We start from the raw sequence: 260841 nt of genomic DNA on the forward strand, positions 1-260841 counted from the left end.
GGATTTTTTTTTTTACAACCACAAAGTCAAGCATACAAACAGCCAAAGCTGCACGTCTGCATACAAATCCGAGTCATGTTCCTCTGACGCTGCTGCTTCCTCTGCTGTCATCTTAAAGTTACACTGTGTCACGGCACCGCACGACTCGGCTCTCCCTCACGTCTGACCCGCTGGAGAACACAGGACAGCATATTGTGATGGGACGGGCTTGGCACAAAGCAGCATGACGCGCTGTTGTGTCCGGATACTATAAAGAAGCGCACAATGCGTGCGTGCGTGCCCCGGTGCTACACTGTCAGTGCGTCCGACCAGCAGCAGTCGGTGCTCGATTGGTTTCGTCTGGAGAAACCATGGCAGACTCAGAGGATTATGTTGCAATTCCTGACTTCAGCTGCCTTCTCCAAATGGATCCCAATCTCAAACCGTACGAGAAGGACTTCAACAGGAGGTAAAACGCGGTTTAACGGCGCTTGTGTGTACATATTTACGCCCAAATCAGTCCCCGGCGAAGCGGGCAGACGCCAGGTTTACGTCGGCATCCGTGTCTTGAAATAAACATGCACAACTAACAGATTAAAAGCGATGTTTGCAACACACCAGACAGTCGTCCTCTGCGTTGACATCAAGTGCGATTGGAGGTCGCCTTGAGCTGCGTATCCCTCTCACGCACAGCAGCTTGCCGTCCTCCCGCTTTATCCCCCCGCCCGCCGAATGACACGCGCAGAGAGGATGTTCAGTTTATGTACAATTAATGAACCGCTACCATTTTTATTTAACAAGTTGCCGAAGAAGGCGAGCCGTGTCTCCACTTCCTACGTTTGACAGTTGGAGGCTAGCGCATGTGTTTCGCAGTCAGGTGACGTCCACGTTGCGTCGCGAGGTGGTGCTTCGGGCTGAAACGCTGTCTGATCCTCTCGCCTGTTGTGTTCGCGGCTGCGTGGAGCCGACCGTGTGCATCGCTGTGGTCCAGCTTCACGACGGCCTTTGCTTTCCGCAGGCCTTGGCCCTCATCATGATGCGTTTTCCTTGTCACTGTGTCCGGTTGTTGTCGGGGCATCAGTTGTCCTGAAACGTGTATTTAAAAATGTGTATTTGTTGCAGAGTGAAAGGCTCTGCGACACAAATAACCTCAGTCATTGACTTTGTGCTGCACTCATATGCTGCAAATTCCAATAACGTTGTTTGTGCAGTTGCCAAAGTATGATGGTTGATGGTATCAAACTACGACTCCCAAGATGCTATGACCAGACTAGAAATGTTTCCATGATGCATCTTCCTAATAGAGTCGTATGTTTGTGCCAGCAATGCACCAACCAAAGGGGGAAGTTCTGATAATGTAAGGTCCAGAGCTGTGCATGAGCTACAGTCCTCCAGATGATAACTTTTGTGATTGAAACATGTATTGCACTGTTAAGTTATTTCAGAATTTTCTTTTTTGCCATTTTTAGGTTAATTGTCCTAGTTCCTAGTGTTAAAGTTAAAATGAATTAATAAACTTCCATTTTGCTAATTAGTCAATCAGCGACCATTGGGGCCTGTTTATTCTGGGTCACTTTTAGCACCAAAATAATACGGTGAATATTTACAGGAAATTAAAGGCTGAATATTTGCTTAATGTGAACACTGACCCACATTTCCAATGCATTTATAATACCTCACCTCACAGTGACCTGAATATACTAAACTTGTGTCCCTCAGTGGACTTTGTGCCTGCTCTAATCTCCAAAAGTAAATGGACTCTCTCTGTTACGCAATAGACTGCGCAGTCTCACAAATTATGTTCATTTTTTTTGGTTATTTTTTTTTAATTGCTGTAAGTTCTGGTTTTAACCTGATAAACAGACCGGACTGAAGTAAGGGTTGAACTTTTAAATACTATAATTGCGTAATGAATGAATGGCAACACAATGTTCCAGTTAATAGTAACACAACATTGTTTTCATAATTGTGTTTTTCTTGGAGAGGATCCTGGAGGCCAGTTTCTGGGTAGAGGGCCATATGGCTCAATGGTAGTATAGTTATTTAGCTCAATTCCACACCTTCTGTCATATTAGCCTTACCTGCTGGATGTCTTGATTAAAAAAAACGAGTAATGTTTTTTTACGTACAACAAGCAGACAGCGATAATGACCTGCAGCGCTCATTGCTTACGGTATCTGCTCACTGTTGGGTCATCCCCCAAGCTAGACCTGAAAACTTTGCTTAGGGGCCACATTAGTTTCATCCATTTTCATTACCATGTCTGATCTTGTCCCTAATGTGGCAGGTAAGGGACCACCTGCTTTGTATTTGAAGCATGTGAGTGGGTCTCTAGTCTTGCAGAGAGACGAGCGTGTCAGTTCCATCTCAGACACAGCTTGGGATCGCTCGACTTCACAGAACCCCAGACGTGTCTCAAACACCTGTCACGCTGATGAAACTGGCACATAAATTATTTTACATATAGGAGCACTGCTGTGTGAAGGTTAATTCTTGATAAGCCCCCGGTGTCCTGAGGCCCACGGCCCAAACACCACACCATGAGCACAGGCCTGGCAATCGAGCGCTTTCTCAGGCTGCGGTGTCCCGCTGGGTCCCCTCGCCGAGCTGCACAGTGCGAAGAATTCAGCTGGCTTATCAGGAAGAGACCTATGACCACGCAGGCTGATTCTTTCAATTGCACCGCCATGTCATGGCTCAAGGCTGCCCACATCTCGAGTTTGTTGAACTTTGTCTCACACCAGATACAGCCCGGCATGGACAGGCCGTTAGAATGAGTCCAGCAGATTTTGCAGGCCTCTCATAATGAGTTGTTCTTTGGGTTTGTGGGCAGTGCTCATTCTATTTCATCAGGATGCTTCTTTCAGAACGAATAGGGAAAACAACCATTGATGCTGCACTCGGGTTACAGCCCCAGTGAGCAGTGCTCTGTTGACATGCTTCATTATTTACCCTTCCTGTTGCGCAAGTCTGCAGGAAGTTCTGCAAGGATTTTTGCAGCTTGTGGCACCACGCATCTCCTAAATTGGACCAAATGAAAGTCGGGAGCGTTGGGAATGCTGCTTATTACGGCAACGAGTTTTTGCAAAGACTTGCGTGTGTCATCACAACTCATTTCAAAGTGAAAATACAGCAATAAGTCTGAGTCTTATGCTTGTGATGGTGATGCAATATATTTAACGCAGACCTGATAATTGAGTTTGAAGTGATGAATATGACTGAAAAGCAAAGAGCTACAATACGGGGATTAAAAATAAGCGGGAAAAAGGGCATCTTCCAGTTCCTCGATAGTTAATACGAGTTATTAAAATGACTGGATCACATTTCTGAAACACCCTTCGTAAAGGGCAGCATTCATTTCCCTGTCACCTTGCTTGAGGGTCAACAAAGGTATGAGGTTAGCAGGGACGTTTCACTGTCATCAATCAACCTCAACGTTCAGGTCTCTCTTTAGCCTCATTAATGGACTTAGTCAAAGAAGGACATTAATGGCGTGCTTTGAAAGTCACCTTGCCGCTGGGCCGCATGGAGGCCCTGTAGGCGAGCGGAGATCTGGAGGAGAGTTCAAGCTCTCAATACTCAATACTTGTGCTTTTACAGGCTGTTGTGGACGGTCTTGACACCAATGTGCTTCAGCTGTCACCATCAGTCATACACACAACGCAACAGACCTGAACACACTCTAAATTTAGATGCCCGATTGTCTAACAGTAAGGGAACGAACAGGTTACGAAGTTCAGCTGCTCCGTGGGGAGAATTTTAAAAAGCGGATTATAATCATGACTACAGACTGTGACTGTAATTTAGGAGACATGACTCAACCCATCTAATACATTTTTTCAAACTTTATATTAACCAGTTACAAATTCTAAGTTCATAAAGTTTCACAGTTAGTTTCAACTATTGGTGGTACTAGTATTGTCTTAACAGAAAAAAGGAACATATTACGTATGCGACTTGTTTTTAATATGCAGTAATGCGGCACAGCCTTTATTTGTTTGCACCTGTCTTCATCATTGTCTCCATGCAGCCGGTTAACTGTAGAGAAACTTACAGTAACACTTTCTATGATGCCTATGTCTGAAATGCATGATAAACATGCTTCTAATGCATAACAATCACTGTATGATTGTTGTCATAAATATTAATGCTTCATAATATAGTTATAACATATTATAAAGCATTGCATCATGACTTATAAGGTCACGCATCATAATACGTTTTTTAGCAGGGAGCATTTGTATCAGAATTCTCATAGTTGTACTGCATTGATATTTGTATATTGCATTGTGATGGGAACAATTTATTGCTGTAAGTAAAGTAAAGAAATATCATTAAAGAACACACCAAATGTAAAATGAATCTACTTAAAACAAACAATGACCACTCAGTTACTTATTGCAAAACAAGTCATAACGGTGATAAAATGCATTATAGAAATAAAATAATTATGTAGTCTGATACTTAACCTTATGAGTCGATATAAAATACTGTTGGGTTGTAGTTGAAGCCTTATAGATATTTATTAGTTTACGTATAACTATAATCACACAGTGCTATAAGCATACTATAAAACTTTACCGTACCAGTATGTTTATAATGCATTATAGACATGGGCATCATTGAAAGTTTTCCCAAACTTACAATTTCTACAGCAATGAAACAATGCAGGAATTCTTCAATATAAAATAATAATAATGTATTGAACTGTGGAATGACTAATCAAGTCAAGATTTTGTCAAGCCACGTTTTCTAAGAATCCAAGAAGAAACTCCCCATGATAAACAATATGTATGATGTAAATGAGACGATTCCTCAGGAGGACAACGCTACTGAAATAGTGCTACTGATCTTCCACTGGGGCCAGGCATGGAAAAAGCTTGGCTATCCAACGTTCCTTCTTGGATTTTTTGTCTGTGGATCATCCAGCTTGGACGTCATGCTGCGCTGCGCCTTTTCCCAGTTCAGTCTCCTGCAGGGTTTGTTTGACCTCCTCTGTGGCCCTGAGGAGGGAGATCTTCTCCCTTTGTTCCTGCAGATGATAGATATTCTGCTGCTCCTCGCCGTGCTTCAGAACCAAAGTCTCGCCAGCTGTTTTTGAGCCTCATTTCTCTTATTCAGCAGAGTGCGCCCCAGCTGGTGTGCTATGTTGAGCACTCTCTGAGCCTCACCGAGATCTTCACAAACCCACCTCCGGAACGTCTCCCGCTAACCGATTAGCTTTGTCTTGTGCATGCTGAGCCTAGCTTTTCCCCATGTAGGACAGCTTTCTCCACGCCGCTTCATAGTCTTAGTCTCAGTTTGTGAATCTGCGACGATTTGAAAGTTTCCTCTTGTTTGTGAATATCAACATGATCCAATTTGAAGTAGTTTCTCTCTGCAACATCTGACGATTTGACAAGTTCTAAGGAATATTGGGTTGACATGAGAAGAAGCAGAAATGTATCAGATGCCGTACTGAAGTGATTTGACAGGATGCTGATGTCTGTCACTCTCAATGTTGCTGTGTGCAGTGATATGTAAGTTTAATACCTCAGTTGTGCCACATGATATTTTCTCCAGCATATTCATAGATATAGATCCGCTGTCCAAACCGAGAGGTAAGCGAGCCAGGACTGTAATCTGTGACTCCCATCTATAATCTCCGGTTGCTCTATTACCACTGAATAAGATGCACAACAGGACTCTTGTAATTTGTGGCTACAGGGACTAGCAGAGTGATCGTCGTGGACAATGAGCAGCGGTGTTTTTACTGAATTCGAAATATTGCTTTGTTCCATTGAGAAGTGGTCGTCTTCTCTTCTTTCATGAAATACAGGCACGCATAACTCATCTTTTATGGTTGTGTATTTCATAAATCTGCTATACTTCACATTAACAATGGGTCACATGAATCTCACAGTGTAGTTCCTCTCGGAACTGGAGTGATTCAGCGATTTTAAGCTCATTGTTTTGGTTTCACGGCCGTACTGTAACCTCACTGTTCTGGTTCAGTCTGACTGAACTCATCAGTGTCCTTTATAGCCACAGCAGGCAGCTATTTTCAGTAAAAAAAAAGCTCTGATGAACTCGCTGTAGGCTCCCTGCCCAGCTCCGAGTGGCAGACAGACACAGTTCGTGACAATCTGGTGGAGCGTTTAGCAGCTATGGAGCCAAATATTTCCTTCAGGAGTTGGCGGAGAGAAAAACTCTGAATGTTGGACTTGTATGAGTCAGTTGGACAGAAACACGACTCCAGTGATAATGTTTCTCCATGTCTGCCAGGTGTGTAAGAAGCAGTTGACTGCGGACAAGTTCACCATATAAACTTGTGGTTGCAGCCTCCACCGCATTAACGCAGCCATTTATTACTAATATTATTGGAGAATAATGAGTAGTGATTGTACTTTAATGCAGTTCATCACTTTTTACTTTGATTGATGTTTAATTCAACATTCATCCAACACTCTCCATGAACTATCGCATTGAAATTTGTCTCATTTATTTAATTTGCAATAAAGAAATGTATTTGAAAGGCAACTGAAGCCGGGTATCATGTCAATAACTATTGATTCTCGCATTAAGATTCAAGGTGCTCCTCATTTTTCTGACTAACTTAAAACTGGGACTGACAGCAGTGCATACCCTATAAATACTTATGCCAGCTGAATAAGTCTGAAGATGGCATATTAAATCCTGAACATTTTGGCTTCAAGCCATAGCCAGAATAGAAGCTCCTCGACATATGATGGAGGCAGACGACTATCGCACTGAGATCTATTATTTCTTTTCTGTATTATTAGTTTGTCCGCCTAAAGATTGTGTTTTGAAGCGTGACATGTAGCGTAAACACATCGATTGGCTGTAGTTTTAGCTTTACTAGGTTTGAATGAGCTGGCAACGTTGCATTTATGGCTTTCGAACCTCATGACCTACCAAGAAATGTGATGGCTTCAACCGAATACAGGAAATTGAACGGTTAGAAGTTCATCCAGAGTTCTGCTATTCTAGCATTGACTTGCCTTTTATTAGGAATTCAGCACCAGGGGAATAAAGGCTTACCGTACGTGATGCAACGGTCACACTCTGAGACTCGGCTCTCTGCAGCTGGATGGGAGAGGGGTTTTACGGCCAATCGTTTCCTATGGACACCGTGTGCAGTCCCGTACTGGATATTGTTGTAAACTGTAGAAAAACCGGGGGGCGAGGTAAGCAGAGTGCCAGCATGGAGCAGAGGCAGAGTGACGACGTCATCAAAATGGCATTTGTAGACAAGGGCACACAGGACAGCGAGGGAGCTCGCACAGCTTCTCTGTTATTATCAATAACGGGGAAATAGATCAAAGTTTTGATTTTAATGACTTCCTGAAATGAATTGTTCCTTTTTACAGGCGCACAATTCATTTGTGATGTGTGGTCTCATCTCGCCTCCTCGCTGCAATCTCAAGTGGAAATAGACACAGGAGATGTGCGGTGAATACTGCATCCATAGGATTTTTTGCCTCTCTATTCCCGCCGGTCCAGCCTTCTGGAGCTCACTTGTTCTAATCATAAGCGTGACTTTCATGCCTATTAATATTGTGGCAGAGGAGCTTTTCCCCTTTGTGACATCTTCCCTTTGTCCTTCCTTTCAGCGTAATCTGGAAATGGAGGCATGTGGCATCATTGGTTGGACTTTAAAGGTTCACATTTGGCAACTGTCTGTATCCACTAAGCTCAACACAGACGGCAGCTGCTGAGAAATGGCGCTGTTACTTCAGCCCATCATCACCAGCCCCAGGGCATTCACAGGCCAGTCTGAGCTTGGCTTCAGGACTATAGGGGCGAGAGTGCACTTAACTCAGCTGGCTGAAAGAGGCTTTCTGTACCAGGGGGGTGGGTGGGGGGGGATCTGATATAGACACCAGCTGGCTGCAGGAACTTAAGTGAGATAAATTGCAAAGTAGTGAGTCTATCCTTCCCAGTTGAAGGTAACGGACAGAGGTTTATCTCTCCCGATATGCCTACAGTAACTCATTGTTGAGGGAGTGAAGCAGGTTTGCATCTCGAGGTTCAGACCTGAAAGATGCAGCGTTGGCATGGAAACATCTAGATGGAGCGCCGTCCACTGCTGCACTGCATGTGCTGCAATATTTTCGAAAAGTTGTAAATATGTGCAACTGTGAAACATTTGTAAATGCATGCGTTCGGTATATGCAAATATTCAAACAGTTGAAATTGTCTAAGAAATCTATCCTGTGTTTGTTGTTCTCTAATTTCATCCCCACAGACGCACAATCCCATTTAATAGTGAGCAGAATGACATGTTCAGAACTTCATTTATTGGAAATCTATGTTGGTTTTGTAGCTTGAATTGTCTGTTTAGAATTCCTGTTTCCATACATCGCTACTCAAAGAGACTGTTGGTTGACCCTTACTAGTTCCTATGTTTAAAGGAAACATCTGGACAACTAGTTCAATTTAAGATTGTTAATTACGCAGAATTAGTGAAAATAATGAATTACTCGGAGAAATAGATTTTGGATTAATTTGGAATGAATGTAAACACGGCCAATCATTTTGAAAATGACTTTCACCACTAACTGTGTGGTCAGAATAGTTGTTAATGGGTGATAAATGATATCGCTGACGGTATTACAGAGGCTGCTTGTTCTACTGATGAATATCTTCCTCCCCAGTCGTGTGTGTGTGTGTGTGCGCGCGCGGGGGGGGGGGGGGGGGGGGGGGCCGACATCAACTCACGCTGTGAGTAATACCAGAAGAAAAAGAAACGTATCATTTATTTTTTGAATTTCCACTTCCTGTGGAGTACAGAAGCCGTTGTTTGGAAATGAAGACGGGGTGTATGACGTTTTAATATGTAAACTATTACACTACATGAATATTTCACATTAATAATTCATCTTAAAAAGAACAGTCGAGGGGAGACACCCCATGAAAAGGGTTAAAAAAACAACAACTAATAGTTATCACCATGAAACTTCCCCAGTTGATTACTTCCTTCAAGTCAATAATTGTTTGTATGAAAATGTATTTTTTATATATGCAAATTAGTTTTTCTCCCATTTAAAAATCCAAACATTGGATTAAGCCAGGTTTAAAATTATTGTTTCTTATTGTTGAAATATTAGAATCAAAGGTTTTCACTGAGGGAGCTTTGGATTTCTCTTTTTATCATTCCATACGTCAGAAAATACTCTCAACAGTTATGAAAAAAAAATCTATTTTGCCACGTTTTATTAAGGAAGCTATGAAAGAAAGATGAACAAAGCTCTCTGCAAAAACCTTAAGAACGACGGGAATGAAACGGGTAAGTCTGGTGCATAAGTGCTACTGAAGTGGAGATTTCTGCCTCAGAGGATGAGAAGAACCTCATTTTGAAAAAAGGGCTTTTAAAGAAACGTGTACCATTTCGGCGGGATCTGTTGGCAGAAGACATGTAATGGAAGCAAAATGGCACAAAATCTCAAAAATGTATCGGTGAATGAAAAACAGTGTTTTTGCCTTTTTTGAGTTTCTATTACCTGAATCAAATCCGTTGACTCACTTTAGTTACTGTGACATTCAGCGGTCACACGGAGAGAAAGCTGTATCAACTCTTGCACGGTTGTCTCAGTATCTGCTGTTATTTCACTCTCCACCCACACGGAACAGCCAGACCTGAATGCAGTTGATGTTCTTCTGGGGGGGTTGTCAAAAAGCAAATGAGTGAATTCTATTCAACATCACCGACAATGGATGACATTGTATGTGTCCAACAGATTGTGTTTTCACAGGCGGGCTTTCCATTGGACTTATACACTTTTGTGTGTGTGTGTGTGTGTGTGTGTGTGTGTGTGTGTGTTCCCTGTGGTTTGAAGGTATGAGCAGCTACAGAAGCAGCTTCTCCAGCTGGAGGAGGCAGAAGGAGGCTTTGACCAGTTCACACGCAGCTACAACACCTTCGGTGTGCAGCGACAGCCTGACAACAGCCTGTTTTTTATGGAGTGGGCTCCTGCTGCAGAGGCCCTCTTCCTCACCGGTGACTTCAGTAAGTAGCCTGAGGTGAACTCCCATATCAGCGCTGTGATGTCCAGGTAGTTTCCCTAAAGCTTGCACTTGAACTTTAGTTTATTATCCACTCATCCATGGCAAGGTGTCGCAATTCTGACAAAATTGACCCAGTCTGGATGCGAACACCCTGGGGAATTAAAGCTGAAACTTGGCGCGTTAACCTGCATAGTTGTTGTTTTTTGCCATCTGTTCATTTGTACAAACTAACGAGTCTTTTGCGTTCAGCAGTGTTTTTTCGTTGTGTTTTAAAGAAGCATGCAGCAGGCTGATATAGATGAAAGTCTATACATTTTTGGATAAATGAAAATAAACGACACTTTAATATAAAGTTGCATTCACTGTTTGGGCCAGAAAAGGACCGCGAGATATCCGGGCTGGAACAGTGCAGGAAGGTTGCATATATTCGCGGTGCATTAAATAAGAAATGTGACATTCCTGCACTCTTCAACACAAAGGGGCCAGAAATTAAGAAAGAACTGCAGCACAAGGATAAGCAGCCCTTTTGATCAACTAACCTGGGAGGAGGAAATGTGGAAAATATTGATGACTCAGGATAAACCTGTCTACTGAAGAGGGTTCTTTTGAATGTGCCAGTGTTTGTTAATATTGCAGTAGCTGGTTATTTCATCATTGCCTGCAAAGTTGTTGAGAGAGTGCAACCTCTGTGTGTGCGCTGAAATCTCTTATCCCCTCCGGTGGCAACTTTGAAAGTAATTTCAGGTTAATAGTCTTTGAGTGTTTTTTTTCTGTTAATGTGGGCTGAGAAAATGCAGCAAGATTATTTATTTTTGTCGTCATTAACAAGATTAAATGAGACTTGCTCTCATCTTTCAAGCTGATATACAAGGTTATAGAAGCCTTCACTGTCATTTTCTTTCCTTTATCAAATCTATTAATGCATCTTTTTCAAATGCCAGCAGAAATATATTACAGACAAACAAAAAATGTAATGATAGAAAAAACCAAAACAAGAAGGATGGTGAAAGAATTCAGACCCGTGCACATAACTCCATGCCAGGCCACAGCACAAGCGCTTGCCTCTGTGCCACAGCTATTCTGAACTGACACCCTGCAGGTAATGATGAAGGAAAGCAAATGCTAATAGTAATACCCTCAGATGGATGCTGTGTGCAAAACTGGGGATTTGTCAATTTGTTTATTGTCCCCACACAGTTTCTGTGCTCGTAGGTTCTGTTGCTGACGTTCCCTCTTTCCATATTTCCTCCTTTTCCTTTTTTAAATTATCTTCCCAGGACCTTGGGCAGCGGCTCAATTCCAACATTCAATTCTGTGAGAGATTACATTTTGACACGGCTCAGTCATATTATTTGATTTCAGTTTCATAGTAAATGTGGAAACAGCCCAGCAGCCCCAGTCATGAATATGGTGCAGGTTGGATGCATAATGCACTCTTTTTTTACAACAGATTAAGCAAAGGGAGATAAATAAATTGTGAAAAAATATGACTTGGCCTGCCCTGCCAGTGAAAAGTGCTGGTGTTGTGCCCGGTCACTTCTGGAGCGTCTGCTGTGATTCATTTCCCATCTTGCAGTTGTTTCTGCTCATGAATAGCAAGCAGATGTGGATTACTGAATAAAAACGACATCCTAAATTGACATGCCACGGTGGCTGCTTTGTGTCCTGATATATTCCTGTCAGTCAATGACAATTGGTAATGTGGCATCAGCAGGTTATGAATGTAACACCTCTTTGTCGTTTTCTCAGAGGTATAATTCAATGAGCAGGGAAGTGGTATTCTATCAGTTTTTTTCCTTTTTCGACGACTGAGCCTGCTGCTTTTTCTCACAGCAGTGCAGAGTATGAAAACATCGAGACAGAATTATGCATAATGAGAGAGCGATATTGTGATCGCTTCATACCGAGAGAGATTCGCGCACTGACTTGGGCATCTGTGATCATATGGCTCTTCTTTGATCATTACACAGCTAATCAGAATGACGTCTGGCTCTGTGTTGTAAACCAATTAAACTGACGTGATTGAATCCTTGCCGTGTTCCCCTATAGATGGCTGGGAAAAATTCTCCCACGGCTACACCAAGAAAGATTTTGGCAAGTGGGAACTGACTCTACCGCCCAAGCATGACGGGACACCAGCTGTGGAGCATAACACCAAACTCAAGGTAGAGAACAGAACATCTTCATGCCTGTTTTCGCGCCCTCAGTAGGTATCATCTTGCCCCGGTACACTGACATGTCACTGTAATGTGCGAGGGAGATTCCCTGTTGTGGGTGGTGTCTTAGTGACGGAGTGAAAACCTGGTGTGTCGCCGTCAACAACATGTCATACTCTCAGCACGCCGGAGGGAGATTACTGTATGTACACAACCTGCACAGTGGAGGGTAGATACACCTGAGGAGCCCAGCTGATAGCTTTTATTTCAGTCTGTGCCAGGTATCCCGCAGTGTTTTGTCTGTGCAAAAAAAATCTCTACATTTAAAAAAAAAATTTTTTTTTTAGCTCTAGTAAATAATAAATCAGGGTTAAATGCAAAAGACGCAGCGCCCATTCTGCATTGTCTCCCAAGCAAATGGCGTGGATGAGAAATGATCCTGAAATGAGATGCCAGGCGCGGGATGGACGGCACCGTGGTGCCACTCTCCTTGGGACCGGGTCGTCGCTGGCACACTCTCCTGCGCCCTGGACAGGCTGCCCAGCTCCCATTGTCAGCGGAGGTCAGTCTAAGGACGATAAGAAGCAGATGGAAAAGCTGGCACCTGGCCTTTCCTTGTACACCCCCGCTGCCTATGAATGGCTGTCTTGCTGCGAGCTCCACTTCAGAATTAGTTCCACAGCACTCCCTCGTTGAAGCACGAGCCGAGCTCCAATCACTCTCATGGAGAGCAGCTTGCCCTCCTCTCCCCTTTGTTCAGGGCCCAATTTGTCTCCATAAACAAGCCGCGTCCTTTTGTGGGTGCAGTGCTTACAATGAGCTCTTTATGTTGAGAGTATGCAAGACTTTAGAGAAGTGGACGGAGGTGTGATCACTTTTAAAAAACGTTTTGAATCCACACCTAACTTCTCACATATTGCCTGGCTCTTAGTTGTTTTTCCTGCTCATGCACCCCCCTCACCCAGCAGTCAGATTTTTCTTTAATATTCCTAATGCTGCACAATTTGTCTGAAGGACCACCGCTCTCTCAGGCTTTATGCCAGTCCATTTATCCAACTATCTTTTCCTAATCCTATAAACTGTGAAGCATGTCATAGGGAGCCAGGCAGCTAACCCCTAGGTGGCCTGGCCATAATGAAAAATCCCCAGAGGGGGGTCTGGCCAACGGCTCGCTGGCAGGTGGCTTTGGAACAGTCATCACTTCACAACAGTTGCCAGAATTAGTTGGGTTCTAATGCCGGTTTCTGCAGGGGACAAAACAGGGCGAACACATACTGCGGGTAACACTACATGATTGATTTCTTGTTGGGTTTTTCCAACTCTCACGCTGGCTTTCTCCTTTGCTTTTTGACTGATGGAGGCAAAGTACCTTTTTTCAGTTAGATTTCCAATCTATACTTATTTGACCCCCTTCCAGTCCTAAATTGCAAACATAATAGATGCGAGGCGAAGGATAATGATTTAGATTTCCTATTTTTCTAAATTTCTCCCTGGCTTGAATCCCCTCTCAATATGGGCCAGTGAGTGGCTGTGTTAATACTAAGAAAGGGAAAAAAACAACACCGGATAATTACCATTGAATCCAGATTCACCACAATAACCTCTCTGTTCAATACTGTAGCTTATGTATTGTGTCTCTGGGAGCAAAGTATAATGGGTTTAAAGCTGCGATTTATTTTGTATTTCATTGTTTTGGAGAGCAGGGAGCTGCTTCCTGGAAGAGGGGCTGGTTTTCACGTCGACATGTTGAAAGATGTTTGGTTTATTGGTTGAACAATCTGCACCATCCTTTATGTCTAATGGATGGGAAGTAACGGCACAGTTTAATGATGTAAGCATTTCGTGGCTGGAAGATGTAAATAAATGCTGATGTTTAAAGTCGTATATATCCAAAGACAGGAACACACACAGAGTCACAGAAGACCCTGAAGCCTCCATTGATTTGTGGCCAGGCCTCTTAAACTTAAAGAGTTTTTTTCATTTCTGGCTAATTCTTTTCTTTGCAATGATGTCTTCACTTTTGCATCACTTTTTTCCATTCTAGTTTAGTTTGAAGACCGTGCGTGTCCCCTCTCGATGTCATTGTTTAATAGCCCTTGCTATAACCCAACACTCATTTGTCTTTTTGTTTTTTCTAGGTGGTAGTTCACACCAAGGAGGGTGACCGGCTGTACCGCATCTCTCCCTGGGCAAAATATGTGAACAGGGATGAGAAGTCTATTATCTACGACTGGGTTCACTGGGATCCCCCTCAGCAGTATATTGTAAGTTATTATTTCATTGTTTAATTTGAAAAACAAATCTCTGTTTTCCTTTCTGTTTTTGTTCTTATATTTTTATTGATTTATAGAAAGGTGAAAATAGGATTTGGTAAACACCAGTGCAGTGCAATCATTCAGAGACTGGTTTATTTTACCAAATGTTTTGTTGCTGGAAGTGTTTTCTGAGCTGCCAATATTGAAAGAGGACATTGTTTGATGTAAACAGCAATGATCTGTGTCTCTTTCCAACAGCACAATTCAACAAATGGTTGGATTTGGATGACAGGGAAGGTAACATTGGTGTAAAAGAAACTGTTTAAACGGAGCAGATTTTTTTTTTTTTTTTTTTTTTTTTTTTGGTGTGAAAACATTGAGGCATAATTCTAAAAGCCTCATCACAACTTTCATGGTTTGATGGTTAAAATGGATTAAAAAGAAAATGGTTTATCAAGCTAAACAGTGTCCGCTTGCAGCGTGAAAACGTAGTTACATCTGAAATCAGTCTTACATCTCACATCCGCAGCTGTCGTGGCCGTTGTTAACGTCGGTGCTTGATGCTAAGAGGGTCTGAATGCGTCTCAATACTTGATGCGCTCAGCAAAACAATAAGAGGCTATTAAAGACCAACTTTTGTTTTTTTTATCGCTTGTTATTTAGCACCATTTTAATTAGAGGAGCCCTCAGACCGGCAGGATATTCGCTTTATTCACAAGTGGCTCAATCATGCACTTCAAATAGTGTGTTTGTAAGGCCTGGTGGGTAGCCATCAGGAAATGTGTTCAATGTATGAAACAAATCCTGTTCCCATTGTGTAACACGATGTGAATCATAGAGCTTTTCATGTGCAGAACCATTATCTGCCTATGTGGTAAGATATTGATGCAGAGACCCGGAAAACCCACACTGTGTCTTTGACCTCATGGCTCATAATTACTCATGGAATGTACTGTATTTTTAGGAAAAAGTGCTTTCATGATTTCGTGTCGTATTTTTTTTGTTTCCTCTCCAGCAAATCCACCCTCGGCCAAAGAAGCCCACGAGCCTGAGAATATACGAGGCCCACGTGGGCATCGCTTCACCGGAGGGAAAGGTTGCCTCGTACACCAACTTCACGACCAACGTGCTGCCTCGTATAAAAGACCTGGGTAAGAAAACGAGGCCACATCAGATTATTCTCTTCCCTTTTGGCATCCCCTCTTATTTCGCTGGCTACTCAAGTCTGCAAAAAAAGTGCACAGCAATCATCCTGCTGTGATCCTCTTCATCCGAGTGTCAGTGAGAGCTTTTGTTGACTCAACTTGAGAACATTTTATATCTTTTCTCGCCAAGAACAGAGAGGAAGTGAAGCATTGAGGTGCTCCAATCCGAGCCAGCAATGTGGTTGGGAAAACACTAGTTGAGGGGTTTTTTCGAGAGCCATTTCTTATAACTGCCAGTGTCTTGTGCCATCACTGTCAACACTGGTCCGTGACTGTTCCTCCAGTAGCAGTGTGTTCAGTGGCAGACCTGTCACTCTGCGTTTGCTCAAAGCCGCATCAGCAAGTCAACATCCTGTTTACTGGCATGCCCTGGAGGGATCACTGACCGTTGGACAGTGTTTCGTAAAGAGGGCTCCACGACACTAGTCACACACCACACAGCAGATATGGCTCCGAAACTGATAACTTATTCCTGTCTCATTTCTTGACCTAGACTCCCACAGCCAATAAAAAAAATGTATTTGCATGTTGTATCATTCAGTTCAACAAATACCATAAAGACGACCTCTTATCGTATATTATCATAAACCGTCACAACTAGTTTGCTGTCAATAAATTCAACCGTATTCTTTGTACAGCACTATTATCAGCTGTCAGTTCAGTGCTGACTCACTTCTGATTTGTTTGTTCAGATTAATTCAGTAGAACCCTCGGAGGTTTTTGGTCGCCTGGACTCGACCGCGGGCTTATTGATCGTTTGAAACTCCGGTTAAATGTCAGTGGCCGTTGCAGCTATCTCAGTTTAACTAAATAGGACAATTTATTTATTGGATATTGTCATATGAGTCGACGTGGTAAAAGATTCACAACGTGTGTCAGTCAATAAATTTAGTTTAGCTCAGCCTTACTTGTGCTTAATATATGAACAGAACAGTCTGTTTTTTTTCCATAGGCTACTTGAATTTCCTGTGATGGTGAAACAAATATTCATTAGGTGACTGGCTATTAATTCTACTACATTTCCCTTCATTTCTAAGACAATATTTATCACATCTTTGTGTAATTAGTATAGCGGACAGAGGACATGTGGTAAGACTTGAAATTATGAGACATTTTGGCAGGATTTACATTTCTCTCCCAATTAAAAATAATAATAATAATTGAAGAGGTGAATTGCTCTGCTTAACAAAATAGTTTGCAAAACAAAATGTAAAACATTAATTATTTTATTAATAATTCAATTGTAAATGTTCAATACTATTGAGTGTGATTTTTAGCTATGCTAGCAGGGTGGTCTTTATTAAAGGAAATGCTGGAAGCCTGTTGGTCCAGCGCAAATTTTATTTATTTGCTTTACAAATATATATTTTTCCAGTTGGTCCGAAAACATGTGATTTGAAAAAAACCCATTCAGATTTGGCTACCCATCTATGTCACATGCAGGTTCATTCGAACCCATCCGAGTGTCTCAACCCACTGCCTGAGAACAACCTTTCTTTTTCTCACAATCCATTCAGAGCATACTGGGCTTCTTTCAGGAGAAAGGCTTAAAGGCGCTAAAACAGGGTTTCAGGCAGAGAGTCAATACAAGACTGTTCAAACAGACCATGTGAGAAAAGTAATTTGTTCTTTGAACATTAAAGCATGTAAATATGTAATGGTATGAACCCAAAATACAAGTATTCAACTGAAAATGAGTATATGTCCTCTTTAAAATTATACTTTTCAACAAATATTTAATTTTCATCAAATGCAAAAAATACATCTTTCCCTTCATGACTACATTTTGGGACTTGAGGATGATGTCCATATTATTGCGTACTGCTACGATGAAGATTACAGCTATGATGAAGATTAGTTCTACTCCAAAGAAATATCAATAAATGTGCTTCGACTTGTGAGCAACTTGCTCGTTCTCATTCCACATGTGATTTATTAACTGCAATGTGTGATGCATTTAACAGCTTAATTCATGGTAAAGAGCTCGATTAAAAAGTGACTTTAACTTCAAGGAACAGATCCCTGTGTCTGTTTGCAATTCTGCTCATATGAGCTGTGCCATCATTTTGCATTGAAATGCAGCCTTCTGCACGGCCATTAAAAGGCACAGATATGACTGGTACAGAAAACCAGGAGCGATCATGCTGTTTCCTTGGTTGTGTCATCATGTTTAGTGGAAAAGGGAACCGTCGGAGTGAATGCTGTCAAAGAATCTACCTGAGGGAAGCTGCACAATAGGGTTCTTCAGGAGGCTAAACTCCACTGTGTGTGTGTGTGTGTGTGTGTGTGTGTGTGTGTGTGTGTGTGTGTGTGTGTGTGTGTGTGTGTGTGTGTGTGTGTGTGTGTGTGTGTGTGTGTGTGTGTGTGTGTGTGTGTGTGTGTGTGTGTGTGTGTGTGTGTGTGTGTGTGTGTGTCACCCCAGTGCTTTGTCACACCCCTTCAGCAGCCAACATTTTTCTTTCTGCTCTCTCGCCCTCTCTCTCTCTAGCCTGAAAAGCAATATAAATAAATAAATGTGCTCCACACAACAGTGCAAAACTGCAGGGCTTCCCTCTGGAGTGCTCAGTGGCAGTTTAAAAGCCTGTTGTTCTCTTATTCATAGAAGCAGTTCTCGTAGGTCGTTTGGAAATGTTGTACATGACCTCCTGACTCTGATAGCTGGTGGTTCCCTGTAGCCAAAGCTTGTCTTCGGGTACTTGTGTCAAAAAGGAAATGCCTGGAGCTCACATATACAGTATGACTGACGCGGGTCAAATAGTATTGAGTCCGAATGTTTCCAGATGATTGCTGTAAAACAGTAGACTTTTTCAGGTGATGTTTTCAGTATCCAGAAATGTCGTCTTGTTTTATCCTGAGTTTCCAACCAAACCCACACATCATTCAAATATTACATTTTTTTTTTATTGATGTTTGGAATTGTGTACTAAGCAGCTGGTGTTATTTTCCGAGGAATCATAAGAAAAGAGAAGATGGCAAGAGTGAGGCAATCCAAACCGACCGGATGTAATGCTCTCAGTAACACAGAAGCACCAGGATGTCAGGATACGCTGTATCATGCTGCATACCTGAAGTGTTTTACATAAATTAGACAAAAGTCAGTTCAATCATCTGGTAGGAAAGCCAAAATATCTTTTTGAAATATCTCTCCTCGCTCTGTGTGCAGGTTACAACTGTATTCAGCTGATGGCAATCATGGAGCACGCCTACTATGCGAGCTTTGGATATCAGGTTACGAGTTTCTTTGCTGCTTCCAGGTAAATGCTTTGTCAATTTCACAGTATGATACATGTGTTATTACATGTTTATATAGAAGGCTCTATTGTTGGCATTTAAATTTGTGATCTACGGTTTTTCATTATACAAACACTAATTCTTGGTTGTATTATAGTCAACATATTCTCATCTTTAGTCATTCAATTTATTTGCACTCTAGTTATGTCGGCAACATTCAGAGTTCAGTATTGCTTTGCCAGAAGATATTGTTTGTGGTCTTCTTTAGTCTTTTATTGAGAAAAATGTGCCGCGATAAATCTTTTCAGCTCAACCGGGACCAAAATCTTCTGTGTAATCCCTTCTAAGATTAAAACTTGGAGGCATATTAATTTGTGTGTCACATGTCATTTACACTTCTTCATTTGCAGTATCTGTCCTTTTTTTAATGCAAATAGTTTTAGAGAAATTGGTGTTTGCTGGGAGGGTTGAATGAGTAACTTCACAGCATCATGAGAACAAAACAAGCAACTTCCCACTTCATAGAAACAGTCACCTTGAATCAGAGTTAGGAAGTCTGACACCAACAATAATCTCTCTGTAAACACATTTGCTGTTAATCCAGACAGTGGAGGGAGTCTTAGATAAAGGTGGACTAGTCTGAGTGTTTATCATCTCCTGGAGATCGCTCCTCCCTTGCTTAGAGTAGAGCATGAACCCAAAGTGTAATTTATACAGTGTAATTTCACCCATGATTGATCTCTCGGTGTCATTTAAAACCTGAGCGGTCGAATACCAGGAAGCAGGGTAATACTGTTGCGATGTGTCCTGTTTTGAAAAGGAAGCTGATATAATGATAGCAGGAAGGGCAGCTGGGACGTTATTGGACAATATGATGAGTGTACACAAAGATATGCATGTGTTTGTATACGGCGGTGTGTGTACACATACAAACAGTTGTCGTCTTTATGACCCTTTAAATGGTATTAAAGCACTGTCGAAGTGTTCGAATGTGATTCAAAACTATCAAATAACGAAATCCTGCGGTGTGGTTGGGACTGTATGATCTTTAGATAAATGATCCGAGAAGATTATGTTTGTGAAATAGTGTACCGCTCAATAGTCCTGTTGTTATTTAAATCACAGACACATTCTAATGCAAATGGTAATTCAGTGTGTGCCCTTGCACTTTCTCTAAAACCGTAGACCGGTTGTCACTGTGATGATAATTTAAGGTAAAATAAACTCAAAATCAAGGACGTTTTTTGTTCATGGTCATCACCTTGCACAAGTCACACGTTTTTCTTTTTTTCTCGTTTTTTTTTGGAGTGAGATAAGTTATGGTCTAGTTTGGGCGTTAGAAATAGACTGAGAGGTTTGTTGTTGTGAGGACAGTTGGTCCATTATTCCTCTAAGGGATGTTATGACATTTTGACTTGGGGATTTGGGGTTATCATTAGGATTTGGTTGAGTTAGATTTAGGCCATGAAACATAAAAGGGTTCAGGACTAATACTAATATGTGCGTGTGTGTGTTTCTAGTCGGTACGGTACCCCGGAAGAGCTGAAAGAGATGATCGATGTGGCTCATTCAATGGGCATCGTGGTGCTGCTGGATGTCGTTCACAGCCACGCCTCGCAGAACACTGAGGACGGCCTGAACTGCTTTGATGGCTCCGACTCGTGTTTCTTCCACTCTCCACCCAGGGGGGTGCACAGCCTGTGGGGCAGCCGCCTCTTCAACTACTCCAGGTACGAACTGTCTGGTTCCACTTTTCTGTGTTTGCATCAATCCATCACTCTGTGATGTACTGTATGTATGGATATAGCTTACAGTTATTGACAGGGTGTATCTTCAAAGAAAGATGAATCGGATATCTGTTAATCAAGATTGAAGGAGAAATGTCTTCATGCTACCACCTACGGTACCTCAAGGTTCAAGCTTATTTTATTGTCATTGTACAACTCGGTTGTGCAAAGTAATGTAGTTGTCCCTTGATGCTACGTAAGAAAAACTAAAAAAATAACGCTTTTTTTAATTTTTTTTTAATTTTTTTTTAAATTTTTTTGTTTTGTTTTGTTGGTGTCTGGCAGCCTGCGGAAATATGCTGCTCTCTAGTCTGGTGGTATGGCAGCGGATGCTTCTGTATCACTTGCCAGACGGCAGCAGGGTGAGCAGGCTGTGGCTGGGGCGGGTATAAACAAGTTTTAGCATTAAGTTTATTGGCATCAAAATATGTTGTGCAATGATAAACAACATATTTGTGGATGTGCATGATGCATATGGTCAAAACATGTTCAAGTCATTCAGGTTTACCTTTTAAAAACAAGGCTGATGAACGAGCACTAGGGTTTTAGGGGTTCTGAATTTGAAAGAAAAATGTATAAGCAACATATGAAGCGGTTGATAAATGAGGCCAAATGGGAGCTGACATACCGCTATTTGTATTTTCTCAGACCATCTGATACAGCATGATGTGCTGAAGGTCAAAAGCAAGACATGATCTCAAAATGACAGATTGCATCTCCCACCAAAATGGCCATGGAGTCAGGTTCACTGTTCATCTGATATTCCTAAGGCAGGGATTCCCAAAGTGGGGTGCGCGCACCCCTGGGGGTGCGCGAGCTGCCTCTAGGGGGTGCGCGAGAGGAAAAGTGTAATGGCGGTCTGATGGTGTAATAATATTAAATATTAAAAAAAAAATGTAATTTTAATTTTAAAACTGTCAGGTGGGACATCTGAAGCTATCAGTCGTAAAAGAGGAGAGGGACAGAGAGAGAGAGAGGAATCGGAGGCGAGGGGAACGGAGAGGTGCAGTTGGGGAGAGACCGGGAGAAGAAGTCGAACGGGAGTCAGAGGAAGATGAGACGGAGGAAGGAGGAAGGGATAGCACAGACAAATCGGGAGCACATCGGCCCATCGCGGAGTCAAGGTGAAAAAAGAGGAAACGAGAGTGAGCATCAGACTGGGAAAAAAGAGGAAATATGATGAAAAGTATGTGTGTCTGGGCTTCACTTGGATTGGCAACGCAGATTCCCCAAAGCCACAGTGCGTGGTGTGCAGTGAGGTTCTGGCTAACAGTCTGAAGCTCTTATTTACGTCGCCACCTGAACACCAAGCATGCCAGTGCAAGTCAAAAGCCCCTTACATAGTTTATATCCAAATTGGAGGAGTTACAAAACAGCCAAAACAACTGGAGTCTCATTCATGTGTTGGGTCTATAAATGACGCACTACGGGCTTCATATCTGGTTACAGAATAGCGAGAAAGGGGCTACCGCACACAATCGCCGAAGACGTGAGCTTGCCAGCTGCCAGAGAGATGGTGGAATGTATGATTGGGGAGAAAGAAGCAAAAAAGTTGGACATGATCCCGGTGTCCAACAACACTGTGTCGCGCCGCATCGATGCTTTGTCCGAAGACATCCTGGCTGCATTAGTCGCTCATTAATTGTAAATGAAATGTGATCATCTGCCTCTGAGCCTGTGCGTGTGTCCTCGCATCCTGATTGCTCTTTAAAAGTGACGCCTTGTGTCACTGAAAGTTATTGAAACTTTGTTGCAGTGTTTCAGGGCGTTTTCACACCTTCAGTTCGTTTGCTTTGTTCTGATTCAGGGATTAATATGATACAATGTTGCAGTTGCTCCTTTGTTCGGTTTGTGTTCACACTGCAACATTTAACAGCGGACTAAATCTTGTAAACAAATGCCACGCGCGAGCAAACTGTTCTCTCATTGGTCCGATTCTTATGCGGCTATGAAGGCTTAAAAGGCTCTGTTGCTTCTTTTTTTTTTTTTTTTTTTAAGGGGGGGGGGGGGGGGGGTGCGCGAACCCGGTCGGGATGTAGAAGGGGGTGCGCGGCCTAAAACGTTTGGGAACCGCTGTCCTAAGGCATAGAGTGGCCGATTAACGGTGAATGTAAGTTTCCTCAAATGCTCTTGATTTTACCCTTTACACATCCGGCCAGACAGGTGTTGAATTTTAATCGTTGTGAATAATGATTGGATGTTGCAGCGTTGGCAGGTTTTTGGTAATGTTCACATTTTCCGCTAATTACAAAAGTGTGAGGAAAAACATGAAAGGCCTGAAGTCGGCCGCCTCTGCTGGTGCTTAGTTTACACCACAACTATTGATTGGCGTTGTTGTTGTTGTTATAGGCTCTGTTAATTAAGTGTCTCTCTTCTTGCCTCTGTACCCAGAAAATGATCCCAGAGCACAGTAAAGAGACGCTGTTGAGTCTATCAAATGCTTTTTTTTTTTTTCCAACTGGCTTTTAATAACTGTGTTTCGGTGTGCAGCAGTTTCCAATACATTATACCATGTTTAGTGTCAGGCATGGGGGCTATAATAAGGGAACACGGTTCTTCTTTCATTACTTATTGAACTCGCCTCATATCCGCAGCACTCATTAGACACAGTGCAGACATATGCCAGGACTGGGAGGCATATGAGGAGTCATTTGTAAAAGCCCTAAGGAGCGCCGCAATGTCACAGCCGGTTCATTTGTCTTCTCTGCCTCTCACAGGTTGTTTGGACGTGTCGGTTTGTGTCGAGCTTTTCTGCTACTCCCTTAGGAAGGAAATGAACCTCGGAGGCAAGCCGCGATCCTGGTGTGAAACGCAGGCTGTTTTTAATCAAGCAGCCCTGCTATCAGCCATCGCAGTCCGACCGTGATGTTCTTATTAGGTTGACAGACGCTGACTGACACTGGCTATTGGAGCAGAGATGTATTTTCCTTGTTGCTGCCTCTTCTGCTCCGCTTGTACTTCTGCAGCTTTATCAGAGAGCACCCTTTTTCCCTTTTTTTCTAGTTTGTACGGGTTTCTCTTCAACTTTCCCTCATAAAAAATTCAGCTCCGTCTGAAGTGAATAGTGTTTAGATAGATGCCTGCTGTCCAGTTGTTTACTTGAGTTGCCTCTGAGTCATTGGCATTTGAAGACACGTACTGCAGACGCTTGCCCTCGCTGCTGGTGTATGTCGGGAGGTTCTTGGCACCTCAGTATTAAAAGTAGCTTGTACTTCCACTTACTAAGTAGCTTGTTTGCAATCATGTGATTATTATGACGAGCAATTTTCAGATTGAGGGCAGGAAGTGAAGAACCTATATACTGTGCGAAATGGAAATGGAGCAAGTTGAATACATAAAAGGAAATGATTCCTACAAAATGATGACGAGCAACATTTTAATTTTTTATTCCCACAACTTGACCGTTTTGCCTGGTGTGGAGGCGATCAACTTTACAAATGACCTCGTCCTCCAGACCTACTACACAGCTTGCAAGATGAAGGTGTACGAGAATCTGAAGGCTTACAGCTATTTCGTTAGATAGCTAGTTAGCTGCCGGGATAGCTAGCTAAAACTGCAAAACATCACACAAACGCCACAGGGCGATATTATCACGCGTGTCTGGCTATGTTTGTGTTTTTTGTCTGTGTTTTTATCATTATCTTTATGTGGGAGAAAGCTAGTTTGCTTGTTGTTCAATGGTACTTTGGTTTCATTTGGCTGTTCCATGGGCTGTTTTTTTTTTTTTTTTTTTTTTTTTTGGTTCAGTTTCAGCTAGCTATGTAGTTAGATCCCCCGATTTGATCGGTTGGAACAGCCGTAAACGGTGCAAACCATGGCCGTTATTGCTGCAGTATTGAACCTGCCTCCGGTTGCCTGCCCGCCATCTGGAAAGCCCGCCAATGTGTGATGTCTTCTGCAAAGAACCTACAGTTAAATTAGATGAATAGTTTGCGTATAATGGCGGGAAAGGTAATAAATCCTTTGCTTAAAGCTGTTTTCAGCTGAAACGTTCTAAATGCCCTTGAAACTTCAAAATATATTTTGCGTTTATATCAATTGACTGTCTGATGAAGAATTTTTAAACTCCTAAACTTATAGGGAGGTAGAGTTTAAGTGAATGTACAAATGATGCACGGGGCTCTCAACTGCTCTTGATGTGATAAGCAGAAACGAACCAGGGGAAATCTGAAATTATTTTTTTGCCGGCTGTTTCCTTCATAAACCTTTTTTTTTTTTTAAACGTCAGTCACCTTGAGACAGGCTCGTGGGCTCGGTCACTTTCTGCAGATCAGGGCCCTCAGATGTGAGAGTTCTAAGAAGCTTGATGTGGGCTTGTTCTGTAATCCCCTCCACCTCTCTCAGGATCATTTGCATCCATTTTTCATCAATCGTTGTGTGAATTCTTAAGATATGAAAAATAGGCCCAGGGCCAGGCTTTTGAAAACTCTTTTATTAACTCTTCTGCGTGTTCCCATGCTGAGAGACCGACCCTGTGTTTGAGGACCAAGGAGCAATAATTCTCCCTTTGACAAGATTATTCTATGCGTGTCTTTTTTATTGCGTTCAAATAATTGTTAATGATTTGTGCATGGGGCAATATAAATAGTGAATATTACTGTGCCTGTGTGCCGCTGATGATCCTAAATGAATGAGGACCAAAAATAGCTTATAGATATTCACTAAATGAGATTAGCACTGCTTAGATTGGAAGTATATTCTACACTGAGACCTCAAATAAGGCAGTGTCACATAATATAGGTTCTGTGATGTATAATGTAATGCTGAATCCATTGATCCTTTGAAGTATGCTTTTTTTTAAATAAATGTACTGTCACTCCCATTAAAAAACAGTTTATGCCATATAGGTTTCATTACTACAAACTACTGTCATGTATAGTCATTGTCTCATAGAATTCTATGCAACCGGAGGAGTCGCCCCTGCTGGCTGTTAGAAAAAAAATGCAAGTTTAAGGTATTTTCGCATTGGCCTCATTTTCAGAATCTGATGTTGCTGGCTGGGTTCATCAAACAAGGTGCATTGCTCACCTAGAGGCCGTTGTCACGCTCTGTGTGGAAATGGTGCCTGCTGTGGCTCGTCCCTCCTCCTCTACTTTAACAACCCCAGGGACTGTTATTCCCCTCAGCTAAGCCTGTAAGGCTGCATTTTCCCTCAAGACTCACTGCCAGGTTCTGGCCCACCTCTTTTATTTTTATTTTTTTTTTGTAATTAACCAATGCCAAGTGTGCCACGACTAAAACGTGGTCCACTGGCGAAAACTCCAATGGGGCAGAGTTTGTCTGCCACACAAGTACAAGGTGATACTAATTATAGGGTGCTAAACCTACAAACGGTCTCACAGGCAGCAGAGTATCTCTCCCAGGATGCCAAGCGAAAGCAGCTAGCTGCCAGGCAACCTAAGGAATGCCAGACAAACGGTAGATATCTGACACAAAGCACAGCAATACAAGGACAATCTGTCAGGCAGCTAGATGAGTTTAGCCAGCGAGGCAGCCAGCATCACCAGACTGCCTGGAGGGCTGCTCAACAATGCGGCGCGAAATATCAACACGTATTCCTTACACATGTCCAGCAAAAGGCCCACATTTGCATTTTAAGACCAACACTTGGCTGATTGAACCATGTTTTACTGGACAGTGGCTTATTTGATGAAACATGATTAAAATCTCTACCTGTTAGTCACAAATGTAATCGAAAATGCATTATACAACATCAAGTCTTCAGTGCATATGTGTATTTAATGTACCCACAAGCTGGATGAATAATTCCATGATTGAATAAATAAATAAATCAAAGCCTCAACCTAGAAATGTGAATTTATTGCAGGTGTCTCTCCTGTCAATGTCTCTGTCCTGGACGCATTCATGGCTTCGGGGATTGGAGAAAAGTTTGAATTGCGTTAAATGAGACTCCTTATTCGTCCTTTTTGGTCCAACAAATGCACACCATCAATCAGGCTGTCGAGCATTGTTGTTTGAGCATCACACTTCGTGTGGAATGACCTGTCAGCTCCCTAAATTTATTTGGTCTTATCTGCGGCTTACCTGTGATGTTGAGAAAACGGGGACTTAAATCTTTCTCTCTCCCATCGCGACGAGTTTCCTTGACCCCCTTATGCAAAGTTGACTTCGAGAGGCACGGCATGATTCCGTATCGGCTCTGCTGCCAACGGAACCCAAATACCATAATATGGGTCAGAGTCGTGTTCAGCTTGAGGAGGAAATAAGCTCTGATAAGGAGCAACTATGCGCGAAGCTGATGTAGAAAGAAAAAAGTCTATTATTTGAATTGACTTTGTAGCAGTGTGTTCGTGCAGGTAAAACAACAGTACGTCTGATAGATGACCTTATCGTACTCTACAAGCAGCAATATCGGCGCTTTACTCTGTTAGTGCTCCCGAACCAGGTGTCGCTGTCATTGCTGAGCTTTAGCATGAGGACGGTGTAATATGCAATTTGCTTTTGTATTAACACCACAGGCCGAGTGAACTTCATTGAACTGCATAGATAAGCGGTGTATTGCGTCTGGTATAGAGATCTAACTTTCCCACTGTAATTGGACTTGATGATTAATGGCATTGTGGGTCCTAATGTGGCAGTATGGTTTCATCTTGGGGCCTCTGGCTCTCACTGGCTATTATCTCCCTCCCGTGAGGATACATTGTGTCTGAGCCTTTGTTGGCGCTGCGCATTGGAGTGGAGGACCTAATCTATTTATCACAGGGTCTGCGTGACCACCCAGCCAGGCTGCTATATCGGATCATACCAGGCTCCCTCGTGCTCTTCCTCAAGGGAAGGAAGAAGCGCCGATGTAACATGCAGCTTCACACCTGTCAAACAATGCTGAGGTTGATCATCCCTGAGGAATGGAGTACAGAAGGCAATGCATTTAAATGTGTTTTTTGAGTCATGGCCTACCTGGACACAAATATCTGGGATTTTGTCTTTCACCAAAAAGGATGTAATCCTCTGAATTTTATTGTTTGAAGATTCAGGGGATGAAACAGATGTAAAACTTTAAGCAGAGGTATTGTTGAGAGCAATACATGTCTCGTGTTTGGATGGACTTATGTTGTTGAGATATTATCGAAGGGTCGTTGAAGCATGAATCTGGGACTCCTCACTGCTTCAACTGTTTTTTGACATGAGGAAATTGCATCATTGAAGCAAGAAATGTTGGTGTGTGTGTGTGTGTGGTCCCAACTAACAAAAAACCCCAAATGAAATTCAATGCCTAACTCTTTTTAATTCAGGGACTGAATGAGGTTTGTGAACTGCTACTGTAAATACAGAGAGAAAATTCCAAGTTACATTCCAGAAGTAAGAAAACCTCACTCAATATCATATTTACATTTTTAATTATGGAATTTACTAAAACGTCAGCCTTACGATTACCTTTGTTGAACAGGATGTTTTGCGGTCCACTTCATTTGAGATGGTAAATCTTCCAAATGTTTCTGTTCGTGTATTTAATCCACTATCGAGGTGAGACCAATGCGAGTAAGAGTCTCGCAGTAAGAGTGACTATTCTGATCACTGGTTACACTTTCTCCTTAAACTGTATGCTAGTTGACAACGATAGAATTCTGGTCTTAATCATATATAACAACCAAAACATTTTCAGATGGATTTTCCTCAAATGAAATCTTACCAAGTGGGAGTCCTAGTAGATAGACACAGGACATTGACTCTTTAGGGTATGGCTGGGAGGGGGCAGGGCAATGTCTACATAGACGTTCTATCCTATAGATACCAGCTTCTTGCAAAAATAGAAAATATATCGTGTTTCTAAGTATGGGATACATTCAGGTACACTATACACATCAATACAGTCATTGTTGGAGCCGAGTGTACAGAGATCATCTGAGTTGATAGTGTCAGCATAAGCAGAGACGGCAGTTCACATTTAATCAGTGTCATGAATGTGTCATTCGCCTCACATCCACTTCGCCTTTCTGCTGCTTTGGAGCATGGAATCGGTGGGTACAGTGTTTCATTCCGTGCTCATTACGCACACCGCATAGAGAACTAAATCCTGAGTTTAACGCTTCCATGACAACACGCCACTGAGCGGGAAAGAGGTGAGGTGCGTAGTGTACTTTGCCTTAAGTGGCTGCTCAGATCCAGATGACTCTCCCATCGCTCAGTCGGGAGCTATAGGGCCGTTTATGGAATCCACCTTCTCCAGCCTCCGTCAACACAGTCCAGCCAACGGGCACGGAGGACATTTTCATGCTTTGTAGAACACCGTGGGCAACAAAACCGTGCCACAAGTTCCGCTTTCATACTCAGATATTTTGTTGGTTTTGCTTATTTCTTTTTTTGAGTATTTTCTCTCTCGCTTGTAGGACAGAGGAGCTCGTCACATGTTGAATAGGGAAGCCAAAGCAAGTAGAAGCGTATGCTTTATTTCAATTCCCCTGCATGGTGTTTGTTTACCCAAGTGTAGCATGAAATCCTATCTGTTCACATACCGGGGGATGGGCCTGCCTATGCTAAACGCTTGCTCAGTGGTCGTCCAAGTGGTCCGATGGAAATCGGAAAACTTTGATGCGAACTGAATGCCACTGATTTCTCATCCTGACACCCGGTTACATGAAAGGCAGCGTCTCCTCTACAGTGTAGTTAATGAAAACACCATCTCATGTCACTGACACTCCATCTCCAACATAATGGAGCTTTGGGTATCAATATGTGAATGTCCTGTAGCGGTGAAAATGAATCTCTGGTGCCTTAAGTGTATGATGAGATGTGTGAATAATTCACAGCTTCTTGTCTATCTGACCTTGAATGTGTGTGTGTGTGTGTGTGTGCGTGCCTGTGCCCGTTTGTGTGTTTTACTAGCTGGGAGGTGCTGCGGTTCCTACTGTCAAACCTGCGCTGGTGGATGGAGGAGTACTGCTTTGACGGCTTCAGATTTGATGGTATTACCTCGATGCTGTACCATCACCATGGCATCGGTAAGGCTGGTTTGTGTGCATGTCATATTTCATATTGTGTGTGTGTGTGTGTGTAAAGCATGTCATCCTCCACTCCTTTGAAACCCACAGTACAGTATGACGCACGGACTCGTGTGGTCACATTTCTGATCTCGAAAGCTTGTTTCGATAAAAAACTAAATAGAGATCCGGCTTTTTCCTTCCCGATACAGAAACCAATACCTGGGCTTTGGGCCGATAATGATCCCACACCAGTGGTTAACCAATGAGCTGTATGCCTCACTGCGAGGCAATTTATACTGTGTAAAAAAACACAACAAATGAATGCATAGCTATAAATGTATTGAATTGTTATTGTTGTCTAAACATGAAAATGTTAAAAGTATTTGAGTTGAGTGAAACACTAAAAAGTGAAGTACTCACAGACAGAACAGCCACTGTAACTGGAGCCTGATTAAAACATGTTCCTCTACAGTATTTCAAATGAGGTCAACCTTCTGACTGAAGTGTGTCATTTTACATGCTACAGTGTTGTCTGATTGGTATATTTTTAGCAATTATTCAGCAAAGAGTGCCAATTAAATCACGCAACGATTCCACGCTTTGATAAAATGTTAACACCTTGAGATGCATAGTAATGTGCCAGCGAGAGGTGGGATAGAAGAAGACTGCGTGTTTCTGTTTAGCTTTGCGTTTGGTTTGTGAGCGGGGAAATGCACTCGACAACCTTCTGAATGCACACAATGCATTTTGGTGTCTGGAAAAAACGTTCACTACTTACACAAACCTTACGCAGAGAGCACAGGAACGAATCCACATGATCCTTTGCAATTGCTGTCGCACAGTGTGTGATATGTGTAATATGTTATTATGGATCTCTTTGAATATGCTACAGGTAATGGTAGGTGCTACTTTACAGTCTCTAAAGTGGCATCTTACTGTGTAGCTCATGTACTTGCTATCAGATAATGAGTCAAAGTGTCGGCACTAAACTGAATGAGCATTTGCTTTACACTTTTGTCTTCATGTCGAATACTGTTCAGAATGAAAGCCGTGTAGTAAAACGGCACCAGTACGTAAACACACTGAGGAACGGAGGATTTTAAGATTCTTAGTGGGAAACATGAGTGTTGACGCTGTGGGTGTTTACTCCTCAGGCTCTGGCTTCTCAGGGGACTACAGTGAGTACTTTGGCCTACAGGTGGACGAGGACTCTTTGGTCTACCTAATGCTTGCCAATCACATTCTCCATACCCTTTATCCTGACTGCATCACTGTTGCAGAGGTAAAAACACACTGCACAACACACCTTTTAGCTTCCACTTACTTTGCAATGACACTGCCCACAGCTATTATTAATTAAAAGCACTTCATAGCTTACTTGCGTATTCATTGGTATAATTAAGAGGTAATGCAAAAGGAAATGGGGTATCACTCTTTTTTTTTTTTTTTGGCCTGTGGTATAGGATTGTCTTAATATGCGAGTTGTGGAGTGGTACTGATGTGATCGTGGCTGACTACAGGGAAAGAAAGCTGTGCACCCAAAGGGAAAATGTGATCTGAAATAGTCTGACTTGTCTGCAGGATGTGTCGGGAATGCCTGCTGTCTGCAGAGGAGTGGAGGAGGGAGGGCTCGGGTTTGACTACCGACTGGGTATGGCCATCCCTGACAAGTGGATTCAGGTAAGATTATTTATTTCTTTTTGATCTACCGCTTTTTTATTTGTGCTTTCTCTGTTTTTGTTTTTTCTTCCCCCCCCCCAGCAGGTTTCACGGACACTGTGGGCCTCTGCTCACACAGAAATATATGAGCCTATAAATACAGTAAAGAGAAAACTAAAAGCAGCTCGAAGCAGGGATGAAAGACAAAGGGAATGACAGGACAAGATAGGAGGCCTGAATAAATACTCGCGCTATATTACAGCTGGGTCTGTTGCTAAGCATTGGAGTTTTTTAAGAAGCTTTCAAATGTGAAACTTGTCTAGCAATATAGTGACACAAGGCTCTTGCCCCGTGTTTCCCTGAAGGAACCTGTACACCGGTTTGCTCCGGTGTGACTTTAATGGACACGGAGGCTTAATACACCTGGACACTAGATGTAACCTGCAACATTACCAACAGACTTCTGAATTTAGGAGTAAGCTATACATGCTAATATCCTCTGAAAGGTTTGTGTCTATACTTGTACAATGCACATAATTACAATCACACAGAATATTCCTGGGTTAAAGAAGAGCTAACGTACTCATTTTTAGGTTGGCACTTGTATTTTTGGGTTTCTGCTACAACATTTTTTCATGCTTTAATGTTCAGAAAACACTTAATTTTTACTGCCTGAATGTACCAGTATTAATCCTTTGTCTAGAAACTCAATTTCTTTACTGTAGCTCTACAGTAAGGGCTGTAGATAGTAGTGTCTGCGTTACCGTAAGAGGTGTTTTGACAACATTATAAACGTTTCCGGTCGCTTAATGAATAGAATGCAACCTTCATTTAGAGATTCATATTATTCCACATTGATTGACCAATACTGCACTATAAAATCACACTGCTCCTAGAGCCTAGGCTGTTATATAATAGGAAACTTTACTTAAAACACTCGATTATATTAAACACAATTAAGTAGAATAACAAAAAGGTGCTCCAAACAGTATAGTCCAGACTACTGACTGTAAGGACTAAGAAGCATAACAATAAATAAACTTCTACAATCACAATGTCACATTCACGGTGAGACACATGTGCAAATGTAAACGGGTCACCCCCCCCCCTCCTTAATCCTACCCTATCAGAGCTGACTAAAATGACATGTGGTATTCCCCAAGGTTCAATACTGGGCCCTCCTCTGTTCAACATCTACATGCTTCCACTAGCTCAGATTATGGAAAACAACAAAGTGTGTTATCATAATTATGCAGACGACACACAAATCTACATAACTATGTCACCAGGGGACTATAATCCCATACAAGGGCTGGGTAACTGCATTGAACAAATAAACAACTGGATGTGCCAGAATTTTCTTCAATTAAACAAAGATAAAACAGAAGTAATTGTTTTTGGTACCAAGGATGAACAATTGAAAATCACTGCTCAGCTTCAGTCACTGATGTTAAAACCCACAAACCAAGCCAGAAATCTAGGTGTAGTTATGGATTCAGACCTCAACCTGAACAGCCATATCAAGACAATTACAAAATCAGCCGACTATCACCTGAAGAATAAATCAAGGATTAGAGGACTTATGTCTCAACAGGATTTGGAAAAACTTGTCCACGCATTTATCTTCAGCAGACTGGACAACTGTAACGGTGTGTTTACAGGTCTCTGTAAAAAATCCGTCAGAAAGCTGCAGCTGATTCAGAATGCTGCAGCTCGAGTCCTCACTAAGACCAGGTGGGTGGATCACACCACTCCAGTTCTGAGGTCGTTGCACTGGCTTCCTGTCCAACAAAGAATTGACTTTAAAATCCTGCTGTTGGTTTACAAAGCACTGAATGGTTTGGGACCAAAATAAATCTCCGATCTGCTGCTACCTTATGAACCATCCCGACCCCTCAGGTCGTCTGGGACCGGTCTACTATCTGTTCCCAGAGTCAGAACTAAACATGGAGAAGCAGCGTTCAGTTTTTCTGCTCCACATATCTGGAACAAAGTCCCAGAAAGCTGCAGGTCTGCTGAGACCCTCAGCTCATTTAAATCAAGATTGAAGACCTTTCTGTTTGCTGCTGCCTTTAATTGAACCACGTTCAATTAATATATTAATCAATTTCCTGCATTTCTGCATTTTACTACTGCATTTTATTTCTTACACTGTTTTTTTAAATTGTTTTTGAAATCTCCTTTTCTTTTGCCTTGTGTTTTGATGCTTTTAATGGTTTTATGTGAAGCACTTTTAATTACCTTGTTGTTGAAATGTGCTATACAAATAAACTTGCCTTGCCTTGCCCGCTGTGTAAATGGGAAGGTCATTATTTATCCTTTCAAACACAGAGTTATGAATAAATGATGGAGGAGAAATAATTGTGATTGAAAATAAAAGCAAAAGGAAGACTAACTTTCATAATGTTAACTGAAAGGTCATCTAGTCACTGATCCAAGCTGAAATGTCTTGTGTTGTGTTTTTTTCCTGAAGTGGAGCATTTGAATAGGCTGGCAGTCACCTTTTACGTTTCACTTTCATTCATTATTCCGTCTCATATGTCTGTCCTTGGGGTGGCTTGACATGATGTCAAAGCAAAGGTTATTTTTCTGTTAGAATTCAATGCTCTGTTACTTTTACTTTCCTAATAACAAACCTTCATACAAGCGGGTATATCACCATCTCCTCCTTCACAAGGCCACAGGATCATTTCAGCCGTAATGAATATGTTCACACGGTTAAGCTGTGAAGAAATATAAGAACATAAATAATGAATGAATAAATGTAAGGAAATGGCAATATAGCATGATGGTTTATTGTCCTCAAATCCAGACATTGTTTGAACACCGGGTTCCCAAACCAGATCCCTGATGCTTCAAAATATCTTAAGATTTTACAGTGGTATCTGTGTGAGGTAAAAAAATACCTTTACATATGTGTTCATTTGTAGAGATGCTTTTGCTAAACAAAGTGAGAAAGAATTGTGTGTTTATCATCGGTCCATGTTTACCTCGGTGCTTATTGTCTTCAATGCAAACGTTCCATTGAAAGCATGAAAACTCTGGATGGAGTTTTGTCTTGTTGGCTTACAAAGAGACGTCATTGCTCAACTTAAAGTTGAAATGTGACTTTGGAAACTTAACTGAGAAATTGACACGCTTAAAGTAGAAATAGGATATGACGATGAATGGTTTAAGTGAGGGTGTTGTGCTTTTTCTTGCTTTTCTTTTGCGCCTTTTAAATGCTATTTTCATTATCAATTAAGTTTCATTAGTCAGTAAAAATTATTTGGCACATTAACCACGTTTCCTTTCAAATTTACTTTGGGTTGTAGCATGGTATAATGTGGTTGGGAACTGGTTCTCAAGCTTCACCTCGATAAGCTGAGATATGCCGGATCAGAAACACAACTTGGTTATTCTGTCCTGAGGAGAAGCTGGTTTGGAAGAGTGAAGTCTTTTTGGGTAAAGGCCCTTTAGGGTGGACCAGGTTTTTTTTTTTTTTTTTTTGCCTGTTCTACGAGTTCTCAGTTTTCCCATGTTTCCTCAAGGTTACCACCAGTCATGCCAGACAGCATAAGATGCAGCTCTTTGCGCTGCTCTCGTACAGACATGTAACTAATGTGTACTCAAACACCAAAAGTTATAGAAAACTGCCCACGGAAGTAAAAGACATTGAAAAGCATCCGCTCCAACAGATGACTTTACAACACGAGTGTTTAGTTTACTGTTCAGGACGTGTATACTGTGTATTTAGAATATGCTGGTAATGTTAAGTCACATTAACATGTTGCTTGACAAATATATGACCTGCAGCAATGATTGCAAAGGTTATCATCGAGTAAGATAACGGATCTAGGTAAGGTGATTACAAAAACAGTAACTTGAATAACTTAATTCAGCAGTAATCGCTGCTAAAATTCAAAGAGGATGAGTAACCATTGCCAGCAAACGTAATAACATCGAGTGATATGTTGCCACCCGGCACCACTTCATACTGGATGTGAAAATTCTGGACGCCAAATATTCTCCGTCCTTCCACAACAACTGTTGAAGCACCCTTTAGCTCTCCACTTCAGCCCGAACTGCCACTGTGAAAGTACTTAATGGCCCGCAATGGGAAAACATTGTTTATAGCCGTGCAGCCATCAGGTATGAAAGTCCACAACTGTGTGATATGGAAGCCGAGCAGCACAGGGAAAGTGCATGCATACTCAGCCATCAATCCAGAGATAGATAAAGGTTGTTATGTGTTTCTTTCTCTGAGAGTTGCTGTCTGAGCTGATGGCACCATCACACACGGCCGTACAGCTTCTTTCAACCCTGTTTTGGAGCAGTGTTTGCCTCTTCTGGAGAATAGCTTCACTGTACTTGGGATCAGTGCATAACCCATCATTTATTTCCTTGTGTATGTTTAGAGCAAGTAGAGGTCTTCTTTGATATTTAAGGAATAAATACAGCTTGTAGAAGGCCTGAAGAGGTTATCTTTTGGAGGATTCATGTAAAGCCGTGACTTTTTATCCAGTTAGTCCACGCTGAAAGTTATATTTACTCATATTTTGGTGATAAAGCAAAGCAGAGTGTGTGACCTCGGCGCCACATGCATCCTCTCGCACTACGGTTTCTTGTGTTTCTCGATGGGGGAAGTTTATGCATCGTTAATCAAGTCTGTCTCTCACAGCGGTGGGTTTTACTCAGTAGCGACGACGGAGGGAGGAAAAGAGAGGGGAGGGGGAGAGAGTCCCAGACTTGACCTTCCTCAGTGATGCTTGCAATAGCTGTGCGGCAGGCTGTGCTGCGCCGCTAAAAACGCAGCCTCCTCCACGGTAACCAAAGGTTTTACAGGATTATCCTCGGGACGCCCCTGGAGAGGTGTTTTTTTCTTTCTTTCCTTTTTTAACTTTTCAAACTATTGCTTGCAATGCAATATTCGTTTAGATACTTCTTCTGGTTGCATTTTTTTTCAATTACATTTGTTGCCTCCCCGAGGAGACTCGACATCACATGAATCGCAAAGCTGAGGGAGAGCAAGCGAGCAGCAGAATTCATGTATTTCTGTGCAGGGAAGCGTTCACATGAACATGCCTTGGTATAGTCAGTGAAGTGCACTCGGGGCTAGCCTTGCCTCTCCTCACAGAGTGTCAATTAGGGAAGGATTTGAATGGACTGAAGTGGAGCCTCCAGTGAGGGGTGTGTTGTGGAGAAGGAGACATGGAGCGGGGGGGGGGGGTGGCAGGCATTCAGGAAGACAGACGGGCAAGAAGAAACGGAAGGAATGAGAGACAGACAGAGCAACATGGCTTATTTATAGTTTCACGTGTGCACCAGTGATTCTCTCCCGGTTCCTCGAGCGGGGCCTCACGCTGTGCTTCGTCCCCAGCATGACTGAGTGATATGACTCATTTACTGGCTGCAGAAGGCCGTTAGGACCAACAGGCTGTGGACAATTAAGATATCCTAATGAGGACCAGATAAGGCGCACAGCACAAGTTTGGATGATTCGATCTGATTATGACCATAAAATGCTGTCACTCCTAATGGATAATGTTACAAAAGCCCTCTGATTTAACAAGCACCCTTCCCTCCAGCTACAATAGATTGAGATGTAATTGAAAACAATTAGAGGCGGAGGCGGTAGGGGGCTCGCCGGTCACGGCAAGGAGAAGAGAAGGCGATGCAGAGACTTTTCAACGGCTTCTCTCCGCTCCACAACTTGAATGACCTCAGAGTCAATTGTCCCGATTTTAGTTTCTGTTCGTCCATTTATTTTTAATTGAATGCAAATATCAGACTGCACAGCTCTCTCGTCATTAGTTCAAGGGGGAAATCCATTTCTGGTCAACACACTTTGCTATGTCCATCATAAGGCAAGTTAATTTTTTTTGTATAGCATATCATACTAGAAACACTTTCAATTAACATGCCTTAATAAAATCCAGGCTACCGGCGAGCGATGATGGACTCTAGCTTGTTTATGTAAACATGTCAGCGGCTTCATCGCTGACCGGTGATACCCTCCTCTCGTCCACGTTCACATTTCAGCTTCATTCTACTTTTTTAGCTAATTGCACTCTCAGGCCTCCCTTGTATGGCGTTACTGGCGGTGTGAGATTTAGACGTTGACTCCTTTTATCAAACCGAGGCTAGCTAAGGAGTGCCTTTCAGCTAAGCCGGAGACATTTGTGTGGGCAGAATGTTCATTAATTTCAACAAAAACTGTGAAAGTATAAAAATAGGGTGCATTAACTTGATCCATGGGATTGAGTGTTGCACACCTTTGTTTCCCGCTCATCTCTGGGGGCGGCGGCACTGTATGTGAGAAGAGAGGATGTCCCCATAGCAACACTGTGCCAGTAAAGACGGGAGAGGCAGGATGCTCGGGCCAGCCACCAAATGTAAAACAAGAGCTTTACACTAAACACATCTAGCTCCTGGTCCTTCCCAGCATGATGGGATGGTAGTAGAGAGGCTCTAGAATCAGTCACTGCACGCTAGTGGCAGTGAGATGACCTCATCCTGCACCGCTGGATTTTTGTTTTTTCTTATTTTATTTCTGGCTCTGCCTAATTAATCTGGGCACTCTGGTTGGCTCCTGACAGCAGGCTTGTAAAGTAAGATTTGTGCACTGCTCATTATCATTGATGAAGTGGAGTGTCAGTGGTGCCAGGAAGCTCGGCTGGTCGGTGCTGATGTGGGTGAGCTGGTGGTAGGGAAGTCGTCAACCCAGTCACTCTTGTCTCCGCTCCGACAGCCCCACTCCCAGATTAATTGCTCCCAGACCACTTTTGCGGTCGACTTGAATTGTAATGATTCATAAGGAAGTGTCTGAGTGTGGAGGCAGACGGGATGATCTCTGGGGTATATTCTGCAGATTCAGTTGTTTGGCTTTTATATTGGAGCCGGTGGAAAAAAAAGAGTGCAGCATTTAGAGGATTTATTTAATTTTAGCTGGTGTGGCTTAGTTTAGCTGCAGGAGGGAAATTCATTTTTATACTTTTTTTTTAATCACTATTCAATTTATCCATAAATTAACTATTGTATTATAATATTCTCCATGATGCTACTAACCTCATCAACCTTAACAAGACACTGTCATTTAGAAGTGTCTTGAGAACAGACACCTGATAACTGTGACCCATCTGCCTTGATTGTTAGGAAATGTAATTTATTAGATATGCATAGTCATAACATTTTTCACACATGGTGATGTGTATGTACCTAATAATCTCCCCGATGTTTTTTCAATCGATTTTCCAGCCTTCACTCATATCCCGCTAGGTATACAAAGACTTTCTCGCTACCAATATGCAGTAGGCCTACCGCTGAATAAAGAGCTTGTACTATAGAAGCAAATAAATGTCAAACAAATGAATGTTTTTTTTTTTAAGTTTAATTAAAATAACACCAAGGCAAATTACATGCTTCATTTTTTTTGACCATTTATGTACATCTTTTATTCCTTTTTTCTTACTTCCTTACTTATCCATTTATTTTTTCAAATGTCTTTTACCGTAACGTCTTAATGTGCCTGAAAACTTTGCTTCATACCTCTCATTTTCCTCTAACATTAAATGGTCGTATAAATACACTTTAATCTACTTTAACAAAAACCGGACATTGACCGGTGGACATTGGATCAAACCTGGCAGCCACGGCGAGTAAATACAGTCTTTGCCAAAACCTGCTTGTTATTGCTTGTTGCATGTGATTTTAAAATGTAATCGTTGAAATTACAGTGATGTTTGTTTCCGAGGTATGAGGTCCTCTGCATCAGGGGCCGTGTTGAGCTAAACCCAAAGAACAGCCGGCGTGGCTTGGCTCATGGATCTGAGGCAGCGCACTGAGCTCAAAGGGAGTTAAAAGGTCTGAGAATCTGTAGCACATGCAGATGAGAAGTGCCTCACCGACGTTTTCTAGTGGCAGTGGGAATGACTAATACGGCCACACAAGGCTAAGGTTAGGAAGAGTGAATGTCAACAGATGGTGATATATAGAGCGGGAGAGCCTCTATTTAGGTGGACCAGCCAGTTCATCTCAGACATATTGATCGACACAATTACCTTCTTTACTCTGAGGATTATGTCTCTGTAGAGTAATATAAAGGTTTCCTGACATGTCAATCAGCTGCCACAGCAAATTCCACCCAGCAGACTTCAGCCTGTCACTGAGATGGGCTCTCCAACTCCCCCAGCATCAGACAGGCTGCATGTCTATCACCAAGAGTTCTTGGAGGGCATAAACTCTCTCTTTTTGTCCATTTAGGAGTGATATAGATACTGTGGCTTTCTAACATCTCTCTTGTTTATTAAATCATCTCCGTTGCCCACGTGATTATCTTCACTCTGCCCCTGTGCTCTCGTTAGCTCCTCCACCTCCTGAAAATGACCCCTTCAGCGGGAACCGTGCATGTAGGCAGGCCAGTGGCAGGGCATTGATTCCCTGGTTGGATTTATTGTTGAATCCCTCCGTTTGGATGAGGGGCTCTGACCTTTCCCATCTCAGGTGGGGAGGACTGATGCCTTACTACCCATGGGCTGTAGTGAAGTTATTAAAAACTCCATTACCGCCATTCAAAGGTAGACATAACTCACAGTGCGGATATAGAGATGTCAAAACAGAGATTGATCTGAGAAAGAAGGGTAACTCAGAGAAAACTTTAAGAAAGGTAGAAAGACTGCCAGAACTGAAATACTGAGCTTAGCCATCAGTCAGAGCGCGAATGGATCTCTCAGCTACACATCTATCACATCCTTTTTCAATAACTCCTCTCTGTCACCCTGTAGATCTTGAAGGAGTTAAAGGATGAGGACTGGGACATGGGCAATATCATCCACACACTGACCAACAGGCGCTATGGAGAGAAATGCATAGCCTATGCAGAGAGTCATGATCAGGTAAGCTATTCGCTACAAGATCCCACTCAAAAGTGTCTGGATTATCACGCTGTGGGTCATAAAACATAACTCGCCGTTCCAGGCTCTGGTTGGAGATAAGAGCCTGGCCTTCTGGCTGATGGACAAGGAGATGTACACCAACATGAGCTCCCGGATTCCCATGACAGCAGTCATCGACCGCGGCATGCAGCTGCATAAGATGATCCGCCTCCTCACTCATAGTCTGGGTGGAGAAGGCTACCTCAACTTCATAGGTGAGTGATTGTGGTGACGCCAAGAGAATCGTACAAACCTAGAAGTTGCCTGGAAATGATGGTGTATACAAGGATAAATACTATTGAGCAGTCATTAAGAAATGTTGTGTTAGCCTTGTTATGTGCAGCTCAAACGGATCCTGTGTTTTGATGGTGTTCTGGTGGAATATTTCAGTGTTCAAACAATGAATCCATTGACAGAAAATTGACCCAACAACAATTATTCTAACACATTGTAAATTACATAAATGTGGTTTTGGAACCATTGGTCAGATAAAACAAGCAATTTGACATCACCTTTATCTCTAAGACATTTTAATACTCATTGAATTGTTGAAAAGAATAATAGGCAGAAAAGTCTTTAACAGAAATAATCGACTGCTGCAGCCCTGCTATAATTATGTTTTTGCATAGGGGAGTTAATTTACACACATTCCAATTCAAAACTCTGGTTCATGATATACATAATGTATAATATTGTTGATTCAGCTCTCCCATCAAGTATCCTATCGCGTATAACACAGCATAACATTGCTTTTCATATCATCATTCTCTCTCTCTCGATAGATAGATCTATCTATCTATCTATCTATCTATCTCTAGTCGTCCTGCTGGCTTCAGTTTTTGTTGAGAGTTAATTCTAGATCTCTCTCGTGAACCGTGTTCATCCTGAATTTGAAGCTCTCCCCTCAAGCGGACACAACAATCGCTAAGAGTTCAATGAACGGATATGAATGCACATTTATTCTCCTGTCCATCAAAGTCCTCTACGGGCAACAGGCAGAAACAGGCTTTAGTGTACATTTTTAATTGATGAGCTATTCCTTCTGTGTTTATTTGCACTACTGTTTTGGGGTGTTTTGTGCATTCATTTTTGTACATATCCTTTTGCCATAATGTGTTTCTTTAGCTCCAGGGTAAAACCAACATAATTTACCTTTGCAATAATAAAGTTATCCGAATTCACTAAGGCTTGAAGTAGCCCTTGTCACTTACTTTCCATTCGGGATGAGGTGCTCGGTAATTAGATGTCTTATATTTCTTTCATGGATACATCCTCGGAGTAGCTCGCGACCAGTGAGTCAAGGCTGATGATAAGCATCAAAGGAACCTTTTGAAGTGGGTTTGACATTAATACATTCAAGAGCCGATGGGGAAATACAGGACAAAAGCTGTCTGAGATCGGATAGGTTACCGGTTTTCTTTTTTCCACATTGATTCCAATTCACAGTCACTGTTGAGATGCATCTCACACCATCTGAGCTTTATCGAGGCCTGCTGGTAAAGATAATAAAGTGATAATTCATGATGTTGGCAGTTGACCTTGGTTGAAGAGAATGCGTTTCCTCAGATGAGCCTCACTAATGTAAACGCAGCCTGCGTGGGGGGGGGGGCGGGGGGGGGAGCACAATCAAAGCGTCTGACAATCATAACAGCGCAGCTCATAATGAACAGGATGTCATAGAACTGACCCCCTGTGGGCTGTTGAAGGACAGTTGATAGTAATCACATCTCATTCTCTGGCTTAAGTAGAGCTAAAAGTCACACTGTGCTTTGTGTCTCATGTACTTTTACTCTCAATCAGTGCAGCATCGGAATCATCAAGAGATGGTGGAGTGGTTGAAGAACAATACTTGAAGTGGCTATTTGACAATGCTTTCGTGAAGTCGGCCTAATCCCTTATCTTTTGTGAAGATAGACTTAAGCTGCTCATTTGCCATCTTAACCTTTAACCCATACTTATTTCTTTGTGTCTTTTGATCAGATGTACTGTATTATTGCACAGCCGAACGCCATGAACATATACAGTAGCTCGAGGACAATCTTTTATGAGTGTCTTGTGTCAGTTGATTACTGAATTAGCCAGTCACTATTTGATGCATTGCAGATTGAAATGCTTCAATCTGGCTAAATAAGGCAATAATAAATGGGCATGAAAAGGGAATGCAACTCATCAACTCACTGTATTTATTAAGCCGATCCCAGCTGGCTACTCCTCCATGTTGAGTAGTTGCATTTCTCTTACAAAGCTACAACAGAATAGTAAAATGGCTTTTATTCTTTACACTTTCCATTGATTAAAAATGGGGATGATCATCTTGTCCAAGTAGTAATACGTACGATATATGAACCTTTTATACTATCTATACATTTCTCCATTCTTCCCATTGGCCTCCACTTGTAAATCCTTATGTTTTTATGTTCCGCGTCAGTCCTTTCTATGTTTTTATAGAATAAATCTTAATTAGAGCTGCTAAAATGACAGACAGAGATTTGGGTGTCGATAATAAATACCTGTATTTTATATTCACTTAAACTACAGAATGTAAATCAGTAAATTCCTTCAGAGTCCTCCACCTGTCTTGATATAATGTGGAAACATGTCCCTCACCGTTGTCTTGTAAAATCGGCCCTTAATGGCGATCTTGCTTCTGGCTCTAAGCAGTTTTTAACCTCGAGATCAATGATAATTCTTCTTGCTGATGCAGTTTTCTCCCGTCCAGACTTCAAGCCTTTTATTACCCGTTCTACTGAAGGAACAGATGGATACTTTATCACACGTACGACTTTCCTCCACTCCCTCACTTATTCTAATTTCTTCAAAGGGGTTGTTTTGATTTTTTCCATTTCTACTTTTGTTTCAACCTTTCATGCATCAGTAAATCTGTCCGTTGTTGTTTAGAGGTGTTGTATCATAGAAGCACAAACTCCATTGTAGTATTGACGGAGCCATAACAAAAGTAAAATCAAGTCCTCCATTTCAAGATGATTACCTCACAGTTATGCCTAATTGTGCTGCATTTCTTTAAATCACAGTTGGCAGAGTTAATCAGACAAATTATCGGTAGGCAGACTTGCATTTCAAACTTTAAAGTACACATTTTGTCAAGTAATGCTCAGTGGGTTGAAGGTAAGTTATGAAAAGGAGACCCGTATTATCGGCAGAAAAACTAACATCGTTCTCTTTGGAGATCTGCTGATGGCTGACTCAAATAATGGTGCTGTCATCTTGTGACAACAGTTATAAAGGATGAAAGTTCAAAGTTATCCTGAAGAACACAAAATCCGAAAGCTTCACAGTGATGCACCGCTCTAAAGTTCATCCCTGAGAACTTCCGCCTATCGGGCGAGCGTTGGGGGGGGGGGGGAAGAAAATCAAGTAGATCTGAGATGACATGTCGTGTCAGTAGATCAATGTCGACAGTCATTTAGTCAGTGCTCAGCAAGAGCAAATAGTTTGAGCAAGCAAATCAATTGAAAGTGTCTAACCGAGAAAAACCCATTTATTTACTCATGACCAACAGCAAACACCACACAGCAAGAGGGCAGAGGGGGCGTCGGCGTTTGAGAGGCCAGGAGATGGATACTGTAAAAGGATGTGGAGTGTCAATGATATTAAAGCACCGAGTGGCGTGGCAATAATGAAACGCCTCAGTGGTTTTAGCATTACATCAGCAGGGACAGAATGGAGGCACTTTCTGACTTTCAGGGCTCACAGAGACTTAAGATAACCTTGCAGATGTACAGTCCAAATCATTGAGCTAAGAACTTCTCCCAGCACTCCGTATTCATAGATTGCTACAATGCAACAGGCAACTATTATACTGCAGCCTTGGACAGTGAATTTCAAACCAGCGCTCCCTCCTCATACATTTCATGTAGATAATCTCACTGAGAGCTAACTGTGCTTGCAGGCTTGTGGTTTCGGAGGAACACGGCACTGACGCCGCTGCTTGTTGGACCAGTAATGCTTATTTTATGTGCAGAGTGCGAGTGTATGTTAACACAGTAACAGGAAATCAATCTAGCAAGTGCAAATAATCATTTGATCGTGTTTGCAGCCTCTTTTTTTTTTCTCATTGCATCTGAAACCTGTGACTCTCCCATCCCCTCTGATTCCCTCATTGATCTTCCTTTGCCAGAATCCCTCCAATGGAAAACGCATTGATCCTTTGCTTCTTCTTGTGCTGCTAATTACTGAGGGGACTGTGTCACTGTCAGGCCCTTATCTGATGCAGGGCTGTGTAGAGGAGTAATGGGATGTGCCAGCTGAAAAGCTGTCTGACATAACCTTGTGTAAACATGGTTGCCCCCAATTAATCATATATGTATTGGAACCACCGTCAATTTAAGCATCATCAACATGATCCAACAAACGTTTTTCAACTCTTAGCATGGGTTCAAAATCTTAGTGCAACTTCCTAAAATGAATGTAATAACTTTCTCTTATTTCGGTGTCTTACCTATCAATTTCTATTGGCTGTGATAACATTTAACTCAACACCCTAATTGCTGACATATGAGGATGTGGTGACTTTTCCAACAGGGCATGGTGTAATCTGAAGATCAGACGGGTTATTTGTACCCTAGACCATAACCTCGCCGCCTTGTAAAGTTGGTCACGTTTTCCAAAATACAAGTTTTTGATTTAGATTTCTTTACAAAACCGAGTCGACAGCCGTGCTAGCTGCTCTGTGAGGCTATATAGGCACAATGATGTAAATGTTATAACTTATAACAGAGAGGTTGTTATAATTTTATGGCAATCCACCCAGCAGTTGTTTCACTTAAAATCACAAATGTTAACCAGCTGGTGGCAGTAAAGGAAAATTCCGAGGATCACAATTCATCCTCTGGAGACCATGCACGTCGGTACCAGATTTCTTGGCGATCCATCCAATAGTTATTGAGATATTTCAGTTTGGACCAGATTAACCCACCAACACTGCCATGCCCAGAACCATGCAGCTAGCATTAATTGCTCTTTAAATCGGTGGTCTATTACAATTTGGGGATTTTACTTGTAAATGTGTAATTTTGGCTGTCAGCCCCATCGTAACATTGGACTCACCAAGTTCATTTCTGAGATCAAAGATTAAAAATGTTTAATCCAAGTCTGGAGACCCACTTCCTGGGTCCACTGTGTGTGTGTGTGTGTGTGTGTGTGTGTGTGTGTGTGTGTGTGTGTGTGTGTGTGTGTGTGTGTGTGTGTGTGTGTGTGTGTGTGTGTGTGTGTGTGTGTGTGTGTGTGTGTGTGTGTGTGTGTGTGTGTGTGTGTGTGTGTGTGTGTGTGTGTGTGTGTGTGTGTGTGTGTGTGTGTGTGTGTGTGTGTGTGTGTGTGTGTGTGCATACAGTGGTTAAGATGATCTGGATGTTAACAACTTAACCTTCCTGATTTAGTCGTGTTTCTCCACATGTCTGACTTCATTGTCGTCAGACATAGTAAAGAAAACGTCAATTATCCTTTCATGAATGTTCAAAAAACAAACTTTGGATATATTATACTGAAACCCCTCATGGTATTTTATCTCGGGTAACAGTGCCCCAGATATATTATGAGACATAAATGATGATTTTATTCATGTGTGTATTGTGGTATGAATCCATCATATTTTGTCCTTTTTACAGACTGTGCTATCTGGTTTATTTCAGCTGTGAGGAGGCAGAGGAAGGTTATTATCGCGGTGATTAATGCAGGCATATGGGAGGAACATTGCCGTGTTATCGTAGAGGAGAGGGAAATGATTACCTAATGGAGGTGTGTCCAATGTGTTTCTTTAAAGCCGAAATGAAAAGAAGAGTCAAAGACTTCCACTGAATCAACCTGAACAGGAAATCAATCATCTCCACTAGACTTTATAAAATAATAACATGAGGAAACTGAAAGCAAATACAGGCAAAAAGAGGCTGGTGTGCTTACACTGTTAATGAAGTGTAGTTCTTTTGAGAGCTTTTATCAAAGCTGCAGCCTGTATCTGGGGGCTCTATCTTGGACAGAATAGACAGATCAGTTTGTTTGTTTTTTCCCCCTCTTACTCGTGTGTGCGTGTGTGTGTGTGTGTCACACACACACTCTCACAAAGCAAGTGGATGATAAGGAACAGCTCATTAATGTGAAAGTCCACACTACAACATTTTCACACTTGCACACTTTGAATTTCTGCATGCATTTTGTTGTGTGGTGGAGTTTTTATGTGTGCAGGTCAAGTGTGGGCCAATAGATCAAGTCACATCGCGTTGAAATATCTCGAGTGCAGTGTGGAGTAGCACTTCCTTTATATGCTCGTTATTTTCCCCCGACAGTGTTCACGCCTGTTCGGTTCCCGCAGTCTTAAACCAAAGAACAAAAATGATCCATTGTTTGCTTTTGGTTCTAGCCCATTTAGGGTTCACACTGACTTATTACAAACAAAGCAAGAGTTGTAAACATGGACTGACGGGTAACTCATTCACTGGACAGTTTGGGTGACCTGTTCTGCATCATCGGCGCTACATGGGGCCTGTGGGTGGGTTATCAAAACAGAATTTATTTCAGTGACCGGCCACAGGTGACTCTGTGCTCACGGGTGCTTGAAGTCTTCACTTATTTTTCTGCAGTAGTCACAAAAAGCTCAGACAAAGAGAAACTGATGGTCATGAGCAGCGGTTCAGACTGTAACTGAAGGTTGGAGACTGCAGACAGAACTGAGCCGTCATGTGCGGCAGTGTGATTGGAAACAATTGTTGCCATAATCAGCACACAGATGCAAAAAAAAAAAGAAAAGTTTTTGAATTCAGCTGGTCTCAGTGCATTAGTTCGGTCAGCAGTGTTCGCACTCTCCTACATGAACCAGACCAAACGGTCCCGTACGTCAGAGTTTCTTTTCACCACAGTAAACAAGTTAACGCCTGAAAAAATCCCACTTGAGAAGTCGACTGCAGTGCAGGGAGGCCAATGTCTGGCCTACAGGGACGGGTTGTTACGGTGGATTTGGCAGGTGGGGGAACCCCAAGAGCCAGTGTAGCTGGCAAGACAGTGCTTGGGACGCTTTTGAACAGGTTTGGTTATGAGCAAATATCATAGATAATTGTTAATATTAATAGAATTATCAATAGATAATATCCATAATAACAGGGCACCAAAACTATGTAGGTGCAGTAGCTCAGAAAGGAATTGAATTGCTAAGTAATTATTAATTACCAAAAGTAATTATATTGAATAATATGATTTAAACGACATAAAAATCACCTTGGGGCGCCACCTTTCTTAACAAAATGTTAGCCACTTAATGTAGTCTCATAAAATAGTCTTATGAGACATACTAAGCACATCAATTTGGAACTCTTGATTAATACTTAGATTAATAACTGCAACTAAAGTGTGTGTGTCTCTGTGAGAGAGACAAAGAATGGTGTTCTGGCTTCACCCTGGACATAAACAGTTTGAGCCCCTTCCATCTGGTAGGAGGCTGAGGTCCATCAGGACCAAGACCTCACGACACAGGGACAGTTTCTTCCCGTCGGCAGTCGGGCTCATTAACAGAGCCCGGGATCCCCACTGACTCTGTCATCTCAGGACAAACTCCTACCGGTCACTCCCCCGCACATCCCTTCTATCACACTCGACACTTTCACACTACACTTACATCTCACTTGTTTATAGTCCTGTTATCTGTTCGTTTGTGCACTTTATTTTATACTTTATTTTATATTTTCTGGAAATTTAATATGTTTTAGTCCATGTGAAGCATAACTAACACATCAATTTTGGCAAAGTCTGTACTGGATCAGACCCAGTTGCATTACTACGTCCATGGAGGAAAACTTGCGTGATGCTTTTTGTTGCTTGAAAAGTCAGCTGGCGGACGTTGTTGTAGCTGCTGGTGCTAAACTTGTTTACTCTGGGTTAGCGGTGCGGCCTGGTCCGTCTTCCAGGTCCCTGCTGTGAAAGAACGGTTCTGTGTATGCCTGTTCAGTTAGCAGGCCATACCTAAGAGACGTGGAGCTCTTGCTGCTTACAAAGGAGAGAGAGAGGGAGAGAGGGAGAGAGAGAGAAGTTGCACGGAAAACAGCTTGTGTGTTTTATGATATTGGTTGAGCTCTGTTCGAAACATTGAATGATCTTAAATGAATGTTAAGCTGTGCGACCACAAGTTTTGGCTGGAGAAGCCAAAGCCAAATGACATACTATTTGCATACAGCATGCACTGTATACACATTTTATATATTCATTTATTTTTTCCCGTATACAACCAGTCAAAGCGCTTTCATTATTTACTCTGAGCCCATGCACAATGTGGGATGACAGATGCCAGTCAGACTTCAGCTTCGGAAAACTGCTGCTCATTAAACTTCAAGAGAATGCTTGTCCAGTTTTTTTTGTTTTTGAGAGATTTTCTGTGAGCTATTTCTTATCACCATCCACAAGTTTGGGGCTGTGAGTAACTCCACCATTTCCCTTTTGTGCCTTGCTTTTTGGGACTACAGAGGCCATCAACATTCAGTATTCCAATATCAATACACTGCGTCCCTTAAACCAGCTTAGAATGAGCATGTTGCATGGAATTGGGACACAGCTCTTAGTAAACTCGGTGCTCGTACACATGAGACGTAGCTGAATACCTGTGTAGCTCAGGTCGTCATGGATCTGTTGTCTGTGGCATGTAAAGTACAACAACCTCTGAGGTGGATCAGTGTGTGTAATTCACAGTTTGGATTGCAAAAAGCCATCAAAGTTCATTCTTCAGCATAAGATGTTGAATAAAACAGTGGTTGCTCTCGCTCACACCACCTACATGCACCCTGTGCAACACAGTGCAACACAGAGAACATGTCGAAAGTCATTCTGGGAAATGAAGGAACTCAAAAGTACTGCAGATGTTGAGCCAGACAGACAGAGTGAGGACAAAAATAGTAAATTATACATTGAAGATCACATATGGATGCCTGACAGAGAGATTATCTGAATGTTGTTTTTTTCCTCCTTGAGAATGAGCTCCCCGGGGTAATCGTGGGGCTTATTCCTTAGGCGCTACTTAAAGGGAGGAGCCTCGAGCACAGTGTTTTCTTTTATGCCATTGCTCCCTCTTGACAGGTCTTGAAATCACGTCAATGCTACCTGAATCCACAGAATGGTATGCTCGCTGTGACTGCCTTTGTAAAATGAGAAAGAAAGAAATCATCTTTCTTTTCTTGAAGGAAGTTTGTCAAATTGTAGCATGTCCTTGACCTCTTTCATTCAGATGTGGAGAAAACCTAAATGCCCGTTAAGTAAATTAGAAAGAAGAACTACAATTCTGTTAACTGTGTTTCCATTAATCTCCAGTGAATGGGACTGGATTTCTTAGTTTTAGAAATCAGGCTGCTGCAGAGAGACTTCGGTGCTTGAAAAGCATGCTGATATAGCCATATAGCTTCATATGGTGGACTGTGCATCTGCATCTTGTATGCTTAATCTGCACAACAGCCGTTATCAGTTCTTCACACACCCGTTTGTCCCTGTCAGGATGCAGGTTGGCCGATTGGGCCTGGTGCACCATGGCCTGCAACAATTTCCCCCCAGTGCCTGAGGTTGTCCATCACAGTGCTGCCTGCAGCAAAGTCATTTCCACATACCTCAGTGTCGTTCCAATGGCTGGATCGTCCAGGGGTGGCTAATATCTATGCTATTATAACGGTACATTGTATCGCTCAATACAAGGCATTCCGGTCAATGCACATTATTAACCAAACAATTCAACATTTGTTTTGTTCAAAATGTGTTGAACTGTAAAGTGGTGTCATTGTTGAGCGGGAGGATGATGAACGCTGAGGAAGGCTCTTGAAGTGGGCTATTTCATCCTTGAGGCTCTGAGGAAGCCGGGAAGATTGACACATTGGACAGTCCCTCTAGTGGCCGCAGAGCACTATCGAGAACGTCATCGTCTTTTTGCTTGAGGGCAGTGATGCCTACCAGACGTATCGAGTGACGTGGCCGGGGCCGCGACGTGGCCCACATCGGCTGGAACATCCATGGTGAAATTGCTCATTTGTGTCGCTAAGGCAGATACAAAAACAGCTCAGTCAAAACTGGCAGCCTGAAACTTCAAGAGACTCCTGCCATGATTGCTTGACACACACTCGTTTTCTTTAGGCACTGGAAGAGTAACAATGTGCCCTCTGGGGTCACAATGGTTACTCCTGATGGTCCGAGACACGGGCTTCAAAACACTGGGAGAGTCTCAACTACATCCCAGAATGGGCCGGACAAGACGGCATCGTCTTCAGTCCTGCCAGTACATCAGCTGATCTCCTTATTCAACGAAAAGTAACCGAGATGATCACTCCAAATGGATCCGAAAGCCATCCAAAGCATACGTTGTACAATAAGTTTCCACTTCAGGGCACACAATGTCCTGTTGCTTCAATGCGGTTCTCCTTGCTCAAAGGATTTTTCTTATAACTTTCATTCCTTGTTGGTGATGTGTGACCATCATATCTCAAAAATGAATGTCACATTGGAGCAAAATGTAATCGATTTCAAACTCCCACGATGACGAAATCTGAAGATTTAGTTGATCTTTTGACCTCTCTTGCACTATGGTAAGGCCAACCTTTTAATGGTCAACATATCTCTAAAACAAATACAATGTTACTGTTAAGAAGAATCATATTTGTTTTTGCTGACCTTATGACGTATACTGTTGACACCATCATCACTGGAAACTTCTCATCTCATGTCCTGTTCCTAACTCAGCCTCACGGTTTGCTGTTCTTACTGATTTCCCCAGGATTTGAGTCAAATGACCTGTTTGCAACCTCATATCTGTAAATTCAGATATGGAATTTTGCATTTATTAAGAGCTGTTAAATTCATGTTGAAAGGCATGTGGGGCCGCTGTGATGATGAGCTCAGTGTGATGAGAAAATGTAAGAAAGAAAGAAAAGTTTTCCGTTGACATTTAAGTTGATTATCGAACAAATGACCACTAGTGACACGAGGCTACAGTTACGCTGTTTGATTTTCTTTATGAATGCTGTAATGCCTTTTAAAAAGTCAAGATTTAACAGAAAAGGATATTCTTAACTACCATGTGACAGCCACGCTGGTGTTTGTGTGATGGTGTTACAGATGTGTAGTTGACATCAAAATGAAGGTAAAGTTTGAAGATGAGTGCGGCCCTCCTACTTTACCATCACAAAATGTTTCGAGTGTTTTATATGCGCGTGTGTGTGTGTACTTGATGAGATTATTTGCATGTGCGATATCAATACAAGACTTTCAGACGCACCATGAATGTGTAGTTTACACATTCTTCTTGTTGTAGTGCAGGGAAGAAAATCTGTCTTTGACTGCCAGTGTTTCAAGTCTGAAATGTAATTTTCTTCTTTACATTTCAAGTTCAGATGTGTAGGAGGCTCGTTATTCATGCAGATGTCCCAAGAAAAGGCTCTCTCTCTCTCGCTCGCTCGCTCTCTCTCTGTCTTTGCTGCCCTAATTCCTAAGCAAGTGCTGCAGTGGGCTTGTTCTGTTGCCAGTCCGTGCCTTATTGTTTGCTACTTCTTCAACACCTACATAATGTATTTCATTAGAATCTGCTGTCAGCCCGTCTGTTCCACTTCATCCCATCACTCTGATTTATTTATTTTTTCTTCAGGGGGTGGGGGCTCTTGGCACCACAAACAACTAGCCTGTATTCTTCTTCTCCTCCTCCACCTCCTCTTCTTGTCATGCATCTTACTCTGTCTCTTGTCTGTGCGTTTCTTCCTTTGCCAGGAATTCAATTATCCTGGCTGTTGTTTTATGATGTTGTGGTGATGATGATGGATTCATTGTCTCATCTCCGGGCGTGACAGCATTGTAGCAACAAGGCCGCTATTTCCTACTCTTCGGCAGTATGCGTTCAGCTTTGCATCGGGACTGCGTGACTCCTCCATTGATGCTGCTAGTCTGAAGTTGTTGTTGTTGTTTTTTTTATTCGAGCCCTCGCTGGCGTTCCCTCTCAATTATAAGATGTTAAAGAAAAAGGAACAATCTCCCTGAGTAGTTGCATGAAAAGTGCTGCCGTTCTGGTGGTTGTGAGGCTGCAGAAAAATTCAGATATTTAGTTAATGCTGTAATAAATAATGAATTAATCAACGCTGTGATCAAGAGAGATCTCCTGGAGAATTGTCTTCCTTATTTGTGTCGGATGAATGAAAAGCTCTGATCAGTTTCTCCCAGTTTCCAGCATAGGCTTGTAGTTTGCTCTTCGTTGCGGAGAAATAATATATAAATATATCCTGGTGAATTATTTTTGCATAACTTTGTTGAAGAAGTGAGACTCAAATGAAAGCTATGGGATTTGTTTGCGACGTTTTCACTGGTGTTGTCGGTTTTTTTTCAAGTTTTATTCATGAAAGGGCATGGTCCTGGGTGACAGGAAGGCTGGCACACTGTAGATGGTGAAAACATTGCAGGAGCATTGTGGCTCTGTTTTAATATGGAAAGTTCTAACCTCTGCTGGGGTTATACGGAGGTCGCAGACTGTCGCCGGCTCTGGTCGCTTTGATCGGTCTTCTTTTGTCTTGTTAAAAAAAAAAAATGCACAAAACCCCGAAAAAGAATCTCGCCCGATAGAGTATGCTAATTCACAGAGACTGTGCGCCTTTCCCTTCATTATGTACGTTCTTTAATAACTCACTCTGTGTTGCAGGGAATGAGTTCGGCCATCCTGAGTGGCTGGATTTCCCGAGAGAGGGGAACGATCAGAGTTACCACTATGCCCGGCGGCAGTTTAACCTATTGGATAAGGATCAACTCCGCTACTATCAGCTCTACGCCTTTGACCGGGACATGAACCGTACCGAAGACAAGTACGGCTGGCTGGCTGCCCCACCTGTAAGGAACAGCACACGCTCACTGTACAGTAGGCGTTGTGCAGACACTCTCAATGACAAAATCACATGACAATATAATGTCCCAGCACCATTCTTTAGTCTCATACAGAATGTTTGATAATGTCTAGTGTCCCAGCTAATTGTTCATAAAATGTTTTAGCTCTGATAAGATTATTTTTCAAGAATGAATGCATTTCCAAAGCCACCATCTTTACACACCTTTCCAGGTTTCTTCGTTCCACATTGGAGTAGTCAGGCAGGTGGTGATAAATGCGCCATAAGGAGAGTTCATTTTGAAGATGTCTGTTTCTCTGGCTGCTGTCAAGGTGAACAGTAATAGATTTCGCTCTCATCCGGCGGCCTCTCTCTTTGCCTACATTTGAAGCCCACGAGAGAGAAAAAAAGAAATTATGTTTTTTCTCTTCGGGGGCCGGTAGCAAAGTAATGGGATAATGCAAATGAAGAGTGTGGCTAAATTGACAGGGATTAGAAGTGAGTCTGTGTAATTGATTCAAAAATACCCTCCCTCACATCCCCGGGAATCGGTCGTCAGATTAGAGCTAGACCTTGCTGCATTACACTCTGGCCTGGGTATTTCTCCTCCACAGACAGACAACTGCAGCGGAGGAGAACGTGTATCAGAGAGCATAATTAGGGACACGTCTGGTTCACATGTATAATTTCTGTATATTGGCCTATCAATCAGAAGTGTGTTCTGACTCGGGGAACGTTTACACTCTTTACACCCGGATGAAACGGAGCGTTGGAGGGGAGGCAAAGGGAAAATGTCAGAGCCTGATTTCTGAGCTCCTTTGTGGGGGGGGGGGGGGGGGGGAGGGAGGGAATGCTGATCCCAAAGGATGCAGCTGGCAGGGAAGATGCATACATTTGGCACCAGTGCTGACCTGCTACACATTGGGTGCTGTTTTTCTTGTCTTTTTCAGTGCCTTCAATATGTGAAGCCACTTGGATGACAGCTCTACAACGTATATTTAAGACACTATCAAATTTTCTCATGTACAAAATGATTCTCTTATATTATATATTAGCAGGTTGTCACTATGCATAAAGCTCTTGGCTGCTGGGGAACAGGAAGACCATCCATCACCAGGACAATTCCTGAATATTGGGGTTTATAACAGATGGGTTGAGTTTACTCTTTTGCAGTGTACTTGAGAAAAACACTACATTCGGGCAGTAGGTGCATCACATGAAATGCCAGAGCAGATGTGCATGTAATTATTTATCATGTTTTCCTTTGCTATGATCATGAAATTATGTTTTTGGTCACGCAAAGTTCTGTTGTAATATTGAGCTGCCAATTGATTCTTCTGTGATCACTAGAAATGTTTTTACAGGATGTTATCAGGTTTTCAACAAATACTTTTTGCCTCTAAATTAAGAAAAAAAAAAAAATCTCACAAGAATACAAAATAATTCAAAAGCCATCCCAACCACTGCCTTTTTTTTTTTTTTTTTTTTAACAGTTTCAGAAATTTTTAACCAGATTCTCACAATGCAACTGCTGCTGCTACAAAGTAGGTCTAGAGTTGGATCACGTCTGAATCAAGGCACATTATTAAGGCCTATTCCAAAACCATTTAAAATGAGTTCGTCCTGCTTACAATGAGGAGCAGACAATACACAGACGGAACGTGACAGAACGTCTGTGCAACTGGTGTTAAAAGACTAGAAATGACAAGAGGGAAGAGGTGGAGTCAAAGTAGACTCATGAATCAAAATATCCAATATGTAAAGCCTAAACCAGACTGAAGCAATAGATAATGAATCAGTTTCCGTAGCTGACCCTTCGCTCTGGTCTCAGACAGTGCTCGAAAGCAGCGGAGACAAAAATGGCTTATTCAAGGATTGATGCAATATCACAAAAAAGACGTTGTAGAACATCGGTCACAGATAACGCCAATAACTACTCAGAGATTCTGCTATAATAACTAGATGAGAGTGAATCCTCTGTACAGCGTGTCGGTGACAGTGCCAATGTAATCGTGCTTAGAGGGAATATTCTACAGCTGGGTTCAATATGTCTCTGTGGTGGGAGCTTCCAAGGGCGTTTTGTAGTTTAAATGAGAAGCAGAGGATGTACCGGCAACGCTCCCAGTTTGTCCCATGGTGTAAGTGAACTAAGCTGAAATGGAAACATGCAGGGACTCTGCTTAAAAGTGTGATTTGTGCACGCCTCTTTGAAGATGTGCAGCTGTGAGCTTTTAAAAGGCCAAACTCTGGACATAAGCAGAAGCTCCAGTAAGTGCAGAGATAGCATCACTCGAGTTTTCCTCTGTGATGAAATGTAAATAAACCAGCACACGAATGACACCCAGAGTCGTCTGTGTTCTACTTATTCCAGCATTACTTAACTAGGATGCAAACCATTACAGTTATCCATTAGAGTATTTCATCTACTGGTATTATAACTTAAATCTATCTTCATTCGCAGTAGTAAAAGTGGTCTGCGTATATCAACAATCACATTTCCATTAAAAGGCATTAAAACAAGTATTTTCTAAATTGAGGTCTGTGCCTATTTCTCTATATGATTCGGTTACATAGCATACATGAAACATTATCCTCCACCTGATATTCAGCAAAGGGTTACGTCTTTAAATGTATGTTCGATGTCTCTTGTCTCCCCAATACATAAAAGATTTGCTCTGCCGAAATCGACGTTTGAAATACAGTTTTTCCACCAACTGTGCCGTCTGCACCTGCAGCGGACTTAACTTATATTCCAGTGGCGAAAAGCAGCAATTAGGAAGGTCACAGTTTGTGGAAATGTTTCATGTGAACGGTAGTTTCATTGCTGATGTCACAAATGGGGCTACTGTCGGGATTTAACCCCGCACTCATTGTCATTGGCTTAGTTTCTCCCAAAAGTCTTGTTTCAGGTCAGACTGCTGCTGCATGCAGAGACAGAAAAACGGAAACGTAACACGCTCTTAGGCCTAATGTTGAAACTATGCAAGTATCTTAGGGCGGCCTTTTTCTTGTCGCACACTTGAAAATTATAGGTTGGATAGTTTGTATTTTTCCAACAATAGATTCTGAGTATAATCACAATAATTTCATGATCACCGCCACGTCTGTTGATTGCATTTACATTTATTTATTTATAAGTGAGAATAAGTCGACTGTACTTGTTCAACGCGGCGGACGCAGGTTATGTTTCTATTCCGATGCTGAAGCCGTTGCAGGCAGCCAGAGGAAGCTTGACATTGCTCCAAATGTGTGGACTTCTCACGTAGAAATGGGTTCACTAAAAGACCCGTCTCCTCACTCCTTAACCTCCGTCTTCTCCGCCGGTCCAGTTGCAGGGGTGCTTATCTTCTCGTTCAGCCGTGAATATGCTTCCCTGAAAATTGGCTTTGGCGAACAAGACACTAAAAATAGGGGGGTTGGGTGACATTGATAATCTCTGCTAATGACACGTTAACAGTAGCTCGCTCTGCAGGAGAGTGGTGGCTTTATCATGTGCAGCTGTCTAAAGCTGACAGCGTGTGCTTCGCGCTATCCTGGGCCGCTGCGTTCTGCTGATGAGTGCCACCTGGAATGTGATGTGGGAATGCTCAGTCTATTTTTAAATGTGTAGTCCACTGATATAATGTGCCCCATTATAACTCTAAATCCAAGATGAGGAAAGGTAATGACTATTCATGAGGAAATATTTGATTAGCCTTTTCTCTCTCTCGCTCTCTCTCTCTTCTCCCTCCAGGCCTTTGTCAGTGCCAAGCATGAAGAGGACAAGGTCATTGTGTTTGACAGGGGACACGTGGTCTTTATCTTCAACTTCCACCCAAGTAAGAGCTTCCAGGACTACAGGGTGGCCGCAGAAGCTCCTGGAAAGTATCCTTTCAGGTCTCGTCTGTCACGTCACTGCTCCCTCCTTTCAAATCTTCAGACATTGGCTTTCCTCTGTCGCGTGCCACAGTGCACACTCGCACTGCCTCTCAGAGTAATGATGTCTTTGTTAGCTACTTCTTTCATACAACAACATGACTAATCTTTTGGGCTTGCCAAAACCACTGACTGTTGATATTTCAACAGAGGCAGTACACGTCTGTTAAAAGGGACAGACATGATGGGAGTTACATGATCCATGTGCACATTCACACTGTTAGGGAAGGTGTATGTGTGTGCAGCACTTTGGGCCAGAGTGAGGTGAGGCAGGTCATCGACTATTTGGTACATTCATGGTCCTCCGAGGATACATCTTATCTGCTTTGGTTGTCTTGTAACTTTATCTATCGCCACGAATAAGTCCAAATTTCCACTTGTCTGACACTTCATAACAGGATTGTCTAAAACAGGGAACCACATTCTCATCAGATCAGCTGCACTTTCTAAGTTGCTGTATGAATATTTAAAGCAATATTCAGTATTTTCTTTTTCTTATAACAAACCCCATGAAAAGACCAAAACCAAAAGCCCATTAGTCCGTCCTTTAATACGTTCCTACTTCCCCTGCTCATTTGGTTTTACTGAAAATGTTAATCTTGAAAACCTGTCTTGATTATATAGTTGTTTTTTTAAAGGCTAATTCATTTCTCATGAACAATAAAGAAATGTCCACTGTAGTTTTTAGCAAATGTTGCATTTGTTGGAGACTATTTTCAGCTGCGGATTTGTATTGCTGACCCTGTCACAGTGGCCGTGTCATGGAAAGTGCAGCACGGTGTCAGACTTTAGTAAATGTGATTTGTAAAGACCTGTGATTGTGATGGCAGAGACTAATACTTTTGTGATGTAATATGAGCAGTCACTGTTGAGAGGAATATGAGTCTGTTGTTTACGGGGGTGTTGGTGCGCTATTACAGAGAAGTAAAAGCAGAGCCCAGTGATTCAGAAAGCGCTCTCTTTAGAGGTGTTTGCTGTCTGTCTTCCCAGCGAGCAGCACAGAGGAATTTAATGAGTTCCCCAGTTGTGATTACAGCAGGTTTAATGATCAGGGATGCGAACGGGGACTGAAAGCTGACAGATTTGTATTTATTATAACGGGACATCACTCTCTTCTGGGGCCCGCCGGAGCCGTCGCCAACAGTTTGCTGCGCGGATACGAAGCTGCGTTGCTTCTTCAGCTGTGCCTTAAATGATGTGACGGCAAGCCAAAATGCAGACGGGGTTTGTTAGTTTTCTCTGGATGCCCGCGGTTCAAATCGCTGCACATGAGCAATTCGGTCTCGAATTATAATGATTCGATTGGCTGACAACGAGGCTGTTAAACAGCGGTTGTTCCTCTGATTTCTGCATTTGTTTTTTGTTTCATTTCGATGGAGAAGGTGATGCTTCTTTCTAATTATAGGGAAATAATAAAACTCCTACCTAAATAATAAAAAAAGGTTTTAACAATGATGTCATAAACAAGCAGTTTGTTTTATTACGCCTCAACTCATTTAAAGAATTCAGGAAAATAATTTGATTGCATTTTTCCTGGTTATTATATCATCAGGCAATTATGATATATAGTTTAAGTAAAAATGTTATAGACAGCCTGAGTAGCTTGATTATAACTGTTTATGAAAAACAATACAAAATTCTCTATTGCAAATGTTAATCAACAAGTTAAAAGATGAAGACAAAAAACACAAAACGGAACAATAAGCAGGTTTATTTGATTAAAACCCAGAAGTAATCTCTTAATATCGAGCGTTAATTGTAAGCTTGTTTGATGTGCAGTAATTGTCCTTTCTGCCTCGTGTTTTCGTCTCTGCCTTGATGGGGTGAATCTCGAGCGCACCACTAATAGCCCGACTGCACAGTGTCTGTAACACCGTTTTTGAGGGTTTATATTCATTTAGATGGAACCGCATCTTTTCCTCCTGGTGCTTCGTTTGATGTGTAAGGAGCGGCCTCAGACGCTTGGTGGGTTGAGAGGAAATGCAAATAAATGTGAGGGCAAAGCTCTGGCTGTCATTATACAGAGACGCAGTAAACTCATAAAGGCAAATGTGCTGTGTGTGTGTGTGTGTGAGGAAGGTAAATGTGGCGTGTCTATGAGGAGATGCAGATCCTCCGATGGGAATGTGTGCAGAGGATCCAATTAGGAGAGAAGACTGATGAAAGTGCCACTCTGAGCTTGTCTTGTTTACCTCCTCTGCCTCTAAGAGTCCAAAAGTGTTTTTTCATCACACTCTGCTGTCATATGCTTAAACTTTCTTCTACATATGAGGGTCAGCGATGTCACAGTAGAGCCCCACACCACTGCTGTATCTGGAAATAATGGCTGGATGCAGCTGACCATAGTGTGCGCCACCGAAAATGGATCCAATACAGGGTGTTACTTCAACCCGGTCTCACTGCCGACTCGTCAAATACCGATGGTTGGCCAGTGTGCCCTTGATACCACCACACGGGGCTTTCCTCTAACGCCGGCGTAAACTCATCCACGTCATGATTAGATGCTCGGAGCAACTGCGTAGTACAGAGAGGTGGAGGAGTCAAACAGATACTGGACTCGTGTCCAGGATACCGCTGTGTCTCATGCAAAACCAAAAGTGAACGTTGACATTTTGTGACGTCAGTCGTTGGTCACTCGGTAGTGACGCGAGTCCTTTAGTCAGTCAAGTCAACATCAACTGTGCTCCTTTCCTAAATCTAACTAAGTGGTTTTATTGCCTAAACTTCCTGTGAAGATGAAAGTTTATTTTGAAAAGACACGACGCATGAAATGAATAGAAAGTGACACGTCTCCCACTGACACTAGAGCGGTACCTAAAGCATCAGTCTGAAGTTTAAAGCCACTGACTGAGCGTTGGTTTTTCATAAGTTGGGAGCGAGAATGTAATTTACTTCTAAGAATGTTGCAGAACTGTTTGAAAATGTATCTAGTTCTGCATAATACTTCAGTATTAGTTATACAGAGAAAATTGTTGTCAATATGATGAAAATACCTTTCATGCGTCTGATGCGGTTCAGATGAGTTACAGCTAAAATAGCTGCTGGTTTTAGTGTTTGCGGTGTAAAACTGAAAGTATGGCGTCTTAACTTTGAGATAAATAACAACTCTGCTGCAATCTAGTCCTCATCCCTTGGTACCGGGCCTTCGTTGAATTCACAGCGACTCTTTGGCCTCTTCATATTTTTAGACAGGCCTATCTTTTGCTTCTCATTGTACTTTTCTGAATGTTTTTTTTCTCTCTTCTCCACAAGAAACTGGAGAGAAAGTGGAGCTGAAAATGTTGGCCATTAAAATGCACTCAACGTGAGCTTTTCGACAGGCACTCAAACCATCAGTTTTTAAAAACTTTTTTCGTTTTTTTCTCTGAATCGTGGCGGACACATTCTTTAGGCACCGGGCTTTATCTCGCTGGTTAGAGTATTTGAAATCCCAGTTGGATCCCGTCATGAAAGCTGTACCTGTCGGGGCAGATTGGTCTTTGATTTACACTGTGCCAAAAAGCAGTTGAGATTGTGTCAGGTCATCATTCTCCTTTTCTGTCTGAGCCGTTCCTTGAATGCCGTTTGGAATAATTCAACTACAGGTGCTGTGACACGAGCAAACTAGAATAAAATACACACAGTTGTGTGCATGGGTGGCAATAATTTACTCCGATATTATCTAGAATGTACCAGATAAGGTTTCAGAAAATGGAATGTGCATCTATTTTCTTTTTTTTTTTTGCCACAGCAAGCTGTAGGATGCATCGAGATGGATTGCTTCAACAAAGTTACATTACTTTTCTCTGCGGCTAGATATCCACAAACATCCTCATCAATCCGGAGGCGTAATCTGAATTCCAAATGTTCAATCGTGTTCAAAGGCTGTAGACGAATAGAGGCACTGCATTTATTTCAGGCAGTAAAGGGAAGTTACTGTTTATCATAACTCGGGTCTTATTTTTTGATAGGATTTCTTTCAATTGTGATAACACTGTACTCAGAAAAACAATTTGGGAACATGATGATATCGACTCAGAAAAACCTGCTTTATTTGGAGGTAAAATAAACCACAGCTCTGTTAACATCTACAAAACAATAAAAGACACTAAACAGGTAAAGTAAGATGTTACCTGGTGCACAGATAATAATCTACAGCTCAAAACACCCCAAACTCCTGAGTAAATAATTGACTTTAGGGCATAAAGCACATTACAAAAAACCCCATACTCATCAACTACATCAGCAGAGACAGGAAATCATGCTCCCTTTCTGAATTGCAATAATCAAGTGTGTGTTCTCATCACATCTCTAAGAGTCGCACCCCCCTCCCATCAATGAAATCCCTCACCCGAAACTAAATACAAGAAGCACACGGCAATGTCCCGAAATGTTGGTAATCCCCTCAATGCGCAGGAAAACACAAAACTACGACAAGTTTGGTCGGTCAAAGTCCAAGATGTCCGTGTGTAAGCTGTGATGAATGTCAACAACGGACTAATAATTAATCATTTTACACTTCTTTACACTTTGTTTTCTCTTCCACATGAATTTGGCTAACCCGGAGGTTTGTGTGAAACGTGTCTGATCATTTGTTGTTGCGCTTTTTGCTTCGTTCAGTTATTAACTTGCCAAATGCTATGAAAATCTACAAAAGTAAGACTCATTTTGTCATCATCCATTAGTTTCACCACTGATTTATAGTAGAGTATGAAATACTTTATTTATTGTGACATCTGAGCCATCTAGAATAATGTTTTTAGTTTTATTTTCTGGGCGTATGCATTAAGAGGATGCTCATCTCTTTTTATAAAGTGCATGACGATGGTCGCTCTAGATCTCTCCCAACGTGTTTCACAACTAATCAACACAACAGCGATAACCTAACAAAGTTATGCTGAAGGCTGTTAACAGCACTTGTAGGTGTCATGCTCTTCATTCGAAGTGACGGAATCTCTTTAATTCGAAAGGAATAGTCTTCAAGGGTTCTCACTTTACATCACTTAATGTACTTTTCAGCGGAAGGCAGGGAGAAGTCAAGTCTGAGGGGCGAAGACGCGGCGTTTAAAATGCTCGCAAGGTCATGCCGCGTTCTTCAGACGTGCACACGCATCCAGCTCGGCTCTTGTTCACCCACATCAGGTTGCTATTACTTTCATAAAGCCAGAGATAAAACGACAGGCTGACGCAGGCACTAAGTGGTGGCTCGGTCTGCTATCATGGTCGTGGACAGATTGTTTTCAGGTCATCAATGGCTCTAATCATCACGCTTCGGACTGCCGTCTTTTCTTTCTGCTCATTGGGCATTCCCCTTTTATTCACAAAGGCTTTATTGATTACAATACTTGACAGCTGCACTGCAAGCTGTTGTTGCCGCCGTCTGTAGCCACTAACAAAGACGTAATCGCTCAAAAGCCTCCCAACTTACCAATTTGTGCTGGTTCTCGCTTCCTTGCGGAGAAGTTTGCCAAGGAACTCTGAATTACTGTAACTATGCCTCATTTCCAGAGTGCTCTGTGTCACCAACATGCACTCTTACGGTGCACCTGCAAGCCACATGACTGGAAATGCACAACAAGCTGTGTGAAGCAGCACTGCGGTGTTACTTGCCCTCCAAATCGGTGATTGGAAAATATTTACAGTGCAGAAACGTATCCCAGGCACTGTTAGAATCGGTCAATGTCAAGGTTTTTATTGTTTGTATTTGCAGGATTAACCTTTTGAAATCACATACATGCTCAGCTTCCCAGAAGCTTTTTAACCCCTGGGAGGATATTTCCATCGTCGTCTGATAAATATCATACAGCCATCAGAGCAGAATGAGATTGTTCTGTCAATAAAACACCAGAGCAGTGGGAGATGTGGGGGAGGGAGTCTTCCTCCTCAGGAGAAACAATGCACAGAGCAGCACTTCCTTTTTGAATCATCACTATCAAAGCAGGCAGCAAAAGCGGAATTTCCCCGGCTCTGGGGCAGAATGAGGCAGCGTTTGAGGATCACGCTCCACAATATGGCCTACGGGGAAATCAGGTGATCATTCAGCCAGCCAATTAGGGAGCTGTTTACATGTCTGCTCCTCTCCCCTGGTGTTTGTTACAGTACCATCCCTTAGAGCTCCTGTACCTTGGAGACGGGAGTAAATAATGCACTGCGCTGTGTTCATGGGTATTTACATTATACATGGACATCAGGGTGTACATGTAGGCTACGAAGAACTAGATGGAAACTGCCTGGAGGCACGTCTTCTGCTTAGAATACGGTATATGTTCATGTACATACTTGTCAAAGTGCACTTTCTTGCATTTTAAATCGGGCTCTTAAAATATCTTCTCTATGTTTTCTCTGACATTAATAACGACCTTGTAACTATTTAGTTTTTTTTGCCAAGCAGCAAGATGGGAACTGTGCTAATGTCAAGCAGTTTGAAGAAACAAAGAAAACTCCTCCTGCCTTTCTTAACAATTTCGATATTGCATCAGTAGTCTGTATGTTCTTCATTTACCTCTGCTGTCGGGCATAATTCAACATGCGATCGATTTGATCCTGCACTTTTGGTGAAACGGTGAATGTATGCTGAAGCCCTCACTGGAGCACATGGCATGATTTACATATTATATTTCATGCAATGTCTTTCCATCTCGGTTCCTCCTCAAGAAGGCACATGTTTTATGAGACTGCATTAACGTTATTATGGAGGCTGCCATCAGTCAGCACTTCGGTGTCTGAGTATCCTTCAGAAGCACAGCGGATGATGAGGGGCGTTCGCTCGCCCACACACACACACACACACACACACACACACCTTTTATACATGTTCAAAGGCTGCTTACAGGTTTGTTTTCCATCTGTTTAACTATCTCGGTGCAGCCAAGAACCACCACCCTGTCATGTTTTATTGTTTTACAGCTTTGAATCAGTGGATTCAGCAAGCTTTTTTGACAGTGTGCATGATAAATATCAAATATATTCCACATAAAATATACAGTCTTTCTATCGTAAAAAAGGAGATATTTGTTCTGCAGTTTGTTGTATCAGACTTGAATGCAGAAATGCCTTCACCAAATATCCACCTCAACACTGTCATTTACATGTTCAGTTACTTTATTTGGCTCCATTTGTAGTGATTTGCTCTGTTTGACATTAATGAGTTGTTTTCCTTATTCTGTGTCAAAAAAGCTGAATTATACCAACGTGATTCAAATAACAAAACATGAGAAAGTTCTAGATGAGTGGATACTTTTTGGAGACTGTGTTTTTGTTGTTGGATCACTTTTTTTGATTAAATCATTATTTATGCAGTGAAGTGGATAAATTAGACAGGCAGGCAGGATGGCTGAGCCATGGCTGAATCACTTTTATATTTTATGTTCATTTCAGGCAGCGTTCTCTGTGTCTGTTAGGGCTCCGCTCTGTCACTTTGTAGTGCTGCGAAGGGGAGATGAATGCTGATGGATGCGAGGATTTCAATGAATATAAACCAGCTGAGCACTGCTAAACCAAGTCTGAACACCAAAAGCACTGGTGATAAAACCTTCTCCTGTGCTTCTTACGTCTTCGATCTTATAATCTAGTTTCCCACTGCTATTGCGCCTTAACGTCAGTCTTTGTCAGATACAAAATCAAGCTGGATTCAGATGAGGCTCTGTATGGAGGTCACGGACGGCTGGACCACAACACGGAGTTCTGCACAGATCCGCAGCCCTTCAACGGTCGCCCCAACTCCATGCAGGTAATTCTTCTTTTCAAAGGTCGTCTTTTGTTGAACGTCAGCGAGTCCGAACTATGGAGTGTACTCCAAACATGAGTCCTGGGCCATTGTTGTCGAGTTCAGTCTCTAGACCACTTTAATGCTGTATCACCATCCCACTCCGCATACTAATTGTAAACATGGTTGGAGAATGCATTACATTCACGCTGAAAAAAAAAGTGACAATATTAAGTATGCTCAAAAATGTCCGTATGCATACTAAATGATTTTGAAGTGTGCTGTTGATGGACACCATTGTCCCACAATGCAGTGCACATATGTAATGGAGGAGCTGCTCACGGCTACAAAATATCAAAAGCAGCTGTGGGTGGTGATGATGAGACAGCTCCAGAAGTATCTCTGAAAATACAAAGTGTGGGGATTAAAACTTTGGACAAACGTTTTTTTTTTCATTTTTGCTTTGTTGTGTCCAAATGCCTGGAGCATTACCAAGTCAAATGTCATTACGACATGTAGCTGCATTCATGTCTTGAGTACTAACTGCCTGAATACTTGAATACATGCGCTTTAGATGTAGGGCATAGCTTTGATCTTGCATCCTTATTTTCATTTCAGACATTTTGACTTGTCAGGTGTCACTAGAAAAGACGGATTGATGATTGCATTCTGTCAGAACATATTTGGACTTAACGTTGCAGGAAAGGCACATGGTGTGACTAATAGCCTTAGCAATGACTCCATTAAAGTGTCCCAGTAAACAACACCAACGAGTACCTGGATCCTGATACTGGTACATTAAAACATAATGCAGCATTCATTTGCTTGATTAGTTTCACACCTAAATCATTACATAAGTGTATCTGGAGGATTAATATGTATATCCACTCGTCAACGGATGAGTCATCCCTGGTCGACACCAGAATATCTTTCTTGAGGACTTCCACAATGTCAACATTCATAAACGGGATGGTTACTCTATGCTGACCTTCACATCCTGATATATCAAATGAATAATTGTATCTTGCGAACATATTGTTTTAATTTCTGAGGAGGCACGTAAACGACGCTCTGTAGAAACAGGCTTTACATTGTAGCCGTGATGAGGCTGTGACTTTCTCCTTCCTATGCGTAAAAATGTTGGAGTCAGCAGGGCCATGGTAGGAGGAAGGACCAGGGTCCAGATGAAACCATGCTCCATGGAAACCTGTGAGGAGAGGAAGCACAAAGACTCCGGGGAAGAGACAAAATCAGTACTGTGCATTAATGGTATCGGTAATAGGATTAATAATGTTAACAATGAAGATCGTAGTAGGTGTCAGCAGGGCCATGGCTGGTTGAAGAACCAGTGTCCAGATAAAACTGCGGTCATCCTGTGAGGCGAGAAAGCACAAATACTCCGGGGAAGAAGTGAAGTTAGTAATGAGCATTAATGGGACATCGATGCATACAGACGGAGGTGACGAAGAGGAGGAGAGAGGTGCTCAGTGTAGGAAGTCCCCCTGTAGTTTTTGCCTATACCAGTTTGTCCATGGGCCGGTCCAAGGCAAGCCAGAGCCAGCCCTAACTATAAGCACTATCAAAGAGGAAAGTCTTCAGCCTACTCTTAAATGTGGTGAGTGTGTCGGCCCCCCGGACTGAAACGGGAAGCTGGTTCCACAGAAGAGGAGCTTGATAACTGAAGGCTCTGGCTCCCATCCTACTTTTTAAGACTCTAGGAACCACATTAACAGTTTATAACTTGTAATGCTTGCCAGTTCCATTAATCAGTCGGATGTTTATGGTTTCACAGCGGTTTAGTGTTTTCCTTTATGCAGTGAAAGAGGTGTACACTCAACCTGCTTGTAGCAATTACAAAGTATGATGAAATAGCTGTCAGTGTATTGATGTTTCGGCCTTTAATGTTTCGCGTTTCATTTCACGAAATCAATTTAATGAGCTTGAAATGGAGTTTGCAGTGAGAGGATCCTTTCGAGCCAATCTAATGAGGTTTAAGTGTGTTGTCATGAAAGAGGGCTGCCTGTTCTGGCAAAAAGCCACCATCTCCCTGGTCTGGGCCTCTCAGCTTAACCACTGCTCTATAATTTAGTATCCTTCTCATTAATACGATTAGCTTTTAATGCAGAATCCAGAAAATGATCAAATATGCCTGCATAAGGCTCGCTAAGTCTATCAGGGGGGATGGTGTCCATTGTTTGTGAATGTCTTATTTGGCTTATCTGCATTTTACTCATGCCGGCAGTTGTCCTGGAGTCATTGAGCATTGTGTGAATCTGATATACACAGCTCTGTCAGATTCCCCGGCAAACGATGTGCATTATTCATGTTGTTAGAACTTACCTTTTTATGTGCACGCCTCTTAAGCTCACACGGCATCACGGAGGGGAGAATAATATCTGGGAGAATGAACCACTGGGCTTCCATCACGGCGATCACTGTAGGCTAACGGCATGAAATAGGTCGGTCCTTGAAATATCGAAAGAAGCACTCGTATGCATTTTCAGGAGAGTGCTTGAAGATCTTCCTCATGTTTGCCTCCTTTTTTTTTTTTTTCTTGATGTAATTTTTGCTCAATCAAAACACTGAAAGGCAATAGGATGTTTATGAATCAGGTCAGGGATAAATTAGCGAGGATCAGCGCGGATACCTCAGCTCTCCAACTGTAACATGGCTGATTGCGTGCGTTAGATCTTATGTTAATGAATGCAATTAATGCGTGAGGGCCGTGACGTCTGTGAAGTGGTTTGCACAGTCATCATCTCACTCTGGTTTTTCAGTTTGTTTAGTCAAATAATAAATATCTCGAGGCAGTGCGCTTCAGTTGGGACCAGAGATGACATAGCACCTGATAAGGTGCTTGTTTATCTGAACTCGACTTGAACCTCCTCACATCAATACTGAAAGTGTTGCAGTTAATGGACGGAGGATTATTGCTCCACATGTATATTAAGAGTTGGACGGAGCGCTTTAATGCATCAAAATGTCTTTGGAAAGACTCGCGCTGCCATTTAGAGCATCATTTCAGCGTTATTCAACCTTTTTTAAAAGCCTCTTCCTCCCTCATGCAGACAGTTATCCTCCATCGTATTAGCTTAGGTTTCGTCAGATGAGGACTCAACTTCCACATTCTCTTAAATCTCTTATTAATTCAAACACCTCTTGGCAAAAATGTGAAGTTTAGTTCACAAGTCATCTGCTAATGTTGGCACCATCATGGATTAATGGGGAATGAAAGGGAGTGAGAGGACCGGGGCCGACAGGGAGTCGGCAGGGTGGGGGACCCTTCTGCACACACAAACTCCTTTACAGGCTCCCTCGTAGAGATTGCACAGGGAGACTGTAGTCTTGCATAAGGATGCTTCTCCTCCTCCTCCTGCTACTCCCACCTACCTGGTTATGACAGGAATAATCAGAGAAGAGCCTCTGCGGGGGCTGTGAAAGGTGTCCACATCGGCCATGTTTTATTTAACAACTGTTGCTTTCAAAGTCTGCGCCAACTTCTCCTCTCCTGTCTTTTTAATGGGTTCGACGGTTCTCCGGCTTCCTCGTTACTGGGCGATAATAAACACTCGTATCTCCTCAGTCCTCAGACTGAGGATGCACATAATTGGATGAAGCCAGCAGAGTGGAGAGTGGCTCGGTAGGCTGCGGCGAACATCATGTAACGGTAACGCCCTGTGTTTACAAATGTGGCCCTGGACTGTTGTGTAACATCTCTTTAGCTCTTTCAGTCATGTCTTTCTCTCCATTATAAAAAAAATCAATAAAGAGAAAAAAATCACACTCCTCAAAACAAACAAAAATAACAACATGGAAGCTGTTAGAAGTGACACAGATGGTTAACGGGTTCTACAGTGAGTACAGAGGAGTGATGCATGTTGGCGTCTGTTGGTAGGCTGTGTCTGTCGGGCTGTTTTCAGTTGTTTTATATTTTACTGGAAAACAAATTAAACATTTACATGTCAGTATACAGTATATGTTGTGCTAAAACTGTCATTTTATTTCCCAGTTAAAAAAAATCTAAAAGCGGTTCATAAGTCTTAATAAGGGCTTCATTATGAGTTAATAAAACATTAATTGAATAATAATGCTATTACTTAGGACTTACACATTCTTTGATAAAAAAAGAGCCTTATTGGGAAGTGGTACCAAAAGATTCATTTGTGACATGATTCACATTTTACATTTTTTTAATGTTTGCTATTAATTAAGTAAGTGCTGTAAGTAGTTTAAAATACCATCTATACCTTAAATAAAAAATAGGACTGAATCTGAGCCCACCAGCAGAACTAAAATCACACTCTTTGCTAATTAACGGACAGGTTTTGGCTGCTTATGGAAAACTGATATCCAGTAACTGTGATATCTCGCGTCCCATATGTATATGCAGATATCATAATGTATATGCATATATCATAATGTGATGCGACAAAAAGAAAGCGCCTGTCCTTCAGACCTGCGGGTCAGACTCTGGCATGACCAGCATGCTCACGTGTCTCATTAAAATAAACATTTAATGTTTCGTATGTTTGTCCTTGCACACCTTAGATTTGCATTTTAAGAAATGAAATATTCTTACATTTAATCTGAATCTGCAGAGTGCCTGTTGGATCTTATTCTGAGTGATTGAGAATGGGCCTATTTTACGTAAAGCGGCTAATAATTGACAATAATGATACATTAAATGGAAATGGGAGAACAATGTGACAATGGGTCTCTTGTGAAGATGAACCTACTGAGAATTATCACCCAAATCTTTTGCTCCCCTCGGCTTTACGGCACTTTATAAAGAGCTCATTAATTGGTCCATGTCCTTCTATTCACGGTTTTCACTCACTCTTCAACACCATTGGTTGTTTGTAAGTATACGGTGTGTTAGTAGTTTCATTTCATCCACAGCTACATGAATAGAGTGAATGTTTGAACAGCTTGCCATGAAGCTGAATAAAAAAGCTGAAAAATATGCTCTTCTCTTTATGCAAATAAAAAAATGCAGCTCAGCCTTCATCTGAGTGAATTGACAGCTTGATGTACTCGGCAGGGCATTTCATGAGAATCTCACACGTCAAGGACTACCGCTGTTGAACGATTACAATTTATTCATTCAGCAGGTCAAAAACTTAGTGTAGTCAGGGACAACGACTCTTCATGTGAGAAAATGGGTTTTAGGTTTAACCTCTTCTGGTAATTGTCGCATTTACAGTTTTGTTTCAGTGTTATCATGTCAAAGACCTGTAAACTGCAGACTTTTGCACGATCGAACGATTCCGCCGCCGGATTGTGATGCAAAATGGCTTCTGCCGTTCCACTTTTCCGTATTTTGACGTGATAAACGTCACGTTAGGGCATCGACCCCTGTCAAACTATTAGCCATGTAAACCGCTTATTAGGAATATTGTCTTTTTCCAACGGCAAAAAACTGAATATTTGGTGCATGTAAACATGGTGTTAGCTCAAAATGTTGGTGATTATTAGTATGAGAGCATAATAGTAAATGTGTTGATCAGTGAATGTGGTGATCCTTATTAAGTGAGTAATGGATCCAAACGGAGATGTCTGGACACTGTAAGATCACAGAAGGTTGGGCTCTCTCCAGCAGCCCGGGTCAGGATTCAAAGACCTGGAGGATGATGTATTTCTGTGAAGCTCCTCATGAATCCTTCATCAGCGTGTTTGAACATTGATCATATTGAGTATTAGCCCGAAGGCTGGACTCTGCTCTTAAAGTGAGACAAATTCTAACATGAGTGTTATCCGAGATGATAAAAGTACATCCGTAAGAAAGAAAAACAAGTTACAAAAAATAAAATCAAAAAAATGGACTAACAACCTCGTCTAACTTTCTGAACATGTACTCTGCTTTACGTCCTCTTCATCTCATTTTTTATTTTATTTTTTTTGCAGCTCTGATATTGACACTTGGAAGAAATTGCCAGATTTGCGAAGGTTCTGTTGTACAGTAGCTGCTGTTGTATCTGGCTGCTGTAAGTAACTGCTGTTGTTGGATCTGAAATGTGGTTTGTGCGAGTCTGCCGGTGAAGTGATGAACACCTACTCCAAATGACTCATCACAAAGCAGCAGAGGCTTTATGGAAATATTCAGACAAATCCAGTCGGATGCTTGAAGACCAGGGTTGCTTGTTGTGCATCGCCTTCTAAAAACGCTGGCAGCAGAATGTGTGCTACACTGATGAAGATTGTGTGACATTAATATTGGGTGACTGGATGTGTGAGCTGAATAACATAACACTGTCGGTTAACCAGGAATGTGAAGTCATTAGCGCTGAGAGCAACGGTGGGTTTCTAGTATGACAATACAACTGGTATTTGTAACTGAAAGTAGTCAACATTAATGGATGAATTATGAGGGAGTGGGCCTTTGGACACGCAAAGGGTCCCCCACCCATCTTACATATAGGAGGAAAGACACATCTACACCGCTGTGTCATTCTCTTGTTGTTTTGTGTCTCATTCTAGTCGTTTTGCGTCTCTTTCTGGTTGTTTTGCATCACTTTGTGGTGGTTTTTGTGGTGTTTCTACATCTTTTTGTGATCATTTTGTGTATATTTGTGATCATTGTACGTCTATGTGGTGGTTTTGTGTCTCTTTGTGGTTATTCTGTGTCAATTTGTAGTTATTTTGTGGTCGTTTAGCTTCTCTTTGTCGTAATATAGTGTCTTTATGCTCGTTCTTCATCTCTTTGTGGTCGTTTAGCTTCTCTTTGTGGAAGTTTTGTATTTCTTTGGGGTCGCTGCTACAAAAGTTACAAGGTCTTGATTTAAATTGCATTACCACAAAAGGATGATGTGGCATCAACAAACAAATGTTGCAAACTTGATGTTCACAGTGATGGATTCCACAGCTCAAACAAGTTTCCGGGTGCTGCAAAGAGATTTTAATATTGTATGGAAAGAAGCAAATTGAATTCTGGACCGCAGAGAAAAATGCATTAAAATGTCTAAGACACATCAGAATAGTTTGCAAAATGGTTAGCTGAAATATAAAGCCATGTAAAATGTGCAAAGTCATCGTTCAAGCCCTTTTCACCATTCTGCACAAGCAAGCTACATTTAAACCATCTAGTACTGTGTAACCAGATCAGTGTCCTTGGATCCATTCTCATGGGTGGTTTTGTTCTGGCTCAACTCGATACAAGATTTCCTCTGTTTCATGAGAACGTTTACTAAAATTGAACATGATGGGAAATATGTGATCACTTTCTTCACTGTGTCTAGTCTGAGTCATGAATGTTAATGTGTCATTTACAGGAGGTAGTGTGTATCTAATCTATACCACATTCATGTCGTGTTAATTAGGATTTCCTCCGCTAATTGCAGTGCCAACATTTGGAACTATCTGCTGCTCTTTGTTCACAAATTGATTTAGAATTTGTCACGATTGATATCTATTTGGCGGAAATGAAAGCTGCTGACATGTTCCTGGTTAGGCGCAGTGGTGGCTTTTGTCTAAACCGGTGCAATGATTTATTCTGCCTTCCCCTGCTCTCTGCGGTGCTTCTGCATGGAGACTCTCCCACTGTGACTGTTTTAATTAGTCACCAATGTCTGCGTCAGGGTTTCAGTGCCGAGCTGCTCGACTCCCTCGGTGACAAACTGTTGCCAAAGAAACGCATCCGCAGCGAGCTCAGATCCACTGATGCCGAGGGGCGGCTTGAGGAGTTCAGGGGGGTGATTGAATTGTTTACAGTTCTGTGCTCTTTTTCAGTTTTCTGTTGGGAAATATTGCATCATTTATGTCTGCTTGGCTTTTCCTTTGGCATAAATCTGAAATGACTAATGGTACACTGTGGCTCCTTGCCTCCAAACGACACTGTGAATATCAAAAGGATTGATCAAAGACTTTATTAGCTACACCTCCAAATAGCACCCTTACCAAGATTTCTTTGTACTGTGTGTGTGTGTATATACAAGGAATCTGACATTTCCAGGCTCGGTTCCGTCTCTCTTTCTTCACGGTGTGCTTAGTTTTTGCTGACATGTTTTTTTTTTTTCTTTTAGTCCACCAAAACCCGGGAGATGCTCATAGCTCAGCTCATTCCCACTGGCAGATTGTATCTTCACAGGATCTCAAGTTTACAGTTGATGCACAGCCAACATATACAGATGATAAAACACACAGTAATTGCATTGATTGGAGAGTTCAGAAATTATAATTATTTTCTTTTTGGCCCCACACTCGTGGTATGATTGCTCATTTGGGGATTGTTCACTTTAACGCACAAGCTTTGAAACGAGATAAAATGTTAATGAATTTGAGACCGATTTTAAGTCACCGATCAAGAAATTTGCAGCACCAACTACGCCAGGACACGTAGTCTCCATCGCTCAAAGCTGAAAATGAAATTCTGGAGAAGCAACTCAGACACAACTTTAAGCTGCAGATCTGCTGACTCCAGTGCCACCCAGAGGCCTTAATGCAGCTGCAACTCTGTCACACTCTTGATTGTACCTCTCTAACCTTGGCAATCTTCTTCACACACGGCTGTGGTGTTTGTCTACCGTCTGCTCTGAAGGAGTTATTTTTCTGCTCGGATCTGAATAGCCCTCTGAAATACAAGCCCCATCTTCTTCTTCTTCTTCTTCCCCTTCCCGTGGCCGTCATGTCGACCTTGATTGTGAGAAGCAATCGCGCCCGGTTATCGAGGCACCACCAAAGTGCCTCAGTGTCTGACTTCTAAAGAAGGATAAACGTGAAGATTCAATAATTTCCAAAATTGGTGATCTTGTTAGCATCATTAATCGTCAATTGTCAACTCACTTTTCTCCCTACATGCTTCCCTCCCTTTGTCTCTTTCTCTCTCAGGTCTACATCCCCTGCAGAACAGCTATTGTCCTGGCCAACGAGGAGATGGATTACTGTTATTAGGGGATGATTGTCTCCACAGAGACCAGGATCCAGAATGGATTCCAACCTCAAACTGAGTGTTAACAATCACCTTCATCTTAAAGTGTCAACCTTGCACACCACCAAAACCCACTTTTTGTGTTTGAGTCTTTTTTTCTAAATGGGAGGGGGGGGGGAGAAAGCATTTTGAGCTTTTATGCTTTCAAACTCCATCTGCAACCATAGATGCTGTATAACCCCATTTACTTCAGATCGGTCCATTTGGGAAGCTTCCAACCTAACCAGCAGCGAGATGCTAAAAGTCAAAACCCTGCCGAGTCCGTCCACCACTAGCCAGCAGCCATTTATAGGCTCTGTTGAATTTGGCGTGCCATCTGAAGCACATGACCGGCGACTGTGACAGAGGGAAGCAATTCATCAAGCATTCAAACATGAGGACAGAGAACACAAGAATATTTACAATGTTATGTCTGTTGATAAACCGTTCACTTGGTTTAATTATTTTGTCATTTAATACGGATAGAATTATGCTCTCAGACGCAATGAGATTTACAGTATTACCATTTACATTGAAATTCAAAAACGTCCAGGTATTTAATCACCGGTGATCCATCGTTCATAATTTACATTTTGGGACCTTGTACGTATAAAAAAATATTGCAATTTGCACAAAGTAATAAGCTGCTTTGAATTATTATACTTTTAATGGGTATCTAAAAGAGTTGTGTTGGAATGTTTGAATTAATGCAGCTATTGGGAGCATTTACGTGGTTATTTATAGCCGTGTTATTGAGCCAGTAATTTGCAGCTAGCAAAGTGATGAAATCATCTAATTGGGATTGTTCACGGTGTGTTGCATAATGCACAAGTAACGTATTTAGCTGAATTCGTTTTTTCTTCCACTTAACAAAATGTAAAGCATGGTTTTCTCCCACAGTAGATCCCATTAGAGTAGTTTATGTCGTGTATTTCACGAAATTCTTCGTAGTCTACTGAAATAAGTTGGTACTGTAGAGAGGAACGCATCATTTTGTGTGGGTTTTACAAGCGTGACTCACACACACCAGACTACTTTAAGATACCATGATTCATGTGCACCACCTTCATTAAATTCTGCAGCACTCCTTTGGGATCATTGCAGGAAACGCAGGCTGAGCCTAAATCCACGCAAAATGACGTGTGCCTCTCCCAATTAGCTTAGCCTTTTGTGGCTTTTGTCTCAACACACTTTATTGAACAGCTACAATGCAGATCACTGTGCTGTTTATGTGTGGAGATTATTGATGAACTAAAGCTGATGATAGGTGACGGTTTGTGACTGCTGAACTCAACATGTCATTAAAATGGTCTTTCAAACCAGAGGATTCATTTTTTGGAATGATGTGCCGCAAAACGACTGTGATAATTGATCTGTCTCCAGCCTCACGTTTTTTGCCCCCGATTGCCACATGAATGGATGTCTATTGGACAACTTTCAGCATTCGCTGCACGTTTTATCAAAGCACTACCGTTATAAGTGAAACAAGCTGATTTTGAGCGTCCCAGATGAAAGCTAATGCTTTGATTCACTGCCATAGATGCTGTGAGCCACACCTACTGCATTAGCACCGATTCTCAGCCGTTTAAGCCGTGTATTGTAGCATATGGCAGGTTTTGATCTGCCTCCCCTGCAGCGGAAGAAAACAAATTCATATTCGAAACCATCCTTCTGTGTTCAGCCAAAAGTATCATGAACATGTCATTTCTTTTTGTGGTGCACTCAAAAATGCCTTTTTTTCCACCCTTCGAAAAGCACGGAGAGGATCACCGCATAAATCTCAAGCAACGAGGTTGCGATTGATGTGGAGTGTTTAATCATCCCTCGTCTGACCCAATGTCAGTGTCGTTTTACCACCGCCAACATGAATTATCTGTATTTGTTCTCAAAAGTAAAATTGATGACAGTAACTGTTGCTGCATATTTCTTTCATTATTACCAATGATAATAAATCAGTGCCTGTCCAGCCACAAGAAAAATGTGGATGAACTAGATGTGCAATCTGACTACTGATTCTGTCCCATCACACACTTCTGTGCGTATGTGAGTAGGAGAGTACTGGACCAGACTTTAAAATAAGGGAAGCCCTGAAGTGTTTGGTACGACAAAAGTAGGACTCTACCTTGCACTCTGCACTCCAGAACATAAAGTTTCAGTTTCCATTTGGTGGCCAGGGAAGCTGTGAAATGTTGTTACGGGACTATAGAACAACCGCCTCAGTGGTTCCCACAACCTGATGTAAGGGGGATGAAACACGACTCATCAGACCGTAATACTTGCATTTCTATTTCCTAGGCATCCTCACTCTGTTCACTGGCATCCATAAAAAGCAGCTTTTTTAGCAGCTGCACCATGAAAAGCAGTTTGGGAAGAATGATGTGGTCACTTTTGAGGCTGGATTTTTTGTAGTTTGATTTTTTTCTTCTCTTTTCTTACATTTTTCTTGTTTTTTCTGTTCCTGGGCGACTCACTTGCTTTAGGTCCATGTTTTGAAGCTGCATGGCGTGTCTCCTGCCACTTTTCAGTCTCTTCACTGTCAAGTATCTAATAAAGGCGAATGCCTAAAATACATGAATCCCCAACCTTCAAGAAAGCCCTGTGGCCTTTTCCAAAAATGGCTCTCAATAACTTTACGAGTATTCGTGTGCTACCACGGGGGATGTTTTGTACAATATAATGCAGTTCAATCAATTTGCATGCAAATTTGTTCACAATAGACAAAATAACAGAAACACCCTAGTATTTCGCAGCACACACAAAATATGTCCTCAACTTCCCTTGGTTAAATCAACACCTTTCTGAAACGGTTGCCGCTAACCAAACTGAAAGCTTCACAGTCTTTGATCTTGCACTGATATTTACAGTGTTTGAGTGCAACCCCTGTAGACTGCTGCCCTGAGATATCCAGCACATGTCAGATGTACTGCAGCGTATACCTGAAAATATTTGATAAGTAACCCTGAATGCACAGAGCGTATTCTGTGTTGTAACAGGTTGTCTGTATTTCTTATGGGCTCACAAGCATACAGATGCCTGCGGGGGAAGATCCTGCAGAATGCGATATTGTCAAAGTCAGAATTGGGGCTCTGACATGCACAAAGAAGATGTTTTCAGAGTTCGACCCAGGTGACTGCAAAAGGCAGGTCGGGATTTCACAATGCAGGCTGCTGCAGCTTCAATACAAAATGCCTGTGATTATATTATATTCCGTCGCTAGAGCTTTCCAGGTAAAAGCTGCCTTAGGTCTAGAGTCTGGAGACAAAGACTAAAGGAATTAGAAATGTAAAGTTCTTTATGCGACATTCAGAGCGTTAATATAGCAGCAAGCAACTATTTGCTGTGCAAAGGTATAGTGGAGTAATATCCGAGCTTCTCTGTGCTGTGATTACATAGCCAGGCAGTGCCTTATGTGCATGTGAGCGTGCCCCACGGCGGTTACAGCTGATATCACCATCCCAACCAACGGCGTTATCACGGACGCATAGCACCCACCCCACTGTTACCCCTCGGCTAAACACTGTTAACTCTGTCAGCACTGTTGCCATTGTTTGCACCACCAGCGTAACCGTCGCCATTTTGTTAAGAATGGTGGGGAGGCACGAGATAAGTTCTGAATTTCCAATTTAGCACCTTTAATAACATGAATAAGTGAACTGTTTGTTAGGTCATCTAGCAGGTTATCTGTTGGTACAATAGGAAAACAAGCAATAAATCATTTCGGGGAACACAGGGCAGTTTAGTATTGTAGTTCAAAGTCGAGTGTAAAGCAATAGGATTCAAATGGAAAATGTCATTAAATGCCATGATGAAAAAGGCTCTACGCTGCATATGCTGTCTGATGTTTTACTGTTCTTTCAGCGTGATATTAGAGTGCTCAAACCAGTTCTTTAAAAACCTTTTCAACAGCATGTACCCCAAGAGAATTTCTGCAAGGCAAGTTAGGTTTGAGCCTAAATGTTAAAGGAGTTAAAGTGACTTCAACCGTTGCTGTCTCTATTCAATAATACATTATTAATGTTGAGAGCTATGAGAGAGGTACGTTTTTCCTCATTCATTTTTAGCACATTTCAGGCTACTGTAGGAGACTGGAGAAGGCTGTAACAAGGGGTTACAGGCTTATTCTCTCGATCAGAAACATGCTCAAGTGATGACACTCGTACTGCACGTGCTCAGTTAGACCCCCCCCCCCCCATCAAGAAGACAGAGATAAACAAATATGACTAAATAAATAACACCATAATGTACAAATAAAAAATACAATATCATTGTCAAACAACATATTTTTCACAATATGAGTTAGTTAATTGGTGAAACATATTTCTAACATGTTGCAACCATTGATTGTGTTGCAACATTCAACATCTGACTTCTTTCATTCAAATTCATATTGTGAAAGATGTCATGTGTTATCATCAGTCCCCAGTCTTCTTAAAGTTTAGATAAAACATAAGAGAGCTTGTTCTTTTCTCTCGTGAATATGTGGAACAGTCAAGAAAAGAACCTCTCCATCGTTCTGTATGACGAGAGGTAGCCTGTGGTTTTCAGGAACAATCCTGCAGGATTGAATGCCTGGGGCACACAGTATGGTATAGCTTATGCTTTTTTGAAAAGCTTGTTGAATTTTTCTAGGATGGTAAAACACTATCCGCCATAACTTTAGCCTCATGTATAATCAAAGGCTTCCTTTCTTTGGTTGGTCCATGAGATTTAGATGGGACAAATCATTGGAGCCTTGAGAATCAGAACGCGGTAGTTTTATTATACATAGGAACATGAAAAGGGTGTAACAAACGGGTTCATGCGACATTTTTCAAAACATAGATCACATCCCAGAGGACACAAGTTATAAATAAGATTTGGAAGTTTTGAGGAGACACATTTTGTGCCTCACGATTTACAATGGATTCAGAGAGCTAAGCATTCTTTTTTTCAAAAAAGAAATGAAAGCAGGTCATTCAGCACTTACTACAAATCTGAAGGTATTCACATAGTCCTCAAAGACCCTTCTAACATCCAGATTCAATTTTATTTTTAAAGTGTAATTAAAAATGTTCAAAAACGTTTTGACTGAATTTCCAGGTATCGAGAAAGTACATGTCTCCTTGCTCATTTTATATGACACAAGACAAATCGATACACAACGTTAATACAAGGAAGACATGAAACAAAGTTATAAAACAGTTTTTTTTATTTAGAAAAGTTGAAATTCAGTCTATCCCAGGGTAAAGAAGCCTACAATGCCAACATTTTGTCTGGCGACTGGGTTGTTTTCCATCGAGATGGTAAGAAGAGTTATTGAGGATTTATGATTCATTTTTCTGGAAAAAGGAAGCTTATCTCGAATGTAAACGTTATAGCCTGCATCAGAACCACAAGACTAGTTTGACAGATGCCTCCAATGTGCGATAAGCAAAGCTAAATGTGTGACCAAGAGATCTCTTTATTGAAATCATGAAGATCAAATCCCTCATCTCATTGGAGTATTAGTATCAAACACTTTAGAAGGAGACATCCTTGTTCCTCCTGAGTCAAGCTGATTCAATTCTTTGCTTTTATTGCAAAGAAATGATTGTAAAGGTCACTGGTGCCTTACTGGAGCACTCTAGCATCAAGGAGAGGAGTTGGCTCTCTGCAGAAAGAAGAGTGTGCTGATATTCTTATTTTATTTTTGTCGTTGCAGTTCGTTTTTCATCTGTATGCAACACTGGCAGCGACTGATTTCAATGGAGATCTTTGAGACCCAAAGTGCCATTTGTTTTCTATTGTGCAAGGTAATTAAATGCATTATCCTGGTATCTCGTGTCTATTCAGTCCTCATTAAACAACTTGAATAAAAACCATCAGAACTCGAGCTCCTGAGGACCAGAGCTGAGAAACACTAGAAACTGCATTAATACAGAACCCTGAAATAAGTTCATGGGGTGGAAAGGATTCACCAGAAATGTACAGAAACTGTATCTGAAAGGAGCAAAATGCAGCGATATCTGATGAGGGGGAGCGTGTGTTTCTCATGAAGTACTTCCTTCTCCGAGTCCCATACTGCATTACCTCAGAATCACCGTAGAGCACGGACTCCCGTTTATCAAAGCGATCCAACAATTGGTCCACTGGGTGAGTGCCAGTCAGCCATAAATCTAGAAATGTCAGATAAGGGAGCGTCTACAGCACTTCTCCCACCAATTACGTCTTAGTAAGCTTTGCTGGATCGGCAAAACAAAAAGAAGGGAATCATGAAGCCGCCAATATCCAACTGATCTCAACAACCTTTGCAGCTACTTGCAGCAGGGGCCTAATACTTACTGGTGTGGTTGGGAGGAATCTCTCCACCCCAGGATGGATGGAGCTTAGTCATGACTGGTGTGGCCTCTTTCTTGCAGTCGGAAAGGATCCCGTTGCTTTGATAATCCCAAATCCTGGTGTAGATTTTGGGGCTATATATCGAGAGCGGGGTTGAAATAAGAGGATCACGACATGGTACCCGCTCCACAGCAGGAAGCTCAGAGAGTGGCGCGGATCAGCTCTGTTTCCCCCACTGAGACTTTTTTTTGCCACTGTTTGTATGCAAACATGAAAAGGAAGGAGGACCAGCAGGGAGAGATGCCAACATATGCATACTGATCTAGGGCGAGATTTAAAATGAAGAGATGCCTCCAGGATGCCTCAAAGAGGTCCACAGGGAGACCTGCAGGGGCATCCGCTTGTGAAGAGCACTATCTGGTGGATGCTCGTGGTACTTGCAAAGGGAAACAATTGGCATCTGATATTGTCTGATAATCGGGTGGAGCCACGGTCAGCTCGGCGGACCACCCACAGTCGGTGTGTCAGGCCTCCTGCGTGAGTCCTTACCAACAAACCAGCAGACTGATGAGAGCGTTTCACTGCTGTCCGGAGTTGAGTCGCGCAAACTGAAAGAGGCAGAAGCTGTTTTGGCGCCTTCTCAAATAAGGTAAGACGTTTTAAGTTAAATATTTTTTGACTATTACTTTTAAGTACACGTTGTTCTTTTCTGAACAATTGTCCGATTTATTCGGCTGCAGTTGCTTGTAAGAAAAAACAAAACAGCAACAACCTGGTTACTTCTCAGCCATGCGTATCCTGCAGTACTCCATAAGGAAGCAGTGGATATGATCTGAGGAAGAGGAGCAAACCATCCGGCTGATGCAATATAAACTGAGTGCAGCTGGGAGCAGCTTCTGCGCTTTTCTCTTCACACTGTACAAGCGGGAATGTGAAGTAGCAAAGATCTCCACTAGTGATACGTAGTCTATAGAAGTGAAGTCGTTCTGTGTGGAGGTTTTGCAGTTTGAAAGAATGCATCGGTGGCCGTGAGGAGGAACATTGCCTTTTATAGCGAGTGCCACTTCCACCAGCAGTGTGGGTGAACTCGTATGAACCCGCACTGTAAATAAATGGGAATTACTGCCCATTTTCCATCCGTGTTATCAAATAATCCGTCACCTAAATAACAATTCTGACCAATAATGTGGGGAGATAATGAAGGCTTTGATCAAAGATGTGTTTGAAAAATGCTTTCTGTTACTATTTGAAGCGGTGAGTGTTTTATTCACCGACATGGTTAAATGCTTTAAATATCTTTTTGATTACATTCTCATTCAGGCCCACTTTGGACTAGTTTGTTTTGAAACATTTGTCTGTATATGAAATAATTAGCTAAAAAACAAACTAAATCAAAAGAACGCGCAGAATATGTTAATCAAAATAAAAAAAGCATGTTCATCAGTCAACATTGTCCTCATGTGCAACAATATCATAAAATAGCAATGTTGACCTATGGCTGATTCCAGGCTGAGGAGAACTACATGAGTGTGATTGTTTGTGCTTTAGGCAGGTAATTGTTTCCGTTTAGTTTGGGTCCACATTTGTTCCTCACAGTACTCATGTACTAGTGTTGGCCGCTGTAATCATTCCTCTTGCCCATGATGGCTGGAGAGAGGTCCCTTTCTAATGTGATTGGAATGGAAGAGGCCGAGACAAAATGAACTTATTGTGCATAAATGCCTTTCAAAGTTCATCCAAATTCATTTGAGGCTTCAGAAATCTGAGTTAGTCATATCAAATTGGTATCTTTCAAAGTTACTGTGTTTTTATGATGTTCGCTCTTTGTGTTACTGCAGCGCAGCAAGTAAATACTATTTGTGGAAACACAAAGAGGAAATTCTTCTATAAAAACGCGATCACTATTCTGTATTTCTTTTAACTTCCTTTGTCTGGTCACCTGTATTTTTCATGTTAATTCTATAAAATCCCTAAAGACACAGAATTAGCTGAAATAGACGAAGAAACACGATTTAATTGAAGAAAATAGTGCCATCAAAAGCTGACCAGAATAAAATAGAAACCCTGTATTATCCACACAGCTGATATTTTAGTCTGATGTCAAATTTCACAAAGGTCAATAGTGCATCCAGTCAGTCCATCCGTCAGTCTGAGAAGTCTAAACAACTTCTTCATTTGACTTCACTGGTTTGAAGTGGGGTAAGGCCAGCATATTGTGCTGGTATTCACTAGATGTGGAAAGACTTTCATGTTTGTAAAACCTTAAGCAGTTGCCATCCAGCCAAAGAATTTGATTAACTTCAATCTGTTTGTAAATCTATTTTTATATCTGTGAAAGATTAGAGTTTAGTTTAAATGAGGCTGTTTAGTGTCCTGTGCGGTTTCCTTCTTTTTGTCTCACTGTGCAGTGACCATGATAAGACACTTTGTGTGAATGTATCAGACATCTGTAATGAGGAATGTTTTGCTGTAAATATTTTATAGATAAATAAACTATCTATTGGTTAAAACAGAGGCAGTGGGAAAGTTCCAAAATAAATGTAAATACTGTTTCTGTTTATTGTTCCTGTCAACCAATTAGACATTTTGCTTTAAATATAGTAGAATATTCAAATTAAAACGGTCATTGGAACATTTTAAATACACAGTGATCACCTGCCAAACAAATGTGAATTCATCAGTTTTTGGTAATTATTAGGGGCACAGTGCCAGCTAGTGGTCAGAAATATCCAAGACTGAGGACTGTTCCTATATAAATCAAGGACACCTTAACTATTAACTGAAATATATATGTAAAATACTGACATTTCTGCATACCATGAGGAGGGCATGAGACATAATATAATAAATACTGAATATGCTGTGAGAAGCCTACATGCAAGGCTAGGGTGTGTCAACATCTCTCAATCTACATCACGGATGATCCTATTGGCTGTAATGTGTGGTTTACATTCAGGCATTAATCCGGTAAGAAACTCTGATCTTCTGGCCTCAGTGATGATGTATCTGCTGTATAAGCATGTGACTGCTTTCCATTTCAAATTCACCCACTACGTCAGGAGCAGGTGTTGAGCTCGCGATTGGCTGAGAAGAGGGCAGGGTTCTGCCCTGCCCACCCTCCTTTTTGTTTTAGCCCAGCCACTGCATGCCACATCTTGTGAATGCTACAGTACGCCTCTTGCACAGCATACAAGGACATATTCGTTCTTGTCCTACACATTGACGTGAGAAGTACACAGTTGACAGATGCACCTTTCTTTTCTTTGGGTTTCCTTTCTAGCTTCAGCTTCATCTACATTCACCAGGGTTGTGTTGGTCTTATCAAACTGTTCGCCCAATGGAATGTCTGGCTCAAACTGTTCAGGTCATCGTATAGTCAGACAACACTAAAGGGGATAGGCATCACAGCTGGTCTGTCTTTAGCTCAGGGGCCATTGTGAGGGCTCCCTGTTCTATTTGTGAGCTGGAAACCTGAATGGTTTGTATACTAAGAGGCGTCTGTGTCACATGTCAAAGCAGCTCTTGTAAACGTCTCTCACAGCTCTATTCAGCCTCAGCTGACTGGAAGTGAAGTCTACAGCCACTCTCACTGGAGTACGTGGCTGAGTGGATTCATAAGCTGACAGAAGAAAAAACGCTGTATAGCAGTGAAGACAGCAGATCTTGTTTTGTGTTGCGTTGTGAAGGTGAGTGCTTGTGTGCATTGTTAGTCAGATCTATATCTGTCTCTGATGCGCTGTTTTAGAAGAGGCTTTGAAATTGGATCCCAGATTTTCAGGATTATGCCCGGCACACTATTTACAAAATATCACGATGTAATTGTTCGGCAGATAATGTTGATATGAAATGTCTGGCAACATCTTGTTTGAGGTAACCTTATTCTGTTTTATCATATAACATTGCATTATTTTACTGTAACTGAAAAACATATTGTTCATGTGCCTCAATTTGGCATGTTGTTATATTTGATAACAAAAATAAGTTGGCAAGCGTTTTATTTCCCTGCATAGGTTCATCCACAGTGGGAATCGGCTGAGATGAAGTGTTTACTGCTGCCTGCGCTCTAACCTGGAACAATGTGTTGATAACAGATAACTGTAATTGAGAAAGAATATCTTCTTGATGGACCATACTTTTCATCTGGAATGCAGAATATAATGCATACTATAGGGTGTGTCCAATCAGAAGATATGTTAGACTATTCAAATTAGACTAATGTTAGTATGCCAATTCATTCTTCACTTGAGTCATTTTTGAAGCAATGTGAAGAACAACAAAATAAGAGTGAGCAGCACTTGGGACCTGAGTATGTTTTTAGTAGTTTGACAGTTTATTTAACTCAAACGTTGTGTAAATGTACAGCTTGTAGTACTTTAATATATGCTCAGTACAAGCGTTTAGTTTGTACTGTACTAACTCATCCAAGCACTTTAACATGTTAACATGAAACATATTTCACCCTGTTTGTGCATCGTGTTATTAGGATTGACAGGTGAATGTGTTGTATTCATTGAATGTCAAGTTCATTTCACCCCGATGCAGGCTGTTCAAACGGCTTGCTGTGTAATCTGTGACTCATGTTGACATGAATGAAGTGCATGAAGTCACATTCTTGCAACGCTGACTGCAAGCTTGTTTATTACATTGGATTAATGCCCATCACGATGCAAAATAATGGAAACCAAATAGCAATGCTCTCTTTATTTTGTGACTCCTTTCAAATCCTTACTGCATATATCCTCCATCACTGGAGGTTTTGTTCTCAAAAAAGAAAACAAAATTTCCGATTTCATACGTCAGCACTTTGTAAACATTAGTTGAATCAACTAGTTTAAGCTATTATTTCTTCAAACATCAAATCAAAGTTAGAATCACAAGGAGCAGTTGATCCGGGGCTGGATCAGCACATATTTTCTTTTCCCTTGCACAGTAATCTCAGTACTCAAGTCAGTCCTGTCTTGTTTTGCCAACAGCTAAATTATCTCCTGTAGAGCTTTTGGTGCCAGCCAGGATGATTCTGGCAACATTAAAGGGCATTGGGAAGCAGCTCCTGCGGGTGAAGGTTGTCGACTGTAACGCAGAGGACTCCCGCTTGTCTCGATGCCTCAACACGTTTGACCTGGTGGCTTTGGGCGTTGGCAGTACGCTGGGTGCCGGAGTCTACATCCTCGCTGGCGCCGTAGCCCGGGACAGCGCTGGACCTGCCATCGTCCTCTCCTTCCTCATAGCCGCCTTCGCCTCGGTCCTGGCCGGTCTGTGCTACGCCGAGTTCGGAGCCCGCGTCCCCAAAACTGGCTCGGCTTACCTCTACAGCTATGTGACGGTTGGAGAACTGTGGGCCTTCATCACAGGCTGGAACCTCATCCTCTCTTATGTCATTGGTGAGACAATTTGAATGAGGAAGGAAAGGAGTTTGGTTGCTACACGAGATATTGTTCAGTTTACACGAACACTTTCCTCCACGCAGGAACTTCAAGTGTGGCCAGAGCATGGAGCGCCACCTTCGATGAGCTGATCGGAGGGCACATTGAGGAATTCTGCAGACGTTACATGACCATGAATGCCCCGGGCATCCTGGCAGAGTATCCAGACATATTTGCCGTCTTCATAATAATCGCTCTGACAGGTGAGGAGCAGCTCGGATATACAGTATCTCTGTGTGAAAAATGGTTTATCTCATTTTTCCTTCTGACATCATTGTCTTTCACATTGTCTTTTTTTTTTTAACTGCTTGCAGCACTGCTTATATTCGGAGTGAAGGAGTCGGCCTTGGTGACTAAAGTGTTCACCTGTGTCAACGTGCTGGTGCTGCTGTTCATGATAATCTCTGGCTTGGTCAAAGGAAACCTGAAAAACTGGAACTTGAAGCCTGAGGAAATCCTCAATTCCACCAGCAACTCCAGCCTCAAGTGGGTGACATGAAGAGCTTCATTTTCTAAAATGTTATGTGCCTAATAATATACCTGTGTGTTGTGTTTGAAATAAGCAAATGCCTTTTTTGTTTTACTTCCAGTGCGTCTGATTCCCTACCATCAGCAGAAAGTCTTGGTGCAGGCGGCTTCATGCCTTTTGGCATAAATGGAGTCCTCTCTGGCGCCGCCACCTGTTTTTATGCATTTATAGGCTTTGACTGCATTGCCACTACAGGTGAGAGGGAATACATTACATTGATAAGCGACACTCGGGACCCATATCCTCTCACATCTCCAGTTGTGTTCCCTTTCCCAGGAGAAGAAGTGAAGAATCCTCAGAGGGCCATTCCCATCGGGATTGTGGCCTCGCTCCTTATTTGCTTTTTGGCGTACTTTGGCGTGTCGGCGGCCCTCACTTTGATGATGCCGTACTACTTGCTGGATAAGAACAGCCCTCTGCCAGTAGCCTTCATGTATGTGGGCTGGCAGGAAGCCACTTATGCAGTGGCCATTGGATCTTTATGTGCCTTGTCAACCAGGTAAGAGGTTTTCCTCCTGCCTCTCTGCATGATAAGTTGGAGAGGACTTGTAATTGGTTACATGCTTCTTTTTTTTTAGGATTTCATAATTTTCAGTACCTTGAATATAGAATTGAATATATTCTATATTCTTCAATTCAGGGGAATTAGTTGTAGTATTGTTTTATATATTTGGAGCTAAACCTTTAAGAGTGAATTTTGTGATTATTTCTTTAACGGACATTGGTTTGCTCGTCCTTGATGGATCTGGGGTTGTTTTCATGGTTTGGGCTCCTTAGTTCCAGTCATGAGAAATCTTAATGCTACAGCAAACAACATTTTAGAGGCTGGAATCCTTCAAACCTTGTGGCAACAGTGCAATGTTATATTTTCTAACCGTGTGCATTCACTTGCACGGCATTCTCTCTCCCGTGCTAGTTTACTAGGCTCCATGTTCCCAATGCCCAGAGTGATCTGGGCCATGGCAGAAGATGGGCTGCTCTTCAAATGTTTGGCCAAAATCAGCCCGAGAACCAAAACCCCTCTAACAGCTACAATAACATCAGGTGTTGTGGCAGGTGAGCTCATGACCTAAACCTACTAATGAGTTGGGGTTCCTATCACCCTATAACCCTACAAGACGCGCTTGGCACACAAGGCCTCAACACAAGCACTCGGCCAAAAACCAAGATGACGATACAGCACAAATGTCATGCAAATGTAATGTTTCAATTATTGCCATGCGCAAAGCAGGCACAGGAACATCTTCAGTACAGCATCCCGTGCTGTTTATCAGGATGTCAGGCTGAGAATGGTTGAGGTTGAGGCCCTGTGTGAAACCAGACTTCCCAAATGTATACTTTAAGTAAAAGAAAATGTCTGCCTCCTCCTCCTCCTCCTTCTTCCTTCATCCATGGCTTAGTCTCCTCGGCTCCATGTTTCCACTCCCACGCATTATCTTTGCTATGGCTCGCGATGGGCTGCTCTTCTCCTTTTTGGCGCGTGTCAGCGAGAGGAAGACGCCCAACAACTCCACCTTGGTGGCAGGGCTTATATCTGGTAGGTAGCTGACATGAGGCCCAAGGCAACAGTGCCCTCTAGGGGAAGGAGGATGTTGGCCCTTAACACATTAGGTTGTAATTAAATGGAGCTCGACAGCAGTAGTTTGAAAATGTGTATGAATTATGTAAAAAATACAATATCTGCATTATACTGTGGTCAGTGTGCATTTTTTTTACTTTTAGGATTAGTTTGATGAAATCTATAATTTTGACGTGTGTTTTTCTCTTGTGTGTGCTGCAGCTGTGATGGCGTTCCTGTTTGACTTGAAGGACCTGGTTGACCTCATGTCCATTGGAACTTTGCTGGCCTATACTTTGGTGGCTGCCTGTGTGCTGGTCCTCAGGTACACCTCATCTCTCAGTTGACATATATCCAGTTTACGCTTGTCAGGACGCTAGAGGATTACCATGCTGAATCACTTCATATTTGTACGTCCTCTCACTGGTAAAGGAGTCCCCAGTCAGAGGCTTGGTCAGGCCAGATAGGTGTAGAAGTGTTTGAAGGATACGAGATTGGGAGCATTTCTATTGCCTCTAAAATGCTATCAACATGGCGACGGCTGAGCTGGTGGCTGGCAGCTAACGGTGCAAACAGTGCAAACTATGGCAACAGTGCTGACGGAGCTGACGGTGTTTAACTGGGGGTTTTAACCGCCGTATGAACGCAGAGCGGCGGCCGTGAGCTAGCCATTGAGGCACACTCACATACCCTAACATTCCATCCTAGATGACTGTCCTAAGCTGCCTCGTGATGTAAAACATGGTGTCTTCAAATTAAAATTGTAATGATTTCAAAGCTTATAATTTGCATTTGCCTACATTGCTCAACCTACTGACCTCCAGCTGTACTGTATTTTCTGCATTTCATGTATTTAACGCATATTGGATTACAGTCATGAATAATCCTTTGTAGCATATTCACTAGAGAGAAATATCTGCTTAACCCCTTATAATGAAGGTGGTGCTATATGTTATTAAATTCCGTTAGGAGTTTCTAAAATGTCCTCAGCCTTAGTGAACAGCAATTTTGGGAATCCCGCAGTTTTTCTAAGCGTGGTTTTGACTGTCTGTTTTTTCCATCTGAAGGTACCAGCCGGAACAGCCCAGTGTGGCCTATGAGATGGCCAACACTCAGGAAGAACCTGAAATGGCTGATAACGAGGGCAGCATCGACATACTACCACAACCAGACGATCGCTTCACCGTTAAGAATTTACTTTTCCCTTCAAACACAGAGCCGTCCCCTCTGTCCGGGTTTGCCGTCAACATTTGCACCAGCATACTGGGTGAGACACACAAAGCCCAGGGACTATCAGAAGATAGTGGCGGAATAACCCATCTGGTTACTGATACAGCACATCATCTTACAGTGTTATTCTCCCCTCCAGGTGTCTTGGTGTGTGTCTTCAGTGTCGTAGCTGTCCACGGACGTCTTGCAGTCTGGTCAGTGTCTGTCCTCGCTGTTGTCATGGTGGCCTGTTTGATTGTCATCTTCATCGTGTGGAGACAGCCGCAAAGCAAGGTCAAGCTTGCCTTCAAGGTAGACTTTGTTCTTTCACCAAAGAGTTTTCTCACACCATTTCTTGCTTTGTGTTTATTTGCATGTTATGGTTGTTCAGCACTTTGGTCAACTGTCAACTTTTTCAAACAAACATGGAAAGGGAGAGGAGAGGATTTGCTCTTTAGACTTTACAGTTGCCCTCAACCTGCTAAAGGACGACACATCTTTAAGCCAAACAAATGGAAACCGTGTGTTCTTAACAATATTTAAGGTTGTAATGTTAAATGCACACGTTTTCTTCTCACAGGTTCCCCTGCTGCCCTTTGTCCCAGTCATCAGTATGTTCATCAACGTCTATCTGATGATGCAGCTCGACAAAGGAACCTGGATGCGCTTTGCCATCTGGATGGTGTTAGGTATTTTGGAATTTTGACCTGCAATGCCAAATATGATCTGTTGCTGTGTACTTGTGTTTTGAAAATGAATTCACGTCTTTGCCACAATGTTTCCACACCATTTGTAGGTTTCTTTATCTACTTCGGCTATGGTATTCGCAACAGTGCAGAGGCAGCGTTGACCAGGTCCAACACCAACACGCCAGCCTGCGCAATAATGGGAGAGCCCATGGCCAGAGAGAAGAAAGCCTTTCTACACAACACACAAACCTCCACAGGAGACTATGAAGATTCCTAAGGAAACGGGAGGTTCACTAATCCACTTTATTTCTGTTCTGTTAAATAGCTGCAAATCCAGGAGAGAAATATGGAGACTTTCATGCGTCCTTCCATTCAGAGCGTTGACTTATTTCTTATTCCAGCCAAACATTTTGATGAGAGTGAAAAGGCGAATTCGGTAAAACATCTGAAAACCAATATATTTTTGAGCTGAAAAGTGTTTTTTTGTACGTTTTTGCACTTCGATAGGGTTTATTTTGTGAACACAACTAATTATGTGGAACCAAATCAACCAAAGACAAATAACAAGTTGTTTTAACATAGTTTTTTGAGACATCACGTATATCATTGAAAACACATCAAAACTTTATTTTGGTTCTTTAATCCACAGTCGGCTATATTAGAATGATGAGCCCCATTCTTTTAATTTTTCTGTAATAACATATTTGAACTTGACTTTTTGAAAGTTCAGCATTTGTTACTGCTCGTCTAGCTTGAAATCGCTCAACATTTTCACGTGGTGGCTGTTTACAGAAAAGAAATGATGAATTACAAAAGTGTTTCTTTTCTTTAAGGCAGATATACGTGCATTTGGCGGCTTTCCTGGTAAATATGTGTTACTCGTCATGGTGCATTAGGAAGCACAGTGCCGGCTACTGTGCCAAAATCCTACGGGAGGTTATTTTTTAAATCTACATCCCTTTATCAGATGAAGTCATCCAGGTTCACCAGAAAGCTGGCGCTCAGAAACACTACCACTTTCGTCCACAGGGAACGCCAAAATCAACACAAAATGAAAGTTCCTTGTAGGAACTTAAATTGAGAATAAGCAAATATTTCACTTCACTGTATCTTGAGTTCCTTTTTGTCTTGTAAGTTCACCTCAATGGTAAAACTTGTACATTGGCATTTTGACAAAATGTGCTGTACAGAAAGCACAACTCTGTAGACCTACCTGTGTTTTATATAAACTGTATAACTCATAATTATCATAATAATTCATCATGGTGCTCTGGATAATCAGTACATCTGTGTGACAGTGTTTGTCTTCTACAGTTCTATAATGTTTTCCTCAAGGTACACATTAAGATAAAATACAACAGTGTTGTCTCCATCAGGGAACTTGATTTTTTTTAAACTAGCCAAAGAAAAGAAAAGCTGCTAATGTGGAATGATTTATTTGACACGGCAGAGGATGTATTTTCAGTATTTCCCAAGTGAATGTTACACCTTTGAGAGGTCTGATATTGCTCTATCAACAGCTAGAATTGTGAAATATATATATATAGTATGTATATAACTTACACTTTGGAGTGTGAAAAGCGTATTTCTAGTTCACATACATCTGAACGGGCCGAAATATAATCAGTTGGTGATATTCAACACCGTTTGGTTTCCACAGAGATAGTTGTGTATATTCAGAAACAAACCAACAGTTATGTTTACCTCAAGCAGGAATATATCTGAGAGTGCCTTTGTTATTCAGATGCTATTTAATGATTAAGGAAATGAAAGCTGATTGTGAGAGTGTGCAGATTCCCAGGGCAGCTAAAACCCAAACGCAACATTTGTGCGTGTTCACTAAAGACTGGAAATGCAACAAAGTGATGAATCTCTCAGCCGAGCCTTTTAATTGAACACTATGATGAAATGTTTTCTTTTTTTTTTGCTATTTATGTTCCATTGAGAGAAACTATTGCTGTTGCCAGAAGCCGAACTCTGTTAGATTTATTTTGATAATGCGTCAAAAACAATGTTGCAATTCATTGACAGAGTTGCTTTCGATTTCTTAACGATGGCAATGAATTAGCGTGCAAGTTTAAAGTACTTTGTATCCATCAAGGCAAGGCAAGTTTATTTGTATAGCACATTTCAACAACAAGGTAATTCAAAGTGCTTCACATAAAACCATTAAAAGCATCAAAACATAAGGCAAAAGTAAAGGAGATTTAAAACATACATTGAAACAATAATTGATGTCTCCCTGAGACATTACGCTGCACGCAATCAACCATACACTGTCGCAATTCTGCAATTACTCGCACACAAACCACGTCTGGAAAAGATCTCTGCCGATCTGCATTTTATAGTGTACGCCTTGCACGAACTCGGTCCCGGAGGAAATGGCGATATATTGTGCAGTCCTTTTAAAACCATTAAAAGCATCAAAACATAAGGCAAAAGAAAAGGAGATTTAACAGCAATTAAGGTATGTAACTTTGCTGCATTTTGAGATGATAAAGCAGCATTGTCAAACAAGATTGTGCTGTAGAAAGTTGCCGTTTTCTGTCCGCTACTAGCCTTTATCTAAACTGTCTAAACTTTGTCTAAATGTTTGAATCAGTGCGACATTATCTCGTATACATTTTAACATGTAATGTCTGTTTTTGGAAATACGGTTTTGATTTTGCTTTGACTTAGTGCCCATATCACAAGTTTCCCTTATCCGTCGGTCATATCACCCGTCAGCTTTAATCGATTCAGTCTTTTGTTGCAAGCATTAGGTAAAGTAAATAATTGTGTCGGGAACCCTTCAGGCTCATCTCCCTTTTGAGTTTGATGTTTCACGTGAGGCTTCATTTAAAGAAATCACAAACAGTGCATTGTATTGTCCTTGACACTGTTTTTAATTAAGCATGTAAACATTTGCATGCTGCACTATTTCAAAACTTTATGAAGCTTGAAAAAGCGATTTAGATTTTATAGTTCTGCTAAGTTATACAGGTGTTTACAGTGTCAGAGTGGTGAAGGTCAGCTGTTCAGCATGTGTTGTCTTGATATTGGTTGCGGTTTGTATTGTTAATGCTGTAAATAAATTTAGCTGATAGGTAAACACAGACTTTGTCTTTATTTTTCTTCAGCTAATTGTGTTACGGGTATTTTTTTCTGTTACTTTCCACTCTTTTATGCATTCTGAATTGTGTATAAATGACAATCTATTTAGTTTGGATTGACTAAAAATGTAAGATCATTTAGCAGCCGATGTATAAGTAATATTTATTATTATTATTGTGGATTTTGTTATGTTAAGTTTTGCACTTGCATCAACAACAATCCACTTTCTACTAATGATACATAGAAAGCTCTTATCAAGGAATACAACTTGCCTTAACTTTGCTCATGTTTTGTATTTTGTGTTGTCTCTTTCTTGCACACGTGGACTGAGGCTTTTGGAAGTATGCAGCTTTTAAAAAAAAAAGAAATTGATAAAGGGAGAATAAATGGACGATCTCACCTGAAGGGGGCGACGTGAGCCCGTGTTGACATGGGCGTTGAGTCTCCTCTCTCCTCTCGTCCCTGTTTTCCAGCGATGGTGCACACGGTGTCCTCCTCATCGTGCCTAAACCTGGACGGGTCCCTCCTGCTGCTGCTTCTTCGTGTCTTCACTGACGAGCTCAGCGGATTACCTGAATCTGAACGGTAATTCTTATCGTTTCACACCGGGGGCGGCGGGCGGTTTGTGTTCCTCTCCCTCTCAATCGCAGATCAACGGCGGTGATAATTGGATGAATTGGCACTAATGCATCTGCTGGAGAGACTGCGGATGATTCCGTCGGTGCTGATGTTTGTAGGAGCGTTGTTATTTTCAAGTCTTTTTCCAATTGTTTCCAGGAGCGCAAATTCTAATAGCTGTTATACATTCAAGCTGAAAAAAAAACAACAGGTAAACTCACCTCAGTGTGTGCAGTGGGGTCAGAGCCGCATGCGATTATTCTTTCACCTCCATCTCATGTTTGTTTTGTGTCTGTCCTAAAAGCAACAAATCCTCCTCTTGCCTTCCTGTTTGCGGATCATGTGTGAATTTATATTTAGAAGCTGAGACATGAGGAAGAAGGCAGCATGAGCTGAATGAACGTCAGTCATGGAATCGGTGAAGGGACAGATGTCTGCTGGTGTGCTTTGAGTGACCACAGTTATTCAAAAGGCCTGATTTGTGTTGAAGCACTGAGGACCACCGAGGCCTCAACTAGCTCTGTTGGTGGTTATGTTCAACATGAACGGTGTTGATGTTACTGTACATATCTGTCCATTTATTCAGAAAGAACTTACATTAATTTGCATGTCACATCAATGCTTTTCCTCTGCACCCAGTGTGCACACACACACTTTGTACACTGTGTCAATGTGCTTAAGTCACAGCAACAGAAGATCTTCTTTGAGCTTTAGTTGGTGACACAAAGAAGTCAGGGCCACTGAAGCGTTAAAATGGGAGGGGGACTGGTGTCAATATTTTATGATTATTCCAGTTTAAACATCAAGTGCAGCTTGGTGGACAAATGCAGGCCTTGATCTGTGCCCTGCTTCAGATATAGCAGTGCTAAAGCTGAAGGAGCACCTGTGCTACTGGGAAGATCAAGTGGTTTGAGCGCACACTCGCAAGGATGCACTGATTTCATAAGAGGCCCCCGGGTGAAGGTCTCGCCATCATGCTGCATATCAGGAGGAAGGTGGCGGCGGGGTGAGTTGCTGAACAATTGGGGGATGGGGAAACATTCGCAGGGAAGGATGTTGTTGGTGCGAGCATAAATTCCCTCAATCGCTGTCGCAGCTGTGTGAGGAAGACAACCAGGGAACGTAATTGACGTTCAATGAACACAACACATTCACCTGTCAATCCTAATAACACAATGCACAAACGTGTTGATTGAACCTAACACACCGACAGCCTGCATATCTACAGTATAGCAGTATGTGCTATGGGGTGGGAAAGGAAGTGGAGAATATCAATTCAGTCAGTAAGACTAGCAGCATTGCACGCTTTCTGTAACGCTCAGCTCCCCAGAGGATGTTTTGAAGGGAAAGACGTTGAAATGAATTAAAATGTTTAATTATCTCTGTAATGCTTTCATTTCAACCAGCACAGGAGACCATGAAGCAGAAAATTATGAAATCGACAGCATGAAAAATGTTAATGTAACTCGTAGGTAAAAGTATGGCAGGCAAGGTTAAAAAAAAAAGGAAAAAAAAAAGATTCCTGAAAGTGAGCAAGAGTGCCTTTTGGGGTTCTGAGAGATGTTTATGTTACATGTTATATATATATATATATATATATATATATATATATATATATATATATATATATATATATATATATATATATATATATATATACTGTATATACAGTACCAGGCAAGTGAACTATATCCATCATGCCACCCCTGTTCAGATGATATAATATACAGTACTGTTACATCTGCACTGCATTGAATTATAGTTGGACATCAATTAAAGAAACTGTCTGCAGCAGAAACAATCCCGTTCCTGCAACCTTTCTCTTGAAACAAGACTTCATCCATCCAGTTTGTCAATTGTTGTCAGGCAACATACATGTAAGAATCTTAACCACAGCTTCATTGGTTGTCTGGTTACCCAGAGGGAGTTTGTGGCTTCATGTGGTTGAACAGCAGTGAAGTAAGCGTGTGGTACAGACCTGATAGGGAGGCGAGGGGAGAGGCAGGTAGGGAATCTCATTCATCGATTTCTGTCCTGCATTGCAGGTGCTGAGACGGCATTTAGTGTAGTGTGTTGGCCTGTACTTCAAACCACACACTGCTGTCTTTGGGCACTCTTTTTAAGTTTAAAAAAAACAACATACATGTTTTGTTACCATTACTACCCCCCTCCTTGTTCGAAACATGCAGCAAAGTCTATTATAACACAACCGATTTGTTTTCATAAGGAGGGAAATGAGATGCTATTTCCTGCTGTGTAAGTGAATTTGTTTGGACGTACAGGGAACAAAGAGATGAGGTGGAGCAGTGGTCAGTCAGGTGTCATGCTAATCAGCTGATGAGTTTGACGAGGACAAATGGAGAACTCAGTTTAGCTGTTTTTCGCTTCCATTTTTAGTCATGACATCCCTTTTAGAGACAAAATATATTTGATTCTGTTTGTGACTTGAGCAGGAAAACACAAAAACTATCAAGGCCCTATGAACCAGGTATGACTACATAATGGAAAAACATGATAATAAAATGTTTTATTAAAAAAACAATGAACTGATTGTACCTATAGCTGTACTTGACAAACGGAGATAAATAATGGCGAATAAGTGGCGGTGTGCGAACTTAATGTGCAAGTGCTTCTGAGGGTCTGCTAAAGCTCTCCGGACTGTACAAGAAGCCACTCAGGAAGGAGGTCAAACGCATGTGCCTTTGGATAAAGACATGAAACGGCAGGAATGGACCACTGGGTTTTTCCAATTTATAGTACAATCCAAATCAGAGACTCTAAACATCAGAACTATAGTGACCACACCTGCTTGCTGCTAATAATCATTGGGTTGTTATATAGATAGTAGGGGTGTCACGGATCACAAACCTCACGGTTCGGTTCGGATCACGGTTCAGGAGTCACGGTTCAGATCATTTTTCGGATCAACAAAGAAAAGGGGAGGAGACAAATATAACTTTGCTTTCCATTTATTAATTAAAGAACTTCAAGAACACTTAACGCAAAGAACTTTGGGCTATAGTCTTACAATAAATAAATCAATAAAAATAATACATTCAAGAATTCTGTTAAGTTTAAGTGCAACATGAGGTATGTTGATTCCCTCGTCCTTTGATCAATACTGAAAGAAAGAAACAGCCAGTGGGCTAGCTTCCACTGTTTACACTGAACTGAACTGCTCAGCAACAACTTGGGTCTGTTTACTTCCTGTCAGGTCATTCAAATACACAACAATGTTTACCATTACTGTGACCTTATTTTCAAAAAGATGAGAATATCTCCATTGTCTGGGGAGAGGGTCGACCTTCCTGTGTTGACTGGAATATTATTGGGACTATCTAGCTTCACTCTGATACTTCTGTCAGCACCTGAACCAGGTGTGTGTCTGTGTGACTCTCACAGAGGGGCGTGTCTACAGCACCTGCCCCAGGTGTGTGTGTGTGTGTGTGTGTGTGTGAGACTCTCACAGAGGGGGCGTGTCTACAGCACCGGACTAAGAATCACTCCGCCGTGGTGAAAGCAGTCTCTGCAGTCTTGTCCTTCTCATAGAGGTCTGGAACAGCTTCACACTGAAGTGGGTGCGTGAGTGGACTTCGTAGCGTGGCTCAAGCATTTTAACCAGATTTAGAAATCCTTTGTTTTCTACACCGGCGTGTCCCCGTCGCTGACATGCCGATGTTTTGCCGTTGTCGCGTGTCTCTCTCTTTAAATAACGCCTACATACCGTAACGGTTTCGTCCACCACCCTCATCCGTCATTATACGTTACAGGGAAGACAAAATGTTCCCAAACTTGCGACTTAACGTTAAATGACGCCGCGGCTTCTGACGTTCCTCCGCTCGCCATGACGTCACCGTTAAATGCTTCTAAGCTGCTCCGTTCACGTGAACACACTACTGCTTTATATCTGTTCACTGACACTCTGCATTGATATTCGGGGACTTGTTACTTGAAAAGGAACAGCAGCAGTAGAACTTTATTACACACTATGATGATTACACTGTAAAAATAAAATTAAAAAAAATACTCTTGATCCGCGGTTCACGAGTGATCCGAACCGTGAGGGCTGATCCGAACCGTGAGGGCTGATCCGAACGGATCACGGATCGATCCGTGATCTGTGACACCACTAATATATAGTAATTAGTAAATCCAGCCCTTATGATCAGCAGTGACTGTGAGCGGCCACATTGTGGTACCATGTGGTACTACAAGACGTATCTTCTCCACACTAAGAGTTCCACATCAGTATCCTTTTGTGTGTGACAAGTTCCTCATGAACAAATGGAGAACTCCGATAAGCACCAGTTCAGACATGACCTGTCACATATATGCTTCCATGTAAACACTGTAATTGTGTACCCATTCATCGCTAATGTGAGAGAAAACAGACTTAACCGCCACCTGTTTGCCCCACAGCTCCTCTGCAAGAATAACAAAAAGATGCTTCTCGTCATGTCAGTGACAGTGACGTGTTGTTGTTGTTGTTGGCTGTTAACCAAATGTTCTGGGATTGGTAACATTGTATGTGTTTACAGGAGTCTTTCAGAAGATAAGGGAAAAGTAAGCGACTGATGCGGAAGGAAAATGCTTTGGGGATTGTAGAAAATAACAGTTCCCGCATTATATAAATGATCTTAATAAAGTTGCTTGAGACTATTCACAGTTTGTTTGAAGGAGGCAGTCTTAGAAACTACAATGAAAGGCTGATTGTTGAGCAGCAGCATGAAACGTCATGTCTGTTAGTCACAGACACAGGTAGGGACAACAGCAGTGTCCACATATAAATGATGATATCATCCACATGTATTCACTAGCAAGAGCAACATTTATTTTGTTGGCTATAAAAGGAGGACTTTTAACAGACAGATCATTCAATATTTCCCTAGAAGCTGTTCAAAGCAGTTCAGTGTTGCTGCAAAGATAATTAGTCAAATATAATTAGCTTAGTAACTTCCAGTTATAATTAATGCAGTAGTTATAATGGGAATGTCATAATATGGAATTTCTTTTGTACGTGAGAGGTCAACGGGCTCCTGTTGGAAGTCTTGTCTTCTCTCTGCCCCTTTTAAAAAATGATGTTGTTCTTGTTGACATGTTGCCAACCTTTATGGTATTCTCCAGTTGTGATCGATCAGCTGTCGGTCAGTGGAGAAAATCATTTTGGCAAATAAACCACGAGTGAAATATGTCCTAGTTTTAGGTTTAGCAATCAAGCATGAATGGATGGATCCTGGAACCGGATGATCTGAGAACACGTGTTTGTTCACTGTGGAGTCAGATCAGTCTCAATATGAATGAATGCACACAGAAGGATTCATATAGGTAATGGAATGACCATCTCCACAAAAAGAATTTCAAAGCACATAAAAATAGTTATTGTTGTATATAAATGTAGAAACAATTCCACAGACAATATAAAATAATAAGGTTTGCAGATGTCTGATGCACACACAAATACATCCTGTTGTTAAATAAATATATTATAAGGCCACAAATATGTCATCATAAGTATTTGCAATTTTCATCAAAAACATATTTAGATGTTGTTACCTTCATTTACAAACCGTCGAACCTGCATTTACAAACTGCTTATACTTTGTGAACTTCACTGCATGTGTGTGTGGGAAGATTAAATCCAAATGCACATTTTTGTTTTGATTGTTTCTGTTCTTCACAGACTTATCACTCCAAAGTCAAATGTTTGGACCACGTTGCCAAATAGCTGTCTGAAGTTTCTGGGAGATTTATTTCCATGTGATCGCTCATTAGTTGATGTTCTAATTTGTCATCTTTTTTTCAATACAGGATAAGGACCCCAGATTTCAAGAAGATTCATCCTCCAAATTCAACATGATATTAGACATTCTGATAACTGGCATGCCGGAAAGAAATGTGAAAATCAATTCTAGCCTCCTGCTGTGCCACTAAGAGTCTTTGATGGACAAACAGACTTTTTTGTAATTGATGCCATGAATGATTGATTTTCAAAGTGCTCTTGGGGGAGCTGTAAACTTTATTTCCAAAATGAGCGAGCGAGGAGAGACTTTTGGTGACGGGGAAGTAAGGAATAACAACCAGCAGTGTGGCGTGCTGGCTGACGGTGATGCCAACGCCAATGAAATCCAGACAGAGGATGGCGGGATGGCGGGCGATACTGGCACTCTGTCTGGACTGATGACTGAAACGCCACAGCAGGACAAAGTCATCATCTGGGGTACAGACTCCCAGTGTGACGACCCCGATCTGGCTGAGTTTGAGATGCTGGAGTGTCGGGAGCTGGAGGCGTACCTGGTTGAGGATGGAGAGGACAGTGTGGGGCTTGTAAACCGTAAACAGCGGTCATCATGCAGCAAAGCTACAGTAGAACAAGTAACGGATATTAAGAGCAGGGAAGAGAGAAACTCTGTTCAGCATGGCGCCAGTGAGCAGGAATCCAGTGCCTCTCATGTCTCTGAGAGCAGAGAGGCGTCCAGGACTGAGTTAAGCTCAGAAACTGATGTTTTTGTAACCTGCCTGTCCACCATTTCAAGCATGGACACTGCTGGCAGGACGCAGACTACAGACTCCTGGAACATGGCCTCTGGTCCTTACTCAACCATCTCAGAAGACTTGACTCTGGTCTCCCTGAATGGCAACACCATCACTGAGAGCGGCAAGGCCTCTCAAAAAGCTGATCATCCTTCCCTCTCCTCTGGAAAAAGCACAATACACAGGAACGATGTGGACATGAATTTGAATTCAACAGTTCACTCAGAGGATGTGGTATTACAGGCACAAGTGGGCAATGGAGTTGATCTGTGGGAGGGTGTCATTGATGAGCACAGGACGAACAAAAACCAGAGAAATAAAGCAGGGAATACCATTTCAGAGGGAGAATGTTATCGAAGAAGTACAGAGCACAAAGGTTCACACGCTGCTAAAACATCTCGTGAAGAAAGCCCTAAAAATGATAAAAGCACACAAGCTGATGAGGCCCCTGTTGTGACCTGCAGCCTGCCAAAAACAGGTACTAAAGGGACTCAATCATCAATTGAATCCAAAGCCACAAAGAATCAAGGATCATTTGATAACTCGTTGAAAAAACAAAACTCCTTCGACAAGAGTTTCAAAAAGCAGCCATCGTTTGAGAATACTTTAAAGAAGCAGCTTTCCTTTGATAACACCTTACAGAAGCAGGGCTCCTTTGAGAAAACCGTCACCTCCAGCACTTCAAGTCTGGAGAGGAGGAAGCCATGGGGAAGTCCCAGTCGACCCGCCACTCCTACTTCCCCTAAAACAACCTCCTGTTCCCCCAATAGACGACCACCTGGTTCTCCAGCCAAGGTCCAGAGCATCAGGGCACTGAGCTTGGAGCGCGGTGACTCCACTCAGAGAGGTTTAAATCAAACAGTCAGACCACCAAGTAAGACAAGTTTGAACAGTTGCATCCCCAAACCTGTCACGTCTCAGCAGAAAGAGCCTGAACCCAGGAGGACTTCTCCTCCCCAGAAGCCTAAAAATGTCCGACCAAAAATCATCACCTATGTTCGTAAGAATCCTCACGCAAAACCACAAGGGACAGATGCCCCACTCGAAGCCTCTGCACTCCCACTGAGACTATCTTCTTACTCCAGCCAACCGGCTCAAAAAGATCCACAGGTTGGTCCTCAACCTAAATCCACACCGGTGCTATGTTCCTCCAACCTGCTGTTTGACAAATATCGACAGGAGATGCAGAAGGTGGGGTACTATCCTCCGGGCATGGTGAAACCTCCAAGCAGCACCATCCCTCAAAGGCTGAGTGGGAAGTCGTGCAGTTTCCATGAGGAAATGTCTGAGAAATATCTCCAAGAGGTGAACAATGGTCTTTTGAATTAATATCATCTAGTTTGTCATTGCATGCCATACATATATATATGTATATCATCGTATTGCCAGTCGTGAAATATTTGAAGACAATGATTGACTGTTTTTTAATGTTTCTCCCCAGCATGTTTCCCAAGAAGGAGGCAGTGTCTACCGCTCACCCAGAGCTCTGAGGCCTCAGCTGGGGTTGGGGGCAGTCACCAGGCAGCCTGAAGCCAAGACAAGAGTTCAGCAGACAGGTCAAAGGTCAGCCCCAGTCCCAGGCCAGTCTGCTCAGGCAGTCGGAGCGTCCACCCATGGCTACCCGGACCCTGCAGGTGAGACGCTTTTGTTGCTGGCAAAATCGGTTCAAAGTGAAAAAGTACATGTGGTGTCAAGAACGTTAAATAACACAAGAGCATATTTAACATGCTGCATAATTACGTGCTGATGTTGCAAAACAAATTGTGGTTTTAAAACATGAGGACCATTGTAGGGAAATTATCTTTTGAGAGCTTTCTCATCTCCATACTTTGCTAGTCTGTGCACATCCCGTCCTCTCCTTGTCGGGCTGCAAATAAACCAGTTTTAGCCAGTTTTTGCATATGGTGTGGTATTATGTGTGAGTCATTTCATCACTGAATGTAAATATGTATTCACGTGCCTTTATAGCTGCCTGGGACTCTGACATGAATCCTTTTTTTTTTCTCATCAGAGCAGATGTGATTTGTGAAATTGGTGGTGTATTTCCTGAATATTCCCTCCCAATAAATCTTGTGCCAATATTTATATCGAAGTAAATAATCATTTTAGTTTTAGATCCACACACTGGTACTGTCTTATTGCATATTTTCCCATCTACCTCCAGGAGAGCAAAACAGGTCAGGAGAGAGAGGTCCAGAGACCGGCCCCAAGAGTGTCCTGCATAAATCAGGCCGGTCTTGTCTCCGTCCTCCAGGCTTCTCCGGCCTGCCAGCTGCCCGTATGGCCACCTTCGGCTTCGCCCGGACCTCCAGCATCTCCTCTGTGTCCAGCAACCAGTCAAGCGAAAGCTGTCACAGTGATCCCTGCCCACCCTCTCAGCGTGAGTCACCCTCTCTGCATACATTTCCTTTAAATTGGGTGATAGAGATTTTACTACTTTGTCTTAACATGTGAGAGACTCAGACACAAATATTTCAGACATCAGACAGACAGACAGTGCTCTGTTGAATTTGTCTGCCTTATATTCCACTTTTACATTTTATTGCATTCACATCTCCATGTTAGTTCACCGGTAGTCCTGGCCGCCCTTGCTATCCTCAGTTACTATAGTAACAGCCGCTCGCTTCCTTTCATTTTTCATTTATTTATCACGAGTAGGTGCTGAAAGCTACTGCACCGCAGAGGTTTCCACGTCTATAAGTCACTCTGTCCGCCCTCTGCTGGCTCCGCTCAGCCTGCATACTGCAGCATTTAATCTGGATCGGATCCTGGTGCTGCAGTCTTCGTTTAGAGAAATCAATGCTGGTATAATTCACTTGACATGCTGATTATGTGAGTGTAGCAGAGATGTAAGAATGTGTTCTTTTTTGTGTGTATCCTCCTGCGTTTTTACATTCATCCTATGATCCTGTTTGAGTGAGTCACAAAATGACACCTCAAGCAGCTGTACAGAATCTTTACTTTTGGCAGCTATTTATGATCTCTGAAATGAAAAAAGTGGTCGTAGTGTGTCGAAAAGGAGAGAGTCAGGGTGTGAGATGACAGGATAATCTGTGATGCTGTGTTTACTCCGACACCTCCGTCCAACCTCTTTCTTGCCTTTGAATCTCCTCCTCAAACTTTCACCACAGCCAAGTCAGATAATGCTCTTTCTTTAAATTTGTACTGTAAATACTCACAGTAGTAGATGTTCAGCGAATGTGAACCTGATGATCGCAATATCTTCGGAGTTTACTTGGTGTCACACAAGACAGCAAAACTAACTGAGTATGCGGGCCAGGGCCAGAATGTTCATGGAACATTGTTTTGGGGTAAGACAGATGGAGTATTATTTTCCATCAGTTAATCAGTTTGTTGATTTTTGGGAAACTGTATTGTTTCGTAAAAGTTACACAACAACGTTTGCACTACAATGTGTTTCAAGGCTTCCACATGAGATGTTATTTGCGCTAAAAAGAAAGTTGGATAAGAGTAATGTGAGCCCTGGTAGCCTCCATCAAATAACTAATTATTGAGATTGTCTATGACTGGAGAGTTCTGCATTATACTGCACCAGCATGTTGTTTTCAAGGGATTTAATGAAGGTGAACACAGTGAACGCCGTTTAAAGTCCGTCTGACATTTGATCGAGTGGTCAGTTATATGATTATGTATGTAAACTTTCACCTTCCACGTCATAGGTGTGTTCTGGTGCTTAAACAAATAGCATTACATTTGATATGTACATATTGGAGATTTGGACATTTTGTAGACTTGGTAGCTACTTGTGACGATACTTTATAATCCAACTTTGTACTTAGCGTACCAGTTCCAAGTGAGACTTCAAAGCAGTTGAAGCAGCACAAATCTCTGTGGATTAGTCCCTCAACCCTGTCATGTCCTGCAGGAAAAAAAGACCACCAGACACAATTCTCTTCAAGTCAGACAGCATTTTTCGGTTCTATCTTCTCAAGAGGAGATCTGGTTCATGCTACTTTTGATTGGATAGGATAAAAGAATTGTATCAAACTAATCCGACCAAATGAAAAGAAAAGATATGGCAATTGCCCATTCAGCGTTATTGCAAATACAATGCGAAATTGCTTTGTTTTTTTTCTTAACCTGTCTGTTGTCACATGAATTAGTGACCAGCAGAGTCCTTCTTGCCGGTGTAACACTGATCAGTGGATGCTTACAGCAGGGGATGGATTTGTACTGTACACGCAGGTTAGAAACAAGCATACAGCAGTGTGAGTCAGCCTCCAACCGACTGCTTCAACCGATCTGCTTCTTGGCTCAGATTTTCAGTCAGTCGCCTTTGGAAAGAAAAGCATCCGCTGACTCTCCCAGGTGAATCCGTTGCAGTGAGGAGAGCTGCTGTGATCCCACTGGAGGTTGCATACAGGCCCCGGGCATTTTGACATCAAAAGTGAAGTTCATTTATTTTGTATTCAATTATATTTTACTACAACAGCTTGTTGTTTCATCTGTGATTTCAGGCTCCTTGAACCATCTTCTGCTTCATTCTTTCTCAGATCAGAATAATGATATTTTACTTCAAGGGCACACATGTGTCCTCCTTTCCTCTCTGAGAGTGCTGATGCACCTTTAGGTGCCGCATTATTGATTGAGGAGATGAATATTTCACAAGTAATTGGAGCTACCTGGTTTCACTTGCACTGACGAAGTAAACGTAAATGATGAATTGTCTGCAGTGCTGGAATCCAGAGCTCCTGATGACATTTGATGAAAGAAAACAACAATGTCTGACAATGTGTAACAACCGTGAGGATCTCCCTGTTGGTATGGTGGGGCTGTTTGTTCTTGGTGATGTTTTTCTGTTGGACTACTCCTTACAGCCTCAGTTTGTCTATGAATCAAAGCCTTTCATATCCGCAGAAAGCTAGAGGTGTAATAACTGCTGTTATGAATAATTAAGATGTTTGCAGCGTTCTGCTTTTCCACTAGTCTTCGTGAATTTCTGCAGGTTAGAAAAAAAAACTACTCTCCAAGGAAAGATAGTGGTCTGCTGATACTTGATGCAATAGATACAAAAGCAATGGTACATGGTAAGTACTGTATGAGAGATGATCTACAGCATTGCTACTGATGGGGACAAAATATATGCTTTTAATTACAGCAGAATATTGATGCACTGGCACTATTGTGTGTATGTACAAATTATGAAAGACGGTAAATGCTTTGTTCATAAGAAACAAGACTCAATGTGAAAATGCAATATCAAGAGAGCATACTATACCAAGCCAAGTTGCATACTTGTTTTTGCAGCATATTGTCAGGAACAGTTCAGAAGGATCAAATGTCTTTGAAGTTAGTGTTGATTGCAGCCTGGTATTGATAAATACGTCTTGATTCACAGTAATGCACTGAGATGTACAACATTTCGACCATTTTATTTTCACAAACAAAACATGAAGTGCAAACATGGAGGCACTGAACGTGGATGCCAGTGCTGTGTCCATTTATCCAACCCTACCCATCCCTGTTCAGCGTCACAGGGTTCATAGATCCATGTAGATTGCAACCTTTCAAAATCTGGACACATTCACGGACTACATTTCTCTCTTCTCTGACATCCTTCCCTGCCCTGCAGATCCCGGCAATGGCAGCGATGACACACCTCTCCACAACGCCACAGCGCCCCCCAGTGAAGCCTCCCACGCGCAGAGCCGGCCTCCGCCTCCCAACGCCCCCAGCCTCCAGCGCCGCAGTCTGCCGCCGCAGCGCTGCTCCCCGCTTGGTAGGTGGCCCGTGGAAACGAGCATCCACTCCCCCCATTTTTTTTATGTGTACTTGGTGTTGGAGCTATCTCCAGAGACAACATCTGTGGTCACATGACTTTTGGGATTGGATACGTGAGCGAGTGGTAGAGGGAGGTGGCAGCTTAGCATTGGAATGTAGTCTCATTCCAATGTCTTATTCATTCCCCAGTAAGAGTCAGTGGGAACTCCCAGCACTGTAATGAAAACACTGCTTCACCTTCAGAAAGGACTGTTTTCTATGCGTCATTCTTCTCTGTTGAACTGAGTTGCATAAGGGAGACAGGAAGACATTTACCTATGCAAGGTAGTTTATACATGCTGGTGTACTGTGTGTAAGTGGACTTGCGTTCTGTACCTATTAGGCTTTCTAAAAATAACATTGTACTCTGTTCAAAATTAGACTGACCTTGACACTGTTGGCCAGGCGGAAATAGTGGAATTTCTGTATGCAGTTCAATCTAAATACAAGATTGTGTCCCATTAAAAATATTACTTAAGTTCCAACATTTCAACAAGTTATTTGTCAGGGCATTTTCCCTTTCTTTGTTTGTGTCTGAGATGCAAAATGATGTTATCAATGTTACACTCAGTGGGATCGAACACAGGATGAAAATAAATCAACCTAAAATCTGAGTCCTGCTGTAATGTTTCTTAGCTGTTGCTTAGCATTGCATCAGAGCAGTGATGCAGTGCCAGCCATGTACTCCCTCTCTACTGATGTAGGTGTTCTTTGTTGTTCGTCTGTGCATCCTGTGGCTCCTGTTGAATGTGAAGTATCACCGCCATCCAGTGGTCACACGAGTGTACTTCTGAGTGAGCCAGAAGCAGCTTCATCTTCCTGCAACAGAACATTGTGTAAACAAGCGGAGCAGCAACTCCAGCTGGCGGCCACTGGCTGTACCACACTGTCGCTTCAATGCTTCCTCACTTTTTTTAATTGAACGTATATTTCAAAGTTTGATTTTCCCCTCTCAGATTAATTCATGAGAAGCCAGAATACATTTTCAAGAAGGTTTCTCAAGTAAAAATCAAATATTAGAAAAAACGTCTGAAAATAAAAGCGTTTTTTTCTCATTAAATCCCAGTAATCATCTCACAACAGGGTGCATGTGCTTTACACAATACACACAGACAAACATTTACAGTTTACAGCAGTACAGTATGACCTAAAAGTACTCTTGTGTGTAAATTAGGGACTCTGGTGAAAGTATTCAGATCTGTCGCCTCGTTAAAATGACAATGCCACGGTTTCTAAGATAATTACCAAGACAGCATTTCCATCACTGTGTGATGCTGAAACTGTAATCCATGCATTACTATCCTCCAGTCTTGATTATTGTAATGTCATTTTCTTTGGTTTTCCTAGTTGTGATACTAGAAGTCTTCATCTTGTTCAGAATGCTGCAGCTAAAAGATCAAAAACCTAAAAGAAAAAACCTAGCAATTTTCAAGATATAACATCCAATCTGCCCTGGTTACCAGTGCAAGCTAGAGCTGATGTTAGGGTTCTTCTTTTAACTCAAGGCCTTGCGTGGTCTTGCAGCGCTATAACTATCTGAGCTCATGACACCATACACACTGGCAAGCTGTCTTCTCTCTCTATGCTGGTCATCCCTTCAGTTAAAAACAAATCAGATGGCTTCAGAGCCTTTGCCCTCCATTCCCCTGATCTCTGGAAACCATTACCTTCTACATTTACTTCTGTACAGCCTGGCCTAGTACTTAGTCGGGTCTAACGTTGATGTTTTTAAAGTAGTTATTTTTATCTGGTGTATTATTTATTTTGCTTGTTTTGTCCCTTTGTATTTATTACAGCCTAGCCTGAACTGACCCTGTCGAGTCTGTTGCCCTTTTAACATCCCTTTAGTTGTTTTTCCTTTCATTGTTTGTATATTTATATATTTTTTGTGCTTGGTCTGTGCTTTGTTCTAATTGCAAAGTGTATTGTGACCATGCTGCACAGTGATGCTGCACTTTCAACATAAAATTGATTGATATAACTGGTGCATTAATGTTGAAGCAGCATTGTAATGCTGTAGCAGGTCATGGTGAACCTCATTTGATCTTTGCATATCGGCGTCATATTTATTTTCATCATTTTTAAACTCATATGTTGTGTATGTAAGCAAAGTAACTTGTTACCTTAACTGTTATTTCAATTGAAGGGGGAAGAGTAAAGAAGTAAAAATGTTGTCCTGTGAAAAGGCGTTGCAGTGCTTTAGAAGTAAAAGGTAGTCGATAGTAAAGGGAGGTATAAGGACAGCACATGTAACTCTACACCACTATTAAACCATGAGTATTGATTGGAGAAAACTAAACGTGTATTTCTTGTGTTTCAAAGGTATGCATTATTAAACATACAAACATGTCTCTTTACTACACAGCCTCTAGGAGAGAGATACAGAGGGACATAGAGGCTGCGGTGCCACCAATGTCCTCACCTAAAAGATCTGCAGTGGTTTCGCCCAAGCCACAGTCCCCCGGTGAGTGTTATGTGTGTGTGTGTGTGTGTGTGTGTGTGTGTGTGGGGGGGGGGGGGGGGGGGAGGGGGGGGATGTAAATGCATATACAGTATATATAGGATGGTATGTTTGGTTTGTTTGTTCCAAAATTGCACAAAGGGAGAAGTCAATGGTGCCTTCTACTGTACCTTTAAAATGCTTTTGCTCTCTCTCTCTCTCTCGCTCTCTCTCTCTCGCTCTCTCTCTCTCCACACTTTATTACAAGACCCATGGCAGCCTGCTGTTGTCACAGCAACAAGCTGCAGGAGCTGTAATGCTCGGACCGCTCCTTCAGTAGCCGTCCTGCGGGGTCAGATTACCACAGCAAGTCAGCATTTTGTCCTTTTCTCAGACAGCAGACAGACATAACATCAGCAGGGTAGAGTTCCAGTACAGGTGATCAAAGGTCCGACACTGCAGACATGATGCGCTAATATATTTCCCCACTACGAGTGTCTGGAGGTGAGAGAGGAAACTGCAGCTGATTGGTCGGAGCAGTGAGAAGACTTGAGTAACAGAGAGACCATTTGTCCATGTTGGACGATATAAACCACTGTGGTTCCAACCAATCAGCCATTCATTTTAACCTGAGCTCAGAGAGGAAACTAACTTCTCATATTATCTGCACCGTCTAAGTCTATGAGTGAAAACCTTTCAGTTTAGTTTGTTCATCGTTCTGCCCTCTGTTGCTATATAGTTGGTGGGTGGACAGCAGCAGCTGACAGAGCTGTTCAGACTGAGAGGGCCCAGGAGTTGGACCGGATTCTGATCCAGCAGCTGCGGGAACGCTGTGAGCAGCAGGACCTGCAGTTGCAGAGCCTTCAGGCCCAGTTAAAGAAGGCCTCCCTGTGCCTGGACGTTTTCAGCATCACTACCCAGCACTTCTGTCAAAAGGTAAGCTTCAGCGCAGTGCCGGGACCTCAGCACGGTTGACGGGCAAGCGAACTTGGTTTTGCCTCCTCTATAAGAGCCCCATAAAAGGTTTTAAAGCCCAAATTAGACAGTGAGACAGGGCTGCAGCAGGTGTCACATCCCCATTCATTTAAAGGTCTGTTTAAGGAACCTCTGACATCCAAGATTTGTGAGCATTGCATTCACACAGTAATGTCATCAGAAATGAATCCCAGGAGTTTGCAATGGCTGTAATATCTGATAAATTAGCTGATGAATGTCATGCATTTTTAAAATCTTTTATTACATTAAAAAGTTGGATGTTCAGCAGGGATGAAAACAGCCCTTGCTTGCAGCTGCATTATTGTGTAACAATAACATAACTCGATGAAATGAATTTGACATTCATTTTGAAGGATGGATAACTCATCTCAAGCAAGTTTCAAATCTCTGCACGTTGGTTTTCATGCCACAAGGAAAATACAGAAAATACAGTAATGTATATTGCATATTTTACCGCAATAAAAAGCTTGCATCGTGGTTCATCTTGTGATCAATGCATTTGTCAGCCTTGTCGCAGGCTCATACACACAGGCCTGCTGTTAAACATCTACAAAGGAAAAGCCCTTGCGAGCTTCAGAATGGAACTACAAAGTGTGACGCTTCTCACCAGCAGAATGATGACACCTGCAGCATCTGGCATTTGTTGTCAGCATTGCTTTGTTCACAAAGCTTTCATTTGTGATTGTTGTGGCTTTTTGAATTTGTAACTCTGGAGCAATAGGATTTGTCAGTAAAAGTTGTGATGCAGTTTGGGGAAATACTGAAGATTTCCAATGTGTTTTCCAGTAGTTTAAACAACAGGAAATGATTTGTGAAGTGTATAAATTGGCATTTGATGAAACTGTGTTGTACGTCATGTTGGGTCTGTCGCACAGCTGCTGGATGATTGACTCAATGGGATCTAAACGCATTTGGTATTTATTTCAAATAGCTGGGTTGATGGGTCGCATTAATTAATATCCTCCTGTTGTGTCAGATAATCACTGGCAACAGTGTCAGAATGGCCTTCACACAGCTTCTGAAGGGACAGCAAGTCTGCTTGCACACTGTGACTGAGTGTGTTGTGCTTCTCAAACCTGTATTAAGCGCTTTGTTTCTTTTCCCTTTCCGGGTCCTCTGCTAGCAATTCATCCATTTCCCAGCCCCACCCACGGGTTCTGCTGTACAGTGGGAGATGATAAATGAGATTAGAGCTGCCTGCCTGGGCCCAGCTGGGCTTTTAGTGAGAGTGATTGTCTCTCGGGCAGAGTACACCGACTAAGGTCTGACTGCTGGAAGACTCTGAAATATGTGCCTCTGAGACATATCTAAAGAAGGTTTATTGTTTGATTTACAATCAGAAATTATGACAAAATGGCAATAATTTACAGGTGCAAACTACAAGTGAAATTGATAGACAAGTTTAAGTTTTGTTCACCTCTAAGTTCCTGTCTATTTTTGCGATATTGGCCAAGATATTGTTGTGATGGCTGAGGCTAGATTCAGATCTTCCCACCATGAAATATAGCATACGGTACATGCTCTGTCCTGGATTTTAAGATGTCCACAAACAGTGACAACATATGCTGATGATGTTTTCGATGGCTGATTGAAAAATAGACCAATGTTCTTTTGCATCAACATAACAAGATTTAAAGTGCTTTATTGTATATAAATGGGCAGTTTGGACATCATTGTTTCAGTCAGAGCTATCTAGAAGAAATGATTTTCCATGAAGCGTATGTATGAGTTGAAATGCCTCCATCTAGTTATTTTCTCTGAGCTGAGTTACAGAGCAAATGATTGGCCGCTTATTGATCATCTCCCTCCCCCATCTTCTCCTACTCCACTCTTTTGTTTTTTTCTCAAAGATGCAAAAGGCTGCACATCGTGTGTGTGTGTGTGTGTTGCTCGCTGCCATGCGTGTGAATGTGATTCGGGGCGTGATGGTGGGGGCGTAAGGGGAGGGCAGGCGTAGCTGGGCTGGGCTGGGGGGGCTGGCAGTCTTTGTTCCTGCAGGGATAAACGCCGGTCGCAAACCAGGAAACGAGGTGAGTCTTCGGTCTCCCATCTCTCCTCCCCTCTTCTTCCTTTGCCTGTCTCCCCCCCCCCTGCCTCTCTTTCTGTATCTCTCTGGCTCTCGCGTCTGTCACTGCCTCCCCAGTCGGCTCAGGGATGCTGCTGTCTGCTAGCCTAGTATGGACCACTGCTGCTGTAGGCTCCGTTTCCTCCCTCTGTGCTTTCTGGACCAAACGGTAAAGACAGTATCTCCTGAAGGCAGCCAGCCTGTTTCAGCTGTGAAGATTCATTTCTGCTTGTGTGGTTCTGCGCATGTGTGTTTAAATGGTGGGGGCTGAGTGTGTCTATAGGAGCTTTAGATTCACTCCTTTCCTAAAGACAGGGCTGGTAGAGTGTAAAGCTGTGCACGATTATGCTGAGTCAAAGCAGGCTTGTCCGTCGCACTGTCCCTCTATTGCTGCTTTGCTATATTCTTACACGTGTGTCTCTATTTCACTGTGTACATTTTGTCCTGACTGTCTGTATGCTGGTGTAAGTCTGGGTGATTACATGCCATTGATTGTATGTAGAAGAACTTTCGTTTACAATGTGTTCGTCTCTTCCAGAGTCAATATTGCTGAATGTCTACAAGAAATGGCATGGATTTCTTTTCATAACATTCATGCCGTAGTTGCAGCTTCCTGTGTATTGGAGTCTGAATAGCTTCAGGCTAAAATGAACAAACAACAAAGCAGCTGCACATCGGAAGGTTTTTATTGTCCCACTGAAACTGGATTGATGACATGGATGCAGACCTTTGAGAAGTTAATTAACTCATTACAGCATCTCGCTGAGAATGAGCATCCGCACTATAGAGAGACATATTTACTCTTTTCCAGAAGGTAAAATGAACAGTGCTGAAATGATTGAGAGAATTAAAAAAAAGAATAATCTGTTGATTATTTGTGATGTATCAAGACAATAAAATGCCAAACATTAGCTGGTTCCAGACTGAATGTTAGGATTTGATTATTTTCTCTGTTTTATATCATTGTCAGCAGAATATCCTCGGGTTGTTAGTTGGACATATCAATTGTGATGACGAGCATTTTTCACTGTTTTCTTATGTTACAGACCAAACAATTGTTTAAAGAATCACAAAAATAATCAATAATGGGAACAATCGTTGCAGACCTAAAATAGATTAAGTTGCCTCGGTGAGGGCTGAATGTCAGATATGAAAATTTGAATGCATGTCACATAACTCCCTGGAGATCTAAGTAGGGGAGGGGGGCGTTTGGGCAAATAATGGGTAGGAGCAAAGGTGGAGCTGAGGAGCAAGAAAGAAGCTGCTGACCATCCTTCATCCCTCATGAGGTCACGGCAGTCCCTCCCTGATGACTGTACGCTCCAAGTAAAACCTCTTAGAGGGTGACATCATTGTTACCGAGACATGCTGTATACTGTCTCATACATATTTAACCCGCTGCTCTCTGACTCTCTCTCTCTCTCTCTCTCTCTCTCTCTCTCTCTCTCTCTCTTTGTTCCTCGTAAGCACTGCTTTGTGATTTCTGATTCGTCTCCGAGCAACAGTGTGCATACAGCTGATCTTACTGCATGTTTGCAGTTGTGATCAATAGTCTGGTGTCTTGGTTTGGTAAAGATACAAAATGGGTTGTGGTTATGGAGCTAGACTTTTTTTTTAGAGGGCTGATGTATTAGAATGCATTAGTTATAGCTTGATGCACCTAATAACATTATTATAAACAGTGTCAGTGAAGGTGTTTGTACAGTACAGAGGTGGTCACTGCTGTGTGTGTGTTTGCATTTCAGAGCGAGAGTGCCATTGTGAAGGAGAGGGAACTGTCCCTGGAGCTCGCCAGAATCAGGGATGAAGTGGGTAAGTGGGATACAGGGTGATAAACACGGCAGCACAGGGACTCCCTGCTTACTGCATATCATGTATTATACAGTGTACTACCACAAGGAAAGGAGGAATCCACTCCGCTGTGGGAAGTCTTTATTTAGCCGGATCGTACACACAATTTAGAACAAACTCGGACTCCTTTAGGATTTTTTTATCCATTTGTTTCATCAATATTTTTCAAATAAAAGGGCATACATTTAAAAAAAAAAGAAGAATTAACCTATCAAGTGTTAATCATTCAGACGTTACAATGCCATGATAACAATATCAATGACTTAATAAAGTGTTTTACTTTGCCGTATCTTCTTAGTTGCCGCTTTTGTCTTTTGAGCGTGACCTTAATTTGGATTCTGTGAGAGAAACTAAAGCTCCATGTTGTGTTCCAGCTTTCAGTGTTGCACACTGGGAGCAACTGCAGCAGGAGAAGGAGGAACTGGAGCGTCGTTTTGAGGCCGAGCTGCAGGGATTGCGGTCTCAACAGCAGAGGGAGCTGGGAGTGCTGGAGGAGCGGCTGAAGGCGCAGCACGTGGCCAAGGCCAAGAGCCTGCAGGCCCAACAACGAGCCGAGCTGGAGGAGCTTCGGGTCGAACAGCAAGAGCAGGTGTGTGTGTGTGTGTGTGTGTGTGTGTGTTTGGATGAAGACTGGTTATAAACCCGTCTGTTTAGTCCACGTCTGATATGACAAGTGAAGATGTGATGCCTCTGAAAGGGTCTGTTCACTTAAATTACAAGAGAAAAAAAGGAGATAACTTCTCGCTTACCTTCTCCAGATTGAGGAGATGAGTGAGGACCATGAGGCTTCCTTGATGGAGATGGAGACAACTCACGATGACACACTGGCCACTCTGCAGGAGGAGCACGCCCGGACCGTGAAGAGTGAGCACCGCGTTTCAAACCTATTGCTCTCCTGTACTGGCTCACTCTGCTGATGAGATAATGATGTGTTGTGTCTCGTGTCAGATCTGAAGATGGCCCATGAGCAGCAGACCAAGTCTCTGGGAGAAGAGTTTGAAAAGATCAGACTTACACTGCAGGTAAATCGCTCTCCTTGAAAATGTATGTGTTTTTTGTTTTTTTTAACAGATTCATGGGATGATACATTTTGTTATCGGAGACGGTTATTCACAAGTTGATATCTGTCTGGTCCCCAGGATCAGGTGGACACGATGACGTTTCAGAATCGTAGCCTCAGAGATCGAGCCAAGCGCTTTGAAGAAGCTCTGCGCAAGAGCACAGATGAGCAAATTCTGGTAACTGCTGCACGATACAGTACAGGAGCATTGTGTTGAGTGCTTTGGTGACAGCTTGATAGAACTTGTTGGTGTTGTTTTTTGGTGATAACGACTCAAAGTGGTTTTCACTACTGTTATCTGTTCTTGCCAGGATGCTTTGGCACCATACAAACACATTGACGAGGACCTGAAAAGTCTGAAAGAAGTTCTGGAGATGAAGAATCAACAAATTCACCAACAGGACCTGAAGATCTCAGAACTGGAGAAAATAGTAGGCTTCAAATTTCTGCTTTTCCAAAAATACCTAACAATGAGTGTAAGCTAATGACGGCCTCGAATGACAAAAATGGACCTACGCACCCCCAGTATTTTATGGGAGAAGTTTCTCCTTTGTTACATGTCAATTGTCATATTGCCTGTTTTGCTTGTGATATAATGTCATACATCATTTGAAGAATTTAATGTTGTGCACTTTCCTCCTGTGTTTTTGAGCAGGCTGAAAAGAATGTTTACCTGGAGGAGAGAGTACAAGTGTTACAGCAGCAGAACGAGGACCTGAAGGAGAGAATAGACAAGAACGTTGCTGTGTCCAGGTCAGATATGTTTGAATGCATACTAGTACAAATTCAAAACCAAGTTCAAACCAGGGCTGCATAATTAATCTGAATATTAGCAAGATTTCAATATGGACTCGTGCAATTTCCAAATCCCAAGAGGCAGAATATTTTTTGAAAGGCTAAATATGGGTCAAAACACCATTCTGATCCAGTACTGTGGTGCTGCAGAGACGTCCCAGCCTACAAATTATATTCTACCGACTTAAGAAAGAAATCTTTGTCTGGCACAAAAATTCACACCATGATATATTTTTATATATTTGATATACACATCATATATTTTTCAAGAAAAATTTGAATAACTGTACAATATTGTCATTCCCTCCAATACCGTGAATCATATCACAATTGCAATACCAGTCAAAAAAACAACAATCTGATTTTTTTTTCAAATCGTTCTTCCCTAGTTCAAACCAGTCGAAGTGAATGTCCGTTTTCTCGCCACACATCCTCTGAGTCTTTTTTCGACCGCAACCTCTCCTTCCAACACCACATCAATCACATCACCAGGATTGCTTTGTTTCAACTTAAAAGCATAGCTCTCTCCTTCCCTGCTGCCCAAACTTTGATCCATGCCTTCACCACATTCAGAATTGAGTACCGCAACAGTGTTTTTTTACGGCACATTATCCAAAGTCCTAAATAAACTCCAGTACATTCAGAACTCTGCTGCTCGTCTGCCCACTCCTACCCCCCGCGATCACATCACCCCTGTCCTCCAGAACCTCCACTGTCCTTGTCCCACAACGGATCCAGTTCATAGTTCTTCTCCTCACTCACAAAGCCCTCCTTAACCAGGCCCCCCAAGGTATATATCTCAAATACAGAAATTCATTTCATTTCCAAAGGTATATCATTTGCCCCAATCACCATGGTAAACAGTGATGCACACACACACACACACACACACACACACACACGCTGTCAGCTATGTGTTTCTACAAAGCAATAGCTGCTCTCGAGTTCAAGACTGTCGATCACAAATACAAGATTCAAGCCAAGAGTATGAATCTAAAATCCAGAAATGAGAAAAGCGATATCTCAATTGAACCTCAATGATACTACTGGTAATATTGGCGTATATATATTTTAACGTCTTCAGGCAGCAGCCACACTGTCAAAGTTATTATTATTGAGTAAGTGGGTGAAATATAAAATAAGAAATTATAATACATATATGCAGTGTAGTACAGTACAGTGTAGTGTAGTATAGATCGATGATAGGCTTTATATTTTCTATGCACATAGAGAGATTTTAAGCAAGCTCTGCAACACTAGTACATTGCATTTATGTTTTGACTTGTCCCTTTTCCTCTTCGTTCTCAGGCAACTCTCCGCAGATAATGCCAACCTGCAAGTGAACGTGGAGAAGGAGAGCAACGAGAAGAAGCGGCTGAGTCGCAATAACGAGGAACTGCTGTGGCGTCTTCAGACAGGCGAGCTGAGTCCTCGTATGTCCCCCAGCTCCTCCCCCCTCCATCGGCCCCCCTCCGGACCAGGCTCTCCAGCCCGCCCACACTCCTACCATCAATGACACTCTCAATGGAAGTTCTTGTATCAAACGCTTCCTTTTTATCTGGCATCTGAAGCCCTGGTTTTTTTTAACTCTTTGCTGAATGTTAGGATTTTACGCCATGTAGATGAACAGACACATTTCTTGGCAAACGTTGAGTACCACCAATACCGTGCATTTCCAAAGCCAACCTTTGACCTAAAGTATTGTATGATCACGCCTCATATTGTTCAGAAGGGAATTCTCTGCCCTTTGTTTTCTCTATTCCACCGGAACTCCCCACAAAACAGACGTGCTGCACTGCTGCAGTGGGTGGAAGAGCTGCTCATCGTAGACTTCAGAGAGCAGGATCGGAGTCACGGTGCCTCATTTCAATTTTTCCGCCTCACATTCTACACCACTTTCTCATGCGGCGCTCAGGATGAGAGACATAGCAAACATCAGAAGTGCAACAGCGAACACAAGAAGCGCCTTTGCCGCCCATTCTCTCTCACCAGCAACGTCTGTCAAGGCACAGGCAATAGCTTGAGTAAAATCATAAAACTAACGACAGCAAGTTACTCTCAAAGTGTGGATTCTTCTCTGGCGTACGTTCACCTTTTCATGCTGAAGCATTTCCTATATCAGGAGTGTATGAATGACTCGTCATATAACCTCAATCATCCATCCGACGTTCTCCTGAAACAACTAGATGTCAGTGTTGACATGAAGTTACGACAACATAACTCGTAAATCCATCGAACTGCCAACACAGCATAACTATAGTATTGACAATTTTGTAAAAAACTGTACATATATTGCTCTCTTTAAAGCATGTTCTGTCTTCCAGTAATGAATTTAGTTTTAAGATTACCTACAGTGTGACTGTGGAGCAGAAGGGTATAGGCCACACAAGTTACCGCCTATTCCAAACAGAACCGACCAGGATGTATTCAAACGATACCAAGAAAAATGTAATTATTATATAATAGTAATAGTAATACACATGGTGCCCTCTCACCTTCAGTCAGGTTAAGAAAATAAAATAGTTTTGTGCGGGATCTGTAGAACACGGTCATATTTCTGGAGTTAAGCGATGCAGAATCTGCCATGAATGGTGCAGACACTGCAGTCTAAATGTATTGACCTGTACACATGTAAATCCAACATTTGGTCATCATGTTGCATTTGCTCTTTCTTTAAGTGTACCTTATCAACAACGCTCCTGCAGCTGACTCCAATTGTTGCAGTTTTCTCTGTTGCTGGTTGCTTTCTGTGTGTTTTTGAAATTCTACCACAGAAACTCTCGTGAGCAAATGTGATGGAAGAATCTATTATGGCTGCAGAGCCTTCATTCTCCATTTAAACCACATAATGACTTTTGAAAGCGTTGATCCAAAATTTTTTAGAGAATAAAAAATGATTGAAGCAAGAAAATCCTGAAAATTTGAAAGCTGTTACCTCATGTCTCATTGTAGAGAATAATCTCAGGTCTCAAGGAGAATTATGAGTCAACAAAGGGAAAGTAACTGCCATCTTTTTGTTTTTATTGAAGCTTTTGTTCATGTTTACATTACCACTCAGCTCAACTGTCTGTTTTGCAATATATCCTTTGTATAACATGATTTGGATGTACAGAATATGTATAACTATTTTAAAGAGCATAGTGCAGACAGCAAATATATAAAAATACACTGAAGAAATGTTGCCTCATTATAATATGATATAATTATCAGCTCCCCCAGATACATCTGCAAGGATTTTAAGTTGAATATTTTTGACTTGGTGGGCTTTACTGTGGGTAGAAATGATATTTCTCTCCATCAGGTTGCACTGATTGCCTCTGTGTCCTGTGGACATGACCCTGTACTCATCTACTGAATGTTTGTTTGACACTAAAATAAGAGGGATCTGTTTACAGTTTACATCCAATGTCAAAGACGGTTCACGTGGATGTCAGTTCTTCTGTTGACCGTTTACAGGACTTCTGTTCTGTCCGGTAAAGATTGTATTTCAGAGGTTATTCTCTGGATATGGTTTTATCAAAGCATGTCTTTATAAGGTTGTCGTGCACGGTTCTTTGTTTTACTTTTCTTGTGTATTTCATCAATATATTTATTTATTTGTCCTTCTCCAGAACCGAAACTGTAGCTTGGCTGGTAAAACATATTTAATGGTTATAATGTCGAAACTGTATATGTTGCACTTTGTACTTAAGTATTAAATCACAATAAGAAAACAATTGCACACGCGAGGCCTCTTGGACCACATTTAAAAGAGATGCCACTAAAGCTTATAACAGTAACAATAACTTCATAACAATAACATAATTAATCCCTCTTCATAAAATGCTGCAATATATCTATGGGCAGAGGAAAGATGATGGTGGAGTTCTTCTCTGCTGCAATGCTGCTGAGGGTCTGCAGGTATCGCAGCTGGAGACCAGAGGGTGACTCTGCAATTATCAGGGAGGCTTCTTTCAGAGCCCTGGAAGCGTTCATCTCTCCCTCTGCAGAAATGATCTGAAGCACGGACAGAGAATCGTTATTTCTCTGCGTTAAGAGGAAATTCAATTCAATTTCCCAACGTCCTCTTTACCTTCGCTCTGGCCTCCCGAGTAGCTTCTGCCTCTGCTGCCATGGCTCTCTGCAGCTGCTGAGGCAACTTCACATCCTTGATCTCCACACGCTCCACCTTAATACCCCACGGATCTGTGGCATCATCCAGAGATTCCTGCACGGGAATATCAAATAACACATACTCCAGTCACATAGAACCACCATTAGCTCCACTCATCAGTTAGGATTTAATCAAATAACTATAATACATAACTACCCAACTCCTCAGCTGGTGCTTTTTAGCCTTTATAAACACATTTTTGGGGTTTTGTGATAAATTAGTTCGCTGGTTCAATCTCAGCGCGATCATTACCATTTTAGCAGAAGCAGAAAGCAGTTTTATGCAAGGTTCTGAAAAACAACAGACAGAGTTCAAGACGGCAGATGAAAAAAGGACCAATTAAAGACATTTAACAGTCATACTTCTCTTGTGCCCTGCAGATCCTCATTAATTATCACCACACAGCTCACCTGCATGCTGAGTGATATGCCCTCTCTGTCAGAGAGCAGTTCTGCAAGGTTTTTGGTACCAAGTACATTCCTCAGGGTGGTTTGAGCCAGCAGCCGTGTAGATGAGTGTGCGTCGGACACATTGGCCACGGATGAGATGGGGCAGTTTATGCGGAAGTACACCACGCCGTCCACAGACACCGTCACTGAGTCTCTCGTTAGGATCTGTAAGGTAAAAATCAGCTTTTACTCAGGACGATGACAGACAGTTTTCATTGATGACAGAGACGAGCTGTGATAAAGGAGAGACAAAAATGATATTTACACATTTTCCAGAACAAATGCAAAAGAAAATACAACAACAAAAATCGTACCTCTTGTGGAGGGATGTCAAAGGACACAGTTCTCAGATCGACTTTCACAAAGGTATCAGTACAGGGCAGAACAAAGAAAAGTCCTGAAAATAAATAAAGTCCCTGTTTAGTTTCTAGTGATTGTGGTTGAAGCCTTTTAAGTGACAGCTATTTAATGGCAGAAAACCCCTTTATGGACATTTTCTTTCTCACAGTATAATGCACAATGGTATGCCAAAATGTCATCAAATATCATAGTAGATTATGCCATAAAAAAGTCTAATAAAATGTCATAAAATAGTATGTCGAAAAATTCATAAAAAGGTCATAGTATAGTATGGTAAAAACTAAATGTTTGTCAAAAGAAGACCTTAAAAAAGTTTCAATGTGGTATGTGAATCTGTCATAAGAAATCCTAATATAGTACGTCTTAAATGTTTTGTTTTTTTAAAGACTCATGTCATGGTATAGTAAGTTTAAAAAAAGTAAAAATGTGTCGCATTGTATGAAGAAAAAATCCATAAAAAATATCAAAAAGGTCATTAAACCTCATATTTCAAGGAAACTCATACCATACTAATCTGGAAAAACGTCGTAAAAAACTCATGGTATACTATATCAGAAAAAAGGTCATGAAAAGTCATAGAACAGGGGTGCCCACACTTTTTCGGCTTGCGAGCTACTTTTAAAATGGCCAATTCAAAATGATACATTAAAAATAATGAATATCTATTTATTTATGTCTATTTATTTCTATAAAGCCCAGATGGACGAACAGAGAGCGGAGACAAACAGGATCGCAGCAGCTCTGAAAGAAACACAGGACCTGCTGGAGACTGAGCGTCACGTTCAGTCTAAAACTACCACCGAGGAGGAGGTGGAGGTATTTAACTATTATCCACCAAATAATTCAGTTCAGAACAGTTGTAAGGTCTTAAATCCATCAATTGCCTAATTCCCAAACTCAGGTGCAGGTGAGATTTGGGTGTGGCTATAATTACCACAGTAATGCAACATGCAACATATTAGCATTTGAATATGAATTTGCAAACATAGACAGCTTAACAATGTTAAAAGGATAATTTGTGGAGTTACTTGCAACAGCTTAAACTTGTGTTACTTGTTGCATGTGTGATTTAAAATATCTGCGAAGCAATAGACACAATTATTTATTTTAATATACAGTGTTGTATGAGGAAAGTGGGAACAGGTGTGTAGGTGGGAGGGGATGTCATGTGACCAGGACTGAAAGGTCTGGGGGAGTGAGCAGGGGCTGGAGAGAAGGACAGAGAGCCAGGACGGGCAAAACCACCAACCCACTACAAAGTCTCTGCCCTCCCTCGAACTTCTCAGACAGTTTAGAATCTCGAAAAAAAGGTCACAGTATAGTATGTCAAAAAAGTCATAGTATAGTATGTTGGAAAAAGACATAGAAAAGTCGTAGTTTAGTACATTTTAAAATTGTCATATAAAGTCACAGTATAGTATTGTAACTGCACCCCCCACAGGGAAAAAACAGGACTGAAAATCCCTCCTCAGAGAGCAGGACTAGGTGCAGTTGAGCAGTCTTTACTTTCCAAAACAGGTTTGGTACCAAGGAGATCCGTCAGTTAGTCAGGATAATGTAAAAAACCAAAGTCAAGAATAACAGGTAGAGATTAGAAAAAAACAGGAGAACTAACGTTAGGAATTGCTGGAATACTTGACTCAGGGAACAAAGACAAACTGGGGAGGATCAGACACAGGTGAAACCACCGGGGCTTGCAAAACAATCACACAGGCGGGAAACACACAAGGGCAGGCAGGAAGGTATCTAAAATGAGAGGGGAGGTGAGTAACACAAAATAAAACAGGAAATGATGGGATGCTGGGTTAAAAGACACACTTAACCCAAGTAGCTGGACGAGACATGACAAGTATGCCATAAATATGTAAAATAAACAATGTGTTTCATTGTATTGAATTCCGTAAATAAAATAAATCATAGAACAGCATCCCATAAAAAGTGTCATGGTCATATAGTATGTCATGAAGTATGTCATGTGCATTATGTCATAAACTAATAGAATAGTATGCTGTTAAAATGTTACATAAAGTCACTAAAGCAATCAATCAACAAACCTGGCCCTTTAGGTTTCCTGTCTGTGATCCTGCCGAGCCTGAAAATGATGGCTCGCTCGTACTCCTTCACTATCTGGATGTTAGAAACATGGCCGGCCGCACAGAGAACATAGGAAAGACCAAAAAGAAATGAACCTTAGACTTAGATTAAACTCACTTTCATCTATACCTTATACCTTATATAATGTAGGTTTCTCAAAGACCACAGTCACTGTGTTTATTATAACATCTTCACATTTCATTCACTTGATTGGCCGTTGTATAACCCGGAACCGATGCATGCACTGCTCCAACTGTGGAGACTCGTTTTTTTACGAACACAAACTTGCCATCTGGGTAATTTGAATAATTCTGAAATCACAAAAAAGTCTCTTTATATTGGATGCAAAGATATTAACTTGTAAGCACAGAGACCTGGTCACAGAATACATTACGTAGTTTTGCAGGATGGCAGAGAGGAGGCGACTAAATGATCTCGGTTCTGTGTGTCACCTGCCATGTGAAGCCCCCTTTATGAACAAAGGAATTACATTTCTGCATCCCAAATATGCTTTGCTCCAACTCATTGAAAGCTAGACTGATGGAATTAGTTAGTCTTTTCTGACCTGCCAAAAAATCATGAAGGAAATTGGTTAGACTTTGTTGGAATTTAGAAAATGATAATAGAAACAGTCTAATTCCAAAGCAGTAAATACTGACTGAAGCCCGAGCCAGTCCAATACGAAGACGCTGGTATCCGTATACAGACAAGTACTGGCCTGATCCTACAATCAGTAGTGTACATCTATGAGCATATACTTTACCTTAACACACATAAATAATGTGATCGGGAAGGTCGCTGTTATAAAGAGGAGGGATATGAGGACCAACAGCCAGCCGAAACATCCCAGTCTCCCTGAGTGTTTATCTGTAGAGAATGAAAAACACTTTTAAAGGCTTGCATTGGAAAGTACAGAGAGGTGACCTATTTTGCACATTGTCCATGGCATGTCCTCACTTGTGAGCACCTGTGACCAAAGATTGCCGTGGTCATTTTGTTCACTCAATTCAACAGTAAAATGATCCAGTGGGACAGCATCTTTTATCAAAGATGACACAAAACGCAAGCGAGCAGTGAGGTGAAGTGGATCCACACTTCTAATTTGTCGCTAATGGTGTAATTAATCTCTGAGGGAAGTCACGTTACTCCACATCCACCTGAGTCACAGGGTGTTGTGTAAACTGCTACATTATTGATGTACCGTCCTTTGAATGCTTACACTGTGATCTAATGCACTGGCATCTCTTTTTTTATGAAGCCATTTTTGAAGATCTGCACCTTAAATCGTTGGTCTGGACCTCTGGACCTTATCAGACCAGTGCTTGGCTGGCACTTAAAGCCCTCAGATGTACTACAAATAATTTTAAACATTGTAAGCAAAAACCTAAATTCCTTGTAAATAATTAACAAGGACTCCGGCACTCTGAGAGTTTCTGTGTGCGTTAGAAACAGGGGCCCTCAAACAACATCTATTATCCCTGGCATGTTCACCCTGAGTAGTTCAGACTCATCCCTCTCGTTCTGCTTCCCTGTCATCCGCCAACAGTCAAAGTGCCCGATTTTTTAAAAGACCATGAAAAGTATTTACCTTCGATGCGCTCCTCGGTGTTGATCTGAAGTTTACCCTGTGTAACCATCTCGGCCGTGCTGGACGTGGTTGAGATCATTAGTGTTGGTGTGATGGAGCAAGTGAAGCAGTGCTGCACTTGTTTACCCGTCTTTTCTCCCTACGGGGTGTGGCCTGTCCCCTTCCCTAGGCGCCTGACACGCCACACTTCCACTCCCACTTGGTGTGTGACTCTTGGACTCACCTAGTGGGTACCAACAGGCAACATGAACCTCAGAGCCTAACCAGTTGCTATGTGGCTCCTGTATTGGATGCCTTACAATGCAGCTCTTGTGCTTTTCCATTATACTCTCACATTCACCCACAGTAGTCTGACACCTGTTGCGCGAAGGGTTATGAATAAACAATAGGTGGCAAGTCGTGAAACATGAGAGCTGGTGCAGACACAAAGGCGATGTGATCATGTGCACATCAGCTTATGATGGAAATTGACCCACATTGGAAATAAAACCAACGATCCAAAATGTATTCAAATGTTTTCAAACAGGAGAAAGGCTGAATAAAGTGTGAGAGAAGGAGGGAGATGGAGGAATGTGGAAGTAAACACATAAGAGAAAATATGATTCATTGTATTTAATTAATTTCAATAACAGTGTAGTGTTGAGCAACTGAGAGTATGCAAATACATAATTACAGGATGTAAAAGAGCCTGGCTACACAGTAAAAACCAAGTCCTGTCTGTGGTGAGAAGATGCACACAGTGCACAGTATGGCTGTGTCCCAATCCAGCGGCTGCATCCTTCGGAGGACGCAGCCTCCGCGGTCCACGTCGGCCACGTCCTTTGAGGACCGCGAAGGCTGGACCGAGCGGTGTCCGACATGAGACGGTCTGATCTACAGAGGACCTTCTATTACCCCCCCCCCCCTTGCTGCTCCCCTGCCTAGAATCCCTGCTCAGCAGGATTATACATCAACCCATCAATCAATTATCTTAACTACGTAATCCCTTGTAAGGTCATTCAGCATAAATTCAGGAGGACGAGCAAAGGAAAGTCAAAGGAACACAAATGAATAAAAGCAAAGTTGTCAATATCTAAATGCCGTTGAGGCAATGACAAAGACAACACTGCAAACAATGGAGAGATGATCAATACGTGGAATTGGAATCTATTGCTGAAGCAGCGGTTGGGTCAAAGACTTGAAGCTGGATTGAGATATTTGGATCTGACTCCTTTGAAGTTAGACCCACACGAGATACAAAACAATCTGTCCAGTCAGTGTTTTCTCCTCAGAATTAAATATGGCATCTCAGACATCACCAGTTGTTTGCGTGCTGCAAAATGCGACCCGACGCAGTACATCCTGGTATTTGTGGCAAACTGTATTTGATATACTATGTATTTGGACACACTAGATATTTGTCTGGCATATTAATAGAATGGAGATATGGTTATTGGAACACACATAAACCTTCACTAAACCACTGAACTGATCAGTGTTTAGGAAAGAAATGCAACACAAATGAGCTTTTATTTTGGTGGTTTGGGAGTTGACCAACAAATCCACTAAAAGAGGAGACGATGGTTTCCACATCTCTGCACTACTAAACGCATGTGAGATCAAATAAACCCAAGTCAGTGTGCAACAAAGTAAAGCACATGACGACGCTCAAAATGCTGTGTGATTAATTACAGTGAGCATAACATCATTATGATCTTCAATAGTAGCCAGTCACATGTACCCGTTTGAAAACATGATTGTGTGTGAGCCCTAATAACTGACACGTGAGCTGCTGGTTGCCATCATCATTCACTGAGGTCCCTTTAATTCAATGTCACATGATACTTGGTCACATGACAGCCAGCTCACTACGTGAGTGCATGTGAATCCCGGTGCAGTTGTTCACAACACTACACACAACAGGCTATTTTAGCCCTTTTTTAAATTTCATTTTGTTAGTTTCAGGGCTTGTTGTAAATTGTAAAAAAGAAAATGATGCGTGTGTACTTAATCGAAAACAGTTTATTCCACCATGCAAGACTGCTCATAATTCCTAGCAGCTGACATTTTCTCAAAATGAAAGAATTAACTTCCTCTTATTAAGTGGTTCTGTGACTAACTCCATTCCCTTGTCCAAGATTATTTATTACTTGAAATTTAAAGCTTCAAACTAAAAAAACTACTATTATGATATAATTTACAATCAGCTTTCTTTTAACAGAATATGGTTTTCAAGTGATTTTAAATCCTGTGCAACAAAACATTGTCTTTTCTGCTGCAGGTGGACACAGCAGTTGAGTGTGAACAGGACTTGTGGTGAGGCAGGCAGCTAAGAATGTGCTCCAGCAAACACAAAACAAAACAAAACAAAACAAAACGAAACAAAAAAAGAGAGGTTTTCAGTCTAAACATAACCGTTTGCACTGCACATGCTTTTATAATTAGATTTTTGCAGCTTTACTTTAACCGTCCACTTTTCAAGAGTTTTTTTAGAACAGTGAATTTAAAAGTTTCTGCAACTTTACTACATGTTGAAAATGGTGAGCATTCAGATGGGTCAAACGAAATCTTCTTAAATATCATTCTTAGTGCAGCTGAGCAGATGAGCTGAACTGCTTAAAACTGCAGAGAGGGCAGGTTGAGCTGTCCGTTTATATTCCACTCTCTGAGTCCTTGTTGTGATTTGACTGGCAAAACTCACTGAAAAATGAGTGACGAGGTAAAACCGAGGCATCTTTCGACCGTGATGAAGTATATTCACAGGTGAGTGTCACCCCTTGACATACGGATGTTAAGATTCAGACTTTATTTCAAATCGCTGCGGCCAGCAGAGCACCATGTGTCACATCTCATCAAACTGTCTTCACGTGTCAAGACGCTCCACAGTTGCCAGCTGTCTCCATCATAAACTTGCGACTCATCTCATAGGCCAGGAAGAGGGCTCCGTTGGCAGGGAAGGTGCGTATCATGGTAGGAGTCAGGCCCGAGTACAGAGCAGTGATCCCTGTGGGACAAGAGAGAGTCACGCAGGTACACAGGTCATTCCCCACGGGTAGGTCAGGCCCCCAGCTTGGGCCAATTAGCAACACGATTCATCCACACTCTGCTTCTCACCTAGACCAGCAGTGGTGCGTTCAGAGCCTTTCAAAGTCAAAAAATTTCAGCTCCACCGTTAAAACACTCAGGGCCTCTGTTTAAGTTTGCGGTACACAAGTTCACATTGAAATCCTGACATTTGATGGTAGTGTCCTCCCAGGCTCAATCATTGTGATTAGCTTCATTTGTGACATGTCAACAAACATTTACAGTGTCAAGCTTTGGCAATTTTGAAATGATCATCAAATGTTAATGGTTAATAATGTACTTCTAAAGTGAAATTCTACAGCATTAGACCTGTTCCATACACTCTTACGGCCAAGTTGTTCCGTACACCTCCCCATCGTGCCAACAGATGTTGCAGATGGTGGGACATCTGGCTATGACTCAGTGCATTCAGCATGTAGACAGAGATGAGATGTACAGTTGCCCCGAAATAACCATATCTCCTTCAGCGCTTATTTGGCTAATTTGAATAATACAGAATAATTGTGTCTTATTATGCACATTGACTGGCACCATCAGACAGAATAACTACAAACAAATACAGTCTTCCTTCCTGATGCCTGTCCCGCTCATCAAACAACTGCCAAAAGGGGTTTTATTCTGTCACTATAGACAGGAAGGTGAATACTGGATAACAGCCATGGTGGCTGCAATACCACAATGTCTCACTGTATTTAAACACGACATGTTCGTTTTTTTTGCAGATGTATAAGAGAAAGTTAGAAAACATACAATAACAAAACAAATATTCTTGGAGAATTCCTCTCTTCAGAATTAACTTGAGGTGAGAAGTGTGTCTATGAAGATTTTTTACTGATTTGAACGTCTAAACTGGTTTTGAACAACATGAGAGAGTGAAGTCTAGACAGTAAGTGTGTGTTTGAGTCAGCGCCGTTCTCGACTGAACCAGGGTTTTTCACAAAAAGCCAAATTATACAGTTGCTGTTCTTTCGTTTAAACTATGATTATATGGTTGTGTGATGTAAGCCTGTCAGCTGTGCTCTCATGTTGTCACAAATAAGGTCAGGAATGAAACATTGTAGAGGCATTTGAGAAGACAACAACAGGCAATATTTATCCTTTTTTTAGGTAAACTGTGCTGTTGAGAGCCATACACTCTCTGGGTGAATTTTAATTTTAAAATGTATGTTCAAATCTTACCCTCATTACGTACGATACCCTTGAAGGTCTTCATGAAGCCCTCTTGCCTCCCAGCCAAAGAGTACACCTGGATCCTGGACTTCACACAGTCTATGGGAAAGACCATCAACCACAGACAAGCTCCCCCAAATCCACCGCTGAACATGAGCGGAAGAACACCTGCAAAGACCAAAAATATTGTGTGGGAGTGAATCACAGAAACAAGTGCAACATCCTAAACTGCAAAAAAAACAACTCATTCAAAATAATAACCATACCTATACCGTCCTTGTCCGTGCCCATGTACTGCGCAAATTTAGACCGACACAGTTCATAGGCCCCGAAAAAGCAGAAGTATCCTGGTATCTCCCTGGCCATGGTGGATGACAGTCCTTGGTAGAAACCCAGGGGGCCGTTTGTCTTCAACACTGTCTTCACTACGGTCCACACTGTGCTGAAGTCACATCACAAAACACAGTCAGAAATGTGTAGACTGAGTAGATGTTCTGCGCATTCCAGTGTTTTTCTTTTTGGTCACACTGACCTTCTCTGTCCACTTGCGATCTTGCCAGATGCTTCCATTTCGTGCATGGCCTGCATGCGACATTTCACCAGCTCGGTTGGACATATCACCATGGAGGAGAAGATGGAGGCTAAAGACCCCGCCGATGCCTTCTGGATATCACTGATGAGCAAAGAAAAGAAGGACAACAGAAGAAATAAACAATTAAATGTATTTAGTGCGCGTAGAGGAAGACTGCCTACCTCAGTGTTTAGGATTACTCAGGACATTTCTATTCTTAAATGAATAGGAGGTCATCTGCTGAAGTCTGCTGACACACAGATGGCATACTTTATTATATTTTTAAGGAACGTATTTTAGACATACTATACCACGACCTTTTTATGTTTTTTATGACTAGTAAAATATAGTATAATCGTATACCATGTTTTATGGTAAACTACACTCCTAATTTTCTGTAAAATACTTTACTATAACAATATTCTGACTTTCTAGGACATTTCGTGACATACTATACAATTATACATTTTTCTGAGACGTTTCTGACATATTATACGATGACATTTTCATGGTATACTATGCTGACATTTTTTGTGATTTTTTATTACGGTACTAATTAGTTTTTTATGGCATATTATAATTTAAACTTGATTTATTAAGAAATACTATCCTACAAGAGATTGGGACTCTTTCATTCCATTGTTTTTGACAGACTATACTGTGACATTTTTATAACATTTCAAGACTTACGACACCATACATTTTTTTACAACAGTTTACTATGAACATTTTAATTACTTTGTATTATACTATACAATTCATTTTTTGTATTATTTTTACGACATCTTTTATGGCATAATATATCATGACATTCTTTGTGAAAGCCTTTAAAGACATGATATAATATGACATTATTGTATGACACACTATACAATAACATTTTCATTCGTTTTTATGACATACTTTCCTATGACATTTCTTCGGACTTTTTATAACATGCAATACTTTGACTTTTTATGTTTGTTTTTTAATGACATGCTGTACTATGACTTTTTATACTTGGTAATTTTTCATGACTTTGTTATGGTATACTATACTATGACATTTTCATGACATAATACCCTATGACGTTTTTATTTACTTTTTTACATATTATACAATTACATTTTTTATGACATACTTATATGACATGCTTTATCCCTTTTTATGACATACTGTGCTATGGCATTTTTAATGTTATTTTTTTACATTCTATTACACTGATCTGTCAAAATGTTGCTCCTCACCCCATCCAGCTATGGAGCTTATCATAGATACTTGAATAAATACATGGAAATGTCACTGTCAAACCTGAGATCAGCCCCTTTATCCATCCTGGACACAAAGCGGATAGCATCCTGGCAGAGACCATAACTCAAGAAGAGTACAGCGTTCTCAGTGATGTTGGATATGAGAGCTGGGGTCGCTCCTTTGTAGAGACCACTTAGTCCCACCTGCCTGTAGGTCGATGTGAAGCAGTGGATGAAGCTAGGGTACATGGTGGGGAATGTCTGCATCTTAACCTTTGTGGTGTCAAACGGCTGACCGCTCAGCACACAAGCTGCACCACCTGAGGAAGGATTTTAAGAGGCATCTATTTCAGATTCAATAAGAGAGATGCAACTGATGTCAGAGCAAAAGCGTCAAAGCAGAGTCCAGGGAACAGTTTGAACACTTATTATTGTCATGTTTCTGCAACTAAATACACATATAGTACACAGACCCAGAGTGGGTCTGATTTTGACTTCAGAAAAACATCAAGACAAGATAAACATATTTGTCATCATTAATCAATTTAGCAAGAAAGATCCTCAGTACTACTCTAATAATAATTATGTATGAAAATGAATTCAGAGACGGAACACTGCCGTCTTTCTTTGAAAAACTCTTTTAAAAAAAGAATGTATAAAAGGTGTTTAGCTTGTCAGTCAGTCAGACACACTCACAGACAGAATAAAGAGAGAGAGACAGAGATAATAGATCAGTAATCTGAATAGATCCTGTTCACTCACCTATTGCTCCAGCTGAGAAGTCGATGATTGCCTGGATTATGGGATGTGGAGGCATGATGATTCATATATATAAGTTCTGTGAACCTGAAAATTGAAGCTATTTAAGTACCATGTCATCATCTCTTCAAGTTCTCAATGATTCATATAAGTTCTGTGAACCTGAAAATTGAAGCTATTTAAGTACCATGTCATCATCTCTTCAAGTTCTCACACAAACACATTACAAACACTCAACGTACTTGTACACGTTGCACTGATCGACTAAAATATTAAACTACAAAAAAGAACAATACGGTCACAATATAGCCTATCTGACTTCAGACACAAGGGAGGGAAACATATATTTCTGTAAAGCAGATCCGGACGCATTCATGCTCACCTGTATACTCCCCGGTCTCTTAATGTTTGTTTGTCTCCCTCATAAACTCTGAAAACTTATAATACACTACAGGCAAGTGTGCGCGTTGCACCAAAATAATCTAGACCAGGCTCGCGGGGACCCTACCTAAATTCATACTAAAGTTCCGCATTTTTCGCAACGTCTTGTGAAATCCAATGAGGGATTGCAACAAATCGCTCCTGCCGTGCGTAAAGGAACGCACAAGCGCACAATGAGTTGCGTCAAGCTATTCAGCGGAAGCCACAACAATACAGGAAACTATTTATTTAACACCAAAATGTATGTGTAATAATTATGCTTATAAGTGTTAAATCGATTAAAAAAGAAGCTTATTTTATATCTTAACATTTGATTTGAAAAAGCGCTCAGGTGATAAAAAAAAATAAAAAAGATAAATAAATAAAACGTGTCTGTTGGTAAATTGTCAGTCTTTGTCACGCTGACTAAATACAAATAGAAATGCGGAAGAGATTACATGGCTGTGTCTGGTTGTTATACTTCACAATTGCCACACGATGTCGATAAAGTCCACAGTGGGCTGAGGACACACAAGCTTCTGATCCAACAAACCACCGAGGAGCAGTCCACTTACAGATGAAGACGGAAACTGTTTGGTTGCAAAATATTCTTATATATTTTCTAAAAACATGTCTGTGTTTTTATTCGGCTATACAGAGTTGGTATTGGTATAATCAGTATATATTTGTACATGTCTTATTTATGCAGTAGCCCTAATTTTGAGATTTGGTATTTGATTGTAGGTTTTTTAAACATTTTGATCCAAACGCAGTAATATAGGGAAAAGTAGGTCTAACGGATATGATCACTACTCTGTGGATTAAACGTGTACAATCCTTGTCTGGAGTCAAATACCGGTGGGGTGATAGAGAGAGAAACACGGTTGACATAGACGGATTTTTTTTTCTTTTTTGGTGCCCAGATTATATGTTTACTAGACGAAAGAATGAAAACAAGGATTTTTTTCATCCAACACTTTCTATGCCATTCATTGGCGCTCTTCTGGTGTCAATCAAATGTGGGCGGTGTCAGCTGACAAATGATACTTCCAGTAAGTCCTCACATGCTGTACAACACAGAGAGTCAACAGGCTGTGCGGGGCGCACACGGAACATCACTACTACGGGACAACAACAACAAAGCAGCGGGTCAACACATTGTGCACACTCAGACAACTTTTGTTTTTCACAGGAAAAGGATTTTTAGAAACATACTTTTTGTTATTGTTAACTCCGAATTATTATTTTTTTACCGGCTTGGGATGTGACTTTCAGTGTAGACTTGGCGCCCAGGCGGAGCACAGCATTCCCGGACAGATTTAACTTATTCGCACATTTCAAAGGCGAAGTTGCGACTTTTGAGGGGCGACAGGTTCGTCACACTTACATGACATTGTAACACTTGGCTCCGTCACCTCTCGACCATGGCGGAAGCGGCCCAGCAGCCACACCTGGTGGAAATCGACCCGGATTTCGAGCCCCTGTCGCGGCCCCGGTCGTGCACTTGGCCTTTGCCCCGGCCGGAGTTCATCAACCCGGGCGACTCCAACACGTCCTCTCCGGTGCCGTCCGTGAAGCAGGAGCCCACCGGCAACGAGTTCATCAACAACCTCAGCCTGCTGGAGGAGACCGAGGACTTCACGGAGCAGAAGCCTGTCATCCTGTGCTCCGACTTCCAGTGTCAGGAGAACTGCGTCCACCAGCAACATCATCAGCAGCAACATCAGCAGCAACATCAGCAGCAGCAGCACCCGAACCCGCAACTCCCGCATCAACAGCAGCAGCAGCAGCAGGTGTCTCTGCTCTCCTCCCCGGCGGGCTCGTCGTCCTCGGCGGCCGCTGCCGCCGCTGCCCAGAGGAAGAGCAGCTCCTCCCGGCGAAACGCATGGGGGAATATGTCATATGCAGACCTTATCACCAAAGCTATCGAAAGTTCTCCCGAGAACCGACTAACTCTGTCTCAGATTTACGACTGGATGGTGAAGAGTGTGCCTTATTTCAAGGACAAAGGTGACAGCAACAGCTCTGCGGGCTGGAAGGTACGTTTGTTTTCTCGTTTGGTTTACTTTTATCCAGGAGAAGCAGTGTGCGAAGCAGTGTGTGTGCGTGTGTGTGCGTTTGTGTGCGTGTGCGTGTGCGTGTGTGTGCGTTTGTGTGTGTGCGTTTGTGTTTGTGTGTGTATGAGCCCGATAAACCAGTTCTCGTAGCCTGCAAAGTTGTTCCAGTTCTGGCTGTGGCGCGTAACAGTGGGTTCACACAGGGACGCAGTGCGTTGTGTTGTTTTTATCTGCTGTGGAATCACTGTAATATCCCTCCAGTGGTGTCTTGCTTGTATGTAGCGTTTAATAGCCAAGTTACTGTGACTATAGGCTCATGTTTTTTGTTTTGATTTGCATGGAGTGTTTATTTTTGTCTTTCCCCCACAAGTGTTTCTGCATTGACAAAAGAGCATGCATCAATATTTAAGTGTCTGCTACGTTGTTTGGAATTTGCTCACAGTCTGGTCTTATGAAACCATGCCCCCCCCCCCCCCCCCCCCCTCATTGTGACCCATCCAGTTCAGCAATTCAGTAAACTGGACAATTTGCTACCATGATCTTCAACAGTCATCTGACTTCTCCCTGCAGTATGTGATTTATATGAGTCTGCTGACTCAACAGGGCTTTTTTTTCTTCTTCTCTCTCTCTCTCTCTCTCTCTCCCTCTCTCTCTCCCTCTCTCTCCCTCCCTCTCTCTCTCTCTCCCTCTCTCTCCCTCTCTCTCTCTCTCTCTCTCTCTCTCCCTCTCTCTCTCTCTGCCTTATTGCTTCCCTCAATGTGCTTGTCAAAAGTGCTGCGAGTTCTGGCGTGGTGTGTTTGAGACAGCCCTCCTCTCTCTGCTGGTATTTTAAAACGTACGATAGATTTTTAAGGCTAAATCAAAGTTGTTGTTTTCCCCCCCCCCCCCCATATTCGAGTGTGCGCCTTGAATGAAGCTGCGTTTTGGACGTACATGCCGCGAGGAGATACCAGAAGCATACATGTGTCCTGGAAGCCGTCCAAAACATTACACAAGAGGGGACTTAAAATTAGTGATGTGGTGTGGCAGGCCCTCCCACTGAACACTATTGAAGGGCGTAAACCTCCCTTTTGGAGACAGTGGTGTCTGACAATAAATTGATGACAGTCTACTCTCCCAGCGGGAAATCATATTGAGCCCGTAGTCACACATTGAGAGATTTATAGGCCGTCTGGGTTGCCAATGAAATATAAAGCAGTCGTGGAGTTTTTAAAAATGTTTTTATAGTCTTCCCTTGTCACAGCAGTCTCCCATGTTTGAGTGATGTGCTGAGAGATGACACACTCATGTCAGGCACGAACGCCTGCATTGTTATACACATAAAAAAATCACAATAATAATTCAGTCACAACTTTCTTATTTTGCCAAACACTGATTTTAACCATTAACAAAAAAAGAAAAAAGAAGTTGACAAATCCAACAAATGCAGTTACCAACTCCGTATTTCATCCATTTCACCGCAGTGTTTACAAAAAGACACAGAACTCATGTTAAGCTGTCAAATGTAGTCCTGTCAGCCAAATTATATGGGAGTCAAAAAACCCCTCCGGTGTGGTGGAACACGCACGGGCTCGTAAACAAGGCAGATACCGGGGCAGATGATATTGTGCAAGGAGGAAAAGCATCATTTCCCTCCACTCATTCATCACATACAGTACATTAGTACTTTGAAAGGTGCAGCATCTGTCCTACGCTATGGCTGTGTGTGTGTGTGTGTGTGTGTCCCATTCATGAACATCAATACAGGGTCGCTTGTATGAACTTGCCCTCCGCTTTGCTTGGAAAGAGCAAAGACGTCATTGAGTAGTGAATAACACTCATCCCAAATACTTAATCCAAATGAAGAGGGGTGCATTCATGTGGGCGATGCATCCATGAGGACCAGTGGATACTTATCAGTCAGTCTGTGGAAGCTAACGTGGAAGAATCGATAGGCAGTGTGTGGTAAGGTGGCCCCTCGACGCACAAACACGCAGGTTATCATGTTGTTGGGATGTTCTAGCAGAGTGTAGTTAAGACACGGGAGTCCAGCATCTTCACATCCAATAGTAGATCATTTACATTTTTGCAAAGCATGCAGCAGAGTCACAGTGCGAAAGACTCATTAATGTACCTAAATCAACAGGAGTCTCTCAGTGCTGTTCGCTCCATTTAACAGTTATTGTGTGCGAATGGCGGCTTGGAGAGGGGCGCTCAGCCACCGCCTGGGCTCGCTGCTTGTCCTGCCGTGTTGGGGGTGTAGACTGAGTAATACTGTGGGAAAGCAAAGTGCCATTCACTGCTGCGAGGGGAGTTATTCATGGAGCTCCCCTCGGTTCCACACAGGGGGGCTATCACACATTGTCCGTTCAGTGTGCGAGCTTACTGATGAGGAGCCGTGGCCGGAGGGGAGCTGAGGGAAAATGACAATGTAAAATGGTAATTTTTTGTGGCCAGCCATGTGATTTTTGTGTTGTGTTGTTTCTTGGCCCTCTGATGTAAATATGAATTCCCAAACAGTCAGATTCATTAATCAGTATTTACCTCTGTGGTCCTCTCTCCATTCAATTTGACTATATATAGTCGCCTGAGGCGCCGTGACTGATTGGAAACACGGCAATATGTAAATTGCGTGGCAGACCTCATGCGGAAGACGCCAGCTTTGCAAAGTGACTCTACACATTGAAACAAAAGCACTCAAAAACAATGATCACACAACCTTTACGTTCCAACTCTGTCGACCTCCAAGAGAGAACAAAACAAGCAGACTTAAACCTGTACATGTTTTGTGGTTGGTGGAGATATCGGGCGGATGCGTTGGTTGGGTGTTAAGTCATAAGTGAAGTTTGTGGCGGTGCTGTTGGACGGTGATTACGATGGCTCGCGTCACAAGCCAAAGGCTTTGTTTCTCTTGGCACCGATGTCTGCTGGGCACCCTCAAACATTGATTGTAAATCACTTTCGGTTCGGTCTGTTTGAAGGTAACAAGGGATCATTTCTCTCTGTGACTGATCTCTCTGAACAGATGGGGCTCTCATGAAGGGAACAGGCTGAAGCGCATGAAGTTTTCATTAATCTATGATTAAGGCTCTCTGCTCTGTAATTGTTGGAGGCCGAGCTTGTTTCTCGACGCCGCTGATCCTTCCACAGTCGGTCGTGTCTGAACTGAGTCACGGCAGCCTCCACACTCCTCGGGCCGTCTGCGACAGTGTGAATTTCGAGGACAGTTGTGCCAGGTGGGACCAGCTTGGAGAGGCTCTGCGAGCGGACTGGACACTGGGCCTGGCACATGATGCCATCCAACAGGAAGAAGAACAGATGGCACAAATGATGCATCACCAAACCTCTCAGCAGAGCTGGTTCTTTCGTTTTAATAATGTCCCGTTCACGCTTTTTTAAATTTCACTCCATAAAATGTATGTAGTTCAAGTATTACAAATAGTGTTTCAAGCTGCAGCACACACACACACACATAGCATTTTTACAGTGCAATATATGCAGTACGCACACATCCGTGCCTGCCAAAAGTCTGTTCTTTCTTGTATTTCGCTACTATTGGTACGTCACCAGAGGATAAATATTTGTTTTCAGCCAGTGGAGCTGGGTGGCTCGGGTGCTCTTTGATGTCAACATGGAGATCAATTCGGTCATAGGTTTCCTCTGTACACGGCGCTCTCTTGACCTGAAATTCCTCAACCTACGCTGGTAAACACTCCCACGGATCTCCAAACAAACTGCGCCGGAGCAGGCAGGTACGAGCAGATCGTACAGCATGTGACACCAGGGTCATTACCATGTAAATGCACCCATCGACTCCAATCCCCCTCAGTCCAGCTGTAAACACTGTAGGCGCAGATAGGCTGTGTCGTAAGTCGGCATTACAAGTGTGTGTGGAAGACTGTGATTTGACATCATAACGCATGGATCCCAGAGACGTGACTGGTTATTGATATTCAGAATGCAATTTGTGTTTTATTGATATCAAAGAGTTTTTAAAAATCCACTCAACTTTTATCTGTTGTCAATCATTTTTTCAATGTAAACGCAGAACAAAAGCAAACAATCTTGATACGGATCTCTTAGGTTTGTTAATATATATGTATATATATATATACATATGTGGATAAACTTGGCGACACTGTTTCTAATTTACCCCCAAACCTTGTCTTCTATACTGCAATTTAGTGTTACTTATCGGCCGACACTTACACCAATAACATATTGTGCGTCTTTGCATTGAGTGTAGCTGGTTACTTGTATTACCAGCCATGTTTCCAGAGACAACCAACCAATCTGGCCATTAGCAAATAAATGCAAAAGAAAAATACTGCAGAAAAATGTAGCTACATTATGCAACAACGCTTCAGCTGAGGTTACTCAGGCTTCAACTGTAACAATATTTAAAATATAGATAAGGGAATACAGACGGAATCTTGTGTTAACTTCTAGAGATTTCTGTCGTCTTACGGTGTATATTGCGCAGCCTTAACTTACTGTAAACATCACATTGAAGCTCACTCTAACACTTTGAATCCAATCTAATCAAATGAATTGATAACTTTGTGTCACTTTGTATCCGTTTTGTTTCATTAGCTTTAATTTGAGATGGTTTAACTTTCCCGACAGTTCATGCAGAGGTGTATGTAATTACAGTGCTATCTAAAATGTGTCCCCTCATAAACCCTCGGTATAACAGTATGGCTGAAAGAAATACAGAAGCTAAGAATTAGAATAAGCATGTTAATCCTGAGTTAGCACAAAGCCGGTTGTGCTTTATCACCGATCACAGACTGCGTGTTACTCTGGGTCTGAATGTGTACTATTAGTAGGACAAGGAGCTGGATGGAACAGCAGTCCTCCTGTTTCTACTGGTTCAACACACACACACACACACACACACCCCTCTCACCCCCCTGAGGCAGTCGAGGAGTCCAACCCTGGCATTGCCCCAAGACATGAGGGGCAGCTGTGTTTCTCAGGCAAAGAGCTGGAGGAGCTCTCCTCACCCTCCTCCCCATTTCCTGCCTGCGCCGGCTGCCTCCCCATTCCTGGTTTTCTGCCTCCGCACAAAAGCAGAGCACACTTAATGTTGTGAAGGGTTACTGCCCCCCCCCCCCCCCCCCCCTTTGGTAAAACCATGAAGAAGCTAACCGCTTACTGTCTTCAGAGAGAAAAAAAGAATATTACAAGATAAAGAGAAAGAAAGAGAGGGAGCAGCAGAGACCCAGAACGCTCTAAGTTCAGACTGGGTGACACTTGTTAGGAGTTGCATAACAAGACATTTACTGGAATCAGGGAGCCGCAGGCCAAAGTCTGGTGCCACTGGTTAGTCAGCGGAACTGTGAGGCACTGTGTTAGAGATATGTGGGACGCTAGCCTCCTCTGTGTGTGTGTGTGTGTGTGTGTGTGTGTGTGTGTGTGTGTGTGTGTGTGTGTGTGTGTGTGTGTGTGTGTGTGTGTGTGTGTGTGTGTGTGTGTGTGTGTGCGCGCATAACCTGGGCCTCATAATTAAAGCCCTGCTGCTGGCAGATGCACAGACACGATGGCAGACAGACAGACAGGCCGACACAGGGAACATTCCTGCACGGGGCTTTTATATCTTTTTTTTTATTGTGGTGTGATATTTTGACTTTCCTTCTCTCCCCAGCTGATTTTAATCCAGTATCTCCTTCCAGTGGCTTTTTTTTGCCCCCCTTTTGCTTTTCGTATCACTTTGTGCTTTGATGTGCCGAATCACCATAGCTGGTACAAAAAGCAGCTGTGAGTGTTGATGAATCCTACCTGTTGGTCTTTGATAGGAGGAGTGCAATGATGAGTATTTTCATTGTCAGTGAGAAGAACCGGTGAGTGGTGTTTTCAATGAATGGTCTTAAATGATCAAAATGTTGCTGCTAATTCAGTAACAGGTCAACTGACTAATTGGTTCAGCATGAGTAGACCCACCTGTGTTCGGTGTTTTTGGCTCAGCGTGGTATAGAAATGTGATGACGATGAGTGGAAAATACTGTGATGCTGAAAGTGATGTAACTGTGCCCGTCCACACTGATCGGATTAGGCAACAGTGGGGAACGACAGTAGCCCCCGCAGATTATTTCACAACCACATGTTGTCCTTCTGTCCTGTGTTTACTTGTTTACCTGTCGGGCCCTCGGCTTCAGTACTCCCTGTTGTTGTCTGTCTCTCATTTCCTCCAACAAGAAACATTTTAGGATATTAATGACTCAACAGGCTGAAATAAATAAAAAAAAAGAGGTGAAAAAGCAGGTCAGTGTGGCGCAGCAGGGATATCGAATGGTGTTTATGTCTGCGTGTGGTACATGCTTGTTTATTGATGGATCTAGCCGTTCTCTAGCTATAAAGTTGCATCACTGCAACAAGTTTTTCCATAACAGCGATGGTCCGGAATGCCATGGGAGGAAGCCACCGGGCACCGACAGAAGCTGTGAGAAACACATACCACACACAGGGCATCATGTCTGTGTGTCTGCTGGTCTGTCTGAGTTGAAAAGGCTTCATCGTTATTGTTTGAATTTGACACATTGTGTAATTTGAGCTTGACTGTATGTTTACTGAGCTGAGGAGTAATGGCCAACGATGCTATAATTGATATTTTCAGCCTAAGTCAGTGACGCAGCTGGTGCTACGACTGGTAACTTCCCACTTATACAGCCGATCTCATTGGAAAGGACCCAGGCAAATCCCAGCAAAGTGCCCCTTTCATTCAGCGAAACGAAACAAATCATGTGCGGTGTGTCCACCCACCCCAGACACTGGCATCACACAAACCCGCAGCAGCCCTGCCAGAGTTTTGTTTTGTCAGTTCTTCTTTTTTTGGCTGTGGACCAGAGGACAGATCATTCAGTGAGTGTGGAGTTCAGCAACTGCACAGAGAGTATAAGTGATTTGGAAAAAGATAGCAGCAGAGCGGAGCGCCTCATTCAACAGGACAGAGGAAAGGTGCCCACGCATGCTGCTTTACTCTGGAGTGAAGAATCAAAATAAGGGTTGACGTCCAGCAGCGTGGTCAGGTAAACAGTCATGTAGGATGAGTCAGATTGTTTTGTTTTTCTCAGTGCGGGTTTGGTAGTAGCAGGCTGAGAGCACGTGATCGTTGTTGGCAGAGGGTTTGCCCAGGCACGGCTTGTTTGTGTGTCACCGAATACGCTGTTGCTCTGTCTGCCGCCACAACTTCTCATCAGTCAGAACATTTGGAAAATTCTCCTGTGGGGTTAGCTGAAGGACCTCTGTGGTGTTTTGCAGTGTGTGGATTTCGGATAATTTCACCATTTAAAGGAAAAGTGAAAGCCCTCAACGCTTCTTCACCCATGGCAAATGTGGTGTCCTATCAGTTTCTCATAGCTTTTGTGTTCATGTGAACCAGCTGCCAGGAGTGAGCAGAGCAACACTTTTTACGGGACCGCTCGCTGCTGAGGGCCCCAAACCACAGGCATTACCCAGACCCACATTGTTGTGCAATTCCCGCCCTAAGGCGATTAAGCACGGTGCCTGTCAGACTGGCCGGGCATTATCACACAATCACACATGCATTCAGGCATGATTGTGTTCACATACATGAACGCTCACAGGAGCTCTGTGCAATGCACACTTTCAATCAGAAGTGCCGTCACGAGTGTGCGTCAGAGAGCAGGTTACCCGCTTTTGTTTGTTTGTAGCCGCCCTCAGGAGTGTTCACTTTAGGTTTGCATTGGTGTAGCAACAATGCGGCACTATTGTCTGTGTTGTACAGCGAGGCTCTTGGATGACGTAGTTTTTTATAAAAGAAACACCTCACGGGGCGAGGAGCGAGGAGATCCTGTTCGGTTTGAATGTGGCATCTTTAGTTCCCATTCAGGGTTCCCGTGTAGGAAATGCAGCAGTGCCAGTCAGGCAGATTCGTCATGTAGCCACACGTGGACTAATTTCTTTCTCTCAATGAATCATCCATCTCCTGTCATTGACTAGAGAGAGAAAAGGAATCTTTATCCGCTGACGACACTGTGTTTTGTGTCTCATTGTTCTCATTGTTTTAAAGACTCTGTCATTTGGAATTTTACTTCGCAAAAGGTGAGAAATATTCGAAGAAAACAAATGCCATCGTCTACCATGGTGCCATTTTTGCATCTGTGCATACACCCACACATCTTCCATCCAGCATTAATATTGGAGATGAAATACTGTTGTTGAGCCGATATTGTATTTCTAATGCAACTCACCATGTTTCTCTATCTCTCTCGAGATAAAAAACAAAATCCTATGATTATGGTTGTGATTATACGATATGATAAATGTAATGTTCCACATGGTGAACGTAATAAACAGTTGGTCCTTTGCCATTACTGTTGTGACCAATATCTGTTTATTACCTATGATAGTACATCATGGTGATAGTGATCAGCACATGTAGTTGTCTGCAGCGATTGCATGAATTATCTCACAAATTTCTCGGGAATCTGTTACTTCTATCTTCCTCCACCTCCTCCTCTAATTTGCAAATTTCAGCCCCTGGCTGACAGGAAGTGGGTGCTAGGAAAGAAGCGCAACGTACGCAGTACCAGGGCGGTGATGTCACGAGCAGAGGAAGCAGCGCTGAGCGTGACGCCAGATTCTGTCGCGTCCTTCTCTTCCAGTGTTTCACTCAGAGCTGGGAAATGAAATGAATCAGTGTTATTGCTTATCGTTCCTCTAAAATCATTGCTTTAGATTCTCATACTGAGACATTGTGGTTCACACTTGTCATAATCAGCTAAAAAATACTGTACTGACATCAGTTAAAAGTAAATGCTGGAGTGAGGCTTTGGTTTGCTCATGTATGGCTCCTGCCCTGACCTGTACTGATGCCAGATTGATAATGGCCCCTTTGACTAGGATGCCATGTCCAGGTCTCAGTGCCCTGGTTTAATGTCACACTTGCTATCTACTGTCCCTCAGAAAAATGTGCGATCCAAACCATGAACGATAAGGTTTTTTAAAGTGTTCATAAGATATCATTTTGAGCATTCCTGTAGTCATACATGTCAATCTACTAGTTCCTAATTGAAACAATAACGACACCTTTTTCATCTTTTTTTTCTATGACTACTGAGGACTTCTTTCAACAAGCAAAAGAAACACATAGTAGCACAATGCTGCTGTTCTCATTTTATTCATGTGTTGAACGTGTGTCATCGAATGGCGTTGGTGTAATAGCAACAAGGCCAAATAACAAGGACGCTGGTGATAATTAAAAAAGCAAATAGCAACAAGTGTTAATCAGAGCAATGTGTTCATGTTAAACACACTGCTGTGCATTGCACGAACACACAAAGATCATTCTTTTAAAGATAGCCGTGAAAAAGTCTGTTTCTGTTAAAACACTTGTTGAATAAAGCTGTGAGCTTCACATATACGGTATTTATTTATTTTGTGTTGTGTCACTGTTCTTTCCTTTTCATAATGAGCTTGTGAAAAAAGGAAGGTGATCAAAGGACTGTAACGGCGCCACTACATCTCATAAGGTTTCTCTAAATGTTTTTAAAATTTCTTTTCTCAGACAACATCATGGTTACTTGTGGCTTCAGGCTATCAGTGTCTCATTTGGGAACATAATTGACGATAATGTGCCCTCATTAACACTTTTTAAAGTTCTAACCTGCTTGTTTAAATTCGGTGACATACGGTGCAGGAGTGCACTTATTTATGTCAGCGCCTACAGAGCAATAAAACAATACAGAAACTCTGTAACCCGTCGGAGCGTTATTGTTGGAATCAACATCCATCCATAAAAACAGCTCGGGGATATCCCCGTGTTTGCCAGGTTGAACTGGCTTGTAAATATAAACGCTCCCCTCTCACCTGTGGTGGGTCAGGTCTATGGATGCAGGCCGCCACACAGGCCCCCAGCAGTGGTCCACACACTGCATCTTTATCCGGGCAGAGCATGCAGGCAGCAGCAGGCCCAGCCCAGCCGCTCCGCTGATCAGAGGCGAAACATATCCGCGCTCCACAGACACAGCTCTGTGCATTTACAGGCTCACATTGTGTTGCACATAGCAACACATGTGCATATTTCAGCATGGTAAGCTTGGCCAGCACAACCCGGTCCCTGTCCGTACACATGAGCTGTGTGCCGCCTAATTCTGAGTCAGGATTGCCCATTGCCGTTAACACGCTGCTACTTGAAAAGTATGTGCAGCAGTTATCATGAGCAGCTTATGAATAGTCTGAAGAAAATACGAAATGTAATGTGAATAATTCAATCAGTCACTCTCTTTCTTTGCAGCCAACGTTTATGGACCTTGCAGGTGACATAAGAGCAGTGTGAATAATCAATAAAACACCATAAATACATTTCTTATAGCATTGAATGACAATTAACCGAAGTGAAGTACAAACATTTGAAACTTCTCACGTGTTGAATTTTAGTTGAAGATCTTTTTACTTCTGAGAGTTGAAGTTGAAGCACTGAAATGGTTTGAAGTCTCACTTGAAGCGTAAGCATTAAAAGGAGTTGAAGCGACAGTTGAGTTAGTGATGATAAAAGCAGTTGATGTGTCAGCTGAGGGTTAAAACAAAACTTTCAAGAACTCATTTCGTTTATAGTTTTTTGCTTGCTTAGTTGTTTGCTTTGTAACAGAAACTTGTATAATGACAACATGATGTGATCAAATTGAAGGTCAATAAGTGATGATATTGAATTATCACCACGCTGTGTGTAAGAGACAATAAAGTCCACAGTTGTCATTTTTTTAAACAACAGTACCTTAAGCTGCTACATGCAAATATTCAAATTGACTCCTTGGACATCGTCATGACGTAAGAAGATATTTGATTTCTGTTAGCTTTCTGAGATGAAACTTAGAATTTAGCAAACATGAATTAGATATTATTAATGTCTCCTGCATCAGTCTTGTAGATGTTAATTGCCGTAGAATTGTCTGTTGGCATCTTCATCTCCTTTTCTAATTGACCTGGTGAAATGAAACGGGGAAGAGCAAAGAACAGATTGGATTTAAGGTTTACAGCCAAAGAACACAAAACATTCTGCCTTCCTTTCTTAAACATGAACTGTTTTTGAAAGATACGATTTACTTACTCACTCGTTCAGCCAAGTTTTCTTTCGGAGCGATTTGGCCAAATGTCAGACCTTGGCCAAACGAGAGGAAATGGCAGATGATTTATTAATCTCTCACCGAGTTCTGTTTGTTTAGATCCATAATGGGGGCAAGTCATAAGTGGGGAAGTGTTTCTAAGATGTACAGTAAGAGCTTTATCCGCCATTGTGATCCTGCTGGAAAAGCCTACCTGAACAAGGGCCCCCTCTTTCCTTTTTCCTCTTGTTTGCCCAGTCAGACTACAGAGTTCTGATTAGGAAGTACTGGCTCTTGAACCCACTGTTTGCGTCAGCTAGTCCCTTGCATTGCACCAACCAGGGCCTCATTTTCCGCGTTTTGCATAGAAACCAGAGGCATCAATGGGATCAGTATCAGGACTGGCCAGCTCTTCCTGTGCGGAAACAATGCAGCAGGAAGTTCGCTAATAGCCCCTCTACTGCGCCACTCGTGTCACACTCTCATCCGGCGGTGAAAGATGCTGGAGTGTCAGTGGCTTTGCTGCTTCTCACCTTATGCACAGAACCACTCAAGGACTATTTATCATTTGTCTGCAGCTTCTGTGTGACCGATCAATCCTCAGCTTAACCAATCATCATCCGCTCAAGCTTCCAAGTTTAGCTGAGTGTGTGTGTGTGTGTGTGTGCGTGTGTGTGTGTGTGTGTGTGTGTGTGTGTGTGTGTGTGTGTGTGTGTGCGTGCGTGTGCGTGTGTGTGTGTGTGTGTGTGTGTGTGTGTGTGTTTTGGGGGAGGGCGGTTGGTTCCACTCAGATTCCTTGCTGAGGATTGTGAAAAAGCGATCCGGCCAAGAGGCCGTCAGTAAATACATTTGCAGACAGATTTGCGTCTGCATGACTTGTGTTTTCTGCCTTTCCATCGGTGCTGTATGATGGTCTTGTTACTCAGCATCTCACAATGGCCATTTTAACCATTTTAAGGGAGAACCTTCCTGGAAGTCATAGCCTGCCCTAAAGTGAATTTCAGGAGATTGACACTGAGCACTCTGTGTTCCGGGCCTCCACTCTCGCCTCTCTTTGCCAAATTGAATAATTGGAAGTTGACGTCAGCGGGTGAGAAGGGACCCATTTTTGCTGCAACATGAGTGTGAGATCAGCTGTGGCCATTAGTGTACGACGTGCATGATGTCCCAGAGGAGCACGTGGAAAGGACAAGGGAGGAATAGAAGACTGGGAAGGGGGCGGGATGGAGGCCGAGGGCAGAGATGATCTATTCCTGGTTCAAACCATGTCCTGGGGTCAGATTCCATTTTTAATCCGGGACTGCTTTTAAAAACAGAAATTGTGGCCAAACTGACTTATTTTTATATCACTGCGAACAGTGACACATTTATGCGTTCCCAACCAGATAAACCCGAGGCGCCGCCGCTGTGTTCGCTGCTACGCAACATTAATGACAACAGTCATTTCCTTTTCTACAGACTGTTTTAATGAAACCGAGGGTATAAATCATTTTTTTTAAAGGCCCGGCGCTTTACATTTCCTGTGCTCTGCTTTTTATTTCCACTGCCTTTTATGATCATTGATGTATTGACTTTAGTAAATAGGTCAGTGATTATCACTGGTCAGTTCAATATTGGTGCTGATGATAACTTATCAAACTGCAAACACATGAAGTCATCGCAGTCTATTCAGATTGCTTGGTGAATGTGGTAATGTGAAGGTGGATTGCTTTATTTTCCATGTATGTGTGTGTGTGTGTGTGTGTGTGTGTGTGTGTGTGTGTGTGTGTGTGTGTGTGTGTGTGTGTGTGTGTGTGTTAGAGAAAGAGACAGCCAGATTTCTTGTGTGTATCTGATGATATATGAAGATCAGACTGTAACAGTTTCCTTTTATTTTCAATAAAACAACAGTAAAATGGCAGTAGCTAAATACTGTTGAAGCTATACCGGCTCAAACTATTTCCCCGGTGACCACATATGCGATGACTCAGCAAGGGGAACTTTAGGTGCAGACTCTTGCAAATCAAGTTGTTTGATCTTGTATTTATTGACCATTGTAACAAATAAATAAATCCCCCAGTTAAACAACCAGACAGAAATTCAATAAAGCAAAAAATCCCCCAAAAAACAAATTATACCTGTAAGTTGGTCTAGAAAGCTTTCCGAAAATATAGTTGAAGTTGGGTCGACTCATGGTACTGTATCTTTAGCCAAGAAGAAGAAATGACTCTCTGAAAATAACTATTACCTCTTGCTCATGTTTGTTGTTGGCTGCAGGGGTTTTCCCTCTGATCAGTCTCTAGCCAGTTCACCACAATGCGCCACCTTTAGCTAGCGCACCTGATTTCCTAATCTATTGGAATCAGTTGTAACGGACACTAAGTGTATCTGATATGAGGGAAAAAAACCTGCCGCGGGTGTGTCTTTCGATGACTTTGTGATTCCAGTGAGTGGTAGTTCCCCGTCACCGGCTCACCTGGAGCTGTGTGCGCTCAGCCCTTATGCTGCTGTTAAGCGGGCAGTCTGCTGAGCTGGTGTTAGGCTAATAACGGGTTTACGCGTTTTCCCTCTCAGCCACATTGCTCAAACTCAGCCAGACTCAGCACAAGGCTCCAGACATGACCAAGCTACAGCTTTAGGGACACTTACTTTGGCGGTTAGAAGTGGTGCACTACACACTCTATAGGTTACCCTCTTCACACCCGCAGACATTACACAGAAAATAGCTAGTTACAGTGCAGGAACACACCTGCCGTTTAGTCGGAAACGTGGGTAACTAAAGGTGAAGAGGCCTGTTCAGGACGGCACCGTTTCTCTGATGAGTTCAGTGGAAATAGTGCAGGGAAACCGCATTTTGTTTTCACTTTCACTGGTTCCATATCTCTGGTACATGTAAGTGAAACTTCTCAGAGAACTGCTGGCGTGTGAGCTCGTATCTGCTGCTCGCTTTCAGTCAGCGAGGAGGGCGCATCGCTGCAGACGCGTTATACCTATAGCTGTATGGGCTTTGCAGCTGAGGTTTCACTTGTGGCTTCACTTGATTCAAAGCAGGCCTGCAAGTAGGTGGTGTTCGCTCATCTGGGGATTTTTTCAGTCGACGAGTTGACATTTGAGCAGCTCTTGAGAGCGGCAGCACCTCGGACAGCGTGCCAGCGTCTGTCTGGCACGCTGTCTCCAGGTTTTTTGCAGGTACTTTGCGTCTGTCTGCTGGAGAAAGTAGAAGAGGACAGGGTGAAGGAAGGGAAACAGAGGAGAGGAGATGAGGTGAGAAGAAAGGAAACAGGATGAGGAGAGGAGAGGACAAGGGAGAAAACAAGATAAGGAAATGTAGGAGTTGGAAGGACAAGGAAAGAAGGTGAAGAGGGAAGAAGAGAAGGAAGGAAACAAGACAATGAAAGGAGACGAGAGGACAAAGAAGGAGACAAGAGGAGAAGAGAATAGAAGAGAGGAGATTAAAATGAGTATGAAGTGAGAGCAAACCAGGCGAGAAGGAGAGAAGAGGAGATTAACAGAAGGAAAGGAGATGAGGAATAAAGAGAAGGAGAGGTGGAGAGGGTGATGTACTGAACACTGTGGCCTTTCAGTAGTGCTGCCAGTGAGGGAGCTTAAACCAGCACAGTGTGTTCTTTACTGATGCACGCTCACTCTGTCACACACACAACCCCTCTTTCTCTATTTCTCAAATAGCCTACCCCCACATTCTCTCACACACACGCACTCACACCACCCAGACGTCCTCACTGCAGCCACTGGTTGAGTCATGGCGTATCCAGTCATGTAATTCAGCTTCGGCAGTCACACGACAAGGTGAACGTTACTTTTCATATATTGTGACATCAGGGATTAGTGGCTGTTGCTAAACATAAACTCAATGGGGGGGGGGGGTTAGAGGAGGGGGACCAAAGTCCCCCTCCTCGACTGTCCACTCGGCTCACGCCGCTGTGGCTTTCGCATTCCATGCCTTTTTTCTCCGCCTCGTGACCGCCACGTTTCCTGTGAGGCAGGAAGTCAGCTCTGTTTCCTGTCACAGTCCTCTTTCATGTGGCCACTTCCTCGTGTTTTGCCAGCGCCGCTCTGTTGACTCAGAGAACAGAGGTGGTGCTCCGTGCGGTGGGCTCAGGCAGAACAGAGTAAAGTCTTTTTTTTGTTTTTTATCTCTGGCTACATGAACTAGCCTTCAGAGATAGCGTCAGGTTACTACCTGTTTTCCAATGATTAAATTCCTCAGTGCAACAAAAGGGGTTTTATTCACATTACTATGTAATAACTGCAAGCAACATTATGTATTGATATTATTTTGCAGGCTACTTCATCTCCATGCAATATTTTATGTCAAAACTGCCAAAACTGTCTCCACCGTCTTATTTTTTGGTGGGAAGAAACAAAAAACAGTGTATTTTTGAGATGGGACGGTGTTATTGTCATATTTTTATATAACACAAGATAGGTCCGTCCTCGTGCGACGGTAATCAGAGTTCAGCTCTGTGAAATGGTGAGTTTTGTAACCTTGCTGAGGAATGTTGATTGTGATGGCTGCCTGGCTGGGAATCCTGCCTTTACTGTTTCCTAAGAGATACTAACAAGTTGGCTCTGATTACGATTGAACTTTGCACACAGTGATTAGCTGGAATGTTAAGATTCCTGTGTACTGCAGAGATAAATCAGTGACACATACAGTCCCTGAATCCGAAAGAAACAGGCTTTTAATTTGTAAATGTCTGTGTGTGTGTGTGTGTGTGTGTTTGGGACATTAAGTGTAGTATGACTGTGTGTTATGAATGTGCGTGTGTTCATCCCAAATCACCTTTTCAAACCACAACAACACTGGCTGCAGTGAAGAGAGTAAGAGAATCAAAACCATACCACGCTGCTGTTTGTCGTACTGCCAGTGCACTAAAACCATGAGCTCTCTCTCTCTCTCACACACACACACACACACACACTCACACATTGGTAGACGAGGCTTTTCCATTGGCCCCACCAGACACCCTCAGCCACACTCCCCACACGGCACACCGAGTTCTGCCGAGTTCTGGTATTTCCCATCAGAACAGTTTTTATGACCCCTCACTTGTACTCCCTCTATAGCATCAAGACATTTGAACTGGTCCTTCAATGTTCTCCAGAATCACAGCACACAGGGTATGTGACTCTGACGTCAGCCAAAATAGAAAACCAAAGCCTCCGAAGTGGAGACTTTAGCCGTGAGTTTCTCCTTCCTGTCATCGGGAAGATATAGGGCTGTAACAGGACATCCTGCGCTCACATTGCAGTCATTCCTTGTTGCAGCACAGCTGAAATTACCAGCGCTCTTAGCGGTCATGGAAAGGAGAAGCTCATGACCAGACTTTGCTCTTCACATTTTGTCAGCGATGTGCACGCGAAGGAGTGGGGAGAAAAGCATTTGTTAGGCTAATCAGGGAAGGGCTGTCAAGTCGCCGCTCCGATCATGCAAACTAGCTCGAGACTATTGGCTGAGGCAGCCGGGTCATTTGATTCAGAATTTCATTCATTTGTGAAGGACCAGTGTTCATGCGGGCCCCCATGTGCCCGAGCGCCTGACGTCCTCCAGAGTGGAGCGAAAAGAGGTGGAGAGAAGGAAAAGGAGAGACAGGAACATGAAAGAGGATGTTATGGCTGGAATGGAAGATAATAGTCTTTGATGCAGCAGATTAGTCACATAATTGATCCGTCAATTGTCTGAAAATGACAATTCTGTTCATTGTTTAAAGGGAGGCGATTTCACTCGTGGAGGTCAGTTTACATATCACGAGGAGTCCTACTCAAACAGTTAATCATGTCTTTGGTGAATCTGGAGGAAGCTTTTCCAAAAATTTGAAAATACTAAAAAAAGATGACATCAAATTGAATTGTGGGAAATGGAGCGTTTTACCGGCTTGACCCACGGCCTCTTCTCTTTCAATTCATCTTTTCAAATGTGTCTCTTGCAAGTCTACCAACTGTATGCACGTGTACCACTGAATGGCTGGAGAGCACCTCCTTCATCTTTGAAGTCATTTGCTCTGTGTCCCAGTTTTATATCATTATAAAATGAATAGCTTTGTTTTTGGACAACGTTGGACAAAACAAGCAACTTCAAGACATCTTTTGAGGCAATGAAAAACTGTGACTGTTCATGAATTTCAGATTTTTTTTGGAATGAACAAATCATTGAATACTTGGTCAAGAAATGAATCAACAATGAAAATACTTAGGTTGGAGTGGGACGAGATTTTTGAGATGGTAGAGATGAGGCGAAGCAGAGGTGAAGGCAGAGCAGAGGGGCCGACTGTGAACCAGATGTGAAGCAGTGACTCACAGCAGGAACAGGCTTGATGACGTCGGCCACTATGCACGCTAAGCTCTGCATGATTGTGTGTGTGCGTCGGGAGTTCCAGCCTTCCTTCCAAAACAACAAGCTTTACACATACACAGTAACGTCTGGCCAAGGCTCATTACTTCATGTTGTGGCCCGGACGCACAACGATCCAGAGCCAAAGAGTGTAAATTATCCTCTGAGGGTTCACTCAATGGTCACTTCAATAACAGTTTGCACAGATTAAGTGTTCGAATATCATAACAGGAAGAAAAAAAACAAATGAAGTGTCCCAGTACAGTAGTGGTTCCAGTAAAGTAGGAGAGAAATGGTGTCTCTATGTCTGTGGTTTGCTTAGCAGACGTTTGCCCAATATTCTCGCTCTTGTTTGCGGTGTTTTAATACTGCTTCACAAGCTTCCTGCACAAAAATTACTTTTTCCACTGGCGGGGTGTCACTAAGCAACGTTGGAGCGCGGTATTAATGCGTCGCTTTTACTCCATTTCATTCTGTGCTGGTTCAGACAAAACACATAGTCAGGCGGAATGTGCGTTGGTATAATGGTGTTTTAAAATGAACCCCTCGGTTTGTGTGAAGGAAATAAAGGCCCTCGTGTAGATCAATCCTTGTTCTGGTCAGGATGTATTGCTCATATTGACATCTATCGTGTGTGTGAGTGTGTTTGTGCACATGGCATTAGATTGTTGAGTGACCTTAAAAAGCTCCCCTTTCTCCTCTGCAAGTCAGCTGCCAAGCCAGGTGTGTTTCTAAAAAAGAACCACCTGTACGGACGGATTTGCACTTGTATGCTAAAACGGATCTGAGGCGTTCTGAGAAAAGGGCAAACTCAAATCTGTTGTCTGCTGTCTGGTTTGTCTGCCTCTCACCCAGCCTCCCTCTCTTTCTCCCTCTCCCCCAGAACTCCATTCGACACAACCTGTCGCTGCACAGCCGCTTCATTCGCGTGCAGAATGAGGGCACGGGGAAGAGCTCGTGGTGGATGCTGAACCCGGAGGGCGGCAAGAGCGGCAAGTCCCCGCGACGCAGGGCAGCCTCCATGGACAACAACAGCAAGTTCACCAAGAGCAGAGGAAGAGCAGCTAAGAAAAAGGTGGATAAATAAATAATCCAGCTAAAGCCTTTGTGGCCCAACATCGCTGACTTCAAATGTTTGAACCGTGCCAAGATTTTCATCATAATGTGTCATGACAAAGACCAAAAGGGTTTTGGTAATATTCTGACCCTACATTGGTCCGTCCTTGCTCCTTAATGGCTACATTACAGTTAAATACAATGCTCTGGATTTATTAGCTCAGTAGAGTTAAAGGAAAGTCAACTCAGATTAAATTCGGTCATATTCACACTTCCAACCTCTTTTCTTATTGTTTCTTAAAGTCGTCATGTCTGTAAACATCCCTTGAAAAGCTGTTCTCAAGATATTATGACTTTATTGATACGGTGTTTAGCGAGAATACTTATACTACTGTATACTATACGATACTATATCATCTTTTTTTTAATAACATCCCTTTGTCGTGTTGCCAATGGTATCTGCCCAAAACATATGTTGCACTGACTGTCTCTGGCACTATACAGTACACTGATAGTCTCCTTGTCTCCCCACAGCTGTCCCTACAAGGCGGCCCTGACAGAGGCGCAGACAGCCCGGGCTCCTACTCCAAGTGGCCTGGCAGCCCCAACTCCCACAGCAACGACGACTTTGATGCATGGAACAGCTTCAGGCCTCGGACCAGCTCCAACGCCAGCACTCTGAGCGGTCGTCTCTCGCCCTTCATGCCCGAGGACGACCTCGGAGAGGCAGACGTGCATATGGGCTACCCGGGAGCCCCCGGGGCCAAGATGACAGCCACCCTGCCCAGTCTCACAGAGATGACAGTCTCTCTGCGACACGGTTCTGAGAACGTCATGGAGAACCTTTTGGACAACCTGAACTTGCTCTCGCCCAACAACTCTCAGGTTGGAGGAGGGGCGACGACCCCTGGCTCCTCCCAGTCCTCTCCCTCTCCGATGATGCAGCCGAGCCCTGGGTACCCGGCTTACAGCTCCACCAGCATGTCCGCGCAGCCTCAGCAGGAGTACCGCAAGTGTGTGTACGGCCAAGCGGGGATGAACACCCTGTCGTCCATGCCGCTGCAGACACTGCCAGAGAGCAAGCCCAGCTTCGGGCCCAGTATGGGCCAGTACAGCTGCCCTGCGGGTCTTCTGAAGGAGCTGCTGACGTCAGATACAGACCAGCACAGTGAGCTCATGCCGTCTGTGGACACCGTGGTGTCTCAGTCCAGCGGAGGCTGCATGCTGCCGCCGTACAGCAGCAGCCAGCATGCAGCCAAACTCATGGGTGGAGGGAACGGTCACCCGCATAGTCTTGCTCACACTCACCCCCGCAGTGTGCACAGCCAAGCCCCGGTCACGTCACAGGCCATGAATGCCCGCTTGCTCATGTCCCTGAGCCACAGTGGGGGTCCCACGCGTTTGCCCGCAGCCAAAAGCCATATGCAGATGCCTTATGGCCTCTCCAGCCACCTGAGTGCGGGAGGCATGCCCGGTGGCTTCTGCCCTCTCAACACCAACGGATACGGCCGACCAGGCCTGCCACAGCCCTTGCACCCGGAGAAGCTGCCCAGCGACCTGGACAACATGTCCATTGAGAAGTTTGAGTTTGACATGGAGACGGTCCTTCACGACACTCTGATGGACGGGGACTCCCTGGACTTCAACTTTGAGCCGATGGTGACCCAACAAGGTTTTTCCCACGGAGTGAAGACCACTACGCACAGCTGGGTGTCAGGGTAGAAGCTGCTTTTGCTGTTTGGCAACAATCGGAACTCATTTGAGATAACACACAAAAAGTGTATCTTCGGATAATAATCCTCAACCCAATTTCACCTGCAGTCCATGTACCATCCATTAACATTTCTGTTTCAAAAATACTTATCACTTCAGCAGACTGAGGCTGGTCGTGATCAGCTGAGGACGCATCTCCATTAGAGCCCTTGAACTGCTGGAGATGATGTCATGATTATCTTTGAAATATCAAATAATTTGTACAAACTAAGTGCCAAACAATTTGCCTTAACATAAGAGCCAAACTGAAACACACCTCTCTGGTTTACTCATCAAGGTTGCAGCGATTTCTTTTTTTTGCAAGTGACACTGCCAACTACATCTCATCAGCAGCAGCAGCGGCACGATCTGTAGAAGTGCACCAACTCGAACCGTGATGTTTACTGTGTATCCACAATCAACATTTTTGTATGTACAGTGTGGTGATAATTGAGTACCACTGCGGAAGAATTATGAAGGTAATGTGGCTCATGGGTTTGTGGACTGACACGATGTAAAGTGAGAGACTTCTCAAGGGATCCTCGGATCATGTTACATAACAACTCATTTTTGTTATTGCCTGAATGTACATAGCGTCATCATACAGTTTGTCAAATCAGGCCTCTTAGTGTATTTTTTAAGAGTGTAAATAGTGTTTACAGAGCGGAAGCAAAAGTCGAGGCAGCAGAAGTGAGCCCGCGTTGAAAACTGGATCAGAATCTTTTAAAACACACGTCGAGTGGACAGATCTGTGCTTTAGGAATTCTTCTCAATCAGGCTGTAAAATGGTAACACACTTTCTGATTTCTTGTACATACATTTAAGAATGTATATTAAAATGATGTAGTAGATGTTTACTGGATTTAGTATATATTTGAGACGTAAATTATTTGTGGTTGATATAGATTTATTCTAGTGCATAACCTGCACTTCAAGACATCAGAATTGTTCTGAGTCATTCGTCACTCTGAACCTTAATTAACACCACAGGGGCCTATTTATTGTGCCTAACAAAGTAGATATCGACTGCAGGCTTGAAGGGTTTTATATTGTAAATGTCTACGGTCCAGAAGATACTCAAATCCAACAGTCTTGAAGAAAAAGTGCAGTGAATTCTTCATTTCCAGTTCCCTGCTTTCACTTTTTTTTTTGGAGAAGTCAAGAAGAAACGAGTGACTGTAGATTGTTGTTGGGCTTTCCTGAAAGCTTCGCAGCGTTGTGAATGTTCAGAGGCAGGTTGGTGGATAAAAAGATGTTCTGTGCTGCTGTTGTTTTCACATCAAGGCCGAGTCGCCCGGGATTGTCATTAAAGACACTGTGAGTATTTAAGCAGCCTGTCCCCCTGTATAGTTTCAGAACTGACCTTTGTCTCTAACGGTTAGTGTGACCGATTCAACTGAGTACAGTACGACAACCTTTTATCAAAAAAAGAGCCGTCTGACGCTATCGATAGGATCTGCTTTATTCTGCTTTTAACGAGACTCCGCATTCACTCTGCCCCTTCTACCTCTACCCATCTCCAAGTCAAATATTCGACAACATAAGGTTTAACATGTGAATTTATAGCTCCGATCAGCTTCTCAATAACAAGTCTATTTGCCCCTGAAAAGCGCCACTAAGTGTTAAGAATTTTATCTAGCATGTATATTTGCATTTGCAGTCTCGCTTTTCCCACTTATCGCTGTACTAACAATGAGCTTGTCGGCCTGCCAGTGACTTATTACGCTGAGTCAACGAATAGTGTATAGGTTTGTGGTTACCTTTGTGAAGATGGTGTCTGTGAACACGACTGATGAAGTCGCCTGGTTCGGTGGCTGAAAGACCGGCTGCTTTCGAGATAGCGAACGTTAACTGCCTATGCTACCTTCATGTTGATAGCATTATTTAACCAGAAACCACATATATCAGCGTGAGTCTGATCATGTGTTGCAAAGGGCCTTGAGTATGCTACTAATGAGTTCCCCTTCAACCAGGGGGAATGCTCATTAATTAGTTTGGGTGTTTGGTGGAAATGAAAACTTGCATACTCCAGATCACTAATGCCACATGATCTGACGCCGCAGATGTCGTTTGTTTTAAATAAATCCAGGGAGCGGGGCAGGTTTAAGAAGAGTAAAATGAAATTCTTAACATTTCAAAAGGCCGTTAAAGAAGCTGCTGTTTGGCTTTGGTGCCAGGTGTTGCCTTTTCTTACCCAAATATACCATAGTGTACGATAGCCAAATTTGCCTTTTGAAGTCATAGTGATATATTTAGCCTTTTTATCATGTGATATGTTCAGAATGAAATATATTTGTGCCGGTCACTTAAGTCAGGATAAACTAATGAATCCATGTCGTCAGTGTCACACAGGATTCACTCTAAAAGTAAAAGAGCTGTACTAAGTAAATTATATCTCTACATTTTTAAATGATTGAATCTATGCATTGTATTCCTTAATTTCATGTCGCTATTTTCCTTTTCTTTGAACTTATGACAGAGATATTTTATTGTAACATAGCGCTGTGAGATATTATGGTGGTGTTGTTGTCAAAACTCTATGTTCCAGATAGTTATATATATATTTAGAAAATAGTATGATGCAGTGATTTAATATGCTAAGCTTTTGTTAACTGACAATGTTGTATTTCTTGTATTTAGCTACAGTTTTTAGAAAATAGCATCGAAAAGCAAATTACTGAGAAAAAAAAAATGCTAAGATATATTGAATTTTTAAAATGGAAAACACAATATTTAGTCTGTTGGAGAAGACCTGCTCAGAATGCAGTTTCTGGACCAATTTTTGTAATTTTATGAGTAGAAGGATATTGCACTTTTACTTACATATTATGAAAAAGTGCTCCTCGCAACAAGAGGAAGAGTTTCCATTACATATTTTAAAATAAAAAATCTGTTACATTGAATTTATATACAGGAATAAATTGGAATTTTGCTGTGTGATTTGCAATCAATAGAAATATGTAACTTGTTCAATATTAATGTATTAAGACCTGAATAAATGTTCTTCTGTGTTAAAGATGTGTCCGATTTGTCATTCAACAATAACAAAGATATTGCATGCAGAAGTTTTGGGTTTGGTACAAACATGATCAAGAGACGTAATCTGTCACCATGTGTGCTGACGAAGGCTGGGAGATGAGGTGGAAGGCTAGTAAGTGGGCTATTGAGCTTACATTACCTTGTCGCACAGAAGCAATCTACTTGGTTGTCTGAAACATGCCTGAAACACAGTTGGTGGAACCAAATAAATTACATTTCAGAATAAAAATAAGCAAGGTCAGATTTTTGAATGCCAAAATCAAACGCGCAATACATCTTTGCATAAATTATGATTTATTCAAAATCTATAGCTACTAGCAAGAGCTCTGTCATAACATCAGCCACTACTACTACCACTGATTCCTGCCTCCAGAGCAGTCAGCACCTGATTCACTGGTATACCATTGCTCTTCTTTAGCACTGAGTGTTGTAATATCCAAACTGGAGAGCGGCTTTACAGGAGATGATTGTCTGAGGTTGTGTGGCCTCAGGTCACATTTCCATCCCAACTAACGAGCTATGTGACATTTCCAGGTCAAAGTGACTCATGGGTGTCACAACACCTACAGTACTTGACAAGACGTCTATTAAAAGGTGCAGAGGGTTATTATCAAAGTGTAGTAGGATTTTGATATAATGTAACATTAGTTATGTTCGGAATAGAAAAAAAACTAAAGTCAAAAAGCCAAAAGGTATATACATTGTCAGCCATCAACCTTTTGCTTGACAATCAAAGAGTATTGTCTTTTCATGCAGCGTCCACACTGGAACTAACAGTAAAGTAAGCATTGTCACAGGAGGATACAAAATCCTAGAACAGGAGGTTCAAGGCATGCACAGAGGCTTGTTTTATAAAAGACACTGCTGCACTCCCAGTTCTGGCATCTCATTTCTTCCCATTTCTACAATGATTCCTCCTGGCTTTTTCTTATAGCCACATTCCACACGATGCACCCCCTACCACTGAACCCAGTCACCCCAGACAGCAAACTGCACAGTCTCCCCGGCCCCATAGTGTCTTTGACTTTGACTTGAGAGTAAAAGATAGCCTTTAACTAGACAAGCCACTGGGGACTAGTCTCATAAAAAAGCACCCTGGCTAAGAAGTATTCTTAAGAAGTTGCAGACTAGACTGACTCTTTGTCTCTTTGTCTCACTTTAAAATGTTTATCCTCCTGCTCATTCCTGCAGGGCTGAATTTCACACGAAAGAAAGTTTCCGTGAAATGAGAATAAGCATCAAGGTACCGTTGCTGAAATGAATCCTATCCCAGAAACTGCACGCATAACACTCTGTTTAGCCACGAGCATGTAGAGAAGAGCTTGGAAGGCCCAACTTAGTTCAAGAAGTGGCACTCAGTATGTTTCACCCCCCGTATCAAGGGAGAAAAAGTAGTGTTTGCAGTTCATTATTTCATTACAGTGCGCAGCAATGTTGGCCAAGGTTTTGGTGTCAGGGCGAAGTAGGAGGGAGAGGGTAAGGGGGGGGGGGGGGCAGAGAGGACGCTTGTGAGCACATAGCTGAGGAATGTGGGTGTGGCGGTTAGACTGTTGGGGCCATCTCAGGACACAGGCGCAGTGAGGACATATGCCATGTCCTTTGCCATGGAGTTCATTCTGCATTTGAGAGTAAAAAAGTATTTACAGATTCCTTAAAGTGGGTCAAACTACAGCATAAGTGTTTTGAGGGAAATAAAAGTTCTAATTGAATTGAAATGATATGTAGTATTTACTGATATTTACAAAAAAAAAACAACAGGGCACATCTGCTAAGTATATAGGCATACACATTTTCCTCATCTAAAGAGAAAGTTGTTAAGGGCCAAGAGTTGTACATTGGATTGGTACAGTTGTGAGTAAAAAAACAGAAGAGAAAATGAATAATTTGACTGGAACCAAGAATAATCAGTCACATCCTGGACCAAAACCAATAATAGTTCAATCACACTGCCAGATTAGTCTGCAATTTACAGAGCTTTATTGTACAAAACATCTTTAAATGTTCAATCTGAATTATATTGGACTCTGACTGTGTAATTGGGCTGAAAAATAACATTCATAACTGAACCAGTTTAAAATGTAAATAGGAAAACTCACAAAAAAACATTTGAGACTGTATCTACTGTACTCAGCTATCATGCAAACCTGTGTTTGTGTGTGTGTGTGTGTGTGTGTGTGTGTGTGTGTGTGTGTGTGTGTGTGTGTGTGTGTGTGTGTGTGTGTGTGTGTGTGTGTGTGTGTGTGTGTGTGTGTGTGAGCGCTGGAGGTGTGTCTCCAGAGCTCTGTGGGTTTGAACAAATAAGTCTCAGAGAGACTCGGGCCCAAAAGACACCAAGCAATGGGGCCTGTATCTAGTGCTGACTTGAATGGTAGACCCATGGGTGGTCACCAGCATCAACTGAGCCTGCATTATGCTCTTTGGGAATTGAACCAGCAGTTGTTTCAAACAGTATTTCTAGTTGTTATTCAGTTCATCTAGCATACATTTTCTTTTTACCATTTGAACTGCTTGTTACACCGATATTCATCGTCTTGTTTGATAAGAAATTATAATTTTTTTACCTAAAGGCCCTATGAACAGAAAAGTCATGACTGCAATACAGCACTAAAAATCAGAACATTAGAAATGACTGCTCAGTCAGCCCGAATGCCCTCTGGTTGTATGTGCTACTTTGGTTGGCCCAAGTGCCCATAGTTTGCTCACAATGTCCCTTGGGTGAGTACCCTTCACCCACTGGTAAACTACAGAGCCTATAGTTTACCAACATGGAACTCTGGTTGGCTCCAATGTCCATCGGCCTCTCCAACTGAGCCCAGTGCCCCGTTGGTTGACCCAGGTGCTCCACCAGCTCAAGTCCCATTTGGTCTGGTTCAGTGACCCCCTGATTAGCCCTTCTTGTTGGCCGCCAATGTCCATCTGGTTGGCCCAAGTGCCCCTCTGGTTGGCCACAGTGTCCCTCTAATTGACCTAAGTGCCCTTATGGTAAGCTCTTGTAGTTGTCCCAAGAGCCTACATTTTGTTCCGCATGCCTCTCAAGCACCCTTTTGGTTTCTCCAACTGCTCCTTTGGTAAGCCCAAGTGACTATTTGGTTGGCACGAGTGCCCTTTTGGTAAGTCCAAGTGCTTCTGTGGTTGGCACAAGTGCTAATCTAACGTGACCTTAGGGCTAAACAAACCATAAACCCAACCAGAAGCCTGCCCCCGAGAACCATGGAGGTACCACCACGTCATCCTGTACCAAAGCAACTCCACTTTTGGGCCAACAAACATCACGGTGAAACGACACACTTCAGGAGTGGGAAGAGAAAAGAGAGAGACAGAGAGAGAAAAAGAGAAGCAGATGGAGCTCAACTGTTGTGTAAGTTGAGAGGAGACTGACGAGCTCGGGGGGTGTGATTTGTGTCCTGACTTGACCTCTCAAGCAGCACTGATAAGACACCCAACAGGCAGGACACACATAAAGATCTGATTCGCTCTCTTTTTATCTTTACTGTCTCTGACCGTGTTGCTGACCATCACTGTTCCACCTTTTTGTAATTGATGCATCACTGGAACTGATTAGCCCCATATGACTTCAGCTTCCAGGGTAGTTACATTCCACATCAGTCTTTGCTCCTTGCAGCCTTTGTACTGTCACACTTTCCTGCTCAAGGAGCCCTCCTGACGTTATTTATGTATTTATCATCGCAGCACCAGATACATATCCCAGGGAGCTCCTTTTATCACGTCATGAAAGTGTTTTGTCGAGGACCAAAGTTCATTAAGAGAGTTTTCTGTCACACTGTCAAGCCCTGTGGTGCTGGGAGGGGGAGGACTGAAGTGAAAATGATGGGAATTTCAAGTTTACAGAATATATTCAAAGGTTCGCTTCTGATGCCTGGTGGATTAAACCTGACAGCATCTCAGCATCTTATGACTATCTCAGAAATGCACAGAAACAATAAGAGCCCTTTTACCCAGCCATACCATAGGCAATGGTTGCTACAGTCTGCCTTTGTGTTGCTCAAAGCTGTTACTACATGCAAAGGGAGTCTATTTATGGCTGTTCACTCAGCCTGGCAGTGGCTCGCTAACAATCATTTTCCATGATTTGTATGAAAAATGCCCCTCTCCACCAAGCTTGGGTTTGTGGTTTGCTGCGACTGGCACGCGACTCATAGTATTTCCTCCAGAATGATAGTACGAGACTCCCGCACTGGCACTCTGAAGAATAAACAAGATCTTCTTGAGAGAGACAGGATGTAAACACGGTCGTTTCTATGGTAAAATCACAAGAGGACAAAGAGGGAGAGGAGAGGAAAGGATATGAAAAGTAAAATATCGACAGGCAGAAGAAAGAAAGAGTTAGGTGAGGCACATTTATTTGTGGAGCATCTTTCAAACATGACTTGAGGTAATTGCTTTGCATTAATGATACAAATGTATTGAAACTGTTTAGAAAGACAGGACAAAAAGAAAAAAACCACAGTCGTCAGGATGAATAATCGACAAAATAAAAGCGTAAGAGAAAGTAAGACATCACAAAGCACTTAAGGGAAAGATGAATGCATCAATTTGCATGTTACCATATTTGTTCAATTCATCTTACAGTACAGTACTGTAAATGAGCTGAATATTTCAAATTTTCAAATTCACCTTTTCCCAAGAACTATAGCATGTAGTGTGTCATGCGAGAGAGACAAAATAAAAACAAACGCTCCATTTCATATACATCAGTCCAACACTGAATTATTAATCTCTCTAAACAGATCGCAGCTGTACACTTCCACCGAGACTAAACACAATACGCTGAGACTGTACTTTGCTGGGTTGTGACTAGTGGTACAGTACATTTTCTGGTTTTGGAACAATAGCGCTCATTTGCATGTTAAAGTCCCAAATTAATACCCGCAAGCCCACAATGATTGTCTTCTCTCTTGTGGACGGAGCAGCCCCAGGATGTTTTACAATGAGGTGTGGTTCTCTGGTTTTCCATTGAGGGAGCTGGTCATCCTAACAAATGCTGAATTGGTCACTTTAGACCCTGTGAAATAGACTTTTTTGGGAGTTTGTTGTTATCGAGATCTCATTTTTATTTCGTTAAAGGTCACATGTTTTTATTATTCATTACGAGTCGGCCCTACCTTGCCATAAGGGTTTCAAAGTGTGACTCATCAATGGCAGGGAATGAGAAAAGATGCAGCAGTGGCTCATTCAACCACCGATGACATTATTCATCAGTGTATTAGATTCTGTGTCCGCTCTACTCATGCGTGTCATAATGTGTTTCACGCTTGTTTACGTTTTAAACAGGAACATATCGGTTACCTGAGCCCCGGTCAAATAATCTGCATCCAGGGCACATGTGGAAGAGAACCAATGTCCAACCAGGACGGGTAAACAACACCGTCAACAACACTGAGTGCGGCTGACAAACACCGACCGCGGATCCTAACACAGCAGCATGTGTGTTTGTGAAAGTCTGGCAGGTGTTGCAGGTGGAGGCAGTCAGCCTCCGTGTTCCAATACACAGGATTTGTCCCATTTCTGCTGCAGTCAAAGATTTGTCTTGTGATAACGGAGTCAACAACAACATCATTGTCTGCTTCTTGGTTTTGGGGATGTTTGCTTGGCCTCTGGGCTGTCCCTCACCACAGCACATTCACTCGACAGTGTCTTTGTGAATTTACATACGCGGAGTTTAGCTTATTGTTTTGTCAATGCAAGTTTGCATTAAGGGAAATATTTCAGCTTGTTTCAAGCAGAAAGAGCCACAGCTAGTTTGTTAATTACTTCATCTGCACAGAGCTGAGAAGCGGACATAATAGAAGTGAAGAAAATCCAACCAGTGATGCACTCTTCAGAGAACAAAGCAAAGGAAATGGCAACCAAAACCCTCCTTTTTTTCAAATTTAGAGCAGAGATTCTTTTTTTCCTCTTTTGAGCAACCAAAAGATCTTTGTTGTGCCGTAGCTTTGTAGTGGTAAACATTCTTGCATTTTCGTTCAAGTTATCAATTATTTAAGCTAAAATGCTCCGTTTGTAACCTCCCCTCACTTTTTTCATCCTCAAATTTATTTTCTAAGCTGTTATTGGTTTTATACGAATAAAGAGGCTATAAAACGTGTTTATGCTTTGTTACACACATAAACACTGACACAAAATGTTCTCGGTTCAGTCAGAAATGTTCCATTTACAACTCCAGAATATATGATGTGCAGTTTAGGGTCATAATAGACCTGTTTGAACATTGGTTGGTCTTTGACTTCTTCATACACATCAGCCTATTACTGAAATGATCTATTCTGTTACTCCTAAAATACCGCTAATTGTTTCCTTATACACCTTTCTTAATGCTTTAATGACCTTTGTTAACTGCCGTGCACCTTTTCTGTTACAAAACAGGTCTCAACACCTACTGTTGCTATGGTAATATCACACAGTCCTGTCTTTTTCAACCAATGACTGTTAAAATGGACATTTCCTATGTCTTGCCTGATAAAGGGAATAATGTGAACCATCACGTCTTATCCTCTATGAGAAAGCGGTACATCTTACAGTGGCTGAGGGATAATAATACTTCATCAAAGAGATAATGGCAGAGAAAAAAAATAAATACATCTAAACTCTGTGAAACCTTTAACAGTGAGCAAGACAACAAAAGTGTTCCGAAAAAGCCAAAGAGCCACGGTGGACATGGCCCAGTCTCTTTTTGTTTTCGGTCTCGACTTGGAATGAACTGGAGACCCCCGCCCTAGAATCACACAGTGTAGTTCATGGAGGATTAAACGGTCCTGTATTGGATGACCTCTTGATTCTTTCTATGTGCTTTTGGTATCGAGTGGTAGTCTCCTTTTGATAAGGGACTAAAACTGCTGCTGATACTCTCCAAGCCCTTTAACTATTGCTCCTAATAATTTCATTATGGACTTAGCACTCTGAGGATGTCGATGGCCAAATGTGCGTGTTCTGAGCGCCTCAGTTATTGACTCAGAGAGTTCAGGGAGGAGCTCGTGTCAATAAGCTGGCCTGCCCCATGCTGGCTGCACCATACGGAGAGGTCTGGTTGTAATTCGTGGGACAGGCCAGGGCATAGTGCCAGGGAATTAGAGAGGCGGGCGGCAGGAGACATTTTAATTTGTGCTGCCATGTGCAAAGGCATGCACCTCCAGCCTGGGTCGGTTCCTGTGATTAGGCCAGCCAGCGTATTCCTAGAAGAGGGGAGGAGCGGGAAAACATGGGGAAATAAAACAAGACGCAGGATCATCTAACTGTCTTAATATAACGATGTGATGGGAGCACCATCCTGACTTCATCAAAACATTAGATGTGCAACATAAGAAGTACATTTCATCTCTACCATTATCAGATTCTAACCCTGTCGCCTAAAAATGTCGCTCCCATATGAGTAAACTGCGTTGTCAATAAGGTTTTGAGGGAAGCATATTATATATATTATATATAATTCTACGGTTTTTAATACGTTGTTAACGTTGTGAATTGAAACAAAACAAAACAAAGACGCAACAAAACTACTTTGTTATGTTCAGGCAATAAAACTACTTGTTTAGGTTCAGTAAAAGATCATGATTCAGCTCAAAATAACTATGTTTGTTATGCAACTCAAGTTGGGTATGTTAAAATAAGTTAGCAACTGGCTAATGAAGAAAGTGGAGCATTAGCAGCCAATCATTTAGCTCGGAGGTAAGTGGAGACCAAAGCAGAGCTAGAAGGAGAGTGAATATTGGACTCACATTGGTCTCATTCCTACTGTGTTGTAAATAGTGACACCTTTGTTAACATGTGGTTATCGCTTTAGCGTTTTGCACCCTATGTACTGCCGGGCCAGGTCCAATGTGTAGAGAGAAATAAGGTACTCGGTGAAACAATATTTAATCTTCCACATATTGCGGCTTCTAAATCCACATTGCATCCTGCAGGAAAGCATTCATCCCATCATCGATGTTTCATGGTGCCATCATTATTGAATGTTAGGCTATTCCTTAGCAGAGGAGACTAATAATGGCCACTTGTTTAAAATGCTTCACAGAATGACATCAAAGACTTTATATATTTACTTTTCTTTCTAGAAAGTCTGCTTCTGTGGTTTAATGTCAATATGAAGTCTGTTTTACTGTTTTTTATTCCAGTATTTTTGTGATTTCTTTTTAAATTAGAGGCAGATATAGAGTAGCAGTGTCACTGATTAAGCTCTGTCTCTGATTATCTCATCATTAAGTGTCAACTGGTGTAAACCTGACGATGGATTTTGGTCCTGCGGGATGTGTTGCTGTCTCCCCTGGCTCCGGCAGGGAGGGAGCGCCTTCACATCTCCACGGTGACAGATTCCCATGAAAGGAGCAGAGCAGCACACTCACAACGCCGCTGGAGACGAAGAGCTTCAAAGTGAGGCATTCGGGATTTTAAAGAGAAAAGAAACAACTTTTCTTTCCACTAAAACTGAAGTCAAATTGTGAAACTTGTTAAAAAATGGTGGGTAAAACAAAAACTTGCCTTCAGAATAGAGAAAGTGTGCCTTGAAAATATCCGTCCATATAACAGGAACATTGAGTTGGCCTGAGAAGTGATGTGTGTTCAGTAATCCCGTGTATTAACCGAGAGCTGGTCCAATACACTGGAGGCTTGTCAGGTGTGGAGCTTTAAGCATTCCTCTGTTTCCTAGACAATGAGATTATGGGATATAGACAGTGAGATATGTCCAAGCCGCGGGGGCAGCCTGGGTATCGCTCTCATTAGCGAGCTGGGGAGAGGATGGCAATTACCAGCCTGAGCCCCACAGGAAGACAGAGGCAACTCTAAAGGGACTTGTTAGGTGTGTGTGTGATACACTGTGCATAAAAGGTGTCACCTTGTTCTACATGTGAGAGACTTGGCTGTACCTCCTAAAGAGCGCTGCTAACTCCACGCTAATCAGGAGAATTAAAAATCTTACAGAACTTGAATTTCTCATATTTTACATTCTTAGTTATAATTCACCAGGTCATATGAGGGATTGATTGATGAGTGAGACCACGAATAAATAATGAACTGACAACGCACTTTTTCACGCATAGTTTGGCATAAAGTTAGGGACTGGTTCATACGTGTTATACGTTCAGAGATTTGAACACTAAGCTTATGAAAGTCCTGGACCAGAGAGGACTTGTTTTGTTACCTACTGTATTTGTTTCCATATCATAAAACTTGCAGTTTTACACATGCTTTCAGAGGAACAACTTTGAAGAGTGCACATTGCTCCGTAAATACCATTTCCACCCACAGTGGTGTGATGTGCATTCAGGTTCAGTGGTGAAGCATTATACCATGCATGCCTGTGGCAAGTGCTTGTTATTGATATCGGCCATCATTCTCATCGGGGATTGGCATTATTTGAATTCTCTGGGATAATTGCTGAGATATGTCGCAGTTAATCAATAGTTTTACAACAGACTGCTAGGACGAACAAGACTCGTCCAGAATACCAAACTACTTATTTGGACGTCAACGTCTTTGGAAGTTAAAACCACAACAATAACACAAACTTTAAAGTTATACAACCAATTGTTGGTGTTGACCTACTGCACTTATCATAGCCGTGTGTGCATGATATTTTACAATACTATAGATATTAGAGTATTCTTCAAAACAAACGGCATACAGCAGATGAGATTTTAATAGCAAGTTGTCTGACCACTCCTGTCGCCCTATTGAACTCTGCTGCAAATCTTTATCAGCTATCATCACATCTTCAATTAGTGAAAGGGATGTTATTGTCGTGTTTCATTTTCAAAGAACGATTGCAGACCAGCGATGTTTTTTTGCTCCGCCACTGACATGTAACAACACTCAGAGAGAAGGTGCTACAGACCCAAGAAAGCTAGTATTTTATTTATAATTATTTTAGTTTAAGCCTTTCAAAAGATTCTTTGTCTTGAGCAACATTTACAACCACAATAATAAAACACATTTTAAAGTTATACTACCCAAATTCAAAAGGTTCTTCATCTTGAGCAACATTTAAGCCATTTCTATTCAATTTAGTTCAACTTTAAACAAATTAAATTTGGTTTTTGACAAGAAGCAAAACAAAACGTGTATTCCGCAGATATTAATCTCAAATTCAAAAGCAATTTGCGAGTGCCTTGCTCAAGGGCACATCAAAGATGAACGAAAATGCCTCTTTACAAAGTGTGCACTGTATTACTCACTACAGTAGTGTTAGTGTTACTCAGGAAGAAAAATGTGTGCCTGTGTGTATGTTCGTGAGAGAGAGCGAGAGCGAGGCACTGTGCATGTGTGTGTGTGTGTGTGTGTGTTGGGGGGAGAGCCGATTCAGTGTTGCTAATGACTGCCTTCCCATGAGCTTAATCAAAGATTTGTACATTTAATTGCTGTCAAGTCAGCGCTCACCACCTGCCACGTCTTGCCACACACATGCTCACCCCCTCTCTGGGAGCGCTTCCAGCTCCATCCATCATCCCTGGCTGAAGGCTGAGACAACACAGCCTGCTGGGCAACCTGCACTCAGCCGTCCAGCCGGGCCGGCCAGGCCTGCACAGCATGGACCCAGAGAGCCCGCTCAGCGCGTCGGGAGGTCTGTCAGCACCTGGGCCTTCCAGTGCCAAGCCATTCCTCCCGTTATTAAAAACAGAGGAGCCTAAAACTGACACTGACTAAAGCCAGCGAGATGAATGTTTTTTATTTTCTTCTCTCACCGAGGCGTTCACGTGACACGTAACCTGGCCGTGACATGAGATACATATCAAAGCAGAGGAGCTCTGTGAAACGCCGCCAACCGTGCGCCTCTGCAGGCCTCACCCTTTCTCCCACGCTAATCGCCATCGCCGTGTGTGAGAATCGGTGGTCTGCTTTGTCCCTCAGCACAGCCCAGGGTGGAATGTGGGCCCGGTCTGTTATCAGTCTCCGCTTGTTTTCCCAGCTGATGCCCACAAGGCCCGGTGTAAAGCAGCCACACTCTTGCACAAGCTGTGTTAAGCTCTGTGAGGACTGCTCGCTGTTGCCTCTCACCTTTTGGATTTGCGGGGCCACAACAGCACGCATGACATTATTAGTCCCCAGAGGCCCGAGGCTCCCAGTGAGCTACCGTGCAACACATACTGCAGCATCGAGTGGATTTTGAAGTTTTGGAAATACTAACAGAGTGCACTCTGCCAGACAGGTTCCACTATGTGGGTGTCGTTTCATGGACTGTGGGTCTGCAACTAACATGAACAGCTAAATTACATTTAGAAATGCAGACTTGGTAAATTATTAAAATGTTAACTATATTCAGTCATCAGGTCTGCAGTTATGTTAGTACGGCATTAAGTAATGACATGGCTATCCTTATATAGAGCCTTTACAAATGACTTAATAACCATAAATAAAGCCATGAAAGACAAGTCGTAAACCTTCTATAAATTGTGGCTTATTAAAATGTTTGATTTTGGAAATTTGTGAGATCTAAACCCCAAAACACCAGCATGTTTCAAACCACATGGAGGCAGTCTAAGCATTTTTCCTAATACAAGTTTTTGATTAATAACCATCTAAAGTGATATTAATTTCCACTCTGTCTGTTTGAACTCCCTTTTCCAGTTATACAAATTGTTAAATAGACCTGTACAGTATTTGTATGACAAAAATCAAATAGGAAACTTGAAAATAGAAGTACAATGTGGCTCTGGAAACAGACGTTGGACCAGTTTCACACAGAACCAACCTTTCCCACAGGATCACGTGGTGGTGGCTCAGGTGTTACAGTTAATCCTAAAAGTTAGCATATTATCCCCTACACGGCTCCAGGCTAGACACAAGAAAACAGGTCTGACCTGTACGGTGGGAGTCAATGTGACTGTGAGCTGGCAAGTCTGGACAAGGCCCTCTGTAGCCTGGCATCTCCTGGGGCCAGAGCACTGCCTGCAAGGTGTAACCCAGACCTGCTCCCACGGGTGCCTGAGCCAGGGAGCAGGTGGAAGGATACCGCTGAGCTCATCAGTGGCCCAGCCTTTTCACTAGAGGAAAGAGAACAGTCGACTTGCCTCTGTTGGCCTTCCAGCGGGAAACCACGAGATTTATTTTGATGGACTGAAGATATTTTCATACTCTTGATATACTGAAATAGTTAACTATAACAAATAAGTGAAAATCAATCACCATAGCTGATTTTAAATTGTTGAATGAATGCTTGGTTGAGTACATGTTTTTTTTTTTTTACAAATTTAGATACTCTAGGATTTTAACCCATACTCTTGTATTTGATTTTCTGATTGCTGATTCTTGTCGTTTTTTTATCCTTTTCCCCTTTTTTACAATTGCAGCTTTTGTGTGTTGCTTTTAAACAAATACTTGTTTGTACTTAGCCATAAGTAGCTGGAGCTTAAACAAACTAGAAACAATGTGTTAATTCGTGAGCTTTTGAGGTGGTGACAGGTGGATTGTGTTACCTTTGGTCAGAGATCCTCGTTTCCAGTCTTCATGCAACTCTAAGCTAACAGGCAGCTGGATTCAGCATCAGATCCACCAGACAGATGGGGGTCAGTGGTGTCAAGCTTCTCATCTAACTCTCAGCAAGAAAGCCAACAATCGTAGTTCCCAAAATGAAAGCTTTCAACGTGTTCCACTTTTGTGATCTACTTTTACAGTCCTGAAAAGAGTTAACGACTCAATAAATGAAACATCCCACTTTTCTTTTTTAATGAAGTAGACTAAATTGGGTTGTATCATATTCATTTCTTATGAATCGAAACAATACTGGAAGACAAATACAGTTGTATTGTGTTAAAGATAGAGCTTTTTGTCACAGCAGATGTTTTTACATGTCAGAAGGAAAAGCACAGGTGCACTTAATACCATGAGTGATTGCAGCATTCCACTCGGCGGAGGTCCTGGTATTGTGCCGGCCGGCTCACTGGAATAGGCGACACTCGGTGGAACTGAGCCATCGTTAATGTGATCAATTGCACCTGTGCCGACAAGTCAAAGGTCAGTCGAGTCGGACCCTGCTGCACTGAGTCCAGTCTCACGTTCAACTCTGTCTGCTCGTAACAACAGGGGAGACTTTAAAAGCCTTAACTGGGATCCACCTGCTCAGCCTCTTTCACTGAGCGTTTTAATTATTAGAGTACACCGAAGCAGCCAATGCAAACGCTTTAGCACGGCAGCAATGCGCACCTGTTGTTCCATCATATTGCATAACTGACATATTGCTGCTCCTGATTCATTTGACATCAGCATTTCTTGAGCTGTAATCTGAAAAAATGAATAAAAATAAAAATGAACCAGACAACCTAGTTTGAGGATTGCACCAGCAGAAAGAAGGCTTGACCATATGGCCGCTCTCATCAGGGAATAAGAAAAGAAATAGAGTTCACGATCCCTCTCGTATCGTGACAGCAGATGCAATCCGAGGGGTCTATTTCGCTGACTCACATGTTGGCCCACCCACGAATGAGAGCGCCGAGCTAAAATCACACTGTTTCCACGACAACCATAATTTATACCTTCAAAACAACATTTTTTTCATCCCCACACACACACACACACACACACACACACACGAGTGATTAGAAAACTAGCTCCTGGACTGTCACAAATACTGCTTTTTTTTTTGCAAAGTTTGAGAAAAATGAGCAGAAGGAGGTCATGTAGACTTTGCATAAGCTAAACTGAAAAGATAAGGGTTGTGAGACAAGCAGATCTTTTTGATAGTTTGGCATGTCTTTATGGATGTTGAACCCAGCCAAAGGCAAAAACAACTCCCCATAAATAACACCGCAAGAATTAAGTGGAAAATTGTTTTGTGAAAGCCTTGAATTATATCTAACTTCCTGCTGTGATTTCCTAGTTCGGGTCAAACACAGCTTCCTACTTCTTCATCAATCCGGAGCATTTCATACGGCGGAGCAAAGATTTCACTTAAGAGAAAGTCAAGACCTTTGGGCGTATGAATGGGAGGAAACGGCTGAAGCGTTTACCCACCATGCCCGTCATTCAATAACAACACCACTTCTTTGCTACTGTGCACTCGGGTTAAATACCAGCACCTGTTTTTCTCTGCATGGATTTGATTTGCCTCCATGATTTTGAAACTGAATGTTTAAAAAAACATTGTGTGGAAAGTTTTCAGATCCCTCCCCCCTCCTCCTCCTCTCCCCCCTCCTCAGTGAAAACAGGGCCCGATCTGGCCCCGGCCCCCGGCTTGTTGGGACAGCTGCTCAGATGATCTGGGCTCACTGCAGGTTCCATGATTCATTTTCTGAGTCAACACCACCGACTCCAGATTCAACCTCAATGCAGTCGTGATTCACGGGCAGATTTGTAAATTTGAATGATTACTCAATTAAATGTGTACAGCATAAATACTCAACGTGTATATCACACGGAGGCTGTGTTAGAGACGTGACCGTTTTAGGAAAATACTAATTCTGTTTCCAAAACAAAAATGCTGCACAGCTTTGATAAACAACAGCAAAACAGTTTGTCTTTTCCAACTTGCTCACAAGACATATTTTTGCTTCTGGTTTGTTGTCACGAGATTTTAGTTTTACAAATCATTTTTAGATCACAAGGAATTTATGGCACTGTGTGGTGGATTTCTGCTCTTTTCTTGTGACAAGAGAAGAGCAGCTGAATCAGTGCCACAGCTGACAGTCATGCATGCGAGTTCTATTAGAAACTGACTATTTGTGAGGTCTGTCTTTTTGTCTGTTTTCCACTAATGCCGACATAATTCACATTCCTTGATTATCTCAATCATGGTTTGCAACGTTCTTCGTTAGTATGTATTTGGATGTTTGCGTCTTTAGCACATTTTTCTGTGTGAGGTTTTCACCAAGTTGAACCGACGCCACGCTGCTGGAGACACAGGCTGTATAGCTGGGCCTGCTGGAGGGAAGGGAGACTCAGGAGAGCCAGAACCAGGGTGGTCAAAACATGGCTGTAGTAATATTAAGATTTATTTTAAAGGGACACTACCACTGTCGTCCACAGGCGCCGTCAAAATCAACATATAATTCAAGTTCCTCTTCAGGGTTCCACTGATGTGCAGATTGTTAAAAGACAAATCACACATTTTAGAGCTTTCAGTAAATGAAGACCGTCCTCCGGACTTCTCATTCCCATCACACTGCTGAACAACATGTGCAGCAATCTCATAGACGATTAACAGTGACGGGCAAAAAATCCAAATTGCCTAAACACGTAAGATATAGTTTTACTGTCGCTACATTTTTGCATATTTCTGTTTTATTTGTGACACACCATATTTTTCTACACATTCTGCAAAGTCTGTGTGTGTGTAGTGACTTGGAGAAATGCACTTTTTTTTCTCTCTGACAGGACATTACCAGAAAATGTCCCAGTCACACCCTTCTGATGAGGGAACGGGCGAAACCTTCAGTGTGGCTGATCTGGATCGCTCTGGTTCTGCTCCTCACCCTGGACTGAATTAGCAGCCCGTCTTTCAGCCGGTACCTCCCTTACCAGTCTGGCGTGGAGAGTGTGTGGGCTGGGGCGGATTAATGATGTCAGGCCAGCAGCCACTCCCAGTCTGCGCATGAAGCCACTAATCACCAATCTACCTTCTGCAGAAGTCAAGAATTGACTTTAAAATCCTGCTGTTGGTTTACAAAGCACTGAATGGTTTAGGGCCAAAATACATCTCTGATCTGCTGCTACCTTATGAACCATCCCGACCCCTCAGGTCGTCTGGGACCGGTCTACTTTCTGTTCCCAGAGTCAGAACTAAACATGGAGAAGCAGCGTTCAGTTTTTCTGCTCCACATATCTGGAACAAAGTCCCAGAAAGCTGCAGGTCTGCTGAGACCCTCAGCTCTTTTAAATCAAGATTGAAGACCTTTCTGTTTGCTGCTGCCTTTAATTGAACCATGTTCAATTCATATATTAATCAATTTCCTGCATTTCTGCATTTTACTACTGTATTTTATTTCTTACACTGTTCTTAATTGCTGTTAAATCTCCTTTTCTTTTGCCTTATGTTTTGATGCTTTTAATGGTTTTAAAAGGACTGCACAATATATCGCCATTTCCTCCGGGACCGAGTTCGTGCAAGGCGTACACTATAAAACGCAGATCGGCAGAGATCTTTTCCAGACGTGGTTTGTGTGCGAGTAATTGCAGAATTGCGGCAGTGTATGGTTGATTGCGTGCAGCGTAATGTCTCAGGGAGACATCGATTATTGTTTCAATGTATGTTTTAAATCTCCTTTACTTTTTACTACTGAATTTTATTTCTTACACTCTTTCTTTAATTGTTTTTAAATCTCCTTTTCTTTTGCCTTATGTTTTGATGCTTTTAATGGTTTTATGTGAAGCACTTTGAATTACCTTGTTGTTGAAATGTGCTATACAAATAAACTTGCCTTGCAGACTGCTCCGAGTTTCCCGCTCCCGCTAAATATTATTGTTGTGAGTTGTAGGTCTAGTGACTCATACTTTCCATTGACATCTTACTCATTCAGCAGCTACAATGGGAAGGAGTGGCTTTCTGCTGACACAGTGGGGCACACATTTCCACACGCGTCTCCATACCGCCACATTCAACTGTAGTTCATGCTCCACAGAGTTCAGTTACGCCTTACTCTAAAGCAGCGTAAGCCTTGCTCAAACTCTGCCAGTGACGAGCTAATTAGAAAACACAATATTAAAATGCATTGCATTCACTGGAGAGATAATCCTGCTTTGTCAGACTTATTAACATTCACAGCTGTAAGGTTTTGTGATTTCCGTCCCTCGTGGCAATCTGCCAGACAACCTGAACGAACTGGCGCTTGCTAGAAGTTGCACTTGAACACAGCAAACGCTACAGCCAACGGCCAGTTTACATGCCTTCATGCATGTATTGAGCATTCAAGAGAGGAAATAACTAGTCAGTAGTCTGCACGTGCCCTCCAAAAACATTGCGGTCTAACAAAAACAATCTCGTCATGTGCTCAGAAGACCAATTGTGATTCCGCGTGATAAAAAGATGAATCGAGCTAATCAAAGCTTTGCTTCGCAATGACTCTGTCAGCCCGAAGACCAGGTGAAGGCGTGACAGAGGAACTTCACTAAATGCTGAGGTCAGCTGCCTCCGACGTCAGTTCAGAACGCTCTGTCAAATTACGGCTGATGAGGATTGACTAAAGCCAATTGACCTTTTCGCTAAGCCCCGACCCCCGATGCTCCTCCGTCATGCTGTCAGAGCTACCGTGCACTCCCTGCATAAATATATCAGATTTATTTGAAAAACGGAACGCGTGAGAGAGAAGCAGACAGACGGGTCTACAATATCCACGATATCAAACAAATTCAGCCGCAAAAACAAGTTAAAAGATAGAAATGGAAGCGAATGTTACAGTTAACTGTGTGAAAGTGAACCACCTCATCACCTGCCGATCGAGACAGAAGACAATGTAATTAAACGAAATCAATTAACACCGTTCCTGTAAAGCTGGGAAGATCTTTACCACTGTTACAATCATTTAAAACCAAACGCAGCATGTGTACACACTCAGTATAGCTTCAGCAACTAGCGTAGCATAGAAGCGCTTAAAGCTAATGATGTGCTAACCTACTCTGCAAATGTTAGCTCCACAGCTTTTTTTTCTCCTTTCAACTTCTCTGGATAATGAGCAACACTGTTGCACAACGTTTTAACCATGACTAACTCCAAATCTACAAAACTAGCCTGAAAACGTGGAAAATCTGAAACGATTTTAACGAGTCTTTGGAGCAGAGCACAGATTCTACGCTACGATTCTGCATATGAGGGCGGGACTTAGCGAAAGGGACAGTTCACACAATGATCACACGGCAAACACTACAGGTGACCACACATGGCCCAATGGCTCACCAAGCACTCTGGTCATTTTGTGTTATGGGACAGTTAAAATGACACACATTCCCCCTTTATGCTGCTGCTATTCTACTTGTTCTGCTGTCGAGGTAAACTTCCACTCAATGCTCTTGTGAGCTGCCGTGTTTCTCTGTCACTGGCTAAGCTTTGGTGGTTTGTCTGTTTGAGTGCACACTGTGGGGAGTCGGCATACAGGCCCACTTCACGTGGTTCGGAAGGTGAAGTATGGGACTACGCCGCTGGGTTACTCAGTAACTGGGGCTCTCTTCTTCCCCTCTCAGGCCTCTAATGCTGTTCCTGCAAAACCCCCCCACACACCTCCTACCACACACACACACAAGCACACGCATGCACACACACAGTGGATGTGTCACTGTTCTCTCTTTACTTGCGTATCTCTTTGAAAGAAGAAATAATCCATACTCAATCCTCTATTTCCCATATACATTTCCCTGTTGTTTATGTGTATACATATCTGTCACAGACTGTTCCATCTGAGGCATTTCTCTTCATTACTACCTCTATTTGTGGGATTACTGTATAGTCACTACATGACCCGTATACTGTATGTGTATTTGAAGGAATTTAGGTTACTCTGCAATTATTTGGTGTGTGAGAAGAGAATGCATATGATCTGAGTATAAGATACAGATGCTCAACTTTAACCTCACACTACAGTTGGAGTACCTTTGACTGGGTCCCGGCCTGCTACCGCTGCATCGCCACTCTGGCACCAACACAGCCAGTGCGTAATGCAGCTAGAGCTGGTGCTCACAGCCATGTTTGTTTTCTGGCCCTGAGCAGGGAGACATGAAGGTGGGGGTGACCGGGTGTGTGGCCGTGACCCGGGGTGTCAAGGACGACCCCTGTCGATATATAACCGTTGTCTCCCTCTCCTGCACCCACCGCTAGCTCGGCCCTGGTCGTTCAGGACGGGAGTCACGGGACTGTGCTTTGAAGTAGCGCACAGCGGGGCCACATTCGGACCAATGACGGCGGGGACAGTGTGAGTAATTATTGACAGAATGGCGGATTACTCACAGAGGTATTAGTCATGGTGAATTTGTTACGTGTTCTTGTTCTCGATTCTGTAAGTGTGAATTGGTCTGTTTGTCGGGTTCATGGATTTGGTCGTGTGCTGGCGGCAAACCTGGTGAACTTTAAAATGCTAAAATAATCTACAATGTTCTATAAAAACATCTATAAGTACAGTAAATACACATCTCTGACTATCACCAGGTTTCAATAAATCTCTTTTGTGGCGCACACAACTTCGTAAAAGATATCACGAAAACAAAAAGACAGCAGAGACTCAAAATCCAACAACACAGGACAGATGTGGTCATTGGTGAAAGAATTTGGAAATCACTGAATGTGCTTGCGCTCGGCCCAGGACTCTGTACAAAGTGTTCATACCAGCAAAAGCAAACATGTTTCTGCTGGGAGGAAAAGCTTACACAATGAAGTATCCCAGCCACACGCAATACTGTACAAGCATTCTGGGGCACCATCGGGGGGTCCAACCTTTTCCAACAGCGCGAGGGCACGGCCGCTCCATCATTGGCTAATCTCTGGCCGGAGAGAGCCAGTCATCTCTGCGCTCCCCTCTCATCCCACAACTAACCAAACACTGTGCTTGTTAGTGTCTCTGATATGCTTTTGTTTGTCCAGGCCACCTGGACATGCATCTGGTCAAGCAAAGGGAGTATGCCGGTCAATAGCGGTGACAGATGGACGTGCATTAATAACTCTGTCTTATGTGGCAAAAATAAATCACGAGCTGCAAAATGCTGACTTTTGAGGCAGTTTTTGGGAGTTTCTGAAACCCTGCGTTGCGTTGAGTGCACTGAATGAAACGCTGATTCGTCTGATGGGAACCGCAGAGAATCAGAAAGGAAAATGAATTACTGTGCACGAGTGTTTCAGGTCAGTACTTCAGCGTCCCCGTTTCCTGCGCGAATAGAAAAATTACATAATAGTGTCCAAAGAGAAAGACGTTTGGCATGAGGTAACATTTTCAAATAATACAAGAGATGTGGAGAAATAATTAGGAGTTGTAATGATATGAGGCAGGAGATATTTGAGCTTCATAATAAGATGGATGACAAAGCCCCCGGGCTTGAAGCAGCTAGTGCACAAAGCATGGAGAGCACGTTACATAACAAACGTCTTTTTTACCCCCGAATGGCTTTAAATTGGGTATGTTAGGGCCGAGGCGGATGAGCGGCTCAATTCATACCAAGAATTTGGTTTGAAATCCTGAAAAAAAAGTGTTGACTAAGACCACGTTACGCATAATAACCCATAAATTAGACTTTCGCAGATAAACGCATCTCCAGCAGAAAGTTAGTGTTCAATGTTTAACACGGGGGGCCGGGGCGTGACGCAACCGTCCAAAAACACCGTTAACGTTGTAGCTACACCTTACAGTGTTCCTGGGTTGTAGTTCAGTGGCACAAAGTCCATCATTTCTCAACAACTTCCTATCGGGCAGGACTCCATCTGTGAGGGAAGATTAGAGCTGGAGAGTAGAAGAAGGCTTTTCACCTGAAGCATGGCGTCAAAAAACAACAACTACATACCAGCAGTGATAAAGTCCTTTTTCTAATCACCAGAGAATGCCATTCATCATTTTAGTCAATCTGTGGTGACCAGTTTGGAGATTGTATTGCTCTATATTTTTAACTTGTAACATTCTGTCCATGCTACTAAGACGTAGCTCGATCAGTTGTCCTGGGTTCTTCAAGAAATGTAAGAAAACTGTGTCATTAACCGGATGTCATCAATATCAATGTCATCAATATGTTCTTTTGAAGAGGGTTTTAGATGCACATTATAATTGTGGAGCTAAAATAAAAAGCCCTTCCTGCATTTGTCCTGAATTTAAATGGCATTAAAACAGCAGGACTACGTTGTGACACAAGACAAACGTTCATTCCTCCTGTTCAACAGGTTACCAGATCCTACTTTGAGGAGCTGATTATTCATTTCCGAGCAAGGAAGCAACTCACAACATTTGATCACGACACTCACAACGCACGAACATAGAGAATGAGCAGCATTAGTTGAGTGAGATGTGCATTTGTTTGACTCATTTTCCTTTCAAAGTTTCTGCTGAGGCAATAGATAACCCAGATTCCTGCTGGTCTCATGCTTCAGCGGGCAAAAGCTCGGTGGCCGCTGTCATGTGGAGCGGATGATGGGATGAATGTTTGCCACCCTGCTCACCACTACCTGCCTCTAAGTGGTGACTCCATCACCTCTCACATCTGCTAACTCATTAATACAGCCACCGGCAGGAAAAAGCTCTCACACGCTGAACTGTGAAAAGTGATGTGAAGCTGAGTAAGTGAGGGCGTACACTGTGTGTATCGTTACACATGAACAATAATGTTGTTATTCAAACATCATCCCACTTTTTTTTGCCAAAGAGTGCAGAGTGAAAACACTCGAGAATCCAGCTTGTATCTGAGCGGAGCCAAGCAGTACTGGAAGAGCGAGCTGGTCTATTTAAAGGATTTAAGAGCACCCATCCAGATGCTGAACTTTGCGGTATTCCATTTATTCCCAGTACTCAATGTCCCGGCCAATGATATCCGAGTTACATCCGGTGAGCTGGGGAAATCCTGGGTCTCAGTGCTGGCAGAGCTGCCAAGATCAGGCCTGCTGCCATGAACCTCGATGTCAGACAGCAGGAATGAAATGCTGCCTCTCAGGCCAGATACCAGAACAACAGGCGGGATCAATATCCACATGTTGTTACTGTTTCAGTGGTGCTGGGTGGTGTCGGATCTTCAATGGTATGATATCACACGGCATCACGTTCACTTTCGAGGAAAAGGGCACACTATTGGGGTCAAATGTCCCAAATGTGCATTTGGTTACTTTGCAGATAATATCGCAAATCAATCCATTTGGATTTTATAGATTTATATTTATGAAAGACGGAGATTATCCTTGTGAAACTAAAGCCTCTTTGAGTCTTTTATTCATACCTTTATTTTAAAAAAGAGCAATAGATAATGCGATATTACTTTATTTTGGTCACCACTGCATGATATAGAGAACACTTGTCGTACACTAAAACATCACTTTATATGTCCAAACTAGAAGGTTGTATACCTCCGCCAACCAGTCATATTGCAGTTTACATCCATGTCTGTCCCAATTGTCACCACTTCATCATTTCAGCCCATTAAACACTTTTGTCATAATTAGCATATTAATTCTTGAGTTATGGCCCAAAACTGCTGTCGATAGCACAGAGGCTTAATGTGCTCATGCTCATTTTTGTTGTCCATCTGAAACACCATCATGCGTGTTATAAGGTCATTTAAAGATGGAATTTGTCTCGTTTATACATCTTAGTCAGCATGGACATTTAGTTGAAAAGCCAGACAGACGGTAAGACAGACTTTTCCATTTCATCCCAACAACTCAAAACAGTTGAGATGAACATAAACACAACGTTGGCCCTGAAGCTTCTGAGGTTCCTCTTAACATTGTGGCTGAGTTTTCCCCTGACCTCTCTTTAAGTGTAGAAGAATAAGACGAGTCTCTTGGATTAAGCGTACCCTTTTGTTTTTATATAATGTTCAACGTTTTCAATAAAAAATACATTATTTTGTACAATTATGGACATGGTAGAAGAGAGTACATGGTGTGAAAACAGACAGAAAGACGGACACACATGTGCTTTACAGAGGGAATAACAAGCAGACTGTCCACAGCAGTGAAAGTAAATAAGATCATATACATATAATATTCTCTCTCTCTCTGAGGTCAGTGACCCACATCCCACAAAGAAGAACCCCACCTTAACGACTACTTTTTAGATTATTGTATATGTTATTATGCTGTACAAATTACACCGCTCCTTAAATAACCTTCACTGGGGCTCACCTCGTGCTTTTGAGATCAACCAGGTTGGGGTAAAAAAAAAAAAAAAGGTGTCTCTCAGGACAGCAAGGTCTGAACCTGCTGAGGTGATCTGGGAAGCAGGTTCTCTGGGTCTTTGTAGCTGTTCGCTGGGCTGGTGAGCACGGTGTGAACCTCCACATAGGCTCTGCACACCAGCTCTGTGGACTGACGGAAAATCTGCTCCCTGCGAACACAGATGAGAGCTCTTTACATTTTTATACTCAGAAAAACAAAGTACCAGCAGTGAGTGGGCCTGTCAGGTCTAAATCAGACAAGCAGAGCTACGCTGGAAGAGCCGAGGACGTTAGCTACAAGTAAGGATTTTCTCTGAATTACTTTTTCTTTTTTTTTTATTATGTTCAGTGACCGCTGTGTGAAAACAATGGGTGGCAGTATGTGGTGCACACTGCCATCTATGGATGCATGTCACCGCATAAATGCAGAAGCATCAGGTGCCACAGCAAAGAAAAGAGGCCATTGTATTCCCTCTAATCAATATTTGCAGCTGTCTTATAATCTAAAAATGTAAAGTACAGTTTCGTGGATTCCTGGACCCATCTCTACAAATGCTTCGAATCAAATTCGGTGATGTCATACAGATTTTTGTATTCTTTTAGTGCTGCAAAAAAGTTAGTCAGCAACTTTTTGGATCATCGATTATACTACATTTGGACAGTTGGTGAGTCACTTGATGACATTTTATAGACAAAATTATTAATCCATTAAAACAAGATAATACTTACATTGCAGGGCTATATTCTTTGTTGCTTACTTTAAGGCAACATGGATTTATAACTCACTTGGGGCATTTTTTATATCCAACATATCTTGTACCGTTTCTTATGATTTTGTTCATCATCTTAGTTCTAAAGTTTGATTTCCTTTAAAAAAAACCTCTTTATATACCTTTTAGTGAAGGACATAATGTGACTACTTCTTGCAGTGGAGCACAAATGGAGGATGCAATAGTCGGACTGAAGAGCCCAGTGAGGAGGACACAGTGAGAGCCTCGGTTGTATCCAACTCAGGCTCTTGAGATCCATATTTTTAATTGGCCCACAGAGGACACAGTGCATTTGGTATGGAGTCATGTTTTAGACGCAGCACGATGGTTCTAACGCGAACTGTGAAACGATGGGAGTCTAAAAGTAAATTCCCATTATTTGTGAACTCCAGGAGCCTTTTCAGAGTAATGGCGGGTGATTTTGTGTGTTTAGGTGAGCAGAGAAGCAGACTTGAGGGATAGCGAGCGAGAGCGAGAGAGAGAGAGAAAGACAAAGAGGAGGAACGATTTCAGGGAACGAGTGTGAGTGAGAAATGGACCAGAAGCTAATTAATGGCGTCCTGCCCATCAGTCCTCCCATGTCCATTAATAGAGAACATTAACCTGAGGTACAGAGTGCTCCTCAAGCCTGCTGCACTTCCCAGTAAACGTGACTCATAGAAAGAGCCCTCCAATGTAGCAGCTGGATTGAGCTAAAAGCATATGAATTTCCTGATCAGTAAGACAAATACAGGCAGTCCTGCCGACCCCTCTCTCAATGTTTTGGTGGCTTTAGCAATTTAGCATCCGAGCTCGGCGTGCATTTGTTTGAGTGTTTCGTTTGGAATGCAGTAATGATCGTATTACATCGGGGAAACTAATGAATGTTGCGCCGACGCTCCCGCTGTATATTCAGCACTCTGAGGTTGCTGTATACCTTGCTGAAGCACCATGTTGCAGACATTTAACACGCCTGATTATTGCATCGTTTGCTGTTCTTCCCCCGGACAGAAAGAGCTATTGTCAACAACCGGGATAGGAACTCACTTGATGGCCGCACTGAGCAGGAAGTTGAGCTGTGGCATCACCAGAGTGTCAGGTGACGACAAGTACCGATCGAACTGGACCTGTTTGTGGGATGATTACAATCATTAAGTTTATATTTATTGATTTCTGCAGAGAGGTTTGCTTCATTAACACACACACACACACACACACAGTGAAACTCACCATCGCTGCTTTCACAGAGGAGCTGTCCATGCTGGGGAGTAGCGACAGAGGACCCTGAGACAGAAAAGTCAACATCAGCTTGGAATCCAACTCGAGGTCGCGGTGTTTGAACAGTAACGATGCTGAATGTGCAGGCAGTGTCGAAAGGTTTTCTTCCTTTCTCATTTGTGTACTACCCCTCAGGCAGAGTATATGATGATGGCTGAATGAATGACCACACGGGCCATAATAAGGATCATTTCTTTTATTAAAAAAACACACATCTTCAGTGTGTCTTACTGCTTCCTCCCTTTGATCCGTCTCAGAATAAAATGTCACATTTATCTCGATGACGATAAATAGTGCATGTGCATCAGTTCAGGACACGTCCTTTGTCATGCTGGGTTGCTTTTTAAACGGCCGATTGGTTGGTTACACATCTGTTTGATGTCATGGGTTGTTGGAACAAATTTATATGGGATTCAGACTATTCATGCATTGAAAAACTACTAAGAGTCAATTTAAGTAGGTAAGAGATTCATAACTTCCGTTTATGTTTAGCCCTAATTTACAGTACAGAAGATGAAGAAATATATGTTTTTGAATACACTGAACTTGTACTTTGTGAATCTTGATTTGTTAACAGAGGAAAGAAGAGAAATATCCTCCCTGACTCTTGATCGCTAACGACATGACTGACTTTGTGTCAACACAACAGCTGGTATCTTTAAGGCAATTAGTTGACACTGATTGTCCAGAATGGCAACATTAAGTCAAGCTTAAATGCCTTAATTGCAAACATTAAAAGCAGCAAATAGAAGGCAGTGCAAGGGTCGAAGCTAGAGCGCAGTACCGAGAGGGAGTTTATGGGGATATGGGCACATCAACAAACACACTACGAGCCTGCAAACTCATGGGCTAGCTACGAGCCAGTGTTGTTTTCATCACGTTTGTATTGTGTGCGACTTGTTCATCTGATGTATCACAGACAATAACAAGGAGAAAATGTCAAGCAGACCTTGAAGGTAAAGCTGAAAAGTCTAAAATAAACTTATGGGATTCTTTTCAGTCGTTGCCATCTGGTATGCCGTCGAGTGTGGACAGCTAGACTTAATCGCTTCAAACAGAGGACTATTTAAAGCGAACCCGAGACAGGCCACGCGAGGAGAGAGAGGTATAGTCTGCGAGAAGAATGACGGTTCTTCATTGAGCTTTGCGTTGGAGCTGCAGCAGCAGGGTGTGGTGTGTCCTGACATGACCCAGGGTTTCAAGACTCGCATGCTAAACCACAACTATGGGCCTCGGTGAGCGCAGGGTGTTACAAAGAAGGCGGAGCGATCCAGGGCATCGGCTCTCTCATTTGCACAGGACGCTTCAGGAGAAGCTGGTATATTTGTTATAGAACATAATGCAATCTGCCTCCCTCTTTCCCTTTTTCTCATCTGAACATGTGATCGAAATGCTATTGTGCCCTAATAAAGACATTGGTCATGTGGTAACCATAGCAACAGCCAAAAGAGGTAGCGTAAACAATATGGTTAGGGCCTATAAAACACAGAAAAAGGAGACCATTAGGGACTGTAACAGGAAAGATGAGAGAGAGAAAAAAACACAGTTCTTCACAGTTCTATAACTTGATGAGTGAGAGCATGTGAATGTGGAGTTCATGCGAGACCTGCTCAGCACTATGCTGCTGGACACAGCTGTAGATGTAACTCAGTCCGGCTCTGGTCAGCACGTAGGACGCCTGCTCGTTGATCAGGGTGTCAAGGTGAGCCTCGATCTAGAAAATGTGGGGGAGAGAGAGAGAGAGAGGCTTAGGTACTCGTGGTTGATAAGAGAACCACTGCGCTATTGATAATGAAACTTCCACAGGAGCTCTTGTGGTGCTCAATTACAAAAGACGTGCTAAAAATAGAGTCTAGATGGCACGTTTGAGCATGAACAACAATGCATGACGCACACGCTTTTATTAGATCGCAAATTGAATCTTTTTAATAAAATATTTGGGCTCTGTGGGCTTTGATGAAAGGAAGGCGAATCATTTTCAATGAACAATGCCTCTACGCACGGACAATGTGAGAACTGTAAGGTGAGTGTCAGTGTTGGATGACATTCGTTTCAGTTGTCTCGTCTGACTAAGGTTCGGTCCATCATCGTCAGCTTCATGCCCTTGACTAATCGTAATGAAATTTAAATGGCTAAATACCTCCGACATGAATGAACTCATTTAATTGTCTGACTCACTATTAATAAGTAATTATTGTTTACTATTAGGACAGACCTGGAATTCGAGCATCTCAAGCCTCTTGTCGGTGAACTCAAAGAGAGCCAAGGTTGTCTTCATGACATACAGGGAGTTGACCATGTAGGTAGCCATGTCAGCAGTGCCGAGGTTACTGGCAGACACGGTACATAACTGTAGGAGGGGATCCAAGATGCAAGAGAGCACCTGGGAAAGATCAAGGAAGAAGAGATGAGTGAAATATCATTGGCGGATGACCAAAAACAAATAATAACACATTTATATCAGATAAATTCAGAGCAATTGGTTCACTAGGACTGTGAAGGGGAGACGCGTTTGACTTTTTCTACCGTTTGCATGCGAGATCACCTGAGCAAAGTCGGCCTGGCGGGCATCCAGAGGAACCACCGACGAGTCGTGGGAGGCCAGCACCTCCCTGAGGAGGGAGAGGGTCTGAGTGAGGGAGGACGTGGGTCCCAGGTCTGCAGGTGGCAGCTCCACCTGCCCAGGCGGACACGGACGGAAGAAGACAGGATATTAGACGGTGGTGCAAAAGGGGAAAAAGTTATTCTTGCAGAGATAAGTTGTGCGTGTGCTGTCGCCGCCTTCACCAAGACAAGCGGTCCTCGTAACGTGATCAAAGCATTAAACTTCCCTAATGAGCAGCATGACCGATCGAGTATACGACTGCTTCCTGCTGCTACTCGGAGCCTCAGCTTGTTCGCAGTCAGTAGAGCTTCTTTTTTATGAATGAAGAGGGTTTTGATTTCATTGGCTGCTGGACACACAACACAGAACTGAGCCCAGCCACCGTTGTCCACCTAATAGAGCAAATTATGAGAAGGCTGTGTTCCTGGCATTAGATGGGATTGACACCAAAACCCTGAGGGCATCCAATTTGATTAACACCCGAGCTACAGGGATAATTCTTGTAACTGCTATTGATCAGGACACGGCCAGCATGTTATGGGGAAGAGGTCCCGCCCGTGCCAAGGTATATTTGGATGGCAATTTACCTAAACCGTAACAAGTTCGGTGTTTTTTGGCAGCGAGCACCATTTGGATGCTGTGGCCAGCAGGCTGGAACTGTTTACAAGCACAAGTGCTTCAGAAATAGCCTTGTTGTCTTTGAGGGTTTCGACGCAGAGCTGAAATACACACAGAGTGTCCGCAGGGTTCACACTGAACTTCTGCACAATCATTTAAGCGTTTTTAATGAAAGAACGAGGCGAAAAGCCTGCATTTTAAAAACTTCTTCTTCTCTCTCTTCTCAGGTGGTGGCATCGTTTACCTACCAGTCACTTTCTCGCATCTGTATAACAGAAAACAATATTGTAGGATGATTTCTATTTGAATAATCCACCCTACTCATACTGTACCTTGTCCATGAGTCTGCTTGCGTGAAGGCTCAGGCTGTTGAAGAACATCTTTTTGCTGAGGATGTGCATTTCTTCAATGGTGATGAGCAAAGAGGCCACACTGGTCCCAATGATGGAACTGGACAAAGATCATTGATTATTTACATTATGAATTATACGTGTCTTTTGAAAACACAACAAAAAATGCTCATTGGAGCTTGTCCAGGAGCCTAAAGTGGCATCTTTAAATTGCTTGTTTTCAATTTACAATAAATCAAAAAAAAAAAAAGAGGACCAAATACCCAAAAAATGTTTCAACGTGTGTTTTTTGAATGATTTACCGGTAAATTATGAACTGATTCTGAAAGCTGTTGCCCACCGAGTGAGTTAACATACCTGATGGTGTGGTGGTAGAACTTGAGCAGGTTGGACAGCTTGTACAGCAGGACAGCGCCTGGCTCAGCCACTATGACCTGCTCTATCCGCACCTGAGGGACAGATCCACAACACGCCGAGTGAGGCCATGAGCAGAACACGACAGAAAACAACACGCATTCAACAGAGCTGTGCTCACTTTCAGCGGCCTGCAGACTCCCTCAGTGATGTGTCCAACCACCTCCTGCATGTTCTCCTCCACTCCTAATGAGAGAGGAACGAACACACACACACACACACACACACACACACACGCACACGCACACGCACACGCGCACACGCGCGCACACACACGCGCGCGCACACACACACACACACACACACACAAAACAAAAACAAATAGTGCACAAATTAAAATATAGGAATAAAACACATGATGAAATATAATTGAGTATAAGATATAAAATAGATATATGTGTGATACTTTTGCTTTGTAATTCAAGGTGTGAAAGAAGTGCAGCATGTGTGATTAGCATGCAGGAGACAGCATACCTTGCACAGTGACTTGTTTCAGCAGCGCTTCCAGGTGTTCTTTCTCTGAGGCGGTGGCTTGGTGCAGCCAGGCCAGCATGTCCCCAACATACCTGAAAGAGCGACAAAACATTTTGTACTAAACAAGACGTCAGTGAGGGGCCAACCCGAGGGCGAAACGCACCACAGCACATCGTGTCTCTCTCTCTCTCACACACACACACACACACACACACACACACACACACAATAATTCAAGTTTAACCTCGGTGTGTGTGTGGGTGTGTTTGTGAGCGTGCAAGGACATAGGGAGGTGAGAAAGAACTTGATGTTCTCAGAACTGTTGATGCCTCCCTATAAAGTGGAGGTGATTTTGTGTTCCACACATGCCTGGTATTCTGAGAAAATCTCCCATTTGGCTCCGGGGCACAGGAGGAAGAGGGAAGAGGATGTTGTACGACAGGAAGCACAGACACACTCAGACACTGATGGAATAGACATTTAACATCTTCTTGAATTGGATTTTGACAGTTAAGAACCTGTTAAGGGACAGCTGTGTTTTAAAGGAATAGTACTGTATTACTTCAATATATTTGGACAGAGCCATTGATTCCATTTGAATGTGTTTGTATATAATGTAGTTGGAAGTTTTGCAGTTTATAATATTTTGAGAGTACGAGAATTGCTTTCAAGCTAAATCTTAACAATTGCAAAACAGCCTGGCATTAAGATGAATTTTACAAAAAATGTAAACTGTATTTGTATTCATCAGCTCTGGTTGTGGCCACATGTTAACTGGAAACAGATTGAAAGTTAGATATAATCTTAATTTATTTGTTCAAATAAAATTAGATGATATCAGATGACATCATTGGAGATGTGTTACTGTAGATGTTCCTATTTTTAAAGAGGAGATTGACTTAGATTTTTACAAACACCCCCTAATTGAGCAAAGATACAATGAACTTACCGTTTGATCGAGAGACATGAGTGAAAGTATTCACGTTTTCTATCGCAACTAACGCTTCCTCTGGATTATATGACGATTATATGACAGTAAGGAAAGTCAAAGTTCAGAGATGTACCTCATGGGGTCGTGTGAATGCATCTCTATGGGCCGAGGAGTCCCTCCGAGCCCGCCGCGGGTGAGGGCGTCGATGAAGCCTCGTACCACCGCGCACCTGCGCGCAGTCCCGAACTCGTCCAGAGTGTACCTGGCCAAACAGACGAGACAGAAGGCAACATTTAGCTCCCGAGCCTCTTGGGAAAAGACGGTGGCCGCTGCGTGTTTTCGTGCAGACCGTGTGGCGGAAGTCAGTCGCTGACGCACGTCAACAATGCAGGCAGCTTTTCCAAAAAGGAAATACTTTGGGGTTGTTTTGATTATTTGGTGGTGGCGGTCTCTGCGACAGACTAAACAGAAGATAGTGCTAAAGCATAGCCTCAACATCCCACAGATGGCGCCAGACCTTGAACACTCACTGGGCAATGAGACAGGTGCGTTTAAAAATAATGCAGACAAACAGAACGAGGGTTTGACATTAGAACATGTCGTGGGGTAACGTGTGAAACTTTCCTTTGTTGTTTTGTTCTTGGGACAAATTTTAACTCAGTGAGCTTGAGGAACTCTGTGAGTCTTTGCTCTGTCCTGTACTAGATGGTATAGAACGAGGTTTTTCTTCTTCTTCATTATGCATTAGTGCTTGCCTTAAATGTGAGCAATGGGCATTAGTCATACTTCTCATATGTACTTCAGGCATTTCAAAGCACTTCAAGATTATTAGGACCCATAGTGGTATGTATTGTATTATATGATTCTCAGAGTGACTGAACCCCTTTTTATAAAATAGATAAGATTGTAAAATATGCTATAAACACACAGCTGTGACCCAATAAGCCGATTAGTTACCTATTTCAAAAAAATTCCTGTTTCAAAATGTCAGATTTTGCCATATTTTACTGCAAAGTGTGGATAAGTGGTGGAAGGAGTTGGACAGGATTGAGGAGGAAGATGAAAAAAGAAAGGAGACACGCGGAACTTACTGAGAGAGAAATTGAAAAACAGGGAAAGCCAATAAACGATCGCGGCAAATGACAGTGAATCACGACTCCTTATTATTGCTTAAGTTCATCCCCTAACCCAGGGACTCCCAAAGTGTGGTGCCTCTAGGGCAGGCATGTCCAAAGTCCGGCCCGCGGGCCAATCACGGCCCGAGGTCAGACTTTATACGGCCCGCGCCTTCTGTCTTAAAATGCATTATTTATGGCCCGCCAGCACAGTCAAAACGGAATGAATAAATCATACAAATTCAACATGCAATTCCTATTTTTACCTCATGGTGGCAGCACCACTCTGTAACTGTCTGGCTGTTTGAAATTGGCTCTGACCCTTGAACTGTCATGGCTACGGCAAGTAAAAAAAGGAAAGTCGATAATGAGGGCCGCCGCTTCCAGGAGAGGTGGAGATCGCAATATTTTTTTCACCGAAAACCGAAACAACTGTGTCTCCCTAATTTGTCATGAGACTGTTGCCTTGTTTAAGGAGTATAATGTAAAGAGACACGACGAGACCAAACGTGCTAATGCTACAACAAGCTATCAGAGAGCGTCCGTGCTAGAAAAGTGAAGTAACTCCAAGATAACTTGGCCACACAGCAGCGGCCCCTTTCACATGAAAACATCATCAAAGTAAGCTGCGGAGTGGCCGTGGTAATTGCTAAACATGACAAACCTTTTACGGAATGTGAGGTTATCAAAGACTGTGTTATGAAAATAGCAGAAAACATTTGCCCCGAGAAGAAGACAGAGTTTGCTAATGTTTGCCTGGCTCGTAACACTGAAGAGCTATCATCAGATACGAAGAGACAACTTGATTTTTTTCGTGAGCCTGTTTCATGTGTGTTGAATTTAAATGTTAGACAACTTTTCATCACCCTCACTAAGTCATATTTAAGATTGTCTTGAGGTGAGAATATTGATCGGTTTCTATGTAATTAGCTTTTAGATGGCTTGTTCTTTGTTATCTGACTTTCATATGTGAAAGAAAGGCAGAATAGTTGTTGAGATGTGTTCACACATGAATGCTTACATTTGGTTACATTGCTATTTGCTGTCATTGAAAATAAAATGATAAAATAACAATGTATGTATAGGCTACTTGTATTGTTTAAAATAATGTCAGCAGGGACTGTTGGCCCTTGGGCATTTTCACATTATCAAATTTGGCCCTCTTTGAAAAAGGTTTGGACACCCCTGCTCTAGGGGGTGCGCGAGAGGAAAAATGTAATGGTGGTCTAATGGTGCAGTCCTGTCTCCTAAAAATTGCGTTACCCCAAAACTAAAATGCTTTGCTACGTTTGACTATAAACGTATTTTCTCGTGTCGCCACCCAAACCGAGAGTCACGGTTACTCCCGGATTTTACACGCGGGCCTTTGTGGAGGTATTGTAGCCGCGTAATGTTCCTCGTTGCTCGGCCTGAGCGCGTTTCTGCCGGAGACAGGCGGCGTGTTGTGGTAGTATTCTGACCGCGTAATAGGGAGAAGGAGAGGCGGTTAAAGTGTTAAAATGTTGATTAGAAACGTATTTGTAATAAGTCAATGTAATAAGTCAAACACAAACGTAATCAGGGAGAAAATATGTTTTTGGTCAAACTTAATTGAGAATGCATTTTAGTTTTGGGGGAACGTAATTTTTAGGAGACAGTGCAGTGAGGTTCTGGCTAACATCTGTCTGATGCCCTCTTATTTACGTCGCCACCTGAACACCAAGCATTCCAGTGCAAGTCAAAAGCCCCTTACATTTTTTTGTCCCAAAACAACTGCAGTCTCATTCATGTGTTGGGTCTACGAAACAAGCACGACGGGCTTCATATCTGGTCACAGAATAGCGAGAAAAGGGCTACCGCACACAATCGCCGAAGACGTGTGCTTGCCAGCTGCCAGAGAGATGGTGGAATGTATGATTGGAGAGAGAGAAGCAAACAAGTTGGACGTGATCCCGGTGTCCAACAACACTGTGTCGCGCCGCATCGATGCTTTGTCCGAAGACATCCTGGCTGCATTAGTCGGTCGCGTGAAGAAGAGTGAGTTTTACTCTCTGCAAGTAGACGAGCCTACAGATGTGGCCAATCTGGCCACTCTTCTGGTGTACATCCGTTACCTTTTCAAAGGCACGGTGCAGGAAGATTTTTTGTCTTTTTTATCTTGAAAACAAACGCCACGCGCGAGCAAACTGTTCTCTCATTGGGCCTATTTTTATGCGGCTATAAATAGGCTCTGTTGCTTTTTCTTTTTTGTGTGTGTGTGTGTGTGTGTGTGTGTGTGTATGTGTGTGTGTCGGTTACTTGTAAAGGACAGGTCGGTCCTGTAAGGCTTCCATGGCTCGAGTCAGCACAGGGCAGATATCACAGGTCTCGTGGGTCAGTCCTCTGCATTCATCTTTGCAGAGAGAAGGAGCATAGGAGAAGTGCATCCTTAAGAATAGGACAGCATCCTCCATCCAACTAAATAGGTGCAGTCTTTCCAGTGACTATGCTTGCTGTGTCATGCTCCCTTCATTGTTGCTAAATGGTTTGGGCCATGGTAACCTTGTTGGCAAGAAGAAAATCAAAAGCACCAAGAACATTTTTCAATCACATTTTCCCGTGAGCTTGTACCAAGAAGTCAGTGCTTTTACTTGTGCTTCAGACAATACAAACAAGGAAGAGGCAGTGGAAAGCATGCGTCAACACACTCCACTCGAGTCGGACCTGGAAATAAAAGTAAATGCTCTATTCAAACAATCTGCAGGAATATTTTGTTCTCCCTCATACACAACTGACACAAGCATATTAAAAAAAAAGAAAATGATGAAAAACATAACTTACAGCCCTTTCATTTGACTGTTACCAAACATTACAATTTCTGGATTTGGGTCCAAAGCACAGCAGAATAAGCGCCTGTAGGGCAACTCATAATTTAGTCGATGCTCTATATTGGGTTCTGTGGTGTCGGTGATCCGAATGGTTTATTTCCACTCCAATTTCAATGACAAAACACATGGCTAAGCTGAGGGAAATTTGGGTTTCTGGCATTCTTTTGGCAGAACTCAGTCAGGGGTTATGAGTCACATAAGTCCTCAAATGTGTCCTACGCACGCATTACTTGCACATGAACGAATTTCGAGTGCACAAACTATCAACACAGTAGAAAAGACAAAAAAGCGGAGTTAAATCGGTGATGATGGTGGTGGATCAGTGTGAGGGTCACAGTGAGTCAGCGTGTACTGTACTCACTCTGAGCCCAGCGGTAGAGCTGCTCATATGAAGTCTCCTGTAACACGGCCATCTGCTCCATGATCTCTAACCTGGAGCGAGCACACAGACCACATATTACATACTCATAACCTGCTGCATAGTGTCAGATCGCAGGCAGGGACAGAAATACCAGACCATGTGTTTTTTTGTTTTTTTTCCCCCACTCATCTGTTCCACCATTCAGGTCGAAAATGAATTGAACAACTAGAACAGAATCACTGAAAAAAAAAAAAAACGTGCACCTTACCCCGCAGTTTGCTGGTTGGTTCGCAGGAGGATTTTCACATCCTCGTGGATGTGCTTCACTCGGCTCAGAGCTTTGAAGAAATCCTGGGAAATGGAACGACACGTGAATATTTTAGGAGCAACGTGGGGCGCAGGTTTGGCCAAATGCAACAAAAAAAGGTTTTCTGGTGTGACCGCATTGTAGCTGATCATGCAGTATTGGTTGATACAACCTTGATTTGAAGCAGACAGATGTGTGGTGTTGTTTCATATGCTAAATTATTTATGCGCATATCATAAGTATATAAAAAATGAAAAAGATTTTTAGATCATTTTGTTTTGTGCATGTATATAGTATAAAGTGATGGTAGGAAAATCACCTCATATAACAAAATAAACAGTTCATAACAATGGGATGTCTTGACAGAACTTATTAGATATTGTGGCGACATGTGAGAAGACCAAACACCAGAGGACAGAAATAATGGAAGAGAAGAAGACACAAATCTGCATCCATCTTCTGGGTGCAGATGGGAGGATTCTCCACGGGACTTCATTAAGTGGTCTCCAGTAGAATAGAGATTACCTCAGTGATGGGGGCATCCCGAGCCCCTCGCAGTGCGGCCGTCTCCTCATTAGACAGTTGGAACTTTGCGAGGAAGGCCTGAGCAACCTGAGCTCTCAACTCCAGCCGGTGACTGAGGAGGGGGAAGAGATACATGTTGTGATTTCCTTCACCTGCCATTGTTGCGCTCTGATATCTGCCTATGGAGAAATGATTCTCTCCTCATGATGTTTTTGTCATTTCTGTTTATTTCAGTCTTCTCTAGTCATCACAACTTGTTTTGTCTGTCTTCAAGGCCCTGGAGTTTTGTCACCTGGTGTTTTCTTGCTGTGCAAATAAAAAGAGCTGTCAGTGGAGGAAAACTGGAACAAAGTTGTACGCTTTTATTTCACACGGGGAAAAAAAAAGAAATGTTGTCAACAAGCTGTAATGTTTGACGCCCTGCAGCAGATGGCAGTCATACTCCTCACACGAACCTTTGCTCACAGTGAGACCACAGGATGGGACACACACACACACACACACACGCACACACACACACACACGTGAACAGAATAAATAACAGCGGAAGACAAGACACACAATAAGAATACAGAGACAGATACCAGCCAGGTTTTTGTCGCCACCATCAATAACAGCAGAGCGATCGCTATCCGTGTCACTAGAAGTGTCTCAGCACAATAGTGTCCATGGCAACGGCCCCAGTCAAACAGGGAACTCTTGTGACGGGACAGCAGGACAACAGGGAGCGCTCCCTTCTGTCCCCCGTGTCTCCACCCAAACCACCTCGGCTATAGTCTCTCCTCCCGTCTGTGAAAAACACAGGGCGGGATCGGTAAATCACCAGGTTGAAGAAGCCCAACACTATCTGACCATTGTCTCTCATGCAGCCATTACCGGCGCTCAGCCGGCTGAAAGTAACGGGCTGTAAATCTGTAAGAGGGTTCTGTGATTTAGTATCTCGGTGGACGGCTCGCCGACGCCTCACACGCCGGACCTCGAGGCACCTTTGCCCTTTACGTGTTCCGCGGGTTGAGATTTGAGGAAGACGACAGCTTGGCTGTCCCGAGCACACACACACACACACACACAGGCATAGTGTGTCATACTTTTAAAAAAAAGAAAAAAAAGAAACTCGTTACAGCAACCTGGCTACATCAGCCCAATTGTGAGGAGTAACAATACAAAAAAAGGCTGCATTGTCAAAAGCAATATTTTAGCCTGTCACAAATATTTAGAATTTATTATTATTTATATTTAAAAGGTATCAGTCACTGCCCGACCCTGCATGCGTGACAAAAGGGACTGAATGGATGAAGAGAAAACACACCAAGCGACTGAGAGAGAAGTTAAAACCAGAGGCACTTCATCTACCTGATAGACCATTCCAATTATAGTGATATATATATATATATATATATATATATATATATATATATATATATATATATATATATATATATATATATATTTTAATAACAAGCTATGCTAATGAGGCTATTAATTAAACAAAGTGAAGCATAGATTAGGGGAACCATTTCCATGCGAACATGCTTGTCTTAATTGAACACATGAGCAACATTAACATGAAACAAGTCTTGTGAAGAGAGAAGCTACTGTTGTCTCAAGAAAGGAGATTTTATCACTAAAATGCAAATGTGTGCAGCGAGCTTTCTATCTGTTCTACGGGGGGAAACTGGTGCAAACAGGGAATTTCTATCATTAAAGCACGAGTTTTATGAGACATAAAATTAATTGGCCCTCCGATCCTAATAGGCCTCAACTAAAGCTTCCCAGGCCTCATCCGATTGGTCACATTTAACATGCCATAGCTTGGACTTTCATTCATAAAGCAGTTACCGGTAAGTCACAGACTGCATTCCAACAGTCGGTGCCTTCAAAGCAGGGTGTGTTTATGAGGAGTGACTCACTGATGTTGGATTCATGACATTAGAAGATTAAGCTAAAGCGAACTTTGGAATATCTTTTGTCAAATTAGGCCTACTTGACACTGAAATGCAGAAAACACTAAATGATTTGCAATTTCTGACTTTTTTTTGTTATCGTCACCTTGCAACAGTGTTCTCAGGGTTACGCCACTTGACCGGCAATTATATCATTGACTCAGCTGACCTGGAGAGTTTCACTGTCAGGCAGCAATTGTTCCCGATCACTTATTTATAAAGGCTTCCTTCCGTCTACGGACGTGTCCAGCTTCACAGACACGGGAGCACCAGCGAAAAACTGTACAACGGATTCACCTCCACAAACTCGTGTTCAGCCAAAAGTGACAGACCTGTTCCACCAGGACGTAAATCACAACAAAGACACACCGGCTGCACACGGAGAGGAGGAGAGAGAGAGGGGGGCCGGCGGAGCAGCAGGATGGTTCTCTACGGCACTGTCAGGACGTGACACGTTCTTCTCCCGGTTGCAATTATCGAATACCGGAGAGCGGAAACAATACTTGAGTGAATCTGCGACGTCACACACCGCACTGCCAAGCATATGCGGAGACGCTCCGGGCTGGTGGTTCAAAGACAGAACTCAAATGAACTCAATACGCATGCTTTTCTTGCAGAATATGTGGAAAAGTGGAGTTAGATGGAGTTTACATAATGTTACATGATGGAATGAAACACAGTTACAGTGTTTGTCTCTTTGTTTGTGTGTGATTTTTGTGAATTTATTTCTCAATTGATTTAGTCAGTCCAAGCAGCGATATCGTTGAAGCAGTCCAACGTCTGATGAACGGCTTCGTCAAACTGAAACACTGGAACTACCGATGCCTGTTTAATACGCTGATGGTGCAGCACCAGGGTTTATGAAGCATGAGAGCTTGATCAGTGAATAACCTTAATGTATTTTTAATTGTTTCATGTGATTTGCATGAAAAGATTTACGGGGTTTTTTTCCTTTTTATTTCTGACTGATAATCCATACGGAATGAGCGATGCGGAGACTGAGTGTTCTCTCTGTAACAAAGCGAACGTCCCGCCCTCATCAATTGTAAAACCATGTGGGTCGATTGTCCATTAAAATCTATTAGCCGCCGTTCTAAAAGGCCTGCGTGAAAATTTGGCATTCACAACGCCGTTAAGTTAGCCACGCGCCGATGATCGCAGCCACATCAGACAACACAAAGGCACACTCACACAGCCGTGCACTCATTAACAGCCAGCTGGGCCCTAATAAGGCTCGAGTGTCCCTTTACACAGGTCGTCATTAACACTTTGATGTCCCTAATTGTCCTCAGGAGGGTTTCAGACCTCTTGATGACCCTAAGCAGACATCATACTGAAAATATTTGCTTTATTATTTTTTGGGGAAAATGGTCTCACTAACACACAGGGCTCCATGTGTGACAACGCATCATAGGCTGTAGGAATTACAGTGGTAAATGCAGGTACCGGTACATCTTAGTTTCTTTAGGCCTTCTGTAGCTTTGTGTAGTTCAGTAATAGCTGGAGAACTAAACCAACAGCTCCGGCTGCTTCGTGAGGTCACACGACATCCGTCGGTGAGACGTCTCGACTTGTTCAGCAGATGACATGTCGCGCTAATGCAGAGATCACACGGTGCGGGACAGCTGGCTCGCGTCACGTTTCATTATGGAACAACACAACACCTATTGAGTGATCTCGCTGACAGCGCCTTTGAACGGGGCCAGTCCAGAACAAAAGAGCAGACAAACACGGGGTCGCCGGCTCTCATTGGCCCCAAGCTGTCACACCTTTGCTTCTGCACACTGTAACACCGTTTCATTAAAAGCTGACAAATGACACAGTGCCACTGCATGGCAGATAAGACAGCAAACAGGTCGGGACGAGCCTGCTCTGCCAGGTAAATACACATCAGGCTTTGAAAACGCAGAGCTGCCCGATAACCACAGAATATGAGACAATGCCGCTAATGTAGCGCTGCTGTAATAACAGTCAACAGGACAAAGCAAAAAAAAAAAGAAAAAGACGAGACTTGGGACTGCAGAGGATTGTGTGACCGAGAAAAGTGGTGTTGTGGTGCAGAGGGCTGACTGGAGGAGGACAGCTTGACTGCACGCTTCCCCTGGCAGCTCTTCTGAGACAAAAATCGCTAAAGACAAGGTCGAAGCCCCGCGTGCAGACACCAGCCCATCTGTCTGAGGGGGGGGGGGGGGGGGTCATTGCGGCTCCACCAATGAAAATGTCACGCGGACGGACAGCAGGTCCCAATGGGACCGCTGTGCAAAGATGGGGCACTCAGAAGGGCATCCGTGTGAAACCTCTGACCAACTACCTTCATAAAAATAAAGAAAGACCCCCTTTACAAAACGATACGACTTGTATTAACTCACTGCCGTCAGATTCAGAGCCCACCCCTTTCCTGCATCACCTGTCCGACAAAGAGGTCCTGGAGCTGTGCCAGCGGAGCATGGAATTGCCTCGGAGCGTCACAGCTGTACGCAGTGTCTTTTGCCAGAAATCGACATCATCTTTGCCCGTGCCGCTGCCTCCATGTCGGCTCACAAGGTCACCGAGCCCCGAGGTCACAGTCGCCACAAAATGCTGATGGTTCAAATCCCAACCGTCCACTAGGAGCTAACAGTCCCGTCTAACACTCTGCAGGCCAAATTCGTAGATTTAAAGCTGGAGTGTGGAACATTTGTCCCCCCCCTCTGACACTATAAAGGAGCTGCGTTTCACAGACTGGAAATCCACTCTTCAACTTATTAGCGGTGGCAGGTCAAATCTATATTTGTGCAAATATTCAAATGATCCACATGTGATTCTTAATTGAACTGCTTGGCTCTAACTAAATGGAAAAATACCCTTGGGTTAACAACTTCCAGAGGCAAACAACACGTGTGCATTAAAAGCGTATCACTTGCAAAGTGGACCATGTTGCTCCCGCAGTGTGGTTTGATTGAAGTGCTTTTTGTCTCGCCTGAACAGAAAAGAGGCGATTTCCCTGCAACAGAAATGAGACTACAGAGAGAGTGAACAGATGGAGTCTAGCTCTGGCGAGATGAAGATGGTTATCAGCGACGAATGTGACTCGTGGTCTCAGAACAGATATGGGGAGAATGGCAGTACGGGGTGTCTTTGTAAATTTCTGAAGATATTTCAGAATAAAGTTGCCACCTTATCGCTCGCTGATATTCTGAAATGCTAGTTTAAAAGTTAATTTTGGTGATTTTGTTACAGTGGGACAGACACAACTTGTGCTTGCTATGACTAAATTAAATTGTGTCTCTTGATCAAAGTAATCCTTTTTATTATGGCAGCCCTACAATAAACAGAAGAGCTCACTTCATCACTGACGGGTTTATACAGATGAACATTGCTAAAGTGTTGTGCAGTAGACGGCATGACAGTAAAATAACATTTTATCCTCCAGATTTATGGAGCAAAATATCAGCAGAACGTTACAATATAATGCAATCCAAATCAGGAGTACCAAACTACTCCCACAAAGGTTACAGTAGAGCTGAATTAACTTCCTGACACATTCCTGCATTTGTTTTAATTGTTTGATTGTGGTAGTTAATGATCACTGTTTATTGGATTGCATTATAGTGCAAAGAGGCTTCTACTTCCCTGGTGTATCTCCTGGAGCCACAAGAGGGAAAAGTAAATATGTAACCCAATAACTAAGATATATGTATTCTAGAGATGATTCTCAGTCAGCCAGTTAGTAGGACTTCAAGACAAAAAAAAATCAAAAGTAACTGGATTTGCCGTTTTCTCTTTGTCTATCTTCATCAAATATACATGGATATGTCAAGGAACAAGGTTAACTCTGGTCCGTTAAAATGGCCATTGTGAGATGCTGAGTAACAAGACCATCATATAGCACCGATGGAAAGGCAGAAAACACAAGTCATGCAGACGCAAATCTGTCTGCAAATGTATTTACTGACGGCCTCTTGGCCGGATCTCTTTTTCACAATCCTCTGCAAGGAATCTGAGTGGAACCAACCGCCCTCCCCCAAAACACACACACACACACTATGTTTGCCTCTTTAGACTCACTTTTCTCCCTGCAGCTTGTTGGTTTTCACTATCAGGTCTTGAGTTTGCTCCTTCGCCGCCTGTTGAAGAAAAGTTGCTGTTTTTATGAAAGCAAACATTATGCTCTCAAAATGAAACTGAATAAATCTGCTACATGAGGTGATTAAAGTCTTATATTACACACCATATACACAAATGTACTAGCTTCTATTGTTATGAGGAGTTTAGCTTTAGTGAGTCATTATCTGGGCAGGAGAATTTTCCAAAGACACAACGTACCTTTAACCTGTTGGTCATCTCGTCAGAACACGTGCTCATGGCCTGAACATCCTCATGAACACTTTCAAGCGCCTTTGGAAAACACGAAGTCACAGTTACAAAAGAACTGAGGCTGATACGGGCCCGTTCACACAGGCAAAGTCAAACACTACTGTTCAAATAAATATTGTGGAGAAGCACGCTTCAATCTCAGGCTTTCAGATTCCCCACTACAGTCTGTGGTCCTGGTGAGAGTAGCTGCTCATAAATTATCACAAAAACGTACACATCTCCTTGAACTTAAAACTCCATGTCACTCCCTGAACTTCAAAATGCACTTCCTAAACTAGATCTGCTGTTCAACATCACTCTCACAGCTCTGGTAACAGAAGACGTTTCTTTGCTGTCTTGTAAAATATAGTTATTCATTTAGAGATGAACCCACGCAGCATCTTCTCCATGTGAATATTTGTAAACAAACTTCAGTCAAATATAATAAGTCAAAATTTAAACAGGTTTTTTACCTGGTTAAATTGAGTTAGACTCGAGTGCTGTTTAATGGTGAATAAGCTGTATTTTTCTTTAAAAACGTACCTCTTTTACATCCTTAAATATCCGTGCAAAGTCCTCGTTGATTGAGAGGCTTCGTCTCTCTATGTCACCGCGAAGATTTCTCCTGGTGCGCAGACTGTTGTCGGTGAAGAACACAGAAAGCGCCTTCAGAGCCTCCAGCATCTCCTGAAAGCACAAGCAGGATCCCACTGAACCCAGGAGCAGTCCACACTGAACGACTGCAGCAACACATTAACGTCAACTGTTGTTAAATGAATGGCGGGTTTTTTGGACGTTGTTACTGTGGTTAACCACAGCCAGTCAGGAATAATATAGTTTCCTCCCAACAGTCATCCCTGGGTGGGTGACACTATCCCCCAAGAGCAGCATTATGTCCAGCTATCTTGCAGGTTTAGCTAATGATAGCTAGCTAGCAGAGCTAAAGCCTTCCACCTTACCTTGTCATTGTCGAGCCTCGTCTCCAGTATTTTGTTGAGCTTCCTTGACAGCGGGTTATTAATATTGGGCTGAGAAGACGCATTTGGGTTCTGTAATGCAGTGGAGCTATCAGTTGCAATTTCTAGTTTATTATCAGCCATCGTACACGAACACCTCCACGTCAACTTTCGGAAAGATGTTTTGGTCCGTCTGAAATTAACGTCCGGTCGGAGGACAACTATACACCGTTCCGCAACGCAGTTAATTATTTTTGCTAAAATACTTTACAGTTTTTTTAAAGGGAAGAGGCCACTGGACTGATGCCGATAATAACGGTGATGACATCATACAAATATAACTCTCAACTTTAGACTTCCTCACTTCTTGAAGAAGCTGTGTTATTATATAATTCCAAGTACTCAATAAAAACGTTGATTCCGTGTAACAAGATATTCAAAGTTATTCTTCACATGGATTGAGTGAGAGGCTCTTTTTGTCAGTTTACTGGGTCGATATCTGAGTCCGATTAACTTTGAAAAGATAAGAGAGACGAGACCACAATTACAAGAGATCCCAGATTTAAAGCATGTTCAGGAGATGCTGCTTTCATGTACGTTTGGAAATATTCCACTTTGTCTGGATCCTCCTTTGATTCTATATAATGTAGATAATGGGGATAGTGTGGGATGACCTTGTGGTTAGTGAGGTGATGTCCCATCTACACAGGCCTGAGTTTAGTAACCTGTAGGCTAAAGTATGTGACTATCGGTGACGTGGTTGACTTTGCACCCCCCCCCCCCCAAAAAAGGGGGGCTTTTACAGATACACAGATTTTTCTGCTATTTTGACCTGTAACACACTAATTATAAACAGCTGATACAATTTTTTATTATCTTGCCTCAATATGGTGTAAAGCAAATTAATATGTTTACTTAAGTGTTGTTTAGTTATGGTTTTCATACTCAATCCTTTTCTGAGCAATTTGGTATTCTGTAAGATCTTTAATTACATGCAGAAATAGTGTCTATAAGTTATTAATAAGTAATATATGCTACGCTAATGTATACTTGTTTGCACAGGATGTAAATCAGTATCCTACAGTATAAATGTTAATAAATCACGCTTTTTAGACTAAAGTCAATCACCTAAGTCTTCCAAAAATATTCCTTTAGTTGTGTTTATTGATCTACAGAAAACATTGACTCCAAAAGGTAACACGTTAATGTGAGAACACCTTTCTAAGTCTGTCTCAGGACGTTAAGATACAAAGGCAGACTAAACATGCAAAAAAACAAAATATGATGCACAACACATGAGCTCTGATCTGGTCTCTAAAAATCCCTGCTGTTACAAAATCCGACATGAAAAAGATCTATAACTTGCAAGTATTCACTGATTCGATTGTGCGAATTATACTACAGGCCTACTACACTTAAAACGTTCATAACCCAGCTACAATTGCTTCCCTGTCTTTCATCGCCACGGCAAATCAATTGAGGTTTACTCGAATCAGGATGGTTGTTTCCAAGTCTAGCAGTTTACGAGGCATCCATGAATGCATCAGGAACATGAGGAGAATGATAGTAGCGGTGAGTCCAGCCTCTGGGTGGGGATTTGTGTGATTGATGGTCGCCTCCCGAGAGTGTTTCATGGACTCGCCCCCTCCCTCCCTCTGCCTCTCCCTCTCTCTGCCTCCCTCTCTCTCTCTCTCTCTCTCTCTCTCTCTCTCTCTCTCTCTCTCTCTCTCTCTCTCTCTCTCTCTCTCTCTCTCTCTCTCTCTCTCTCTCGCGCTCTCTCCCTCTCTGAGCAGGAATGTGGAAACGGGGAGTTCAGTCAGTCAGCGCTGCACGTTTCTGCACCGCACGGGAGTGAATAATTGAACTCGGTTAAATATATTGATGAGGAGGAAGTGATTTGTGAACTGATTCTGCGGTCACTTTTTTTTTTGGAAGGTGGGAGGATTAACATTCTTCGGTCGAACGCATAATTCCCCTTCTCTTTTCCTCGACTGGAGAAAAGTTTGCTTTGAGACCCAACACAGCTGGAGTCAGCGGATGGGAATAACCTCTCAGTGGACACCGAGCGCACCTTTATTCCGGAGGTCTCCCAACATGTAAGCGGTCTTTTTCCCTTTTCTTTATTCTTGTTTTCATGATTTACATTCCGGCGGTGTGAGCACTGCGATAATACAGCGTGTCCCGCGAGGTCACCCCTCACGAAAAATCACTGCGATGTATGTTCCTGTAGTCGCTGCTTCTGCAGGGAGTGTTTCCTCAACTCCAGGTCCGGTTACTGTTGCACTTAATGGGTATTGCATATGTTATTATAGTCCCACAGTTGTTATAGTTTCGCTCTGATATGTGTATACTATCGTAGTAAAGTTTATTATATGAATGATATTGCTGTTCTGTAGGAGAGATAACGTTGTTTTGAAAATGAAACTAAATTCACAGTGTAGCCCCACCTGATAATGTTCCATTCATAGGCTACCTGTTGGGATGTACTGGTTGCTATTATGCGTATTCAGGGCTGCCTTAAAGGTGCGGAATTTTGTGAACTAACTGCATTCCTGTGTGATTATAAAGGAAACAGAGAATAACTGTTCATCTCATCTTATCATACTTGAGTTTGGTAATTGATTCAATTCAATACATTTTTTTATAGCCCAAAATCACAAATTACAAATTTGCCTCAGAGGGCTTTACAATATGTACACATTTGACATCCTCTTGTCCCGGAACCCTCACATCGGAACAGGAAAAACTCCCCCAAAAAAAACCCTTTAACGGGGAGAAAAGAGGAAGAAACCTTAGGGAGAGCAACAGAGGAGGATGGACAGAAGTGCAATATATGTCATGTGTGGATAACTGAATTACAACACATTCAATGTAATTACAACACATTCAATTGTGATGAATTGTGTTTCTGAATCGTATTGAAGATATTGAATAACTGTGCCTCTTATTAAACAAAGCCCCGTTTTGTTTAGTCTACTTATCTGCTTACTTCATCATTTAGGAAAAATCTTTGAAAAAAATAAAAAAAAGAATAAGATTATTCCAAAAGCCAACAACTTGTTCCCACAGATGACTTTTTTGTTTTGTCTTCTCTGTGTCTCTTCCTCCTGACAGGGACCGGGAGTCACTGAGAAGGTGAAGGCTGCTAGTGATAAATGCTCACCGCGAGGCTTCCCTACCACACTGCGACTGCTCATATAACTGCTGTTAGTTCAGTGTCTGTGTGAACCGCTCGCAGGCTTGTTTACCATGGCGTCTAGTCTCACATGCACAGGCGTTATCTGGGCCCTGCTGTCCCTGCTGTGCGCTGCCGCCTCCTGCGTCGGCTTCTTCATGCCCTACTGGCTGCTGGGGACACAGATGGACAAGCCGGTGTCCTTCGGCACGTTCCGCCGCTGCTCCTACCCGGTGAGGGACGAGGAGAGGCAGGCCACGGTGATGCTGGAGCAGTGCGGCCGCTACGCCTCCTTCCTCGGCATCCCCAGCCTGGAGTGGAGGATCTGCACGGTGGTGACGGGCGTGGGCTGCGGCCTCCTCCTGCTGGTGGCCCTCACAGCTCTCATGGGCTGCTGCATCTCCGACCTCATCTCACGTACGATCGGCCGCGTCGCCGGCGGCATTCAGTTTGTTGGAGGTGAGTTTATGTTTCTGTGTTTGTGTTCCCCCACCACTAGTGGGTGATTATCATCCGACTGTGGGTGTGCAGAGCCAAGGCTCTGGTTAGAATTACGTGGCGATATGGGGGCTATCAAGATCACATGTGTCGTGATGGCTTTGCTTTGCACTGAACGATTCTATGTAACTCCTAAGATGCTGACAGAGAACTGTGAGGGTTTTAATGGTTGTGATTAACTTCTCATCAAACGTGATTTGTTCAGGAACACAAGATCACATTCACGAGGGAACAAGGATGCATAGAAATCTTAATAACCGTGAACATTTCACCTCGGGCTCCCGTTTTCTTGGCCAACAAACCTGCGGTTAGCCCAGAGAAGCTGTCGTTTCCTCAGACACTTGGCTCCACAAGAAATGGAGCCCGGTTGAAGACATTGGGTCAGTTTACATTTCTTAACTCCTGACTGCAGTTTAAACATAGCACGCACGATTCTGCATTCCGAGTCAATATTTGAAAGAAATATAACACATTTACAAAGCGAATTGTTGATTTCACATCAAGTGTGTTGGTGCCAAAGATGTGTCTTTGGTCTCATTTAAGAAAGCATGGACTATTTTTACTTATGCTCTTATGTGCGGCAGATTTTGGCATCAATTCAGATCTTTCGTTTTTTTAGTTCGACTGATGAAATGATTGAAAACCGAGCCAACGTGCCCAAAATATGTCAGCTTGGGTTTTCTGTTCTGGTTTTGATCCTTTGGAGTTGAAAAGAAACCCACGCCCTTTCTCTTTCTCTCTGTACAAATGGAGTCCTGTCCACGCTGAAGCCATGGAAAATGCCTTTTTGTGTGTGTGTTTGATTGCAATAAGTGTATGCGGCTCCGCACGGCACCAGCTTTGTTGATGTGTTTTTGGCGTGTTCTCCCGGGGACGTGACGTCTGAGCGAAGGCAGCTGCGGTGCTCCGGCCCTCTCATTAACTCATAAAACGTTTGCTCGCATACTGTGGCTCACCACTCTGCTGTTTGCAATCCCCGTCACTTCAGCCGGGCTTTAAAAAAGTGATGTGACAGAAAAGCAGGTTGCCTGCAGATTTGACAGAGCTGCCAGGTTTTTTTTCCCCAGAAGGATAAATCTGCAGAGGGCCACCACAACGTGTTATGTCCTAGTTCTTAGCTGATTTGGAACGTCAGTATTAATGATGTATAATATGGAGGATGATGAAGGTGACGGCTGGTTGGCTAATTCAGAAATGTGCACTTTTATGTAAGGAAAGCTCCTTTTAAGCTCCAAGCAACCCCATACATAGAGTATTACAGCAAGATGCTATTTTTGGTTATAGGATAAAATTTTTTTTAAAAAGTCCCTGTCTGTCTTTCTTGCAGTTTCTCTCTTTTCGTTGACTAACAAATCCAGCACCGGCGTGAATTGAGATGGAGGGGAGAGCGAAGGAAGGCGGGGTCCAATAAAGGGGCACCGCTCGGTTCTTTCTTAACTTGAATTCTGGCGAGCCAAAGGGCAGAGATGTCTCAGAAGGGCTAATTGGAAGTGACACAATTGGGAAGCTCAGTGGGCCGCTCCGTGCATTGTCTTCCAACGCTCGCGAAGAGTGCACAAATGTCAGGGTGCATTGGGAGAGAGAAGAAGAAAAAGAAAGTCCTGATCATTGACCTGATCATTTATTTTTTATTTTATTTTATTTTATTTTATTCTGTGTATGTAATTTATTGACCCTGGGGTCACATTGTGGTTTTTTATGCTTTTAAATTTCTGCTGTTAAGCACTTTGTGATGTCATGTCTGTGAAAAGCGCTCTATAAATAAATTTAATTTCATTTCATTGAAACATTCTGCATTCACTTGTTATTAACCGGGAATCTCGCTGAGAAATGCCTGGGGGAGGGGGGGGGGGGCATACCGAAATGTGTGCCGAGAGATGTGATCAAATCTCAGCGATTAGCGGGAACAGTGACAGGAAGTAAACGAGGAGGAACAGTTGGCATTTTGCATTGGCCAGATGTAAAAGAGCCCCGTGGTTCACCGTGTGATGCCGGTGTCTTCCTCCTTTTGTGTTTCCTCTGCTCCTATTGTCGGCCACTAATGAAGAGTGTCTTACCAGAGAGGCCGGGGGCCTCTGGGCCGCCACGAGGAAAACATCCACTTTAATATCTTCCTGTAATTTATCTCAATCCCAGGGATTAGATTAGAGCAGAAAGGATTTATCAGCGCTTTACCTCACGAGCTGCAGCCCCGGACCTGAAAGAGTATACCTTTTAACAATAACTGTTATTGTTTCTCGTCGTTGTTGTTGTTGTTTACCTCTTGTAATGCTGCTTTCTCCCGGTTCACTTGTGGGCAAGTTGCTCCAGAGCTTGGTTAATTGCTTATGGCAAAGGCCCAAATGTCCTCTCCGGGCCAGAGCGCTTCGGTCTGAGTATGAGACTATGAGACGGTTCTGGCTCATAAATCAAAGGCCTGAGCACTCTGCACTGCTTACACTAAACAACCGCCTGTGCGGTAATTTCTTGTCTTAGTTATGCAGCGGTGCGAAATCCGAGCTGCTGTGGCACAGACGGGAGGTTCAGACTTTAAAAGATTTTTGACTTGGATTTGGTTGTTAGGGATTTTGATCCACCCCCTGCAGAGCCTCGCCTTGTCTTTCGGGTTCCTCATGCACAGCGGGAGGGAAAGCTGTTTAACGTTTGTTTTCCACGGGCTCGATACAAGACCTCAGTGTACCTTTTTAAGTACTTTTTATCTCCCCTCGGCACAATAAGCTGCCTTTGATTTATTCTTTGGTGTCTTTTTCGCTGTTTATTTCCTCTCTTTCCTCTCTGCGCCTGACAGGTGATTTTGTTTTGACATTCTTTGCTATTTGATCGCCTCCCGATGACTGACACTTTGACAGGCTCCGGGAGTGGACGACGGGTCTGCTCCATCCCCAATTAACTATAAGGGATAGTGATGGGAGCGTGGGGGAGCTTTTTGTAATACTGAGTTGCTATTTTCACTTATTAGCACAATAATAATACACAATAATAACACAATAATATTTCTGGAAACAAACTTAAAATGTGACTTTCTGAAATGACGGCGGTGCAGTTGGAGTTGGGGGAAGAACACCGTGCCGAAAAAAGGAGACAGTCACGGCTGGATGCCAGATTTCTAAAAGAGAGTGCTTTAAATTGCTGTCTGTGCTAGAGCCAGAGCTAAATTCAAAGGCACGTTAAAATAGCAATTTCTTCACTGTGCACTGATCTGATGTCATTATATACCATTTTTTATGGAGGGCTCTGAAGTTTTGGTGATGTCCAGTTGGTGGCACAAATTGCAAATTTGGACCCAGTTTCTACACCCGGTGCCATTTTCAAGCCAATCAATCAAATACAACTGCTGTGATCCCCGAAACCGAGTTTCCAAAGGTTGATTTGCAGCATGTGAAGTCCAAATAACAACACAAGTCACATTAGGAGAGGCAGTGATAAAGCATTGTTCCAAAATATGATTTAAATCTCTAAGAGATATTTCCTTGACCCGCGGAGAATGTCAAATGGACTGAGATCACTTGAGCTCTTGATAAAAATGTCAGGAGATATAGCTGCGCAAGGCTGCAGGAGAAATGCTATATTTGTTTTTATTGAGAAGGTGCTGAACCGCCGCGTCCTTCAAATTGAAGGCGAAAATAACAGGACAAACAATATGATGCATTATGGGCTGCAGTTGGCCTCTTTCGGGCAGTTTGTTGGGGCAGTTTGTATGGTGCAGGTCAGAGGACTTCTGCAGTTTCAGAGGAGGTGCAGACCTACTGCATACGGTTTCTGTCCCGAAGGGATGTGGAGAAAAAAAGAAGAAGTTTATAACGAGCCCAACACAGCATATCACTGCCATACTGCCATAAGGTTTTGGCATTCTCAGCAGGGAATCCATACAGTCTAATTTTGTCTGTCATTGTTGGGAGAAGTGCCGAGAACTCTTTACAGTTTTAGCAGGAATTTCCAATGCTCCGGGATGGGCTAAAAGCATGTTTTATTGATTAGAGACATTTAATGACTATTCCATTCAATATTACCCCTGGGTTCTGACAGTCCTTTGATGAAATGAGATGAGAAAAATGTGGGTTTTCTTCCCCATGCATCTCTGCTTTGTGACGTCCCAACGTAAGGTCTTTCAGAGGGAGATGACAAACTCGCAATTTATTTGACATGCGTTTATGCCTCGAACCGCTTTACATTTAAAGACATGGAAATAAATTACAGATGGGCTGCTATTTTGGCTTTATTTTGGCTATGTTGCCGAGGGCTATTTGGCACAGGAGCGTGTTGTCCTGTTCGAGAGCCATACCAACACAGCCGGGAGCTTTGTCCTTGTGTCGGCTTTGTGAGCTCTTGCCAGCTGGATCCCGCCCAGTCCCAGAATGTGTGCTTCCACTCCCCTCTCACTATCAGCACTCATTTTCGAGAGGTACAACCAAATGAAATCCGCATCCGCACGAGGAAGGCTTCGGGATGAAGAGCTCATGTGTCCCGGGGGGGGAATATTCTGTCTGGGGCAGCGTCTCTTGTCAGTCATGTCGGATCGCGAGACATTTCCGCAGCGATGGATAAATATTCCCCGACACGCCTTTTTATCCTTTTACTCCCCAAAACCTATCTGTATTCCTTCCTCCTCAAAGGCCTGCCAGTTTGATGTGACGATGATGGACTACACTGTCTCATCTGCCATGTAGGCATTGCATAAAGCTAATGAGATAGCACTGGCCCATATGTTTGAGACCCTTTTCACTACGGACACGAGTCTTGTGTCATGTTTTTGTTTTTTTTTGGAACGCTATCTTGCTCTTCATCGCTCGCGTTTCCGGCCACTGATGGTTATAAAGTGGACGTCTCTTCCTCCGGGTTGATTGATCACCTACAGTGCAGACCCCTTTTGCAACACTGTAATGAGCTCATTGAGCCTGGCAGCTATTTTCTGCTCAACATACAGTTCCTTAAACCCCCACCAACATCACCACAAGGGTGTTTGGAGTCAGAGCGGTGAAACGAAGCCTCTGCACCGCAGGCAGTGTATTCTCTCGAACACCCTCTATCTCACCCCCCGCCCCCCCCTGTCCTTTTTCTAGCCTTTCGGGTTACAGTATTATTTCCAATGCTCTCACTCTTTAACTTTCTATTCCAGCCATGTTTCACTTTTCACCTAATTCTGTTGTCTGTCCACCCCTCTGTGTCCTTCCTCCCTCCTTCGCCATCTCCTTCCCTCACTCTCCTCCTCCTTGCAGTGGGTGTGTCTGTCATGAAGAAAAAGAAAATAAATGGATTGGGCCAGTACCCAGTGACCCAAAGAGTGGACCTGGGATCAGCCACAAAGACAGAAAAAAGAAAGAGTGAGACGGAAACAGAGAGAACCAGGGCGGAAAGCCCAGCATCAACAGGGATTTAGTTTTGTCAAACAGGAAGTCTGGGCAACCAAAGGACAGACAGAAGGGTTATTTCAGTCTGTTCCTCTGTTAAGTCATTGTTTTCACTGCCATAGTAGCAGGCGTGCTGCATATCGGGTTGTTTTTGTCACTCGGAACAAAACTGTTCCAGAAAACGTGTCTGGTGTGTCTGCATTCGTGCCCGGCATTAATTTAAAAAACACGCCAGTTGTGGGGAATAAATTAATTTGGGAAATCAATTTGATAGTGCTAATTGGTGGTTTATAAATGATTGCCAAGCAACAATGTCAAACATTTGCTGGTTCCAGGCCAGCAAACCAAATGTGAGGATTGTCTTTGTTCCATTTATCAATGTAACTAAAAAAATATTTTTCGGTTTGTGGATGTTGGTTCGACAAAATCAGCTCAAAGAGTTAGCCGTGCTAGCGGCTGAATGCTAACACCAGCATGCCTACACGATCACAATGACTTTGCCAGGATGCTAGCTGTTTAGCAGGTATCAAGGTAACCACGTTCACCATCTTAGTTTGGTTCAGCGTGCTAGCGTGCTAACATTTGACTGACATATTTATTGGAACTCAGGAAGCTAATTCACTTCCTTGTGAAGAGTTTGTTTGTTTCCTCGGGAGATTACCCGCGATGTTCTTCTCTGCTCTAGCAGACAGGGCGAAGCAGTCAGAAAAGTAATTGCTAACACATATCACGTCTTTGCCGCTGACACCTAAAACAGTGAATACGTGTGAATCACAGCTCAGGCAGATGCTTAACAGATGGTGGAGGCTCCGCTCCTCTGTATCACTGGTGGCACGCTTTGTGGAGGCCATGTTTGGTGTCAGTGCCCTAGCCTGTACCTGCAGTGAGCAACACTTGAGTCACAGGTAGGGATACAAGAATAAACCTCTTTCATGTAGCCTGAGCCATCTTAGTCCTTGTTTCTGTGGCAGATAACTAAACCCCCACTGTGTGAACAGAAACACGAAGAGAGAAAAAGAGAAAGAAAAAAAGCAGAAAAACAGTTTTCCTTAACTTCCCCACATGTTATGTCTCATTGGAGATGAAGAAGATGGAAAGCCCACATTTGACCTGTTAGACATCTCTGAGGGAGTCAGAGGCCATGAGTCTGCTGAATAAATGAATAAGTATGGATTGGATGGATTGGGCCTGAGTCCTGCGGGATAAAGTAGTTTGCTCAGTATGCATCCCCTGTTTTACAGTCTCAGAGGCACCGTGCCTTTAACACTACAGTTAATTATACCCTGTTCCTCCTAGTGAGGGGGAATACTGGGTCAATACTCCTTTTGTGCTGCCTTCTCGTAGGTCAAACAGCGGGCCAGCAAAGAAATAGAATATGGGCTGGATTTGCGAATACAAATGGCAGCGTATAATAGCCGAGATAAAGTCTATTTTTGGCAAAAGGATCCACAGTAATTGCCTGTCTTTAGTTTCTTTACCCTCAAACCAAAGATATATTATATTTTACACTTCCCTGTCCCAACGAGCCATTGCGAAATACCCTCTTAAGAACGAGGAACTTTTTCGCCACTTTGACTGACAGGTCAGAGGAGGGGGGGGGGTGTCCGTCACCAGTGGCCCTCAGTCTGTTGATCACTTGGTGGCGGCGGTTGCATGTGTGAAAGGGACATGTGCTCTTGTAAAGTGTGAAGTTGTTGCTTCCTGTCTCCATTAGTGTTTCTTTTCTTTGAGAGTGCTGGTAGTTTAGCCTGCATGCGGCCGAGTTTATTAATGTCCCGTGTGGCGAGGCCAGGGGCCTGCCTTCACTGTCTGCCTTAAGTAATGCTGGGAATTTAGGGTAAATATATTCTGGTGACCCCCCCACCCCCCTTCCCCTCCACCAAAACTCCCCCATCCTCACAGCCAGTTTAATTTGAGGCTTTTAATGAGTGCATTTGCATGTGTTGCACAAGAGAAAGTGTTAGAGTTGAATAAATTCCGCAGCTTTCCTCTTGTTGTCGTTGCAGCAGCGGGCTACAATCTATATTTAGCTTGTGATCGTGCTAACAGAGGCAAGGATTTGTCCATTATGAATTCATCCCATATAAATTAGAGGTGCCAAGGCCCTTGAGAGAATGAGCGTTTGTGTGTTTTAGTGATCAATACAAATAAGAATTCCTGTGAAGGAACGGTCTCTGCATTCTGGCTTTTTTGATGCCTTGCAGAAACACACCATCAAAGGCACCTTGGTGTAGTAATAAGCAAAATGTCACTCCCGTCATTATCATAAAATGACAAACACGTAGTTGTGCCGCATGGAATTATGTCTCAGGAAAAGAAAAGAAAAAAGTGCATGGCTCAGTTTTTATCAGGCTGACTCAAGCTGAACAATAATCTCCATTTTGTGGCCCAGGCCTCTGCTTGTGGAGACTAGGGAGGGTTTAGAGTTTGAGTGGAAGGCGACACAGTGTGATTCCAGTTCTGTTTTGCTTCCCAGACTCTCACTCCAGCTGGTCAGCTGCAGTTGGGTGGGCTCTCCCCCTTATAGGATCTGGTTTCCACAGCGGCAGGGGGTGCAGACCCGAAGCAGAGAGCGGGAGGGAGGGAGGATCAACATTTGGAGAAATCCAAGAGTCTTGTAGCTGTCAGGGTTTTGTTGCTTAAGATAAACAAGTTAAGCAACAAGTTGCCTTTAGATTCAAGAATACAACACACCGCCACCATTCTGCTGATTGGAGTTTAGCTCAAAAAGCACATTTTTAAATTTGTACCCCATCTAGCCAGCAGACAAAGGTTGTGAAAGTGCTCTGGAATAAGAGGCCCCCGAGATGAAACGCCCGTAAGACAGACTGGCTGGATGTATTTTGAGCCGCTCCGTCCAAAATGCAGCCCTGTGAAAGCATAACACAGGGTCTCTGGAATGCTCCAAGAGAGCTCCATCGCAGAGAGAGCCCGAGGAGGCTATAAACAGGAGAGCAGACGTGCTCTACCCATATTTGTATGTGTTTGGGTAGATCAGCAAGAGCTGAGGGCCTTATATAGGGTTGTTGTGGAAAAACAGCTTGGTGGAAGAGCTGCGCAGACCTGTCTGAGGTTTGGGAAGCGATTGTTAAACGCCATCCAGAGACAATTGTTAGACATGGAATAATGTCGGAGTTCAAACCTGAGGAACGTGTTCTGACAAGTTGTGTCAGTTACAAATAGCTGTTTGGTAGGTGGTGATAATGATATCAGCAGCGATTCTAACACCGTGCCCAGGGACAACGGTTGAAAATTAGCTTTTTTAGCTAACACTGTCACATTTACAGTCATGTTTTTATTAATGTGTGCTGTCGATTAATGTGAACTGTCCCTGTACAAATAAAATCTTAATAATAATACCTTATCTCTTTCCTCCCCTGCCGCTTCCATGCCCTTTATTACCGTGAGTCACATTATTCTCTTTCCTGTTTTCACTCAAGTCTTGCTTGACTCATGTGTGTGTTTCCTTTGCTTGAACAGAAACAAAATGACACAGAACACTGAAATGAAAAGCTGCAAAGTTACGCTGCTTTCCAAAAGGGGAGCACGGGAACAAAGGTACTCTTTGATCCAGCCCGGTGTGGTTCTCCCAGGCCTGACGAGCCAACTACACCCGGTCCCTGGCCCACGGGCTCGCCGGGGGTCACCATGGCAACGGCGACCTGGCTCTAGTTACCGTCTCATCGGCGTACGACCGAAACTTTTCACGGGAGTGATTGAGAGTCACACTGTGACCGAACCCCCGGGTTTTTTAATCACATATTCCAGCTATTGCTCGAGCTGGCTCACAAGCTGCTCTCTCTCTCTCCAGCGGGAGAATCAAAATGATTAAATGTGACTTATTCTCTGGCTTTATCTCACCAACATATTGAAAACAACAATCATCAGTGTGTAGCTCCAAGATAATACAAACACTCCACCACCGCCATCATTTGTATGCTTTGTCTCATTTAAAATACATCGTCGTCAGAAAGAGTAATCTAACTCCATTCAGAAGCGAAAATGGGATCAAATTATTATTATTTTCTGGCAACGGTTGTGCGGTTCTAGTATCCAACATCTGAAAGAAGTATTGATTTTTTTCTTGTGAAACATATTCACCTCAATTTTTGTCTCTACAACCAAGTGCTGTAGCATGTAAGTGCCATTGCATGGGGAAATTGGAAGAGAACCTCAATGTTTGTTAACAGACACAACTAAAGACAAAAGGTGTCACCTGTTCGGGTGAAGCAGAGGGGAGGATTTGTAATTACAGAGTGATTCTACGTAGAGCCACGCCCTTGGGAGCGTACTGCTCCGCTGCCAGTGATATCACTCACATCTACTCATCTCCAGCACCGCCAGCTAAGACTTGATCATTAGTGAATGTGTCGCTATCGTGCCCGTCCTGATCGCGCTACTCTAATGCCGGGCCTTTGTTGGCATTCCCCTCAGGGCAACTCCCTTTCCTGCTTCCCGCTGCCTCCCGTCTCTCTGCTAGACCACGTATAGAGGCAGGAAACGCTAAAGATACGGCTCGCATTAGAAAATTGTCAGGGGTGGCTGCTCGAATGGAAGTTGGCTCTTTCACAAGGCACGTATTCATGTGATCATTTCAGACAAATAGGAGGAGATTCAGCTGATCGCTTGTCATAACAACGTAATTTCAGAGGCCGTCTAGAAGTCAGTGTTATTTTTCCCAGCATTGCTGGATCTCTGCGAGATCCGCCGGATCAGGAAGTGAAGTCCTTCAAAAGCTGTTCTGCTCAACATGTTCCAGCCTGACCGTGATGGGCTTCGCCATCTGACATTTGAAGATAACCACAGAGTAAGTGGTTGGCCGGAGTGTGCATTTTTTATTTTGTTTTTTTCCAAACGGGAAGCACTCAGCCTCACTCGTGACGGATGCCGAATGGGTCGTCTTGTGCAAAGAGGGAGATAATAGAAGCGGAGAAGTCAGGCACTCACGGCCTGCTGATAAAACAGCAGCCACACAGCAGAGTGGACAAAGAGCAGCTTGTATTATTTTGATCGCCTCCATGATATCTGATTTTTGATTTCATGTCACGTCCAACGTCTTTCTGTTGACCCGCCCAGAAATGAAATGTTACCCAATGTCTTGCGTTTTTTCCGCCTCGGTAACTGCATCAGCTCTCTGGAGTGAGGTGGCAGACGTGGCTATTATAGAGGGAGGCGACTTTGACATCCGTCATCCAGTGGTTGCACTGCCCATCACCCATGAACAGCAGTGACATCAAGGTCAGTCTGTAAGCCATCTGGTAAAACGACCCAGGCTGCATGCACAAAATGTCAATAAAAGCAGAGACACAGAGACCCCGCAGTACCCTTCTCAGCATCTTCCCCTCCAGCCAGTGTCCGGAGCTCTGAGATCATTTGGCTTCCACTTCCATCAACAATGCAGTTGAAGATGAGTTATCCATTCTTTTTTTTGCCTGTCAAAAGAGATGAGAAACAGCTGAAAAGCATGTGGCCCTTGTTGGCTGTAGATCCGTGCTGGAAATGTCATCTGGGATACGAGCAGGATTTTATTATGTATCTTGGCGAATGCATCCCGTGTGATCAACTTTTTGGATCAGACTGTGAAGCAAGAGCTGCACCGTCTTATGGAGATTCAAGTGGCTGCTCTGCAGTCTGCTCTGCTGGAGAGACTGGTTTATCTGTCTACTCTACAATGCAGTTTGATTATAGGGCTCCACTGACCCGACTGTTTCAGTCGAGATACCGATAGCCATGCCTGGGCTATCGATACCAGTGTCTCTCTAAAGTCTAAAGTGTAAGACAACATCAGGCGTGGCTTAAACATTGCTTCCTTAAATTTGTAAAATAAAATGAACTGTTATTCATCGTTGAAATAATAAGTCATACAACAGTAACTTGGTAAAAAAAAAAGCTCCAAAAGTGTCAACCTTTTTATACAGGAATTACATTTCCAGTATATAATGGATAGTATATAAAGTTAAACATAGAAGTGAATTGAGTAGATCAGCCCGTTGTCATAGATTTCTGATCCAGCTATTTGAGTCAGTATTGGTCCAATATCCGATATTGGTATTGGCACATCCTTATCGACTAGTTGATGTAATCGATTTGTTAAACTGAGTTTTACACACACATAAGCACCACTTTAAATCTTGTGTTAATTAGCAAAGTGCTCATAAGATCCTCAGAAATAAATCATTCAGCGTGAAAAGGTTTCTCTCTAAAGCTGCCAGCAGTCATTTAACTGTAAAGCATCAATATAACTATATTATTAAAATATGTTATAACGAGACAGGAAAAAAAGAAGAGACAAACAGTCCGAATAAAAATGTCACAGTTTTCAAATGAAATTTCAGAAGACTGCTCCCCCAACGGTTTGGAGCTTTTATGTGGCGGTGAATCTCACAGTCTCTGCCCGTTTTTCCGGCTCGCAACCCAAAGGAAAGGGCATGCTGAAGCAAAAATGGCAAATATATGGTTGCTGGTCAATCCACAGCTTTGCTCTCCATCCTCCAGAGACACTTAGAGTGAAAGACTTGAGAGGAGCCGAGCACTGTCTTTTCCTTAACAGTTGTCGGCCGAATACTGGCAACTGGCGCGTGGAGATTTCCCCGGCGACATCCATTCAGTTTGAGAAGAGAGCATTTATACCACACGTACGCCACTCCAAACTTCAAACAAAAAAGGCTCTGGTGTTTTACAATTACTTCCAGCGTAGTCACTATGAGATCGTTTTCCCTGCTGTACCGTGTGATGGAGGGATAGCAGCCCAAAGTAAAAACCTACATGGGTTGATAAGAAAAAAACCAGATTCACAAATGTGATGAAGTAACTGATTGGTTCTTAAATACTTCTTTGGGCAAGAGTTTGTGATTTCCTTGATGGAAAAGAAAGAGTTTTCCTTCTGAAATCGCGTCAGAAGCTCCACTGAGTTTTCACAAACATCCTCTTTCTTGGAAGGCAACTGAACAAAAACAACATTTCAAAGGCAGACAGCTCCCATCATCTGGGATTTAAAGGTGTGATGTCGTTGAGCCAAAGTATTCAAACAGTCATCCTTCCCGTCAGGAAGACACCTGCCCTAAGAGCCACGGTGATCTGTAATAATCATGATCAAAGCTCGAGATCTGTCAGCTGGGAGCCCGGCAGCGTCCTAGCTCTAGGAGGCTTTGTTGTTCTGAGCGCGCTCTTCTACCTTTTGACGAGCCCCGCAGGCAGTTACACAGGAGGCGGCTGGTAGGACAGTGCAGGGTGGAGACTCCAGCAGGCACCAGGCCCGGGGCTTGTGACAGGGGCGTGTGCAGGACTTATTGATCTGTGAAAAGAGATATACATCCTCTCCGTAGCTACCGACTGACCACTACTTGGCACTTGATGATGAATGGCTTTCGGCTGCGTGCTCTGGATGTGTTTCTCCTAACCCTTTTTCTTTTTTTTAATCTTCTTTCTTCACATGCAGCACTTTGATCTTCTCTCAGATTTTGTCTTCTGCCTTAAACCCCCCCCCCCCCAAATGATCGATTCCACGTCGCACGTCGAGCAATTAAGGACCCCCCCCCTTCCTCACACTCCAGCTAAACATACCATCCTCCTCCATCTCACCGCTTTGTGGTAATTACTCCGCTGTTAGACCTTGAGCTTGAGAAGTAACACCTAACCAAGGGCAACGTGTCGCGTGCAGAGCAGGACTGTGATTCATTGGCATGTATATGGCTGGCTATATATCTTCAGGAAGCAGTAATGGGTGGGGGTGGTGGGGTGAACATGGGGGTGGGGAAATAGGCTGTTGTCGCTTGAGTGGCTGCTAATGTGGTTTGGCCAGTGATAATATGAAACAATTGGAAGGACGATCTGTTATTATTATGTTCCCGGGGGCCTAAACAGTACACACAAAGTGTGCATGATCCATATTAATGCGTACAGGGGTGCAGTTCATTTCCTTGAGCCCAAGGTGACGCCTTCAAATTGCTTGTTTTGTCCAACCAGCACTCCACTACATTAGGGTATTCAAATGACTTGATACGAAACAGTTACATTTGAATTTTCTGCCGATTGAATAATTGATTATTTGGCTAATTGTTTCAGCAATAGTATATCCTTTATATTACTTTGTAGAAATGTTCTGAATGTCTCACACGTGTTGGCACACGTGTTGGATCACATGTTGGCTGCTCCACTGTTGAAGTGTAGAGAGAAGAAGCACTCCACCCTCTCTCCCTCTCCCTCTCCACCATCCCACTGCTTTCTGCTGTGGCACGTCATCTGTGATCCAGACCTAATCTACCAGCCCAATAGTGAGGTCCCTGCAGGGAACCAGGGGGGCCCCCAGGCCCAGCACCACTGCCTCATCCGTCTTCAAGACAGGCTGCAGGCGGGGGCCAGCCTAGAGCAGAGCTACAAGGGGATGCGGAACCCCGAAGCCTTCATCTGATCACCAGGTGGGCACCGGAGCGGCGGCCTGGCCCAAACCCCCCCCCCCCCCCCCCCCTCTAATTTCCGTCGGTGAGCGTGTAAATTAAAATGCGTGAAGACGGCCCTTTTTCCCCTGCGGGGAGCCTCCAGCTTCCTCGGAGGCAACAAGCATGCGTGACCGCGCTCGCACTCAGAGGTGACGGTGAGCAAACAGCCCGGGAGGTTAGATTCACTGGCTCTGCTGTTTGTGCCGTTTCCTGTTTTCCACGACGGGCTGCATTTCATTTTGGAAGCTGCTCACATATCGCACATAAATATTTGCTGAAACAACTTCTTGTATCTTTGTCCCCCCCCCCCCCCCCTCCTTGTTGCAAATTTCCGTCGTAGCTCTGTCACGTAGCCAGATTAGAGCAAGCAATCATTCGCGCAGTTATGCAAACATAAGCACATGGTGCAGAGACTGCTCCCCATCAGTGTGTTTGTTCTCGGCTGAGCTAAAAAGCAGGAAGACAAAGAAGTGTTTGCAAGTCATTTGTGTGCTTTTTTTTTGGGCTTGTGTTTTGTCACACAATGCATCCGCCTGACTAGTTTGAGGGCTTCACAGTCTGTTTGAGCAGCATTGTGTGAATCTTTAGGAGTCAGTATTTGGCTTATTATTGTGGCTCGTATATAATTCAGCATTAAACATTAAAGCTCCATCAGACAGACGGCCGGCCGGCCTCATGGTGAGTTATTTACTCTGGCAAGTGCACGCAGAAAGTCTTGCAATCGTGGCAAAGTGACTGACAGGTTGCCCCCGACCGAGCCCCTTGTTTGTTCCTTTCGAGAGGAAGTCAAATACAGCTTCAACAAACTGCCAACGTAACACTTCAGTGAAGGAGGCAAACGGCACGTTTCAGCTGAAGCCAGATGCTGATTAATCATCAGATTAGAAATTACCCAATTTTAAAAGTGTTGCAGTTTTTTTTCCCAGCTGAAAAATAGCCCATGAAATGAGGCATTTGTGATAGCGGCTCATCTTTAGCCTTCCCTTCCCTCATTTCACCCACTTCTCCCTGCACCAGCGCACTGGGTAAAGAATACATTAGAGTGTAATGAAATAAGGGCTTTTAAAGAAAGATCTGAATTGAGTGTCAGTCACCGGTAGACGATCACATTACCAGTTGTCCGTTGCAATGACTTTCATTCCCATTAAGGGGTATTCTGATCTCCTCTGAAATATAATTATAGGGGAAATGGACTCGTGTCTGTGCTGCTAAAATGTTCTGGAATATACAGAGAATTTCACTTCGCTGCTCTCTTTCTCGTTGTCGACGCCTGGGTGTTTTTTCTTTTGAGGCTTCATTAGATCAGAACATCTTCTTTTGGTAGCCTTCCTGCCCTACATTTCCTGTGCATTTACACGAAATGAAAGACACTGCCACCTACTCTGGCTCCATTTGTAAGTACGAATACTTGAAAGCCCAGCTCGTCTTTATATAGAGGTAAAAAGAGATTCAGACATGGAAGTCAGAGGGTAAGGATGGCTTTTAATCAGCCTCTCCCTCCTCCGTGCCCCAAACCTCAGCTCCGTTACCTCCTCTCTGTTCCCCTCCCTTTCAGCGGCTGCTGAAGGTTGATGGGAGCTGAGGCTGGGGGAGGGTTGTGGAAGGAAAGAGGCTCTGGAGGCCGCCTGTGGACTCTGCATTCCACCAGAGAAAGTGGGAGGGATTTTTTTTTTCACCTCCGCAGGCGCCACGCCCGCCCCCCCCCTCTTCATCCCAATGCCTCCCAGCCAGCATCAGAAACTGTGCAGCAGCAGCAGCAGCTGGTGACAGAGAAGAAGACGGAGAGAGGAGCGACACCCTGCTATCTCACTTACCATCTTCTTTAAATAAAGGCCTGTAAGCAGAGTGTTGGGGGGGGGAAGATTACGCTTAAGAGAGCGGACGATGTGGCACCCGTCCCGACAACCAATCACCAGATGCAGCAGATCTAAATCAAGCGCCCCCCCCCCCCCCCCTGCTATAAATACAATGGGAAAACAGGCAGACACATGGAATAATAAGCGGCAGCATATGCTGTGGTCAACCTCTGTGGGTGCTATTCCTCCATACTTTGCATTTCTCCTCTGAATTCATCCATGAAGGCGCTCAGTTTAGCACGCACCACAGCAGAGGAAGCCCAGGCAGCAGGACATGCCAGTCAGACCGGTGGCCTCTATTTTCATGTTTTCTCTGCTGAGGAAAAAAAAAAAAAAGTTGCACCCAATGAAAATGAAGTTCAGCGATAAAACGCAGCATTCACCTTTACGGTCCAGCAACTGCTCGATATTAGAACAGACTCGCTATTCTGTAATTGAATGTTGAACAAGGGCCAGTTGGGTTAAAAGCTGCTCTGGTCTTTTCTTTTTTTTCTCCCTTCCCCTCCCCCTCCTATCGGGTATCATGGTCTCTGGATGGGTGGAGGAGCATTCACTTTGTTGGCCCACAAGGATCAATTAAGCCATCAGGAGGGAGAGACAGTGATAAGACATGTAATGGAAGGCTTGGGTTCCTTGGGGAGCGGCGTTAAATTCATCACCGCCTCGCTTCCACACATTTATCACTGGCACATTACAACTTGTAATCAGTCACAGATGTCAGGGGTGGTGCCGAGTTGACACTGGTATCAGTAACTGCGTAATGCTTTAATGTACGTCCCATGCAGAGCGCTATATGTGAGCATCTCATGTGGACAGATAGATTTCATTCGATAAACAATTCGATAAACACACAATTCATTTACATTATTAGATGAAAGATTTTCATTGCAAAATGGGTAAAAGTTTCAGTTTCCTTACAACATGATGCGGTGCATAAAAAAATAGAGTGGTAACACCTTCTCAACACAGGAAGTGTGATCCTGGGGTACGAATGCTTCGCCTACATAATTGTAACACGTACTCCACATGTCTGTCTGGCGCCACAGTTTGGGAAATCAATTTACAGCTCTCTCTCCAGATTTGCTTTTCACACTTCCTTCCACCGCAAGTTGGTTTCAGTCTAACACTGCTTGGTGGCAAAAAATGCAAAACAAAACAAATAAACGCCTTTTGTCAGAATACACAAAATGATTGTTTGAATTCCTTCCAACCAAATCACAACACAGCCCAACTCCCACGCCGAGGAGCTAATGGGCGAGTTTACGTGTCGTGACGCCAAGATGAAGTGCAACGACAGTGTCCGTCCAGCGGTTCAGCGTTTGCTGACCAGAATGCTGCTGCACTGCACCTTGTAATTTCTGCGTTTTGGGTTTGCTCACACTGCCAACCCGCACATTTAACTCATTGTGGTCCGGAGAAGAATTCCACCACACTGTACAGCAAGTGACTGACAGTGCTCTCGCATTATTATGAACCGTTCCTGCACCTGACTGGAGGAACACGCCGCTCACTTGGCTGTCCCCGCAGCTTTCCTTGTGACTTCCTATAATAGGTGTGAAGAGTTATCGTTAACATCGTCATAAATCATCCAGGAAAACTGGTCAGAAATGAGCCACGCAGCTACAGAATCACACTTCGTTTTACATCCACAACACCTGGTGGAAGCAGTAATTCACCAGGTTTCGGGGGTTTGGACTCATGTCATCATCAGAATTGCTCCCCATAGTTCAGTGATTGGTTTGCCAGCTGTCAGCCTCAGTCCATTCCCAGTGGATGTTTTTCTGTGTTTACAAGCCGTATGGTGGAGTAGAGATGAGGATTTTGGGGGTTGTTAGCCTTGCAGGCAAGCTTTTACCTCCTACGATATTTTTTTTAATGATGACCTCATGGTGCACACGGAGGCGTAAATAAAAACTCCACTCTTCTTCATCTGGCCCTTTTTTTGTCAAGTGAAGGAAAGCTGTCTCTCATACACAAGAAGCTTGTTTACATTTTTGATCGAGTATGCACATTGTCTGTAGCTTTATTGTATCATTTTAGAAGAATAAGGACCGAGAAATCTCAAATAAGCGGCACTGTTTTTCAAAGAGGCTCCTGTAAACCCTGCTGAGGTATACATTGCGTTCTAATTGCTCTGCTGCCTTTCTGTGCTCCGATTCTTTACGAGTTGGTATGCATGTGTATTCTACGCAGCAATAACCATCTGCGATCGGATCCCTCATATAAAACAGGGATAACGGAGGCGCTGTGAGAGTCTTGCGGAGCGCTGCCTGTCTCATTGGCCTTGCCATATGGTGTCGGTGAAGGAGCCAGTGCCTAGGGAGGATGCAGCCGTATGGTGGCAGGAAATGCACAGACACAGCAGTGTGGCAAAACAAGACGGAAGAGGAATGCGAGTCTCCTTGCTTGCGATGCAAAAAAAACCCAACAGACCTAGCGTTAGCTCATGCGGTATGACAGAGACGAATAAATGAGAGGGAGGAGAGTGGAAAGGGTCAAAACTGACCTTCAGACTAAATCACAAGGTGCAAAGCAATTAATTTGTTCCCGGCACGGCCATAAAGACTAATGTCTTCTAATACATCACTCTGGATCTCTTCCCTCTCCCTCTCCTGTCCCATTAAACATGGGAACAAAAGAGCTGGTTTCCCCCCAAAACGCCACATTGCCACGATGTCGTCAGGCCCGCCGCCGTGTGACATTTTCAAGGCATTTCTGTTCTTCTCCCACGTTACACACTTGAAAAGAATGATGGTGGAGCATTCAGAGGATTGACGAGGGGCTAAATGCCCCGACCCGCAAACCAGCCCGAGGAATCTGTTCGCGGCGGTGGACGGGCGGGTGAGTAGGAGGCTCCCCTGTGTTTCGTGTATGACCTTTTCACAGCGACTCACAGGATTTAGGTGCCATCTGTGCCCTCCGGGTACCAGTAATCCCATCGCTGCTACACTCAGCGCCAATGGCTACCTTTGCAACAATATCGCGCACACACTCGCATGCACAGGAACACACTCCCTTCTTTGTTGCTGTTTCCTGTGGAATACCTCTCGTATATATATATATATATATATATATATATATATATATATATATATATATATATATATATATATCTCCCTTTGCAGTTAGGGATTAGGGATTAGTGTCACTGTGTTATAGTGTGAGTTATAGCTAATGCTTACCATCTGTTTTTCTGTGGACATTTTGTCAGAACAAAACAGTTGTTTTTTACAAGGGAGAAAGAAGTAATAAGAATAAGTAAGAAGTAATATACTGTATGTCATGTTGTTATTCTGCAGTGTTTACTCTTCAAATACCTGATCCAGCACACAGAATGGATTAACATAGAGGCACGATTTAGAGATTTCAAAATGCATCAAATGGGTTTTTCCTTCTTTTGACTTGAACTTGAATGGAGTACAGATGTGTTCATCGTAGCTGTTGCCGTTGCTGCGGTATCAGTTCCTGTCCATCTTAAAATGCATTTACAGCCAGCACAGATTCCCCTTCATTCTTCTGTATTTTCTCTGAACCCCCGTCGGCAGAATTTTTTGAAAGCACTCCCTCCTTCCTACATGAAAGCAACGCTCCCTGGGTGTGTTTATCGAACCCGCTCACGTTTGTGCTTATGTGCCTGCCATGCCTGGGCTCCAAGAGGAAATATTTTGAGACAGAATACGTTGGTCCCTGCTGAGAGGAAGCCCATTTTAACTTTGGCTCCATGACAAAGACTGAACGTTGTGCAAAGGAATTCCAATCGCTTTTTGGACGAAGAGGCCGCAAATACCCGAGCATTTATGATTTAATTCTCAGATGTGAACAGATACCTCTTGAGCTCACTCATACACACACACTCACACACACACCTACACACACACTCACACACACACCTACACACACACCACCACCACCATTAAGTCAGAGTTAATCCTGATGTTGGTGATCCATCCATGGCAGTCTCTGTCCCTGGCAACTTCATTTCCACTCTTGTCGTGACAATCCGGAGAGCGCTCTGTGTGTCGGGAGAGGATCAGCAATTTGTTTTGTTTGACAATTGCTTCAGCAGCGTGGTTTGCTGTCAAGTGCGTTACAACGTTTTCCTCTGCTCTGCATTACCCTCTGTGGAACGCCCAGCTGTTATGCGCTGACTCTGTTTTTCCTCTTCTCCTGGTGAGTGAGATACAGTGCAGTGGATGATCAAAGTCTTGCTTCCTTATTGTGGTGGAGAGAAATAGAAATAAGCTCCAGGATATGGCACAGATTTCTCTCTGGAACGAGAACTGTGGACTGCCAGGGCTGCTCTTCGTATTCTTCTCCTTTTGTTTTTTTGTTTTTTTTTAATGGTAATTAGTTTTGTTGCGAGTACCTTAACACTTGTGCGGTTAAACCATCAAGAGATCACTCGGCGACACAGAGAAGCCTGAATTGCAGTATTCAAGTGTTTTTGCCTCTGTTTGATAATTCCCTCACAATTCCAAATCATTTTCGGACGCAGGAAGTGATGACATAAGGATTTGTATTTGGAGCTGCAGGTCAAATTGATAACGAGCTGGGTGGAAGAAACACACACGACTGACAGTCCGGCAGCGAGAGGAGAGTTAAGCCAAACTCTATTGGGTTTGTGCACCGTGGCCGTATGCAATATTTTTCTCCTCGCCAGTGATTTATTATTGTGAGGCTTTCATGCAGGACAGGTTTTTTGGTGTTTTTCATTAAACTGGCTGAAGTGTGTAAGTGCTTCCCTGAGGAATGATTCATCACCGTTTTTTTCCGGGACGAGACCAAAGCTCGCCTCCCTAACTTATGAACCACTGGAGCAGCCGGAAGAGTTTTCTACCAGGTGCCCCCCTCACCCACACACCACCACCACCACCACCACCACCACCATGCTGTTCATTCATCTCCACATTGATTTTAATAGTTGTGGGGGTGTGGTTGCCACCTTTGAGGGATGGATGGTTTACGGGCTACAAAGTCTGATCTCGTTGATGTATTATTATTTTTTCCAGCTTACAAGGACAAACACTATATTATAACGCCGCACAGCAACACTCCCTCCTGGGTGATGAATTGTGGGTGATTACCTTTGGGGACAATCAAGCCAAAAGTCACACTCACATTTACCGTTTTCTCCGGCACGGTGCGGATCTTTGCATGCTGGCAACAACACAAATAAAGAACCTAACGCAGAGCCACACAACTGCTGTCAGCCTGTGATCATCATGGTGACCTTCAGGTTTGGGGGATGGGGCGTTTTTTTTGTGTTTTTCTTCTGTAGAGACTTACCCAGTGGGCTGAACTCAGCCTCTCCTCCATCAAGAGTTCCCATGTTCCCAGACACCAGCGATTGTGTCTTAATGAATTCACTGAATGCTAATCAGGCAGCCTAAGTCCAGGGGGTGGGGCAGGGTTTAACACGGACATGGTCCTCTATTAATATGCAGAGGAATTCCCCCCCCCCCCCCCCCCCCCCCTGCCGTCATCACATTCCTTCTGATTTAGGGAAAAAATGTAATTTCTTGCCTTTGTCTTTTCGTCTAGTCTGTGTTGTGTTGCTGTCCTACTTCATCTGCCTGTTAATGCGCTTGTTTGCCTCTTTATGGAGTTGTGACAATTCAGTTTTGATTGCGCTCGTCTCCCGGGATGCCCTGTGATTGTTTCGTCCTCACTTGCTTCAAATCGCTCCAATTCAGTGTGCGTACACTTCGCTGACGAGCCCCTGTTTGTATAAATATTTCAGCACCACTGGCCAGAGGTTATATCATCTAGCATTAATCAAGAGTCAACGGACTCCTAATCTTTTATCCGAGTCCTGTTGGCCCCACGGACAAACACATGGCTCAATCCATCAGACTGACTCGCACTGAAATGTCCAGCGGTACATTCACAACAGCCCTCGTCAGGCTATTCAGTCACCGCGATGCGACAGTAACGGTGCTATGATCAACATGCAAGAAGACAAAAAGATTCATCCATGAGGATAAAGAGTTTGCACATGCAATGACCTGTGATCTCGGACTGTTCAGTCGTAATTTGAGAGCAGGAACAAGTCCCTCTCAGAGCCACGTGCACTCGAACTGATTCAACGGAGACGCATTGTGGCCCGGGCTCTCATGACAGTGAATGGGAGCCTTTGTGGACACGTGACATTACACTGCAGGCGAACTTGTCTGCCTCATCACCGAGAGCTCTTTAATGACACAAAGTTAATTTGGCTGCGAAGTTTCACAGTTTCGTCCCACAAAGTTGATCTCTAATCACCGTCAGCGCAGCAGACCGAATTTTTATCGAATTTTAAGCTTCTGAAGAAGAGCCGTTCATGTTCATGAATACTGATGGAACTTTGTAAAGCTGTATTTGCACGAACCTGATAGAACCTGAGGTTGGGAAGTGATTTGTATAATTGAGGGAGCTCCTAGATGATTTTAATCCCGATGTGAGTCTGCCACGGTCGTAATTTAAGCAAAAAAAACAAAATGACCTGCCACATATCACGATGGAGTCAGAGGTCCCCGAGTAATACGTCCTAATCACATGCAAATAGATTTTGTTCTTGGCTTTAAAAGGTGTATTTTTCTTTAAGGAGGCAAGAATGTTGCACTTCAAAAAACACTTGAGGCAGTAGTGGAAACTGTGTTACTTGGTTTTGGGAGGCAATTTGGAAGTGTAGCTTTGCATAGTGACAAACTTTTAAAAAATTTAAAAAAAGGACTCACTTTACAGACTTGTATCCAACGTTTCATTTCCTGGTCCTGATGCTTTGAGGCATGCTGCTAATTGATGAATTACATGAACATACTGTGCTAGTAGTCCCGTGTGAATTGAGCGTGAAACAATAGGAGTGGAAACGCACTTGAACCAGCCTGGCTGCAGGACGAAAACCACTGGTGCTTAAATAGCAACTGTTCCTTTCTTCAAATATATATATATTTTTTTTTTCTCTCTCTTTGAAACATCTCAGTGAGAGGCAGTTTTGCAAAGGACTCGGGGAACTATTGATTTTCATTCGTCCTTGCTCCCATGCTATAATCTCTGGATTCATGCCAGCCACTGACTCAATCCCTGCAGCTTGATTGAAGCCATGTGTTTGTACGAGGCTGGAGTGTAATAGAGGTGTTAAGTCAGAGTTGTTTGAAGCACAGTCAAAAGAAACCAGGGCACCATCCTGTTTTAGTTTAAAAAAAAAAAGTTCTCATTTTATTAGAAACACATCATGCTGGATAGCTGCCCCGTTGTTCATTCTGCATTACGTCGTGGTTTTCCCACATTGTTCCAAAGTGGACACAGGAGTGAATAATGGTAATTATGGTTGTTTTTCTGTATTCTCTGTAATTACCCATATAAACTGCTTCATTTTCTGCCCACTAACCCTTTTGGTTCACATTTGTCATGGCTTCATATACTGATGCAGCTGGTTTTATTTCTTCTCCTTCAATGTTTTTGACTTTGTTTGCCTCTGGGCTGAACAAAAATACAAACTGTTAATCAAGATGATGCTTTAATGGGCGTGCCTGTCGAAACAAGAAGCAAGTCATCACACTTAACCAGTGCCCTGACCAAGTGGTAAAAATAATCGTCAGCGTGGAAAAAACCCTGAGGCGCATTTCATCATGTTTCGCCAAACCAGGCATTTTTACCACCACGGACAAATAAACAAATGACACTGTCATGTGTCTTTTCCACACAATCAGCGAAATGACAGTTTTATTCTCGATGTTATTTCGTTACGCGTGGGTTGAAAGGACTCCCGAACAGCACTGTTAAGAAGACAAGGATTCGGCATCACAAACGTTTATCTCAACATAACAGCATCCGCTTCTGTTCACCTCATTTCTTTTCACTAGCCTGTCAGTGATGGCATGGCAACATAAAAAGGGAAGACATGGTAAATCTTCATGTGAAATGGAATTGGTAGCCTTTTCTTGACATCTGTTTAGATTCAATCTGCCGAATCAGCGGGGCAGAAATAGCTTTTCATCCTCGAGCGGACAGACTAAACCAGATATTATGTGATTATGTGGGATCACAATACCAATTCAATATCATACAAAAACATCAAAAGCACACGCAGCCCGGCACAACCTGATCTATGCCTCTCTATTGTAATGCCCTATTGTATTGCTCACAGATTACTTGACATGTTACATAATGTGCTCTCATTTCCGCTGTTCTCTTCCTCTCGGCCTCTCAAATGTCACGATAACAGCATGTGATGAGAGCGGAGCCACTCCAGCTTCATCATGTAATATTTATCTTTCTACATATATAGAAAAGTAAGAAGAAGAACTCTAAAACAGGAGCCTTCATGATTTTCAGAAATGTCTGAAAATGTCCACCTAAAAGAATAGTTTGACATTTCTTGCAGCGGGTTGGATGAAAAAGATCCACACTCTCGGGTCTCTAAATATAGAGCTGCTGTACAGGCATACAGTTAGCTTAGCTTAGCATAAAGAGAGAAAAAACAGCTAGCCGATTGTTTATGGTAACATCCTCCGACTAAAATCCACGAGTCACTACACAGCAAACAAGATAAAACATGTGCATGAGTGAGTTATCTTTGGACAGAACTAGGACAGATGTTTCTCCCTTTTACTAATCTTTGTATTAATATGTATAGCTTCGTATTCACTGTACAGAAATCAAACTGGTATTGATTTTCTCATCGAACTCTCAGCAAGAAAGCAAATAGGCTCATTTCCCAAAACTACCAACATTTAAATCATACAAAATTGAAAATGTACTTCTAAGGTTGGTAAAAGAAAATCTACTCCTTCAGATGTGCTGCTTTGTTTTGAGTGTTGTCGTGTCTCAGGTTATATTCTGGCGGGATTACTACCTTTGCAGGGCTTTAGAATGACAACGGTTTTCACAGCGCACCCACACAATGAAACTCTGGGAGCACAAGTGGCCTGTTAGTTTAGGGAATGATTGACTTCTGGGAGTTTTGGAAGTAAACTCGCTCCCCAGGGGTAATAAGCTTGCCTGCTGTGTGTCCCAGAAGACTTGCATGGAATGCATAGGGCCGGCGCTTTAAACACACGCTATGGAGAACTTTGTACACTTGGCAGTGGGAGTCAGTTTTTCCTCGATCCCTGAAGCGTTGCATTGTCTTTTGAAAGGAGGCTCTTTGTGTTTGCAGTATGGAGCCGCTCACATGATGAGCCCAGTGCTGTCAGAGAGGGATTTTGATGTCTGCCAGCATCTGTGTGGAAGATACTAAAACATTCATCGCACATTTGGATGCTATTAAGAGGAATATTAAGATTGCGGTGTCTTTGATTTCCCCTCTTCTCCCAGAAGGCCTTGTGTTGGCATGCTCATAAAGGGTAATGAAAGCAGGAACGCACCGCTGTAGATGTATGCTGACTTTTGGACACGTGGCCTATACCGTCGTGCTTTTCTGCCAGTGGGATGAGGAGGAGGAGGAGGTGGAGGAGGAGGAGGAGGAGGAGGAGGAGGTGCTGCTCAACACATCAGACATGACCCAGTTAGAAGAGCTACACTTGTAGGACCATATCAAGTGGATCCTACCCTGAGGAGGATTTGGCTTTGTTCGCCTCACACTTTTTCCTCTTCACTCGCCTCTCTGATGAATTGAACAGCCCTCACTGTTTTTACACCGGAATTCCAGACGAGCATGCTGATTTGTGTCACAGTCTGTAGGGTAGACAGTGCTCATATTTCCTTTCAAGCATGCTTTTAAACATACTTTGATTTTTCTAAATGAGTGAAATTCTGGACCAAAAAAAACTGTTGGCTTTGGCTCTTTGTCATGTGCAAGTAAAGTAGCTTATTGTCACCGCCCTGCCGCCAAGCCTCACAATGATAATAAGTCATTCAAATATTGCAAGATATTGCAAACGCTAATCTTTCCCCCTGACTTGAGTGAGAGAAAAAACAAGGCAGCAAATTAACACCAGAGCGGAAGTCAGGTGGTCTTGACGTGGCAGAACTTCTCGGTTAGCCTGCAGACATACATGAGCTCATTGTTTCTGCTGTCTTGCACAGGAGTGGCGACATTTACAAGAGAAAGATGAAATTCTTTTGGAAAAGCAAGAGCAGGAATTTCCCTCAGATCCTGCTGAATTCTTTCCCTTGCTTTGCCCCCTCCCGCCTCTTATTTGACTTCTCGTAACTGAAAGGAGGGGGAAGAATGTCCAATCTGCAACATGAGATCAGAGGCGCCATGGTTGAGGTCGCAGGGAGGCGTGGGTCTGTAGCTGGAAAGAGTGAGACATACAGGAAATATCTGCACCCTCGTGCGAAGAGCTTATTCTCCCCACACGTCCAGAAGACGTTGTCTTTTGAAAGTTATTTGCCCCCCAGTTTCATCTTTATGCAATGTGCTGTGCTCCTGAGCTGTAGACCCGTCGTTGTTGGTTTTTTCCTGCTCAATAATCGGCCACTGCTTAATGAACCAGAAGTTCATTTTGCTCTGGTAATTGCTGTGTTTATTAATTACCAGCTGTAGCCGGAAACTGTGTGACAAATGAACGGTGTGATTAGATAAGGCCGGCTCCTGACAGAATTCCTGTAGCGAAAGCACTGAAACAGATCAATACAACACAAGCTGCTCTTTCCGCCCGGGGGCCAGGGAAGGTGACTGATGGGTGCACATGGAATGAAGTGAGACCGTGTTACAGGAGAGTGGCACAAGCCAACAAACCAGCAACATACTGTACATCACTTTGTCAGATTATATATTCCCAAGGAGCAGGCCAAGAAGAAGGCCAATGTAATATTTAACATAGTCTCACCTTTGACAGTAACCTTTCCACAATCGGAACTTCGAAGTGCTGCACAATTAATGAATTAATATTATCGCGATCACGATTTTGGATTCCTACAATTACATAAACATGATGGATTGGATATTGACATTTGAAATGTGTGCTCCGCTCACAGAAAACACTGAGATTGAGATGTGTTGGCTTCACTTTTGGGGAGCTTCCATGCCGCTGTGAGCACACTCTGTAGCGGCAGCCTGTGACAAACTTTCCTGAATCAATATTGATCAAATTCTCCAATCTAATTGTGAGCATCATTTTGGCCATAATCATGCAGCCCTAATGCGAGGTTCCTCTTTGCATTTCCATTGTGTTTAACTGGGATGGTGGTCCGATACAGCGTCCAGTGCATTGCATCTCGTCATGTTTTCCAGTTTGCTCTGCTGCTCTCCTGTGTTGCTGTGTTGAACACCCCAACCCTTTGATACAGCTTTTAAGCGTTCACATTTTGTCGTCGATTAACATTCAGCAGCTGAACGCACCTGGATTTAGCATCGCCTCCTCAGCTAGTTAGTTAGCCACTTCAAAGCGTGCACGAAACAATTGCAATAAAAGCAGAAATAACAACAAAAGCTTAAGTCCCTGGAGTGAATAAAGGCTAATAGGAGATCTACTGGTAAGAGAGAGATGCTTTGTTCGAGCCAACCCTAACCCTGACATAGCAAAACTTCACAAAAATGTGAACTTGATGGACCACAACACTACGCCTAGTGTGCTGATGGCTGTTTAAAACAGTTAGGTTCAGTTTGTTATTAATTAGTCCCAGAGGGAAACTGATAATACAGATAAAATAAGACGCGATGCCAAAACGGCAAGTGAAGAACACGACGGTCTGTCTGCAGGATGACATGTAAATATTACCATGCAGGCCTCACAAGAACACGACATGAACAATGCGTCTTGTTAAGTCCTTTGACGGCTGCTTGGAATAAAGGGACTGTTTGTAACTGTCTGACCTTTTCTCGGGCCGGCGGTAGCAGGTTCCAGAGGGAAGAGGCAGACATTTGTCACGGAGAGGGTGGTCACAGTCCGAATGAAAAGTCAAAGCATGGTGTGGAGCCGGTTTGTCACAGAGCCCTGCTCTCACCGGCCTGGTCAGTAATACACTTTCACTGTGTTTGATATTCAACGGGCTTCACTGAAGACTGCAAGACTGGAAGATCTAATGTGTGGGTCACCCATCACACAGTGGGAAACCTATCTGGAAATTTCACAGTTGGGAGGAAACATCGTTCAACCAGAAAAACCTCTTCACCATGAACACACCTCTCGTTCAACTGGATGATTGAGGTATTATCTGATGGGGAGGGCTGTGCAGCAAACCCACAGCAGTTTAGAAAACGAATACTGATAAAAAAAAAACAAGTAGAATCTTGGCTGAATAACGCTTGAAAGCCAGCCACAGGCTGCAGCGAGTATTCATCTGCATCACTTTGCACATCACATATCACACGTACTCCACATACTCTCTTTAAATCCCCCCCATCCTCCATCTCTCAGAGCTCTTTCGGTTCAACTGAATCTCCTGATGCCCACACGAAAACACCGAGCTTCGACGGCGAAAAGTGCTCACACAGGAGTAAGCCCGTTTGAAAAAACGACTGCAGTGATCCGACCAGAATGACAGAGAGCGGCAACACATGGCAAGAAAAGCAGGAATGTGAGCGGCACATGCTGATGTGTGCCTTGTGTTTCAAGTGAAGGGAGAACAAAACAAAATAACATGCCTCGACATGCAGGGATGGCGCTGTTGACAGATCAGTCACATGGACTGTTTGGGCTGAAGCGACACCGTGGGACTCAGAACCTGTCGCTTCCTCGAATTAAATCTCAGAATAACATAAACATGTTTACAGTGTCATGTTAAATACATCATATTTATGCATCAATTACATGCGAGGAACCATATAACGTGTGATAATTGCACAAAATGTCTTTTTTGGGGGGGATTTGTAATCCATATCGACACCCACGGTAACCACGGTATTAGCAAGTGGGGTTTAATACGACAGCAAACGCTGCTTGAGCGGCTACTTTGTCAGAAATACCACAGAAGAGCAACTGGTAACTGTGTACAATAATTAAAACTGAGCACTGAAACAATGTAGGTTCATAACTCAAACTAGCCATTTAGTATTCAACCATTTCCTTGTGATATTAACACGTTTCTGTAAAACCGCCTTCCCGGGTGTGGGTCTCTCTGTCAGCTGATCGTCCAATAACCAAAAAGGGAATGTCTTACATGAAGCCGGCCCCTTCAGGCACATCCCCGCTCAAATTCCCCCGGCCACCAAAATTCTCTCCAGCTTAGCGGCGGCGGCCCTTTCTCCCCGTCCTCTTTGGCCTTCTGAATGATAACCTTGAATGTTATTGTCTCGAGGCAGGAGGGGAGGGTGAAGAAATGCCTTGCTTCTTGACAGAGAGCAGGAAAGCATGACAAAAGGGCATCAGCACTCCCTAAATCAGAGAATGTGGGGGATATGAAAAGGGGGCAGTTTTTCATTCAGGTGAAAAAGCGTCGACAGAAGAAACGGACGGGGGAACAATGGAGCAGCTCCGAAGGAACAAAGCATTACTCTGTGGGCTTTTTAAAGCCATTCCAAAAGTGAGCTCAACTACGATGATGAAATACAAGGCAACGGTGCGCAGAAGAAAGTGCACTGTGTTGGAGCAGATTCTATGGATTGAAAACATGATATGTGGGATTGATTGTATTTGGTTGAGTCCATTCATCTGAACTATACCCCAGTTCATAGAATAACCCTTCAGAGGAGCTATTAAGCCTGAGATAGTCGTCGTGATACAACTCAATATGTGAATAAGTTGTCAGGCCTCTTAGGTTCTGCACGCGCTCTCTGACCCTCATCCTGCTCACCTCCTCTGTCAGAGAAGACCATCAGCATCAGCTGGCTGCCATAGCAACTGAAAGAAGACTCCAGGAAAAAGGTTTCACAAACAGCGGCTGTGGGGCAGAAAGCAGCAGAGTAAACAAACAAACCTCCCTGGCCCGCGTTGACAGAGCAGCACTTTAACCTCTGCCGATCTCCCAGAAAGACCGGGGGGCATCTTTGTGTTTGGCCCGAGGGCGCGGGCGATGCTGTTAAAGGGAAACTTTGATTCTTAACAACATCCGTGGAAGGCGCACGGGGCGGATGCAGGCGTCGGCAGATTTTGCTCTTTTCTGTCCGTCTGTTCCACAGTGTGATGTGGTCGCTGCATTACTGCCCTGCAGTAACAGCCTTGTTGAGACTTGTTTCACTACAATCCTCATGGCAGCGTAAGTGGAGTTCTGCAATGATTTCATCACGAGGCGGCCGCCGTCTGCTCACAGGAAAGTGGAGCCGCTCGTTGAAGTTGATCACGTTGTCTGCAGGAGGAGAGAGAACCTCTCTGAGGTTTGGGTAAAGCGAAGAAATTCGTAAAACGGATTTGTGGAAGCCAATATGGCTGTTTTCGTTTGGGCCATTTGCACGTCACTGTTTTCCGTTTTTGACATAACATCCAAAAGTTTTATTTGTCAATTTCCAATTGCAGTGTTCTCATTGAACTCGTGTTCTTGCTCTTCTCTATATTCAGCTGCAGTGAACCAGTTTTTCCCCAAGGGGATCATTTCTTGCTTATCTTATGAAGTCTAGCATGTGGTTTAGTGCTTGTGATTGTAGCGTGTCTGCTAGCAGTGGTTTTCAAGTCAGGACACCAGATTTAGGTCAATACATTTGGGGGGGGGGACAAAAACACATTACATGATACAAGTGTCTTCACACTGTGACGGGAGGTCAGGAGAAGGCCTTGGTCTAAGAGGTCACAAGCCAAAAAAGGTTAAGAAGCACTTCCGTAGCCGACAACCGTGCGCTAAAGGACACAAATCCCCAACTGACTGTTTGTGCAGATCGGGATGCATCTGTGTCAGCTCAGGAAATGAGGAGGAAGTATCCGTCTCCAACAGCACGCATGGTGAATCAGAGCCCGAGGTAAAGCTGCCTCTCACCGGTCCACACTTCTCTCGAGCAGCTTGCCTCGTAAACATTGCGTGAAAGAACATTTTCCATTCTTGATAATCTGTGTCCCACATCCCAGTCACCAGCCTTCCTACCTCTGGTTCTCAATAACCCACACAGTGAGTGTGGAGGATGGGATTTGATGGAATTAACTATCGGGACACAGCCAAAAGAGAAATGTAGGGCCACGTATGATACGGTATTGAATTACACCTTGGCGATGTGTTTATATATTTTGTATCTGCTCCCACAGTGAAAGTGTTCGGCAGTATCTGTCTCCACAGTGTCATAGTAACATGTGAGTGCTCGCATTGATTTCACCCACTGCAGTGTCGCAGGCTCAGTGAGTCTGTCCCCCAAAACAACAGAAAAGACTGGCAGTTCACCCAGACAGACACCTTTGATTCTGTTTGTGTCGTCGCACAATGGAACTGAGCCTTTGTCTTTGTTATGGAAGCATTTTCCCTCCTGTCTGCAAAGTCTTAGATTTTCAGCGTTCGATGTCATCATCATCATCTTCATCTTCATCATCATCATCATCGGACCTGATGTGGAAACTATTCACTGAACTCTTTCCTTCCCCCGTTCTTCTCTCTGGGGTGCTACAGAGCAGCAGCTCTTTATGGTTTTCGTCATTTTAACAAATGGGTTCATCAAAGAATGACTGTGAATCTGAATCTCTCTTGATTTTGTCAAATGTAAATATTACAGTTTGCGGAATAGAATAACAATGTCTTTGGGAAACAAAGCCACATTCTGCCCTGCATTATTCCCCCTCCCGTGTGCTGCAGGGAAATTCAATTTGATTGCATGCTGCTGTATCTCTCTGCATTACACTTGAAAGGGAATTTTTGAGTTGGTTAAAGATTAATCATGAATACATTATCATGCTGGCATGCTTTACAGTCTTTACTGTTACAAATTTGAATCAAAACACATTCGATAACATTATATAACTTAGAATATTTTTTAAAGACTGCGTGTGTGTGTGTGTGTGTGTGTGTGTCTGTGTGTGTGTGTGTGTGTGTGTGCTCGCTTGCTTCCGAAACACATTTCTGCACCTTGTAGAATCGTGTTTCTATGTTCGTCAGAGGTGCACGGTGGCTGCTTGCACAGGGACTGACATCAAATGCCCCCGTCTCACTTAAAGGTTGTCATTTTGGGGTCTGAAGCAGAAACTCCCCTGAAGTTTTCTCAAGGGGCTGAAGAAGAAACTGCAGAGTTGTTACATTTGACAATCCCTGGATCCTGTCTGATCCTGAGCTGCAGCGACAGACTTGGTCAGAACCTATTTTTTTTATTAATATAATTTTTTTATCCCCTCATGCTCATCAACATGCCAGAGTTTCACCGAATTGATTTTCTATCACAGGTGCCATAATCAGTCTATTTTCTCCCCTGAAACGAGCGGATGACATTTTCCGTCCTTCTGGCCGCGGCTGGGGAACAACACAGATGTCTTTTTCACTTTTCCAACTCCACCTCTGATGTTGGCCACTTTGTCTGGCCCATCTGCATTAGCATATGGATTAATTCCTGCTTGTTATCTTGGCCTATATGTAATGAGTCAGTCCTGGATGGCAGGGCTAATCAGGTTGGAAGGCAGAGCTTTTTTTTTTGCCTTCTCTTCCTCTGCTGCCATCCTCACATCCCAAAACTGATAGCAGGGTAGACACATCGGAGGGGATTAAGCTAATGTGATGGCAGAGCCACCTACAGGGTAATTTCAAGAGACAGGCCTTGGCATCCGGGGAATAACTTGTCAAGACCCAGCTGTAGGCTAATATTGTGGATATTAATCCTTAATGTGAATGGCCTTGACTAGATTTTACTCTTGTCTCTGTGTGCAGCTTTAAGCGCAGTCATAAGTCTCTTTAATCACTGACATAAAGCAGTCCCTCAAGGATTTTCCAGAGTTTTACAGTAATTATTGCGCTCCAAAAAGATGCTTGTTTTTTGTTTTTTTCCCGCCGTTGCCTCTGTGAGAAATTACCAAGCTATTTGCATATGTTCCTTGTTCATTTACAGCGGGGGGGTTTTTTATGAGCTGCTGGCTAAGGAGTGCTTTATTTCGGCGCGGTAGAAACACGATGGAGTGTTAGAAATCACAATCCGTGTCATTTTACAAAGGGATTTGAGGCTTGTTAGGTAAAACTGTTGGAACGGGTCAAAGCTGCTTCTGCTGCCCCCCCCCCCCCATCAGTATCTGCTGGAAACGGTTGATAAGGTAACAATGAAAAAAAAATCACGGCGGTGAGGTCGCAGACATCACTCTATTTGAGAGCAGCAGCTCGTTGTTTTTGTTGTCTTTTTAATCATTTTAATTAAAACATAAACCAAAGAAGGAGGGAGGATCCACACGAAACCCCAGTTTTTAATTAATAAACAGCACACTGCTTCGCATTTTTCTACCTCATTAATGAAAAGATTCTCAAATAATGAAAACCCACCTAGGCGAGGTCTCGTGAAAAAAACCCAACAATGCAGACCTTCCTCAAGGAGCTGAGTGAGCACCTTGACGGGGAGAGTTTGTCCTTGCTGTGTTGTCAGCCTCCAGTCTTATTTCGCTGATCAGTCAGGATGGTGATTATTTCATCGCTGACTCTCTCGCTCTCTCTCTCTCATCCTCAGGTCTGCTCATAGGATCTGGCTGTGCACTCTATCCACTGGGATGGGACAGTGAGGAAGTGCAGCAGACCTGCAACAACAGTTCAGACCAGTTTCAACTAGGTGAGATGTCCACACACACACACACACACACACACACACACACACACACACACACACACACACACACACACACACACACACACACACACACAGCTACAGCACACACCCCGAGGCTTCAACCGTGACTGTGTACATTTGTCTGTCCCAGAACTGATAACTGATTTTGTGGATGAAAAGGCTGAACACTGAGAAGACTTTTATTTCCCGATGGTAAAAAGTCAACAGGACCTCCAGCTGCTGTCGATTTCTGCAGAGTTTCAAAGCTCTAAATATGTGTGTATTCAGTCTGCAGCTGCTTTTTTTATTTGATGCTAATCAACTAGCGTTTGATCCTCTATTTCAGTGATTCTTAACTGGTGGGTCGCGACTCAAAAGTGGGTCGCGACCCGTTTTCAGTGGGTCGCGGGCCTTTGCCTACCAAAAAAAAAAAAAAAAATTGTGATTTTATTTTGAAGGGCATTTTTTATGCAGCGGAATTATTCCAGCATTTACGGCACTTGTGGTGTGGGTTGTGAAAGTCAAATCATAGGACGATCTCCAAAAGAGAGAAATGTCCAGAGAGACCAGAGTCATGAGACTCTGACTGGACAGACTCATAGAGGTGAATTCTTCAAACACTAATTTCTCTTTTTGGAAGATGAGAAAAATATAATATTGTGGATTTTTCACTTCACCCTCAATGGACTGAATTTAAAGCTGCGGGGCAATTCAGTGAAAATATTTTTTCTAAATTGAATTTCATTTCGTAATTTATTTTTTAATCCAGCTGTTATTTTACTTGAAATGAGAAGAACATGTATTCATGTATTTCTATGTATTTATAATCCATCCAGTTAAATTTGAAAAATGAGAATAATATTTGTTAAAATATAATGTGTGCTTTCTTTATTTGATTTGACAGTTGTTTACTACACAGAGACGTTACTACTACTAGACGTCTTTAATATAGATATAATGATGTAAATGGTATATATAAATGATTATTTACATATATATATATATATATATATATATATATATATATAATTTGGGTCGTGGGTCCCGGCTTGTCATTAAGGGGTGATGGTGGGTCCCGCAGCCAGACCAGTTGAGAACCACTGCTCTACTTAACGGAGAAAAATCACTTGGTGTGATTGTAATGTTTTAATTAAATGTCAAAGGTACATTTTTGATAGAGCTGTTGAGACCATTACTTATGTAATCAGGTATGTACAAATTTGCTTTCTCTTTCAATTATCATCAACGTCCGCCATGCCAGAGTTTCTGCCACTTCTATCCTTTTTAAAGAACGTAGACCTATGTTCTTCTACTTTCTGCCTCACACATTAAGATACGCAGAGCTTCTGTGTGCTCATTGAACCGGGTAACTGCAGAACGAATAAGTACAGCTTGTTACAAAACAATCAGTTGGAAGAATACATTTTTACTATATGCTTCTCAGGGACAAGTTATGACTTGACAAGAGCATCAGCAGTCAATGAATATTTGTTTCATGACAATCAAAAAAAAAATCAAAAACCAAACCATCACCAAGGCAAACACAACAATTATTAGTAATATTTAAGAAACAGTTAAGAAATACTTGTAGATGCACACAGATTAAAGCTGCCAATATGTGAGCAGATGGATGACGCAACACTGAAATCCAACCCGTGTCCATATAAATCTGCCAGATTTAAATTCCCAAACATGTCATCTTCATTACTGGAATTTCAGACCGTGTCATCAGAAGTAACGATGTTGGATATCAGGTTGTAATCTTTTCATTTCCTCTTTGAAGGAACAGGCTCTTCTCAGTGCATGGGAATTATTGTTAACAGGTGCGTTTCGCTTCAGCCTGTTGTTAAGCTGCAACGCAGTTGTTTCAGCTTCACTGCTTGTCTTGTTTCATGACAAGACTGACATATTCTGCCGCGAGAGCAGCGGATTTCACACAAAGCGGGGCCAGAACGCAGACTCCGTTCATTAATCATGAAGAGAGCAGTCTGTACTTTAGTAATTCAAATGTTTTGAGTGTTGCTGCAGCCAGGACACATTAATTGCATGCATGTTGAATATATGAAGAAGAAGAAGAAGAAGAAGAAGAAGAAGAAGAAGAAGAAGAAGAAGAAGAAGAAGAAGAAGAAGAAAGAGTTGGGGAAATGATGACACCTATGTCCTACAGAACGAATGCATGGAAGATCCAAGTCATTGCTTTGACCTGGCATGTTTTCAAATGGAATACTCCACATCATGTTAATAGTTAATAAACTACAGCCACGTTTTCAAGCTCATTTTCAGTAATGCCGACAGTGAGAGAAATTTGCAGCAGAAAAAAAATGGGGCTCTGAGAAATAAGTGTTTTCAGTTTTGCCTGCTGAATCAGGTTTCCGCAGTGAGAAGGCAGCTGATATGATTCGTTAATGAGACGCCTCTTCCTCCTACCAGCCCGGCTGCTAATCAGACAACTACATTCAATCACACATTCTCCACAAAATTTGATTCTTAAAATGAGAAGTCTCGATGGTCATCTCAACATTTTTCCAAATTTAGCGGCAGATTTAGGTCAGATCCTTCTTTGATAGTGCACATAATTCCCTTTTTTGAGGCTAAAAGAAGGAGGCCCTTTATGTTTTAATTTGGGCATGCTTTTGGCTCACTTTCAGCACATTCTGCCTCTGGTGTGCTTTCCAAAAGTCTGTGTGATGTGAGAGAGCATTTGGCACAGACCAGACTTGTCTGTTGAACTATGTCCAGTGCATTTGTTTCAGCAATGCCAACCCTTTTTCACAAGAGGAAGGGAAATGTTGTGGCTTGAACAAAGATGTTAAGCAGTTCACAACATTTTTTTCTGCTCTCAACTCAGTGGGAGTTTTTCCTCATCTGAAGCGAGGGTCGGAAAGGACAGAGGGTGTCATGTGCTGCATTTGTGATTCATGATATTGGGCTGTATAAATAAAACTGAATAAAAAATGTTCATGTTTGATCGAAAGCAATAATAGCGATATTGTATCCTTATGATGCAGACAGTGCAAAGCCTTTCAAATGAACCGACATGTTACGTTATCAACTTCACATACACACTAATACACAGCACACACACACACACACACACACAACTAAAAGACAAACATCTTAACTTCCACATGCTGTCATGTTCTGCGAACATTTAACATCTTTGAATTTAGTAAGAACCTTCTTATGACCACAAACATGTATAAGGGGGGGACATTCCACACCTGGATCACCATTCAGTTATCCATTCATACACTATGGTCCAGTGCCATTGTTACCACGTTTGGACGGGCACTCTGTGTACATAGGACAACAAAAGATGCCGATATTACAATTATGAGCACAACCAAAAGAAATAAGCCTTGTTAAAAACTAAAGTGTCTCTAATCACTTCAATGTTACCATTGCAGGTACATGACTTGAATAAGAAACAAGTATTATATCCTCCTGCAGTTTATTTATCTCTATGGAGTAAACAGTTGTAAACTTGTTTTCCCCGTTTATCATAGAAGTGATGCCAGATTTATGAGCAGTACTCCCAAAGTGTAGAGTAAGCAGTGCAGGACTCTTCAGACATTCTGGTGAAACCAAAAATGGAATCAGTTGTTCCCTGGCCCAAGGCTTATCCGTCCCAATTTCATTGAAATACATTCATGGGTTTTTGGAGATCCCCTGCTGACTGACGGACGGAGAAATACCCCAACGGTGGAAAGACATCACCCTGAATCCTCTGCTTTCCTCTTGCAGGTTCCTGCCAGATCGGCTGGGCGTATTACTGCACAGGGGCCGGGGCGGCGGCTGCCATGCTGCTGTGCACCTGGCTGTCCTGTTTCGCGGGGAAGAAGCAGAAGCAGTACCCGTACTGACGGGAGGGACACGGGGCCAGGCAGAGACCCCGGACGAAACGAGGAAAGCGAGAGGACTCCGACCCTGCGGACTCGCACCAGGACAGCACATCGGGCACCAAAGACACCAAGTCGTTATGGTGCGTCATGGGACACAACTCGTCTGACAACTGCAGGGACTGTTTCATAATGCAAGACACATGGCTTTGAAAAACGTGCTCGTCTCTCAAGAGCTGTTCTGAAATGAAAAATGTATGGACCAATCCTATTTGTAAAAATGTTACATTTCTTGAAGAGTATTCTCGTTCTTTCTTTCTTTTTTTGTCTTCCTCCTCCTCAGTCATTGATGTTTATGTGAATAGTGTTCCCTGATGATGATGAAGAGAAAAGGCATCTTGCTTCGTTGTTACGTGACGTGTTTCCGTGTCCTCTTCATGTCTCATCCTTGCCTTAAACACAAACTGAAATGCAATAATCCCTGTAATGTAAAGCAATCCAACACTGGCTGCCTGCTTCCTCGACTCAACCTGCTCAGATCCCAAAAGTCAAAGCATAGTTTATTTAACACATTCATAAGATGATATATACGTCGTGTACGATAATGTATTTTATCATATTAGCACATGTTTTGTATCCACTCTTCGAAGTATTCTTTGTCATTATTTTCGTTTTGTAAATAAATGTTTATTGAAATGTTGTATTTAAAGTTATTTCGGTCGAACAATCCGCCCTGAGCTTTACTGAACAGTCCTCGTCTCACATTCCTGAAAAGCTTTTCCCATGACCTCTTGATCTCCGTAGTGTTCACTACAAGTGGGAGTCCTCCCCTCCTCAATCGATGAAGAGGATAAGGACGGGTAGTGCTGGTGAATTTAACTTTTCCCTTTTCTTGACGAGGTAAATCCCGTGACCTCGAGTCAGATTATTTGCCTTTTGATCAGGTTGCTCAACTTCAAAGCGTCAGAGTCTTCCAGACAAAGCCTGATGTGCAATCACGCCCTGGGACATGAAGTAGCCGCGCATCCATCAGCTTAATGTCAAGGGCTATCTCCGAGTCCCTCCACCTGCCTTCACAGTGAGAATAACAATAATGGTAACCTTTTCATAGCAATTACCACAGCTGTATGTGAGCTGCTCCCAGCTTTCCAGTCCCTATTTTCAGTCATTTTGTTGTTCCTCTCCGTTTTACCTCCTTTGATTAACAAACAACACTTCAGAGATTCATCCGAGCTCGAGTGTACAAAGTCAGCTCATTTATAATGCAGCTGTTCTCCAACTATTTGGCCCTCATTATTAGCATGGCCGTTTTCTCACAATGCGCGGCGTCCCCAGATACTGGAAACACCGCTCCCCCCCCCCCCTCCTCCATCCTCTCTCTCAGTACTTGCTCTGTTTAATATGTTAGCATGGCTCCTTTGCATTCCGCTCTCACTCTGTCTGATCTGCCGTGCTGATTGATATCACCCGCAATTGTTACAGAGTGTCAACCAGATGCCTCATCAGCACAGGCTGACACATTGGGGTTACGTTGGAGCGCTCCCTCCTTTGCATCAGTACCCGTACCTCAGACTGACAGACAGGCTGTACGATGCAATCTTACTTGTTACTCGCAGGCGGCTGATTGTCTTAAAACATGCAAGATGTGTGGGAAGTGCATGCTGCTCTTGTCAGCTGCTGAGTAAAAGGGATATTACAACTTCTGTAAATGATTGAAGATGACTTGAGCTGCTGATCGCGCTGAGCACTATTAAGTATAATTATTAAGTATAATTTTTAATAGAGTGAGGACCACACACTGGTTTATAATGACCAACACTATATTGGGGTAAAGGCAGAAAACTCTGACAGAGGAAAAATAAAAGCAGAACTATCTACATTTTCTTTTATAATTTGGGTGAACTGGCCCTTTAAGAGCATCTCACAAACCTGCATTTGAGCATTTAATACAAGAAATACTTCTAGTCAAAATAACAAAATACAGTATCATGACATAAAATGACATGGATTACCTTTTTTCCGTTACATTTCTGATTTGGAAGACCAGCAGGATTACTTCCTGGATTAGCTCTTGAGGCTGCAAATTAGCAGCTGGATCCAGAAATATAGCCTGCAAAAGAATGTTCTTTTCTTACTTATCCTAATTGATTTTCTTTAATCGTGACGGGAAATGGCATGAGAAGAATAAAACATATGGAAAACCAGCAAGAAAAAAAATCATACCACAAAGTGAATGCTGCTGAAATTACAGGCAACACATTCGCATGGCGTCAGTTTAGAAGCCTTAAATTGTGCTCTGTCTGTTTTAATGTTATACTAGTGGGGATTGTTTTAGGAGAAAGCACCTTTATAGAGTTCAACCAGTTAAATATTCTGCCTCAATTAATTTCTTTCTAATTAGTTTTCTTTCCTCGACAGTACCCTTGCGAGATAATTACTGCCCTTAAGATCAACTCTGCTTAAAAAGGGTTTTGTTCTCCTATAACAACAATCTCCATGAAGATATTGCATTATTAATTGATAATGCTGCAGGATAGCAAGATAGTGAGCCGTGACTGCTGTAATATAGAGCCTGTATATAGCAATATAGTGGTCTGTCAGCCTTGTGTAATATACTATGTGAATGCACTGGCAGTGGAGGAAATAAAATAGTTTTTAAGGGCACGCGTCTGCAGCACGAGAGCGAAGACAGTCACGCAGGTGTTTCACATTAACGATCAGTGTTCCCCAGAATGTGCAGTGGTTTGGGCCGAAATTATTTAGATTCACTCAATCTTGGTGATTAAAAATGTATAACTCCATTTTTGTTTCATTATGTTCCTTACGTGTACCCACTGCAATTAGGAACTGCCAGTTAGTGGCATGTCAATTGTCATAATTCTCTGTCCGCGCGATGGGAATTCATTAAACATACACCAGACAATCAAAGCTCACACACAGGGAGAAGCGATACAGCGATACAGGAGCAGGATATTAGCAGGTTGTTTGAACTCAGAAAAAGGTAATCTCCGTACTGGGAGGGTCATATTTTAATAAGACAAAATGTCAGTCTCCTCGATATTAACAGTGCCACGCTGTTTACCTTCTGAAGGGCATACACACCACACAGGTGTTTCCAGTTCTGGCTGATTACACCTCAGCTCAGGTTCAAAGAGGGCAGTTATTGCAGGCTTTTTTTCAGAGCAGATGTTTTCAATATGTCATCGTTGGAAAAGCAAAGGTGATCATGATAACATTAACGAGGGCTCGGTTCTATTCAGATGTGCCAGTAAGCCGGGACAATGGTGCCAGGGAGCCACTATTCGCAAAAGCAGGACCCTGAAACCAAACAGAACGCCGCCATCTTTTCTTTCATTTTTATTAATTTACCCCTGTCAGAATGTCTTCCGTGGAAAAGGCTTACGATAAAGATGTCATTTGTCCCACCTTACATTGTGTGTGCAGCAAAGAATGAGTCAGAGAGATGCAGTGTCTGTGCATGCTCATCCTGAGGAGAGGTCTAGTCGGCCAGAGTAATCAAAAGCCCCTGTGTGGGTTTAACATGGGTTTGCAGTGCCTTAGAAGTAAAATGTGAGACAAATTGGGGGAAAATGTGAGGACGTAGCACAAGGTTATCGGTCATCTGCATGCAGGATGATAGCTCCTTACTGAGATCTATTTTACTATTTGGTTAAAATGGGCATAAAATCACACAAGACAGAGGACTACTTCTTTAAAATTGAACATCCAAATCCCAAATGACCTCCCCGTTTTCTTCCTCCTCCTCTGTACCACTTCATTCCATCATCTCCAAGTCATTTTTTCTCTGGTAAGAGCACAGTGGCGCCGAGGGATGGGAGGAAAGAAGCAAGACTGAAAACGTTCCGGTATCCTCTCAAAGATGTGTTACCTGACATAGCATTAATGAAAACATGCAGGATGGAGGCTGGCATCTCCTTTCAAGCCACCTCAGTTAAAGTTCAAACTCAGGCAGTAGCATTATTTCTAAGGCGGGTGAGACCTGGCTACAGCAATGTTATACTTTCTAAAAACCAAAAGTAACGCCTCACAAATTGTCAGAGAACTGAAATCATAGCTCTCAAAAAAACATTGTGCATATTCTCAAAGCTTGGAGAGATGGCACAGTTCACTGAACGGAGCTCTGTTGAACAATTTAAACTAAAAAACAAAATGCAGCTTCACAGCCTTCTGTTTACTTGGGGAACATAAACCCCGATAGAAATCGAACATCAGAGACTATCAACAGAGTGCAAATATTCCAGCACCCTATGGAAGACCTGCTGTAATGAGAGAGATATGCAGAGAAGATGCAAGAGCAGCAGTCGCTGAGCTCCTATCTAACATGTTGTCGTAACACTGTTCAGTGGAATCAGCTCTGCTATCAGCACTCTGCCGCACAGAATCCTTCCAGGAGAAACAGATTCTTTTATCCTTCATCAAAAGCTTGTGAGCAGCCGGTTACCAATCTGCTGCTGTTTTGAGGCTGTTTAGAATTGTCTCAAAACCTAAACAGCTCTCTGGTCACTGGTATTTATGCAGTTTCAAGTTTAAGAATCCAGCCTTGATCCCTTAATCCCCAGTAACCATACACCTAACTTTTAAATGCTGTTTTCATCAAGTTACTTTGAGCCAACTGATATACCTGTTGGGAAATTAGAGACCTATTTAATGAAGACAGCAGATGAAGATCACCCCACAACCTTTGTTGTTTGACGTTTCATGATGCATTAAACGTGCGTGCAATGTTGAAAAGAAAATAATTATCCCTAACCCTGCAAACAAGCTGTGATAAAACTCACTGCATGCTTTCAGTAAATAACACGAAATAACATAGCATGGCATTTAAAGAGCTAAATATTGTTTGTGTGGAGACCAAAACAAAACATCCTCAGTGGTAGAATGTCACATGTTCTGCTTTGTGTTTTCGGTAACTTCATCTGGTACTTTTTTGTGTTCCTGTGACATTTCCCTCAGGTATTGCTGTGCTACTCAGAGGCTTGTGTGGAATTTTGGGACATCTACCACAGGAATGTAGCACATGTTCTGTGGTAATTCACCACATGTTCTGCATGTGGTATGGTCCTGTGGTAAATCTATCAAAAATACCTTACAAGTCTCCGAGGACTGGAATAGGACCCCTGGAAAACATCACGTGAACACTTGATAAATATAGGAATTGTGGTACATGGGGTACCGGCATATGGTGGTTTAGTGACTCTCTTTACACAATGTCAAAAATGAATGTCTCATCTTTATTTAGGATGTGTTCACATTATGCTTATTCTTCCGATCTCATCACTCTTTCGTCAGCTCACCTCATCATCCCTCAAAGGTCTGATGTGCGCTTCTAAGCTCTCTGACACCGCTGTAGACGATGTAACACTAACATCTAGTGTTGTGATGTCATTGTTGGAATGCTGTAAAGCATTCCAACTATTGTTATCCTGTTTCTTTATTGTTGGAATGCTGTTAAGTCTCTGTGTCTCTCTCATACAGTCATTCAGGTCTTAGGGATCTTCAGAGGTCTTTCCCCCCTCCTCCACACACACACACACACACACGCCATTTTAAAATAAAAGCCGCACACACATGATTTGTTGCAGCTGTTACGTGTTGCAGCTCGGCCAATCAGAAATGAGGATTCTGATAAGTTTCCTGATTCGAGTGACATTTACACACACCGCGACACAACGGGAGAGACGAGGAAAGACATGGCAGAGCAGGACAATAGTCATGTAAGCTGTAAAAGATAAAACATAGTACAATCTCCAAATGAGAAAGTTTGCCAGAGATATCAGAGCCTCTCTCTCTCTCTCGCTCTCTCTCTCTCTCTCTCTCTCACATATTCTTTCTTCTCTCTCTCTCTCACTAATTCTTTCTTCTCTCTCTCTCTCTCCCTGTCTATGTCTCTCTCTCATACAGTCATTCAGGTCTTAGAGACTTTTAGAGGACCCCCCCCACACACACACACACACCCCCCATTTCAAAATAAAAGCCCCAAAGAGTGAATTCTAATTGAAATGCTTGTGATGAAGCCAGGCATTTAATAACCTCTGTTTATGTGTGTCAAACATGATGATTATGTCTCCTCTCCCCCTCTCCCCCCCACCCAGCACCACCCTTTCAAAATAAAAGCCCCATGGATTAACTGTATTTAAACAAGCTCAAAATTAGGCTTTTTTTGTTGAAATAATGAATGCTCTTACTAATACTGCGACAACTACTACTACTGCTAATATTTCTAGTATTACCACTACTACTACAACTTTTGCTGTTGCTACTATTACTACTACTGCTACTGCTATTACTGCTACCATAAATATTATTACTACCACTACTGCTATTACTACCACTACCACTACTATTATTACTGATACCACAACTGCTAATACTGCTATTCCTGCTACTACCAGTACTAATAACCAGTACTAATACTACTACAGCTATTAGTACGACTGCTGATACTACTACTTCTACTACTTCTTCTAATTACAAATACTTCGACGACAACTTCTACTACTACTGCTACTACAAATATCACTACTGCTACAACTAGTACTTATTCAAATGCTACTCATACTTATACTGCGAATAATACTTCTACTACTACTACAACAAATATCACTACTGCTGGAATTCTTTTAAGCTACAGAAACCGTTCGAATATCAAAATGTTCAGCTCTTTCAGGAGAGGGGTGACATAACTTCATATTTGTAATATTTCAACTTTTTGAATTATTCAGCTTTTTGCAATTTTTTTAAAATTGGATATCTATTTTCAGCAATGTTTTTGAGATTCATTTCAGCTTTCAGCATTCCAACGCATTTTCAGCAGGAAATGCATTTTCTAGTTATATTTGTGAGTACATAATAAAGCTGGCAGGTTCCCTCTGTATTAATAAACAGTAACTGCTGCCTCTGAGAAAAGAAAGGAGAAAAGGATCCATCCCCAGAGCCTGTGAAGGATAAACCTATTAACAGCACTGCACTGAAAAATATAGGGACAAGGTGACGGCATCCATGGTGATTATGTGGGGATCAACATATGCTCCCAGGTTAAGAATGGTGATAAAACCTCCGCTAAGTAATGCTCAAATGGACCTTAAAGTTTAGATAAACTTTGGATCGTCCCACAGAGTGACCTTCACCATCCACAAAGCGGCCATTCACGCCACAACCGATGGTAGCTTTGCTTCTTTGATGGCCGTCTGTGATAGCCTGCTAATCAAACTCAATTGCCAGTTTGTTTCAGCTCATTCGTTCACTCTATTTGAATGACTGAACAATATTAAGATTGTGTTAAATTCCTCCTCTTTATAGTTTTGGTTTCTCCCAGGACATACATTCGAACATTTAACACTGCCGTCATAATTTGCCGTATACGTTAAAATGTGTCACCATTTTAAACAATCCCATATTCTATGTCTATTTATATATATATATATAAATATATATATATATTGAACCACCAATTATTTTTTATTGTCTTTCTCTGGTTTTTAATGGCCTCTGAGGGTCTTAAGTGTTCACCTCCTTAGGCAGTGGATGTCCTGTCCCCATGAAGGACCTTCTGATAGCTTTTTAATATGATGTGAGCCTAAAATATAGAAATGGCAGGACACCAAGATTTTTTTTATGTTCAGAAAGATGAATGAAAACCTCAAACATAAAGATTTAACCGAAGCTTTAAAATGACAGATTACATGACTCAAGCAACTTTCTCTTTATAGTTTTTTACATCATAGGAAGTCATTCACGCAGCGTTTTTGACTCTTTTTTTGGTCCCAAACTTGTCATTGCCCCAGGAGCTAGAGAGTTATCGAGCTGCCACCTGAATAAGTCATACATTTCATATTCTCTTTCAGACACATATCAATAAATAACTTATAAATCGCTCTATACGTCAAGGAGGCCCGCATGAGGGGCCCGATCCCTGGATTGAGAAACCTCCACACTAGAGGCTCAGTTTTAATTTTGTATTGCCCCACAGCTGCTTTATGTCAGTCTTCTGTCAGCACAACCTCAGAGAAGTGACTCAGCCTCTGAGAGATACGTTACCATTCTGAATTTAAATGCTCACCCAGCACCACAGCCACTTACAGAAAAGCACGTTCCTGGAGAAACATGATCTTCATCTCGCAGGTCTCTCCTCACAGATTAAATATGATCAAATTTGTTGTAAAGGCTCTCTCGCTCACACATACTGGCACAGCTTGGTCCCTTTGGTTTCCATCTTTAATAACCAGTGTATCCTAATGAATGATTAGATAGTTGGCCTTGTGAAAGGAGCAGAGAATACTCAAACGGACAGCCTGACAGTACTTTACTTGAGCCAAGTATACAAACACTGTCTTGTTACACCTCACCAAGGGCCAAGCTGCTATTTGGGGTTACAATAAGTAGTTTAGATACCATGGATGACACAGAGCATGCCTTCTCTCTCAGTCCATTCAGGTTTTATTTAAACAGCTTTTATAGATCTTTTGGTAGAATCAACTATGAAGTTTTGTATGAGGAAAAGAACATTTAGCCTATTTTTCTCTCATGAAAATCACCAGCTGGAGGTGTCAGTTATACTCTCTGACATACTTCTAGACTGGTAGCCTATTATATAATACCAAGAGCTCATTGCTGTCTTGTCTGTAAAAAAACATTATTGACCTTTGTGTTGAAATTCTGATTATATCCTGAGAACAATCAATATAAAAACTCTGACAAAAAAAAAAAAAATTTAAAAAATCCTGCATCTGTGGCTGTTTCAGGACTGTGTGGAGCCCGTCCAATCATTTCATTCGGCCTGGATGTAATGATTATATGTAATGATTGGACGAGCTCCCTGCCTGTCTACATACCTACTTATGCATATTCTGCACGTGCTAAAATGACCGGTGCACTCATTGCATGTCAACAGAGTTTTCCACAAGCTGCTAGCTTTACAATTGTGAGTACCAACAACAGCCATGTTCGCTGTTTACATTCATTATGATATGTTTACTTTCATAATGATTATTTTGTGGGGAGGGTCTTTGGCCTGAAGTGGTGCCTACTTGGCAACTATATTGCTAGCTTTAGCAACTTTTGGATGCTAGCTACTTTCATTGGAAAAGAGCTGCAAAACTGGGTTGGGTTTTCGGTTGGATATTTTTTTCTAAATCTAGCATACTCTTGCTAGTTTCTCATTATTACCAACCCTGCCAGGAGTATTTCACTCAATCAAAACATATTTTAAAGCAGTGGTTAGCCTATCATGACTGTGATCTCTATGTGTCAGGCGGTGATTGAGCGGCTCCCTGCCCAGGGTGTGGACCTAATTTACTGCTCATCACACCCAATGTCAGCCTGGATCGATTCCACCCCGGCGATCCCTGCGTTCATAATAGATGGACCTTTTTCAGCTCCAACAAAACATAAAGTGCCCATCGCATTTTACAAAACAGCATGTGCAGCACAGTCGAGGAGCGGCAGACAAACTGTTGCAGACATGCCAAATATTTACCCAATGATTGCTTTTATTTCCCCCCTGTGGAAGAGCACTGCCATTCGAGCGAAATGTTGGAGGTAACGAGGCAGATATTAGACATTTGGACTCTGCACTATGCAATCGTTATTTTGCTGTGAGGCACTTGGTTTGTGCTGCACAAGATGTTTGGGGAATTCTGCTGCACACTATCTTCCTGTGTGTTTTTCAGGTTTCAGCCCCTTACTACAAAACTTGTAGCATACACTTTACATTTGTGCTGACCGTTTACAATTGCATTGCATGTTTTGGTGTGTGATGTGAAAATTATCTTGAAAGATGCTGATATTGTGTAATCCGCCACAGTGAACGTCAAGTCGGCTTTCATTTTTAAACCAGATTTATATTATCGTTGCACTTTGATACAGTCGGCACAGCGTAGTCTCATACTGTGAATTTGATTCAAATGTGAACGGACTTGTGTCAGATCAGGAAACAGGGTTTTGTACCAGTTCAAGTCACAGATCGCATTCTGTCACTCCGTCAAGTGGTAGTTAGTTTAAAACAGGAAGGTACTAAAGAAAAGTGAAAAGAATGTCCGCCCGAACAGGGACTTGAACCCTGGACCCTCAGATTAAAAGTCTGATGCTCTACCGACTGAGCTATCCGGGCTCTGTCTGCGTGCTGACGTATGACATATAAAGATCTTCATCGTAATAAAGTAGAGCAGTGCATACAGTGTAGAGTAGACAGGCTGTGTAGGCTGTGTCCCAATCCAGCGGCAGAACATCAAGTGATGGTTTGGAAAACAAATATTACAAGAGGAAACGGTAAGAAATACATTACATAAGCAGTTCAAAAACGGAACACAATATGAAACTATTGGACGACTGTGACAAATTACTATAACGATATTATTATTATATATATGTTATTATAATATGAAGGATTTAGAGACTGTACTCTACCGCCATCGAGCGGCCACGCCGCGCACTACAGGTCTATATCTCCTACGTCATATAATAATAAGGAAGTAGCGTCTAAACGAACAGCACGAGTCGGGTAGATTTTTTTTGAGGGCGAATTTTTCTTTAATGAAACGTTTTAAATGTCTTAATGTGAGCACTGAAGACCAAAACAAGACAATCGTCTCGCCTCCGCCGGCTCATTATGTTGTATCTCGATGAGTTGTTATCCTTTGTTGTGCTCTCCCTGTGATTTATGAAGGAGCTCTATGGAGAGATACTCGCTCCAGGGAGTCATCGGTGAGGGGTCCTTCGGCCGGGCTTTGTTGGTCCGGTGTGAAAGCAGTCAGGAGAAGTATGTGGTCAAGGAAGTCCAACTGCCAAAGGTTTGTGCAAACAGAGATATAGCTGCTACTGTAGCTTTCCCCTCACCTGTGAAGTAACTCAACTTGAACAGAATCCCCCCAACGCAGCAAGCCTTTCTGGTAACAATCATAATAAAATAGTGTATTAAACAGGGAGGAGATGTTGGATTTGTACCACCCTGCTGCAGACTACTTTATTCCAGACCGTTACGTCCCTGGGGTAGGATATGGAAATGTCTCTGCACTGATAACCTACCAGATTGTGGCCTAGCGCAGAGACATGGAGGCTGATTGTTTTGGCATAATAGAGAATGCATCCATGCTTGTATTTTGCATTTTTATAGAATCCCTCTAAATTGGAGAATTCGAGGAGGGAAGCCATCCTGCTGTCCAGAATGGAACATCCTAACATTGTGGCCTTCAGGGAGGCATTCGAAGGTATTCACGGCGCTAACTCTCTTCTAACAAGTCGGTACAGTTATTACGGTTCGGACTGCAGGATAGACGGTGTGGTTGTGTTTGTTTCAGCTGACGACCTCCTGTGTATTGTTATGGAGTACTGCAGCGGAGGAGACCTGCTCCAGAGGATCCGGCAGCAGAAAACTACGCAGTTCTGTGTGGATGACGTAAGCCTCGACCTCCTGCAAATATGCTCACTGTTTAATGTTTCCCATGATGTTTAATGTGTTCCGTGTTTTGTTTTATCTTTTCTTTCCAGATCTTGAGGTGGTTTGCTCAAATGTGTGCTGCCGCGCTGCATATCCACGATAGACGGGTCTTGCACAGAGATCTGAAGTCCAAGGTGCAGTAGTTTACAGCTACTATATGTCTAACATGGTCACCACACAAAGAACTGACATTACGAACTCATGAGGAAGATCAGATGTTCTGTGAGTCGGAACAGGAAGTCGATAATTAAGTTTATTGCTTGGATGCATGTTGATGAAATCTCATTAGTGCGAGCGCTGTGGAGTGGAATGAACGACGGTGAAATTGCTGATCGAGATAAGATCCCAGCATCGTCTCCCACTTATGCATAATATCATCATTTTAGCTGCTCTTGTTTTGGCCTCGTGTCAAAGTCATCACTTCTTTTTCATTTCCGTCCTCAGAACATCTTCCTGACGGATAATGGGACAATCAAGCTCGGGGACTTTGGCTCAGCGTGTATTCTGAACAGGTACAGGAAGAGACGAGGCAGCGATTTATAGTTTGCCACTTTGCTGCCGCTACAATTATGCTCTGATCAATTTCTTTTTGTAATTGTGTTGCAGCTCAAAGGCGTACGCTCGCACATATGTTGGGACACCGTACTATGTGGCTCCTGAAATCTGGGACAACAAGCCATACAACAATAAGAGGTATCTCACCGTGTTCTTTGACGGGTTCCTCCGTGTTCTACACACGTTCAAATAGTAATAAGATTCAACCTTAATGACTTTGTATCCATGCCCATTTGAGGAAATTGTGTGGGGAAAGCAAAAAAAATAAAAAAATAAACCCCAATTATAGAACAACAAAAGAAAAGCTGAGGGATAAATATGATTGGTAAAATGTGGTACGGAGGGCCATGTACATAAACGCAGAGTCCAGGCTAATGTTGCTGTGTTGATGCACGCTAGTATATTTATATTGATGCTTACAAGGTGTCTGCAGAATGTGCACATGTTATTTACGTTATTGACCATATGTGCACAAAATTTGCAATATTAATTCCCAGAAGGGAAATTTAGCCTTACAAGAAATAGAAGGGGAATGGAGCGAAAGGCTCCTCCGTCTTCCTCGGAGTGACATTGAACAGGAAGTATCCACCTCCTGTGTACGGCCGTGCCGTCCTTCCTCCTGACTGAGGCTGCAGAGGAGCCTTTCAGGGCTGACTGGAGATGAGCTACTGCTCGTTCTCCCCATGATTGAAGAACGTGGCGGGGACGGTACCGATTACCTTTTGGGATCCCCAGCTGGCATCTGTTCCCACGGGGCCGTTGTGCTTCGCTCTGGCTCCATCTCCTGTTGTCTGTTGACCCGAGGTGTGAAACGGCACAATAGAAATATACTGTATACACTCGGTTTTCTTTACACAATCACTGCATAGCTACTAGCACTAGCAATTTCCAAAAATCCAGTCATTCACATTTTAAAGGGACAATTGAATGTACAGACTTTTTAGCAAAGAACAAAACTCCTCATGATGTTTCTAAAGTCTGTTCTCAGCTCGGCGGTGATTATGCAACCCGTGCGTGGGCTAACCCGTCTTGTCTTATCTTCGTGACCGTGCCAGTACATGACTAATGTCTAGAGTGAATGAATAACCATCTCTGTGTTTGTGTGTCCTGCAGCGACGTGTGGGCTCTGGGCTGCGTTCTCTACGAGCTCTGCACCCTGCAACACCCGGTACCTCCCCCTCCCTCCCTCCTCTCTCGCCGTGTTCCACGGCTTTGACTGTGGGCCTCTCTCCAAATATTGTCAATGACTCATTGTGTGCGACATTCCTGCTGTCATCTCGCATCACAGCGAGACACTGTAAAAGCCTTGTTGTGGAATGATGGGAGGCCCGGTATCTTCAGCTGATTTCCATCATCTGCTGTGTATTTTGTTTTTTAAACATGGTTTGTTGTCCCGGAGATTCCTCACGCCTCCGCTCATGTGTCCAGTTCCAGGCATCCAGCTGGAGGAGCCTGATCCTTAAGGTGTGCCGGGGCGCGTACCCTCCGCTCCCCAATCGCCTGCCCTACGAGCTGCAGTACTTGCTCAAGCAGATGTTGAAGACGAACCCAAAGGACAGGCCGTCCCTGCACAGCATCCTGACCTCTCACCGCGCCGCCAGACTCCTGCGTACGCACCTGCCCTCCCAGGTACAGACGCAGAATTTCAACTCTTACACAATTTCCCCAGCTGAGGTGACCCCCCCCCCCCCCCCCAGTGCGGAATCTGCCCTTTGACAAGGCGCTGTTAGTTCAGATGGCCGCGGCGCTCATGTTACGTGTTGTGATTTACTGCAGCGCTTTGAACCTTATTGCAGGCGCTGGAGACGCAGGAGCAGAGGAGGCGCACGGGTCGATGGAACAGAGAGGAGGGAAAGAAGGCGGCTGATCTTCTGGGAGAGAGGAGTTTAATAAAAACGTCGACGTGTGAAGGTAGTTAACAGCGTCGTCAAGAAAATATGATTTACTGCTGCGATGCCGGGAGAGCCACATCGCAGACATTTTTGTGAAGACCGCTAGGAATATGTGGTTGTCAGGACCCTACTGAAAACAATAAGTGTCCTAAGTAACCTCTTTCCTCAGGAGTGGGTTCCCCCGAAGCCCACTGTGAAAGCAGAGAGCCAGGAGCTAGAAAGCGGTGGGCCGCTGGGCCGTCAGACACTGTGCGGCAGATGTTGGCCAATGCCAGCCTCGTCTCATCATCTGACAGCATGGCATCGACCGACCGGGCCTTCGCAGCTTCCACTCACGGAGGTATGATAGCGGTAGCGGCGTTTTCACTTCCTGGAAGCTCGGTAGAATGACGTGCTGTATCAGCTGTGTGTTCCTGTTTGTCCCGGGTGTTGTCAGAGGAGCCAGAGGACGGCAGGCAGAGGAGACGATGGGACAGGGATCCTCCTGAGAGGCTTCTGAGTCTGTTGGAGAAGGCCCGGCTGAGCAGAGCCTTCAGCACCTTTTTAATAAACACGGGAGGTCTGTTGAAATCTGAATACGTGTTCATCGGTCATTTCCCTCTTGATAGGAATACGTTGTATGCCACCGTCGTGGGTGATATAAACAGTCCTCTGGGGGGGGTTCTCTTTTTCAGTTGAGGACCCTCTGGTGGGACCCCTCTCCCAGCCACAGGGGGACGACACTGACGGTGGTGAGCCTGAAGTGGGCGTAGACGAGGAGCGTCTGCAGTCGCGCTCTGATGACGAGGACACGTAAGTAACTCCTCTTGCTTACCCTTATCTCCTCTGTCTGGTACAGTAGCTGTAGGCTTCTGCTTTCATTCTATTCTAATATACATTACTCACAATGACATTCACATTGAATATCAATGTACAAAGGGAGGTTTGTCTGAATCTGTTGAATGTACAGTTTTTTTGTATGACTTCTAATATGAAAACACAGTCTAATTGTTTGTTCTTCTCGCTTCACAGAGACTTCGAGGAAGAATCTCCGTGTGACTGGATGGGTGAAGCTGAGAAAATGTTTTCAGAACACTAAAGCCTCATTTGTGCTGAGCCGACACGATCGCAAAGGTGTTTACATTCACTAAAGGCGCTAAATCATTTCACATCACGTACACAAGACCAGGTCTTGATCCGATAAACATTTATAGCATCTTGATATCCAAGTTTACAAAAAGCCAGTGACGCTCAGACAGTAACGGTAAGACCGTAGTTTCTGCATATTGAACGTTTCAAGCTCTGCAGTGATCTGTGTCAACCTGATCGCACTGCTGCAACAAAGCACTACAGTTTGAGTTGGATGTTGTTGTCTTTTTTACATAAAGATGTGTGTGTGTGTGTGTCTGCCTCCCATTTGATTTTGCACATCTAGCGCGTACTGGTCGAGTTACCAATGATAACATTCCCAGTAGATTGAGGCCGTCTGGAAGCTAATGTTTGCCTTTGCTTGAGAAGCAGGAAATATTACTCAGAGCAGCTGGGTCTCCACGGGGTCACGAGCCCGCCCACACCCTCTGATGTCCATATCCCATGCAATATGATAAGTACACGAAACATGACCAGTGCCTGGTGTTCTTTGTCTTTTACTCCTTGGCGAGACAATAACAACCCCATACAATAGATGCCCGTGGCTTACTGGGTAGAGAGGGTTGTCCGCCAACTGAAAGGTCACCGGCTCGATCCTCGGCTGCACCGTGTCCCTGAGCAAGACACTGAACCCCTAACTGCTCCCCGGGCGCCTGTCATTGGCAGCCCACTGCTCCCTATATATACAGGGATGGGTCAAATACAGTTTCCCCACTGTGGGACTAATAAAGGAATGTTTCTTCTTTCAATGGTGCAGATGCTGAGAGGTGGCTGCTGGTCTATTTATCAACCACTAGGTGGAGTTGAACTCACTGATGTGAACCGTTTGTAGTGGGTGGGAGCGAGAAACGTTAATATAACTAAACCTTTTGTTGAAATCCGTTTTAATGTTAAGAATCAGATAGTCAGATAAATGTGGGAGTGCTCATGCTGCCTGTATCTGAATTAAAGGGACTAAGTTCTTAGTTATTGGAAGCATAAAGACATTTAATAAAAGGGAACAAGTCGTTCCTGTCTTTGTTTTGCCAAATTAGAAGCTCAACAATACGGAGTAGGAGCGGACAAGAGCTTAACCGCATGTTGGTGAAACCCCAAAACGAGCCTCGCCCATGACGGTTCGGGCTCAGCAGGATATACATGCTACAGACCCTTGAGTCAACAAAACCATAATGGTGCTGATTCACCACCAACAGTCACACCAGGGATGGATTATCCCGCTGCCAAAATTGAGGCTGAGGCCTCCCATTGGCTGACAGGAGGACTCCGCGGTACATAATCTGCCCACGATGTGTTTTATTGAGGAAGCCCGGGGCGCAGCTCGGCCCTTATCTTGAAGACACACTGAATCCCCCTCCAGGCCTCACACCCCAGCCCTTTTCTTTTTTTCTTAATTCTTACTTTATTTCCCCTTGTACCTCCAAAGATGTCCATGTTTAGTAAGGATACAGATAAAGTGGTGTAACAACACCACCATACTGTGTGTCCTGCAGATAGGAGGGTCTCCCATCAGTGTCCACCACAAACCAGACTGCGTCTTCGTAGTTCAGCCATCTAATGTAAGCTGAGGAGTCTGTGCTCCAATGGTAGAATAAGGATTGTGTTATTAACGGCTGCGATCAAGTTGTTTTTGGCGGTTTGTTGACGCTCGGTACTTTTTGAGACTGAAATCTGGACTAGCCTTAAGTATTAAAAAGTGTCGGATATTATAAGTGTCTTCAAATGCTCTTATGTTTATTTATTTAATCTTTGATCAGATGTTTTCTGATCAAAACAGGAATCTTTTCAATCTTTAAATTGTATTTTAATCAGCAAAATTATGATATCTTTATGAGACACTAATGCGTTGATCAATTTGGCATATTGTGTTGAATTACAAAACAAGTAGTTTGTACAGGATACATTTTTTCTTTCTATGTGCTATATTTCAATTTCCTCATTGATTCTTCACTTTTTTTCCTCCCATCTTTGTTATTCTAATTATTCAGATTATATTCATATTTACATAATGCTCAGTCACAGCATCTGCTGCGGGCATAATAAATTACAGCAGCTCACACTATATTGCTGTTATATAATGATAATTAACATAAGAAAAACAACATGAACCATTATAAACAAAGATAGAATGTATTGCAGGACTATTGCTTTGCATGGAATTGTGCAGGTGTTCATGTTATTAACTCCACTCTCTTCAATTATTGGGTATGTGGGTGCTTGCTGCATGGAAGAATCGAAAAAGGTCGTGACTGAACACTTTTCTGAGGTTGCACTTGGAGCCAAACAAGCTGTTGAACATGGGCTTCCTCTCGCAGGAAGGATGTGAAGTCGTGTCTGTTGTATCTCAATGGCTATAAATGGGTCAAAAAAGGAATTTCTCCTTGAATGAATTGCTCCTCTGTGCAGCACTCCTACACCGAGTGTTGACAGCAGCGCTGTGAGGTCAAAGGCCAATGAGTTTGATGATACAACCCACTGCACTGACAAGTGAACGACACCATCGTTTCACTTTCTGCAGGAAGAAAACCTCTGTGAACTCGCCGCGGTGTTTTGGTTTTTGGGACAAGTACACGCGAAACCCACAATGCCCTTGGTTTGAGAACATCGAGCGTCAGCTGAGCAGCTCACGAGTGAAAGAAATCAGTGGAACTGAGGGCCCTGATAGCGCTTCCTCTCTCTCTATCTCTCTCTGTTCAGCTTACCTTGAAGTGTTACTCATTTTAAAACAGGCAACATCCTGTACTACAGTAGCGCTGGCCCCTGCTCAGACATCTAATCTGAAATGCTTCATTGATTTTCTTCCCGCTACATCCTGGTGACCCGACAGCGTACAATCAAGCAGCTTCCCCTCTTATCAAAGGATGCCCAGAAGACCTTTTCTTTTTGCTTGTCTGCACATCTCCTTCTGTCATCGCCTACGATGAAATATTGACGCTTGGTGTCTGCAATAATCTCTGTTCCTCTTCTGTCACGCTTCTGTTTTTGTGATGTCCTGCATTCTGAACCCTACACACACACACACACACACACACACACACACACACACACACAGTTTCACACAGGAAGAGTGCTGCAGATGCTAGATGACCCAGTGATCTCTGTCTGGCCACCGATGCTTAGAAAGGCATTTTCTATCAGATTCCTTTCTTATTTACAGCAAAAAGTGTTGACATTTTTGAATATATTTGTATTTAGGTGTTCAGCTACATTGGTTTCTGTACTGTATTTGAGTTTTTATTAGACGCTTACAGCCTCAGTGGTATCAACCGCACAGTGAGGGGAAACAATGAAACCTGCTACCGTGACTCACCCAGTAAAGAGAAGTGCTGTTTATTCTTCACGGGGAGCAGCTCTTCCTGTGAATAACAAAGCACTTAGGCGCTGCAGTTGGAGGTCTCTTTGCAACTATAAATATGGGAGCTGTCATTGTTATGATTATTTCAAGCCCTCTGCAGTGACCCGCCATTGTCTCCCGCCAGCCTTTGCATGCTTCTTGTATCAGACAATAGGCGAGCAGGGGTTTGTCGTGGAGCTCCACAATTCATCGGCCGCTCAGAGTAACAAGGTCAGGAACAGTTACATTTGGAGCCCGTGTTATGTGAGGTGGGACAGTGCGGGCTCTGCGCAGGTTATCGGGCCATTGGCACTTTGAAAGGAGTTTGAGAGGCTGCTGTTGTTTGTGGCTCACACACGCCTTGGTGACTCCTGATGGGCTGGTCCGACTTCAGGCAGGGTCACAGGCTCTGCTGGCCTGTCCCTTTGCCATCCTTCCTTTGAGCCAATGATCGATCGACAGCAGTCTTTACAAGACTTCACACTTCATTATTTTATGAAGTAAGAAGTACATCATTCCATTCAAATGTATCACAACTTTCTTCTTCCCCTTTTTGTAGCCCCCACAGACTGTTACTGTGTGACGTTGGCAGCAGCAAATCTTCTGCACTTATCGTCTCATGCTGAAAGATTCCAGCCTACGGAGCACGGCCTAATCTTTTCTCCTTTTTTTCAGCGTAGATATTGAATTTGAGCGCTTGCGCCCTTATCACTTCACCGATCTACACACTGATCTACAGATGAATCTCATGTCCTCCCACATCTTGCAGCATTTTCAGTGAAACTTCTCACCTCCGCCTCTTTATTTCTGATTATATCGTGTGAGAAGCAACACTCTGCATTTTGGTTTTGAAATTAGTCAGATTTGGCTGCACGGATTTGATGCAGAGAAACTCCCCCGATTTCACTTTCACAGTGAGGAGGCCGACAGTATTGCTTTGCTCCTCCGTTTGAAAAAGAATAGCAACAAAGTATTTGTCAAAATAAGCCAGCATGTTGATCTATCAATGAGGTCGACACAGATTCATTCAAACTCCAAACTGCGTTGTATGCAACGCATGACAAAGAATGGTGCAGTGGTTCAGGCCCCAGCATGAATCAAATATTTTCAGTATCGATTCCATGTAAAAGCACAGCCAGCATTTATCTCACTGATCTGAAACAGTGCAACCCCCACTGCACAAGTTCAAACAGGAAAAAGGGACGAGTTAAAGATTAACATCTTGTCACTGTGCCGCCTGGACTTTCCAAATACTGACACTGTTTACATCACTGGAAAGGTTTCACACGGCGGTGAGATTACAGGGAGTGTACTGTGAAGGGAAACAATGTTTCAGACTTATGCGTTTTGTCGGGGAAAGCCATCAGCGTCAACTAATTTCCGTGTGGCATGGAAATCATTTCATAGACTCTTGAAGCTGAGACGTTGTGTGATCCATCCATCAACTCAGAACGTGAAAAAGAATCTCACACGCCAGAGGATGGCTAGCAGAACAGTTCATAGCAATAAATCATATACCTGTGTTTTGCTAAATGTTACTTTAATGTGGTGTAAATGGAAAACAAAGGTACATAGCACAATCAATATGTGATGAATCTGTGCAATTATCTTGGTCTTTAAGCATGTCATCTCTAAGCCTACTTTCTACCCTCATGCAACCTTAGCCTGCCCACATTACTCACCCTCAAAACTTCCACCACCTCTGTGCCAGTGCAGCGCGTTTCCATCCACCCTCGTCACGCCACACAACCCAGCAATCTTCCTTCAGGGGGAGATAAATCCCAAATTGAAATAACGGTGCAAACCATAATGGTGATTAAGTCTCAGTAAGAGCTGTGGCTTTCAGACAACAGCGGGTTTGAGAACACGAGGACGTCGCCTCATTGGGGAATTAAAGAGTGATTTTCTGTGCTTAAAGGAGACAGGATTCTGCTGAGGAGGAGAGGGATAAGTATTGTGTGGTCTGTGGAAATTGCTCATGGGGAACATGCTGACCTCAAGGCTGACCTGTAAGCGTCAGCTTTTATGTGTGGTTGTGTGCTACGGGCATTTGTTTTTGAGCCTGTACTGTAGCATTAGCGGGGCGCAGGTTTCACTCATCCTGCCATGTGCTCAGTGGAGCCCATGTGTAAAACTTAATAGGTGGACTCCAGGCTTTATTACGTTCATTGTATTTTCAGGCTTCATTACAAGTTGTGCTGATCGGCTCTTAATGTGGGGACTGTACAGTTGAGTTTAAATCGGAGGTATTTCTTTTACAATGTCAATAGTACGGTGAACATGCAGATAAGGATTCAGCATTTCTCAGAGCTGAACAGAAAAGGCAGCAGCTAATAACAAGATAGAAACTTTGTGACAGTGTGGCCCTTTAAATGAGTCCAAAGCTACATAAACCTGTTAGTGTGATACACTCAACTCAGAATCATAGATACGTTTTCACGCTGTTTGACAATATCGTTTTAAATGCAACTTAAGTTTTCTTGAATGCATTCATGTGATGTTACATGTAGCAGTGTATCACATTTGATTGTCTCAAAGCAAGTTTTACAACATTCGAGTGAGTTTTCACGTTGTACTGTGACATGGGGGCATGTATGGGACATGTGGCTGCTGTTGGGTTTGACCCGGTGACCCTTTACTTTCTCTCATGAGTCAGTGGAACCAGTGGGCTGTCCTCTCTGGTTAGAAGCTGTGGCTGCTGGGGAGGATTAATGTGTCCACATTGGATGGCCAGACATTGTTCAAATCCACAGGAGTTCCCAGAGGAAGGACTCCCAGTTAAAGAGCCCAACCTGTCCCATCAAGGAGAACACACCTAATCATGACGTTTTTTTGGGGTTTTTCGCCAACAGACTGTAATACTGGATCCAGTCAGGCTGAAACACTCAGACCGAAACAAAAGGCAGAATATTGTGTGTGCTGTTGGATCTGTAGATTTCAGGGGTAGAGACAACCTTGTGTTTCCAGGAAAATGAGAAATGAGTGCGTCAGTGGGAGTTTTCCCAGCTGGACTCATGGGAAGGATTTCTTCAGAACTTGTTAACACATATTCCCATAAAGTCACGGATCAAGCTGAGACACGTAGGGAGAGTCACATGGTATTATCTCGTTTGCTAATGACAAAATCCCGCTGGTATTTGTTCTCTCATCTTCTGTCTGATCTTTGTTTCTATATCTGTCACACATGGCACAAACAGGCTCCTAATTCTTGCCTGAAGGTAAAGAGTCATCCGGTCGATGGATGGAAGAACAATAACGGGCTTTGTGCACACACCCTTTGTGTAAAAGCAGTTGAAATGCCCAAATTGAATTTCCTGTCTGCGTTGCTGAAATGCATATAGAGACAAGCATTGGCTTTCCTGTTCACTGCACCTTTTTTTTTTTTGTAAACACCACGGCACCCAGATGAAGGGAGTGTTTCATCAACATTCTCTCTGCGCTTTCTGTTTCATTCCTAAGATGTTACGCGACCAACAGCTGATCTGGTCAAATAACTCCTCCAGGGATTGATAAGGCCTGTTTATGGTCCGAGGCCACAGGGAGGATTACACGGGACTGGTTGGTGCAGTTATTTAGCCTACCTCCCTCCTTGCGGACACTGAGCCCATTCCACCGCTAGTTATTAGCTCAGTGCTGCTTCAGATTTCAGAATGAGTGAGGCTGTTGTGCTAGCACAAGCACAACAGCCCTTTTTCTTTTCTTTT

General features: G+C 42.9%; 9 protein-coding genes across 11 annotated transcripts; 6 read left to right on the forward strand and 3 right to left on the reverse strand.

Annotated features, from left to right (window-relative positions):
- The first annotated feature begins 330 nt into the window (after positions 1 to 330).
- gbe1b (glucan (1,4-alpha-), branching enzyme 1b) lies at positions 331 to 75336 on the forward strand. Its single transcript, XM_079272562.1, has 16 exons — positions 331 to 448; positions 9819 to 9988; positions 12037 to 12152; positions 14282 to 14407; positions 15414 to 15549; positions 18767 to 18857; positions 20355 to 20564; positions 29466 to 29581; positions 30718 to 30845; positions 31145 to 31243; positions 39985 to 40095; positions 40178 to 40349; positions 52784 to 52968; positions 56695 to 56825; positions 64467 to 64584; positions 73384 to 75336. The coding sequence occupies exons 1-16, from the start codon at positions 351 to 353 to the stop codon at positions 73444 to 73446; spliced, it is 2070 nt and encodes a 689-aa protein (XP_079128688.1). The 5' UTR covers positions 331 to 350; the 3' UTR covers positions 73447 to 75336.
- A 4948-nt stretch (positions 75337 to 80284) lies between these two features.
- LOC306779969 (high affinity cationic amino acid transporter 1-like) lies at positions 80285 to 92258 on the forward strand. 2 transcript variants are annotated; one of them, XM_079272103.1, is made up of 12 exons: positions 80285 to 80408; positions 84733 to 85140; positions 85227 to 85385; positions 85497 to 85668; positions 85773 to 85906; positions 85988 to 86210; positions 86628 to 86767; positions 87492 to 87594; positions 88337 to 88536; positions 88639 to 88790; positions 89059 to 89167; positions 89275 to 92258. In XM_079272103.1, the coding sequence occupies exons 2-12, from the start codon at positions 84771 to 84773 to the stop codon at positions 89442 to 89444; spliced, it is 1932 nt and encodes a 643-aa protein (XP_079128229.1). In that variant the 5' UTR covers positions 80285 to 80408; positions 84733 to 84770; the 3' UTR covers positions 89445 to 92258. The 2 variants fall into 2 exon arrangements, with proteins under 2 accessions (XP_079128229.1, XP_079128230.1); XM_079272104.1 differs by lacking the exon at positions 86628 to 86767 and adding an exon at positions 87112 to 87248.
- A 6647-nt stretch (positions 92259 to 98905) lies between these two features.
- mtus2b (microtubule associated tumor suppressor candidate 2b) lies at positions 98906 to 116167 on the forward strand (the record flags this gene model as incomplete). The annotated part of the gene is made up of 14 exons (XM_079272294.1): positions 98906 to 99643; positions 100052 to 100714; positions 100851 to 101043; positions 101574 to 101789; positions 105003 to 105149; positions 108370 to 108566; positions 112437 to 112503; positions 112917 to 113131; positions 113301 to 113406; positions 113491 to 113564; positions 113682 to 113780; positions 113914 to 114033; positions 114258 to 114355; positions 115706 to 116167. 14 exons carry the CDS (start codon positions 98906 to 98908, stop codon positions 115911 to 115913), a joined length of 3141 nt encoding a protein of 1046 aa, XP_079128420.1. The 3' UTR covers positions 115914 to 116167.
- Positions 116168 to 118201: 2034 nt separating this feature from the next.
- stoml3a (stomatin (EPB72)-like 3a) lies at positions 118202 to 123120 on the reverse strand (the record flags this gene model as incomplete). Its single annotated transcript, XM_079271777.1, has 7 exons — positions 118202 to 118393; positions 118470 to 118604; positions 118961 to 119164; positions 119314 to 119396; positions 121414 to 121486; positions 122217 to 122320; positions 123042 to 123120. The coding sequence occupies 7 exons, from the start codon at positions 123118 to 123120 to the stop codon at positions 118202 to 118204; spliced, it is 870 nt and encodes a 289-aa protein (XP_079127903.1).
- A 2770-nt stretch (positions 123121 to 125890) lies between these two features.
- Positions 125891 to 129904, reverse strand: slc25a15a (solute carrier family 25 member 15a; the record flags this gene model as incomplete). Its single annotated transcript, XM_079271361.1, has 6 exons — positions 129837 to 129904; positions 129136 to 129394; positions 127807 to 127947; positions 127541 to 127716; positions 127284 to 127442; positions 125891 to 126024 (listed from the first exon to the last, which is right to left on the reverse strand). Exons 1-6 carry the CDS (start codon positions 129889 to 129891, stop codon positions 125891 to 125893), a joined length of 924 nt encoding a protein of 307 aa, XP_079127487.1. The 5' UTR covers positions 129892 to 129904.
- Positions 129905 to 131341: 1437 nt separating this feature from the next.
- Positions 131342 to 155510, forward strand: foxo1a (forkhead box O1 a). The gene is made up of 3 exons (XM_079271906.1): positions 131342 to 132292; positions 150570 to 150761; positions 151277 to 155510. Exons 1-3 carry the CDS (start codon positions 131678 to 131680, stop codon positions 152462 to 152464), a joined length of 1995 nt encoding a protein of 664 aa, XP_079128032.1. The 5' UTR covers positions 131342 to 131677; the 3' UTR covers positions 152465 to 155510.
- A 22065-nt stretch (positions 155511 to 177575) lies between these two features.
- On the reverse strand, positions 177576 to 198283 carry cog6 (component of oligomeric golgi complex 6). 2 transcript variants are annotated; one of them, XM_079272563.1, is made up of 19 exons: positions 198114 to 198283; positions 197698 to 197841; positions 197125 to 197196; positions 196867 to 196925; positions 190877 to 190988; positions 190313 to 190395; positions 190045 to 190115; positions 189115 to 189208; positions 185856 to 185984; positions 184792 to 184883; positions 184439 to 184503; positions 184261 to 184352; positions 183886 to 184003; positions 182876 to 183007; positions 182546 to 182713; positions 181937 to 182044; positions 180283 to 180336; positions 180100 to 180179; positions 177576 to 178473 (listed from the first exon to the last, which is right to left on the reverse strand). In XM_079272563.1, the coding sequence occupies exons 1-19, from the start codon at positions 198252 to 198254 to the stop codon at positions 178326 to 178328; spliced, it is 1962 nt and encodes a 653-aa protein (XP_079128689.1). In that variant the 5' UTR covers positions 198255 to 198283; the 3' UTR covers positions 177576 to 178325. The 2 variants fall into 2 exon arrangements, with proteins under 2 accessions (XP_079128689.1, XP_079128690.1); XM_079272564.1 differs by having other exon boundaries at positions 197698 to 197894; positions 198114 to 198195.
- Positions 198284 to 199913: 1630 nt separating this feature from the next.
- LOC306780319 (LHFPL tetraspan subfamily member 6 protein) lies at positions 199914 to 239476 on the forward strand. Its single transcript, XM_079272646.1, has 4 exons — positions 199914 to 200206; positions 201225 to 201744; positions 234842 to 234940; positions 238682 to 239476. The coding sequence occupies exons 2-4, from the start codon at positions 201360 to 201362 to the stop codon at positions 238798 to 238800; spliced, it is 603 nt and encodes a 200-aa protein (XP_079128772.1). The 5' UTR covers positions 199914 to 200206; positions 201225 to 201359; the 3' UTR covers positions 238801 to 239476.
- Positions 239477 to 249284: 9808 nt separating this feature from the next.
- On the forward strand, positions 249285 to 254046 carry nek3 (NIMA related kinase 3). The gene is made up of 13 exons (XM_079271222.1): positions 249285 to 249584; positions 249908 to 250001; positions 250092 to 250189; positions 250282 to 250365; positions 250676 to 250743; positions 250838 to 250924; positions 251900 to 251954; positions 252215 to 252415; positions 252583 to 252697; positions 252848 to 253018; positions 253115 to 253237; positions 253353 to 253470; positions 253690 to 254046. Exons 1-13 carry the CDS (start codon positions 249468 to 249470, stop codon positions 253754 to 253756), a joined length of 1398 nt encoding a protein of 465 aa, XP_079127348.1. The 5' UTR covers positions 249285 to 249467; the 3' UTR covers positions 253757 to 254046.
- Positions 254047 to 260841: the final 6795 nt, after the last annotated feature.

Source organism: Melanostigma gelatinosum (genome assembly GCF_949748355.1).
Source record: "Melanostigma gelatinosum genome assembly, chromosome: 7".
Classification (NCBI taxonomy): domain Eukaryota; kingdom Metazoa; phylum Chordata; class Actinopteri; order Perciformes; family Zoarcidae; genus Melanostigma; species Melanostigma gelatinosum.

Bases quoted from the DNA above. Each gene is read 5' to 3' on its own strand.
- gbe1b (XM_079272562.1), top strand. From the start codon at position 351: ATGGCAGACTCAGAGGATTATGTTGCAATTCCTGACTTCAGCTGCCTT. The intron at 14,408-15,413 runs GTAAGTTATTAT...TTTCCTCTCCAG, and splicing joins ATCCCCCTCAGCAGTATATT to CAAATCCACCCTCGGCCAAA. The intron at 30,846-31,144 runs GTAAAAACACAC...ACTTGTCTGCAG, and splicing joins ACTGCATCACTGTTGCAGAG to GATGTGTCGGGAATGCCTGC.
- LOC306779969 (XM_079272103.1), top strand. From the start codon at position 84,771: ATGATTCTGGCAACATTAAAGGGCATTGGGAAGCAGCTCCTGCGGGTG. The intron at 86,768-87,491 runs GTGAGCTCATGA...TGTGTGCTGCAG, and splicing joins AACATCAGGTGTTGTGGCAG to CTGTGATGGCGTTCCTGTTT. The intron at 89,168-89,274 runs GTATTTTGGAAT...CACCATTTGTAG, and splicing joins TGCCATCTGGATGGTGTTAG to GTTTCTTTATCTACTTCGGC.
- foxo1a (XM_079271906.1), top strand. From the start codon at position 131,678: ATGGCGGAAGCGGCCCAGCAGCCACACCTGGTGGAAATCGACCCGGAT. The intron at 132,293-150,569 runs GTACGTTTGTTT...CCTCTCCCCCAG, and splicing joins ACAGCTCTGCGGGCTGGAAG to AACTCCATTCGACACAACCT. The intron at 150,762-151,276 runs GTGGATAAATAA...GTCTCCCCACAG, and splicing joins GAAGAGCAGCTAAGAAAAAG to CTGTCCCTACAAGGCGGCCC.
- cog6 (XM_079272563.1), bottom strand. From the start codon at position 198,254: ATGGCTGATAATAAACTAGAAATTGCAACTGATAGCTCCACTGCATTA. The intron at 189,209-190,044 runs GTGAGTACAGTA...CTCTCTGCAAAG, and splicing joins GCTCTACCGCTGGGCTCAGA to ATGAATGCAGAGGACTGACC. The intron at 180,180-180,282 runs GTGAGTTTCACT...TCCCACAAACAG, and splicing joins CCTCTGTGAAAGCAGCGATG to GTCCAGTTCGATCGGTACTT.
- LOC306780319 (XM_079272646.1), top strand. From the start codon at position 201,360: ATGGCGTCTAGTCTCACATGCACAGGCGTTATCTGGGCCCTGCTGTCC. The intron at 201,745-234,841 runs GTGAGTTTATGT...TCTCATCCTCAG, and splicing joins CGGCATTCAGTTTGTTGGAG to GTCTGCTCATAGGATCTGGC. The intron at 234,941-238,681 runs GTGAGATGTCCA...TTCCTCTTGCAG, and splicing joins TTCAGACCAGTTTCAACTAG to GTTCCTGCCAGATCGGCTGG.
- nek3 (XM_079271222.1), top strand. From the start codon at position 249,468: ATGGAGAGATACTCGCTCCAGGGAGTCATCGGTGAGGGGTCCTTCGGC. The intron at 250,744-250,837 runs GTACAGGAAGAG...ATTGTGTTGCAG, and splicing joins TCAGCGTGTATTCTGAACAG to CTCAAAGGCGTACGCTCGCA. The intron at 252,698-252,847 runs GTAGTTAACAGC...CTCTTTCCTCAG, and splicing joins AAAAACGTCGACGTGTGAAG to GAGTGGGTTCCCCCGAAGCC.